Source organism: Zootoca vivipara, chromosome 6 (assembly GCF_963506605.1).
Source record: "Zootoca vivipara chromosome 6, rZooViv1.1, whole genome shotgun sequence".
Lineage (NCBI taxonomy): Eukaryota > Metazoa > Chordata > Lepidosauria > Squamata > Lacertidae > Zootoca > Zootoca vivipara.
The window spans coordinates 58,123,022-58,405,399 of NC_083281.1; the positions used below are offsets into that span (position 1 = coordinate 58,123,022).

At 46.7% G+C, this 282,378-nt stretch overlaps 12 protein-coding genes and 1 non-coding gene across 20 annotated transcripts; 3 read left to right on the forward strand and 10 right to left on the reverse strand.

Annotated features, from left to right (window-relative positions):
* Positions 1-455: 455 nt before the first annotated feature.
* Positions 456-12,633, reverse strand: DEF8 (differentially expressed in FDCP 8 homolog). Its single transcript, XM_035118602.2, has 12 exons — positions 12,484-12,633; positions 8,926-9,060; positions 7,823-7,923; positions 7,342-7,491; positions 6,402-6,543; positions 5,410-5,574; positions 4,115-4,242; positions 3,866-3,979; positions 3,604-3,684; positions 3,023-3,163; positions 1,520-1,629; positions 456-1,389 (listed from the first exon to the last, which is right to left on the reverse strand). The coding sequence occupies exons 2-12, from the start codon at positions 9,047-9,049 to the stop codon at positions 1,287-1,289; spliced, it is 1,359 nt and encodes a 452-aa protein (XP_034974493.1). The 5' UTR covers positions 9,050-9,060; positions 12,484-12,633; the 3' UTR covers positions 456-1,286.
* A 3,020-nt stretch (positions 12,634-15,653) lies between these two features.
* Positions 15,654-34,575, reverse strand: TUBB3 (tubulin beta 3 class III). The gene is made up of 7 exons (XM_035118780.2): positions 32,124-34,575; positions 31,069-32,031; positions 25,856-26,012; positions 25,236-25,420; positions 20,524-20,632; positions 19,550-19,660; positions 15,654-17,084 (listed from the first exon to the last, which is right to left on the reverse strand). Exons 1-7 carry the CDS (start codon positions 32,682-32,684, stop codon positions 16,009-16,011), a joined length of 3,162 nt encoding a protein of 1,053 aa, XP_034974671.1. The 5' UTR covers positions 32,685-34,575; the 3' UTR covers positions 15,654-16,008.
* A 4,824-nt stretch (positions 34,576-39,399) lies between these two features.
* On the reverse strand, positions 39,400-58,258 carry TCF25 (transcription factor 25). Its single transcript, XM_035120144.2, has 18 exons — positions 57,977-58,258; positions 56,552-56,701; positions 56,055-56,129; positions 55,501-55,634; positions 53,281-53,346; positions 51,308-51,390; positions 50,126-50,256; positions 47,532-47,631; positions 45,956-46,049; positions 45,599-45,691; positions 44,856-44,961; positions 44,312-44,471; positions 43,469-43,556; positions 42,646-42,804; positions 42,118-42,208; positions 41,183-41,262; positions 40,122-40,194; positions 39,400-39,640 (listed from the first exon to the last, which is right to left on the reverse strand). The coding sequence occupies exons 1-18, from the start codon at positions 58,187-58,189 to the stop codon at positions 39,476-39,478; spliced, it is 2,061 nt and encodes a 686-aa protein (XP_034976035.1). The 5' UTR covers positions 58,190-58,258; the 3' UTR covers positions 39,400-39,475.
* Positions 58,259-58,668: 410 nt separating this feature from the next.
* Positions 58,669-87,541, reverse strand: SPIRE2 (spire type actin nucleation factor 2). 2 transcript variants are annotated; one of them, XM_035119857.2, is made up of 15 exons: positions 87,051-87,541; positions 77,668-77,705; positions 74,981-75,343; positions 72,322-72,405; positions 71,706-71,870; positions 71,031-71,117; positions 70,135-70,258; positions 68,638-68,810; positions 66,901-67,075; positions 66,446-66,588; positions 65,360-65,497; positions 65,166-65,233; positions 65,029-65,056; positions 64,551-64,666; positions 58,669-63,160 (listed from the first exon to the last, which is right to left on the reverse strand). In XM_035119857.2, exons 1-15 carry the CDS (start codon positions 87,400-87,402, stop codon positions 62,956-62,958), a joined length of 2,259 nt encoding a protein of 752 aa, XP_034975748.2. In that variant the 5' UTR covers positions 87,403-87,541; the 3' UTR covers positions 58,669-62,955. The 2 variants fall into 2 exon arrangements, with proteins under 2 accessions (XP_034975748.2, XP_034975749.2); XM_035119858.2 differs by having other exon boundaries at positions 66,862-67,075.
* Positions 87,542-98,544: 11,003 nt separating this feature from the next.
* LOC132592330 (uncharacterized protein K02A2.6-like) lies at positions 98,545-102,764 on the reverse strand (the record flags this gene model as incomplete). The annotated part of the gene is made up of 1 exon (XM_060276029.1): positions 98,545-102,764. A coding segment is annotated over exon 1 (3,723 nt), but the record flags the coding sequence as incomplete, so codon positions are not given.
* Positions 102,765-108,403: 5,639 nt separating this feature from the next.
* Positions 108,404-148,808, forward strand: FANCA (FA complementation group A). The gene is made up of 43 exons (XM_035119100.2): positions 108,404-108,455; positions 109,636-109,745; positions 110,940-111,018; positions 111,417-111,550; positions 112,332-112,427; positions 113,109-113,182; positions 113,432-113,544; positions 115,120-115,202; positions 115,962-115,995; positions 117,482-117,548; positions 118,732-118,844; positions 120,732-120,808; positions 121,717-121,858; positions 122,722-122,855; positions 123,829-123,939; positions 124,200-124,295; positions 124,568-124,627; positions 128,579-128,667; positions 129,674-129,734; positions 129,959-130,008; positions 130,628-130,704; positions 133,900-134,007; positions 134,788-134,930; positions 135,199-135,269; positions 135,383-135,482; positions 135,841-136,040; positions 136,202-136,298; positions 136,909-137,085; positions 137,560-137,633; positions 138,655-138,783; positions 139,268-139,358; positions 140,419-140,591; positions 141,315-141,420; positions 141,963-142,022; positions 142,482-142,586; positions 143,304-143,416; positions 144,039-144,180; positions 144,325-144,387; positions 144,877-144,982; positions 145,191-145,266; positions 146,486-146,627; positions 147,614-147,706; positions 148,686-148,808. Exons 1-43 carry the CDS (start codon positions 108,419-108,421, stop codon positions 148,785-148,787), a joined length of 4,308 nt encoding a protein of 1,435 aa, XP_034974991.1. The 5' UTR covers positions 108,404-108,418; the 3' UTR covers positions 148,788-148,808.
* ZNF276 (zinc finger protein 276) lies at positions 147,691-163,508 on the reverse strand. 3 transcript variants are annotated; one of them, XM_060276031.1, is made up of 11 exons: positions 163,182-163,508; positions 159,503-159,812; positions 159,085-159,140; positions 157,066-157,581; positions 156,070-156,148; positions 154,882-154,959; positions 154,141-154,254; positions 153,969-154,044; positions 151,816-151,933; positions 150,768-150,867; positions 147,691-149,674 (listed from the first exon to the last, which is right to left on the reverse strand). In XM_060276031.1, the coding sequence occupies exons 1-11, from the start codon at positions 163,396-163,398 to the stop codon at positions 149,389-149,391; spliced, it is 1,950 nt and encodes a 649-aa protein (XP_060132014.1). In that variant the 5' UTR covers positions 163,399-163,508; the 3' UTR covers positions 147,691-149,388. The 3 variants fall into 3 exon arrangements, 2 of the variants coding, with proteins under 2 accessions (XP_060132014.1, XP_060132013.1); XM_060276030.1 differs by having other exon boundaries at positions 157,066-157,578; positions 163,182-163,449; XR_009557787.1 differs by lacking the exon at positions 147,691-149,674 and having other exon boundaries at positions 150,969-151,933; positions 163,182-163,450.
* A 596-nt stretch (positions 163,509-164,104) lies between these two features.
* VPS9D1 (VPS9 domain containing 1) lies at positions 164,105-189,361 on the forward strand. Of its 2 annotated transcripts, none has more exons than XM_035117497.2 (15): positions 164,105-164,245; positions 168,769-168,844; positions 169,545-169,637; positions 169,903-170,065; positions 170,233-170,344; positions 173,892-173,954; positions 176,050-176,102; positions 176,225-176,312; positions 176,975-177,060; positions 179,081-179,589; positions 182,305-182,434; positions 182,879-183,087; positions 183,574-183,658; positions 185,237-185,341; positions 187,693-189,361. In XM_035117497.2, exons 3-15 carry the CDS (start codon positions 169,559-169,561, stop codon positions 187,784-187,786), a joined length of 1,776 nt encoding a protein of 591 aa, XP_034973388.2. In that variant the 5' UTR covers positions 164,105-164,245; positions 168,769-168,844; positions 169,545-169,558; the 3' UTR covers positions 187,787-189,361. The 2 variants fall into 2 exon arrangements, with proteins under 2 accessions (XP_034973388.2, XP_034973387.2); XM_035117496.2 differs by lacking the exon at positions 164,105-164,245 and adding an exon at positions 166,068-166,668.
* A 2,725-nt stretch (positions 189,362-192,086) lies between these two features.
* LOC118086178 (uncharacterized) lies at positions 192,087-198,930 on the reverse strand. Its single transcript, XM_035117505.2, has 6 exons — positions 198,271-198,930; positions 197,665-197,772; positions 196,049-196,188; positions 194,724-194,820; positions 193,821-193,945; positions 192,087-192,654 (listed from the first exon to the last, which is right to left on the reverse strand). Exons 1-6 carry the CDS (start codon positions 198,416-198,418, stop codon positions 192,478-192,480), a joined length of 795 nt encoding a protein of 264 aa, XP_034973396.2. The 5' UTR covers positions 198,419-198,930; the 3' UTR covers positions 192,087-192,477.
* A 1,779-nt stretch (positions 198,931-200,709) lies between these two features.
* On the reverse strand, positions 200,710-228,277 carry FBXO31 (F-box protein 31). 3 transcript variants are annotated; one of them, XM_035117502.2, is made up of 10 exons: positions 227,815-228,276; positions 218,714-218,785; positions 217,515-217,601; positions 212,032-212,108; positions 211,759-211,926; positions 211,567-211,641; positions 209,692-209,801; positions 208,394-208,547; positions 206,311-206,696; positions 200,710-205,509 (listed from the first exon to the last, which is right to left on the reverse strand). In XM_035117502.2, exons 1-10 carry the CDS (start codon positions 228,185-228,187, stop codon positions 205,287-205,289), a joined length of 1,725 nt encoding a protein of 574 aa, XP_034973393.2. In that variant the 5' UTR covers positions 228,188-228,276; the 3' UTR covers positions 200,710-205,286. The 3 variants fall into 3 exon arrangements, with proteins under 3 accessions (XP_034973393.2, XP_034973394.2, XP_060132015.1); XM_035117503.2 differs by lacking the exon at positions 217,515-217,601 and having other exon boundaries at positions 227,815-228,277; XM_060276032.1 differs by lacking the exons at positions 217,515-217,601; positions 227,815-228,276 and adding an exon at positions 222,095-227,797 and having other exon boundaries at positions 201,964-205,509.
* Positions 228,278-229,367: 1,090 nt separating this feature from the next.
* Positions 229,368-229,440, reverse strand: TRNAM-CAU (transfer RNA methionine (anticodon CAU)). The gene has a single exon. It is a non-coding gene; the product is annotated as a tRNA-Met (tRNA).
* Positions 229,441-235,336: 5,896 nt separating this feature from the next.
* On the forward strand, positions 235,337-242,967 carry MAP1LC3B (microtubule associated protein 1 light chain 3 beta). The gene is made up of 4 exons (XM_035117495.2): positions 235,337-235,504; positions 238,953-239,008; positions 239,624-239,730; positions 240,819-242,967. Exons 1-4 carry the CDS (start codon positions 235,465-235,467, stop codon positions 240,988-240,990), a joined length of 375 nt encoding a protein of 124 aa, XP_034973386.1. The 5' UTR covers positions 235,337-235,464; the 3' UTR covers positions 240,991-242,967.
* Positions 242,968-244,212: 1,245 nt separating this feature from the next.
* Positions 244,213-277,690, reverse strand: ZCCHC14 (zinc finger CCHC-type containing 14). Of its 2 annotated transcripts, XM_035117494.2 has the most exons (13): positions 276,781-277,690; positions 271,904-272,027; positions 258,457-258,530; positions 256,287-256,358; positions 255,979-256,088; positions 251,879-251,973; positions 251,728-251,782; positions 250,777-251,050; positions 249,238-249,329; positions 248,726-248,850; positions 248,286-248,426; positions 246,765-248,204; positions 244,213-246,248 (listed from the first exon to the last, which is right to left on the reverse strand). In XM_035117494.2, the coding sequence occupies exons 1-13, from the start codon at positions 277,342-277,344 to the stop codon at positions 246,193-246,195; spliced, it is 3,222 nt and encodes a 1,073-aa protein (XP_034973385.2). In that variant the 5' UTR covers positions 277,345-277,690; the 3' UTR covers positions 244,213-246,192. The 2 variants fall into 2 exon arrangements, with proteins under 2 accessions (XP_034973385.2, XP_034973384.2); XM_035117493.2 differs by having other exon boundaries at positions 246,765-248,426.
* Positions 277,691-282,378: the final 4,688 nt, after the last annotated feature.

Below are 282,378 nucleotides of genomic sequence, written 5' to 3' on the forward strand. Positions count from 1 at the left end.
TATGAAACAGCTACAACAGATCACTTGGAGCTTTCAAACCACTAAATAAAATCATGTTACAGTTAACACAATTTACAGGTTCAGTTGCAAGTTACTGAGCTGTACACATAGCAAAGATGAACCCGTTGTATTTGCAACTTCCTTGCACCTGAAGCTCCTTAGTTCATAGAGACAAAGGGGCTAAGGGCACCCCAAGAAGGAAAAGCAGATAACTACCACATATGCATCACATTTTACAACATGGTCTCCGTTACTTGGACATGTGATCCCAAATTAATTTATCTTAATAAGTAGTGGCACTAGCTATCTACCCTCACGTTATGTTTGGCCACAATCTGTCTTGGATAGCTCCAGAGGATGCAACATTGAAGCCTTCCAGGAGAGGAAAAGGAAGGTAACATATTTGCAGAAGACAAGGTCTGTGCAGGCAGAACTTAAAATCATAGTAACACAGCCAGAGTTTCACACGGCTTTATTTAAAGTGATTTTAGTGCTCGTGATAAATTACTGTGGTTGAAGTGCCCCACTCCAGTCTCTTCTTACTGGCTGTTGGGGTCTGTTCCAAGTTCCAAGTTCATCAACCATCCAGTCCTTGTGTTGCCATCACCAAAAGCCATGGGGATGGTGACGGAGAAAAGGGCATCTTCTCTTCTCTCCCACATACCTGATCTCCAGCACAGATACTTTATGCATCTAAGTTAGAGGGAATGAATTCTAGATATCATATCATCCCTCAGCCCACCTGCCTCAGATCATCTTCCATGCTGATGTATCACTGTCAAAACGGAAGCCACAGGGGCACTCTCAATGTCATGTGCCAGCATAGAGCAGTGGCGTTAATAAGCAACAGCCAAAGAAAACTGCTACCAAATGTTTCACATCACAGTCAGTCAGCCCTTTCTCCAAAGTTTTTCAGTCTAGCAGGATCTGCCATGAATAAACCCTGGCCCAAAAGCTTGTTCTCCTCACATCCAAAAAACTGTGTCCTGTGAGGACAGTGCTTTCTTGAAATCAGTCTCGTGATTCCAGGTAGGGAGAGTCTGCAAAGTCTGGTGTGCTGAGCAGTCTCAAAGGCTCTTATAGTGATAGAGAGAGTCTAGGACACTTGTCCTGCAGCATCATTTCCCGGAACCTTTAGAGAAGCCATTCCCAGCTGCACTCCTGTGAAGGTTCTCCTCCTTGCCAATCTGGGCTGACCTCTTCCTAGGCAAGTACAGGTGAAACCCAGCATCCTGGGCTTGCCATATTCCTTTGTGCCATCTCCCTCCAGCCAAGGAAAGGCACCTCTAAGCCTGCAGCTCCACACTGGGGTCTCTGAGCAGCGACTGCTTTCTCAGATTTAGCCGAGCACACTTGGGACATGTTGTGGAGTTGTCATAATAACAGTCCCTGCAAAAGGAGACACAAAGGCTCATCAGTTTCATTCACCTGGATGAGAGGCAGGAGCTACCTCTCACTGCCTGACTTGAACCCACACATTTAGCACTGGAGCAAGCCAGATCACCGCTCTGGGGCTCACCTGTGGAAGACAGCTGAGCAGTCCATGCACATGGAGGTGTGGCTGTCAAAGGGAAAGAGCACGTCCCCCTCTTTGCAGAGCTCACACACGAAACCCTTTGCTTGGCACCGCTGTAAAAATGAGAAAGGAAGGCCAGTGAGTCAGTGAACAGAGGTTGGGTGGAGTTGCTGGGCTCATAATGACACCATTGAGGTTTCTTGCTTGCTACTGGGTGTCTACAACACTCATACAACCACATGGGTGTGCTAATCTTGCAAAGGAGGAATTGCATTTTCCCAACAGCAAAATATTCTGGGGAAATGCCATGTACTATAAACTGCTGCATTGAATGAGGAAGACATGGTGGAGGTAAAGATTTGTCTTTAAGATTAAGCAAATTATAAATATTCTTAAATAAATAAAATTATAAAATTATGCATGAAAGAAACAAGTTTTTCTTCCTCTTATAGAATACCTGTCAGTAATGTATTTGTGTAATGCCAAAGGTCAGTACAATGTCCCAGAATATTAGAACTTGGGATCATGTGATGAAATTGATTCAGGGCAGACAAAAGATGATCCACCATCATACAACATATGATGTAAGGAACTCCACTACCACAAGATGGGTGATGATGGCTATCAGTTTAGAGCAGGGGTAGGCAAACTCAGGCCCAATCACCTTCTCAATCCAGCCCACGGACGGTCCAGGAATCAGCATGTTTTTACATGAGTAGAATGTGTCCTTTCATTTAAAATGCATCTCTGGGTTATTTGTGGGGCCTGCCTGGTGTTTTAACACAAGTAGAATGTGTGCTTTTATTTAAAATGCATCTCTGGGTTTGTTTGTGGGGCATAGGAATTCGTTCAACCCCCCCCCCCCATAATATAGTCCGGCCCACCACATGGTCTGAGGGACGGTGGACGGCTGAAAAAGGTTGTTGACCCCTTGTTTAGAAGGCTTTAAAGAGGGCTTAGACAAATTCACGGAGGTGGAAAATGGGCCTGTCAATTGCTAAGAATCACAGTAACGTAAGAGCAGCTCTGCTGGATCAGACCAAAAATATAACTAGTCTAGCACCCCTTTTCATAGAAGCCAATCAGATGGCTCAAAGGAGCCCACAGACAGGTCAGGAGCGCAACACAGCACTCTCCAACTCTTGTTCCTCAGCAACATGCCTTCAGAGGCATGGTGCCTCTGATCCTGGAGATTGCATAGAGCCACCCTGACTAGTAGCTAGAGGTGGCTTGAAGTGAAAGAGGACAGGACTCCTTCACTGGGCATTTTAGGAGATGTATGTTGTCCTACATAGTGTTAAATCTGCTGAGGGATGGCCCTTTTTACACCTGACCATCCTGCTACTGGCCACTGATAGCTTTGTCCATGAATTTGCCCAATTCCCTTTTATCACTACTTCAGTTGGTGGCCATTGCCATTATCTTGTGGCAGTAAATTTTACAGTTTAATAATGCGCAGTATGAAGCAATACCAGTACTTCTGAATGCCAATCGTTGAACCCTCACCTCACAATCCAGTTTGATGTGTTTGGCAAAAAGCGTGTGGGTCTCAGTAAGGGAGCAGCTGAGGCGACCAGCATTGATGTCAATCAGGTCTTGCAGCGAGTACATGTCGTCGTTCTCCACAAAGTGTTGCCGATCCTGCAGCTGAAGGGAGAGCACGATTGCTTATTGTCCACCACAAGTGGATGAATTTGGGGCAGAGGGCAAGAAAAAGTGTGGAACTGTGAGTGGGGTATGAGTAAAGAACTCAAAGGCTCCTCTGTTTAATGGTTGTCCCTTGAATGCCTGCTGAAAACATCCCAGCTTCCCGAAGCATTTTTAGAGAGTTAATGTGGTTCAGTTTTGGTCATTTGTTCTGTATTTTAAGGCTTTACCATTTTTTGACATTTATCATATATATGATAGAGCACTCCATTTAGAAATATGCTTATAAACAAATAAATGAAATCCTCAAGCCACCTGGTTTTATCTGTAAGGGAGGCTGAGCACATAAGCGCCCAATGTTTTGTAAGTGCTCCCCTATACAGGGCTTAAAATGGACATAAGAGAAAACTGCTGCTGGCTGCTCCATCTCTCTTCCTGACCTGGAGCAAGAGCCGAGCCTCCATAGCTTCCTTGCAGGTGATGAAATACGGTTTCATAAGGAGAATGTCCTGGCGCAGCTTCTACAGAGGGAGAGAAAGACTCGCTTGAAACACTTGGCCAGGCAGTCTTTCCCCAGTAATGTGAACCTCTCTTTTGGGTGCTACAGGACACATCTCATTCAAACCCCAAATACTTCCCCATGCACACATCAAGAAGAGGTTTCAGGCCAAGTGTACCCTCTTAGACTCTTCGTATGCTCACCCGAATCTCCACCAGCTCCTCAACATAGTTGAACAGAAGAGGGTTAATCTCACGCAGTTTGAGTACCGGCCGTGACACCATCAGGGCAAGGTAGCGCATGCTGCACCGAGATACCTGGAAATCACAGTCACCAATTAAGGATGGACAACAGTGGCAACAGCAATGGGGTTCCCCATCCCTGCTCTGTCCTCTTCTAATGCCACTTGCTACATCTTCTGACAACAGGTATTGGGAAACTTGAGCACAGACCTTGCGGGGTTCAAAGTCCCAGTTGTGGATGACCCTGGCAGGGATGACAGCTTGGTCGTTCCAGTGGCAGTTGCTACAGTAATAGAGGCCAGTGTAGTCACACTGCCGGGCCTCGCTTGGAACTCCCCCTGCAGCAGGACAGAGGGAAAGAGGCAGATCAGTCGAGGTAAGCAGCACTATCTTCAAAACTCCCAAGAGGCTTGGCAGAGCTCTGGCAACAAATGGCCAGTAAGGTTTAGAGCCTGTCTACTCTGACTGGCAGCAAAGCAGCTCACAGCTACAGGGAGGGGGCTTTCCAAGCTTTCTGCTGCTGGGATTCTTTGACTGGAGGTGCCTTGGCTCACAGCTGGGACTCCTGACATGCAAAGTATTCACTCTGCTCCTGAGCTGCACTTCCAGCCCACTACATCCTGCCCCTTCGGAGTCCTTGTCCAAGCCACAGAGTTCTGAGCAAAACAACTAAGCCATGCCTGCATGAACCAACAAAAGGGTAAGACCGCACCATTCATTTAAAAACAAAAACAACCCTGCATGAATGTGCACAGGTAATACCACAGATTTACAGATCACTGTAAAAGATTTCTATGTGAGAAGGGAAGGGAGGGCAGCAAGCAGTTGCCACTAAAATGCATGCCAAATCTCAACTGGAGAATTCACCAACTTACAAAATAATTATGGGAAAACATGGGTCAGATTGGCCTCCATATACTGTTTGACAACAACTACCCTCTGTCCCAGCATCAGACAGCAAAGCTGGCTGAGGCTCATGGGAGTTTTAGTCCAAGGCTGGTTTAAGTCCTCACAGCTAGTGCCTGGAGAGGTTCCAGAAGTGGGGTGGCAGGTATCTAACCATGACTCATGGCACTTTCCCTCGGTCCATGTGGGCATACGGAAAGGGCAGAGAAGGCACCCTACAGGCTCCAGGTTTAGGTCAGAGCTGGGGCACTGGATCTGGCCAGGGCCACTCACCCATCAATCACCCAGCATAACAATGATGTCTGGTGGCCCTTTTTGCCTGCATGGCCAAGCAGCTGATCATTGGAGCTTGCACATAACATGGAGTTATGCAAAGCCCAACAATCAGTTGCTTGTGGGCAGCTGCAAAATGCCATGCAGAGGGCTTTGCAGGTGCTGCTGGCCAGCTGTTTGGATCACAAAACCCCTCTGGCCCAGCCACATCTTTACCTGCCCCACACCTGACATCAAGTGTCCGACAGGTGGGCATCGTTGGGCCAAATTAAGCCTGGCAAGCCCCTGGTCTGGATAGCCCCAGCCAGTCCCACCCCAACACTTACGGAGCGAGATGGGCACCCGGCACTCGGCACAGCGGTAGTCTTGGCTGTCCAACCCTGTCTCTGGGCAGATGCTGAGCTCATACTCAGCCTGGTGGCTGACCTTGGAGCGGACACATGGCTTGGTGATGAGGTTCAGGCACTTGCTATGGCAGCGATAGGAACAACCTGGGGAGGAAAAAGAGGAAAGCATGAGGAAGCCCCAGGGCCCCAACAGCAGCAGCCCTCCCCCCATCTAAAGGTCTCTCCAGGGACACCTCACAGCAGGACCTCAAGCTAATTCACAGAGGGCTTGAAAACTGAAAGTTGTGTGCCAGGGAGTTCCACAGGACATAAAAAGACAGTACTGCATAAAAAGAGACAATACCCATGGCAGGTAGAATAAGATTTAGAACCTACAGGATCTTCCCCACTTAGCCTAGGAAGAACTCACGGTGCCTCTGCTTCCTGATCGGCAGAACAATGAGGAGGCCAACAGGAATGAGAAAGGAGAGTAATATTTGTGCCCTCCTAAAAGGATGAGGCCAGAACACTCGTTGGTAGGTATTTTTTCACTGCACTGCAGAATCCAGGCCATGCTGCATCCAGAATAAGACTTTATTTCAAGCATCTGTCTTTAAATTTCTATCCAGTTCATGCAGACAACTTTCTTCTGGCAAGAGCCTCACAGCAGGTAGCCTTCCAGGTGTTGCTGGACTCCAACTCCTATCAGCCCTGGTCAGCATGGCCAATGATCAGGCATGATGGGAGCTGTAGTCCAGCAATATTTGGGAGGGCCACAGGTTACACACTTGGTCCTTTTCAGCCGTGTCTTCATCCGCCCTATATTTGGGTGTGGCTTGGGGGAAATGGCATCATAGGACCCCTGCCCCCCTGCCACTAGGCCAGAGGTTCCCCACCGCTGCTCTGGAAGGAGGAATAGCAGTTGATCTCCCATTGGAGCTCCTCCTACTCCTGGTCCCCAGGGGAGGGGGTGTGGGTGTGTGGCTTCTCACCTGTGCAGGTATACCAGGTCTGGAGGAGTCCCCAGATGATGGTGCTGCACTTGTCACAGGTCTGCTTCACGCTCTTGCTCTTCTCCTTGTAGAAGCGATGCTCCAGAATCACCCGGATGTTGGGCTCATCCTCACTGGGATCCTGCAGCAGGGAAAGGCAGGCCACGTAGGGATGTTCAATCACGGCCCCCAACAAGGGCCTTGTGATTTTATCCGCCATCTCTCCCACTTCTGGAAGTCCAAGCCATTGCCCTAAAGCTGTGCCCCTCCCCACTGCCCAAAGGGCTGCAAAACAACTGCAAAAAAGTATTATTTAAAGCAATTGGTGGTGGGGAGCCAGTGGCCATCTAAGCATTGCTGAACTCCAGCTCCCACCACCCTTGAGCTTTGGCCATATCAGTTGATGGGGCTGATCAGAGTTGGAGTCCAACAACAACAGTTGGATGACCCCCATAGGTGTTCCACCCCTAGGATCACCCTGTAGATAGCAGTAAAGATATCTTTAAAACAGCTGGATCTTAAACAGAAAGCCAGCATGGTGTAGTGGCTAAATTGAGATGTGCTGCGGCTCAACCTTGCTGGGGGCTAGGCCCTCTGATCTAGAAGCCCAGAGATGCAGGGTGGGGGATTGTCTCATCTCAAACTGAGGTTGAGAAGCAGCATGTTGACTTGAGGCTTTTGAGCAACTCATGGCTGAGCAGAGATTCAGCTGGTGCCTCTGAGGTCCACAGCAATCTTGCATCCAGTCCAGCATGCTGGCTCTCGTGATCATACGGTGCACCTGCAGGTTTGCCACCCACTACAAATTTTGCACCTTGAACTAAAGCAAGAAAGAAGTCTTGGATTTGTCACTCCTCCAGCAGCAAGAAGACGCCAGAGCTCTATCCCTCAAGCCCATTCTATGGCTAGGACATGCCCCTCTACAAGCCTGTCTGTGCACCTTCAGCTCCTGGAGTTTGAGCCGCAGATGGATGAGCCGCACTACGGCATCTTTTTGCTTCTCCGAGTTATCAGGGAGCTCCAAAATCCTCTGCTTGCACTCTTCAATCGCCTGCCGCAGCTGCTCAACATCAGAAGCCAGGAACAAGCCCTGCAAAGGAAGAGCAGATCACCAAGGGACTATCAGCGCAGAGGCAGAGGGACAACCTTGACTGCCCACTCCCATGGCCAAGTGGTCTAGGCAGGCCATATCCTCATAGCCCCAGTGATCTGGTGGAGCCAGAGAGGTGGCCTGCTCTGCTAGGCAAGGAATGGTGGGCTGGCTGTTTAATGTGTGGTGTTAAGTGTGGGGACTTTGGATTGGTGTCAGGGATTTTAAGTGTTGCTTTCCCCCAGATACGTAAAAGTCTTTAGGTACAATTTGGGGAGGGGGGCAGCAAGCCCAAGGCCGGAATGCAGAAGCATCCCTCTTTCCTCCTCACCACTGGGCGCGAGAAGTGATCCTCTGCCAGACCCAAGTCCATGGTGCGCTCCGAGCACAGGAACTCAGCCTCCTCCTCGGGGGACAAGCCCAGCTTCAAGCCTACAAGGAGCAAAGAGAAACAAAAGTGTCAGGAGGGTAGAGAATTGCAACATTCCCTCCCTCCCTCTCACACACAAACACTGGCTTGCCTGGGTCTCAGAGGATGCCTGCCCCACAATAAGAAGCCACCCAAAGCTGTGCAAGGGTGTGTCCAGTTTCTTGAAAGAATGTATGAGGAGCTGCTACGCACAGCCATGTCTCTAGCCATGGTGGCTACGCTCTGCCTCCACAGCCAGAGGCAGCAATGCTTTTGAATACCAGTTGCTGAAAACCACTGTGTGTGTGTGTGTGTGTGTGTGTGTGTGTGTGTGTGTGTGTGTTGCTCTTGTACACAGATCCTGCTGGCAGGTTTCCCACAGGCATCTGGTTGGCCCCATGAGAACAGGATGCTGGACTAGATGAGCCATTGGCCTGACTCAGCAGGTTCTTATGTAGGGATCAGAACCTGCCTGGGTCCAAATCTGTTCTTGCCCCCTGCCATTCCTCTAGCTCCTCTTTTTCTGTGGCTAGGAGGCCCATGTCAGAAAGGGGGTCACCTCATTTCTCCACTAAGGGTAGGAAGTAGCAGGTCATCTTTCATAGAAGTTATCTGGAGGGTGAACCGTGTCCCCTCCTACTCATTGAATTTGAAAAGCCATAGTCTCCTGTCTTCCTCCATGCCCACAAGACCAAAAGGAATCTTTGTGACTGTGGTGTTGATTCTGGGGTTTATACAGGGCATCACTTAAAATATATATATATGAAAAGTACCAAATATTTACATGCCAAAGGGCTTCAGGTACAACTCTCGGTACCTGCATTTCAAAGGATTGTAGGAAGCAGGAGCAGACAAGGCCAGAGACTTTGGACAGCACCTGCGAGCCTGAGCAGATGGCACTGGCCCAAAAGACGCTCTGCACATACACAGATGCCCCCTCTTCTTAAGTGGGTCTAACTTCAAGCTTCAATATTATGCCCTTATGAGCCCTACCCAGGGGGAGAGAACTCAGTTGCCTTACTCACCTTTCTGCTGAAACTCCTCTCCAGTCTCCCCAGTCTTCTGGTCATGCTGGCTTTGCAGCGGGGCCTTGTTGAACGGGTTGAGGTGGCCCTGCCGGAAACGAGCCAGCTTCTCGTCATATTCCATAGCAGTCCGACCTGCCAAAGCCACACACAGAAGCCAAGGTGAGGGGCTAGAGGTGTTACACGTTAGGACTAGGCAGACCCCACTCCTGGTGTAGACAAGTTGGCTTGTCTTCTCCTAATAAGGACCCTGCCCAGCCAGAAGCCACTCAGGATGGTGTCTCTCATATGGCTCCTGCCTTCATAGGCACCTTCTCAGGCTTGTTTGTTTGTCCCCCAGATTGTAGTAAAGCCAGTTCTGCAGCTTTTGATGGCTACACAATAACTGTGCAGAGTCATGCAGGCATCCAGCTGGGCAGCTCCTGTGCATCAGTCAGGTGTCATCCCTTCCTGCACAATGAGGTCACTGCCAGTTCCTTCCTGGAATCCCCAAGAACTCCAGTGGACAGCACAGCTAGGCAAACTTTGTCCACTTTGAGGCTACATCAAACTTCCCCAACTTGGTGCCCTTCAGACATTTGTGGTCATATTTGCTACCACTCCTACTCACAGTAGGCCCCTCAAAGTTAATGGACATGACCACCAATTATAATGGGTGTACTCTGAGTAGGACTTAGTTGAATACAATCCTTTGTGCTATGCTGGCTGGGACTGATGGTAGTTGTAATCCAAAACACCCAGAGGCCACCAGGTTGAAGAATAGGGTTCGAAATTAGCAGGGCACCAGGCACATTTTGCACCTAAAGATTCCCCATTTGCGAGCACCTCAAAAAGTCTGGGTGCCATTTTTTACACCTGGCTGACACTCAAGGATTACTGAAATGTATGTGCTTTGAAGCCTTGAAGAATATGTTAAGGACAGACAATATGTTAAGGAGTTTAACAATAAAGAGTAGAATATTTTGAAAACTGAAGTACGGTACCAATATTTTTTATTGTAAACCCCAAATTAAACATGTATTAACAATTTCTGCTAAAATGTTACGTTAACAATGTGTCACTTATGTGAATTGCATATTAGTTCATGCTTATCAAAATAATAAATTAAAAGTGCCTACAACCCAGAAGTCATTTGGCTCCTAGGTTTTCTATCCCCGTTTCTAACACTGTTGACGAAGAGTGGTTCACATGGCCAAGACCACCCCTGCTGCATACAACCACACTTGCTCGAGAGACTACTTTTTATATGTAACCATGCTTAGCCTTTCTCTTTGGGAATTGGAGCTTCCAACAATGGAGTTGTCCATAACATCACATGACCACTGATGGTTATCTAGGGACCCTCAGAGAAGGGCTAATAAGAAAGCCAGCTAAATGAATTTGAAACCAGCATGACATCAACCATCCCTGTCTCATTGTCCCTTGATGGCAAGGAATCAGTTGGTAGGGTGACAACCACACAAAAATTATTATCCTTATTATGACAACTATTATCAAAGAAATACAGATTTCCAAGCATGTTGTTGTACAAATCTCTTTTTACCATTCTGTTCCAACTTCTCTACTGAGATTTAAGTGCATATGTAAGAACCTTCCATTAGCTGCTCTTCCCTTCTGTCTCGTGCTCTAAGGACCTTTAAAATGACATCATCTCCACTTTGTTGGGCTATTAGCACCTTCCCTTTACTAACCACAGGAAACAACTCAAATAGAATCCAAGAAACCTTTTTTTCACCATGAAATAAAATTTCTTCTTCTTCTTCCAGTAGCACCTTAGAGACCAACTAAGTTTGTCATTGATAATTGTCCACATCACTTTAGAAAGGTGATGTTTGCTAAGGCATTTTTTAAAGAAAAACCTCCTGCTTCCAGCTCAGTTTTATTCTGCTGGTTGTTGTTGTTTAAGGTGCTGCTGTTTTAGTTTTCTACGTGTACAGAATTTTACATTTACAACCTCAGAGTTGTATGATGTGAACAGCCTGAAAGGCAATCTATAAATAGCGAAATAAACAAAATAAAATATAAGCAGCAGGGGGGGGGGGAATCTGGCTGACTTTAAAATCTTTTTCTTTTTGAAAAATGAGTAAACCTGATTAAATACTTCAATTTGTGCTACATATAACATTATACTTTGAATAACACATTAAACCTTCATCAACTTGGTGCCCTCCAAATGCCAGCAACAGCAGTGCTCACTGAGCCTAATGAAAGTTATAGTGCAAAACACCTGGTATGGCACTGTTGCTTGCACACTTTTAGGAATATACGAAGGAGTAAGACCATTGGTACATCTGGCTCAGTACTGTCTACACTGACTAGCAGCTGCTATCCAAGGGCTATCCAAGGGCTCTGACTAAGGAGCTTTTTTGCATCCCTCCCTAGAGATACCATCAGGGATTGGATCTGGGGTCTTCTGCATGCAAAGCAGATGCTCTAACCACTGAGCGATGAACTTTCCTGCCAAAGCAACTGGTGGGCTCTTGTCTTAGCCTACTTTTCTGTAGATAAACAGATGACAATGCCAGTGTACCAGCAAACCCATTACCATAGCTAGAAAGCATCCTTTGTCCCACATTCTGTACCTACCAATCACATGAGGCTGATAGTGTCCAAGGTGCTCACCACATGCACACATGTATGCTTGGTGCAACAGCAAAAGCTGGCACAGAGGGAATTTCCAGGCACCCAAAGCAGCATGAAAGAACAGATGCAGAAGGCAGAAAGGCAACTGAGGAAGTGCCCGGGGACTGAGTGTCTTGGCGTTGCTGGTGGGCTGTGAGAATCAGGGGAGCAGAAATGGGGAACTGCAGAGCCAAAGAGAGGAGCCCCAAAGGCCACCCCCTCCTGTCACCTGGGACCAGAGTCTATCTGGATATTAAACCACACTTTCAAGGCAGGGAGAATGAGGTTTTTCAGCCCTAAATGGCCACGTCCTTTTTCGTGTGGCGTACGTTTTGAAACGGGATTCGTGCTTTTTTGGAAGAGGCTGCGAGAGGCCTCGGGCGGGTGAAAACAACGAAAACAAACGCAGAGATCCCTGGGAGGGGATCCCTAGATCAGAAGGGGCCCACAACTGGATTATTATGGGGGGGGGGAGAGACGCGAAGGGCGGTCCCAGAGGGAGGGCAAGATCAGGAGCGAAGGCAGAGGGCTTTAGCAAGTGAGTCAGGCTGCACGCTCAAGACCTGCTGTGTCCCACCGGGCGGAGTCTCTTGCCGGGGGGTCGAAGGAGGAAAGAGGGTCCTGCGTGGGGAGCAGAAGAGCCACATCTCGAGGCGCGGGAGGGGGAGAGGAAGGAGGTGCAGGGTTTACTTCTCCCACTTTCGAGGGTGGGGAACCGCGTCCTCAAGCAACCCCGAGCCGCTTCCTACCGCGCCTCCATCGACCTGAAAGGTTGGCAGACGGGGAAACCGAGGCTCCCTGGAGATCCGAGGCGACGGCGATGGGCGCAGCAAGAGTGGGGAGCGCCTAACACCCCCCCCCACTCCGCGACCCCAGGGACCCCCTTTCCCGAGGGGCAGAAGCCCGGAAGAGCCCCCTGCGCTCCGCGGCTCTTACCTGCGCGCCCATGGGGGTGGGGGGTTTGCGGCCTGGCTCGGCCCGGCTGCCCGCGCCTCTGCCCGGCTGCCCGCGCCTCTGCCCGGCCCGGACGCGCCGTTCCTTCGGCTAGCTACATGGCAACTCGGCGGGGCTCCCCCAGCCAAGCCTTGGCCAGCGACGAGCGCCGCCCAAACTGGCCCGCGCGGATCGGCCTGCTGCTGCCCCCGCGCGGCCTGGAGGAGCCTCTGCAGAAAGCCGTGCGGGTCCCTTTGCAGGGCCCGAGACAAGCCCTTGCAAATTGAAAAGGAGATACGCTTCGCAGAGGGAAGGGGGCTCGGTATCCTGGCTCCGAGCAGCCCGCTTCCTTGCAGTGCACTGCAGACCGCGCAAGCTCCGTGCAAAGATAGCTGTCAGTCCTCCCTCCAACAAGACCTCGACTAAGGACAGTCTTTGACTAATGTAAACATCAGGGCAGAAGTTCTGGGAGCCCTTTTCCGCGGCCACAGCCCCATTTCACTTAATTGATTTGCACGAAGGGATCCCTTCGGACTTTTCTTGTGAGGGAGTGAATAAAAGTTCTAGATGTGTAGGGAGTCTGTGTCTGTCTCGCAAGAGAGGCCCGAGAAAGCCCTTCCCAAGGATATGCAAGGACAAGGAGGAAAGAGGAGGATGGGATGGTCTTTGTGGCTGGCAAACCCCGAAGGTGGTCCATGCCAGGCAGGGCCCACAAAAGGTGGGGTGCAAATGCCAAGAAACAAGCCGAGGCTCCTGAAAGGTCCTGGTGCTTCTTGTGACCGGTAAAGGGTCAGCCTACCAGGCCGTCGTTACATCGGTGAACAGCTTACATAGATGTGGGGGCACCTGTGGTTACGTCAGATATATTAAGTAGTAAGATTTCACTATATAAGCCCATCCTGTTGTAGTGCATTTATAATACACAAATTATATATGTATAGAAAAATAACCTAAAGTGGTAGGTAGAAACTTCCCCTTTACATTTCGAGTTGGGGCTAAAACCTCCATGGTAGAGCATTTGTTTTCCATGAGGAAGGTAACAGGTTCAATCCCTGGTGTCTCCAGATATGGGAGAGAGACTCCTGCCTGAAATCCCAGAGAGCTGTCAATCAGTGTGAGCAATATTGAGCTAGATGGATCAAAGGCCTGACTTGGTATATGGTGGCTTCTTGTGTTCCCTGGGGAAGTGTCATAAACTTAGTGGTAGAGCATATGTTTTGCAGGCAGACAGCCTGAGGTTCAGTCAGCAGCATCTTTGTGTCTGGCAGGAAATAAGCTCCTTGCGTCTTAAAACCTTGGGAGCTATAGAGTCTACAGTGCTGAGCTTGATGGCAGAATGACTCAGAATAAGGCACCTTCCTGAGAATGCCATTGCGGCAGGTGAAAGAGTGCAGAATACACCATTGGACCTCAACAATGTTGGGTGGGTCCCAGCAGGAGGCATCTTTGATATGGTGCTGCTGAGGGAGGCACTACATAGCTTTGGGCCATCCTGCAGGACACTGCTCAGAAGGAACTTCCAGAAAGACTGCCATAGTCCACAGCAGCAGGACCATAGTAAGGTAGAAAAGATGGATCCTAGAGTCTTCAACCTGGTGGTCTCCAAATGTCATTGGACTAAAGATTCCATCAGCGCTGATGGGAGTTGTAGTCCAACAATGTTTGGAAAGCACCAGGTTGGTGAAGGCTGGTTCAACTGGATTCCAAGAGCCATCATAGCTTCAGGTTATTCTGTGGTAAGTTACAAAGGTGGTCCACTGTTGCAGCAAACATTTGAATCTTAGCAGTTGTCATTAGAGGCAGGTGTGTGTTCTTTCCAGTGCAAAACTCTAATTTACTATTTTCCGGGTAAGGTCTGCATTCTGCCTGGTGTCATTCCCTTCAGCCATGTAGGTGGGGGATTAGAATAGGCTGTACCACCACCCTGAAGACATCGGGTGTGCTGTACACATCACTGAGCCAATCCACACTTTAGGATTCGCCCTGCAGATCACAGCTGCTGCCAAGATGCCTTCTCACTAGGCATTTCTTGAGGCTCAGCTAATTGAGGGGCCCATTGAGAGAACACACACCAGTGTCGCAACACCCACAGGCAAGTGCTCATTCCTAACGAAGCTGCACATTGTCTTTCTCTTGATCTGGTCCCACAAATTCTGTGGCACAACTTATGGCCTATACAAGCACATTCAGGTGGGGGGGGGGCGGTTCTTGGCCAAAGGCTCACCATGTGCTGAAGCCAGTCCTGTGAGTAAATCAGTTCTTAGGCAGAGCCAGATGCGCAGTTGCCTCCTGCAGCAGTGGCCATTTCAAAGCTCCTCCCAGCTTGACCCCAGGATCTAAACATAGCAGTGGCGTTAAATCATTTTAGATGCTGGACTTCACGACCCTCCTGCTCATAGAGGAATGTGTTACTTACTTTCCAATTATGGCAAGGCCATTCTGTTGCATGTAGGGGACCTCCCACTGATAAGAGGGGAGGCCTGGATTTCTATCCCAAAGCTCACCCCTCTTTGAATATGAAGCTGTTTTCATTAGTAACCACTGATTGGCCTGCATGAAATTGTCTAAAGTTGTTGGGGGTTTGTGTGTGTGTGTGTTTAAAGTGACCGCCTTAAGTGCAATTGCTGAATTTCTCTGGTTGGAAACACTGCAAGGTGGATGGGTCAAAAGCCAAGCCTGGACCTTGATACTTGCCCTCAGTTGCCAAGCAACTGTGTGTGATTGACTTCCAGCTGGCATTTGCCTTCTAGTATAGTGTTCTTCAATCTGGTGCCCTCTAGATCAGGCATCCCCAAACTGAGACCCTCCAGATGTTTTGGCCTACAACTCCCATGATCCCTAGCTAACAGGACCAGTGGTTGTGGAAGATGGGAATTGTAGTTCAAAACATCTGGAGGGCCGAAGTTTGGGGATGCCTGCTCTAGATGTTTTGGATTCCAACCCACATCACCCCTGACCTGTGACTGTGCTAGCTGGGGCTGAGGGAAGGTGTAGTCCAAAGCACCATGAAGACACTAGCTTGTGGAAGGCTGTACACACACCAACACTCTCCAAGGGAGTGGTTGTGCCATACCACAAGATTCATTCAATTCCTTTACCCAACACTCCAACCCCTCCCACCACTTCACAAACATGCTCCCCTATCCCAAATGAGAGAAAGGAGACACCTGAGATGCTGGACAGCAATAGATTTATTAAGTATTCCAAAACATAAAAATAGACAGAGACCAGTAAAAAATAAAGACCAGGGCCCTTGAAGTTATCAAAGTTATGGACAGAGAGAGCTGCACTAACTCATAAGACTTGGGGGCAAAGGAGAGGGAAGATAGGGCGGGGGGGAGGAGAAAGAGGAAGGGGATTAAATACTGAACAGCTTTTAAGTTTCGGAACCCTTGAATCATAAGCAACTAGGAGCTGGTTGTCTACAACTCAGCAAATGAGCAGCAAAGATGGCGATGAACGACAGGCCCATGTCACTGCTTGGCCCTCACTGGGAGGAACCCAAGCGCTGCCTGTGGCCCCAGCCCTTCACTTGGCACCCTGGGCTTCCGATTCGTCGTCGTCGTCTTCATACATCTCTCCTTCCTCTTCACATGTCGCGTCCTGGTACTGCTGGTACTCGGAGACGAGGTCGTTCATGTTGCTCTCTGCCTCTGTGAACTCCATCTCATCCATGCCCTCGCCCGTGTACCAGTGGAGGAAGGCCTTGCGCCGGAACATGGCGGTGAACTGCTCCGAGATGCGCTTGAAGAGCTCCTGGATGGCCGTGCTGTTGCCGATGAAGGTGGAGGACATCTTGAGGCCTCTTGGAGGGATGTCGCACACGGCCACCTTGACGTTGTTGGGGATCCACTCCACGAAGTAGGAGGAGTTCTTGCTCTGGATGGCCAGCATCTGCTCATCGACCTCCTTCATGGACATGCGGCCTCGGAAGACAGTGGCCACTGTGAGGTAGCGGCCATGGCGGGGGTCACAGGCCGCCATCATGTTCTTGGCGTCAAACATCTGCTGGGTGAGCTCAGGGACAGTGAGGGCTCGGTACTGCTGGCTCCCGCGGGCCGTCAGCGGAGCGAAGCCGGGCATGAAGAAGTGGAGGCGAGGGAAGGGCACCATGTTGACGGCCAGCTTACGGAGGTCGGCGTTGAGCTGCCCTGGGAACCTCAGAGAGGTGGTGACGCCACTCATGGTGGCCGAGACGAGGTGGTTGAGGTCTCCGTAGGTGGGCGTGGCCAGCTTGAGGGTCCTGAAGCAGATGTCGTAGAGGGCTTCGTTGTCAATGCAGTAGGTCTCGTCTGTGTTTTCCACCAGCTGGTGGATGGACAAAGTAGCGTTGTAGGGTTCCACCACGGTGTCAGACACTTTTGGGGAAGGCACCACACTAAAAGTGTTCATGATCCGGTCTGGGTATTCTTCACGGACTTTGCTAATGAGGAGAGTCCCCATGCCAGACCCCGTACCCCCACCCAGAGAATGAGTGAGCTGGAAGCCCTGTAGACAGTCGCAGTTCTCACACTCTTTTCGCACTACATCCAAGACGGAATCCACCAGCTCAGCACCTTCTGTGTAATGACCCTTTGCCCAGTTGTTCCCAGCACCACTTTGTCCTGCGAAGGAAGAGACACCAACACCATCTTGTGTAGCAACCAACACTGATCTGTGTGCCCTGTCCTGTCAACTGGGAAAGGTACAGATCTACTCATCCCTATGGCATAACATTCAGGGACACCTGTTATCTTTGGTCCAATTAGAGTTTGAAATTTTTGAAAGCCCACTGGACTTAAGTAAAAAAACAACAACAAATTAATCAGAGATTGGCAAAAGATAAACAAAAAGGATTTGAGAAAGAAATTTCAAGACTGGATCAGTACTTAATCCAATATAAATGTAAACTTATTTCCAAATTATATGATTTGCTCCTAGAATGGGAGATAAAGGAGGAGCAAGTGAAGACAGTGATAGTAAAGTGGGCCCAGGATTTAGGGGAAAATATTATGATTAGCCAATGGGAACGGCTGTGGAAAAGAGAGATCAAATTTACGGCATGCTATAATTTAAGAGAGAATGTAATGAAAATGCAATACAGATGGTACCTGACCCCGGTCAGACTGGTAAAGGTAAAGGTACCCCTGACCATTAGGTCCAGTCACGGATGACTCTGGGGTTGCGGCGCTCTTCTCGCTCCATAGGCAGAGGGAGCCAGCGTTTGTCCGCAGACAGCTTCTGGGTCATGTGGTAGGCATGACTAAGTCATTTCTGGCAAACCAGAGCAGCGCACGGAAATGCCATTTACCTTCCAGCCAGAGTGGTACCTATTTATCTACTTGCACTTGACGTGCTTTCAAACTGCTAGGTTGGCAGGAGCTGGGACAGAGCAACGGGAGCTCACCCCTTTGTGGGGATTCGAACCACCAACCTTCTGATCGGCAAGCCCTAGGCTCTGTGGTTTAGTTTAGACCACAGCATCACCCGCCAGACTGGTAAAAATGTATAAATTGTAGTGATGTCTGTTGGAGATGCAACAATGGGGCAGGAACCTTTCTACACATGTAGTGGGAGTGCAAAGAGAAAGTGGAATTCTGGGAAAATATATATAATGAATTGAAAAAGTTGTTTAGATTTTCATTTGGAAAAGAACCAGAATCCTTTCTCCTACGTATCATGTCAGAGGAAATAAAAAGAACGGTCTGACCAATATTTATGTATGCGACTACGGCAGCAAGGTTATTGATTGCCAAAAATTGGAAAAGCAGCAACATCCCAACTAAAACAGATTGGCTATCTAAAATGATGGAATGATTAGAGTGAAAGGAGAGTACAGTAAAGTCAAGATAGAAGAAGAGATTAAAGAAATAATGAAATGCGTTTAAGCTAGTTGGAAAAATAAAGTAGCATAACAAGAACGGCTGGAAGTCAAGTCACTTGGTGGGTGTCTGTGTGGGGTAGGTGTGTAGGTATGTTGATATGTATAATATAGGTAGGTATTACATAGAGAAGGGTCAGCAAACCTTTTCAGCAGGGGGCCGGTCCACTGTCCCTCAGACCTTGTGGGGGGCCGGACTATATTTTGGAAAAAAAACATGAACGAATTCTTATGCCCCACAAATAACCCAGAGATGCATTTTAAATAAAAGCAGGGCTGGCTCTAGGGGTAGGCTGGGTGGCGCCGGGTGCCAGGGTGCCGGCCTGGCAGGGGGGCGCCGCGCTGTACACTGCGCCCGCCCACCAGGGCGGGGGCAGTGGAGCGATCTCCACACCATGGTGCCCAACATGCTTGAGACGGCCCTGAATAAAAGGACACATTCTACTCATGTAAAAATATGCTGATTCCCAGACTGTCCGCGGGCCGGATTTAAGGCGATTGGGCCACATCCGGCCCCCGGGCCTTAGTTTGGGGACCCCTGATATAGAGTAATGTAGGTATGTTTTATGTTACAAAAATAAAGTAGTGTGTTGTGTATGTGTATTGTGTAAATGTATGTGTTTTATATGTTAATTTTAAAAAAGTAAAAAAAAAAGTATGCAACAATAGCTTGCTGTGCCACTTTTAACTTCCTCCATTTGTAGCTCTTGTAAGATTCTCATTAATTGGAGACTTAAAATGCCCAGAGAAATGGGACAGTGACAGGCATGGGAAGGGCCTATAAAGCAGGGGTTGTGTGGGGAGCACAGAGGATAGAGGCCAAGCATACAAATTAGGTGTGCATGGAGTCTGCTGAAGATGTTTGCCTTTTGATTTTAGCTTATGTGTTTGAAACACCTATATAATCCTTTAGAAATAAAGATGTATTAGGCAGCAGCAAGCTGTGATCAAGGAGTGGAGATTCTCTACCCTGGAAAGAATCTGACCTAACCCTTTCCTTAAAAACCAGCTGCCCCGTCCCAAGATTTCCAGTCTTCCTTGCCTGCAGCTCCAAAAACCTCGAAATACTACAACTTAGTATTAGTTATGCAAGTCTGAGGTTGAACTGTGCTATTTCTTTGGCTGAAAACTAGATGACATCTGAGAGAAGCTATGATAGAAAGAAAAGGGAAGAGAGCCAGGCAGCAGAAGAAAGCAGAGAAACAATACCAAAGATGAAGTTGTCTGGTCTGAAGAGGTGCCCAAAAGCACCTGAACGAACACTGTCCATAGTGCCAGGCTCCAGGTCCACCAGGATAGCACGAGGAACATATTTGAGAGCTGGAAAAAAAAACCAAAGGAAGATTTGTCTTCATTGCAATCAGCCAGAGAGACAACCTTGCTGATTTACAACAGGAGTTATTGTGTTGGGGTGGGGATGCTCACCAAAGCCAAAATTGGGCACTGCCCGACATCAGGCTCCCACCTAGCCTTTTTTAGATGTTCTTGCTCAACAATCCGGAGAATCCTTTACCAAGGAGAATACACTGTGGGACTGAGCTTCTTTATCTTTTCCTCTAAACTAGGGATGGGGAGTCTGTATCAGCCCTCCAGAGGTTGTTGGACTCCAACTCCCATCAGCCACAACCAGGGTAGTCAGTTGTCAGAGCTGATGAGCATTGCGGAGTATCTGGAATGTCACAGGCTTCCCCACCATCATTGCTGCCTTAACTCATTCTCCTGTTAGTGTTATGCTTAAAGGATGCATGCTGAAAACAGCCTGCCCATGACTCATGACTAGAGAGACCCATGTCCCCCATGGTAGCACTCAGCACCAGCCATGTCATTTCCAGGACTGCTAATCAGATCTGTAGCGTTCTGCCTCAAAAGAGGACTAGGCTGGTCAATAAAGGCGACAAGGAAGAATACCTTTTGCAATGTTGCTGCAAAACTGGCTGCTATTCCAAGGGGAGAGTGGCAGCCCTGGGATGCTTTCCCCTCACTTGGAAGGAGGTGGCAGGATGCATTGGAATACTCTATGCCACTACAAGTGCTTAGGGGAAGGGTCATGATCATCTGCTTAGAATGGTGAAAACCTTCCAGTGTCCTCTCTGAGAGGAGGCCAGGAGGAAGTTTCTCGGTATACTAGAATATCCCTGCCTATCAGGAAGAGCATCCAGGTCTGGGGTAGGAGCACAACTTACAAGAGGCTTCATTGTAATAAACACTGATTCTTTCCAGCTGCAGCTCAGAGTCGCCGACATAGTTCCCACTGGGGTCTATACCATGCTCATCACTGATCACCTCCCAGAACTGAAAGAAGAGTGGAGAGGGGAAGATAGAAAGAGTTAACATTTCTACATGTTAAGTCAGCTAAAGAATTGGACATTTTTGTTTTATGCCATTAGAAACAAAGGAAATTCCCACCCGCATTGGGCTGTTTAGCTTTTTCATTACACACATTGGGGGGAAAGCATTTTGAGTTGATCTGCTGTTGGAGACACCATGCTGGGCTAAGAGGAGCACTGACCTTATCCTGTAAATCTTATCCAGTGTGCCACTCCTTGTGCGAGTGAAAGTATTTCTTTTGAATGTGGGGGGTGCTTAACTGAGTGACATGTAGAGAGCCAGTGTGGTGTAGCTGTTAAGAGTATTGGACTGGGACTTGGGAGACCAGGGTTCTGCTAAGTCAGGAAGCTCACCGGCTGACCTTGGGCCATCACATCTCAGCCTAACCTACATCACAGGGTTGTTGTGAGGATAAAATGGGGAGGAGGAGAGCCAAGTACATCCCTTTGAACAACACAGAGGAAAGATGGGATATAAATAAATACACAAATAAATTTGATTTGCTACTCCCAACTGCCAAGTAGCACCGCATCAGGAGCTGTAGCTGCATTTGGTAGTTGAAGGTTGCTAAAAGCCCTTTCAGAAAAGCCATCCTTGAAAGGGCTCTCTCACCAGCCTACAGTGAGACCCAGGGCAGAAATGCTTCCTTCTTGCAAGCACTGTGTGCTGTTCTAGGGATCTGGCCATGGTGCTGAAACCATGACCTCTTGCTACCTTAAAGATACTGCTTTCCTAGCTTTGTTTCTTGGAAGCAGAGTCTACACCACAGTAAAGTAGACAGAGAACTAACCATTTGGCTGAGCTTTTAGCATTTTAAGGCTGCTGAAAGTGAGAACATTCAGACAGGGTATTGCCGCATGTTGAAACTCCTGCCGTCATCTGCAGTGTTTAGCCATGAAGAAAAGGGTAGGGGCAAGAGTTGATCAGGCTGTTGTACACATTTTGACAAGCAACACAGCATTTTGCTTTGGGAAAAAGGCCAAAGGAAAAGCAGCTAAATTTGTGCAGAGTCATCTCACCGGCAAATAAGCACATGACTTCACACTGCTGGTTATTGGCGCAAACTTATTACGAGCCACAGAACTACGCAGACTGCAGCAAGAGCACTCTATCTCCCTCAGGAAGGACAGCCGCTAATGGTGCATTTTCCAGAACTTTTTACCTTGGGACTAATTGCTTCTTGCAAGCAAGGGCTAAGCTGCATTTCTAGAGGGCAACAGAGAGGGCTTCTTTTGGTGGAGCATTTCACTAACGGAAGGACTTTTAGCAAGGCAGTGAGGAGGACAGGAGAAAAAGGCTTGTTTACAGCAACCTATAGGAGACTGCTCAGTCCTTGCTAAATTAGTTTGAACTGGGGGGGAGGTAGATGCATGTCATGAATGCTAACCATCTCCAGTGGACAGAGCTTTAATTACTAGGGAGCTCCCACCACTAAAAGGACAAATTGAAATTGACGGCAAGGTCAGGAAGACTGTAAACACAATGGCGTCAGCCACATGCCACAAGGCTGATCCCCCCCCCCGAGCACCCAGTGCAAAAAGATCTGCCTTGAGAAGGTCTCTTCACCAATAAATTGCTTCTAAAAATGAAGCAGATCTGGAAAGTGATATAATCTTATATATGCAGAGGTGGCCCAAGGTTACTCAGTGACGGAAGTGAGACTAAGCCCTAGGACTGCAAACAGATGCAAGGGCCAAGCCCTGTTGTCAATTCATTTGGTGTCATTTGACTTGGAACAGGCTGAGTCAAATTCAAATCCCTGGCTCGGCCATAAAGCTCACTGCATGGGTCTTACAAGGGTCCCCCCCCAGCCTTCCATACAAATTTGCTGAGAGAATGAAATGGATAACAATCTGCCGTACTCTGCCCTTAGCTCCATGAAAGGAAAGACTCAGATGTGAAAAAGTGACTGTAGTCTCTCTTTTTCAAATTAACTCCTGCCCATATTCTGAGAGGTTTCAAAGGAACACCAATGCATAATTAAGTGAACTGTCCATCTTAAGGCATGAATAAAGCATAGTTCTTTGTCGTGGCACAGGCATTGCTTCAGAGAAGGCTTCTGAAATCAACACCCTGGATTTGGCAGCAGAATTATCTGGGGGCACACCGTATCTAGAGTGATGCAGGAATCCAAATAGGTTAAATAAAGTTGTTCTTATTTTAGAAAAAGAGCAAAAGAACAATCCTTAAATATCTCAGGGGCTGCCAAGCCAGGCTTCCATACCAAAGCCAGCTTCTATCCTGTGTTGATCAGATGTGTCAATTACAGAACTTGTGAGTTTACAATGAATTATTCATGCAGATTGGCATATGCATGAGGCTGCTTAGGTAAACAATGCAGAATGTTACGGTAGCCTCCAGCACCACTCCAACTGATGACTGCCTGCCCTCAAATCCCTGACTCAGGAGCAGCAAGACAGTGGAGAACCAGGGAATTTTAGTCGCACCCTAACCCTATTCCCTTGCCTTAGTAACCCAGTTTCAGGGAAGATTGCAACAGAATCCAAGGTTGTCTCAGATCATGTGAAATCCATTCAACTTCCTTTGGTTTTCCACAGGATTCCACGTTCAGCATTTGAGGGTGGAGGGTAGAAAACTCTTTTTTTAAAAAAAAGAAAAAGAAAAAAGAGGAGAATGTTTCTTTCTGAGAATCTCAAGTGCAATCCTGGGCATTTTGACTTCCTTGCTGCAGGTGTGGCAAACCCCACCAGGAGACATGTGATGAAGTTGCCACAGACTTGGAGCTCCGGGTGGTGGTGGGAAGAGACTGGCAGTCTTTCAAGGTTCATTATTCAGCTTCTTAAATAGCTTACTAGCTGTGGGTGAGTAGCAGGTGCTCTTCATACCCCTCGCCCACCTCCCTGCATCCAGCATAATGACCAGACTACCCCTCTCTCCTAAGTGGGACAGGGGAGAGGCAGGGGAGCTCCCAGCCCCAGCTGCAGAAGAGCTCCAGAGGGCTGATTTGATTTCAGCCTGCTGTGCTGCTACCCTGCCCCACGGGGATAGAGCATTAAGTGGTACAATCACACTGCAGCAGGCTGGCCTTCCTTTTTATTCAGAGCAGGCACAGATGTCTGGGTTTGAAGGGTGGAGGAGAGAAGAGCAGGGAGAGAGGGGGTTTGACTTAATGGATTATTAGCTGTCTTTGTGACACTAAGTCATGGCAGCAGGTGTCTCCTGGGAAAACAGAAACTGAAAACCCATTTGAGGAAACCCCCTGTTTTTTTTGCAGGTTTGTTCATTTCCCTTTGGACATTTCCCCTAACAAAAATAAGATCATCCCTTGCTGTCCAGAGAGAGGGTGCTCCCTGCTTCTCTCCCTGGCCCAATTGCACCAGCCAAGAGCTGCCATTTCACTTAACAAATAGCTAGAAAAAAACTGCCCCATCAAGAAACAGGAGAGGATCCTCCCATGACATCAAACATTCTGTTTGCTTCAGATATCAGAAGATGCCACGGGACCCTCAGAATCCCATCTCTTTGTCTCCAATAGTGGGCAACTCTTCACCATTGTGTCCTGCATTACCTGAAGCTGCAAGGGGGAGGGGAGGCAAAGATGCTTTGTCCAGGGGTGGGGGCATCACAGGCTGAAATCTGTTTACCTTCCATCTGTCATCCACAGAACCACTTGGCAAAGGGAGGAAAAGGCTCCTGAAAGTCTTTAGGAATAGCCACTCCCCTGAACCCAATGGGACAAGGAGACAGGGCAAAAAAAGTGGCCCCACCCTTCCCCTGCAGAAGCAGAGCTGAAATATTACCCCATAGCAGGCTGAAGGAGGGAAGAGAGGCATTACTTAGAGAAAAGGTGGGAAAGGAGTGTAAATAAATAGCCAGATCGCCCAAGTTGCCTCCTGACCTAGCCAAGGTTACAGCAGGAACTTGCAAGGTCACAGGCAGAGGGAAGGGTTTCTTTGTTCTAAGAGAATCGGGAGGGCCCCCTGCTTCCTGGGTGTGGCAGCACCCTTGCTTGTTTGGGCGTGGCGGAGGGGGCGGGAGGAAGACCACTCCTTCCTTTTGTCTCCCATCAGAAGCGCCAACAACAAAGGGTGACCACGGGCCTCTGACAGCCGCGTCAGGATGCCCAGCGGGATGCCTGGACTTTTTAGGAGACGCTGGCCTGGGCCACCCATGATTAGCCGGCAAGAAGGCAAAGGAGCACCTTTCCTAGGGAGCCGGAGGGCACGTTCACCTCCTGCAGGAGGCTGTGCCCCGCAGCCCTGGGGTGCCTCCACGCCCACAGCCGGGCTGGGGGAAGACGAGGCCACAACAAAGGGGCCGCCGCCGCCAGCGCAGCGCACGCCCCACCCCGGTGCCAAGGCAGGGAACCGGCCTCACCGCCTTGGCGAGATGACACCTGGCTACCTCGCCCGGAACGAGGGCAAGGGGAGCAGCAGAGCAGCCGGGCGCCTCGTCGTCGCAACGCTTGGCTCTTTTCCAAGGGGCCCGCAACATGCCGGGCAGGGTCAGCCAGGGAGCCCCCAAGTTCCGTTAGAGGAGCCGTCGGGGGGCGGCGGGGAGCTCCGCAGCCCCAGCAGCGCGCGTCTCCGCCTCCCCATGCCTTTACCTTGGCTCCGATCTGGTTGCCGCACTGGCCCGCCTGGATGTGCACGATCTCCCTCATGTTGCTGCGGCTGGTGCTACGGGGGGGCGGCTGCAGGCAGGCAGGCGGGTGGGTGGGCGGCGGCTGCAGCTGGCGGAGCGGCTGGCGGAGGCGTCCAGGCTGCTGCCGGCGGGTTTTATAGGCGCCTCCTGCTGCACCCAGGCCGGGGCGCTGACGTCAGCGTCGACGCCGCGGCCAATCAGGAGGCGTCGCCGCAAAATACTGCAACATCCCTGCAGCATCAGCACCAGCAGCGCATCCCTCGGCGCCGGCCAGAGCCGCGCTGCCTTGCACAAAGCGGGTGGCCAGGCTGGGGCAGGGAAAGGCCTGCGCTTCCTCCGCCCCGCCCCGCCCCGCCCCGCCCGCAACCCGGTATCTAGGAAAAGGCCCTTGCAAAAGAAAAGGCCCAGGGGAGGCGGCTGATGCAGGAGGCATCCCAGGCTGTTGCCTGAAGCGACCTGGAGGTTCACATCCCAGAGTGGGCCGCTGCGGAACCTCGGGGTGCGTGAGGGGGACAGCCACTTTCCTGGGTGTCTCTTGGGTGTGGGGCATCTTTGTTATCAGGTCTCAAGTTTCAGCCTCGCCCCAGTCCTGGATTTGCCTTTGATGGCCTCGGACGGTGTCGCGAAAGCATCCTTCCTTGGCGTGCCTCTTTCCGTACTCCCCAGCAAGCCAGCAGCGCTCTGCTTTGTGATCGGGGGCTTCTCCGCTTGTCTTGATATCACGCCCGCCTACCCGGCCCTTTAAAGGCAGAGGGAGAATTTTTTTTTAGAGGGGCCATCCTGCATTTCAGCTCTGTGTGTTTTGCTGAGGTTTGGGTGCAATCGGTTTTTAACACGCGTGTTTCCTTCCAGTGAGCCGTCTAGAGGCTCTGATGATGGGCGCCTCCTTCGAACCTGTCGCCCCTTGGCCAACTCTTTGCCCGCAGCCTCTGTGCTGACTAAATCACCTGCTGCTGACTAACTGCCAGCTGGCCGAACCCCCTTGACTCAGCAGTGCCTAGCCCGCCCCTGCCCGCCGCCTGCCCGCTGGGTGGGGCCTCGTCGAGGGCCTCTCTTCCTCGGCTGTTTGCAATGTGCAAGGGGCAACTGAAGGCAATCCAATCGGGAACAAGGGCGGAGAGCTATGGGGCTACGGGAGATGGGCCATCGCCTAAGTGGGGGGAGATGGTGCGGATGGTGGTGGGGAAAGCCGGCAAAACAAAAGCCCCTTCGCGGTCCCAGGTGCGCAGGAGCCAGGAGGAGAGAGCGAGGAGGGTTCCCGCACGCCTCCCCTTTGTTCAGCCAGCTCGGGCAGGAAGCTGCCTCTCCCTACTCTCCCCCTTTTCCTGGGTGGGGAGATGGGGAGGGGCCCCACAGATCTGTTTCCTGTCATTTCCCCCCTACGCCCTCCTTTGTGTCTGGGTTGTTGCAATTCCTGGGGGAGAACAAAGACCTGTGGCTGGAGACTCTGCTGACCTCTTCCCTAAGTGTATGTGTGTGTTTGGGGGGGGGAGGAAAGGCTGCCCCCTCTCTGACAGGCGAGAACCGCAGCAGGAAGAACAGCAGGCTGCAACAAGCAGGAGCTCCTTGCCAGGGGAACGGGTGGGTCCCTTCAGAGGCAACGCTCTCCAGGCTCCCCCACCAGTGCTGGATTTAGATATAAGCTAAACAAGCTATAGTTTAGGGCCCCACTGTCTTGGGGGGGCCACAAAAAAATTAAAGGGAAAAAAACTGGATGTACTTTTCCAAAATATAAGATAAAAAAAGAAATAAAATAATATCTACATACAGCAACAGTGTTTGTGCTGTGTAGGCTCCTATGATGTAACTAATGGGCCCTGCATATAGCATATATTCAGCACAAAAAACAGCTACAATTTGTTGTTGACAAAGGACAGCTGGACATATAAAGGGTCCCATTAAATCCAGTAGCATAGGGCCTCATCAAACCTAAATCTGGCCCTGTCCCCCACCAAGGTCCACTTCACCTGTATACAACTGAAGGTGGAAAGGCCCACAGTCACTCACTCATTTCCTATGCCCGAGGAATATGTCAGTGCTGGAAGCTGGGAGGTCGTTCAGTGTCCTCCCCCCCCCCAGCCAGTATACAAGGAGAGGGGGCTACTCGCCAGCAGCAAGCCTAGGCCTGATGATATCTTCCCATCTGCAAGCCCAGCCCTTAAATCACAGAGGGATGCCAGGTGCTTGGCTGAGACCTCTTGGCAGGACTCTGTACGTGCTCAAGGGCACCAACACTTCTTTGAGAGGATTTCACGTGGGCTCTATCACTGGCAACATGTCACAGGCAGGGCTTGGATCCTGGCTGGCTCAGGGTTAAGTCTTGCTGTCCACCAAGGCAAAGCTGCTTCTCTCTTTCCTGTTGCTGGACACCAGCGCCCCCCAGTGTCTGGTCTAGGCTTCACACCCATATTGATGCCCCTCCATCCGCTCCACAAGCATCTCCACCCCAAAATTATTCTTTCAGAAAGCAGGAAGAGGTAGGGTCAGGGAGGAGGGAGAAATCTCATTTATTTCTTTTCCAAAGAACAATCTAGCGCCTTACTGATAATTCCTTATTCTCAAACTGCATGCACACAAATAGTTCCCACGGGACAATTTTTCCACCTAATGCACAAAGGGTCAGGAAACCAAGCCTTATGAAGAACAATTGAGGGAGCTGGGTATGTTTAACCTGCTAAAGAGGAGACTGAGAAGAGATATGTCCCATGGAGGATGGAGCCAGGTTGTTTTCTCCAGCTCCAGAGGGTAGGACCAGAACCAATGGCTTCAAGATACAATAAAGGATATTCCAATTAAACACCAGGAAGAACTTTCTGTTGGTAAGAGAACAGACTCCTTTGGAAGCAGTGCCGGATTAAATCCTGTGGAGGCCCCTAGACTGTCAAAATCTCACCACCACCCCTGCTCTAGTGGGATAGCATTGAACTAAGAAGGCCTGACTGTAATTTTCTTTCAAGATCAAATCAATATTATTTTACCTGTTGTCATTGGGCCCCTAAAAGGCATGGGCCCCCTAGACCGATGCCTCCTCTGTCTATTTGGTAATCCAGCATTGCTTGGTGGACTCTCCTTCCTTGGAGATTTTTAGGCAGAAGTTGGATGGCCATCTGCCATGGGTGCTTTAGTTGAGATCCCTGCCTTGCAGGGGGTTGGAATAGATGACCCCCAGGACCCCTTCTAACTCTACAATTCTATGATTCTATGAAAACATTTCTAGCTGCAGGTTAGGATAAATTCTGCTGGCCTCTAAGCCCTTCTGCACTTCAGGGCCTGTTCATGGTCATCCCATGCCAGCCTCTCTACCAGGCTTCCTGCCTGCACAGTCCCTCCTACATCTGGAGTGGCAGTAAAATGCAGTCAAGTTCCTAGCAAGGAAAAGCACTCGGAGATCATTCCCCACAGCAGCGATCATTCCCCACAGCAGCTGAATTCCCAGAATGGTGAATGTGGCTGCTGCCCTAGGGAGTAGCCTTGCCCAGAAAGAGGTCTCTCTTATTTTGCAGAGTGAGCAGCAGGGAGCAGTATTCAGAGATGACAGAGCTTGGAGAAAGGGCTTGCCTGAAGGAGAATCACATCAGGCCTTGGAGAGAGACACTGGAACTCAAGTGTGAGTGTGACTGTGCAGTGGGCAAACAGCCGGTTTGCCCTCTTTCTCAGGTAAAGCACCTGCCTTGGCAAGGAATGGATGCACTGAAAACCATCTAGCCTTAGCATTGTCTGCACTAACAGGCAGCAGCTGCCCATCAAGGTTTCAGGTAGGAGTCTTTTCTCAGCCATACTTGAACCCAGGCCTTTCTGCATGCAAAGCTGCTGTTATTTTTAGCACTGAACTTAGGTCCTTCCCTAACAAAAAGGTTAGCCACCCTGCCGGAATAATATGAAGCTGCCTTATGCTGTATCAGATGATTTCCAGCTTAGTATTGTCTACACCAGGGGTAGGCAACCTAAGGCCTGGGAGCCGGATGCAGCCCAATCGCCTTCTCAATCTGGCCTGCAGATGGTCCGGGAATCAGCGTGTTTTCACATGAGTAGAATGTGTGCTTTTATTTAAAATGCATCTCTGGGTTATTTGTGGGGTATAGGAATTCATTATTATTTTTCAAAATATAGTCTGGCCCACCACATGGTCTGAGGGACTGTGGACTGGCTCACGGCTGAAAAAGGTTGCTGACCCCTGGTCTACACTGATTGACAGCAGCTTTCCAGGGTTTTAGGCAGGAGACATTCCCAGCCCTACCTGGAGACACCAGAAATTGAACTGAGGAGAAGAGGTTCTCTACTACTGAGCAATGGCCGTTCCCTGGATGGGGACATAGAACCAGCTCAGGATGTTTGCCCAAGAGGACCTGAAAGGCAAGGGTAGCAAACACCAGTGCCATCTCCAGCTAATAGATGGTGCCCACATTCCAGAACAACCAGGCTGCTGCATAACAAGGGATGGGGGGAGGGAATGCCACAGAACATGTATGTGTCTGCTGCTCAGGAGCTTGTGAATGGAGGCAGGGAGCCACTAGCTTGGGGTAGAAGGGATGCTCTGGATTTCCAGCCTGCAACATGAGCAACAGACTTGTGCATGGAACCTCTATGCCATTGCCAAGGGATGCTCCATATGCATGATACATCAGGTGCATGGGCAATGGGTAGGCATGTGAGGCAGAGGTGAGCATGCAAAGGACCTTGTGATTTTGTTCTCGCACCTCAGCTGCAGCCCACTAACAGGAGAGAGGAGAGAGGCGAGGCCCTTTTCCCTCCCAGGGGGAATGGCATGTCAGAGACTAGTCAGACTGCTGAATGGCTGGGAGTAAAACCCAATTTTTTTTCTATAGGCATGACTCATTGTGTCAGAGCTCAAACAAAACAAAAGCCCCTGGTCAGATGGAGCTCTCACTTCTTAGAAATAGTTGCAGCCCCCTCGCAACTTCCTCTCGCACACAGAACCTGCTAGTTGCACATTTATGCCACATACACCACAAAACCCCACAAAATATTGTGTATCAGATAATAAGAAGGTGGAATAAAAGTGCAAGGGGCACACATACTCTGAAACATTCCTCTTTATTACCTTGCAAAGCTCCTTGACATACAAAACACATATTTAGGCTGTGCACACATTACTGGCTTAAAACACAGTGAGGCTGTATCTTTTCACAAGTCAAATTGGAGCTGGTTTGGGGGGCCGGGCGGGGAATGCATCAAAACACAGCATTTCCTCAGAAAGGAGAGGATCAATATTGGTTGTGGTTAACATCACTTGTGTGCCCCTTCCCAAACCAGAGGTTGTTGTGCACTGGGTGCAGCACAATTGGGAGTGTGTACATAGCCACACACACACACACACACACACACACACACACACACACTTCCTTCTTCTGGATTGGGAAAATGTTGCTGCACCTGCCGTTGTCATCCTCACCCTCTGCTCTACACACCTTGATGGGAACAGCATGGAACCCTCACAGAGGAAGAACGAATGGCTTCCCTAGATCACTAGCAAGGAAATAGCAGAGAGTTATACAACATCTCAGCCATGCCTCTAGGCTGAAGGCAGCCAGGAAGCAAAAGAACGTCCCTTCCCACCACACACATGCACAAAATTTTCTCCTTCTGGTCGTGGGATGTGGAGAACGCTGCCTGGCACCTCCTCCCAGAGGCTTCCTCTGCTTGCCCATCCCCAGTGCCACCAGGGGGCGCTGAGCTCCCAGTTGCAAAGTGGCTGCCTCTGCTGCTTCTGGGGAGGGCAGGAGAGCCCCAGTGGCTACTTGCACCGTCAGACCCCCAGTGCCGCCTGCTCCTTACCAAAAGCATAAGACCACCTCTTTCAAAGTCCTCCTGAGCTCCTGGCTCCGGAAGGCGTAAATTATGGGGTCCACCACAGAGTTGCAAATGAGGAGGATGAGATAGAGGTTGAAGTATCTGAAGTAGCAGTTGCAGGCGGGCTTCTCAGGGCAAGTGAGGATGAGGATCAGGTGAAGGAAGAAGGGGCCCCAGCAGATGAAGAAGACGCCCAGCAGGATGGTGAGGGTGATGGCCCCTCTCATGCTAGTGAACTGGGGCGCCGACTGCTTCCTTTGCAGGCTGGAGATCCTGCGGGCGTGTTGGTGAGCCAGGCTGAACATGTGGATGTAAAGGCCCATGATCAGGGTGATCATGGAGAGGAAGAAGATGACCAGGCAGAGGATGACCGCCTTGCCATCGTAGGCAATGAAGATGGTGCTGGAGATGCTGCTGACCACCCAGACGACCACGATGATGGTGACGGCTCGCTGGATGGTCATGATGCTGTGATACCGCAAGGCGTAGAAGATGGTGATGTAGCGGTCGATGGCGATGACCCCGAGGAAGGAGAGCGAGGACATCAGGGAGCTGCAGATCAGCATGTCCATGGCGTTATCCAGGTGCATCACGGTGGTGGGCTGCACAACCATCATCTCATGCTCCAGCAAAAGCATGAAGAGAGTCTCCACTAGGTTGCTGACACTCACTAGCATGTCTGACACAGCCAGGCAGCAGATGAAATAGTACATGGGCGAATGCAGGTTCCGGTTTTTGACAATGGCGGCCACCACTAACAAGTTCTCCACAAAGCTCAGGATCCCCAGGGTCAGGAAGAGTTCGCCAGGGATCACCACCTGCTGGCTGCTTGTGCAGAACGTCTCATTGGTCTTGTTGCTCACAGGAATGACTGCAGTGGCATTCGGGGGGCTGGGCAGCACCCTCAGGGGTGATGGCACAGACATGGTGGCACCTTGGTGGGAATGCTACAGAAAGACAAAGGAGACCCGCAGGATTTTGCAACAGAGTTTTCTCTTGGGGGAGACAAGTATATAGTTAGCATGGTCCAGGAACTCACCTGTAGGCTGTGGAACCTGCAAGAAACCTCTGTGGCCACTCTTCCTCCAAGGGAATAGATGGATAGATGTCTCAGAACAGAGCTGTGAGACCAGATATGCTCCACACAAAGGTTTGGGGTTGCAGAGTCTGCAACACGCTTCCAGTGAACCTTCTTTGGCACAATACGCTGGAGAGCCCAACACCCGTGTCTTCCTGGCTTCTGCTCTCTTGCTCCTGGTTTCTTCCTTTGGTTCTCTGTCCCAGAAAAAGAAAAGGGAAAAGGCAAGCTTCTTTCTTCCTCTCCCGGCTCTGAATTCCCAAGTCCTATTTTCCTTCCAAGGGTACCATTGCTTGATTTGCCTCTGCACCAAAGTAAACTGATTAGCAGGAGTTCACAGCAAAGAAAGAACCCTTTATCTCCCTTACTTTTAAAGGAATACAGTATGCCCAGCTTTCCCATCAGCAGAGGGGCGGAGGGTGATCCACATGATAACAGCCCAGGAGGCAAGGGCGCTGAATGGCAGGGAGAACTTATGAAACTGCCCTTAAAGCCTGGCTGAGTTTTCCTCTTCATTAACATCCTGCCCTTCCCATGCCAAGCAAAAGGGGGTCCAGCAGTGAAGCATTACTCACCATCTCAGTGACGTCTTCAACTTACATTTATGCAAGTACCAAGGAGCAGGGTTGCATATAGGTGGAAGAAGAGTCAAGTGGCTCTTCACCCATGTTTGACACACTCCGGGTTTTTTTCCTGCTGCAGAAGATTCCCCACAACTTCTACTGGAGGAAATTGTCCAGCTTGATTGACAAGACTCAATTATTGCAATGCTCTCTCTGTTGGCCTGGTCTGGAGGCTCCAGCTTATGCAAAATGCTGCAGCTAGACTGTTGATTTGATTGGGATAGACTATTGCTAGCACATAAGTCTAGTGCTGGAAAGCTTGTGCTGGTTGCCCATATGCTACCCAGCCAGGTTCGTTGTTCTTATTTTCAAGGCCCTTTAACAACTTGGGTCCAGGATATCTCAGGGACCACCTGATCTCTCATTTCGCTGCCTGACCTGGCCAAGTAGCATATGGGCAGCCAGTGCAAACTTTACTCTGTGAATATGGTCTGGCAAAAAGGGTCTGCTTTGAAGAATTTAGAGGAATGGCAACTTTCCTGTGCAACCAATACAAACAACAACAGACAGTAGAACACATAGCAGCATTGCATGTGGCCATAAATCAAGAGGACTAAAAATATTCCCCTTTAGGAGAGGGCCAAAGTTCAGTGGTGGAACATTGCTTTGTATGCAGAAGGTCCCAGGTTCAATCCTTGACAGTATCTCCAGGTAACCGAACTGGGAATGTCCTTTGCATGAAACCCTGGAGAGCTGTTGCCAGCCAGAGTGCAGACTATACTAGGCTAGAAGGGCCACTCAATAGAAGGCAACTTCCTATGTTCTTCCTATTTCTTCCTACTGACAGAAGGTAATCAGAGGCTACATGGGCCTCCCTTGCAAGGAACTCTAGAGTTTGGGGGAAGCCACTTGGAAGGCCCTGCCTTAAGTTCTGCCAAACATGCTACAGATATTGGCAGGGCAAAAAGAACGGCCTCTCCTGAAAATCTTAAAATGTAGGGTTGTACAGTTCACTCCAAATCAAAGCTTCAGAGTCCAGTAAGTCCCCTAAAACTGTTAATGCAAGAATGTAAAATGAGTCTGATGGATTAAGCCAATGGCCGATCCAGCCCAGCATCCCATTCTCACAGTGGCCACCCAGAGGCAAATGGGAAACCTGGCTCTGACTCAGCACAAATAAGTTCCATTTCAGAACTTTCCTCATTTCACCAATTAGACGGTGCGCAAGCATCACATTTCCATGACACTTCAACATTCACGCATGCTAATGCTTCCTTGCTTTGTTCCGGTTCCCCCCAGCTCTGGGTTAGCAATTCCTAGTAGGGCAGAGCATGCAAAAGGCAGTCAAGCTTGCCCTGTAAGCAGCACAGTTTGGCATGCAAGTGTGACTTCTTATGCAACTATTTACGTGATATGCCATGCGAGACACAAACAACTCACTCTGTGGAGAGAGCATTGCGTGTTTCGCTGGCTCATTTTACAAGATACAGACTAATTCAAAGCAGCGTGGTATATCATGAAGAGGGGCGTGCTTCTCCTCATTAGGAAAAGATGGGCTCTTTGTTTTGCAAGCACAGAGAATTTATGACCCTAAAGGGGTCATAGTTATTTCATTTGCTCAAAACAAAATCAGTCACTATGTTCAAGATCACTTTTTTCCAGTTACCTTTACAACAGTTGGAGGCTTTTAGTTTAGACGCAAGGCGAGTAAGGGGAGGACAGAAGAGAAGTGTTTAAAATGGTTAGGGGTAGAGAATGTTGATAGAGAGAAGTATTTCTCCTTTTCTTATAACACCAGCCCATTGAACGAAGCTCAGTGTTGGAGGATTCCATGCAGACAAAGAAAATACTTTTCCACCCAGCGCTTAGTTAAAGTCTGGAATTTGCTATATATATATATATATAATATGCATTAAATTTGTATACCACCCTTCACCCGTAGATACAAGGGCTACCACAAGATGTAATGATGGCCACCATCCTGAAGTTAGCAGGGCTGGCCCACCCATGAGGTGAGGCAGTTCCCTCAGGGTGGCAAGTTCCAGAAAGCTGGGAGAGTGGCCAATCCGGCCTCCATGGAGCTTGTCCTGCACTTGTCAGCCTCTTCCTCTGTGCGCCCATGTACTGCCCAGTGGCTGGCAGGTGGCAGACATGTGATGCTATGTGGGTGCATGGCGGTGGGTGGGCTGCAGTGGAAGAGGTGGTGACAGGGCAGCGTTTTTTCTCAGAAGAAGAGTTTGGATTTGATATCTCGCTTTATCACTACCCGAAGGAGTCTCAAAGCGGCTAACATTCTCCTTTCCCCTCCTCCCCCACAACAGACACCCTGTGAGATGAGTGGGGCTGAGAGACTTCAAAGAAGTGTGACTTGCCCAAGGTCACCCAGCAGCTGCATGTGGAGGAGCGGGGACGTGAACCTGGTTCCCCAGATTACGAGTCTACCGCTCTTAACCACTACACCACACTGGCACTACACACCTCAGGGGATGCCCCTGAGAGTTAGACAAATTCATGGAGGATAAGACTATCCATGGCTATCAGCCATGATGGCTGTGTGCTACCTCCCATTGGAGGTGGTAGGCCTCTGAATACCACTCACTGGGAACCACTAGAGACTCAGACACTGAGACTCAGGTCCTGCTTGTGAGTTTCCTTCTGGTAGGGACGTGGGTGGTGCTGTGGTCTAAACCACTGAGCCTCTTGGGCTTGCAGATCAGAAGGTTGGTGAGTCCCCATTGCTCTGTCCCAGCTCCTGGAAAGCAAGATGAGTGCTGTAACCCCATAGTTGTCTTTGACTGGACTTAATCATTCAGGGGCCCTTTACCGTTACTCCCCACCCCCCAACCCGGGATCTGGATAGCCAGGGTGAGAGCAGGATGCTGACAAGATGAGCCATTCCAGTAGACTCCTAAGGTATGGGGCAGGTTTTCCTCTTCAATAAATATGGGTGAACTTTGGGTACAAGAACAGGCAAACCCTTGTGACAGCCCCCGTGATGGGAAAACAGAAACCATGTGGGAACTACTTGGACAGCAAACTCCATTTTTTACCTATTCATGCAAACACACACTTTCGTGTAAAAATGGCTTGAGAATAACTTGAAGTCATTTCATATTTTGTGGACAATTAATAGACAAGCTGATCCTTAAAGTGTATCTGCCATTTTGAAGTGTTTCAACTTGCCCTGGGACTTTAGAGTGAAGGGTGGGGAGGTAAGCAATCATATACTCCTGCTGGCTCAGACCAATGTCCCATCTGCTCTAACATCCCGTTTCCAGACAGATCCCAGCTCATGCTATTCTGCTAACCAGTTTGTACTGGAGATAAGCCACAGCATTCCAGGGTGAGCAGGGTAATTTCCTTTAATGACTCTGGGTTTTGAATTAGGGCAGAAGCATTTTTAGCCTGCCCAAAGTATGTGGTGATGTTATTAAGATGCTAATTCAGAGAGCCAGCTGCAGACATTAAATGCATGGGGAACACTGAATAGGTCTTGCTTTTACTTTTATAATAAGGGTCACCGGGAATGAGGATCAGGATTGCAGCACACAGGGAAGGGGATTTAACACTTTCACCCCTGTATCACAGTCCCAGTCAATATTCTCCCCTGACAAGCTGGCATTCTTCCAGAGAGAGAAGCTGCCCAGCAAACATGAAAATGATCCCAGGTTGAAGCAGAGCTCACCAGGGACAAAGCAGCAACAGCCACTGTCCCTCTGAAAATGTAAGAGCAATCATCTGGATCAAGCTGCAGCACTAACCAAGCTACTCCAGTCCTGTGCAAGGCGGAGGAGTAGAATAAAGACATGGGAGGTTTTATGCTCATTCCACTTCTTGTTTTCAGTCTTTGCAAGGAGAATCCCTCACCAGGCATGTGGTGTGTAAGAAACAGCTGCAATTTAAGCAGGCCCTTGGACTCCCATGGGTTCAGTTGGTTGAGGCACGAGGTTGGCGCCCTGCCCTTTGGAAGCTGTACAGACACTATATCCCCATAAACATGGCATGCTCTGTAACTCACTTCCCCCTACACACACTAGCAGAGCAGTGGCACACTAGACCAGCTCCCAAGTTAATTAAACAGTCCAAGCTAACCTCCTCTATCAGCCCACAAAAGGCCAAGCCAAATGAAAAGTTGATGCAAGAGGATTCTGATCCCAACTCTTCCCCAAACCAAAGAGGCTGCAGCTGCCAGTTAGAGTAATTTCATTGCTCTTGTCCTTCCAGTGTTAGCCCCCCCCCCCAAGTCACTATTCATAGCAGGGGCTTGATGTGCTCTTAGAGAGGGTATCTGCCAGGCACTCCGAAATGAGTCATACTGAAAACCAACCTCTGAATGTCTGCAATAAAAAGAAGTACTGGTATCTTTATCATGGATAATTAACATTAAAAAAAGCTTTGCCTAATTAATCAGGTGCACTGTTTTCAGCCAATCAAAAGGTTTTTAATCAGCTAATCAACCACTTGGTGCAGCCCTAAAACACTGGCATGGGGTTGCCTGGATGGGAGCAGAGCCTGGTGGCTGAGCCAGGAAGTGAAAGAGGCACAGGAGAGAAAATACGTTTTATAACCATCCTCTCTTGGGCGGATGTCTTCATGCCTCTAAGCCAGCAACCGGCCAATAGTTCTATTTACAGCTTTATCAATGAGGCCTTTGAGAGTCAAGCCAGAGGCAGTACTTCAAAGTGTGAAGAGAGTAGCAGATGCACCATGTCTGCTTTGATGCCAAGAGAGGCAGGCAAAACACAGTCCCACCCCCTGCTCAGGAGGCGTCTGGTCCGAGGCTGCAAAGCCAGGGCCAATAGTCAAGCATGCCTGGTGCAGAGGCCAGCCTGATACAGCAGACACTTTTGCTTCTGCTACAACTACGAGGGGAGCAGAAATAATGCAGGGTAGCTCCAGAGTGAGGTTTGGATGGGACTGTGGGTGCTGGTCCCTTAAAGAAAGAAGAGACTTGGGGTTTGCACCCACTAGAGAGGGCTGCCAGTCACCCACTCTGCTGCAGGAAAATATTGAGGGGCTCACACTGTATGGAAGTGAGAGCTGGACCATAAAGAAGGCTGATCGCCGAAGAATTGATGCTTTTGAATTATGGTGCTGGAGGAGACTCTTGAGAGTCCCATGGACTGCAAGAAGATCAAACCTATCCATTCTTAAGGAAATCAGCCCTGAGTGCTCACTGGAAGGACAGATCGTGAAGCTGAGGCTCCAATACTTTGGCCACCTCATGAGAAGAGAAGAATCCTTGGAAAAGACCTTGATGTTGGGAAAGATGGAGGGCACTAGGAGAAGGGGACGACAGAGGACGAGATGGTTGGACAGTGTTCTCGAAGCTACGAACATGAGTTTGACCAAACTGCAGGAGGCAGTGGAAGACAGGAGTGCCTGGCGTGCTCTGGTCCATGGGGTCACGAAGAGTCGGACACGACTAAACAACAACAACACACACTGCTTAAGCTCCAGGATAAGTCTGTGGACATTCTCTAAAGGTGGCAGCAGCAGCAACAACAACTTTATCCTCATTATGTTCAGTAGAATCTTGTATTATTTGGTCAAACTCAGAACATGGCAGCCGCTCCTGCTCGTGTAAATTGCATTATCCAGCTGATTTGCGATGTTCACTTTAAAGGCAGGGACAGAGTAAAAGTGCTAATGTCCCTTATGCCAATCCCACAGGTCACAAGCACAGGTGCCCAAAAAGAGCCAAATGACAAAAGATGTCAGCAGATGTCCCAAAAGCATATTAAGAGCAGGCATGAGGGCACATTGGATCAAGGACACAGTGCTTGAGAAACTCCTAACCCACCCCCATTTTCACAATCCTCTCCTTCCCCCCCGACAAATACACTTAATAAACTTGGGGTGTAATATAGTGGGGAAACAAGACAGCCACAATCTGGGTACCCATCTTTTCCCAAAGGAACTAATAACAGCTCTGGGGTGGGCAATATGTTCATGAAAAAGGTCAGGGAGTGAAAAAGTTTAAACACTTCCTCCCCAAACATCAAGTTTGCTCCAGGCAGCTATTTTTAAACGTTGAATAACAACATGAGGAGAAACAGATCTTCTATATCTTGCTTATTTTGATAGAGCAAGTCACTGACACAGAACTTCTATATCCTCCCTCCCACAAAGCATATCTTAACTGCACTAAAGATCCTTTCTGATTAGCAGAACACCTCCAAGCAACTTTAAAACACATCCACTAGTCCCGTGGCCTTCAACCTTTCCAAATCCAGGACATGCATTTGGTAACACATCCACCCCCCTCACACCATATAGTTATATGGTGGTGGTGCTGCTGCTGTTGCACTATCCCACCTTGGAACAGGCAATGACCTGGTAGTGGGTCTTGATCCAATAGTTGAAGGCTGGTGCTTTAACCTATGTGGTTTCAATGGCAGGAGCCACTGAGAAAAGGAAGGCAATTGAGACAATAAATCTCTCTGTGAAAGGAATTCAGATGGGGGCATGTGTGCCTCCCCAGTCTACTGCTTGCAGCTCCTCTCCTTAGGCAGGACAGTCGCATGTTAGCGAAACCTGGATCTCATGAAAGCAACTGTGTGCAGCTTTCAGAGCAAAGGGCTATTTCTGCCCTATCAGTTGTGCCAAGATGATAACCATGTCCTTTTTTTTCCTGGTGTGTGCGTGTTTAAGGCACAGAGGCACTCTACCCCTCTGGCTTATGATTGTTTATTTTGTGGCAAGGGAAGTTACAGAAGGGGCAAAAAGGCAGTTCTGGGGTGCAAGGGCCTAGTCCCATTCTCCCCCATCCCCCTCGGGGTTGTCGTCCCGTGGTGGCTCCTGGAACTGGATATTTGCCAGCATGTCCCGCATGGCTGCCATCAGTCTGTTCACACCCTGGTTCAGATTCTGTCCTGCGCCCGGCTCTTCCTCTCCACCAGCTCTGACTTCTCCCTGAAACATAGCACAGGGCAAGGAGTTAAACAAGGCAGCTTGACTGGAAGTGGTGCTGGGTATTGAAGGAAAACCAGCCCAGTCTTTGGGGTCCTCAGAAGAAATGCTAGAAAGAAGCTCATCTCAGTCTCTTTGCTGAAAATTCTCCACCTCCCACCTCTTCTGCTCCTTATAAATACTATACACTTGGGGAGGATGGCCTGGACACTCCAGTCTTCTCAGGGGGAGAACCTGGCAGACTGCATTTGTAGAAGCATACTAGATGGGCTGATGTGAGTTGGATCAAGCAAAAGGGGGACCATCTAGTCCAGCCTCCTGTTCTCACAGTTGCCAACTTGGTGCCCATTATGGGAAACCTGCAGGCAGGACCCAAGTGCAAGAGCACTCTCCCTTCCTGCCGTTCCCAGCATCTAGTACTCAGAAGCATGCAGCCACCTGCATGTCTGCCTTACCTAGGCCAGTCATTTCACACTCCACATACCTGCAAGTTGAAGTTTGGCAAGAGTGAGCGAAAGAAGAGAGATAAAGTGCTTTCATTGGCTGGATGGGTTGCCCTGGAAAAAAAGAGAGAAAGTCTGGTCACAAATGGACCTCCTCCTCCTCTTTCCTAGGAGAGGGGTACGTCATGGCACTTCATGAGCCAGGGAGCGTGCAATTTTGGACTACTATCCAGAAAGACAGTCTGGTGTAACGGATCTTAGTGCTGGACTAAGATAAGGAAGACTCTGGTTCCAATCCCCACTCAGCTATGAAACTCACTGGGTAAACTTCGACCAATCGCAGGGGCAAGGGGCAGATTTTATGTCATCTTAACTGCTTGGAGGAACGGTGGGATACAAAAGGCAATGCACAAAGAATAAATATTTGGCCCACTGCGTGGGAAGGACAAAGAAACATGGGGGAGGGAGGGTGGGTCTTTGATGCACTGAGGAGGAGGTTGACCACAGCTTATGAGCAAAGCATGTACTCTGCAGGCAAAAGGTCCCAGTTCCATCCCTGTTATCTCCAATAGGAGGCGATGGGGAAGAACATTCTCTACCTGATTCCCCGGAGCACCTCTGCTACTCAGACAAGACAATAATGAGCGTGATGGGCAGGCAGGCTGGCCTGGTGTCCATTGGGACTAGAAAGCAGGGAGACCAAGAGGAGCCAGAGTTAAGTGAGAGGTGGACCCAACTAATTCTAGCTTTCTAGTTTTGTTCCCATCCTTCTCCTTGCTGAGTTCTACAAGAGCAGCATTGAGGCTGAGGAGGAGGAAGCTGACAGGCAGTGACACTTGCTAGGCTGGTTGTAAGTAAATGGGGGAGTTTACTGAGGGAAGACTGAGAGTGGTGGAGCAGTGCCCTATTTGCCCTAATGGACCAGCTTCCATTGCCTGTATAAAAACTCGTAAACACAATGCATGTTTAAAAGATTCAGAGAACTGGACCACTTCTGGTCCTTACTGGGTTTTTTTGTCTACCCCAGGCTGACACAGACCTAAGTAAATATCCAAACTACTGAAATAGATGGAGGTGTGTGGGAAGCAGCAACAGGCGGTACCTTTCTGGCCTTGTGTACGAAACAATGGAGTCCAGAGGCGGCAGGGGGTCAAACCCCATTATCGGCTGGGAGGTCACTTCCTTGGGAGAGGGAAGGAAATGGAATCCAGGTCAGAAGTCATCACCATCTTTGTATTTAGTTGTAGCAATTTTACCCTGCTTTTCAGCGAATAGGCTCCTAGAACAGCTTACAGAAGAGCAGTAACTAACAAGACAATCGTTGTCAGTAGGCTTCCTGTCTAAAATACATGTCCCCAAAGGGAAAAGAGAAGTAAATTCAGGCACCCCTTCTTAAAATTACAATATTTGTTCCCACAATGGCCAGCTTGAGTGGAAACAGTTCAGGGAGAGGCGCCTGATGTAAGTGATCTCTGGGCAGAGCCGATGGAGTGGCCCTGCTTTGCTTCCCTCCCTTTGCTGCTACCTACTGGATTACTTATAAAGTGCCAAATATGCACTAGGCGCTGTACACAAAAAACGATGATAAAAAACGGGTTCCTGTCTGTAGGCTTACAATCTAGAAATATGAGACAAAAGGAGAAGAGAACTTTGTAAAAGCTGGGAGAACTGTGAAAGAAAAAATGTGGCTGCTCTGAAGGTGGTGACAGATGCAGCCCTGGGATGGCTAGCAAGGCCCCTTGTGGGTGGGAGGGGCCTACCTGGCAGTAGAGCTGTTAAGATCCCAGACATTCCCATTAAATGGTATCAGGCAACAGTGCTGGGGGAACCCTCGGCTCTCCAGCTAACAACACTGTACAGGATGGGCCATTGGCAGCTCAATGCCAGCCAGCTTCTTATGCCGAAAGAAGTGTGATATGGGAACCCAGAAAGGCCATATTGAGCAGAATCAGAAGAAGAGATACCGACAGGATATGCTCCCCATAAAAAATAGGTTTGTGAGGTGCAGCTATGCCCCTGCCCCATCCATTCTCTCACCGGAGGCAATGCTGCTGTGGCTTCCCTTATCTCCGAGAGGATCACATGGCGGTAGACATTCCTGGGAGCGTTCTGGTACCTTGCCTTTCGCCTAAGGGCCAAAAGGATTTCAGAGAAGTGGCTCTAATTTGCTATATGCATCACTCAGAGCTCTTTTCCCCAGCCACATGTCAGCAAAGGCCTCCTCTGCAGAAACACATTGGCACCTAGGGCTGCTCACAGATTGCCAGAATCCCCCAAAAGTAGCTGCATTCGGTCAGTCCAGTTAGCAGTTCTGGATAGCTTCAAAAAGGTTTCTTTCCCGAACACCCTCAAATTAGCTGGGCACATCTAAGCAGGCACCAAGCACAGCCCACTGCCCAGCTACGTCTCTCTCTCCCCCTCCTCCCACCGGCTGTTGAATACTCTCTTCTCTCAACAGGAGGGTAACAGGGTGCAGGAGTCAGCAGAATATGGCAGGGAATGCTTGGAGACAGAGCGGGAATGAATTCTGCCCGCCATCAGCCTGGAGCAGGTGCAGAGACTCACTTCTGCTCAGCCTCCTCCAACATTGGGTCCTTGGCATCCACCATCCGCAACACCTCATGCACGTTTGTTTCGAGCCAGGCCATGACAGCCGGGTCCTTCCAGAGGGAATGGGTTCTCCCAAGATAGAGGGCAACCAGCTGGTTCAGCACAGGGGGCGAACTGCAGAGGGAAAATGAGACACCTTTAAACACGGCAGCTTAAAGCACATTGCTGCCTTAGAGGTAGACTTGCTGAGGGCAACTCCTCACGGGAAGAGAAACAAGAGTAGAAGGCATCAGTTCCAATTCCTAGGCATCAAGGCTGATGAAGACAGTGGAGCTGAGCCACCCAATAAGGCATTTTCACTTTTAGCAGAGCACAACACATTACACTTTTATTCTGCCCTTGTCCTGGGGAAAAGGGTCAGAGGCAGAGTCATCCTTATGCCCATTCCATAGACTGTGACCTGCCCCTCCGACACTGTGGCAACAACAGACCAGACAGTCTTGAAACAGAAACCTTCCCAGCCTCTTTGCTGTAGAGATCCCTTGAAGCTTGCTGAAAGCATTAGAAGAAGCTTCTGCTCTCCTGCTTACTCCAATCAGCCCCAGAAATTGACAACACAAGCACCCAGTTTGACTTCACGTTGCTGACATGCAATCCTCTGATTCTGATGCTTCCCTTGGTATTTTGAAAAACCTCCCTCCAATCTTGCTAGTACTCAATAGGTTGCAAAATCTGAGACCCAGAAGATTCAGCTGCTGACACCATAAAACACCTCACTCCATTCCTGTAAGACTTGCATCTTCTTGGACTGCAAAGGGCATTTTCACACACTCCTTACCTTAACTGGGCATCCAGTCCGAAGAACGCATGGGATGCTACTGTGGAATCTGGCTGCACACTACAGCGATCCAACAAAGGCATAAGAACTGGAAGAGGCATGAAGAGAAAGAAATGAGAGGGAAAGACCTCCAACCCCCACAAATGCTGCTGCAAGGGTGCTCAGAATGGGTCACAATGTTGTTTCTGCAATATGGAACCTGAGCAAAAGACCCTCCACCCTCCTCACTCACCAGCTTTCATTCATAATCACAATCCTACTGCTCTGCCTCTTGTTTTTTTTATTCTTCCCACCACAGAAACAAGTTCTGAATGAAATGGACTTGCAAGGAGTGAGGTGCCATTAAAGCCACACAAGAGACCTTTTTCTGGCCCCTAATTATTATTTTTAAGGGGTTTTGTTTGAAGTCGCTGTGAAGGAGCAGAAAGGGTGTGCCTTGTCATGGGTCAACAGCCCAAACTGGACTCCCTTTGTTTGGAGCAGAAGACATTCACTGCTCAGCCATGCAAGACTGTCTTGGCAGATCTTATATCCCTTCGGAGCCTGGGGCTGGAAGGGGAAACTGGGCAGGCCCCTCCCAGGGATGAGGCAGTCGCAACATGATGAAAGGGAGGACCCATGTGCTGCTCCTGGCTAAAGCGTGACAGTGTCTTGAAGGGAAAGCGTGGGCAAAGAGGAGACAACCAGTCACAAGAAATATTGATTAAAGCAACCAAACCCCCTCTGAGGTTTAGCATTACTGCCCTCCCTGAGCCACCACTGCAGAGGGAATATGAAGGGCTTTATTCACAGCTGCGGCCTTCTGTACACCCATCTTTGAACATTTTACACAGACAGACTCACCGTTCGGGAACATGACCAGTGACTGCCGAATGAGGCTGGCAGCTCTTTCGTGGGCTTGGTTGACCTCCGACTCTGGGAGGTCTTCCTGCTGGCTCAGAAAGAAATATGCCAGAGGGACCGAGAAGGCAAAGTTTGGGAGCTGAGACAGGTTCCGATGACCCTAAAGGTGGGGGAGAGAAGAGGAAGAGAAGCTACGTAAGTATCTGGTTGACAGCTGAGCTGATTTTTAAGAAACTTGTACCCCACTTTTTGACCCTAAATGGGGCCACAAAGAAAATTACCAGTTAAATGCAACCCATTAACAGTCCATAAAACCAAACACGGAAAGCCAACAGTAACTCTAGTGGAAAATTGCATTATAAGAGTTGCTCATGAACAGGCTGCAGTCATGACCAGCTCCAGAGGAATCGGAAGCACCACAGGCTGTGGCCAGAGTGACTCACACCTAATTCTTCCGCAGGTGGTAGGGTAACCTTCTGACAACTCAGCCAGACTCTTCCGTTCTCAGCACACTTCCTGCCAGGGTCACCCACTAGCAACTCACCTCCCACTCCTGAAACATGCGTGTTAGGAAGGCGTACTCTCTTGCTCGTAGCGACAGCAAATCAATTATCAGCAGTATGCACAGCGGGTCATTCTCTGGATCAAGGCTTTGGAGATGGGAGTGGAATGCAAGGGTGGGGAGATTAAAAACCACGTGAGTCTATTGCAAAACCAACCAGCAAGAAAGTCCCTTTACCTTAAGACCAACCAGCAAATTAATCAACCCTTCTCTGTGTCTACATAAGGGAGTTAACTGCCGCCTTAAAAACTTTTAGAGAAATTAAGGGGACGTGGGTGGCGCTGTGGGTTAAACCACAGAGCCTAGGGCTTACTGATCAGAAGGTCGGCAGTTCGAATCCCCGTGACAGGGTGAGCTCCCGTTGCTCGGTCCTAGCTCCTGCCAACCTAGCAGTTTGAAAGCACGTCAAAGTGCAAGTAGATAATTAGGGACCGCTACAGCGGGAAGGTAAACAGCGTTTCTGTGTACTGCTCTGGTTCGCCAGAAGCAGTTTTGTCATACTGGCCACATGACTCAGAAGCTGTATGCCGGCTTCCTCAGCCAATAACACGAGATGAGCGCTGCAACCCCAGAGTCGGTCGCGACTGGACCTAATGGTGTTTACCTTATGTAAACACACTCCTGCTCAGAGTAGAGGTGGGAAACAGGTGTGCTGGTTAGTCCTCCCACCAAGTCTAAAAGACAGACCAGAGTCCTAAAGCTGCCTTATAAGAACCAGTAGTTACCTCAGAATAAGTTTGCAGAACTCCAGGGCGGTGCGAGGACAACCTCTCCTCTCTAGGAAAATCATATGCTTGAACAGAGCCAGGTAGAAGGCTCTGAGAGGCACAGCAAAAAAAGCAAAGATTAATGATTAACAATATAACAACAACAATTCAGTCTGAGCATGGAAAAGGGCATAAACAGAGGCCCAGTAATGCAACTTGAAACAGATTCAACAGGCTTGATCAGCCATGAAGGGCAACACATTCTGGTTCGACTCCTTTCCTGGCTTCTGCAAAATTCATCTACTGTATATTTAGAGTGAGAAGTCCTGACTGAGCAAGCAAATTCTCATTTGGCACTGTCAATGGGACTCTTACCTGTTCTCTGGCCTCCGGTAGTCCAGTCTGCAGGTCCCGCTGGTGAGGCTGAACATTGGGTGAAAGGCGCACTCCAGGGTGTAGAGGGCTCTTTCTGCAAAAGAGGCATCAAGAGTGGGGCATGGCTGAGTCACCTTCTTTCATGTACTGATGATATTCTTCAAAAACAAGGCGAGGTATTAAATTTTAATACTTTAAGCCCATATGGCTTGGGTGCAGGATACCTGAAGGACTACTTCCTCCCTACCAACTTGCATGCTGCCTAAGATCATCATAACTTAAGAAAAGCCTGCTGGATCAGACTGATGGCCCATCTAGTCCAGCATCCTGTTCTCACAGTGGCCAGCCTATGGGAAATCAGCAAACAGGACTCAAGTACAAGAGCAGTCCCCACTTTTGTGGTTTTCTGCAACTGCCATTCAGCTGTGGTAGACAGGCCTTCCTCCATGTCTAGCCCAGACATAACAATATTGTGGATTTTTAATGATACTGTGATTTTAACTGTTGCAAGCTGCCTGAGTGATGCAAATGCATTTGAAGTATTAGAACAGAAATCTAATGTATACACTATGCATTATAAACAAACTATGCAATACAGATTTAATAACACACAGTAAGAAAGCAAGTTATAGTGTAATAATAATAATAATAATAATAATAATAATAATAATAATTTATTCTTTGTACCCCAGCCACTCTGGGCGGCTTTCAACAAAGATTTAAAATACATTAAAATGTCACACATTAAAAACTTCCCTGAACAGAGCTGCCTTCAGATGTCTTCTAAATGTCAGGTAGTTATTTATCTCTTTGACTTCTGATTGGAGGGCGTTCCACAGGGCGGGTGCCACTACCGAGAAGGCCCTCTGCCTGGTTCTGTTGGTTTTTGCTGTTGTGGGTAGCCACAAGAGCAATCCCACTCTGGTCCAAGCTACCTAGGAAATTAGGGGGGGGGTTCCCTCCTGTAGCACTAGAGCAGGGGTAGCTAATATGATGCCACCTGGATGTTGTAGGCTGCAACTCCCATCATCTCTGACCATTTGTGATGCTGGGAGTTGTGAATCAATAACATCTGGAGGATGCTATATTGGTTACCCCTATCCTGGAGTTCCTTTTTTTAAAAATATTGTTATCCCATTTCTCAGTCAAATCAGCATTAAACCCAGCTCCCACTAAATGCTAGAAATACTTAAAAAAAAGTATTCTACTGTTGTCCAAATGGCTAGAGTGGGACAATGATGAACTGAAAGGGGTCTTCATAGATGATGTGCCACAACTGAGAAGGCCCTGTTCCCTTCAAGACTGATTCCAAAGAGGAAGTGGAAGGTGCTTCCTAATCCAGGTGTCCTATGAAACAGTTGCATCCTAGGGGGTGAAGAGCAATGCTCTGGATTACTAGCTGGTGACACATATGTCTCCCACAATCCCCTATTCTGGAAGGCATGGCCCTCTTTAGAACACATGCATCCCTCTAGACTCCCTCCTCTGTTTTGCGGAGAACCATAATTCCAGGAGCAGCTGAAGCAACACAGCACAGCCCTCCCAGCTTCTCCTCTGGCTGCCCTCAGCTTCTTACCAACAAGGTCTCTGGCCATCTCCTGGTCCTCCTGCATCCGACAGACATCACTGAGCTGTAAGAGCGAGTCTACATGCGAAGGGTTCATCTGGAGCAAAAGCTGCAAGCAGACAGATGAAGCAAGCATTTTGAAATTTGCGACATGGCCATTTCCTTCTCTTCATATTTTATTGACCCGGAGGATGACATTTCATGAAAACAGTAGGCTACACAATAACAGGCTAGGGAACAAACAATTACTCTAAGATGTGAAACATTCAGTTCTTTGATTGCTCCGAAGTGATGTATTAAGTGAAACTGTAATGGGCTGCACTTCACCTTGAATGAACTCCCAAATCACAACCTCAACCTGCTCCCATCCCGATCACAATTAGCTGGAAAATAACAGGATCACCTAGCTCTAGTTGTGGGGTATCTGTCTGACCACTTGTAGGCCACAGAATGCTGAACTCAGCAGACATTTGGTCTGACCATGACCCACTGTGCCAAGGCTTGCATTGCGACAACTGAGAGTGTCATCTGAATTTGCAAAGCTGCAGCTTCTAACTGCTGCCTTCTGTTTTGCCCCAAGCCAAAGACGCCCATCAAGCATAGATCCCATGCCCAAGCAATGAGTGGTGAGAGTGCAAAGCGTGAGTCTTCCCCAGACAAAGGGTCTTCTATCTAGAAAACAGAACAGTGAAGTTTCAAAGAGCCGTGTATGCCCTCATTGAGGAAGGGGAAGGGGGGGAGGCTGGGGGCTCTCTAAGCTCAATGTCCTGATTATGCTAATATTAGGCCAAGAATGATTTGCGTGCTTTGTGTGTGCCATCAAAGTTGTTGCCCAACTTAATTCATCAGGATATGGTCGGAAAAGCCTCAAAGCAGAGCCTGTTCTGCTACAGTACCAAGAGAAATTAGGCACTCCTTTCTTCAAAGCTGGAAAACGAAGTTTAAAAATAGTGCATCTGCCTATTCAAATCTTGCTTGTTAGAATCCACTCAGTGCTCTCTTTGCTCACCCCCACCTTCTGTCCCAGGCACGAGGGGCGTCCTCAGCTTGCTTTCTAGATGAGTTAATCCAGGTCAACAACAATGGCTGCAAGCCCAATGTGGAAATCGAAGTTCCTTTATGACAGGCAGGGCAACTTTTGTGCTGCAGGAGAGACTTGTTCCACATCAGAGTTCTGCTCCATAGAGTAACAGAACAGACTGCCTCTTCCCGAACCAATGACTTCAAGTTACAAGAAAGGAGATTGAGACTGAACACCAGCAAGAACTTTCTGACAGTAAGAGCTGTTCGACAGCGCAGCAGACTCCCTTGGGAGGTGTAGACTCTCCTTCATTGGAGGTGTTTAAGCAGAGGTTGGATGACCATCTGTCATGAATGCTTTAGCTGAGATTCCTGCATTGCAGAGGGCTGGACTAGATAACCCTTGGGGGTTCGTTCCAACTCTATGATTCCCCACAGGACCAGGAGTACAGACCAAAGCGTCAACAAACATAATTATATCGCAATATCACAAAAGTGATTTTTGAATTTTCAGAAAGAGAGATACAAAGGAAGAACTTCCAGTTACCCTCCCACAAAATACAGAGTCAGCCTTTGGAATTCACTGCCTCAGGATGTTGTGATGCTACCAATATAGCTTGCTTTTGGAAAAGGCTTGGGTGGAAACATCAGTCACTAGTAGCAAAATCTTCCAAGACACAAAAACATGGCAGCAGATAATGCTTTAGAAACCCACCACCACCAAGGGTCTCTTTAGTCACTGAACCCTTCAGTCCAAATCTTACAAACATTGTGCATAAGATCTGGGCAAAAGGATGCAGGATCTGTGACTATGCTATGTACTGTGAAGGACTAGAGCCCAGAATGCAACAGGGTTTGCTGTCTTTTGTCATAGATCTCCATGTAATAACAAACTCATTGTCCTGTACTCCGAAGGCCAAACTAGACATTTGTCATGCAGTTTGTTTTCTGCTGTGTTTGAGTTTAAAAACAGAAGGGGAAGGAGCCTTCTTAACCATTTCCCCCTGCCACATTCGCAACCAGAATTGCTCACCCACCTATGCCTACGATTCAATTATTCTGTTTGCTGATGGGGAATACCAAAGGAAGCTCCCCTTCAGGTTGTGCAGGGAGAGGAGAAATTCCGATCATGACTGTGGCTATGGGGCAAAGGGATACAATCTGACTTGGCTCCCTGCCCCTGCAAGCCATGGCAAACTACGTGAGCAAAGACACATCTCATTTGGTCCCAAGACATGGCACTTCTTGCCCATGCTGGCTGCAACCACTTTTTCCAGCTGTCCACCTCTGACCACCAGAGTGTAAGGACATCACAGTATACATGCCCTGCTTGTGAACCTCTTACAGTGGCCACTGCCAGTCTTGGATCAGAGCAATTCCACAGATGGAATGCTGAGCTACCTGGACCATTGCTCTGACACAGGAAGGTCCTTCTTGTAAAACATTCAACACGCCTGATACAATACAGGTTAGTAGACTGCTGGATATTCAGAGACCAGGTACTGGCAACAGAAAAAACGGCTGCCATTCTTACAGGTGGGTTCTGATCATCGCAGCAGGGCCTTGTCTGACTGAGAACCTACCACTAGATTGTTTGGATCCATGGACTCCACGGCATCCAAGAACTTGAACTGCACCTGCTGGTATTCTCGATGGTGCTCAAATGCAAAGTGTTGTACCCCTCGCTTTGTTTCTAGCAGCGCCATGGATATGCCTAGGCAGAATTGGGGATGGGAAGGGGAGAGAAAGAGGGCTGTTAATGCACGATGCAATATATTTACAGCACCTAAGGGAGCATGCCCAACCCAAACTTAACTAGTTCTGTTAGTTGACTCCCTAAAGCAGGCATCCCCGAACTTCGGTCCTCCAGATGTTTTGGACTACAATTCCCATCATCCCTGACCACTGGTCCTCTTAGCTAGGGATCATGGGAGTTGTAGGCCAAAACATCTGGAGGGCCGCAGTTTGGGGGTGCCTGCCCTAAAGCAAGTGTGGGAAACCTTTAGATGAGCCTTTCTCAACCTCGGGTCCCCAAATGTTGTTGGACTTCAACTCTCATCATTGCTGACCACTGCTCCCATTAGCTAGGGGGAGTTGGAGTCCAACAACATCTGAGAATCCAAGGTTTAGGAAGGCTGCTCTGGATGTTGCTGAACCACAACTCCCACCATTCCTGGCTACTGGCCATGCTTGCTGGGGCTGATGGGAGTGGTAGTTCAGCAACACCTAGGAGGTCAAAGATTCCCTGCCCTTGTGCCAAAGCAAGGATTCTTGCTTTCTCCAGGCTTAAAAACAAATTGAGGCTCCAAACAAGCACACAGGCAAAGAAGTGTGGGCAGTCAGGGTTATAGATACTTGGGTAAGGAGATAAATTTTCCTTTCCAACATCTTCCAGAAAGCTAGACTGTGCAATGACTCCAGGCACAGAGGAAGAGACCTCCTTTTGGTCACATAAAGAGAAAGGTGGATGGAGTGACATACAAACACACTGCTCCTACATGTCAGCTCAGCACACACAGTCCTACTACTTGACATGTGAAGTTGTACTTCCTCACACACTAAATAAAACAGCCTTTCTCAAATTGGCTGGGACTGATGGGAGTTGTAGTCCAAAACATCTGGAGGAAACTAAGTGGAAGGGGAAGATTGCACTAAAGTAACAGCAATGAAGATGGAATCAGCAACCAGGCATGTGTTTCCAACGCAGGTGTTTAAGCCAGTGGGAGTGCACAGAGCACCTGAGGGAAGCAGGGAAAGCCTCTCACCTGTTTTGCTATGGCGTGGCCAAGTGTTCTTGGGCACTGTCAGCCACGTGCTGCGGACATACTGGCGCTGCCTCTGCCGTGGCCTGCAGAAGAAATAGAACTTGGAGACTGAATGCAAGACCAATGAATACCACAAGGTTTACCACAATGACACAGAGAGAGACACATACACAAACAAACAAACAGAGACACTTAGGCAAAATAAAATAATAATCTGATGAAGTGTGCATGCACACGAAAGCTCATACCAAAATAAAAACTTAGTTGGTCTTTAAGGTGCTACTGAAGGAATTTTTTATTTAAAATAAAATAATAATAATAATAATAGTAATAATAATAATAATTTTTATTATTTATCCCCCGCCCATCTGGCTGGGTTTTCCCAGCCACTTTGGGTGGCTTCCAACAAAATATTAAAATACAATGTTATTTTAGCTGAACAAACTGATGGAAATTACTTTCAATATTTATTTTATTTATAAAATTTATATCCCATTCTTTAATGCAAACAATCTCAGGGTGGCCACATTCCAATAAAACAATAAAAATACACACAGTAATCCCCCACAATAAAACATTAAAAACAAAACAAAAAATACAATTTTCAATCTGCTCCATATGATGGCTCAGCATTTCATCTCCTATCCAGATTTCCAATAAGCCCTGTCTTAAGGGGCATTTATTTACCTGAGCCCTCATCTAATTTCCAGATTGGTCTTCTAGTCCACATGGCTGATGGCTTCATTTGAAGCATTCTTTTACCATGAAAGGGCTCTGTCATGTGACTGACCTGCCCTGGCTTCCTCCTGTGGTTACCTGCTTGTGTATCATAAATATAATCTGGTACCAGCCACTAATAATGAACCATATATTATAGATATTACTGTAAATTTATTATGCTATACAAATAACATAAGGGGAAAAAATGCAATCTGGTGTCTCAGAATTAGGAAGGTCAGATATTGTCTCCTTCCCACCTACCTAACTAGGAAGCCATCTTTTTCATTAGCAGATTTCTCTCTGTTTCAGCCTTTCCCCACCTGTTGCCTCCCACAACCCCCATCAGCCCCAGCCAGTACAAGCTGCTGACTGGGGCTGATGAGAACTGTAAGACAAACCAGGGCACCAGGTTAGTGAAGGTTGCTCTACACTTTCCTGTGCTCTGCCAGTAGTTGCCGCTATCTTGCTGAAGCACCAACTACAAGCACAGCACAAAAAATTATAAAATGCACCAAAAAGAAGCAAACACCCACAAGATCTCCCACGCAGAGAGGAAACATGTTTAAGTTCAACTCTGCAGGCTGCTCACACGCTCTTTGTAAACAAACCAGAGAGTCATATGTAGTGCCTCAGTAAATTCAGCTGATTAATTGATACTTGGGGAATGGCAAGGCGGTGAGGGAAAAGAAGCTCAACAGGACAGGTATTTAAGACAGCAGCACACTGCTGGCTTGTGCCTATCAGAACTGGGACCATGGCTCCTGAACCTTCAGATATCTGTCTTGGCTCCCTGCCCTCCTGAAGAAATTATAAGCTGCTTCCTGCACTTGGAACAGCAGCATAATCATGGATCAAAGTCACCACCATGTCCTCCTTCCTACCACATCAGAATGACCTACAAGTACTGGTCCGCATCCAGGCACCTCACACTTGTAGGCTGGGCTTTAAAGAGATTGCTTAGATTAGCACAAAGGGTTAAAAACTGACACTATCTCTAAGGAAACACTGAAGCTATTGTGCTGAGAAGGTCCCATTTCCCTCATCTTCAGCACTCTGTGATGTCTGAGATCTCCACAATATCCCTTGTCTCTGAGGCAGTCTAAAAGTGGAGTGTTAAGCAAGAGGCATTCAGAGTTCCTCAGCCTAAGAACTTTAAGCAAAAAGCATGTTTTTATAGGCCAACTGGCAGATGCTTTAGTCTCCCACAGGACCTAACTAAGCACATGCTTTACACTTCTAGAGTTTGAACTTACCTCTGATCACCAAGAACTGCTCGGGCCCCAAAATATCTCTTCAGCTCTGTTTCTGGATTCAAGTTCCTGGAGAAAAAATGTAATACAAATCCACCTATTTATTTCTATTAATTATATACAAAGAATAAGAAACAGGTCTGTGCCCTGAGAAGCTTACAATCTAAAATTCAGCAGCAGGTGGGGAGAGCGCTGTTGTACTCAGGTCCTGCTTCTGGGCTTCCCCTGGGCATCTGATTGGCCACTTTGAGAACTAGACAGGCCTTTTGCCTGTTACAAGAGGGCTCTTTTAATGCAACAAGGGAAGGAGCAGAAATGGAGCCAGAGGCAGCCGGGTGACAAACACCAATTTGCTTCAGTTTGCTTAGGCGTAAGTCAGGGACAGGAAACCCATTGCTCTCCAGATTGCTGGCCAATGGTCATGGATGATGGAAGTTGGAGTTCAGCAACATCTGGAGGGCCACAAATTTTCCTGTCCCTGATGAAGATGTTCTGGGAGACAGATTCAAGCTTACAGGTAGTGAGACATGGCAAAGGCCCTCCCCAAAAGATATATTCAGCAACCCCTTTGCTGAAACACCCTACCTAGCCTTACATTTCTTTCCATACCTCTTCTGAGTGTTTCACTTATCTCTACTACTGGAGGAGCAGAGGCTATATTTAAAAGGGCAGAACCAATAAGGACTACAGTAAACAAACACAGCAAGAAGCAGGGCAGCTTAATACTGTATTTTCATCTCACCACTCCTTGCGCTTTCAGTATTGCTACAAAATAGCTTCTAGACAGAAAATGCCAATACTGCCCTCTCTTGATCAAACAGTGCAAGACATCTAACACACCACTAAACTGCCAGCAATCCTACAAGCAACCGTAAACAGGGCTGGAATTCAGTTGCACTCTCTGAAATATGGTGCAGAATTCTGATCTCTTAGAATGCAACCCTCTGTTTTGATTCAAATATATTTCTGACCCCTGTTGTGGAGAAAGGTTTGAAATATGCAGGCAGGTCCACTACCCCCGCCTCCCAAGTGAAAGGAGGACTTAAGGCAGACATTTCAATGGTCAGAGTGAAAATGGTGCATCATTCATGTAATAATAAACTGAGGGAAGCTTGTCATTTGATCTGCCCTTCTACATAACGCATGCTACTTCAAAAGTTCAGCTTTCGAAAATGACAGAGATCAGATTGGAAAAAGGATACAAAAGAAGGCAGATTACCAAAGACCTTCTTTGATTTGGTTCAAATCTTAAATCTGATAGAGATTTGGAGAGTAAAACATTAGTTTGATAAACAGATCACTTTTTATTCCCATGTTCATGACAGCAGTTCAAGGATAGATGCTTTATGGATTTCCAAAGAATTGGAACCCAAAGTAAAAGAAATAGAAAAAAAATAGAAATTAATCCCAGGACATTGTCAGGCCACAATTCCCCGATAAAGAATATGCAACATGGTGCCCTCCAAATGCTGCAGACCACAGCTCCCATCAGCCCCAGATAGTATGGCCAATACTCATCGAGATGCTGGGAGCTGCAGTCCACAACATATGAAGGGTACTACCTTGGCTATAATATGCTGCCTCTTGCACGGACTTCTATTCCCCACAGCAGCAACCAGGTCCTTCTCCAGTCTCTTTAATAGTTCACAAAGCAGCAACTGGGAAAATCTAAGGTAGGTGGCAAAACATGCCTCAACTCCCAGACATGAGTTGCTCACTGACCCTGATTGTTTTCCCCATTCATCTTTGGGGAAGACAAACAGTCTGCATGCTGGAAGGTACTTTGTTGGCAAATAAAGAGCAAGCTCAAGAAACTTGGGCAAGATATCAAAACCTCCACAGCACACAGAATACATGTGGATGTGACAATATAAAACATGGACTTTATTAGGAAGATAAAGGACTTCTGTGAATGGTGTCTAAATGCAAAACAAACAGAAAAAAGAAAGCAACAAAAGCTCTAACAGCACTCTCTAAAGCAGAGGAGGAAACCTGTGACCACTGAGCATGGCCAATGGTCAGGGATGCTGAGAGCAGTAGGCCAGCAACATATGGAAGGTTGCAACTTAGCCACCTCCGTTCTAAAGCAAAAGTATTTTTGTGCAAGAATTTTGGTTTCTCCCACAAACATTCCACAAGCCACAGACTTCATTTGGTCAACTTGCTCCCAGTCCCAAGTGTCCCTAGGTTAGGAAAACGCCTTCTTAAGACTCGACCTCTTACCTGTGCTCTATGTAGAGCAAAGGCCGATGGTCCGTGACAACTGTGCTCTGGCTCTGGCAAGGTGGCCCATTGGAGTTCTCAATACTCACAAGGATGCTTTCGATGTCTTCTGCATCATCCTCATCTCCAGGGCACTGTTAAGAAACATGAAAGTTTACAAAGAAAGTTGCAATCTTCTGAGATTGAGCCCCTGATAAAGGAGCTGTCTGTAATGCCTTCCACATACCCAAACATACTGCTTTAACTTGTTGTAGCACAAGTCTCTTCACCTGCTTCTACCAATATGGTGTGGTTGTGTATCTGTCATGACATCTAGTCTCTGCTCACTACATCTAACTGGTCAGCTTTCACTGGGGCTAGAATTACGTCCCCACCACATTTTAAAGAGTTAATCCTACACAAGGGTATATAAATATTTCAAATCCCAAGGTGGCCAGGAGGGTGGGATTCATCCAGCCCTGTCTTATCCTTCCTTTATGCATTAGCCAGCCTCACTTGGCACCCCCCTCAATCTTAGTTCATATGCTAAACCCACAATCTTAGTTCATATTTACCAGAGACTCGCCAGATGCATTCTTCCTATTCTTTCTTTTCTTCTTTTTCTTTCGTGATTTGTTATTTGAAATAGGCTTTTAAAAATAAAAGTGAATGGTACAATTAAAATATATGCATTGCAGCATCAAATCAGAAGTAGAAACATAACTAAGGGATCTAGTCCTGAGAAAAACTTAAGCATTACTTCAGAATTTCTTTTTAAATAAATCATCTCTTGATTCACACATTCTAACACACAGGACACATTTGCATAGTGGCTATCCTAGGAATTAGATGCAATCATGTAACACATCAGACTCCTGAAAGTCAAGTTTGTCAGTTTATGTCACAGCAGCCTTCCTGTCCAGGAAGCAGAATCTACACAGCCTCACATTATATGCATAAGGGTTTCCCAAGGAAAGAGCACCCTGACTTTTCTAGGGATACATCTGAGGCACTCACTACTCTTTTGCACAGTTATATGTGTTACTGTCCCAGCTGCCTACAGGGTACTTGCCATCTGGTCCGGTTGCTCTGTTTCACCTCCTTCTCTCCGCCTGTCACTCTTGAGACCTTCTTTGTTCCCTGTGTCACCCTCCTCCTGCAGCCTGGAATCATCTTTGTCATCTTTAGATGCTACATCATCCTCTGCTTCTTCATTGGTTATCTGTGCAGGTAAAAATTAGTCCAGTTGAACAAACAGGACATATTCCCTAATCATTCCATGAAATAAAAGTATAGGTTGTGTTTGTTTCATTTTGCGGACTAGCAGAATTATGCAGAGATATGGATTCTTTCATTGGTGATAAAACAGGTCATGCTTTGATGGAGAAAATCACAAGTTCAATTTCTTGTAAAACACACTTTAGAAAGCAGAGCTAGGAAAGCCCTCTGGTTTGATGCTTCAGAGAGCCACTGTCACTCAGAGTCATAGCTGCCAAGTTATCCCTTTTTTAAAGGGATTTTCCCTTATGCTGAATAGGCTTCCTCGTGAGAAAAGGGAAAACTTGGCAGCTATGCTCAGAGCAGACATTACTGGGCTAGACAGACCAATGGCCTGATTCAATATATGATGGATTTCCAAGTTTATAAAACGGGGGGGGGGGGGGGAGAAGAGAAGAGATTAAATGGGCCCATTTCTCTCTCTCTCTCTCCCTCTCTCTTATAATATTAGAATGCAGGGCCAGTAAACAAAGCTGACCAGCAGCAGTCAAAGGAAAGTGCATTTTCATGCAATGGAGAAATTAACTTAATGTCACCACACAATATGTGCCAATAGCTCAGCTTGCTTTAAGAAAGATTAGACAACTTCATGGCACATAGAGCTTCCCAATACAAAGCCAATCCCTATAAGTACCAGATTTTGGGGTGGGGGTGGGGACTGTTGAATTCAGGTCCTACTTCTAAACTTCCCAAAAGCATTTGCTGGATCACTATGGGGAACAGGATGCTGGACTACATGACCTTAGGGCTGATCCAGTTGGGAAATTCTGATTTGCTATGACAGCTAGCAGTGGCACCTCCACATACTGAGAGAGTATTCAACTGAATACCATTTGCTGGGGTAGGGAGAAGTGCCTAACTGCTGGATCAGGCCAAAGGGCCATCTGGTCCAACATTTCTCTTTTCACGATGGCCATCCAGAGGCCTATGGGCAGCAAGCAAGTAGGACCTAAGCTCAACAGCAACTCTCTCAGCTGGCATTCAGGAGCATAAACTGCCTCCAACTGTGTAGGATAAATAAAAAGTCTGCTGCCTGCCATCACGCCCTGCTGCTTCTGAGCTTCTTGGAAACATCTATCAGGCTACTACGGGAAAGCAGCGGAAGCTGAAGCGGGTTGCGGCCCTTTGCCTCTTCTTCTCCTTCTTCCTGAGCCATTATGGCAAGCCTCCTCCCGCTTCAGGGCCACACTGGCGGCAGTTCAGCAGACCCGACCCTCACCAGCTCGAAGAGGTTGGTGACCCGACCCGCCGGCTCTTGCCGGGGCCGCCTCCTGCCGCCTCCAGCCCCCGACAACGACGGCACTTCGCCGCCTCCTCCTCCACCTCCTCCGTCCTCTTCCTCCTCCTCCTCTTCGCCTCCCACATCGAGGCCTCCCAGAGGCGACTGCCCCCGCGACTCCCCCCTCAGTCTCCTTAAGGCCCGTCGCGACATAATAGAACCGTAACACCCCGGGCAAGAGACGCCGACGGACCGGAAGCCGCCTGGAGGACCCGAAAGAGAGCAAAGGCGCTTCTTCGTGACGTGAGCGCGCCGCTGCCCGAGAGGACAACTCCGACGAGCCGGACGGCTCTGCGCATGCCTCGCTTGCCTACGCGGTCGTTATTTGGTGCTACCGGGAGCGTGCGGAATAAGTCGCGGCTGCAGAGCAAAGCCTTCGCCTCGGCCTGCGCGTGCGCAGGTCCTCGATTCCAGCTGGAATTACCGTAAGAGCGAAGGAAGAGCCTCTTGGATCCGGCCATTTGGTCCCGCATACAAGCTTTCGCAGGGCCGACCAGTTGCCTGAAGGAGACCCGCAAGCGGGACCCCAGCACCAGAGCGTTCTCCCCTCCTGTGGTCTCTAGCAACTGAAACATCGCTGGCTCCGACTACGGATAGGGAGCCTAGCCGTCGTGGCTCGTAGCCGTCGATAACCGCGCCCTCCATGAATTTGCCTAATCCTCGTATAAAGCCACCCAAGTTGGGGTGGATATTGAGATTGAGAAGAAGAAAGGAGCATCGTTCTCTTTTATCTGGGCCTTTGACTGCTTGCTTTAATATGGTTAGAACTGCCACTGTGGAAAAGATTACTGTACTCATCAACTGAAACGCAGGCAAAGTCAAACAAAACTAGACTATACACTTTCATTTGGCCTTTTATTTATTTAGTTGGCTTTCCAAAGAAACTGCCCATTAAAGCTTGGGAAATGTAGCAACATGTATAAATACCACAGTGGTCTTGTATATTCAGTTGTTGTTGCTGTTGCTCGTTTTTTTCTGAGCTAGAGAGTGCAGTAAATTCTAAATGAAGTAACAGTGCCTAACAGTGATTTCTATTTTGTCAAAATGCTATTACAGATTTTTGGTATCACACTCCTTGTAATTGGGAGACACTGTAAAAAGGAAAATGGCAATAAAAATATTTAGGACTAAGAGAATAGAAATTATCTGTTTGGATTATTAATCCAGACATTGTGGCATATATATGCACACCTGAAAGCCACTTCTCAGTTTCTAGAGAAAAAGCTGTCACTCAGGTAGGAGATCTCAGCCTCTGACATCATGAAGGTGTGAAAGAGAACAACAAAATCTGGCAGTCTTGGGTCTGGAGCTGGGAAGAGGTGTAGAGGCCTGACTTGCTCACTGAGAATCCAAAGTTATGGTATTGGGGAACAGGATTTCTTGGAGTCTTAATGCTCCCACTCAACCCCTTATATATGTGCAAATATATATATCACGGAAAGCACCATCAGTCACCACTAGGGCTGGATGAATCTGAAACCTCTCACTGCCCAGAGGTGTTTATTAGCAAGGCCACACCACCAGATCAGTTTCACTTTACATTTTATTTACAACTCTTTACAGTACAGGCTTCGTATAAAACATTAGTTGAGGGGGAGAGTAAGTGCAGGCAGGATATACAAGAAAAAGGAGGGAGCACACACACCCCTTTTGACACAGAGTGCAATGAATTATTGCAAAGAAGGTGAGCAGGGTGATAAGGCATGTTGAACTCCAGAGGCAGCAGCCAGCACAATGCAGCCAAGGCAAGACGCCAAGCAAGCAGATTGGCACAAACAGCAATAGAAGTAGCAGTGGCAGTGAAAAGCACTAGTGGTTCCTATAGCTGGATTACCTTCCTTTCTCAGCACCGAGGAAAAACTGGCTTGAGCGCTCACCTGCAAACATCTGGCTGCCTCTTTAACCCTCATAACACCCCACCTGATTTGTTTCTACAACATCCTCTCTCAACCCCCTGTGTAACTCAGTCCTTGCTTTTTCCACTTGCATCATGTGCAAATTGACAAGCACTTAATTCTTACCCCATAACTGACTGGTTGTACAAGTAGGTATTTGCACATCCAGCTGTGCACCTGCAGGTACATGGTCTGTTCCACTATAAAGCACCGACTGCATGAACTGTATATTTGGCGTTTCCAAGTATTGGCAAAATACAAAATGTGGAGCTCTATGGTGCTATACACAAAACTAGGGGCATTTTAGGAAGCCCTGGGGCAGGAAGAGGAAGGAGAGAGAGAGTGTGTGTGTGTATGTGTGTGTAGCTTTTGAGACTGTGTGCAGGCTTGGCAGGAGGTGGTGCTAGTTCTGAGCCACAGAAGTGGTCCAAGGTTGTTTTAAGTGGCCGATTGAGATCCTGTGCAGCAGAGCCACTGTGGGTAGGCAACATGCAGGAATGGAGCCCCAGAGGCTCTTGCCAAACCCAAGTGGCAGTGCTGAAGCCCACTTTCTCAACAGGACAAATGGGCAACACCAGGCTGGCACCTTGCAGCCCATGGCCCATGCCACAGGATAAAGCCCAGAGCTACAAGGCTCTCTATATGTGTCCTGTGGCACTTTAAAGACTTCATTCATTATGGCATCAGCTTTTGGGGACTAGAAATCCACTTTGTCAGATGCAGTGGTCCACTAGTCCATGAAAGCTTAAGTTGGGGTGCCTTTCACAGTTCTCATCATTCCTGTCCATTAGCCATGCTGGATAGGGCTGATGGGAGTTGTGGTCTACCACTCCCAGAGGACACCATGTTGTCTGCCTCTGGCTTATACCATAATAAATTGCATCCTCAGAGAGCCACAGGGTCTTAGATGTCTTTGCTGCATGCACTCGGAAGACCGAATGGTTCACTGGTGGACTGGTGTAGCGGCCATTGCTAGAGAGGAATTTAGCTCATCCCAGCCTGGTCTCACACTGTTGAACATTCAAAGGCAGATCTGTCATCATCCCTGGCAGAAATAAGAGCAGACCAGAGACGGCAGAAGTGCTGCTTTCCAGGTTGAATAAAACCAATCCAGGGAAAAGACAAAAGGGTAGGAGAAGCAAGACCCTTTTCTATCCACCTGTCAAAGATAAATTGATCCACTCCCCATTCCGCTAGCCGCACTCGATAGTCTCAGGCCCCATCTGCACTATACATATGAAACAGCATCATACCGCTTTAAATAATTATGGCTTCTCCTAAAGGACCCTGAGAAGTGTAGCTTGTCAAGGGTGCTGAGAGGTATAAGACGACCTGTATTCCCCCAGCTACAGTTCCCATAATTCCCTGCAAAGGATTGTTAAACAATGCTGGGAATTGTGGCTCTGTGAGGGGAATAGGAGTCTCTTCAGAACTCTAAGTACACTTAACAAACTACATGCTCCAGGATTCCTTGGGGGAAGCCAATACTATTTCAAGTAGTATCATAGTGCTTTAAATGTATAGTGCTGATAAGCTAATTTGGCATATTAGGGATGTGGATTTTGCATCTACAGCCTCTGTTTTTGGGGTGTTTCCAGGGTTTGGAAATTAGCTATCAAGGGAAGATGAGCTCAGGATGCCATGGCCAATTTACATGTGCTGGCCACCACGGCAGCAGGCTTGACAGGGAAGGTGGTTGAAAGACTCGGGGGCAGCCCTGCATATCCCAATCTCCTCTCTCCAAATTCTCTTAAGGGCAGCAGCAAGACTAGCCTAGGCCTGGCATGGGCTTTCATTCTGTCCTCACAGGGAGAGCTCCTTTGTCCACCTCTGTTTTCTATTTTCAAGGCAATCCTGAATGGAGTGGGGGAACGGGACATGTGGAAATAGACTGCTCATCTTATCAGCCTTTGGAGAGCCAGAGTCCTGTTCTGCACGAGGAGACATTGGCAGCAGGATCCTGCCACACACAGCTGATACTATTGTCGGTGCCTGGCTCATCCCTAGCAGCCATGCAACACCACCACCCCCCCAACTGTAGTCCTGGCAGCCACACAAAACCCACTGTGTGGGAAGTGTTCAGCCTTTGTCTAAATGATTACAAAAATTAGGCATTTTATTATTTGCTGTAGAAAACAAAACACATTAATTCATGGAAGGGGGATCGGGGGAGAGACACATTAAGTCATGGGGGACAAAATACCCCCTGCCTCCTAAACCCAAAGAGCCCAAAGAAAACAAGGATTAGAAAACAGACAATGATCGTCTGAACACATTTTTAAAAGCACCTCCTGCTGCTTGGTGCTGGGAGGGAGCAGATAATCAAGACATCACTGAGAAGGGGAGGCGGGGAAAGAAACAGCTTGGAGGAAGATATTGGAAAGCAGCAGACAGGTCATGGCACGATGGGCCTGCTTCCCATAAGACTAGAAGCTGCACAGGTAAGACATCTCAGAGAGAGCTTCTCTTGCTAGTATAACTGAGAGGGCAGAGCCCTCAAGGGAACAAGGTCATCCTCTGGGGTGGCTGCCTCTGGGATTTCTAGGTCGCATTTTCAGCAACGGAGATGGCCAGGCTTCCAAACACTGGAATTATCCTGCCCCAAATCAGTCTTTCTTACAATCCAAAAAAGGTGGGTGGGTGGGTGGGAAGACTTCAGCAAAGTCCTCATTTGCCAAGCAGGGGCCTTCCCAGACCGAACGTAGCCCATGGACCACAGCAGCTGATCGACAGATATAAATATAGTGTCTCTATAAGGTTATGTATATATGTACACACGCACGCAGGCCAGGCAGGGGATGTTCATGGGAGGCTGGGATGGAGGGAAAGGAGGAGATGGGCTGGACAGAGAAGCAAGGAAGCCAGGAGGCAACAAGTCCAGACAAAGCCAGCTGAAGATTCCTTGGCCTGAGAGCACCTGCATCCTCCTTGCTGGGGGCTGGGGAATACAGAGGATCAAAGAATGAAGGTTGGGTGCAGAGGGCAGGGGGGTTGTGGAGGAGACCAGCAGCAGAGGTGGGTCATTTAAATGGAAGGGATGTAAAGGGACTGGGTCTTGCGGCTCCTGCACGGGGTGGTGTTCAGGATGTCCATGCTCTTGCGGCTGGAGCTGACGACATCCGTGACGAACCCGGAACAGTCGCTGCAAACATCCTTGAGCACAGAGCCATGCGCATAGATGTATGGGAATTCCTCCTCCACGCTGCGCCAGCGCGTGCCCTGCAAGGAGCTGGAAAGGCAAGTGGGGAGGGGGCAGAGGGGGATCCGTCACAAACGCTCCAAGAGAGACAACTAAGCCTGGTTACTGACAGCCCCCTGGCTCAGCTGGGATGACGACGACGTAGCGGTTAGAACACTGGGCTGGCAGGCAGGATAAGGGTTCAAATCCCCACTCAGGCATGAAGTGCACTGCCTAGCCTACCTCTCAGCCTAGTCTACCTCACAGGGTTGTTTGTGAGGATAAAATGGGAAGGGGGAGAGCCACATAGTGCCCCAATTTGAGCTCCCTGGAGGAAAGGTGAGTGATGATGATAATATTGATGACAATTATTATTAGGTGAATTTGTGCTAAGGCAATAGTTCCATTGGCATAATCATTTCCAATTTCATGGTGGAATAAACTCTGCTCTCCTCCCATCATGCACTATTCTGGTGGTTCTTTCAACTCCCCATAGCTATTTCTGGAGGAGGAGATTGGAAGGAATGCCCAGTTGCACTAGTGGGACTCTCTGTGCTGGCTCCCACTAGTGCAACTATTTAGTTCAGTCCTTTAATACGGTAGTAGTAGTAGTAGTAACTCATTTCTAAAGCCACCTGAATCCCATCTTGCAAACAACACCAACCTCCTCAGCTTTCAAATGTCTGCATGGTTTCAAGAAGACAGAGTGATGGTACCAGCTCCACTCTACGCAGAGCTTTGCTGCTCAGCTGTATGAACTCTCAGCCCCCTGTAGCTCAAGTAAGACTTCTGCAAACAAGCTTACCCCCACAAAGAGTAGAAGACTTCTTTAAAAGAAAACTAATCCAGTCTTTTGTGGTGTATTTATAGAATTATGAGCACACAAGTGCCCTGGGAGAAACTTTGCCACCTTATATCCTTCTTGGACCTGGCTAAGAACACATAACATTTGCAATGGCAAATTTCTCTCTCAAAGCATTTGCAACAAAGCAAGGCCCAGGGGCGTAGGAAGATAGGGGCGGTGGGGGCGGTGCGCCCTGAGCGACGCGATCCCAGGGGTGCCATCGCCACTGCCCGCCCCGCCCCAAAACGCTCGCCCCGCCCCAGCGCACGCCACGTCACGGTGCACGTCACGGCGCCCCCCCGCCCCAAACGCGTACCATGTCATTGCGCACGGCGCCCCCCGCCCCCAAAACACACGCGTCACTGGGGGCAGCGCGCCTGCTCTCCGCCCCCAGTGGTGGAGCATGAAGCTCCGCCGCTGGCAAGGCGTGTTGTCTCCAATCCTGGATGACAGAGGAATGAGGGTAGTAAAAAAGTTGCACTGTTCTATTTATGGCCCTTACCTCCACCAGGAATCACACAAAGCACAGTGCCTTCATGAACGAACTGGGGGGGGAGAGAGAGAGAGATGCAGAGAGTGTGCGGGGGTCCTACTTACTGGAAAGCCTCCCTCCTCCGGAATGGAGGTGCCTTTGTACCCAATGAGCCTGGCAGGGTCTCAAAGCCCAGGGCATAGACAGGGATATGGGCAAGCTTCTTTGAAGGCATCTTGATCTAGGAGGACATAAGAAAGGTTCTCAGTAAAGGTGAAGAGCAGAAGCACTGGACATCACTGCCATGACAGGGAGTCATCACCACAGCAAGGGCCTGCACTGTATCCCACTGTATTGGGAAGGAGATGTCTATTGTAGGTCAGGGATAGGGGACCTGTTTTCAATCTACAGCTCCCATCATTCTTAGCCATGGATAATACTGGCTGGGGATGAAGGGAGTTCAATGACACCTGGATGGCCCTTATCTGGTGTAGATCTTCAAAAGATGGGAGAAAACCATCTTCTGAGCCACAACTGGGCTCCCCTTTTGCTCTTGCACCAAGGGGCATATTCATGTCATGGGCAGAGCCAAAGGTCTCTTACCTTTAGACTACAGGAGCTGCAGACAGACCTAAAACCAAAAAGGGGAAACCAACATCAGATCAAAGGAAGGAGCCCCTTCAGCAGCCATCAACCAACAACACTCCTGGGCCTTGACCACACAAACAGAGCTTGCTCACCTCTTGCAGAACAGGCAAGTCGGGGGCCAGGAAAACAGAGCAAACTTGGTTTTACAGCAGCAGCAGATCTGAGAGGGGAGAGGGGGGGGGTGGAAAGGAGACACTTGAGCTTCCAAGCTGACTATTGTTCAACACAAGAGGCCCCTGCTCAGCAGCACACACACACACCCCATCCCGATTCCTCCAACTCTCACCTTCCCTTTCTTCAGGCTGCTGTACAGCTCCTTGCTCTGCAAGAACTTCTCCATCTCTGCTTTCACCAACACCCGCCGCACATTGATCATCTCCTCCACAGTGAGTGCCAGGCTCTCCACAGGGTGGCTGAACTCCTGCTGTAGAGAGGAGCGAACAGAAGGACATAGGAGCCACTTTTGACCACCAGGCTGTTGGTCCAACTAGCCCAGCATTGTTCACTCTGACCAGCAGCAATTCTCCCAAGTCTTTCTTCCCCTGCTATCTCCTTTTTAACAGGAGAGCAAAACTTGGATCTGCACCTATTACTTCAGCGGAAGAGCCCTTAAATCGGGGGTGGCTCTAAGTATATTACGCTGTTCTTTAAATTGTTTCCAACAATTTGGAAAAATGGGAACCAGAGAAAACTGAAACAGACAGATCTTTCCATCCCCCATGGAATTCAGACCACCCACTGGGGTGTTGATAAGGCTGTGGAGGAAAGGGGCTCAGGCCCCAAACCCTTTTCCTGGTTGCCACAAGCATTTTGGTGGTGTAATGTTAATTGGAGGAATAAATTATTTTAAGATGACTTTCTCTCTCAATGATTTGGGGCTAACGAATGAACTAAATGAAGGGGACTATCTGGAGCAGTGTCGGTAAGGAAATTAATTAAAGGCAGATGAATTTAAGAGGAACCAATTTGGGACTGTCTGGGGTGGGAGGAAAAGGAAGAACTTATTTTGAGTGATCTGGAGCAGAGATATTGTCTGGTTTGCCTTTTGTGGCATATTTAATTTGTAAATCTGTATCTATACATATAAATTGGCATATTTTTGGCAAATCTGAGTCTCTGAGCCCATGCTCCAAACCTTACAGGTACCTAGCAGTTCTCCCTTCCTTCCACCTAGGCCATTCATTCTATGCAAGTTTTCTTCCAGGTTATGATAACATCTCAACTTACTGCACGTTTAGGGCATGCCAGACTAAGAGCGGGACAGGGAACAGATGCTCCTTCCCTGCCCAGCCTCACATCAAGAGGCTGGGAGTTCACCCAGTGCACAGGAACACCACACTCCATGAGAGTTTGGTTCATGCCGGATACTTACCAGCCACAAATATTTCAAGTTGACATCTGGGGCAGTACTGGAACCAGCCTCCGACTTCTCGTCCACGGAGCTGAGGACGCCATGCTTGGGGGGGAAAGGACTGGCACCACAGGGAGCCTGCTGGTAGCTGGCTGGAACCGAACCTGGAGGAGAACGACAGAATGCCAACAAGACCAGAGTCAGTGCCATCTTGATATATGTGCACGTTGAGAGACAGACAGAGACAGACTTGCCCATTTCCTCCACACTGGTCAGTGTGGGACTCACACTATTTTAGTGCAGAGCTGCTGGGTCTCTTAGGTTGCAAACACCCCATGCATTTAACCAACTTAGAACCAGAGTGTCAGTGTGTGGAGAGTTAGGAAGAAAGGCTTGGGTGGAGTTGGAAAGCAGGGGGGGGAGGGGAGTGCACTTGCCCGTATTTTCCATGCCGGTCCATGCAGGGCTCTCGGTACCTGAGCGGGGTCTCGGTTCAGACCCACTAGGTCCCAAATACTCTGAGTCAGGCTGGCCATCGCAGCTTTCGCTCTGAAACTGGGCCAAGTCTCGCTCTGAGAAGGAGCGGTCACGCTTCAGGGGCATCAGTGGACCTGGTTCCTGTACAGCCTCAGAGCTTGGAGAGTCTTCCTCCTGCAGAGAAATGGGAGCAGGAATAGGTGTATTCATCGATGCAAGAGGTTGCACTTGAGGGAATGGCTTTTGAGCCCAAGAACATCAGAAAATCTCTGCAGCAGCTGGGTCAGGCTGGGCATCTACTCCAGTATCTGCTCTTACAGTACCCAATCAAAGGAGAAGCCCACAAGCAGGACAGGAGAACAACAACACTCTCAAGTTTGTCATCCCAGAGACTGGCAGAGATGGGTGAATCTGCCCATTTCAGTTTTCTAATTTTTCCGCATATATGCAGCAGTTTGTGTTTTTTAAATTATATATTTTTTATCCTCTTGAAAAACCAGCATTTCCGTGTGCCTTTCCTTTTGTATGCCATTTTGACAAATATGTACACTTTTCCAAGCAATTCTCTCTAACACAATGCATTTTTGTATGTTATGTATTGCAATGCTTGCATCCCCTTCATATATGCATGACTGTTTGGCTGGAGAACTGCATTGCAAAATTTGTAGCAGTGCAAATTTAAAAGGGTAATTATTTCGGTTCAGGAAGTGTGCATTAGGTAACTTCTCGTGAAAATGCCAACAAAATCTAATCTATCCTCCATCCCTAGTGCCAACTGGCAACATCAGGCAATGCAGTTGAAGGCTGATTCCACACGCACCACCACAAAGTGCATCCCCACCATTGCCAGGCACCTCCGGGTGCCATGTGCAGTACAAGGCAACATGGTGGCTGGGACCAAGGAGCAATAGGGTGGAAAAATGTCTCCATTGCAGCCCAGCATCAGGCTAAAGCAGCGTTTCTCAACCACTGTTCCGCGGCACACTACTGTGCCGCGAGACGGTGGCTGCTGTGCCGCAACGTGAGGCAACGAGAAGGGCGATTTGCGGCCGCCAATAGGCAGCGCTGACCCGCCGGAAAGGAAGCCGGCTGGGTCAGTCTGGAGGGCACGAGGGCGCGAAGGGTGTTCCTCCGTCATCTCCTCGCGCTCGCTCCCTGAGCGAGGCAGCGCTTCATGGCCGAGGCCGCCTCCTCGCGCTCTCCCCGCGCGCTCAATGGAGAAGGCAGCGGCGCAGGGCGGCGGGGACTCTGGAGCAGCAGCAGCCCCGTCCAGCGGCGGCAGTAACAGCAGCAGCCGCAGCAGCAGCCGCCCCACCTCGGCGGGCTCCTCGCCGTCCTCCTCCGCCAGCCGGGGAGGGCTCTCGGGCTGCCAAGGAGCAGCGGTGGCGGCGGCTACACCAGCGGGGAGGCCGGAGGGAGGCGGCGGTGGCGGCAGCAGCAGCAGCCCCAGCTCAGCCGCGGCCAGCCCAGGAGGGAGCGGGGGGCTGGCGGCAGGCAGGACGACGGAGGCGGTGCTCGAGGGCTCTCTCAGCAAGTACACCAACCTCATCCTCCCTATTCCTCAGTCCCCCACCCATTCCCAACCCCCAGGATTTGCCCCGTCTTTTAATGGTGGTGTGCCGTGTGATTTTTTTGACGGAACAAGTGTGCCGTGGCCCAAAAAAGGTTGAGAAACACTGGGCTAAAGAACTCTTCTTCCTGAAGGTGTCAAGAGAGGCAAAAGGCTTGGTTCTCACCTCCGAGGTCAACATCTCCTCCATCTCTGCCAACGTGGGAGCCTTTAGCAAGACCCTAGGCCTCTGGCGCTGGGGCAGGGCATTGGCGTCAGAGACATCTGAGAGGTTGATGCAGGAAGTTGAGGTCACATTGCTGGAGCAGGCATCCAGGATGCAGGGGAGGGACCCAAACCCTGGAAGAGGAGAAGAACAAGGATGGCAGCACCATGAGGGCCCAGTAGGAGCACAACAACTTCTAGAGTTGTGGCCATCTAAATCAGGGGTCAACAAACTTTTTCAGCAGGGGGCTGGTCCACTCAGGGCCGGCTCTAAGGCAAGGCTGGGTGGCGCAATGCGCCAGGGTGCCGGGCCGCCGGGGGGGCGGGCGGCGGTGCCACGATGCTGTGCCTGCAGCAGACAGCCGCACTGCGAAACGGGGTGGGGTGGGGAGGGATATTCGCACCACGGCGCCAGATACGCTTAAGACGGCCCTGGGTCCACTGTCCCTCAGACCTTGGGGGGGGCTATATTTTGGGGAAAAAATGAACGAATTCCTATGCCCCACAAATAACCCAGAGATGCATTTTAAATAAAAGGACACATTCTACTCATGCAAAAACATGCTGATTCCCCAACCGTCCGCGGGCTGGATTTAGAAGGTGATTGGGCCACATCCAGCCCCCAGGCCTTAGTTTGGGAACCCCTGATCTAAATCCTATTCAGAAAAGACCCAATGAAATTAATGTGCCCAATTTATTTATATCCTACCTCTCCACCCAAAGAAGCCCAGGGAGGAAAGCAGCAAGTGATGAAACATCTTTAAAATGTCCATTACTTTCACTGGATCTACTCTGAGTAGGACGAACATTGGATACAGCCCCTTTCTATCTATAAATTGCTGGACATATTGAATATTTTGATATTGCTTCTTCTTTTTATTAAAAAAATACATTTGGGGTACATTTGGTATTTAACCAAATCCTATTTAGAATACTAGATAACCTATTGAAATTACTTAGTCATGTCCATTACTCTGAGCAGGACTAGCATTGAGTACCACCTTTGGAATACACTGGGAGCATAACTGACATTTCTTCTCTCACTGGAGAGTGTTTTGTGTAACTAACTCTACTTCCTTAACCTCGTGCCCTCCGTATGTTTTGGCTGATCCAAGACATTCAGACAGCTTCAAAGACATCTTCCATCAGTCCCAGTAACCGCTGGTTCCACAAAACGGAATCTCTTCAGTTGTTCCAGGTTCTTGGATCACCTTGACATTTCTGAGATTTGCACTGTGAGTTCGGAGTTTCCCAGTGGACCCAATAACTTAGGTCCCAACTTTTGCCCCTCCCATTTCCCATGTAGTTTCTGGACCCAGCATCAAAATGTGAATGACAGAGCAGAGCGGCATACAAATACCTTATACAAATATGGCCCGAACAGCCCCTTCTACTGATGGACATGTTGCACACTAGCATTAAGGATTCCCCGTAGCCTTTCTCATCATCACAGGCTTACCTTTCTGATTCTGGTGCCGTGATGCCACAGGTCGGAGCTTCCTTTCCTGCTTGATCTCCTCCAGGATTTTCTCATGGAGCGTCCTCTGTTTCTGAGGAATGGGGCGCAGCCTCCGTTCCGAAGCCTGCAGCCAGGTCGGGAGGGCAGTTTTTCACTTTCAGAAGGGCTATATACTGTAGTTAATTGCCACCTTCCTTATTAAGGATCCCTAAGGCACATTGATCCCACAAAACTAAGGTGACAGAGTGACCAAGATACAGCAACTGCACAACAAGTTCCACATGTCCAAATATAACCCCCATTGGTCAAGTTGCAGGGCACATGCTCAGCTTACAGAAGGGGCCCAGGATCAAGCCCTAGCATAGCCAGTTGAGACAGAGGGGGCAAACTGCCCATCCCCATAGGCATTCATTTGCCTGCCCAACCTGAGACACCTTGTGATTTTGCCAGTGGCAGTCACACGGCAGTGGCAAGAAAAAAGTAAATAAAGTTTCACAGGAGGATTCTCTTTTCCTGCACAGCACAGTCCCCCTAAGAAGAAAACACTGGAGGGACCCAGAGTGTGGTTTAAGATGCCCATTCTTCTCTTGCAGACACTGTGTAGATACACCTTAGGTGGGCCATGCCCACCTTGACCACACTCCTTATTGGCATGAGGTTCTCAAAGGGTTTCCCAATACCGTAGTTGAGCCACCCACAAATTAGATGGAGATTGCAAAACAGCGGGTAAATAACCAGGAAATAACCTGCCAATCTGCTAGGCTAGGGAATCAGTAGCCTCTTAAGTTCATAATGTTTGGTTCCCTGGATCCAAAAGCAAACCCCTGTCAGACTACAGGGCCAACCCACAACTAGGGGCAGGGGGCTTCTTCCTAAGAATAACCTTTTCCACCTACCTGTCTCAGGGGTGGCCGAGATCTTATGAAGTCAAGGATAAGCTCATTCGCATCCTTCTTCACCTTGGGAGGAATGTCGCCGTCCACCTGGTAGATGCCCCAAAGAAGAAGAATTAGCAGCTGGATGCTATCCAAGTGTCCCTCTTTCCCAGCACCTGTCCAGTCCCCAGTTTTGCCTTTGGTGAATGCCTTAAGAAGCATTGAAAGTGTGAGCTGCTACATGTGTGATCCTACCAGTTTTAGCTCCCTCCCGAGAGGGTCTCTGGAAATATTTCCAAGCATGATGGATGGACTCGGTCTATGGCCCAGGCATGGGCAGACTTGAGGTTTGTGGGAATTCCCCCTGTTAGTGGGTCCATCAGGGGGAACCAAAACAGGTGGCACAGGGGGCAGAGCCAGTTACCTGCTGAATCCCAGGAGCCACACACTGGGAAGGCGCTTCCGAACAACCTGTTTATTGAGCATTCAACCTGATTTGTTTGAGGGGAGGTTAGATGGCACTGATGTCAAAGCAAGTGTTATCCCACTCTTTCCAGGGCATTCCCCTGTCACTTTACACAGTCCAGCAGGACCAGGCTTTGGGAGGTGCAGGCAGGGGTAGAGACAAAAAGGGCCCCTATTGCTGAAGCTATCAAAATAGCCAGGGACACCCACCCACCCACCCTCCTCACTCACCATGACCTTGCGGAGCTTATAGTTGCGGGCCCGGATGTCCTGCATCAGCATCTCGAAGGGCGTCAGCTGGTACTCAGTGGGCAAGGGGTTGAACTGCTTCTCCTGGACCTTCTTGAGCTTGACTCCATTGCGGAGCTCCCTCATTAGCTGGACCCACAGCCGAGCCTGCAGCAGGCAGAGAAATATCAGTCGCTGACGAGAAATGGCTTGGCATAAACCTCGTGCCCTATCCTACCCCAGAAAGAGCCTCTGCAATCCATCTTTGGGTCCACCTTGGGGAACTCTCTCTAAGGCCGTTGTGCCACATAGCCCTAGCATACACACATACACACACACACACACACACGCCCCATACATTCCCTCCTTGCAATCTTCCCCAATTTGGACCAGGTGAAGCTAGAGTAGCAATCAATGCCACACCTAGCAGGACCAGTATGCAGGGTGCCTCTCCTGACAGCCCCAGGACTATTCCAAGGAAAAGAAACGGAAGTTCATTGGCCAACTTTGAAGCTCTTGCCATGGTTAGCCCACTGGGGCTAGCCTAGAGCCACCAGCCATTTATCCAGGTGACACTCCCCCACCCCACCCCACCCCACCCCACCCCATCACTCTGTACCCAGTCTGTGTTCTTCAGGTTGTCTAGATCTGCAGCTGATCGGTCCTTCAGCTTCTCGTCCTCATCCTTCAGCTTCGTCAGCATCTGCACACCACAAGGCAACAAAAACAGGCTAGCTTTTCCTTCTGCACAGGCCACTCAGCCATCTCCCCAGAGAGTGTCACCAATGAGAGTGGCAGTAGAATACAGGCTCTTTGACCAACAGCCCAGGGGAACTTGTTAGTTTTCCTAGATTCTGTCAGGATGTGAAATCTACTGAGATCCACCACCCAAAAAGACACTAATTGCCCTAGGGCCATATTTTTGGCATTCTATAGCCACCAAGCTGCTTTACTGAGACACGATCGTACAAACAGTTATTTCCACTTAACAAATCTGCAATGTGTTTTTGTCAGCTCCCACTAGAGAAACCCACATCATATTTCTACTGCAGACAGATGGAACAGGCAGAGGGCATGGTTATCAAACGAATAGCTGAACAAGGCATTTATTAACCACAATTCCTCTAACATGTTAATAATAACTCCCACTGGGCTGATGGGAGCTAGGCATCTAACAGCAACTGACAGACACACATCCCTGACTTAAGGACAGTGGCTGTGAAGAGCTGTGTTACATTTCATCCCCAGGAAGGGCAGGCATGGCCAGACTTCACCCCTCCAGAGAAACAAAAATGTGCCAGGAGGAATTCTGGGTTTCCATAAAATCGTTTCCTAGAGTAGCTTCTGAACTGTTTGGCTGGAGAGTTATTAATTAGCAACAAGTTAATTAGCATTAATAGGTTTCCACCCATGAGATAAGCCCAGAAGAATGTCACTTATTATTTTGTGCTGGATGAGCTAGGTGACAGCATTGCCTGCCTGCCCTCCTTTATTCCTCCCAGGAGACAGGTGATGTCTCTTTGCGGGTGTGTCATTTAGAACCTTTGGAATGAGAGGAATGCAAATTGCTGCTCCGCCCATTCCCAGAAGAAAAGCTTCCCTGAGATTCTAGGAGGGCAGCTCAGTAGGCTAGAGGTTGCTGCTGATCAGAGATACTGGCCAGGAGGAGGTGCTGTTGCTGCTGGCTTTTTGCAACAGTCCAGTGAGGCTATACAAGGAAACAGCTGAAGGAAGTAGGGAAGGTGCCTAATTCTCATGGAAGGACCTTTGTTGACACAACTGGGATGGGCTGCATGCGAGAGACCAGGAACTGGGTAGAGAAGGAAGGACAAGTGGTGCATCAGGATGTGGCCCAATGCCTACTCTCTCCATCTCTCCGCCCTCCCCTGGAATTCTTGGAAAGTCTGCACAAGGTGGGAAATGTCACTGTTCATTAATCAGCAAGCTTAGTGACTAAGGCTGTGTACACAACATACTGTACATTTAAAGCACAGTTCCCCTACCCAACCAAAGAATCCTGGGAGCTGTAGTTTGTTAAGGGTGCTGGGAATTATAGTTCTCTGAGGGATAAACTACAGTTTCCAGGATTATTTGGACAGGGGGTCTTCCCCAGCCCAGGTGCCGTTAACTACTCAGCTACCTCTTTGTGCTCCAGCCCAGATCTCAGCTTCCCTTCTCTGATACCACAGGATCACCATCCCTATCTACCCTGTTCTGCAACTGCCACCAGAACATCTCCTCTTCCCAGCTTACCCATCACAACTTAGGCAGCCTGCACACAGACCAAGCTGGGACACACAGGTGCCATCACCAGGCTGACAGGCAGAAGGAGCAGCCTCATAAGCTCAATGAGGCGGAAAACAGCCTCTTTAACAACAGCCGCAGCTCTGCAGACAATTTATGCCTCCCCTTCCCAGAGCAACAAGGTCACGGCTTTGCAGATACAGGTGGGTGCAGGGTTTGGAGCATCCTTATCCTTCCTCTAGCTGCTCTGTAGGAAGCTTATCCATGTTGCAGCTTCAGGCAAAAAGCAGCGACGCTGTCATGCATGACGTGCATCTTCCAACAAAGCTGCAATGCTGTCCTGTATGGAGCATGTCCTTAACTCCAATCAAGCTAAAGGCTTGTAGTTTGCCGTTTGCCACAAATCTTCCTTTCCTCCCTTGACTCTCCCTTTCTCTGTTTTCCCCACTGCATTTTAAAAACTGTTAGTTCCTTGCAGGCAGAGGCATGTCATTGTGTAACTCTCCAAGCTGCCATGTGAATAGTAGGGATGCAAGAGGGCTATGTCCTCACAAGCAGCACTGCTTCCTTTCTGCTGCAGTTTGTTTTCCACCGAAAACGGCATTATGGGTTTCACTGTTGGTGGTAGCGGGTTTGTGTAAATTATGTAATTAATTACATAAAATATATAAGCTCTGTAGTAGTCACATTATTCCAGCCCATTCATCTCAGTGCAAAAGAAATGCAATGTAAATTGGGGTGCGGGAGAGTAATCGACTATGCATCATTTGTGGACTGGAAATGCCGGTAGTGAACATAGACTCTATGCAATAGATTGATTTCCATTCCGGGCATGGGACGAACAAGAGAACACCAGCCATTTCCACTCCTGTTTCTGTTTCCAACAGAAATCTCTGACACCCCTAGCAAGCAGACAATATATCATGAGCATACGCATGCTCCTTCTTGGGGCCAAGCAGCACTGATGCTGCAATGAATGCCCTCCCATCAATGCCCATGTGGCAAGAGTAACACAGCCCACTTGCAATGCTCACCTCCTTGGCATCACGAATCTTGGCCAGAAAAGCCTTCAGTTCAACCGTCTCCAGGAAGAGGGCTCTGCAGACAGCCTGGTAGTGGGCCTCAGCTTCCTGGGGCTGGGTGAGGCGCATAGCACATAGCCGCATGGCTTGGCTGAAGGTGGACACGGCCCTCAGGGTGCCCTCTGCCACGGCCTCCTCTTCCTCCTCCTGCCCGCCATAGCCTTCGTCTGCCGTGGCACAGCCACTGTCCTCTGAATCGCTGTTGGCCATCAAGTCAATAAGTCGCTCCAGTTCAGGGCTGAGCTCTCGTTCCTCATTCTCATCCAGACCCCAGTCCAGCGCTCGGTAGATCGCAAAGCCAAGCGATTGCACCATCTGCAAGCAAATGGACACAGGTGGTTAAGGCAAAGGGGTTGTTTGCGTGAGATTGTGCCATTAGGATACAAGATTAAGTGATGGCCACCAACTTGAATGGCTTTCATAGCGGATTAGACAAATCAATGGAAGATGTGGCTACATGTAGCAATGTCCTTCCTCCATTGTGGGAGTCAGTAAGGCCCTGTGTACCCGTTGCTGGGAATCACTAGTAAGGAAGAGGGCTGCTGCACTCAGGTCCGGGTTGCAGATTTCACACAAGCATCTGGTTGGCCACTGGGAGAACAGGGATGCTGGACCAAATGGGCCATTGGCCTGATCCAGCAGCAGAGCTCTTATTTTGTTCTTATGGGAACCTCACTTTCAAGGCTGAGGAAGAGAGGCAGAGGTTCAAAGCCTCGGCTGGAACAGGCAGGAGGAGAGAGAGAAGAGCTGCTATTATTTAAGACTGTGGATACCTCTTTCTTCTCGTGTCCTGTTCAACACTTTCCCAGGGATAACTCACCAGATTTGTATCATTGGCACTTTTGAGAAATGGAGTTAAAATCTACAGGAAAGAAAGAAAGAAAGAAAGAAAGAAAGAAAGAAAGAAAGAAAGAAAGAAAGAGCCTTCTGGAATGCCCCTTCTAACAGCAAACGTAGGTGCTGTGTCGACAGGACTGTAGGCAAAAGGGAGCCACTGAGCAACAACAGGAAAGTATCTGCATGCTTGCAGGAAGCCCTGAGGTTTGCAAAGATTTGAAAAAGAATATCCTAAGACATAGGAGCCAACTCCTAGGGATCAAGGTCCTTTCATACACACCCCAATAAAAATTTGAGGGCCCTGGGCCCTGTGCAAAGTTGATGGGCATTGCCATTCGAATGGTGAGTGTGTGCCATATCATGTGATCAATTATGCAGGGGGGGGGGGCTTACCTGCCCTCCCCAGCAATTTTTTATTCAAGTTAGCACCTCTGCCCTAAGAAGAGGGAGGAACATCCTCTCCCCCCCCAGCAGCTGCATAAGGGCAGTATGAGTGACAGCCAGAGACTGGAGGGTGGGATGGAGGAGTGGCTGAAACTCTGAACAGGAGCACTCCTTTTGAGAGGGAGGATATACTGCAACACTTAGTTGCAGGTATTGTGTTGTATACTGTTCTTGTTCTTACTGTTGGTATTATTGGGGATATCCTTAAATGATTTTTAAAAACAATTCATTTTATTTCCCAAAGAAAGGTGTGCATTTTGCTCCCCCTCCTGTTTTCCTTGCTCTCTGCACCATGAACACCAGGGCTCCATTATCTAGAAGTCAAGGGGAACATGAGCCCCCCACAGGGAACAGGGTTGATGTGAAAAGCCAAGAGCCTCCGAGCAGAAACAGAAGCTGCACTGTTAGCTGGCTTCCTTCCCCTGTGGGAAAGTTGAGTGGGGGGTGGGGGTGGGCAGGCATAGAGGGAGGAGGTGTACATTGATAGGAGAAAAACAAAGACACTGTCATGTCAAGCTGAGCCATGGAGGCCAAGAGGAGGACTTGGGGAAAGAGGGAGAGGGAGACACACATGTTCAGGGTGTGCAAAGAGATAAAAAGGGCCTAAACTCCACCCTTGTAAGATCTCCAAACCAGATCCAGCAGGTGCATGGCACTTGCCAAAGGATCTCCTTTCCTGGCTGCTTTTGGTTCAAGCCAAACTACCCCTGTCTTCCCAGCTACCATTTTGGCCACTTCTAATGGGATCAAGGAGGGACTTGATTTGGCCTGGGACAGCTCATTAAATATAGTTATGCTTCAGCATTTGTGAATTATTCATTGCTTGAGCACCGGTCCCTGGGCTTAGCTACCAAGGCGACAGGCACCCAGGAGAGATGGGCTGATGGTGGAGCTGCAGCTGCTTTGAGTTTGGGAAGTGGGGGGGAGGAAGAGAGTGGAAAGAGCCTCTCCCAAAGGTCTTCTCAGGAGAAGGACACACAGAAATCACTCAGAATCAGAAGGGTTCTGTTTGCACCACTGCAAAGCGCTTTCATTCACATAAAGTTGGAAAGGCATGATAGGAGCTTTTAAAGAAAATGCATGGCCTGCAGAAGACACATTTCTCCCTCTCTCATAATACCAGAAGGTGGGGTCTTTCGCCTGATCCAGCTCCAAAGCTCTTATATTCTTAGCAGTCTGAGGTTTTCTGCACTGATCACTTAAAATCTATGCGGTCCTCCAACTGGCTGAAGGCAGAATGACTTCACCCACATGCTGAGAAAAAGGCTTTTTAGCAGGTCACCAGAATGATCCAATAATGCTGGCTTTCGGGGGCAAGTTTCAGTGACCCCTCATTTCCTAGGAGAGAATCAACATACCTGTGCTTCAGCAGAGGGCGTCAAGGTCAATGGGAGTTCTGCAAGAGGAAAACGACACCATTAAGATTGCTGCCTTTTGGAACCATATCTCATATTGTCAAGTTGTGGTTGCTATATCACCTTGTTGTACACACGCTCTTCCCAACCACAAGAGCCAGGCCAGACTCAAAGGACCTAGATTCACCTGTGCACCTTTGTTGGATTCCAGCCCAGCCTCCTTCCCTTATCAAAGCAGGAGCCCATATTCCCTGCTACTACAGACAAGACAGAAATTCAAAGGGTGCTGTAGACACTGTCCAATGATGCCTACAGGACAGCTTAAGAACCAAGACCAAGGGTAAGAGGTTAATACTTCAATGCATTAAGGGAGGTGGTGCCAAAGCCACAGTTCTCTCAAATAAAATGAATGGCTGGCTCAGCTACAGCACTGGGGTGCTCACAGAAAGCCCAGTCAGCATAATGCATGCAACACTGTACTTGATGCAGGCCAGACTGAACCACACTGACATAAAAACACTCACATCTCTTATGGTCAGAGGGCTACGAGTAGTATTCGCCTTTCCCCACGGCTGCAGTTTCTCTGTCCCAAGCCAAGCTGATTAAAGACTGGGAAACCCTATCCAAGCCAACTAACTGCCCAGTAATGCTTCTTCCTCTCCCCAATCTCTTTAAAACAAAAACTAACTTCCAGTGGCTATTTTTCTGGGGACTTGAGATCTCATCAGTTTCCTCCCCAAGTCTCTTTTCATTGGTCAGACAGGAGAAAAAACCCTCCCTTTTCCTGTTCCTTTAGATCTTTTATGTTTATATATAGTTTTTATTCTATTGGTGTTCAAATGTTTTTAATGACTCTCTCACCCTGCTATGTTTTTAGCTGTTTCTACCAGTATGTTATTTGTAAGCTGCCCTGAGTCCCTGTCAGGGAAAAAGGTGGGGTATAAATAAAGGTATTATAATAATTGCAAACCCCGTTTATTCTTGCTTTACCATCCATGGTCAGGGATAATTATGGCTTGTCATTGTACCAATGATGATTTTCTGTTTTTTACACAAGCACACACTACTGCTTCTCCAAGCCCAAATGTGCCATTTAAGTATTGCCTTCTTCAATCCTGGCTGGCTGGCAGTGAATCATCATGGAGAGCCACACTGGTAAAGAAGGGGTGGTGGAAGTCTGCATGGCTGAAAGCCTCTGTCTGCTGCACCTGTAGATCAGGCTCAAGTGCATACATGAAACATGAACAATCAGGGTTTGCCTGTGAACATTAAAAGAACAGCAGCAGCAGCCTCCTCCACTTCTGCAAGGGACAGGCTGTGAACTCCAAATATCAAGAGGTGGGAGGGGAAGAAGCAAAAATGCGCAAGTGGTGGGAGTTTGGAAAAGAAACAAAACAGAAAAAAGACACATGGCAGCTGGTGCACCAACAGTCAAAAAGGCAACTAAAAGGCTCTCTGGGGCAGAAAGGGCTTTTCCAAGTGCATCTTTGGCAAGACAGAAATTAGCCCTGAAAAGGCAGGCCATTAAATCCACCCACTTGGGGACCATAGTCCTCAGAGAACCTGCCATTTATGAATGCGCAGCCTTATTTTTTTGGGGGGGGGGAGGAAGAGCACTAAATGGAGCAGGTTTTAATTCCCAGACAGGGATAAAGCAGTTAAGCCAGGCTCCCCCTGCTCCACTTTCTATAATTGTCCGCAGTGCTTGAGCGCCACTTTGCTGACATGCCCCCTGCGACCCGAGGGAGCTCAGACCCCCCATTTCCTGCCATTTCCCCAATCAATGAGCCACTTATAGGCTGCCCTCCAGAGAGGTCAGCCTGGCCCACACAAGTGCCTCTTGTCTCCAGTGACACTGAAGGGATGAAGCTCTCCTTCTCTCTTAGCATGTGCAGCAAGCAGAGGTCGAGGATGCCTTCTGTAGGGCTCCCTAATGCTGTTTAGACTGGTTTGGGGTTTGTTTGGTCGCAGGTGGTGGAGGAAGGGTAGTTCTGGTGGTGGTAGTGGTGGCAGCGCTTCTTACAACAACAAAAAGTTGTTTTTACTGTATACTGAAAATGATTGTGAGCCGCTCTGAGGAATATTATGGGCAAAGGTCCAAGGATATAAATCAGAACAATATAACCTATTGTTATTTCTGTTTAAGTGCCTTCCCATCATTTCTCTGTCCAAGAGGTGCTGGGGGAAAGAAGGCTCAAATAAGCCATCTCTGTTTAGAAGTACTTCCATAGCCAACGATCAATGCACTCAAAATTTTGCAGATACTACAACCTCCCCCAAGCTGGTGCCCTCTAAATATTTTGGACAACTCGCATCATGGCTAAGAGGTATTATAGTAAGAAATGGTTGTTCTGGCTGGGGCAGGTGGGAGCTGTAGCCTGAAATACCTGGAGACTATCAGACTGGGGAAGGTTTTCCTACCTCTAGGATGGGGGGGGGAGGCAACATGGTGCCCTCCAGATATGGACTGCACAGGTCCCATCCTCCTTGGGGCTATGGGAATCGTACTCCAAAATATCTGGAGCTGCACCAGATTGGCTGCCTTGCATTGGAAGAAAGCAGAGCATGGCTTCATACAGCCACATGAATGGAGCAAGAGTCCTGTTTTCCATTTATCAGCATGACAACAAGAGCAAAAGCTGTTAAAGAGGCATAACTTGCTAGGGCAGCCGCATCAGCAAAGCACAGTCTAACAGACTCAGCAGATTCTCAGCAACTCCGAGACATTTCAGAGAAATTAAAGCATCTCCTAAACTTTTCCGTAGGCAGCACCACGCAGCAATTCTGTGGCATAAGAACTAAAAAAAAACCCCAGACACACAAAGGAATAAAGTAGCAGCAGCTCAGATTTGCATCCTTGTAAAAGGGGCACAAAGTCAGCTGGTGAATGGATTTGCCCCTCTCTCAGTTCCTAGTATCTCTCATATATCACAATTCACCATTGACTCCAGTCCTTGAAAGAGGAACTGCAGAGGCTAAGCAGGAAATATTTCTCTTTGCATTTGGCATTAAAATGTCCCCAACATGCAAATTCAGTCACTACAGTTTCTCTGTTCGCAGGAGATAGTATGTAAATAGTATATTTAAATTAGGTTGAAGTAGATATAAGCAAGGTTTAGAGCTTTACAGAAGTCTCTGGTGGACAAAGGGGGAAAAGATAAGGGGTGGGGAACCAACCCAGTCATTTGTAACAGAGTTTAGTCTTGCTTCTCAAACTATCTGATGTGGCAGACCAGCAATTCCTACCCCCCACCACAATGTGTCAGGAACCAACACCATATTGGTCCCAGGGGCATCTCACCCAACTTGAGCTGTGATGAGGTTTTCATAGACTGGCAGCTGATGGCTTATGGACTGGCACTATTCTGTGGACCACCACTTTGAGTAGCCTTTTTCTAATGCCCCTATTTCCATTTGCTCCTTACGTGAGCACAATCTGCAGGCATGCCTACATTAGACAGACTGAAAGCACATCTGGATTTCAACAGGAAATCCTCTGGATTTCAGAGGAACTGCTCTCTCAGTATCTCCACACAGAACATGCTGGGGATTGCAGCAGAAAGTGCCACACATCAAGAACACTTCACAAAATTATGTGCTGGTCTTGCACAAGACTCTTCATTCCAGTATTTAATTGCTGCTCTGTTTTGGGGTCGGCTGAGGAAAGCAGGTGGTTGTGTTGTTAATGGTTACAGAGGCCTATTGGGTATTATTATTATTTTATATTGCTACCCAGCAACCTTCACCAAATCAAACTGCAGATTGATACAGCTAAACATTGTTCTTGTGCAAGGGTTCACCATTAAGATTATTTTTTAAATACAGTAATGGGAAAAGTTGCACCCTCCTCAAAAGCACAAGTCTGCATTTTATCTATTGTTAAGCGTGATAACTAAAGGCTGGTTACATTTGGTCTTGCAGACTTCCAGTGGGTTGTTTTTTTTTAGAAGTGCACACAGATGCAAAAATACCTGCAGGTATGCCCAAAAGAGTCAGGACTTATTCATGCTGTGCATAGTTAAAACTATGGAACTTGCTCCCACAAGAGGCAGTGATGTTGTCCACCAGCTTGAATGGCTCTCAAATAGTATTAGACAAATTCATGGAGGAGAGGGTTATCAGAGGATACTAGCCAGGATGTTTATGCTCTGCCTTTGTTTATGTAACAGTTGCTAAAAACCACAGGAGGGGAAGGTGCTCTTTTGCTCAGATCCTGCTTGCAGGTTTTCTGCAGGCATCAGGTTGGCTACTGTGAGAACAGGATGCTGGACTAGATGGGCCCCTGATCTGATCCAGCAGGCCCTTCTTATGTTCAGAACAGAAAAGGTAGAGGAGGGGAGGGGAGGCATGGCAGAGAGGAGGAGCAAAGCAGCTCAGCACAGATACATCCCATCAAGCTCTAGTGTGGATGGGAAATTGTGGGAAGTAATGTGTGACTCAGAAATCAGATCTGAACTTCCCATATATGATTTTTAAGAAGTGTCCTTCTGGAAGCACCCCTAGCTATATAAAGGAAGGTTTTCAGGATACCATGGATGCTGGAAAGGAACATGATAGGAACTGAGCTTCTCTCTACTGCAGCAAAGACTCCTTGCTATATACTGCTACTGTTCATCACCGTGTTCCTTCAGGGGCCATTAAACTGATGCAATTCTTGGCCTCCTCCCCACTAAAACATCAGTGGTGCCTGGGGGCAGAGAGAGAGAGCTCTTGGGCTGGAATTATTTAAATGCACCAAAAGAGTCACCTTCGCTTTGCATCATTGGTTGAAGGTCAAGAAGTCAGTGGCCCTTTAAGTTGCTGCTAACAATCATAGCCTAGGCTATGTATAGCCCAGAACCGGGCAGACCAGTTTTTAAGGCACTCTGTGCAATGCTTCTAAGTAAATATTATCAGAACAAGCAGATCAGCAATAGCTACTCCTGCAAAGACTCCAACGCAACCGGCTGCAGCCCCCGCAAGGACAAAGGCAAAAGGTTCCATTCTGCTTTGTCCCTCCAGGCATCTCTTATTCTTTAAGAGTTTTCATACATGACAAAGAACATCAAAACAGAAAACAATTACCTTCCCCATGCATTCCTTCCAGTATTTCATTCTCTTGGGATGAGCAGGAAAGAGTTAGAATTTTGAAATAGAATTGCTACCTGCCTTTGCAGACACCAGAGAGATGTCAAAACATGTGGGATTGTGAAGTGCTTTCTGGGGGATGAGCACAATGGAAAGGATTTCAGTGAGGATTGGTAAAGTAAAGGTAAATAATAATAATAATAATAATAATAATAATAATAATAATAATAATAATAATTTATTATTTGTACCCCGCCCATCTGGCTGGGTCTCCCCAGCCACTCTGGGCGGCTTCCAACAAAGATTAAAAACACATTAAAATGTCACACATTAAAAACTTCCCTAAATAGGGCTGCCTTCAGATGTTTTCTAAATGTCAGGTAGTTGTTTATCTCTTTGACATCTGATGGGAGGGCGTTCCACAGGGCGGGCGCCGCTACCGAGAAGGCTCTCTGCCTGGTTCCCTGTAGCTTTGCTTCTCACAGTGAGGGAACCACCAGAAGGCCCTCAGCGCTGGACTTCAGTGTCCGGGCTGAATGATGGGGGTGGAGACGCTCCTTCAGGTATACTGGGCTGTGGCCGTTTAGGGCTTTCAAGGTCTGCAAAAACACTTTGAACTGTGCTTGGAAACGTACTGGGAGCCAATGTAGATCCTTTAAGACCGGTGTTATATGGTCTCGGCTGCTCCCAGTCACCAATTTAGCTGCCCATTCTGGATTAGCTGTAGTTTCCAGGTCACCTTCAAAGGTAGCCCCATGTATAGCGCATTGCAGTAGTCCAAGCTAGAGATAACTAGAGCATGCACCTGATCACAGGTTGAGGGTTAAGGCAACACTTTCCCCCTTTCCTTCCATGCGCTGCATTCCCCTGACCATTAGGTCCAGTCGTGGACGACTCTGGGTTTGCGGTGCTCATCCCGTTTTACTGGCCGAGGGAGCTGGTCTACAGCTTCCTGGTCATGTGGCCAGCATGACTAAGCCGCTTTCTGGAGAACCAGAGCAGCGCATGGAAACACCGTTTACCTTCCCGCCGGAGTGGTACCTATTTATCTACTTGCACTTTGATGTGCTTTTGAACTGCTAGGTGGGCAGAAGCAGGGACCGAGCAACGGGAGCTCACCCTGTCACGGGGATTTGAACCGCCAACCTTCTGATCAGCAAGCCCTAGGCTCTGTGGTTTAACCCACAACGGCACCTGCGTCCCAAACTGATTCAGATATATGAAGATTAGGACAATAAGGCTGTCAAATTTAGACAACAGGACAGTGGCTTTGAAGTTGAGAACATCTCAATCCTTCACATGTAGGCACATCCTCATTGTTATTTCTTCAGCTGCACAACAGGAAAGTCACACACAAAAGGGAGTTGTGATGGGAGTTGTAGTCTAAAACCTCATCTCAACACCAGCCTGCCCATACTCCAAGACAGAAATTGGGAACCTGTGGTCCTCCAGATGTTGGACTACAGCTCCCATCAGCTCTGATCATTGGTCATGCTGGCTGCTTGGAGTTTAAGTCCCATGACATCTGGAGGACACTACACTAGATACCCCACTCTAAGATCTTCAGCAGAGGCTCTGTCCTTTGGCTGCCCCTTCAGGGTGTGTCAACAGGATGCAGGGGAAAGGGCCTTCTTGCTGGTGGCCTCCTGACTGTGCGCAATGCTCTCCACATGCTTCACTGATGTCATTTCAGTGCTGCCAGTCAAAGCCCCCCCCTCTTTCCCCCTGGGGTTTTTAATTTCCTTTCATGCTGCTTTCATGTCACACACATCCTGTCTATTTTAGTTCTGCTAATAGCTTTCATATTGTGCCGTTTTTGATGCTTTATACGTATTGTAGCTTTCGCATTTGATTCCCAAAACCCTTCAGTGGGTTTCCAGGTACAATGTCTTCTGCAGCTCTTCCTGCCTGCCCCAAGCCTTGAGATGCATGCAAGGGCATAAAAAAGAATGTGTGCGTGCATTAGTTATGTGCATCGCTGGTGGGAATGTCTCCTCTGCTACATTTCAGAGAAGACACAAAGGGAGCAGCTTTGCAGTGATTCAATACACAATTCTCTCATCACCTGCCATGTGGCTGGTGACTGTGAGGTGCTAAGCACCCAAACATTGATGTCCCTGAGGCCACACAGGGCCTGGCTCACCCCTTGGGGCCAGAACACTTCCCTACCTTGGAGACAGATAAGAAGGCGGAATCTATAGCTCTTAAACATCTACACCTGCCTTGCATGGATGTACTAAACGATGAAGGCAAGCAGTGTTTCTCAAGCACTGGATGGCTTGTGTTTATGCTAGCACATGAGAGCACTCAGCAAATTGCAGCAGATTTGTGTTGGCCGTTGGTGTAATTACACACATCATAAACATACCAAGGATGTGAAATGTGTCCTTGGGAGATACTTTGATCTCTTTGCTCACACATGAAAGATAATCCAGGACTTACTACAATCCAGGATCCCCACCCAGTTTGCAGGTGCACGGGGAAGCTTAGACTTTGGACTTGCGTGACAGCAGGCAAGTGGGGGAGGGGTGGGGCAGGGAAGAGATTTGCTTTAAAAGAAAAGCATCCAAATAGGTTGGGTAACACATAATAAAATTATATAATTAATTTGGATAAGGATTTGTTAAAAAGCTGCTATATTAAGGCATGTTATCACAATACGTATAGCTTTAATTTCCGAATAAAAGTGTGTTAAAACTTTTAAAAAGAAAAAAAGAAGTTGTTCTTCTACAGCAACGTGTGGGCGGTCCAAGACGTTTTGCTGCCTGAGATGGCCATGACTGCACCTCCTCGCCCCTGCGTACAAAAGTCAACCAGACTGCCAGCTTTCTTAGATTTCCACAATTGCACTCAAAGGCAGCAGGTTAGTTTAAGCAGGCTGTAAGGGCACACACAGTTCTGTCCACTCCCCACCCACTCCATAGCATTTGCCACCTGAGGTAGTTGCTTCATCTTCCCTCATGTTAGCGCTGGCCCTGGGACAGCCTTGCAGTGCTTAAGGCAGTCACGACATACCTGGTGGGTCTTCCATTAAGAGGCTTGTTTGGTTTGGATTTAAAGCATGATGATATTGTATCTACTTTCCTGCAGTTTAAGTGCCTTTCACCTTCAAGTGGAGACCACACACACACACACACACACACAATCATTCGATTCATAGAAGTGAAAGCATGTAGAAAACAGTCCCTTCAGCTTACTTAATCTGAACTACTTCTTCTCTGCTTCTCAATTTCCTTTCCAAAGAATTAAGTTTTGTCTGTTTATATGCAAGGATCAGCAGGAACACAAAGGCCAAAATGCACAGAGACCAACTCCTACAGAACAGGGCGTCCTCAAATGCCATCACATCTGACAGATTGATGCCTTTAGGATTCCCTCTGTCTACTTGGGAACAGGCTGCTTTCAGGCTCCAAGAAAACAGCTTTAAGTTAGCACATGGGGAGAGGCTGGCCCCATCCACAATTCACCTCCAGTTCTTTCCTTGAGATATTCAGAACCAACCCAATTGTTAAAACCTTTTGCCCTTCAGAAACAACAAGTCCAGGTTGTTGTTTATTAAAAAGACAGAGAGTCTTTACATGCCCCTTATCTTGCCGAAGCAAGATTTCACTTCCCACCATAACACCTTTTTGTTTACTTCTGGAACACATATCAGGCTCAGAAAGGAAACAAAACAAAACAAAACACCTTTAAATCTACCTCTGCACACCAAAAGTTATTCCCCCCAATATATTTGTTTCCTGCTTAGATGAACTTGGAGGGCTTCACTAGTATATTAGTAGATTCTAAAACAGGAATCACAAAAGCAAATCACCAATGAATACTTCCAGACTTTTTTTTAAAAAAAAAGGAAAGGAGAGAGGAAGGAAAGGAGGGTATTAGCCCGGCAGTTCAGTTGTTGGCTCTTCCCTTGCCAAGGAATCGTCCTCCCCACCCCCACCCCCTGTTATGTCAAGAGCTCTGGACACACCCGCCCACTAGCCTCTCAGGTAGAGACTAGCAGGTGAAGGGGGGTGGCTACGGGACTGCGGGACACAGAGGCCATCTTTGCTCCCCCCCCCAACCACTTAGCTCTTAGCTAAAAGCTCCCCGCCCTCAAACTTAATTCCTGCGGGCTGAGAAGACGGGGGAGGGGCCGAGCGCTCAGCCGCAGTCCCTGAAGCTTTTTCCCTGGCAGCCCTGCAGAAACCGACGAGAAGGTTGATTTGCCCGAGTCCGGGGGGGGGGGGAGCTCTCCTCGCTCCATCCCCGCCGCCGCCCTTGTGGGTCGTTCGGCCCGGCTCCGTAGTGCTGTGCCGCCCGGCTCACGCCCCACTCACCGCTCACGCCGAACTCGCCGCAGGCGGACACGGCGCCGTCCCGGTGCAGGCGGATGTCGGCGGTGTCGCGGATGCGCCCAGCGGGCCCCCAGCGGCGCGCCTCCTGCTCGGGTGCGCCTTCCTCGACGGGGCCGGGCTGCAGCAGCCCGCGGCAGCACTGGAAGCACACGGCCCAGGCCTGCTCCTCGTTGATGGGCTGCTCGTAAGACTTCAGCACCTCCTCCAGGGACAGCTCCGCCGGCTCCCCCGACGGCCGCTCCTCGGACGCCGCCACCGCGGCCCGAGCGCCGCTCCCGCTGCCGCCCTCGGTTCCCGCCGCCGCCGCTGCTGCTCCTGCCGCCGCTCGGGCCATGGCCGCTGCTCCATCATCGGCTCCTCCGGCGAGGCGGGCTGGTTGCCATAACAGCGGCGCTGCTGGGCAGCCTGAGGAAGAGGAGGAGGACAAGGAAGGGGAGGGCTGAGCTGGGCTGGCCGCCGCCACGGCTGCTTTGTCATCCCTCCAGCCCAGCCCGCCGAGGAGGGAGCCCCGCAGCCGCAGCCTATGGAGAGGCCAGGTGCGCCCAGGAGGTGGGGAGATACGCCCCGCGGGCCCGCGCCCGGCTCCGCCCTGCGGAGGACAAAAAAGCCGAGGGCGCCCTCTCCCAGGTTAGCCTCAGCTCCGGCACAGAGGTTTCTAAGCAGCATGCAGAGAGTGGCTTTTTTAAAAAAGGACCTCTGAGCGCATGCGGCTACTAAAAAGTGCCCCTGAGAGCATGCAGAGTGGCTTTTCAAAAAAGAGTGCCTCTGAGAGTGCATGCAGAAAGTTGCCATGTATTTTAAAAGATGCCTCTGGGTGCATGCAGAGAGTGCCATTTTAAAAAAGTGTGTCTCTAAGCACATGCAGAAAGCAACTTAGAAACCAAAATGCATCCAATTGGTCACTGTGGAATGGAGTGGGTAAGAGAAAAAGGTAATGGACCCCTGGACAGTCAAGTCCAGTTAATGGCGACAATGGGGTGTTGCGCTCATCTCACTTTTCAGGCCAAAGAAGCCTGCATTTGTCCACAGACAGCTTTCCAGGTCATGTGGCCAGCATGACTAACCGCTACTGGAGTACAGAGGACCGTGACGAGTGTCAGAGCACACGGAAATGCCATTTACCTTCCCGCTTCAGTGGTACCTATTTATCTACTTGCACTGGCATGCGTTCAAACTGCTAGGTTGACAGAAGCTGGGACAGAGCAACGGGAGCTCACCCCATTGTGCATATTCGAACTGCTGACCTTCTGATCGCACTGTGGGAGGGACTAGGTGGACCTTTGAAGAGATCTAGCGGGGCTGCTCTTAAATAGCCAGAGCCCCCTTCACAGGAACAAACTGTGATAATTTTGTACATGAGTGGAGCTCTATATTTATATAGAGAGGAACATCAAGAAATCAGTATCTTGAAAAGGGAATACCAAGGCTCAAGGGGGGGGGGGAGAGAGAGAGCACATTTTCAGGTCCCTGGATGCCATATATATGTGGGGCAGCTGACAGCAGCAACTCAGGAGAATCACAGAGCTTGAAGGCACCTCCAGAGGTCATCTACTTCAATCCATTGCCCAGTGGAAGGCCTCCCATAGAGGAGGATGCTGCAGCACCCCTGACAAGTGGCTGTCCAGCCTCTGCTCAAATGCCTCTAGCAAAAGAAGAGCCCAACTCCCCTCCAAAGTATAAAGTGCACACATGAGCCAATAGCCTGTCCTCCTGCCTCAAGAGTAGGGATGGAAAGACACTCTGCTCATGCTCTGAAGTGCTTGTATGTATACCCTTGTTTTAAAGAAGGGGTTTTTAGAGCCTTTACCAAAGACTCCCAGGAAGCCCTTCTGGCCATGTCCTGGCAGGTAAAAGACCCTTCCCTTGCAAATTCCCAGCCACTGGGGGCTGCTGCTTTTTACAATGGGAGGCAAAACAGAGAACCGCCATCAAAGGCAAGCATAGCAATGCAACCCTACAGGATCCTAATGACCAAGTATAGTAATTTAATCCCAACCTACCATAGTTAATCCCTTAAAGGATTCACAGGGAAGGGAGGGCTCTCCCCATATAAATTGCCTTTTTCTCTATCCAGCTCTTGCAGGTGCCCTTGAACAACCCTTCAGGAAATTATTTTATTTTATTCAATGCAAACAAGGGAGGGCGCATCACAACAGCCTTAGCCGATGAGCCCCCCCCCCTAAACAGTAAACACAGCAATTTGTTGTAGGGGGTTCAAGGGTCTTTCCCTTCACAGCATGAATATCCCATTTTTTTGAGCACTCCAAACCGTAATTTTTTGGACCTCAGGGGAAAATACATCTCTTATTCAAGCTGCTAGTATCTTAATTGCATGCTGTGCAAAATGCAGTTGTATGATACCTGAGAGCTGGCAACATCAATAGCAAGCAGTTACTTTAGGATCCTTTTGCTTCCCTTCAACAACTAAGAGTTATCTGAAAGCTGTGCACTTGCCCTTTTGCAGCATGAAACTATAGAAAACTGCACCTGCTTTTTCAGACTTGAGCGCTGAAGCTGGTGGAACCTACACCCAAGAGAAAGAGCTGTCAACTACCACCCCCTTAGGTTAGAGAGGGGCACGCTTCTTCAGCCAGAGGGACCCATTCCCTTGCCAAGCAACCTCCCAAGGGCCAATTATGTTAATAGTTGGCAGGGCCAGGGGCAAAAGAGGGCCAGGAGATGTGTCATCTTCGCACAGTGGGTTACATGCAAGCTATGCAAAAGTCAGATTTCTACGCTCCTCTTATGTGTCTCTCTAGCCACAAATGCAAAAGGCATTCCTGCAGTTCAATGACACATTCTGACTAGGCAAAAGCACATAGTAGGAGGTCACAGAATAGCACTTGGGGGTGCATGGTTTGGGGAGGGTTCAGGACCACACACAGAGAGAGGGGGGGCTGAAGGCCATAGACATTCCTCACTCCAGCCATAGATATTCATATGCAGCCTTAGGAGATCAGGAAGCTGCTTCATACCGAGTCAGACCATTGGGCTCTCTAGCTCAGCATTGTCCACACTGACAGCTCTCCATCATTTCAGACTAGAACAAATTCCCAGACCTGCCTGGAGATGCTGGGGATTGAACTCAGGATCTTCTACATGCAAAACAGATGCTCTGCCACTACACTGAGCTACAGCACTTACTGATTAACGAAAACAAGAACACACCATGGTCTGCAAGATATACACGAGATTTGGATAAATCCCCCCTCTAAGAGCACTTGGAAACCATTTTCAGAATTTTTGTTTTTATTTTTCAAAAACTATACTGTTTTGCCATTTTGTTTGCTGCCCTTGGCTTCTTTGGGAGAAAGTGGGGGATAGAAATTGAAATGATGATAATAATCATAAGTGGTTTACTGATGGGACCAGACTATTAATAGTTGGGAGCACAGGGAAATACAGGCATATGAAAATAAATAATTAGAATAAGCCAACAAAAAGCATAGTTCTTTGTCAGGCAGAATAAGGAAGTAGGCCATTGACTCTCTAGGTAAAGCAAAGGTTGAGGAAAAGAATGATGGCCAAACGTACTATCCAAAGAGCATTTGGCCTAGAACTGCATGATTACAGACTGTTAACAATGCTACATAACTCAAAGGTTTGTCTAGATAAATTGGCCCAGTAAAACATAAAAGTAGGATGAATTTGGAAGCCACCATTGCAACACTTTTCCATACCAGGTGGTTCTCCTGGGCTCAGCTGAAAACACAGTGTATGAATGAATGAATGAATGAATGAATGAATGAATGAATGAAACAGATACTTTGTGGGTAGGAAGGAACACAGCAAAGTAACCACCATAATAGCACACATACCTACAGACTGCTCCATTCAAACTCAGTTTTGCAGATAAGCACCATACCCTACAACATTCCTGGGGGGTTTGGAGCACCACTTCAAGTTGTCTCAGCTAATCCGTCCAATCAAAATGAAGGTAGGACATTAACAAGCAAATGAAGTTCAGCTGGTTAGCAGTAGCCAGGTTGGAATGAGGCCACCATTTTTAAAGAACCAGGCAGCAGATGAAGTATGAAGGTGGGCAAGTTAGAAGGAGCAAGAGTTGCACAGCTCTCCGATTTGAAAGCTCTGGCTGGTGGTCACCACAAAAGGAAGGTAGAAAGAAGGTGCCAAATCCACCCATCTGAGAACTTGGGGTGCTGACAGGGAGGAGATAGGAGGTGGCCACTCCTCTAAGGAAGGCAAATTGCCTTGAAAGACAAGGAACCAGATGGAAGCCTCAGGCATCTGTTCCCAAGTAACCTTTTACTATGGGGCCACTTGGGTGAAGTCTAGCCTCAGAGCTGCTTCACATATTATAAGATGACTAAATGTGAACGTGTTTACCCATGGTGAGCCCCACAATGTATGAAGGGGACACCCACGGGTAGAGCATCAGTTCAGCTTTGCAGGCAGAAGGTCCCAGATTCAACACCTGGTAGCTCCAGAGACCTCTGCCTGAAACCATGACAAGCAGCTGCTTCCAGGTGTAGAGCTAGTGGACCAATGGTCTGGCTTGGCATATAAGGCCAAGGTTCCTATATTCCACCTTGCAGTCAAATGACCACCAGGGCTGTTGACAATATATTGTAATGGTACAAATGCTAGGGCCATGGGCCATGGAGCTGACTGTTGCGGGGTGGGGACAGGGACTCCCTGCAACTGCTCTTTCTCCAGCCTGTGGGTGGGGCTAGGCTGGTAATGTTCTGGGAACTTCATGGTGTACATTCCCAGCAAACCTTGGTCTCCTAGCCAGCAAACATAGAGTTAAAGAATCAGAGTTGGAAGGGACCCTGAGGATCATCTAGTGCAACCCCCTGGAATTCAGAAATATGTATACAGGGATCAAACCTGCAACCCTGGCATCATTGGCACCACCATCTAACCAACTGAACTATCTTGGCACTATGTGCAAATACCAATGCGATTGACCAATAACTAATCTTTTATAGAAGAGTACCTGCATTAGTCTGTTGAAATAAGTATAACAAAGAGCTTTGTGCCACCTTAAAGGCTAGCAGATTTATTGTGGCAAAACAGCCCACAAAGTCTCCCTGTGTGTATTAGATTTACAAAGCAAGAGTACATACTCAGGATCTTTTTAACAGTTAATGCATAACCCACCCATGTTGATTGATTCTGAGTCTGCTGTTGTCTTGCTTAATAAGAACATGAGAAGGTGGTTTGTTGAATATGATAAATAAAGGTTGATAGCCTGGCTGGCTAGCATTCTTTGCAAGAATCCCAACAACCAGCATGCTTCAAATGATCCATTGGCTATTGGTAAATAGTCCACTGGTGGACTGTGGTCTATTTTTTAAACCAATTCCGGCATGACATGCTACACCAAAGGTAAGCATGGTGTGCATATTGGAGCTGAGAGGGGCCTCGTATAGAGTGGCAAATCTTGTCGTGAGCTTTTATCCAAAACTTCTATATGAATGATGGCCAGATAAATCTACGAGCTGGAATTAATACGTGACAGATGGCAGAATGAAATAACATGTTGATAGGACTCACTCAGTGGCCTGCTGGATATTGCGAATGGTGCCAGCCATCAGATTTCTTTTCACAGAGGCCAGGTCTCAAGAAATAACAGGGCACATTCGCCTTTTCCCACAGAATTAACCACAATAAAAACAAAGCTCAAGTGCTGTGCTCAAGGGGGGGGGGGGAGGGCAATGTTAAACACCACCACCTTCATATTGCAATAGAGATGGGTGGATATTTGAATTTTAGTGTCTCTCAATTTCTCATTTTTCCAATCTTAAGTTCACATTTCCACAATTTTTTTAAAATGCTTGTTAAGATTTATAAGAGATTTTTTAGTATGAATGTCTCCTAATGTCATTTTCTTAACATACACATTTTTGCAGGGCTGTTTTCTCTAATATAATGCATTTTTGTATGTCATTTTCACTAATAAATGTATTTATATGCACACTGGTATATGCATTTTTGCACAGATTACTTGGCTGGAGAACTACATTGCAAGACTTAAAATAAAAAAAATTCCTTCAGTAGCACCTTAAAGACCAACTAAGTTTTTATTTTGGTATGAGCTTTCGTGTGCATGCACACTTCTTCAGATACAGTGAAATGGAAGTTTCCAGGCACTTATGTAGAGAAGGGGTGGGGAGGGGTGGGGGTGGGGAGGGGGGATCACTCAGAAGGGTGGTGGAAATGGGTGATTGACTGACTGATAGCTGTTGATGACCGCAAACGACTGCAAATGGTTTTGCATGAAAAAGCAAGGGTTGAGATGGCTGAAGATCGCTTATCATGTATAATGAGATAAGAATCCGATATCTCTGTTCAAACCAGGTCCCTCCATGGTTTTGAGCTTGGTGATAAGTTGCAATTCAGCAACTTCTCTTTCCAGTCTATTTCTGAAATTCTTTTGTAGTAAGACAGCTACTTTGAGATCTTGTATAGAATGTCCTGGGAGATTGAAGTGTTCTCCTACTGGTTTTTCTGTCTTCTGGTTCCTGATGTCAGATTTATGTCCATTTATCCTTTGGCGTAGGGTTTGGCCTATTTGTCCAATATAGAGAGCTGAAGGGCACTGTTGGCATTTGATGGCATACACAATGTTAGAAGATGAGCAATTAAATAGTCCTGAGATGGTATGTTGGATGTTGTTGGGGCCAGTAATGGTGTTGTCTGGGTGTATGTGGCAGCAAAGTTGGCATCTGGGTTTATTGCAGGCTCTGGTACCAGTGTCCATGTTAAGTCTGGTGGTTGTATTATTGTGGGTGAGGAGTTGTTTAAGATTGGGTGGCTGTCTGTAGGCAATGAAAGGTCTTCCTCCCAGAGCTTGAGAAAGGGAGCTGTCATTGTCCAGGAGAGGCTGTAGATCTCTGATGATGCGTTGTACTGTTTTAGCTTGGGAGCTGTATGTGATGACTAGTGGTGTTCTGTTATTTTCTTTTTTGGGTCTGTCTTGCAGCAGGTTCTCTCTAGGTATCTGTCTGGCTCTGTTGATCTGTTGTTTAACTTCATCAGGTGGATATTTTAGTTCTAAAAAGGTTTGCTGTAGATCTCTTAGGTGAGATTCTCTGTCTGTAGAGTTGGAACAGATGCGGTTGTAACGTAAGGCCTGGCTGTATACGATGGATTGTTTGGTATGTTTGGGATGGTAGCTAGAAGCATGTAGATATGTTTGTCGGTCAGTTGGTTTTCTGTATAAGGTGGTGTCTATATGTCCATCCTGTATTTTTATAGTAGTGTCCAAAAAATGTATTTCTTGCATAGATTGGTTCATTGTTAGGTTGATGGTGGGGTGAAAGTCATTGAATGTCTGGTGGAAGGTTTCCAGGGTCTGTTGTCCATGTGTCCAGATAATAAAAATATCGTCAATGTATCGCAGGTACAGGAGAGGTTTGAGTGGGTAGGAGTTAAGGAAACGTTGTTCTAAATCTGCCATGAAGATGTTGGCATACTGTGGGGCCATGCGGGTGCCCATGGCTGTGCCGCTGATCTGGAGGAACAGGTCATCACCAAATTTGAAGTGGTTGTGGGTAAGGACAAAGTGGCAGAGTTTGGTAGCAAAGTCCGCTGTGGTTTTATCTGAAATGGTGTTCCTTATGGCTTGTAAACCATCATTGTGTGGGATGTTGGTATATAGAGATTCCACATCCATAGTGGCTAGTATAGTATTGTTAGGAAGATTGTTCAAATATTGTATTTTCCTCAGAAAATCTGTGGTGTCACGTACGTAGCTGGGAGCACTGATAGCATATGGTTTCAGAACAGAGTCCATATAGCCGGAAACACCCACTGTAATGGTGCCAATACCTGAGATGATGGGGCGTCCTGGGTTTCCTGGTTTGTGTATTTTGGGTAGAAGATAGAAAGTTCCTGGCCGAGGTTCCGCTGGTGTGTTTGTGAGGATCTGTTCTTGGATGTGTAGGGGTAGCTCCTTAATAATCTTGTTCAGTTCTTTTTTGTATGCTTGTGTGGGGTCTGAATCCAATTTCATGTAAAAGGCAGTATTGGAAAGTTGTCTGTGGGCCTCCTGGATGTAATCAGTTTTGTTCATGATGACGACAGCTCCACCCTTGTCTGCCTCTTTAATTATAATGTCTGGGTTGTTCCTGAGATTTTCTATGGCTCTCCTTTCAGCATGGTTTAGATTTTGTAGTAAGCGATGGTGTTTTCTGGTCAAGACTTGTTGTTGTTGTTTAGTCGTTTAGTTGTGTCTGACTCTTCGTGACCCCATGGACCAGAACACACCAGGTACTCCTGTCTTCCACTGCCTCCTGCAGCTTGGTCAAACTCATGTTTGTAGCTTCAAGAACACTGTCCAACCATCTCGTCCTTTGTCGTCCCCTTCTCCTTGTGTTGTTGGAAAAGATTGTTTGTGATGACCAGCTTGTTCTCTTGACAGAACTCTATTAGCCTTTGCCCTGCTTCGTTTTGAACTCCAAGGCCAAACTTGCCAGTTGTTCCTTTTATCTCTTGACTCCCTACTTTAGCATTCCAATCCCCTATAATGAGAAGAACATCCTTCTTTGGTGTCATTTCAGTTTCTTCAGCACCGGTAGTTGGTGCATAAACTTGGATTACTGTGATGTTAAAAGGTCTGCCTTGGATTCGTATAGAAGTATTGCAAGACTTAAAAGGTAAAGGGACCCCTGACCATTATCCAGTCGGAACGACTCTGAGGTTGCAGCGCTCATCTCGCTTTATTGGTACAGCTTCCGGGTCATGTGGCCAGCATGACTCAGCTGCTTCTGGCAAACCAGAGCAGTGCACGAAAACGCCGTTTACCTTCCCGCCGGAGTGGTATCTATTTATCTACTTGCACTTTTGACGTGCTTTCGAACTGCTAGGTTGGCAGGAGCTGGGACCAAACAACAGGAGCTCACTCTGTTGCAGGGATTCGAACCACCGACCTTCTGATTGGCAAGCCCTAGGCTCTGTGGTTTAACCCACAGCGCCACCCGCATCCCTTGCAAGACTTGGAGAAGCATAAATTTCAAAGGATGGCTATGTCCTGTATTCATGTATTGTTTCAGAAAGTGTGAATTTGGTAAGTTTGCCATTAAATGTGAACTTAATAATAATAATAAAAATTCTCATGCCTAACAGTAATAGATGTCTCAGTGCAAGGATAAACACCCAGATACGTGTGTGTTTATCAGAAGGGGGAGACTGGTGCAAAGAACAACAGGGGACAGATGAATCTGCTCCAGAAATGTGGCTTTTAACAAACAGCCCTATGTCAGTTGCTGGCCTCTGCGGGGCTGGGACAAGAATCCTCCAGAAACAAAGACAGAAGCTGCAAGTACGGTAGTAAAAATTCCATCCACATACAGAGTTAGGTACGCCTAAGGTCATTGAAGTCAATGTTTAAGTGCACCTAAAGCTGCAATCTTAATCCCACTTACCTGGATGTAAGCTCCAATGAATTCAACAGGATTTATTTCTGAGTAGATATGAGCTAGGATTGTGGTTGTGCTATTGGTCTGTATAGGCTGTCTAGCTCCAGTCCTAACCACAACCAGTGGGAATTACCGTACTTCCAAGTAAAAAGGCAGGGGATTTTGCTGCATGATAACTGCATACTGAACACAGGGAGCTGCCTTATTCTGACAGTTCTTTGGTCTATCTAGCTCAGCACTCCTACAGTGATTGATTTGCAGCAGCTCTCCAGGGCTTCAGGCAAGAGTCCTTTTCTGCTGCACCTGGAGATGCCAGGGATTGAACTAGTGAGGTGGGGTTTGGGGAACAATGTTTATGCAAATTAGGGACATTTGCATTGGGAAACTTCCAAACATTCAGATGCCCTGCAATGTGATCTAATAAAGCATGTTTATTTGCTTAATTGTATTTGGTAAACAAAGCCAAAAAGCATTAAAACTGTTAAGCTTGCCTAGTTTTTTTTCTTTTCTAAAAAAAATGTTTAGGGATACTCTCATTTTCCTACTCCTACTGAAATAATATCGCCCCTCAATGAGGCCAAACTTAGATTTTAGGGGTATGCATCCCCTTGCATCCCCCCAGAAAAAAGCACTGAGCTTGCCTAATATTGCCACTGATTCATTTTTACTAACTTCCATCCTGCTAGATTGAACCTGGACATTTTGCATGCAAAACAGATGCCTTGTCACTGAGCTACTTTGCCAACTCGTGCTTCTGCTGGCTCTGGGACCTTCCCAGTCCTGATTGCCTTCTTCCCTTTTAGTTGGCTGGGAGCTGCACACAGATGCTTTCAAAACAGGTCAACTTCAGTCCCAGATGTTACGCATGAGGTTTGCCAGGAAGCAGACAGGGCTTATAATCTGCCACCTTTTTGCCTTGCTGATCAATAACTTTCATATTTGGATCCTGGCTTCCATTTACCCAGCAGTGTTTGCAGCTTGGGACAGACCCCATGCAGCTGATTATTCTTGCATTGCATGGGGTTGGACTAGGCTCCCTTCCAATTCTTCTATGAGATACCTGTGATTTCACATCGCAACTGCCAGCCCTCCAGACTTCCACTGGGGGGATTCCTGACCATCAGCCCCTGCCAGTGTTGACCCTAACATCTGACTGGAATCTTCCTGCTCACTCTTCTCCCCACGCCTCCCCATGATGCATCCTGGTCACTGGTGTGCTAAAGGAGAAACCAGAGGTTCATTTTAACCCAGTCTGAAGACTTCTGGGGAAGGAACTGACGCACTAGAACAGGAGGACTACTGACCTGGTTGCAAATTAGAGCAATCAGTGACGTGCCTTTGTGCCTCCAATCTTGAAATATACTCGGAGTCAAGAGTGAATTTCATGCTCTTTATTCAGCTCATAGTCATCAAGGAGGAGAAGAGAAGACGAATGGCTCTTTTCCCAAAACCATCTGCTTATATACATTATTTACACAATGGGCCTTGCGTGATTGGCTACTTCAGGGCTACACCTGTGGGCCAATTATATTGTGGATTGACTTTTGCCTGCAGCCTGATTGGCTGCTCCTACAGGCCAATCAGGTAGCAGATTCACTTCTGCCAGCCGCCTGATTGGCTGCTCCAGCAGGCCAATCAGGTTGCGGATTCACTTCCACCTGGCGTTGGATTGGGTAGCTCCCGCTGATTCTGAATCCTATTGTTCTAGGATTCAGCTCAGTACATAACACCCCTCCCCTCTAAGTTCCAGTCCTGCCCGGGAAGTTGCATTCGTAGTCCCCAAGGTCTGCTGGCCGCCTCCGTGTGCGTTGTGGCCTGGGGTGTTCCTTGGTCAGGGGTTCTGGTTCTGGCTCGTGTTCCGAGGCTGCTGGCTGTGCCGGGGCTGTCTGGTCTGGCGCCACTGAACCACTAGGTTGTAGCTCTGGTTCCGGTGTCCTTCCAGCCTCGGGGCGCCCCTCTGTGCCTACTGCTTCTGCTTCCTCTGCCCACCCCTCTCGCTCTACAGGCCTCACTGCCCTGCTGTCCCCTTGGGACCCCTCTGTCCCGCTCTCCTCCCGGGTTCCTCCTGGGAATCGTCGCCGTATCTGGTCGCAGTGGCGGCGCCAACATTGCCCCCCTTCCGTTAGTACCTCGTACGACACGGGACCGGTCACCTTGGTGACTGTGGCGGGTACCCATGCTGGGCCTGCCCCAAAATTCTTTGCATACACTGGGTCCTGGGCCACAAATGTCCGGGGGTTCCTGCCTTTCCCCACCACTACCTCATCCTGAGCTCTGTCGGGGTGAAGTCGGTCCAGTCTAGTTGCAAGGCGCCGGCCCATTAGTAATTCAGCTGGGCTCCGGCCCGTCGTTGTGCTTGGGGTGCTGTGCTGTGCTAGAAGAAATGCGGCAAGGCGGTATTCCCAGTCCCCTTGTGTCATGCGGCGGAGGCTGTCCTTGGTGGTCCGCACCATGCGCTCCGCTTGGCCATTGGTGGCAGGGTGGAATGGTGCTGAGCGGATGTGGCGGATGGCGTTCTGCGCTGTGAAGGTCTGGAACTCCTCTGACGTGAATGCGGTTCCATTGTCCGAGACGAGGGTGTCAGGGAGCCCGTGGGTCGCAAACAGCTTACGTAGTACCCGGATGGCTGCCGCCGTAGAAGTGGATGGTACCAGTGCGACCTCCAGCCATTTGGTGTAGGAATCCACCACTATGAAGAATGTTTTTCCCTGGAAGGGGCCAGCGAAGTCCACGTGCAAGCGTGACCATGGATGTCGGGCGGACTCCCAGGGCTGGACTGGGGCCCTTGGGGGATCCGGGCGGGATTCTTGGCAGGTCTGGCAGTGTTGGACCCAGGCCTCTATCTCTCTGTCAATCCCCGGCCACCACACATAACTCCTGGCAAGGGCCTTCATCCTCACTACCCCTGGGTGTGTCTCGTGTAGGGCTGTGAGGACCCTTTTGCGGAGGGGCTGGGGAACAACAACCCTGCTTCCCCATAACAGGCACCCCTTGTGGGCCGACAGTTCATGTTTGCGGTTTGTGTAGCCAGCGAATTCTGGCCCGGGGCTGCTGCTGGGCCATCCTCGCCACACCCAGTCCAGGACCCGGGAGATGACCCTATCTTTTGTGGAATGGTGCGCAACTTCTTGTGCCTGAATGGGTCGGTCGGGAAGCAGCTCCAGGGTCATAACCTCTTGCGCAGGCGCTGGGTCGGGGCCTGTTTCTGGTAGTGGTAGCCTGCTGAGGGCGTCTGCGTGGCCCATCGCCTTCCCAGGGCGGTGGATTAGTGCATACTGGTAGCCGGCAAGGAAAATTGACCACCTGAGGACACGTGGAGACAACACTTGGGGGGTCTGCTTCTCAGGGGCAAACAGGCCAAGCAACGGCTTGTGGTCAGTCACTATGGTAAAGGGCCGCCCGTACAAGAAATCATGGAATTTTTTTACGCCCTTCACGATTGCCAGACCCTCCTTGTCAATCTGTGAGTAGTTTCGTTCGGCTGCAGCAAGCGTCTGGGAGAAGTATGCCACCGGCACCTCTCTTCCATCCGGGAGTTGGTGTCCCAGGACAGCGCCGATGCCATAGGGAGAGGCGTCGCATGCCAGCACCACTGGCAGCCTCTCGTCGAAGTGTGCTAAGACCGAGTTCGAGACGAGCAAGTCCTTGACTGCCTGGAATGCGGCCCTTTGTCGCTGGCCCCACACCCAAGGGGCCCTTTTATCTAGGAGTCTGTGTAGGGGCTCCGCTACCGCTGCCTTATGGGGAAGGAAGGCATGGTAAAAGTTCAATAGTCCCAAGAATGACTGAAGTTCGGGCTTGCTCTTGGGCGCTGGGGCCTCACAAATGGCCCGTACCTTGTCACCGGTTGGATGGACCCCTTCTGCGTCCACCTTAAATCCCAGAAAGTCCACCTGCGGCACTCCCAGTAAACACTTTTCCCGCTTCACCTTGAGGCCCGCCGTCTGGAAACGGTGCAGGACGGAGGAGCGGAGGCGGTCCTCAAATTCCTCTGGTGTGGGCCCGGCGATCAGTACATCATCGAAGAAGGGGGTGACACCAGGAATCCCTTTAAGGAGAGAGTCCATTAGATTCTGGAATATGCCTGGTGCCACGCTAACGCCAAATTGCAGCCGCTTTACTCTGAATGCCCCTCTGTGCGTCACAATCGTCTGAGCCTCTGCTGTGGCTTCGTCCACAGGCAACTGTTGATACGCTTGGGCCAAGTCCAGTTTGCCAAAGATTTTTGACCCAGCCAGGGTGGCGAGGACATGGCTGACCACTGGCACTGGGTATGCATGGGCCGTGAGAGCCTTGTTTATGGTGCATTTGTAGTCTGCACAGATGCGGACCGAACCGTTAGGCTTGACGGGTGTGACAATTGGAGTTTCCCAGGGGGCGTTGGGCACCGGCTCCAGCACTCCTTGCTCCACGAGCCGGTCCAATTCCTCGTCTATGCGGGGTTTCAGGGCAAACGGGACCCGGCGGGCCTTGTGCCTGATGGGTCGTACAGCGGGGTCTAGCTGTAGGGCAATGGGGGGTCCAGTATATCGTCCCAATGCCCCATCGAAAACCCCTGGAAACTCTTTGCATATGGCGTCCACGTCCACTTGTAAGCTAGTGCGGTTCACCCCGGTAACGGCTAGCCCCAGAGGTCCAAACCATGCCAGTCCCAGTAAGCTAACGTAGGGGCCCTTAACTACCAGCAAGTCCAATTGTTGCTTTCGCCCTCGATATTGCACCCTGAAGGTCCCCACCCCCATAGTAGGGACCTTACGTTTCTGGAAGTCCCGGAGGGTGAATGGGGCCGGCCTTAGTTTGGGACCCCCATTAGGGCACAGTTCCCTTAATGTTCGGGCCGAGATTATGGATAGAGTTGAACCCGTGTCCAGCTCCATGCGGCATGGGGCTCCCTCTATCTGTACCTCTATATAAATTTTCTCTGTGCTGGGATGGGGCAACTGGAATACCTGGTAGTCCGTGATCTCTGTCGAGTTGCCTTGGTGCATGGTGCCATGTGACCTGGGGCTCCTGGGTCGGTCATCTGATGCTTGTCGACGGGTGAGTCGAGCCCGACACACCCGGGCGATGTGTCCCAATTTTCTGCACTGCCTGCACTCTGCATTGCGGAAACGACAGGTCCTCCTCTCGTGGTTCTCCCCGCAGCTTGCACAGTTCCCTCCTTCTCGTCGAGGCTGCTGTGGTGTGTGTGCTGCTTGAGTGCGCCGCTGTACTCGGTGTACTTCCTCCCTGTCAGATTCGGATTCGTCGGTGAGGTCTTCGTGGTAGACCCTCGGTTGGGATGGCGGGGCCGGTCGTGCCTCTTGCGTTGACCTCTCGGCGGCTTCGGTTGCCAGGGCTTCCTCCAGAGCAATCTGGAACGTGAGGTCTTTTTTGGCGTAGAGGCGTCGTTGCAACATCTCGTCCCTCAGGCCACCGACGAGGCGGTCACGAAGCATGTTCTCCAATTCTGAGAAGTTGCATAACCGGGCGGCTTGGCGGAGGGAGGTCACAAACCCAGTTATGGTTTCCCCCGGGGCTTGCCGTTTTGCGTAGAAGGCATTTCGGCAAGCTACCACCGAGGGCTGTGGTGAGAAGTGCTCCTTCAGCCGTTCCATTATTGTTTTGTAAGAGACGGTAGCGACATCTCTAGGTGCAAGGAGAGCCCGGGCGATTTCAAACGTCTCCTCTCCACAGACGCTGAAGAATGTCGCCCTCTTCATGGCATCGTTGGTGACTTCTTTCGCTTGCAGGAGGAAGTTGAAACGGGCGGCGTACCCTTCCCAGTCTCCTGATGCTGGTTTGAATGGCGAGAAGCTGCTGTCGGTTGCCATTCTGGGTTCCTTGGGTCCTGGAGCTGAAGCCTGGATGCACGGTGCGATGCAGCGGTGCAGCAGGTGGCGGTGCTGCGGTGCAGTGCGTGGTGGCGGTCAGCTCAGCAGGATCCCATCCTCGTCGCCAGTGAAATATACTCGGAGTCAAGAGTGAATTTCATGCTCTTTATTCAGCTCATAGTCATCAAGGAGGAGAAGAGAAGACGAATGGCTCTTTTCCCAAAACCATCTGCTTATATACATTATTTACACAATGGGCCTTGCGTGATTGGCTACTTCAGGGCTACACCTGTGGGCCAATTATATTGTGGATTGACTTTTGCCTGCAGCCTGATTGGCTGCTCCTACAGGCCAATCAGGTAGCAGATTCACTTCTGCCAGCCGCCTGATTGGCTGCTCCAGCAGGCCAATCAGGTTGCGGATTCACTTCCACCTGGCGTTGGATTGGGTAGCTCCCGCTGATTCTGAATCCTATTGTTCTAGGATTCAGCTCAGTACATAACAAATCTCCTACACAGAAAATGGGGAAGCAGCATGCAGTTTCCAGTTAGCGTCTCTAGCTCAAGGCTAAACTGAAAACTCTGCAGAATGGGCCCTCTTCTTCAGTCCCCTGCGCCAGCCTGCAAGGGCAGCCTGAAAGTTATGTTGCAGGCATCTCTGACTGGCTTGTGCTTTATATCCTCCTTGCTCTTGCGTAAAAGCTGTAAAAAGGATGCGGTGCAGATGGGAGAACGGCTCAGCAGATTATTTCTTTTTGAAGCTTAGCTGTGGGGCTGTGTGTATCCACATATGTGTTTTTCTAGCATCCTCAGTTACAGATGGCCAAGATACTTAATTTCTCGAGCCATGGGGAAAACAAAAAGTTCATTTTCCTCTTCATTAATGTTTTAATTAAAATAACCCCCAATCTATGCTATTAATGTCAGCATGCATTAACTCAAGAGTTGCTGGCCTTTCATATGCTTCGTGGCCTAATAACCACGTTGACCAAACAGGCTGAGGAAAATTGAAAGTAAAATTAAAAATAGATGTCCTATTGTTAGTGGCACAGAGAGCAAGAAGAAACAGTTGGTGCTTCAGTGGGGACAGCAGTCTAGGGAGCAGATGCTACACAAGTAAGCAGCAAAAGGTAAGTAAAGGTAAAGGGACCCCTGACCATTAGGTCCAGTCGTGACCGACTCTGGGGTTGCGGCGCTCGTCTCGCGTTATTGGCTGAGGGAGCTTCCAGGTAAAGCTTCCAGGTCATGTGGCCAGCATGACAATGCCACTTCTGGCAAACCAGAGCAGCACACGGAAACGCCATTTACCTTCCTGCTTGGAGCGGTACGTAGCTATTTATCTACTTGCACTTTGACGTGCTTTTGAACTGCTAGGTTGGCAGGAGCTGGAACCGAGGAATGGGAGCTCACCCCGTCGCAGGGATTCGAACCGCCGACCTTCTGATCGGCAAGCCCTAGGCTCTGTGGTTTAACCCACAGCGCCACCTGCGTCCCTAAAAGGTAAGTAGCAAGAGCCAAATACCGGTAATTATCCATCACAGAATTGCACAAAAGAAGTTGCTGCGAAAATCAGAGTGGAGCAACCTACTTCATTCCACTTTTCTGGCCTGGCAGATGATCAGGATCCAGTTTATTCAACACCTTCTCTCCTGAGAGATTTAGCTCCAGAAAAAGAAGAGGAAAGCCCACTCTTCTGCACGTTTCTGCCTTTGCCAGAGAGAACCTATGCCCTGCTTCAGGCAGAAACTATTGTATTCCTAATTGTATCTGCATCCTGTTCTTCCTCCCAGGAGCTCAGGGCAACATGCAAAGGGCTTGTATGAAAGGATGAGAGATGTATAACATTATAAATGGTGTGGAGAAATAAGATAAGTTTTTCACCCCCTTTCATAGAAGAACCTGGGAGCATCCAATGCAACTGAATGTTGGAAGATTAAGAATAGACCAAAAAAAGTACTTTTTCACACACACAGTTAAGACTGTGTGATTCCCTCCCACAAGATGTAGTGATGGCCACCAACTTGGATTGCTTTAAAAGATGGTTAAGACAAATTGTCTACAAATGGGTACCTTGCTAGGAATCTGAGGTGAGATAGTAAGAGCTGCTCACCAGTGGAACAGACTCCCATGAGAGGTGGTGGACCCTTCTTCCATGGAGGTTTTTAAGCAGAGGTTGGATGGCCACCTGTCATGGATGATTTAGTTGAGGTTCCTGCACTGCATGGGGTGAAACTAGATGACCCTCAGGGTCCCTTCCAGCTCCACAGTTCTATGATTCTACCCATGTAGCAGAAGTTGTATCCAGTTCCAGTCACCACACAGAGGCAACTTAAGGTCCAAAATAGTTTAATGCTGCAGAAGATCAGGCTTCAGTAATACGGTTCCAGACATCAGTCTATATACATACAGCTTTTAGGCTTTGCAGATACAGATACAGATATATACAAGGAGGAAGTACATTTCTGTTGCTCCAGCAATTCAAGACTCTTGAGACATAATGGATGTAACAGACAGATTCACTGAATGACTAATAAACTGACATGCCTTACTCGCTTGTATAGAAGGCACTGGGCCATTGCCATAGCAACTGGCTGGTTCAAATCCCGTATTCCATCTCCTACACCACAGTGGCACCTGAAATTGAAGACCCTGTCCATTGTTGGAGCAGTGCAAATCCATGACATGGCAAATATAATCTTAGCCAGTCATCAAACTTGTTAGATAGAACCATTCCCGTCTATCTGGAGTGCCTCTGTGCTGTTTGATGTGGCAAGGGCACGTGGCCCCAATCCCCAAAAGCTTGCTTCGCTTTCCTGCAGCGCCCAACACAGCTTGCCTTCTCCTTGCTGCTTCCACCCATTGGGCCACGTGATGAAATTCCTTTCTTGTTCCATCATTATTTGCGGCTGCTAAATATTTGCCAATACTTATCTATTTGCCAATACTTATCATCTCCTCCCAACCATTGACATAATTGCTTTGCCAACCTACACAAAAGTGGGGCATTTTCTTTTATGAGTCAGGTCCAGGGATTCCAGAACTCTCCCTGGAGCAGGGAGGAGAACTAGGGGTGGCACTCCAGGTGTTGTTGGCCTCCAACCCCCATCAACCCCTGCCTGGTTTGTTTCTTTAGCATCACTATGTTCTCTAGGTATATAAGGAGCTTCAACTTCTTCATCTAGCAGTATTATCTACACTGACTGGCAGTGGCTCTCCAGGGTTTCAGACAAGGAACAGTCCCAGCCTTAGCTGCAGATGCTGGGGATTGAACCTGGGACCTTCTGCCTGCAAGACAGATGTTATACCACTTAGAATCATAGAACAGAATTATAGAGTTGGAAGAGACCACAAGGGCCATCCAGTCCAACCCCCTGCCAAGCAGGAAACACCATCAAAGCATTCCTGGCAGATGGCTGTCAAGCCTCTGCTTAAAGACCTTAGCTATGGACCTTCCCCAAACTGCAATGAAATCTTATTTACCTGCAAATGCAGTTGTGTGCATCATCACTTTTTGCCCTTGTCTCTCCTTCCTCTAGCCCAGCCTTCAACTTTAGGTCTCCAGATGTTGTTGGAGTACAACTCCCATCATCCCTAGCTAGCAGGGCCATTGGTCAGGGATGATAGGAGCTGTAGTCCAACATCTGGAGACCCAAGGTTACCTCCTGTGCCACACTGCGGTTGTAAGTTATTGGGGGCAGAAAACAACCTTTTTTTGCTTATCCTCCAAAGCACCATGTACAGCTATAACACCATATAAACAGCTATAAACCCAAGTGAGACAGATTCTTCCTGCAAGAACAAGAACAATGAAGTAAATGGATACCTTTGATTACTAAGTCAAAGTTTACTGTCAAGTTTGTAGTAATAGCATTTTTATTTCGGGGGGGGGAGCGACCAGGTTCTCACCTGTATGACATGGACATGGGCAGTTTCTGATATGTTAGCAGAAAGCACAACAGGTAAGAGTCTCCAGCTCCAATTCTAACCTCACGCACCTAAGAGTAAGTCCCACTGAATTCAACAGGACTCACTTCTGAGTAGACATGGTTAGGTTTGTGCTGCCAGTTAACTTTGCTTCCAGTTTCAGAAAGGAACCCCCACTTCAATCTCGGATGCTGACAGCAATTATTATTTTTAAATATTTTATTTTCTAAATGCACAGCAACAACAAAATAACTGACAGTAATTCTTCATGCCCCTTTGGTCTAATCCAGCGGGGCTCTTCTCTTGTCCTTGTAGCAGACATGTCCCCAGGCTGAGCGAATGGGGTTCTTGATCTTGCATATTCACCCTCTCAAAGCCTTAACAGCAAGGAGCTATTTGATCCATGCACACTTCACGACTGGCCCAAGCCGTAGCAGAATATGTGCTTCTCCTGTCCTTCCCTTGCCAGCTGCAAGGTCATGTTTTGCTCCCCTGGAGGAATAACACTCAGGGGGCAAAGTTGGCATCCCAAGAAATCAAGTTTCCTCCCAGCGCTCCCCGAGGCATGCTTTGACTGGGCCAGGAGATGGCAAAGGATCAAGGCAAATAGGACAAGGGAAGAGTCAGGGAAAGGCAATAAAAGTGTCTCTTGACAGTTCCAATAGAAGCCAGTTTTCTTAATTGGTCTCTTGGAAAGCGAAACTAAGCCTGTGCTTGCTCCTCAGGACACGGTCGCTGGTTTTTTCACTTGTTTGGCCGGTCACCGGCTCCAAATGAATTACAACCGCTTGCAGGACGCGGCACTTGGAATGAGGAACTGTAGCAGGTAATGGGCACTTAGGCCAACCAGAACACATTGCAGATGGGAACCTGGCCAGTCCTGCTGAGAGAAAAACCACAGAAGTTATTCCTGCTAAAGCAGCACACTATGCAGTTAACTACCTTATGGCCTCTTCGGCAAAGTGCCAGAGGCTTCTGCTTTTTCTTTTTTTGATGTGTTGGGGGGAGGGGGTAAAGAAGAAATCAGCTACTGCAGTTTTTGCCAAGCTGCCCCCCCCCAGATGTTTTGAATTACCACTCCCATCAGCCCCAGCCAGCGATGGGAATGGTGGTCCAAAACATCTGGAAAGGGCCAGTTTAGCAAAGGCTGAGCTACTGTAAAGGGACCCTTCTAGGCCAACCAAACTGCAGCAATTGTGTTCTCTTCTCCTGCCTTTAACACATGCTACACATATTTTCTTTTTTAAAAAAGAAAATATATATGCTGCTTGATTCCTAAAAAACCAAAACCCTCCATCACTCAAAACAGTTTACAAAAAAATAAAACATTGAACTTAAAAAAAGTTTAAAACAACTACAGTATTTAAGATGTTAAAATAATAATTAGATTTAGCAATAAGATAAAAATCAGATTAAAACACATATAAACATTCTGCATATCTTGGATAGGCTTGCCTACACAAAATTGCTTTTAGCAGGCACTGAAAACAGTCATGGAACCTGCCTGCCTGATGTCACTAGGCAGGGAGTTCCGGAGTGTAGGTGGTCAATTTGTTACAAAGGGCGAAAGAGTGGTGCCTGCAACAGTGCCAGTTCCGCATACGCTCAAAGGGCTTTCCTTCCACCCCCGTGCATATTATGTACTTCTGAGTGTCCAAGCCCATAAACATTTATAGGGAGTCACCATTCATTAAACTAACACGCACAAGCTGCAGCCTCTCAGGCGAGGCGTGCAAATATTTGCACACACCCCTAATAACGCAGCGGTGGCCGCCCTTTTGATAAATGCAGCTCCAATTCCCAAAGATGCAACAGATCTTTGCAACAGATTCATAGGCAGAACTCTCAGCTAAACCATAACCGAGGTGGGTGGGAAGGGGTGCAATCTTCCACCCATGCCTTCTGCCATCCCAAGGCGTCTGTCTTCTACCCGCCCCGCCCCGCCCCGCCCCTTCCACGGCTTGCTCGGCAATGACAGCGGGACAGGCGCGGCCTATCTCTTCTGTGCCGCCACCACAAAGATGGCGCCTCCTCATACCCTCCCCGACCTTCCTCACCGCCACTCTCAAAATGGCCGCAGCTCTGTTTTAGGAAACGTCAAAGGGCATGCCTCCAGTTCTTCCTCCTATTGGGCAAAGGCGCCCTGCTGGCGGCCAATAGGGGCATAGGGCGCGCTGATTGGTTGCTGCGCGCGCGCGCGCGTTCGGAATGCCGAAGGGAAGGAAGCGATGTCTGCGGGAGAGAGAGCCCTTTCTGCGCTCCTGGGTAGGTCGTAGTAATTGCACTCTGTTTATGCTCAGAAGCTCTCCTTAGAAGGGGTGCAGCTCTTGCCCAGTGTGTATTTTGTACTTTGTATATGCCCAGAAGCTCTCTTTACTAGGGAGGCAGTGTTGAATGAGCCCTGCTCTGTGTGGGAAGAAGTACTTTGTGCATGTTCAGGGGCTCTGTTGACTATTATAGAAGAGGTCCTGTGTTGAGCCTCTGGCACAGAAAGCTGATGTGGGGCTGAACCTGAGAGCAAACTAAAGTTTAAAGTTTGTTATGCCACCCTTCCAACAGCTCAGAGCCTTCTCACAACCACCCTGAGAGGTGTATTAAACTGTAAGGTGAGCACAGGAAGCTGTATCGTTAAAAAAGGTTTGACGGTTTGTTCATGTAGCCCAGTACTGTCTATTCCAAAAATAGGGAATGTGTGGTTCTCCAGATGTTAGTGGGACTACAGCTCCCATCATCCCTGATCATTACATTGATGCTGCATCCTGAGCTCTTTGTGGACATGCCTCCACAGTGATTGCTACTCACCTATGGAATGCCCTCCCCAGGGTTAGTAAGGCTCTCCCTAATAATGTTGGACTCAGGTAGGTAACTGTGTTGGTGTGAAGCAGTCAAAATAAATAAAATTTAAAAATTGTCCAGTAGTACCTTAGAGACCAACTAAGTTTGTTCTGGGTATAAGCTTTCACACACGAAAGCTTATACCCAGAACAAACTTAGTTGGTCTCTAAGGTCCTAATAATGTTGAATAGAGTGCAGGGGAGTGCTGGGAGAGGGAGGCTTGCCCAAAATGGGACTTGGATCCTCAGAAAAGTTAACTTTAAAAAACTTATAGAAGAAAAGTTAACTGTTTCTTCCTTAATCCAGCAGCTTCTACAACACCCATGTTGTTCAGGAGGGCCCCTGGACCTCTCGAGAGGCTTTTCAGAGGGAAAGAGAGAATGGCAAACTTTCCTTCTATGAACTTCCTTCGGTTATCTTAGGATCCCATCCCTCATATTTAAAAGTGGCTACTGTAAATGGAAATATTTCCCCATTCTCCATCAGGATGCACAGAGTTCAACTCAGCTTGAACCAATTACCATACCATACCACCTTAGCAAAATTTAGTGCCATGCCTTCTTGGGCTAAGATTTCTTTGTTTCTCTCAATCCACCCCACCCCCCAAAAGCTGGAAGATCCAAGAAACAGAAATGTGAACGTAAAAATGAACAGAAGCTGAAGGAGGCAGCTCTTCATATTTTGAGTTGCCATCACAATTTGGGTGACCTGTTGCTTGAGGTAAGAAAGTAGTAGTGTTGACTTCTAACAGCTTCCTGGTGCTTGCTTTGCTCCCACTGAAGTTCAGTGTTGTTTTTATGTTCCTGGTTTAAATTTTCCTTCTGGACATGAGTCATCAGGATGCACTTCGGGGGGGGGGGTAAATACAGATGACTAAAAATAAATATCTGGACTTGATTCTCTTTGGAGAGAGAATAGTAAGTCCATGGGGAGCAAAATTGCCTTACAGTGGCAGGCCTAAGCATGCTTACTCAGAAGTAGGTCCCATTGAGCTGAGTAGAGCTTACTGCCTATTTATTGTTTGTATTTTATGAGATGCCTCAGAAAATAAACTGTTTAGGCATTGTACGAGCAATAAAAACAGCAATGAAACAATACAAATGGTTGCATAAAAGCTAGATACAAAAACAAAAAACAGCTCTATAAGATACCTTCTCTAAACTCCGTAGTACAGTAAAAATATAAATTCCCTAGAGCAGGCATCCCCAAACTTTGGCCCTTCAGATGTTTTGGACTACAATTCCCATCTTCCCCGACCACTGGTCCTGTTAGCTAGGGATCATGGGAGTTGTAGGCCAAAACTTCTGGAGGGCCGCAGTTTGGGGATGCCTGCTCTTTCCTAGAGGAAAGTATGTTTAGGATTGCAGCCTTAATTTCTTATGAACAGTTTCTACACTACTACCTGTTAAGTTTCCTTTAATCATAAAATGATTGTCCTTTAAAAAAGAAAATGTGTGGATAGATATCTGAAACCTGCTGAGGCCACTGGGTGTTGTGCCTGCGTTCTGCTTCCTTTGGACATCATCTTATCCTATGAAACGGGAGAAATTATTTTAATAAAGAAATGTGCAGATTTGTTGACTGAGTAAGTCCCCTATCTATGGAATGTTTTCCCTTTCTCTTCACCAACCTGTTTGCCCTCCTGATGCTTTGGACTACAACTCCCATCAGCCCGGGCCAGCATTGGCTAGAGCTGATGGGAGTTGTAGTCCAAGGCACCTGGAGGGCAACAGGTGAGTAAAGGTTTCCTTCTTCCATTTCAGAGAATTTTGGCATTTCCTTCTGGACTCTAAAATGTTTGCTGTGCAAGTATGCCCAAGCATTTTGAGGTTGCATCTGGAACAGGCTAGGTTATATTTGATAACATAAGTAATAAACAAGATGAACATGTCTCTCTCTCTGTTATTTTTACAGGTGGGAAGTTCAGAGTGGAACAAGCAGCTACTTTCCTTTAGTCCAGCCAATGAAGCTTCCGTTCCAGAACAATTTGTGGGTGGGTGCAAGCGATGATCTGTTTTTGCTAGAGGGAACTGCTGAAAATCAAGTTCATCTATTCAGAAAGATAAAAATATTCAGATCAACATTCTGTCTAGTCTGGTACTATCAACAGCAACTGGGAACAACAACTTGCCAAGTTTTGGGACAATGACCCTTCCTAACCTTGCAGCCTGAGCCTTTTTTTAGCTAGAAATGCTGAAAAATTATCCTGGGCACTTTTTAAGAACAAGTTGTGTTTTCTCCCTTGAAATATATCCCCTCCCACTTTCTGTTTTGGGTGTTATTGTTAAGGTGCAGGTGCAAGAGTGGATAGGGTTATGTTGCACAGTCTGTCCTTGCTAACCCTGTTTCCCCTTCTCTTTTCACACTTCCATCTCCGATATTGCATTCTAGTCTCAGCCTTGCAGGATCAGGCCTTCATGTTGGGTGTGCCAGTGGAAATCCTGTCAGCCAGAATAGCTGCTAGAAACATTGAGAAGATCTCTGCTGAGTCTGGTCAAGCTGTGATGCTGAATGCGGAGCAGAGAGTAAGCAGGAAGGAATTCCATTTCTGGGCATGGCAAGAGTGGGAGAAAAGTGCACACCCCTTCTTGCTGCTGTTGTCTCTAAGTAAACCGTAAATGTTTTTTAGAGGAACTAAAGGCTGAGGCTGGTAACCTATTTCCTCACACAGAATGCCAGCTCAATCTGCCAACAGGAATCCTGTTGGGTCTGCCAACAGGAATTCTGGCATTCATTTGGTTTACCGGCAGTTCCTCTGTGATATGAAAGTGAAATATTTTTCAGCTCATGCTGCATTTGCTGTGGTCCTGTCCAGATGTTTTGAACTACAACTCCCATCAGCCTCAGCATCTTACATCTATGCTGCCTGGGGCTGATGCGAACTGTAGTTTAAAACATCTGGAGGGTATCATGTTGGGGGCAGCTTGGCAACTTCCTTCTGAGGTTTCTGTGACCTACTGATGTCTGATTGGCCTCTGGGAATTACAATAGGTGGGCTCTCCCTGCAGTTCACATGGGATTTCTGACCCCTCCCCAAAATTGAGAAATAGCTCAGCTCATATCTAAGACATTTCAAATTCACTGAAACCCCCATGAGCCCCCCTTCACTGCTTTCCTGGTACGCAGACCTCTTATAGTCCATTTACTTAATCGCCCCCAAATCCCATTCCCCTTCACTTTACCTGTCTGGTACAAGCAGCTGCAAGGAGAGGGGAAGGAGGGAGATAAAGAGTCTGCACCCTTGAAAGCTGCTGGCTACTTATTATCATTTTTTAAGTTTAACAGCACTCTTTTCTTCAATTACAGAAAAAGTTGTCATGCTTGCTTCGGTCTCTGAAGGATTTGTTAATGCACAATGCTTTCTGCCGTTTGCGGTTTGCTCAAGAAACCTGGAAGTTGCAAGTAAGAATGCTTTAGAAATATGGGGCGTTGAGAGAGGAATGCTGCATACCAGGGATGGGGAACCTTCTGGACATTAGTGGGACTCCAACTTCCATCAGCCCCAGCCGGTGGTCAGGAGTGATGGGAGCTGTAGCCCCACCACATCTGGGAGGGCCACAGATCCCCCACTCCATCTATAGACACACGTGCTGGAAACACATTCCCCATATAGCTTCACTCCTCTTTGATGCCTTAATGCTGACAAGCCCCTTTAAATTGTTGGGGAGAAATGCAGGATTCCTCTTCTGATGCCAGCAAACAATTTAAGTAGCAAACCTAAGAGCGCAGGCCTCTTAATAAACTCTTAGCATTCTAGTACTTAAATAACACTTGGCCCTTGCCAGCTATCCTATTGCCTCTGAGGTATGCTCTGGCTTTCTAATATAAAGCTGTATTTATTTTTATTTATTCATGCAAAGTATTTATATACGGCTCTCTCACAAAATGTCAGGGCAATGTCTTCATAGCTTGCCACAGCTGAGGCAGCAAATGGGTTGTGCTTGGATGTGGGCCTCCAGCAACCACGTGGGCCACACTAATCAGCTGTTGAGCCTTAGCCAAGTGGCTGAGTTATTTGGTTGTGGGTGCTTGGCCATACCTCTTTGCAGGTCCTGAACTTCATGGTAGCGTTATTTCCCCCAGAGCCCACTCATTCTGGAAGTTGCATGGCGGTTACACAGAGAGAGCATTGTCAGCCTGGAAGAGCTGCTGGAGAAGTAAGTAGAGGCTGCCAAGACTCGCTAGGATTTCGGGCTTGACATGAAATACGGTCAGCTCTTTGGCCTCCTCATCTGTGGCAGCTTGTATTTTACACTCATAAGATAAAGGCGCATTTGACAAGGCTGCACATAGAGCGCTAAGCAAGATTTGCAGCTTTAGGGGGTGTGTGGGGACTTGTGGGTCATGGAAACAGTCCCTAGAAAAAGAAAATATTGGGAACTGCAGTTGGTGGTGTCTCTTTTCAGTAATCCAGATGCTCTTGCGTTGGAGGAGTGGTTGTGCAATTGTCTCTGTCGTCTTTGCCACCAAACACAAGATCTTTCCTTGGACACAGAGACCCTGGAGTCCATGCTTACAGGCAAGCTCTGACTTTGAACACAGTTGGTATGGGGCAGTCGGTGGGGCGGGGGGTTGTTAGATGTTGGCTCCTGTGGGGACTAGAAGCAGGTTCCTTTGTGTCTGAAGGGAGCGGCCATTGCACATTGGTAAGCCTAGGAATCCTTCTGAGGGCTGGATGATGCCAGTCCATCTCTGCCTTCTGTGGGGTGTTCTAGGCCAGGGTTGGGGTGGCTTGTGGCCCTCGAAATGTTGAATTCCAGCTCTCATCAGCCCCAGGAACATGGCCAGTAGTTGGGAGTTGTACTCCACCAACATCTGGATGGAGAAAAGTTACCCATCTCCATTTTTTATTTTCATTCCTTCCCTGCATAGTCCTTTAATTGCTTGGGAATCAAACAGAACCTTCCCTAGTTCAGCTGGTCTTTGACCCAGAATATCCTGATAGTTTCCAGGTTCTTAGGGAATGTCACTCTTCTTGCCTTAAGACGCCTTTCCCAACTTAATCTCCTTCTAGCGAACACCTATGTAACATACAGCACTTGCTTAATTCCCAGTCAGAATTGGTGATGGGTTCTGCTAATGTCATTGTAAAGCCAGACATCAATCCCTTGCTTGGGAGAAATGTCTGCCCAGCAACCTGGCAGCATACTTGTTGCAATAATGGCAGCAAAGAGCCAGCACACATTTTTAGGGAATGTCAAAGTGAAAATTGCATTTCTAAAAAACAATTTTTTTAGATACTAAGAGATACAGAGTAGCAACACTAAGACAATTCAGGGTCTGATGATTCTCCTCATTAACAATTTAATTTCTTCTTCAGTGATTAAACTAATAAACCAAAGGTAAAGGGACCCCTGACCATTAGGTCCAGTCATGACCGACTCTGGGGTTGCGGCGCTCATTTCGCGTTATTGGCCGAGGGAGCCGGCGTACAGCTTCCAGATCATGTGGCCAGCATGACAAAGCCGCTTCTGGCGAACTAGAGCAGCGCACAGAAGCACCGTTTACCTTCCCGCTTGGAGCGGAACCTATTTATCTACTTGCACTTTGACGTACTTTCGAACTGCTAGGTTGGCAGGAGCAGGGACCGAACGATGGGAGCTCACCCCGTCGCGGGCAGTCGAACCTCCGACCCTCTGATTGGCAAGCCCTAGGCTCTGTGGTTTAACCCACAGCGCCACCCGGGTCCAAAGGTGAACCCTATTCTGTACAGAAGGGATTTCCAGACACCATTTGTTGCCTTCAGCCTTCCTTTGTTCCCTCCTAACTCCCCTTTATTTATTTATTCATTCATTCATTCATTCATTGGATTTATATACCACCTTTCTGCCGAGGCACTTAATGTGGTTTACAATTTAAGCACTAAAACAAATGCATTTTGTGAAATGAAGAGAGAGTCCTCTCATGCCAACTGGGAACTGATGGTATATGTGCTCCCTGGCCTGAGCTCCCTTGCTTTTGCCTTCCTTCAGGGCATGCAGGCCTTCAGCAGCCCTCTGGGAAGATGGGCAAGGAGCTGCCCTTTTAGATTATCTTCCTTTCCTTTTTGGTATGCTGCGAGTATGCTGACAGTGCCTTTGCTCTTAATTTGTAGACTTTGTGACTGTGCTCCTTCATAACGGATTTCAGAAAACGTTTGAGTTGGGAAAGAAGCTGCAGTTGCAGAAAATCTCCAAAGTAAGGACAATGCATAATCACTAAATGTTGTGGTTCTTAATAAAATGTTTTTTGGCGCACCAGTGAGATGAATGAAACTAGAGTCTCTGCAACAAGAGCTTAGTTCTCCCTTCATCTTCAGGTAAGACTGGGACACACCCCTATCTGAATTTCTGGAGATAGGTTGCCAATCAATGTAAACAGTCCTGAGCTGGATGGATCACTGCTCTGATTGGTACATATGAGGCAGCTTCCTGTGTTGCTAGCTTGCAGCCCATAGACAAGGCAAGTCAGCAGTCCTAGCGCTCAACAGTGAATTTGTGGACCTTGGGAGTTTTTCTGAAAGCTCATGCAAGCTTCAGGATGCAAGACGATGCTCTCCCAGAGTCACTGTCTTCTATTCAAAAGCCTGCATTTGCTTCCTCATCCTTGTTTCTTTTCCCCATAGAGGTGGAAAGGAGAGGAAGTCAGTTTTGGCAATTCCTCTGCCTCTGCCCCCATGTCTTCCCAAGGGGGTTCCCCAAACTTCTCAAGTAGTGTTAGGGAAAGGAGGAGGGCCTATGGGGGAAATGACCTCATCCCCTGTTCTACTGACTGATGCCTTCCATCATGGAAGGGGGCAGCACTGCATTGAAGCCTGTGCACTTGATTGATTGACAAATGTATTTCTCTTTATGTTTGAAATAGGCAGAGCATCTTAGAGTCTGTTATGTGAACATACCTGATGAAAAGCTAATAATTATATTATATTTTTGTGTTGTTTTTTAAAATAAAAAACAGGTCTGCTGTGCTGTACTTGAGAGAATGCTGACATGTAAGTGGTGCCCGTGGAAGTAAATTGCATTGGGATCTAAATTATAATTACACCTCAGTAGAGATACTTCTCCCTATTCTGACGGCTGGAGGTGTTGTTGACATGTTGGAAGGTGCTGTGTATGTAATTAGCTTTTCCAGATACCACTGCATTCATAGAGAGCTGGGGATTGCTAATAAAAACGAGCTGTAATGTGAAAGAGGAGTAGCTGGAATGATCTCATGTTTTGACTGATGCCTCATAGTTGGCACTAATTCTTTTCTAAATGAGCATTTATTATCTGCTGGAGTTTGAGAATGAACCGCAAGTCGTCATGTTGCACATCTCTGAATTGTAGTGACACTCCTAGGGGCCGCATCCAGTGTTCTCTGCCCCCTGGGACCAGGGTTTAATGTGCTTGTGGATGGGGGTGAATTCCAATGTCCCGCAACAGGGTAATCCAGTGTAGCATTTGTGCTGGCGGAAACTCGTTGCACAATCTATTGTGCAATGACGTTACCAGCAACCTGCTTACGCATTCTCTTGTGCAACAATGTTCTGCTGGTATGAAACGTTTGGCTACCTGAGCAGGTATACCACTAAGCGAGTTTTAAGTTAGCGACCACACTGCATCTGTTATTTGTTGCCATGTGGTTCAGCTGTTTCTTTGCACGGCAACAGGAAGGTAGGAAAACCTGTAAATCTTTGGGTTCCAAGTCACCTGGTGCTTTTGTTTGTTCTGATTGCCTTTCCCCACCTGCTCATGTGCAGCTCATGTTCATTTTAGAGGTGCTTGGCACAACAAATCTTCCTGCCCTAGTTTCTTCTGGAGTATAAACATTTTTTAAAATTTAAATAATCTTTAAATTCAAACCAAACATACATACAAAACATACAAATAAAACATACAAATAAAAAACTCACACACATACATAAATAAAATCAATTAATACAAAAACCAACAAATGAATATATATATAACCGCTATCTCTTGAAACCTATCAAATCATATCATATACTACCTATTTTTAGCATTTCTTGACATAATTTACACAAATCAAACAAATCAAATAATACACTTTCTTATAACAACATATAACCAACCATCACTCCTCTCCCTTGAATAGACTTCCACTTCTCATCTCAATTAGATTCTCATACATCAATACTGCATCCCATTTTCTCTTCATATTTTACTGTACACTTTATTTCTTCATTAAACTCCTATTCTGGAGTATAAACATTAGAGCAACCTTTCAGAGCTAGATCTGTGCACATCAAACCTCTTAGAGTGGTTCAAGGTCAGGGTTAATTGTTAAGAAGTCTTTGCCTCTTAAGAAATTGTTCATAATAGCTTCAAACGTGAGAAGAATTGTTCCTTTCTACCACTCTCCTAATGAGGTCATGTCCTTAAATGTGTGCATCCCAAACGGCTTCTTCCACATTGTGGGTGGTCCTTTCCAGCTGTGTTTCCCACTGAGGCTACTTTGTTTTTGTTTCTCTTTAGGGGTGCTCGATGCTGCGGCTGAAAAAAAGCAGGAAGAGGCCTCCACACTGAAGGCAGTGAAGCGCTGGTAAGGGGCCATGCCCCACTCTAGAGGTCTTGCAAAGAACAGCGGGTTATGCATGACAATGAGAGTGGTGAAATGTTCAGGGGGAGCACTTCTTTACTATGGTCCAGCAGTCCCAGCCAGCATGGCGAGTGGTCGGGGATGATGGGTTTTGTACTCCAACAATATCTGGAAGGCCAGATGTCCACCACCCCCTAGGTTTCATGGAATGTGGCCTGCATTTTCACTTCCCTTCTCACCCTAAAGATACACGGGTCATTTGTGTTGTGTGATAACTTCCCTAAGAATAGAACCTCAGTGTCCAGCAGCTGTTCTCTGTAGACTCCATAGATGGTCCACTGTTTTGGTGCAGTGTCCCAGTGCTTATGTTCTTTATCTGTCAGTCCTGGCCAATGTGCAACTTGCAAAGGAAATCCTAGGCATTGTTTTTAAAGTCCACAGATCATTGAAGCAGTTGTGACTGGTGACGTTTTAACCTTGAGCTTCCTATGCCAGCATTACTCTCCAGGCTGCAAACTGCAGGTGTCACCTGCTTTCTCTCCTTATCATACACTCCAACTCCCGGATTGAAAAATCCAGGATCAGCGGCGGCGCGGCACCGGAAGTCGCTTCTACGCAGCAGCACGGCGCTGGAAGTTGCTTCTACGCATGTCCAGATATGCATAGAAGTGACTTCCGGTGCCGGGCTGCCTGTGTCTGCATGTCTGGGCACCAGAAATCGCAGACAGTCAGAAGCCGGGACATGGCCACCGGCAGGAGCTTTACGGGATATTTACGGGATATAATCAATTCGGGATAACAGTGGGAAATGGTAACAAAATACGGGGGTTTCCCGCAAAAAACGGAAGACTTGGCAGCTATGCTCCTTATCTGCTTATTTATAGCACCCAATTAGTTCAGTTCCTGGAAGTTGGTATGTTTAAACCTTTTCCTGATCATCTGCATTCCTTCCGAGTTCCTTCCCCAACCCCCATTCTTTGCTTTTGTGCAACAGGGTTTGTGTGTATGTGGTGGGGGAATCTAGTGTATTTTTTCTGCATATGTTAAAATAGATAAATATTTACATTCATTTTGACAGCCCTCCTAGTGAATGTCTTTATACTGAGAAAATTGGAGCCATTATCAGCAATTCACGTCTGATGAATCATTGTTCGTGAGCACTGAGAGGTTCCCTTTCCATTTCCAGGCTCTGCGTATTTGGCATGACGGCATCCCAAGGCACAGTCCCTCTGGAGTCTCTGCATCAGTTCTTTAGTCACACCTTGACCCAGGTTCTTACTTACAACGCTCAGCTAACAGGTGGGGCTTCCTATCAAGGGAACTGGGAAACAGACCTTTAGAGAAGATGGGTTTGGCAGTGTGCCCCAGTTAGCACTGAGTGTGAATTTAAAACAAAGCTTTTATAAATGGATGTTTAGATGCACAGATTATGCCAGATTTCTCCATGAGTTAATGGAAGTTGTGTTGGCATTGTAATTTTGTCTGTGTGGACATAATTCTCATTTGTTACAAATGCCGCAAACTTATGGAATACTGGAAGTTAATGTTGACCAGTGTACAATATATGACTGGTTACATATTATGTATGTTGGGAGTAATTATTAAATGATGTAATGAGAATATGTATTGCTGGTTTTAGAATGATTTTAGTTTAGTTTTAAAAGCTAGGACTCCAGGAATGAATGAGGACTTAATCATACTGGGCATAACTCTTCATATACCTGATGAGGAATCATAGAATAGAATCATAGAGTTGGAAGAGACCACAAGGGCCATCCAGTCCAACCCCCTGCCAAGCAGGAAACCCCATCAAAGCATTCCTGACAGATGGCTGTCAAGCCTCTGCTTAAAGACCTCCAAAGAAGGAGACTCCACCACACTCCTTGGCAGCAAATTCCACTGTCGAACAGCTCTTACTGTCAGGAAGTTCTTCCTAATGTCTAGGTGGAATCTTCTTTCTTGTAGTTTGAATCCATTGCTCCGTGTCCGCTTCTCTGGAGCAGCAGAAAACAACCTTTCTCCCTCCTCTATATGGCATCCTTTAATATATTTGAACATGGCTATCATATCACCCCTTAATCTTCTCTTCTCCAGGCTAAACATGCCCAGCTCCCTAAGCCGTTCCTCATAAGGAGCTGGGTGGTGATTTCAGGAGGGTCTGCTTTTCCTTCCTGCCATGCAACCAGCAACTCCTGAAGAGCCCCCACCCTTTGACCCAGGCCCTGCCACTGTCTCTAAGATGCCTCCCCTGTTTGATGTGGCCTTCAGACACAGGCTTAAGGCAGGGGTGGTCATGCAGCTCCTTGCCTAAGTTCATGTGGCCCTCAGCTTGGTTTCAAAACCCCTCTGCCCAAGCTCATTGAGCAGGGGAAGGAAGAGAGAGTGAAAAGGAAGGCTGGCTCCCTCCACTTTGGGCTCTGACCCCACCCACTGCCAGCTTTCATCCCCTGACAAATTGTCCTGAAGGCAGTGTAGCCCTCAGAGGAGGAGAGGTCCAGGCCAGAAAACATGAATCCAGGGGCACGTGGGAGAAGTCGGGACTCCGGTGGAAGTTGGAAAAAGAACAGCTTAGGCTTAAATGTTCTTACTCCTGCTCCTTAGTCTTTAAAATTTGTATTTCAGACTTCTTCTTTTTAAAAAACCTCTTTCCAGCTAAATAAGCTTACAACCAACTGGCTGACAAAAGCAAAATACCCATTGTTCTCATGCTAACAATTACTTTTCACATACTGTAAATGTTACAGTATGTTACAGCCTCCAGTAGAATCAGCCAGGGAGGTTGTCACCATTTACCTCTTCTGGAAGATGGTAGAATTCCAGGAGTCACCTGCATGCTTACTAAGCCACAAGTCTGCCCTCGGAGCATCATGCGGATAACTTGCTTTTCACTCATCCTATGCCATGTATTTCCTGAAAGGCAACCCTGCATTGCCCCATGGAAATGCAAACACCCCCATCACTGTGGTCTTGCAGCTTCTCACTCAGCAATGCAGTGAGCAGCGTGTGCAAGAGAACAAGTGAAACAGGCCCTGGGCTTAATGGTTTTAGGAGTTGCTAGAAACAATTGACCTATTTTGTGAGACATAAGGAAGGGAAGCCTTTGATATTTTGTTATCCTTCGGCAGAATTCCTCTTACTGGTTTGTAAAGTTAGATTCCCCCCCCCCTTTGTCTTCTCTGAACACAGCTTTCGAAGCCATCCATCTACAGAGAGACTGGACCTTTGCAAGAACCAGCTCAGTGCTCACCATGCTGTACCGCAAAGTATGTCTCTTCCTTGCAGGATCTGACCAGGAACAGCTCACATTAGCACAACCCTTGTTTATTATTATTTCCTTAAGCTCGTGCAGCTTACTGGAATTGTACCTCTTGGTACAGTCCCTGTAACATGATATGTGCTGCGTCTGGGCTTTTCAGAAGTAGCAGGCTTCAATTATAGCAAAATAGGAGCCTGCTCTCTTTCACAGAACAAAAAAAAATAAAGGCCAATAGCTTTGTAAGCTGAGGCCAGGAAACCAAACAATGCATTGGGAAAATGTTGTTTGTGCCATGAGGCTTGCAAAACATAATAGGGATATCAAAAAGGGATGTGCAAGCAAGGAGAAGTATCCAGGGTGTTCGTCTGTGTTTGTTTGCTTGCTTGCTTGCTTGCTTGGAAGGAAGGGAAGCCATTTGGCTTTGCCTTAGAGGATTCATCTCTCCAGGGCAAAAATCTTGGATAAGAGTTCTTTTCTCAGTTCTGCTTATATATAGACACTTCCATGTGTTTTCCTCTCCTGCTGAATAGCATCATGGGCAGCTAGTTTTGAAGGTCCTGCCTGACTCACCATCTCCCCTGTTGAATTCTGGGAGAGGTAGAGTGACAGTCTGAGAACCAGGCGGTTGGTTGGGCAGGGAAGTCTGGATCCAGTGGCTCTTCAGGGGCACTGGTAGTATAGAGATCTATTGGTGGAAGTGGGAGTTCCTGCTTCCCCTGCTCCTCTGGGTTGGGTTTCAGGTCTGGAATATAGGAAGCTGCCTTAGGATGAGCCAGACCATTATTCCACTTCATTTAATACTGTCTAACACTGATCAGCAGTGTGATGGTCAGGAGTGAACTAGGAGTGTGTTCTTGGGTGCTCTGCCCCGGCTTCCTTCGATTCCAAAAGGATTTCCTCTTCCTTCCCTCCTAGCTGTTTGTGGTGTTCAAAGCAGAGGAGCTGACCCAACATTTGCAGCTGGTCTTGGAGACAAGCGAAGTGAATTGGCACCATGTCCTTTCCTGTGTGTCTACATTGTTAGTCTGTCATCCTCAAGCGCAACACTTGATTAAAGGTATGTTTGGAGAAGATGTCTGAGCTGCTGCTGGTATTCCAAGCGCGGAACCAACAGACACGACAGGAAAATGGCTGGTGTGATCCAATGCTCACAACGGCTTGTTCGGTGTTTTACGTTGAGACTGCTTAAACTGCTTTTAATTGCTGCTTAAACTGCTACCTTGGAGGGGGCATATGCTCATATGTTTGCAGTACTGTGCCAGGTCCCATTCTGCAGAGAACGGCTTCTTCCATTACCTTTTGGAAGGCTGGAGTGCATGCTCAGGTATGAGCATTAATATATAGAGATTTAAATGTGGTTGTATAATGTTGGAGCTTTAAAACCCTTTAAGTGGTTATGAGGTCAGTATGTATTAGCTTACTTTTAAAGAAAACATACATATCCGGCTCTTCTTCTGAAAACCGATCCAAAGCTAAAGTTTGTCAGCAGTAAAAAAAATCAAATCAAATCAAATCAAAATGCTCAGTGAAGATTTAAACTAAAAAGCAACAATGCTGTAGCAGTGGTTGCAATAGGAATCTGCAAGAAGAAGAAGAAAAGGGCGTCCCCATATTGTAGTAGCAGTAGCAGAAGGGAGACCTGAAGCTCATTGGGTTGCTTTGGGCCAGTGGGAAAGAGTAGCACATTTGCTACTGTGGCCTGTGAACTGAGACAACAGGGTTGTCTGTTATTGTCTACAGCAATTTCCTTGATATATATATATATATATATATATATATATATATATATATATATATATATAAGAGTATTCAATGTATTGTTTGATCTTTGAACAGAGGGTTGCTTTTTTGTTTTTTATTAGCATCCAGGTTTCCCCATAGGTATGTAATATTTTGGAGAACTTGCTTTGCTTCTTCTAGACCTCCTGGACCGCCTGTTGAGAAAAGCTTTTGAGGACTATGATCTGGAAAACATGATCACCACATTCATAATAGTCCGCCAGGCAGCCCTGGAGGGCCCTGCGTTATTCATGTCTTATGCAGAATGGTTTAAGGTAAGAGCAGATGGAAGACGCTTCCCCAAGAAACTTGTTATGCCAGACGCAAGGACGGTGTGTGTGTGTGTGTGTGTGTGTGTGTGTGTGTGTGTGTGTGTGTGTGTGTCTTGAAGGGTATCTAAGCTTCTACAGGAGTGAGCTACTGTACCAGAAACCAGGATTTGAAGGTGCTTTGCATTTGGCTGGGATGGGTCTGAAATCAAAATGGAGCAAGGCTGCATTAGCACAGCAGGAATTTGGCATTGCTGTTCAACCCACACCTTCATTTATCCAAATGGCAAAGGGAATGTGGAACAGAAAACTCAAAACGTAAAAACATTATAAATTAAACTCGGAGTGAAAAGTGGCTGGACCAGCACTGCATAGAAGAATCCCAAGAGTGCTGGGACGACGACACCCTGTGGCCCTACAGAAGATGTTGGGCTCTAACTCTTCTTGGACCAGCAACATCTGGTGGGCCACAGGTTTGCACCCCCCTGCTATAGCGGATTGCAAGTTTCCTACAATGGCCCTCCAGATTATTTTTAAGCCCACTAACAGGACATAAGAGCATAAGCCCTCTCCTGCTCTCTCCCCATCCAGCTGGAGAAGGGCCATAGCTCAGTGGTAAAGTATCTGCCTTGTAAGCAGAAGGTCCCAGGTTCAATTCCAATTCCCAGCATCTCCAGGTTAGGGCTGGGAGAGACTCCCACCTGAAATCCTGGAGAGCCGCTGCCAGTCAGTGTAGACAATACTGAGCAAGATGGACCAGCAGTATGACTTGGTATAAGGCAGTTTCCTAGGTGGTGTGCAGTAGCTCTAGTCCTGCAGGTAACACAGTCATTGATACCTTTTCCGCCATGCATTTGCCTTTTCTCCTTTTAAAGCTGTCTAAGTTGGTGACCTTCACTACATCTTGCAGAAATGAATTCCCTAGTCTCAGTGATGTGCACAGTTTAATAGTCTTTTGTGTGTTGCTGTCGCTTTCCAGGCTGCCTTTGGGAGCACCAGCGGCTTCCACAGTAGCAGTAAGAAGGCATTAGTCTTCCTCTTCAAGTTCCTGTCAGAGCTGGTGCCCTTAGAAGCCCCTCAATACCTGAAGGTGAGAAATAGACAGGATCTTGCCACCTATTTTTAGATTTTAACTGCTGCTTATACTTCTAGGAAGTGTAAAGGGCTCTATGCTTTTTTGGTTGTGTTCGTTTGCATACAAAAAATGCAGCATGTGGTGTAATTGTGTACAATAAATCTTGCACCTGTTCTCTGTAGCCCATACCTTGGAAGGGAATGTGCAAAACTGCTAGGGGCATCCAATGGGCGTGACGACTGTTAGCCTAACCTTGATTTGAACTGTGTCTCTAGGTCCACATCATGCACCCGCCTTTTGTACCCATCAAATACCGCCCCTTTCTTCTGGAATACATCACTCTAGCCAAAACCCGGTTGGCTGATTTCAAGGTCGGTGAAGGGCTTCTTCCATTTCTGGGGCTCAGCCTCTCAAAGAGGGAGGTGCAGGGGCTCAGTCAGCTACCTGGAATCTTCCTCCTCTCCTGCAGATGTGCAGGGGATGCTGGCAGCATTTGTGCAGGGTAGGAAAGGCAAGACAACCATGGAGCTGTCGGAAACTAGTTCTAGGGATGAGTCTTGTTTTGCACTACCTGTAAGCCCCCCCTGCCCTTTTCCATTACCATGCCTTCAGTTGTGCTCCTTTTTCTTTCAATGCTTTCCAGGTAGCAATAGAAGACATGGGTCTCTATGAGGATTTGTCTTCTGTCAAGGAAGCTGTGCAGGTACACAAGAACCACCTGAACTGACCCCATAAGTATAATTTCTATGGCTTGCTGCTGTGGTAACTTCTCTCAAGTGCAGACCTGCCTTTAATAATTGGCTACATGGGGAGAACAATAACAATATGACTTTACAATGTTTCTTAAGCCTTACAACTGCTACCAGGATCATGGAGAACCAACGTGAGGGCGGGCAGATGTTGCTGGACTACAACTCCCATCATCCTCCCTGGCTATTGGCCATGCTGGCTGGGACTGGTGGTAGTTGGAATTGGGTAGCATATGAAAGGCACCACATTGGTTGCTTCTCTACTGCAACACTAGCACTGCAACCTGCATGCTGGACTTGGGGGTGGAGAGGGGAGTAAAAAGGCTCTGTTGAAGGGTGAAGTGGGCATGTATTGATTTGGAGAATTTCTGTTCCACCCTTCCACTATTTTAAAAGCTGATACTCAGAGTGGCTTACCTCAAGTTCTATTATCATTTCATTTATATTATTGCTTGGTTGCTCTGTAACCCTGCACTTCCGCAGGTTCTCGGGGCAGTTAAAATTGCAATTTAGATAAAAATAAAAGCAAAAACATTAGAGCTCCGTAATATAAAAGGGGCTCATCTTCCAGCGTCATAACTTTTAGGAGTTTTCTTGGCAGGGATACTGGAGTGGCTTGCCAGTTCCTTCTCCAGGTGGATCACGTTTAGTCAAAACTCTCCACTATGACCTGTCCATCTTGGGTGGCCCTGCATGGCATAGCTCATAGCTTCTCTGAGTTATTCAAGCCCCTTCGCCACGACAAGGCATTGATCCATGAAGGGGATCACCCAATATGATGCTACACCCAAGGTGCTACACCCAATATGCCAGCAAGTTTGGAAAACTCAGCAATGGCCAGAGAATTGGAGAAGATCAGTCTACATCCCAATTCCAAAGAAGGGTAGTGCCAAAGAATGCTCCAACTACCGCACAATTGCGCTCATTTCACACGCTAGCAAGGTTATGCTTAAAATTCTACAAGGCAGGCTTAGGCAGTATGTGGACCGAGAACTCCCAGAAGTGCAAGCTGGATTTCGAAAGGGCAGAGGAACCAGAGACCAAATAGCAAACATGCGCTGGATTATGGAGAAAGCTAGAGAGTTCCAGAAAAACGTCTACTTCTGCTTCATTGACTATGCAAAAGCCTTTGACTGTGTCGACCACAGCAAACTATGGCAAGTTCTTAAAGAAATGGGAGTGCCTGATCACCTCATCTGTCTCCTGAGAAATCTCTATGTGGGACAAGAAGCTACAGTTAGAACTGGATATGGAACAACTGATTGGTTCAAAATTGGGAAAGGAGTACGACAAGGTTGTATATTGTCTCCCTGCTTATTTAACTTATATGCAGAATTCATCATGCGAAAGGCTGGACTAGATGAATCCCAAGCCGGAATTAAGATTGCCGGAAGAAATATCAACAACCTCAGATATGCAGATGACACAACCTTGATGGCAGAAAGCGAGGAGGAATTAAAGAACCTTTTAATGAGGGTGAAAGAGGAGAGCGCAAAATATGGTCTGAAGCTCAACATCAAAAAAACCAAGATCATGGCCACTGGTCCCATCACCTCCTGGCAAATAGAAGGGGAAGAAATGGAGGCAGTGAGAGATTTTACTTTCTTGGGCTCCTTGATCACTGCAGATGGTGACAGCAGTCACGAAATTAAAAGACGCCTGCTTCTTGGGAGGTAAGCAATGACAAACCTAGACAGCATCTTAAAAAGCAGAGACATCACCTTGCCGACAAAGGTCCGTATAGTTAAAGCTATGGTTTTCCCAGTAGTGATGTATGGAAGTGAGAGCTGGACCATAAAGAAGGCTGATCGCCGAAGAATTGATGCTTTTGAATTATGGTGCTGGAGGAGACTCTTGAGAGTCCCATGGACTGCAAGAAGATCAAACCTATCCATTCTTAAGGAAATCAGCCCTGAGTGCTCCCTGGAAGGACAGATCGTGAAGCTGAGGCTCCAATACTTTGGCCACCTCATGAGAAGAGAAGAATCCTTGGAAAAGACCCTGATGTTGGGAAAGATTGAGGGCACTAGGAGAAGGGGACGACAGAGGACAAGATGGTTGGACAGTGTTCTCGAAGCTACGAACATGAGTTTGACCAAATTGCGGGAGGCAGTGCAAGACAGGAGTGCCTGGCGTGCTATGGTCCATGGGGTCACGAAGAGTCGGACACGACTAAACGACTAAACAACAACAACAATATAAAAGGAGCCAGCATAATTAAAAACAGACGACACCAAGCAGCACAAAAACGTAAACGAGCCAAGGATTAAAAGGCCTGAGAAAATAAGAAGGACTTTGGCTGGTGTTTAAATGACATCAAACACAAACAAAGTAAGCATTGCTGTAGATAAGACTGGCACAAAGCAACAAGACCAGCTGTTTTGCACTAACCAGGCAAATTAAATGCCTATCTGAAAAAGGAAGGTCTTAACTTGGGAGCAGAAAATTGAGCGAGTGAGGGGGGCCAGCAGTCCTCCTGAAGAGGAAGGGAATTGCACAGTTTAAATGTGGTCAGAAAGAAGTTTGCTCTTGTGAATCCCAGCCAAGCTTGCCTCAGCGATAGAGGTAGCCGGGAGCTAAGCCAAGAATGGGGTCTCTCTGAGCACCATGAAAACTACCTTGCATTATCAATGCCCTTCTTCAGCTTGACATCTGATGAGCAATTACCAAATGCTGAAGCAGGCAAACCCTTTTACTAATCAGAGCTCAGAGTTTTTTTTGTTTTTTTTTATAGTGGGGGCACATTCCTCCAGAGCTTCTGCTTCACTTTCAGAGGCTTCCCTTGGGGTCTTTCAAGGGCCTAACTTGATCTTGCAGTCCCACTCATTCCCACCTCCCTTTTCCCTTGCCCTTTTGATGCTCATTCTCTACTCGGAACCTCACCTCTCCCGACGCCCCCAGGGCTTAGAACTCATGGCCTTACTTTGAAAGGAGGCAAAAGCTTTAATTGCACACGGTCAGGGGGGAAAGGGTGGGTGACAGCAGCCTTGTTGTTGAACATTTGCTTGGTAGCTGTAGGTGGGTAGGCTCTGCATGCAGGTGATCTGCAGTGCTCAGCACTTCCTCAGCACTCAGTATTGAAACAGAGGAAGGAAGCCCAGTATGGAAATACAGCTGGCGGATGAACGAGGCATGTAAAATGTTTGCAGACTGGTAATTTTTGTGCAGTTATGTACAAGGCAGACAGAGAAGTGTAAGTGGGTCCAATTTTAATGTCCATGACAAAAATGAACCATAACATTCTGGTTCGTTTCATCCGGACCAATATTATTCTAGTCATTTATTTCTACAACTCTGTCTGCAGTCTGATCAGAGATGCTGGAACTTACTGGTGGACTGGTGGAAATGCAGCATAACAAATTTGGTCTTTTTAAGTGTGATACATAAAAGCTGTTTGCTATAGCTATGTTTTCAGGGAGTTCTGATTTCAATTTCTCAGTGTATCCTGCAGGAAAGGTTGCTTTTCATTCCTCTTATGTCTCTGTTGGGCCCTGTTGAATGTCACAGAATTGATTTCCTCGGCTCTTGCAGTTTTTATTGTGGCTGCTCATTTGTGACAGACCCAAAACAGCATTATTTCTGCCTGACTTTACCCAGAGCAGCCATTTACACTTAAGAGCAGAATCTTTAAGCCCCAAGGCATAAAATATATGAAATTTGGAAGATACACTTGAGTATCTTTTACCTGATTGTTATCTTATTCTGCTCCTGTTATGCTGTCTTCGTTCCCCACCACCAAGTATTTGTTATGCAACTGAACTGGCCATGTCTCCCATGGGACAGAAAAAGCAGTCACAAAGCACAATGGAGCAGGAAAGAAAGACTTGGATCGGTTTTTTTGAAGCAAAAAGAGATAAAAACATTTCTTCTCTCCTCTGTTGCTTCTCTCTGTGTGTGTATGCCAGCCACACTGCCAGGCAGTTCATGATGTTGAAAAGGCCATTCAGATATTTGAAAACACTGGAAAGATCCCAACTAGTGTGATGGAAGCCAGGTATGATATCTTCATCTCTCAGCTCCCCAAAATATTCTGTTTCAGGGACATATCAAACAATACGATCAGGAAAAAAGGCTTTAAATAAAAGAAGAAGAAGAGCTGGAATTGCTGGCTAAAATAATAATAATAATAATACCTGTTGGTAGCTCTTTGTCTAGTGTTTGCCGCTGCATGTGGAAAGAATGTGGAAGGAGGAAAAGAGCTGAACACCTATGAATGGTAGTTCCCCAACTCTGGTTAAAAAGGCATCCTTTTGAAACATCCCCCCAAGATCATAAGAAGAGCCCTGCAGGATCAGGCCAGTCTAGCATCCTGTTCTCACAGTGGCCAACCAGATGCCTATGGGAAACCAACAAGCAGGATTCTCCTCTCTTGAAGTTTCCAGCAATTGGTCTGGCACAGTCCACCTCTTGTGCATTTCCTCTTTTGTTTCAGTGTAGCTCGATCAGAGCAGGGGGGAAATTGTGGGGCTTGTGGCCCTCAGATTGCAGCCCAGAACTTGCTTGTTCTGTTGCCCTTGAATGGACCCACTTGCTTTGAGGAAGCTGCTGTGGGCTGCAGCTGAGGGTGTGCCTGGCTCCCTGTGAGTGAAAGCCCCAATGAAGTAAAAATGTTGTTGCACTCAGGTTCTGTTTGTAGGCTCCCCTGGGGGCACCTGGCTGCCCAGTGTGAGAACAGGATGCCTGAGTAAGATGGACCCCTTTTAGTTGGATCCAGCTGCTGCCGGGCTCTTCTTAGATTCTCACTCCTTGGGTTCTGCGCAGGCTTCTTTGTGTTGTGTAGTCCTTCCTGTGGTGGAACTGCCCTATAGCTAATCATATCAATGGGTTGTTATCATGAAGATACGCCCACATGCTGTGTTTTTGAAGTACTGTTTTTCTGTGTGATTTTTTTGAAATAAAAACCAGTAGGTTTGTTTTAAAGGCATTCCTAAAAATGTCAAGATGCACTTTGTGTTCCAGATATGATTAATTTCAACCGCCTCTGCCTTCCTGTGTTTCAGCATCTTCAGGCGGTCCTATTACACTTCACGTTTTATTCCTGCTTTACTTGCGCCACGTGTGGTGAGCATCCTTCTTTTCGTTTCCTCCAATTTTGGGTGGCGAATGAATTTTTTTGAAAGTTTTGGTTGCTTTTCTGCTTCATTTATTCCTAAACTTGTAGGTTACTATTCTATTAAGCACATTCACACTCAGAATGAGCTGTAGCATAAAAACATGTGCATCTAAATCAGCAATGTCAAAACGGATATAAAACACTGTTGTTGTTGTTGTTATTTTAATTGCAGCTTCCTGAAACACCCGACTCCCGCATGGCTTTGATAGACTCCCTTAAGAGGTAAGGAAGTGGATTCTGTAAAGCTGCAATTGTTTTTCGGTATTAGAGGCTTCATATTGCAGAAGTTTGACATCACCTGATGTGACTCCCTATGATGCTGAGTTATCTCTGGTGTTATGGCCTTACTGCTCTTCTGAATGCCCCACAGACCTCTCTGCCTCTTGGGTCCACTGTTCTTGGTCTTCAGGTTTCCTTTGATTAACTGCATGTGCAAAAACATATTCCCGTGTTGCACAAAATGGTCTTTATCTCTTTGGTTGCTTCCATACTGGAGCCGTTGTGCACTTCTTCAGCTGTTCTTTTCTGCACTTATTGAGAAGTGGGATGACAGGGGAGGTTCCAGACAATGCTTTATAACCAGCAATGCCTTTTCCTATGGCCAACATCCATCTACATAATTGTGATCAAGTTCTGTTCAACAAAAAGTTAATTGAAAGCTTCCTGTTTGTAGCTCCGGCCCATTCTATTGCTTACTTGGTCAGCCAATAAAAGGGGCAGCCACCTGCATGCCCTGGTTCACTTTAAAACATAGTTTTCATGTGACATGCCAACTGCGTCATGATGGTAACTGGAGGCTGGTTCAGTGGTGGCATAAAAACGTTTCTGTCTCCTAAAACAGGGCCGAGAAAATTCCTGTGAATATGTACGCCACTTATATTGAAGAATGCAAAGCTGTTAAAGAGAAGCTCTTGCAGGGTGAGAAAGATCTATTTGCCTAGTGGTAAGAATGAAGCAAAACAAATGCTGCTTCTTTGGTCACCTCCTCCCAGGTATTAAAACAAATATGAAATGTTGGCATTTTCCCAGGGATAGTGCCTCTTTTGTGGTTGTGTAATGGGGTACTGCATTGTGGAGACGCTGACATTTTCCTTGCTGCAAAGAGAAAGGGCTGCTGCTGAGCCCCAAAAGTGAATCAGTGTGGAGCTTCCATGCCTCTTAATCTGCAATGTGGGCTGTGCAAGAAGCTCCCTGTGTTTTCTGGTACAATTCTGACAAAAGATGAACTGGAGCTGATGTGTCCTGCTGCTGCCTCCAAAGAACTCTGGACCTTTCTACTTAATGTGAAAACTGAGACGCTGTTCTCAGGCTTGGCAGCTTGAGGTCCTGAGTGCCAGAAATCAAGGGTGAAGTGATGCTTTTTAGCAGCTTGCGGCAATCAAAAGGAATGATTTGTGTTCCAGAGAAAGTGGGGACACTGGCCCCTGGTGGCTGTTCCATTAAATTCCTGGTCCTGTAGCAGAAGTGAATAAAACGATTTAGCCTGCTTTTGTCCTTTAATGCAGCTGGCTTGATATTGATGGAATTGCATTGCCTGTTAGCTCTAAAACGATCACTGTCTGTTATATGTAGCCTTAGGGCAGTGCGCCAGTGAAGCAGGATTAACGAACGGTGCTGCTAAATTAGCCTGGAGACTTCGATGTGCTGAGCTGGCTTAATACTGATACGTATGTGGAGATAAATTTGGTCATTTGCACAAATTCCAATCCATTCTTTCGGTTGAGTGCCCTAAACCAGACCTAGAGAGGTGGTGCTGTGAGTCATTGTAGGTCAATAGTCTGCATACTGTCTAAGAACCTCGTTAAAAATGTGGGCTGTTACTCTTGCAAATGCTCTTTTGAGGTTGCTCCATCAAATTAGTGGGGCTTCAAGTTGACAGTGTTTATATTACAGGCTGAACTAAAATGCACTTCCTGTTGGATAGCGAGACTATAACTCATTGGTGGAGAGCACACACTTTGCATACAGAACATCCCAAGTGGCATCTGCAGTTAAAAAGGGATCTGTCTGCAAGTGCTGATAAAAGACCTTTCTCTGCCTGGGACCCTAGGGGTGTGTAAGGTTAAGGACTTTTCTGTTGGCCCAGGCATTTTGGATGGAATTTTAATTGGAGCTGCTGCTTTCCTCTTCTTGTCCTTTAGTTTTTAAGCATGAGTTTTTAATCTGCTTTTTCATTTTGCTGTTGCTTTTATATTGCATTTATATTTATTTAAACATTTTAAAACTCGCATAAAACTACAGCAAAGGCCACCCAAAATTATAGTAAGAATAATAAAAAACATCACTAAAATACTGGTTGCCAAAACAAAATTCACATGGCTTGATGGAATAACACAGTTTTTATGAGATCTCTGTAAGTTGGCAGGAATGATTCCTGCCAAACTTCTAGTGGCAAGGAGTTCCTCAAGGCAGGGCTTGCTGCGCTAAACGCTCGGTCCCTAACAGAGGTTGACCAAACCTCTGGGGTGTGGGGAACCCAAAGAAGCGGCCCATCAGATGATCTCTGTGATTGAGGTGGAGCATAAGGAATCAGATTGTTCTTAAGGTACTTGGGGCCCAAGTTCTTCAGGGCTTTTGTGAATTAGCACAAGAACCATGAACCTGGTCCTGCAGCAAATTGGCAACCAGTGTAGCTGTCTCAGCAGAGTAGTTGCCGTCAGCCTGCTCCTGTAAGCAGTCTTGGCCGTTCATATATACTGGTAGCAGTTTGTGTTGTTGTTGTTGTTTAGTCGTTTAGTCGTGTCCGACTCTTCGTGACCCCATGGACCATAGCACGCCAGGCACTCCTGTCTTGCACTGCCTCCCGCAATTTGGTCAAACTCATGTTCGTAGCTTCGAGAACACTGTCCAACCATCTTGTCCTCTGTCGTCCCCTTCTCCTAGTGCCCTCAATCTTTCCCAACATCAGGGTCTTTTCCAAGGATTCTTCTCTTCTCATGAGGTGGCCAACGTATTGGAGCCTCAGCTTCACGATCTGTCCTTCCAGGGAGCACTCAGGGCTGATTTCCTTAAGAATGGATAGGTTTGATCTTCTTGCAGTCCATGGGACTCTCAAGAGTCTCCTCCAGCACCATAATTCAAAAGCATCAATTCTTCGGCGATCAGCCTTCTTTATGGTCCAGCTCTCACTTCCATACATCACTACTGGGAAAACCATAGCTTTAACTATACGGACCTTTGTCGGCAAGGTGATGTCTCTGCTTTTTAAGATGCTGTCTAGGTTTGTCATTGCTTTTCTCCCAAGAAGCAGGCGTCTTTTAATTTCGTGACTGCTGTCACCATCTGCAGTGATCAAGGAGCCCAAGAAGGTAAAATCTCTCACTGCCTCCATTTCTTCCCCTTCTATTTGCCAGGAGGTGATGGGACCAGTGGCCATGATCTTGGTTTTTTTGATGTTGAGCTTCAGACCATATTTTGCGCTCTCCTCTTTCACCCTCATTAAAAGGTTCTTTAATTCCTCCTCGCTTTCTGCCATCAAGGTTGTGTCATCAGCATATCTGAGGTTGTTGATATTTCTTCCGGCAATCTTAATTCCGGCTTGGGATTCATCTAGTCCAGCCTTTCGCATGATGAATTCTGCATATAAGTTAAATAAGCAGGGAGACAATATACAACCTTGTCGTACTCCTTTCCCAATTTTGAACCACTCAGTTGTTCCATATCCAGTTCTAACTGTAGCTTCTTGTCCCACATAGAGATTTCTCAGGAGACAGATGAGGTGATCAGGCACTCCCATTTCTTTAAGAACTTGCCATAGTTTGCTGTGGTCGACACAGTCAAAGGCTTTTGCATAGTCAATGAAGCAGAAGTAGACGTTTTTCTGGAACTCTCTAGCTTTCTCCATAATCCAGCGCATGTTTGCTATTTGGTCTCTGGTTCCTCTGCCCTTTCAAAATCCAGCTTGCACTTCTGGGAGTTCTCGGTCCACATACTGCCTAAGCCTGCCTTGTAGAATTTTAAGCAGTTTGTATGTTGGGTAAATTGCCTGCACCTGCCCTAGAACCTTCTGAAGGGCAGGTAAGAAGCATTTTAAATGCAATAGAAAATTCTGGGCTAGCTTTACAAATAGCTTGATCCTGGCATAAGACAGCAGCAGCTTCTTGTGTTCAGCAGATGAATCAATGGAAATTGAGGCAAGTGATCTCAGGGAGCCCTTGGAACTTCTAAAAGCTGAACTTGACATGCTGAGGCTGCTGATTACAGACCAGAACAAGCATGATGGTAAGTGAAGGCAAACGGGGAGAAAATGGGGACAAAACAGCATGGGGCGCACCTGCAAAGCTGCTTTGGCAGATGACGTGAGCCTGTGTCGTACGTGTGAGATGTTTGTGGGCCTCACGCATCATCAGCCAACTTCAGGGGTAAAAGACAACCCCGAGGGGGAGACTCTGCAGATCCCTGGGGTAGCTGGTTGGGCAAGGTGAGATGAACCAGGCATGACAGTCTAGAAGGTGCAACCTGGCCTACTCAGGGGGTGGCCAAAGGGCAAATGGAACTGCTGCGGTGGAAACTGTCATGCAACTCCAAGTGGCCACAGCGGAAAGAGGTGTTGTGATGGCTCCAGCAGGGTATTATGTCATTCCCTTTGACTTAACAAAGCCATGTGTGTGTGTGCGCGTGCGTAGTTGTCTGATTCACTTTAATTTTCAGCATCTAGTATTTGGCAAACGCGCTTTTTTTGGCTGAAAAAAACCCTCCCACTTATTTGGCTTGCTAAATGCAGGCCTGGCCTAATCTGCTTTAGATGGCTCGAGGTCTGTTTCTAGTTCTCAAGTGCATCACTTTAAACCTGGTCGCTCCCTTGTTAACGTTATTGCTTGCTAAAACTTCCCTCTTCCTTCAGATGGAATCAAACGCCACACATGCCGGTGGCACTGTGTGTTCGGGCTGGCAGAACAATTTGCGTATGAGGTTTTAAAATAAATTCCGAAGGAACTTCAGCAGCTGGATATACCCTCGCCGCCTTTGTTGGCTGTTCTGACATGTTGTTCTCTGTTGCAGAGGTGCCAGCTCAGATTGCTGTGGTCTCTGATAAACTGGTGGGCGTTCTGGGACGTATGAAAGACGAGGATGAAGCCGCTTCCCTGAGTCTTAGGCTCAAGCTAAACCTTTCCATTCCTGAAGTTGAAGAGCAGGATCAAGGGGTACGTACAGAGGTGCTTTGCTCTAAGTTGCTTCACTGAAACATCCCTGAGACAGAATCATTTTACGGAGATAAAATGTTTGGAACCCATCCAACCAATGAGCCATATTTTCAGTATTTGTTGAGGTCCTGTCAGACAAAATATGGGAATTGCAGTTCTCAGTTCTTCATAATGCGTGGTAGGAGCTTGTATGTCTGCCTGCTAGATACCAACACCAGATACAAAGGCCCCCTGGGGTAGAAATCAACAACCAGCCTCTCTCTTTCAGGCTATCGATCTTCTTCTGACATCGTTCTGCCAGAGTGTAATGGCTGCCTCCTCCTTCCTCCCTCCAGACAGGTAAAAATAACATTTGCAGCTAGGTACTTAAAGTTCCTGGAACGTAGTTAAACAGAGATAAATAATTTTTCATCCTGGCAGCAATATGATGGCATGGCTTGTATTCCTTACAGGCAAGGGGCCTGGCCATCCCTCTTTGTGAAAATGGTTTGTGGGCACCGCCGACTCTTGCCATCCTTGTTGGGCAGGCTCTGCCAGCTTATCTATCATCAGGTGGGTTTCCCAATGCAATGAGCTGATGTCTTAATGCATGCACCCCTCTGAAGAACCGGAATTTAACTGGCTCCTTCTGTTGCCATCACAGAATGTCGGTCTGCTTGAGGTCCTGAGATAGGCCCCCTTTGAGTTCTGGGCTTTATTGCAGAGATAACCTGTGACCTGTCAGATGCTGCTAAATTCCAGCTCCCATCAGCCACAACCAGAATGGCCCAGTGGTCAGGGATTATGGGAACTGTAGTCCAACAACTGATGGCCTGCAAGTTAGCCACTCCTGGTTTACTGAAACTGGTTGCCCTGGATACAAAATGTATTTTTATGTGCTTTGATTGGGGTATGTTTTGTCTGTTTGCAGGGGCCTTCTTTAAGTGATGCTCATGTCATTGGCCTGGCTGTCTTTGTAATCCACTTAAATGAAGCCAAGTCCTTAATTCCTGAGGTGGACATCTGCTCTTGGCTTCCACACTCTGCATCCAAAAGATGTCTTTCAATTACTGAGCTCTGGGATTATTTATTGGTGTGCCGGACAGGAGAGTCCATTGTCTTCTGCATGAGGTGAATTTCTTTCTCCATCAAAGGTTTCATCTGTTGTGAGAGTAAAATAGGTGGTGGGGAAAACCATGTAAATTTCTCTTGGAGGATGGGATAAAAATACAATAGATAGTATTTGAAAGGCCAAACAAAATCATACTTTTCATCTCTCGCTCTTTCTGCAGGTTTTGTACAGCTGCTCTCTCTTACTACTTCTGCAAATTTCCTTCCCTTTCCCATGCTTGTCTGTGCTCCTTCCTTCATCCTGGTTTTGTAAAAAAGGTAACTTTATAAAATATATATTTAAAGCAAACGACAGTTATCCTGCACTCAGAAGTCAAAATCCGAAGACGAATGCATCTTTCCACTGCAGATATTTCTGCTCAGTTACTCTATAGCAGGCATCCCCAGACTTCGGCCCTCCAGATGTTTTGGACTACAATTCCCATCTTCTCCGACCACTGGTCCTGTTAGCTAGGGATCATGGGAGTTGTAGGCCAAAACATCTGGAGGGCCGCAGTTTGGGGATGCCTGCTCTATAGTGTGCTAACCTGCATGTTTGTCCACGATTCTCTCTAGATTGATTGCTCAGCATTCTGTGAGTGCAGCGTTTTCCAGCCAGCTTTTCTCAAAACTTGTGGTTCCAGATTTTATTATTGTTATGCTCCTACATTTTTGGGGGGGAATTACATCAATGCTGTTTAATAATTTGGGGTCATATTTGTCATGAAATCAATAATGTCAGCAAATATAAAAACCCTGTTATTCTATAAAGTCAACTTGTGGATTTGTATATGGAATATAGGAAGCTGCCTTATACAGAGTCAGACCAGTAGTCCATCTAGCTCAGTGCTATTTACATTGACAATTCCCCCCCCCCCCGGTTTTGTAGCTTCAATATGTTGTTCCACGGCTCAGCTTAGAGGCTCGAGGAAGAGGCTATGACGGAGACCCAGCTGAGATTCCTTGGAAAACTTTATCTCACTCCACTATCTGTTACCAGAAAGCTGCCCTCTGCTTGTGGAAGCAAACCCAGTTCAAAGAGCTCTTGCAGGAGAAAGAGTTCCAGGTAAAATCAGTGACTGTGCCAGGTTCTTCCCTTGCCCTCTGGCAACCATGTCTCAACGTTATCTGTAGCAGGTTGAGTCTTCACGGTTGGGGTGTCAGTTAAGCAGGCATAAAAGCTTGGCTCAGTTTAGTCAGAGCTGAGCAGCCCTCTGAAAGTTTGAGTGAAGTGTAGAAGAGCTCTTAATCCATTACACATGAAGGCCTTGTGATAGTGGTAGGATAGGTTATTGTCGCTGCTGTTAAGCAACGGGGAGTCAGAAATCCTTGCCAGTCTACTTTAAATCATTGAGAACTCTGCTAGTAAATCCTGATTTCACCCTGATTTAAGAAATTCAATGCTATTAGCACTTCCAAGTGTATGCCTGAGGGCCAGAGCAAATGACCTAATGCTTAGCACGGAGGAACAGGCTAAGGTGTCTAGGGAGCTCCTGTTGCTGTTTTGTGTTTCCCGTACAAAAATTTATCTTTCTTGTAGCTGACCCTCCAAGAGTGGCTGCTGATGGAGCTAGGGGTCCAGCCTGATGAAGACGTTCTTTCTCCTTGTGAGAGGTGAGTGCTGCAGGCTGGCTTTAACTTTAGTTCAAGGTTCAGCCTTCACCAACCTGATGCTCATCAGATGTTTTGGACTACAACTCCCAGCAGCCTCATATGGGTGTGCTGACGGGAATTGTAGTCCAAAACATCTGGAGGGCACCAGAATATTGGGGAGGGGGGAGGCAGTGGTTTTAGAAGGGTTTTTTTTAAAAAAAAGAATCACAGTGCAGGTGTTTGTGATGTGAGAAACAGTGATTTGTGTGTGAAAAATCACCCTTCCTCAAGCACTTTTTGTTGCTTATTCTTTGTCTGCTGTATGATGTGTGTAGCTCTAATGAAGTTATCTTTTAAATGGTTGTACACTGTTTGGATACATTTTCTGAAAAGCATTATAGATTTTTTTAAATTAATAAATAAAATAGCCCCTTAATCCTTCCAAAGGCAGAGCACAAGATCCTGACACCCTCATTCCTAAAGCTAAAGTCCAGAGAAGGATAATTAACTAAAATAATTCATTGTTTAGTCCAGGGGTTCCCAAACTAAGGCCCGGGGGCCAGATGCGGCCCAATCACCTTCTAAATCCAGCCCGCGGATGGTCCAGGAATCAGCATGTTTTTACATGAGTAGAATGTGTCCTTTTATTTAAAATGCATCTCTAGGTTATTTGTGGGGCCTGCCTGGTGTTTTTACGTGAGTAGAATGTGTCCCTTTATTTAAAATGCATCTCTAGGTTATTTGTGGGGCATAGGAATTCGTTCATTTTTTCCCCAAAATATAGTCCAGCCCCCTACTGAAAAAGTTTGCTGACCCCTGGTTTAGTCTCTGAAATGGTTTGGCAAAACTCTCACCCTCTGTCTGTCCCTTTGAGTCTGAGCGTAAAAGCCTTTACTTCTTTGTCCAGCCTTGCGCACTGATGATAACCCTAAGAAGATTTGGCCCAAGGTCTTTTACCCCCACCCCCACCCCACCTCTCTTTTGCCTTTTGATTTGCTGGCAGAAGTTCTGAGCTTTTTCTCCCTGTCTCTCCTACATGCAGGCAGGAATTCCATTACTGGGCTTTGTATCAGCACTTTCTTCCTGTGCCTGCTGCTGCTGGAGGCTGTGATGGAGACCTGAGAGAGATGTGTTCTGTTCTTATTGGCACCATCCTGGATTTCTGCCAGAGGTAAGAGCGTCAGAGGAGCTCCGTTGGATCAAGCCAAAGGCCAGGTACTCCTTCTGGGAAACCTGCTACCAGAACCTGAGCACAATGGCTGGTTCCCTTTGATTAAAGGTGCTGGTTAAATTGCTTCTACAGATGAACAAAGCACCAATTATCTTTCCCACCCAAATTCTGCCATTTCCCTCTGCCTATGATCAGCTGGGTGAAAGTGTGTGTTGCTCCCCCACCTACGCAATGCTGATAAACATCTGCCTTAATTGAGATTGTTCCTTCCCCCTGCCCAGGAATGCACTCTATTAAAATAGTTCTTGTTTATCGATAGTGTGTTTCCATGGCGTGTTAAAGCAGGTAAAGATGCAAAATTAGCAGCTTCAGAACTTGCATGTGTCCCTCTCCCAGTTTCTCTGGCAAATGCCACTGGCTTCTCTGTGTGTTCCGATATTTCTGGGCCCTGCAGTAGCTGCTCCTCCATTGCTTTTAATTCCAGGTCTGAGCTGGACAAGCCCAACTACCTAAAAGATTCGAAATGCTCCATGTCCCATGGGAGAGGAAGCCCCGATATCTACTGCCGGTTGCAGGTGATGCAAATGTACATGCTATGTGTTTTTTGTTTGAACTTGTCTTCTTTTCTTTAAAGATTTTGCCGCTTGCTGGGGTTGATCTTCTGATGCTAGGAATGAAATGACAAGTACAAAGGTGCTTCCCAACCCATAAAGCAACGTTCAGTTAAATTGCGGGAGAGTCAGCCAGTCTTGTGGCTGGCCGTCTTGTGCACTGGCTGCTAGTGATGGCTAACGATGACCTAGTCTCAGGTACCTTGCAGATAACAGAACATGCACATGCATGTTCTCCTGTGCAGCGTTGTTGCTAAATACTGCAGCTTGGGCTGGAATGCCTGTGGCCACCACAGGCCACTGCATTCTGCACTTAGTATAATGGTCTTCAAGGGCAGATGGGAATTGTAGTCATAAACATATGGAGGGCACTGAGTTGGAGAAGATTGCACTAGAGCTTATGGTAGCTTTATGATAGTGGCCTGCCTAACATTGTCCAACTCTGCAAGGTTGTTTTAAGGATTAGGGACGTATGTGAAATGCTTTGAGGGAAAATAAATATATAATAAGTACTGGGCATTCATTACTATGGAATACCACTATTTTGATCTTTGATCCACTGCTGTGAAGATATTCACATTTTTAGACATTCTTTTTTTTTTTTAATTTTTATTTATGATTTTTAAATTTATACATTTCAGTCATTTTACAATCATTTTAACATTTCAAAACTCTACTTTCTTCCCCCTTTCCTTAAATTTATTTTTATATTTTCTGCATATTCCGAATTAACTTAACGTACTCATTTATTCATCTGCTTTAAATATATACTCTTATAAAACTACAGGTTATTGCAATATGTTTTTAGACATTCTGAACAGTTTGAAATGTTTTTAGGTGGTTTAGAATTTTTTTAAACAAGGTTTTCGTAGTTTTGAATTGAATTGTTTTAAATTTTTGATGTTTGCTGCCCAGGGCTCATTTGGGAAGAAGAGTGGGGTGGGAATTTAATAAAAAAGTAAACAAACAGGAGTTGAAACGCTGTCTCCTGCCCCCTACTAATCGGCTGCTGTTTCAATTTCAGGAGATGCTGCTGGAGCTGGAGCTGGAACGCAAGAAAGCCCTTCCTGACTCCTGCTCCAGAAGGGAGGAGCACTTCCTATTCAGGGTTTTCCAGGAGCGGCAAAAAGCTCTGGGCAATGGGTCATCTCTGGGGGACAGGCTACTTCGGCAGCAGGAGCTGCTGCTTCAAACCAGGTAAATACACTATGGCTGCCAATGAGTCCAAGTGGCTTTGAGGATAATTAAAAACACAGCTGCATAGAGGCCAATGGAAGGCAAGATTTCCCCTTCCTCCTGGGTTATGGGACATAGGAAGCTGTAGATACCCAAGACCGGGCATTCCTAGTGGTGGCACCCCAGCTACGAAAGTCCCTCCGAAGACTTGCATTCAGGAAGCAAGGAAAGACTCTGTTTCCAGGCCTCTGGCTATCAGGTTTTTCACACTGCTGGTTTTAATTGTTGCCTCAGTATGTTACAGTGGTGTTTTTAAATGGGTTTTCATCTAATTTTATTATGTTTTGAGACCCTCTAGGCTCCCTTTGGGAAGGAACATTGGCCAAACATTCAAAATAATAAAGATACGGAGTCAGGCCATTGCTCCATCTATCTCAGCACTGTTGAAACTGACTGGCAGTGGCTTTTCGGGGGGCATCACCTCCCCGGTGATGCCGGCGGGGATTGAACCTCAGGCATTTTGCATGCAGAGCTAGTGCTCTGTCACACAGCTACAGCCTTCTCTGCTCTCGTGAGGGGCAGAGGGATGGCTAGGAATAGCCTGATCTTGGCCCCCGTTTTGCTAACGCTTCCGTTCATTGCTTTCATTGGCAATCTGAAATCCTGTCCGCAGCAAATCAGACACTATTCTTAAAGCCAGAATGAATATGGTTTTTACCATGAAACAAACTGCTTCTTGTTCAGGATTCTCTTAGGTCTCCCTCCATCGGTTCTCATAGCAACACAGAAGAGAGGAAATAAAATTGCTCTGGATTGCGAAGACTTCTTCTGTTTTGCAAACACAGAACTGGTGTGTATCCTGCCCTAAAGAACTGCAGTGCTCTTGATAACTGTTCCTGGCTGTGCGTTTTGCTCTCTGGGTGTGCTGTTGCTGAATCTTCCTTCTGGGGCTTAAAGCAGCCTCAGGGAGAGAGCAGTCTGCTTCAGCCGTCCTCAGACTGCTACTCTCCAGATGTTTCTTGGACTACACAGCAGTTAATGATAGGAGTTGCAGCCCAAAACCTGTGGATGGAACCATATTAGAGATGGCTGGTCTACTGCTTTTTAAAGAATGCGGCCCTTATGCTCGCTTGCTGTTTTGGGGAAGGTCGCTGCCCTTGGAAAGGGACCTGATCCCCTCTCTCTGTGTTATCACTCTGATCTCCTGCCTGCTAACTTGAAAGGAGGAGCAACCCCAAACAAACTGTGCTGTCAGCAGCCAGAATAAAACCATCACAATCTTGGGTGGGGGCACCATTGAGTCAGGGCGCACCTACATTTATTTGCTGATTTTGGAGTTAATTATCCCAATTTCTTGGGAATGCTTTCCTCACCTTATTCACATTTTTACAGAGGAATATCTGCTCCAGAGGCTGTGTGCTCTCCTACGACATCACGTCTCATTTCTTCAGGGTAACTGCTAACTCATCTCTTGTCTTCTGAATTTCCCCACACAATTTGGGGTTGCAGGGAAGGAATTTAGTCCCTTGGCTGTCCTATGTAGTCTCTCTGTGTGTGAGTGCTGCATGAGAGAGAAAGAGAGATAATGCAATCCATTTAGAATGGGTAATGAGATAGTTTCCTAGGAGGGCTGAATGTGGGCTTGGAGTACATTTTTAAAAATCCTCCCAAGTGTTGTTTCTCCACTGCTCCCACTCATGCCAGTGGGACACCTGAGGGACGTGGTATTTGTGCTGCCTTCCACAGCCTGATTCCCCCCCAGTGGTTTTTGACAGCAACCCTCTGCATCAGTCTGATGAGAGCTGTCGTCCAAAGCAGGAGACCCGGTTGGCTAAGGCTGCCTTAGCGAAGCACCTTTGTTACCTTAGTGCACTGAAATCTACTTTAGTGACTGTCCTTGCTGTCCTTCAGGGCTTGCTGAGCGCCAGCTTGGAGTGTCACAAACCTGCGCAGGAGGTGACTGCCATTCTCACCTTGTGTCAAACCAGGTGCCCTATAATCCTGTGTTCTGCAGCGGTAAGAGGCCTGTGCTGTTGATTTAACTTTCTATACATCTCCTTGCAGTTCCAAAAGATCTTGGCTCAGCTGGTAGAGCACAAGACTCTTAATCTCAGGGTCATGTGTTCAAGTCCCACGTTGGGCAAGATTCCTGCATTGCAGGGGGCCAGATGATGCTCGTGGTCTCTTCCAACTCTACATACAATTATATGATTCTATGATAATATGATTCAAGTTCTCTAAAGCAGGAGCTTGATCAGCCAGGGCGGTTTTGGAGAGCATACACTTTTGGGGGGTGGCGTGCGTTTCTAACACCATAATAGCCCAGCCTGAGCAGATACTATGCCAAACTACTCAAAATAAATTCTTGGTTTAAAATAGCAATATTTTAAAACAGGTGTGTTTGGGTTTTTAAAGCATCAGTCCTAATTCTTCCTGCAGATATTTAGGTCACACAAGAGCCTTCTGTATTAATAACAATAAAGTTTTTCTGTTATTCCTCATCATGAATACAGTATTCCTCTTGATGATCCTAATGACTTCAGATGCATCCTTAGAAACGTAGCTACTTGGGGCCCAGAGTATGGGTTGGGGGGGAACGGGACACTTGATTCTGCAACACTGCTCAAATAAAGTGGGTGAGGAAACCCTATGTAAGAGTGGCATGTAAACACATGGCATTGATGCAGTTTTAAGAAGTGGCTGATTCGCGCTCTCTGTCTTGACTCCATGAAGCGCTGGTGGCAGAGGCTGGAGCCCGTGCTTTTCTCGGAGTGGAACAGACTCTTTGGCGCTCCAGTCGCACAGGGATTGCAGAGCCTCAAGGAGTTGCAGTCCTCTGTCAGCAGGTAACTCCAAGGAAGCAGCTCACACCTGAGAAGCTCTTGAGCTTTGTGTTCCCTTCATGTCTCCCACTCCGGCCATGAGAAGAGATGGGGAGGGGTTGCATTCCTATTACCTTTTTAGCTCTCACCTTGAAAAACTTGGTTCTGGACTTCCAGGTGTCTATACATCATTGCTTCTCAGCCACGTCACACACCTGATTACAAGTGAAACTCGGAAAATTAGAATATCGTCGAAAAGTGCATTTATTTCAGTAATGCAACTTATTTTTTCTTTTTCTTTTAATTTTTAAAAATGCTTTCTTTTGGAAATTCCACAGTAATAAAACAAATGGTTACAATAATACAAAAATAAACATCGCTATTACATGTCATTAAATACATTCCATTTATAATTGACCCACCTAATGACAAATAATTACAACAAATAAAGGCTTGACATATCTTGCTTTGCATGTCATGCATCTATCTCATATATTGGTTTCACCTTTTAAGTTGCGTTACTGAAACAAATGCACTTTTCGACGATATTCTAATTTTCCGAGTTTCACCTGTAAGTAGGGCTGTCATCTATGAAAAGGAGCCCGCTGGCCTTTTAACTGACAACTATTTTGTCTTTACCACTTAGGTTCCTCTCACTGGAAGCAGCTTCCCTGGTCTCTGACCTTCCCTGGATCTCTGCTGCCTTTCTACATTTCACTGTGCAACGGCAAATGGTGCATGAAAAGGTGGCTGAAGGGCTGAAAAGGCTGGGGCCTGAAGCAGAGCAAGTAAGAGATTACATTTTGCATTTTGCTTTACCATGATGTGTCCATGATGGTACAGAGGGCAATACTGGCTTCTGCAGGCTAGACCAGTGGGTCGACATCAGGCTTGTGTGATGCGTTTATTTTTTTTTTTCTTTTACCTGACAGCTCTTGGTGAACCTCTTCTTCTTTTCAGTCGTGGATTTAATCTCAGCGAGAGTAACCCCACAGGTAAGTAGATTTCTCAAACTGCCTGGTAGACCCAGTGCCTTCACTTTTCACCGTTCAACTTTCACATAAACTTGCAAAGGTGGAGTGGAGGTGGATAGCTCAGTTGGTTAGAGCATGGTGCTGACAATGCCAATGTTGCAGGTTCGATCCCCGCAAGGGACAGCTGCCTATTCCTGCATTGCAGGGGGTTGGACTAGATGATGCTCAGAGTCCCTTCCAACTCTATGATTCTATGAGATATAAAATTCCCGTACTTTAAAGTATGCAATGATTGTTACAGCCTTTGTCTGTCTGCTGCTTATCCTGAAAGGAAGCCTGAGAAGTAGGAAGCTACTATAAACCTGTTGTTTATAGATGGGTAAACTAATGGAGAAAGGTAGTGGGGTTTGCTCAAAGCAACCCAATAGCTGTTCCCAGTGGCTCTGGTAATGCCTTCAGGGTGTACCAAACAGGGGAGGTACAAGTGTGCTTTTCCCTTGTAACTTGCAGGAGGGTGTGGATGCTCACAAAGCATTGGATTGGAGCTCAAAGCTGCTTCAGGGCTTGAAGGAACGAAGTGCATCCTGGCTAGCCATCTTCAGTTCAGCAGTGAAAGGTACGAATGCTCCTTCATAAGCTACAGCCGTCTGAGGGTTGTAGCCAGCTAAGTACGGCTCAGGCTAGACCATTAATAGACAGAACTTCCGTTACTTTCAATGGATCTCGTGGAAATGAGTTGGATACAACCCCCAAGAAAACAACTGTGAGAAATGTTTGCTTGAAAGCTGGCGCCTAGCTAAAACCTGTCTCTCTTGGCATTGCAGACCACAACCATTACCAAATCCTGCATGGTACTGTATCACATGAACACTTGAGGCTGTTGCCAGTTGCCTTCTATAGGTAAATTTCACAAATGTATTCTGCATATAATATACTTGCTGAGAAAATCAAGGGTACCAGAAACTTGTCAGGGCCACTTTATGCACTTGCTTAACTGATACACCCAACCACTCAGTAATCCCAAGTTAAGAGAGAAGCACCATTAATATATTGTATTTTGTGGGGTTTCCTTCCTCCTGCCTTTATTTCATTTCATTTCTTCATTTTGATGTTTTAGTGGTCTTCACCAACCATGTGCCCCCAAGCTCTTTTGGACTATAGCTCTCATGCCTCCCGGCCAACATGGGCTGTTGGGAGTTGTATACAGTAGTAGCCACTTGGGAGTTTTGTTCTATGAAGATAAAGTGGGATGCAAATACAAGAGGCTTCCCCTGCTGCTTTGTGGCAGGACATCATCACAGCCTTCTTTTTTGCTTTGCTGTCCTGACTCTGGGCAGCGGGCAGTGTCTATTGCCGAATTCAGAAGACAAGAACTGCCATTGTGGGCCTAATGAACAGTCTCCTTTCAACACCCCACTACCTACCGCAAATGGGCAGAAATGCCATGAAAGTTACAAGCAGGTCACAAATGCACACCTCAACCAGTATCTGGAGCAGGCATCCCCAAACTTCGGCCCTCCAGATGTTTTGGACTACAATTCCCATCTTCCCCGACCACCGGTCCTGTTAGCTAGGGATCATGGGAGTTGTAAGTCAAAACATCTGGAGGGCCACAGTTTGGGGATGCCTGATCTGGAGAGTGGCCTTTTGGGCTATCGAGGCCAAAATCCATCAAATTTGCCTTTCAGTTTGGCCTCTAGTCCTTCTTAAAAGGCATTTGTGCTAGTTATACAAAGCAGCCCAGATCCTGTAGCCTTCATCAGAGGCCCTTCTCTGTGTGCCCCACCTGAGAGGGGTGTGGAAGTTGGTCACACAAGTCTGGACCTTTTTCGGTGGTGTCAGTCTTTAGGGGTCAGGCTAAGAGGTTTTAAATTGCTTTTTTGTGGTGCATTTTAACTTGTCAAGTCGCGTAGATACTTTTCATTGTATTGAAGTGACTTGATACATGTAGATAAATCACCATCACCACAAAACCCTTCTAAACTTGTTTAGAAACTTGTTTTGAATTTTCAAGTCAAAAGACATGGCCGAGTGGCTCAGCTGCAAGTCTGCCTGCAGACGTACATCCAAGCAAAGCTTGTTGCCTGCTTGGTTTGATAACTTGTTCTTTCTTCTGTAGCCTCGTCGTCACCTTTGAACCAGGACACCTTATTAAGGAGCAAACATTCCTGCATGTTGCCATTGACATGTACACACAGTTGCTGCAGCTCTTTATAGATGGGACAACAGCAGTGGGACTGAGCCTGCATTCCATTGAGCCTGTGAGCACCTCATCCCTTTCCCTTTGGTTAATCAGCCCCTCCGCTTCCTTCCAAAGTACAGAACCATCCTGTTCCCTTTTTGGCTAGCCACAGGCTTTATTTGCCTATTGTGTTGACTCCATGAGTCATTATTTCGGCAGCACCCACCTTGTACTTGGGAGCACCTGGAACAGATTAGGGCTTAGTGATGAAAGGGGGATGTGTGTGAGAGAGAGACTGCAGCTACTGTTCTGATAAACAGCCATGTCAGTCAACTTTGCATTTTTGTCTTTGCCGGCTTCCGGCAGTGTATACAGTTTTACCTGCAAGCGAAGTCACTCAAGGAAAACCAGTGTGGTGTAGCAGTTAGTGTGTCGGACTGGAACCTGGAAAAACCAGGATTCAAATCCCCAATCAGCCGTGAAGCACACTGGGTGACCTTGGGCCAGTCACTGCCTCTAAGCATAACCTACTTCACAGGGTTATGATGGGGGGGTTAAATGAGTTAGGGAACCACTGATACCACCTTGCACCCCTTGGAGAAAAAAGGTGGGATATAAGTCTTGAGTAAGATCAGTCTACAGAAGTATTATTCACTGTTTCCATTATGAAAATGTGTTCAAAGCAGAAGCAGATTTAGCTTAGATACCAGGAAGATGTTTCTAATGGCTGATGCATTTCAGTACCAGCAAAAACTGCCTATGGGCGAGAATCCATTTGAGAAAAGCTACACCAACCAGGTGTTAGAACAGGGATGGGGAACATCTCTCAGCCGTTTTGAGCTCAACCCTGTTGTTGGGAAAGCGGAATGCAAATATTTAATCTAGATCTGTGGTCCTCAAGATGTGGTTGAATTCCAGCTCCCATCATCCCATGCCATGCTAGCTGGGGCTGACTTCCCTGCCCTTGGATTAGATGAGTCGCCAGCTGCATCCCTTCTGGTTCCTGTAACTCTTAAGCTGTGGCTTAGTTGCAACATTATTTGAACGGTGCCTTGTCTTTCCCAGGAGTCGTCACTGGCGCTGATAAGAACAGCACGGCAGTTCCTGCTATGTGCAGTCCCCCAGTGTCCTCAAGGGAGCTTTTCCAGCCTCCAGCAGGTGGGTGAAAGGTCTTTCTGCTACCTCAAAACTTGGGAAATCCGGGCTGCGGGCAACACTGGATTGTCCTGTTGATCCATCCAGCAAATCAGTTCAACAAAGCCAATAGCGACTGGCTCAGTCTTTCAGCCCTCTACCTCACACTTCCTTTGCAAAGCTCTTCCTATTTTATTTTATTTGGATACAGCTTTGTACAGAGGTCAAATCCAGCATTTATTCTAGGCGAAGGGGACAGAAACTCAACTTTGCCATTTTAGAGGGGGCGAGTACAAATCAATACTAGGACTTTTGAGGAAGAAAAAGCTGAAATGTGCCCAATATTGGTCTGGCTGCACCCTAAGACTGGCCTTGCTCTGTATCACCTAAAGGCCTATTTAAGGTGGAGGTGTTTTCCAGCCTATCCGTCTCTGGGTTCCATTCACTGGAAATGCTGGGATTGAACCCAGGCCTTAATGCTTTGCATGTCTGGCTTTACACCTGAAGCACAAGCCCCTGAGTAGGAGCTTCCGAGGCTCTCGAGCAGTTCTTTCCAATTCTCCAGTTCTGTGGTTGCTACCACCCTCGTGTAACTGGCAAAAGAAGGGCAAGGAAGATTGTGCATTTTAAAACTTAACAGTTATAGTGGGTAGGAACCCTAGCTCAGTAGTATAGCACATGCTTTGCACCCTTGGCAACTCCCAAGAGTAGAGCTCCCTTTTCTGCCCAAGAACTGCCAGCCAGTCTGACCTGGTATCCAGCAGCTTCCTCTGCTCCTAGCCTTGCCACCTGTGCGCTCCAAGCAGCTGTGCCTTGACTCTTTGCACACCTTTGGCTCCTGCTGTCCACAGGTGTGGTGGATTCTAGGACCTGTGCGCTCCTAGAAATGACATGACCAGGCCAGAGATCTGTCTTTTCAGAGTGCTGTCTGCAGACAGTCTGCCCAAGGATTTAGCTTCAGAGAGGTAGCAACTCTTGACACCAGACTCTTTTTCCTTCTTAGTTGATGAGTCTCTGTGAAGACTTGGACCCAGAGATGAAGGCTGCCCTTGTGCACTCCAGTGATGATGGGGATCTGTTTGATGAAGAACTTCTCCTTTTCTGACAGCGGAAGTCCAGGCAGCCGGGCATGGGGGCGATTCCCTGCCCACCTGGACAAAATGCACGGACAGGGAAAAGTGGGCACGCCTGCAAGGGCTTAATCTGTTCAAAGTATGGTGTAAATAATTTATTACAAGCATGACCATGACTTTGTAACAATAAAAACCATGTTACAAATATTCTGGTTTGTCTTTCTTTTTCAGATTGGCTTTGGAATTTAATTTAAAACAAGTTGTCTCGGGCTGAAACTGGGCTTTCCGTCAGCTTGAGAACCCCTAAAAATGAGCCTGTGCCTATGGCCGACACACCTTTACAACAGGTGCGATACCTTTTCTGAGCTCAACCAATCGCCACGTCAGAGGGAAGGCAGAACAGCCTGCTTCCTTTGGCGAGACGGATATGGCTCTGTAAGACACTGCTACGGTCTTGGACACAAACACACACACAATGAATAGTCACAGCAATGGAAAGCTTTTCACCAGCAAGCAAGAGCAAGTCCTCACCGCTTTCTGTTTTTGGGAGGATCCATAAAAAACGCATGTTTAAAACTCCCACTCGGTGTTGCTTTATGCAAAGCTGTATCAGGGCTTCCATCCAGGGGTCTTTCAGGTGGGCTCCTGCTGCACACTCGGTTCCAATTTCACAGGATGGTTCTCTGCAGTCTCTGAAGCCTCCGGCAGAGCCTCTTGCTCCAGCTCAGCAGCCTTGGCTTTGTCCTGAGTCTGGGTGAGGGGATGCACCATGGACATGTGGACGTTGAGGTTGTGGGCCTTTTCAAAGCGCTTCCCACATTGGTCGCAGGCAAACTCCAGCTCAGTCTCTGCTTTGTGCTTGGTCATGTGGTACTTGAGGGATGCTCGCTGCCTGCACTGGAAGCCACAAATTTCACACCTGCAGGGGGGAAGCAGAAAGTGGACCTCAGACCAGCCACATGGTCTCATCCCCATGAAGGAGGGGGAGCAGCAGCACAGCCTCAGCCTTGGAAGAAATATATCAGCTGCTTTCAGACAGGATGCTTCCAATAACCACGTATTTTATCTACTAAGAACCCTGAATACCGAGCTGCACTTGAGACCACTGCTAGGGCGGGAAACATGCTTCCAGATTTTAGTTTGGATGTCCCGATCAAAAATCCAGGACACTGGTGGAGCTGTGTCATCTCTTGTCTGTGGGAACAGAATATCCTATAGGAGAAGTGGCAGCTTAGCTTTTGCTAAGTCAGACACTGCAACCTTGTTCCCCTTATAGTCTGGTGCTTTAACAAGACAGACTTGTATGGCAGTTTTCTCCATCACTCCAGGTCAGCTGCACTAACCTGCATAGGTGTTTTTTAACATCGCAGCAGCAGCAGCAGCAGCACTCCTTCATTCTGAAGTGCAGGAGACGCCACAGTCCACCAACAGAAATCCGAGTGCTGTTTTCCACTATGGCAAAATGATCAGTCACATGTACACTCATACCTTGGTTGACAAACGCCTTAGCAGTCGAACCTTTTGGCTCCCGAACGCCGCGAACCCGGAAGCGAGTGTTCCAGTTTGCGAACGTTCTTTTGGAAGCCGAATGTCCGGCGGGGCTTCCGATTGGCTGCAGGAAGCTCCTGTAGCCAATCGGAAGCTGTGCACTGGAAGTCGAATGCACTTCCGAAACAGATTCCATTTGGCTTCTAAGCTACGACTGTAATTCTGCATTGAGACAGATGGCTTTGCAGGAAATGTTTCCCAAACCAATCCTAGAATCATCATTTCCCACACTACTGGACGTATGAACCAAAAAACCAATCCCAGGACCCAAAATGTGTGTGTGTTTGTGTGCCACATCTTAATTTGGAAGTGTCATTATTGGCACATCTGCAAGGGAGATGACCTTTCTTCATCCTCGTTAGTTAGGGCATACTAGTTTTCAAATTCAGCTTTGAGTAATCTTAAGATGCCCCCTGAAGGCAACACCGCTTATCTCTAAAAGTCCACAGGCAAAGTGTGCTTACTGGAGAGGCTTTGCTCCCGAGTGGCGCATCTGGTGAACGGAGAGGTGTTTGCGTTGCTTGAATGTCTGGCCACATTCATCACAGATATAGTTCCGCACCTCTGCAATGGAAGAAGGGAACAGGGTTTAAAAGTCACAATGACTATCAACAGCAAGTGGAGTACAAACCCCCACCCCCACCCCAGCATCAAAGGCAGTCTACCTCAATACTTGCAGCTGGAGAACATGTGTGAAGAAGTCTGGTGCAGGCTTCCCCTAGGCACCTGGCTGGCCATTGTGGGAGCTGGATGAGATGCCCCTCTGGCCTGACACCAGCAGCCCAACCTCTTCTTATGTTACTGGGACTCACTCCTTCATTGACACTCTTGGAAGACTTTGCTTAGGGGTTTATGATTGCCTTTTGTGTGAACCTCTTAAAGAGACTTCATTACATTAAGCAGTAAATAAGTAATGAAAATGAAATGAATGAAAATAATGGCGGCAGAGGAGGGGAATAAGATGGCAATGTTTTCTGCAGTCCCCCCCACCCCCAAAAGTAACTAGAGCACTTTTCCAATGCTTTCTCTGTGATGATACAGAGGTCTGCCCAGTTTGTGGGCAGGTTAACCACAGATCCATGAATATCATTATTTTTATTTTTTACGTTTCATAGTTGCTTCATACAGAATAGCCTGCAAGCGACCTAACTTAACAAAATAAAAAAAACAGATAAAATTAATTAACAGCCAAATTAAAAACAACAAATATGCAATTCAAAATTCCTTTTAAAAATTATTCCAACAATAGAGGAAGAAGGACATTTTTTGTCCTATCCAACTAAAAGATGAGCACCATAGTAGAGGCTAACTTAACCACCAGAAGCCCTGGGGTAAATAAAAATGTCTTACAATGATGGTGCCAGGTATGTCTCCCTGAGGAGAGCATTCCAGATGGGGGGACACCACTGAAAAAGCCTGTTCTCCTATGCCAGCTGTGATGCCTGATTCTGCCATGGCATTTCCTTCTCTTCCATGCAAATCCTCCATCATTCTCTCATAAGCGCAACGTACCTGTATGAATGAGCTTCACATGGCGCTGAAGGTACCGGTCAATCATGAACACCTTGTTGCAACCTGGATGCGGGCAGGGCCTTTCTCTGACCTCCTCATGATGCTCTTTGATGTGCTTCTAAATCCAAGAAGAGAGATCGAGGTCTTCACAGAGAGCCACCCTTTCACTCCATGCAGGTTTGCGGGCAGTGACAAACTGATCACCTATGGCAGGCTTGGCTAACTGGGGGCCCTCCAGGGATTTTGGACTACAAGTCCATGTGCTGGCTGAGGCTGATGGGGATTGTAGTCCAAAACTTCCTAAGGGCAACTGGTTGGCCAAGGCTACTCCACGGCAGCGATCACGTGAACAGAATCAGAAAGTAGAGAGCGCTGCATCCATTTCCTCAAACTGGCAGCAAAATCTGGATCAAACGCTTTTAAAGTCATAAGCTTTTCTCCTTGTTCTTCTCTTGTAAGCTAGGATTACTCTCTCATTAGGCAGGGCTGTCAATCATTAAAATCTGGTTTTTGACTGGTTAGCTTCCACCCAAAGGAGCCGGGGGGAGGGGGGTGGCGGCAGGGAGAGACACTTGTTCCAGAAAGTAAAGTCCCGCCGAGATACCGTGTTTCCCCTTTTTTAAGACACCGTCTTATAACTTTTTTCCCTCAAAAAAACACACAGTGGCTTATTTTCAGGGGGTGTCTTTTTTTAAAAAAAGTGCTGGTACAACTGGGACCCACTGGCTCAGGACGCTCAGTGCTCTCTTCTGCGCGCTGCTGGGCGCGTTGTTGGCGCTGCCAGTTCCGAGCGGCTGCAGGGTGGGGTGGAGGTGGCAGTGCTTTAAACCCCCAACCCTGTAGAAAGCAATGGAAGTTATGGACCGTAACAATCCTTAAGAGGCGCAGGTCTTAAAAAACCCCTGGTATCACCCTTGAAGCACAGCCTTCCAAAGTCAGGGGGGAAGAGGTCTGTTTAGACAAAGGAAAGGATCGGGGGTGATTCTGCGCCCTGGGACCCACAGAACTACTTTAAAAATCCCAACCTGGGGGGGGGGTCAAATAGTGAAGCCCCATAGCCCTGTAGCAACAGAAGGCACATTCTGAAGCACCCAAGCTGTTCGGTTCCATAAAAAATCCAGGAATTGTAAAATTAACAACAATAATGGGGGGGCACTCTATCCAAAGAGTTAAGAAGGAATGGGAAAGTGTTGAGTTATATATGGAAAAATATGGAAAGGAAAGTTAGTTAAAGATAAAAAATAAATAATTATCGCAAGGGAAAAATAACATCATAAAGGGTAATATTAAATATAAAATAGACAACACAACAGAAAAAGCAAGTATATGACTAAATGAGATCGCACAGGAGTGAGGGAAGTGGGGAGAGAGGGAGGGGGGTAAGGAATGGAAGGAGGCAATGGTTGGAGGAGGGTATAGGGGGATGAATTAAAGGAAAATTAAGACTGAGAAGCGCATGGTTTTTGTTTTTTAAAGATGCAAAGGCTTGCAATCAGCCAAAGTATAGAGCCCAACTTCCAGGAGACTGCGATCTACTTGCGGATTTATAAACTGGAGGTGATCTACCCCCGTTTTATTGGTGTTCAGGTCAGAGTTGTTTTTAGAGAGAGGAAATATCCCATTTTTGAGGTTAAAGTAAAAGTTCCTGACCTTTTTTTTATAATGAGGAAATGCTGCTAAAACTCCGTTCTTCATTCCACGAAGGGGAGAGGGGGCGGGGCCGGGTGCTCAAAGACAAAAGAAATAGAAAAGGAGATAGCGATCAAATGCAGCCTCCTGGGGATTGATGCAGCTGCCGGGAGAGGCAGGGGCTGCAGCCGAGTGCTGCTTCGCAAACAAACGGGGGAAAGTACTTAGAACCCAGAGAATCCAGCTGAAAAACACGAAGCAGCAACAGCAAATGCACACACACCATCCCAAGCCAGCACAGTAACCAAGTCCCAAAAGCAAGAAAGGACTCAGCAAACACTGTTGCGGCCGGCGTTGCTGCTGCTGACTCGGGGAGCTCAGTGCTCTCTTCCGCACAGCGCCTATCACTATGGCTTATTTTCGGGGTACGGTTTATATTTCTCAAATGCTTAGAAATGCTGCTATGGCTTATTTTATGACTACGCCTTAAAAAGAGGGAAACACGGTAGTAGTTATCAACATACCTTCATGCCATCTGCACCTCTGTACACAGCTGTACAGCCCTGATAAGGACACTTGTAAATGGTGGGCAGCTCTTCCCTTTAAAAAAAGCAGAGGAAAGAGTAACTGGTGAGAAGTGTGGACCATTCTCGGGGGTGGGAATCTCACGCCTTGGAAGCTTTGGGTATACAATACCTTTCACATTTGATCTTCTTTTTCCAGCCAGGTTTGGGTCCTGGCTTCTTCCTTATTTTGGGCTCTTCAAGCTTCTTTGCTTCTCTGCTTTCAACTTTCCTGTTGTTGGATACCCTAACAGAGGAGGAACAGGGAACTGTTGCTGCATGTCAACTGAGGTTATAAAGCAGGTGTGAACGACCTCCCTACCCCTGTTGAGGGCTGCATCTCCCTATTTCTGCCCCCCTCCCCAAAGCCTACATGAAATTCGGCCAGTGCAAGGCTCTCAGGTTGGCCACCCATTAATAAACGCAAACATTTGAAAGCTTTACTTGGAGACTAAATTGTTGAAATAAAGGGAAGTATCCACATCACTCGTTTCAACAGCACAAGGATTTGCACAATGGAACATTCCCACCCTCTCCTTCCCCTGCGCTCTCCCCAAATCTGAGGGGCTAAAACAGATTGAAGGCGCTCGTAGGGCTCAGGAGAATATTCCATTGCACAAACCCATGCACAAACCAGAGCGTTTGCATAGCTCTACTTAAAATACAATCCTAAACAAATGGACGCATTTGTGGGGAGGTGAAAAGAAACCGGCTCACTCCTAAGAAAAGAGAGAAGGTGGGAACAGGAGGGGAATGGATGTGGGCCTTTGCCCACTGAGAGTGGAAGACGGTGCAAAAGGTCAAATTCCTTTGAGAGAAAGAAGCTCCCACTCCTGTCTTCTGCCACAGCAAAAGGACAAGAAAAAGCCCTCACCTCTTTTCCGGGTAAGGCTCAAAGTAGTCATCCGAAGACTGCGCTCTCTTGTCGTTCTCGTCGTCACTCAAGGAGTACCTGAGAAAGTAAACAGGCCCTTTCACTAAAGCGGAAGGCAGGCGAAGCCTCATTGGGCCTTTATGTTGACAGTGGGGTGCAGCTCAAGAGAAACTGCTACAAGTGAGCTTTCCTTCTTCAAGAAAACAACACACTCCAGACAGTGGCCCAGAACCACTCAATGTAAAGGCCGCTATGCTACAAAAAGGCGAGCATAGAAACTGCCCTACCATGTGGGTTCCTGGGCATCAAATAATTGGAAGCCTGGCCTTTGGGGTCTTTTAAAAAGCAAGTGTCCAGCTCTAATCAGTTCCATGCTTAAAAGCTGAAGGTGGTGCCTGCAAAAGGTTTCAGACCAAAGTAATGTCGGGAGCTGCCTTACACCAAGTCAGACCAAAGATCCATCCAGCTTGGTATGACTGGCAGCAGCAGCAGCTCTACAGAGTTTTAGGCAGGGGGCATTCCCAGCCCTACCTGGAGGTGCTGAGCATTGAACCTGGGACCTTCTGAATGCGAGGCAGGGGCTCTACCACTGAGCTATAGCCATTCCACATAAGACCACTTGCTAAGACTCCCCCCAGTTCTCTGTCTAGGCCCCTCGCCTGCCCACTGTAAAAAAACAACCCCCAACCATCAAGTGGTATAAACATTCTATTAAATAAGTAAAATAAATACTAGAGAAGATTGCCCCAAGTAACATCCTTTGGAATCACTGCCAAAGGCAGTATGGATCAGTATCTGTCCACATTCTGGCCCATCAGTGAGAATAGTACATCCAGTTTGATTAAAAACAACAACCCAATACTTGGACATTATTTATAACCTTAGTGAAGAACAAAGGTCATAAATAGTGATGGTAACAGCAACAATTAATTTGAACTAAACTTAAGGTAGTATTAAGGAGTTGCTGATAGAGTTAATAATTGTATTTTTTTATTATTGGACTGCATTGCTTCTAATAAAGACCGTGAAAACTGCCCTTTGTGCTGTCCTGACCCCTCCCTCCACCCCCTAAACAAGCCGTCTCCAGTGACTGGACACTCCGGTGAGGAATAAGATCCACTCCCGCCCCACAATCATTGTTCATGCGCTTGCAAAGGTGACATTTGAATCCCGCTCTTCTTCTCTCACCCCTCAAAAAGGTCACTGAACTCGTCTTTTACCCGCTCATCCGAGGCTGCAGAGGGAACCAGCTTCTCACTCAGTGGCCCTAGAAGACGGAGAAGAATGTGTGTTGCAAAGGGCGCAAAGGAAAGCACAACAGTCCTCAAGGCACAACACTCCTGCAACACACCCGACCCAACTGAACATAAAAAGAGCCTGTCTGCTGGGTCAGGCCCACCCAGCCCAGCCTCCTCTTCTCACAGCCAAAGGATGTGGGCCCGAGCTCACCTTGGCAAGAGCCTGCTTCTAATAATAATAATAATAATAAATTATTATTTATACCCTGCCCATCTGGCTGGGTTTCCCCAGCCACTCTGGGCGGCTTCTAACAAAATATTAAAATACAATGGTCTGTTCAACATTAAAAGCTTCCCTAAACAGGGCTGCCTTCAGATGTCTTCTAAAAGTCTGGTAGTTGTTTTTCTCTTTGACATCTGGTGGGAGGGCGTTCCACAGGGCGGGTGCCACTACCGAGAAGGCCATGAGAAGACATGAGTGTCTGGGCACACTGGCTGGAGGGAAATCCAAGTCAACGGGGTGGAAATTAAAAAGCAACAAGAATGCAAAGGGCACCCCCCCGGTCCCAGACAGCTGAGCTATAAATCAGAAATAATAAAATAAGGAACTGCGAGACTCAGATTGAGCTACAAAGCCGAATGACGGGAGGGAGGGAAGTCACAAGCTCGGCAGAGCGAATGGGTTGAATGTACTGTATGAATATATGTTTGAGTGTAGTTTATTTTGTTTATTTGGAAAATTTAATAAAAATCATTATATAAAAAAGAGCTATGAATCAGAAATGCCGGCACTCAGCTCTGTGAACGCACTGCTTCCACACAGGCTTGAACAGCTGAACACTCAGAAATGTGTATATTGTGCAAAGAAATGTGCGACGACCTGCGTGGAGTTGCGACCTGCGATCCCCACAACATCCTGGAGATAAATCCTTGGCATGCCACTTACCTGGACTGCCATTCAGAGGGCAGTCTGGCTGCGGCAGGCTTTCCTCCTGCAAAGGAGCTTCCGAGGCATCTTGGAAGGAAGGCAAATCCTGGCTCTCCGACACCCAGCTTTCTGTGCTAAGCGCAGGCGGAGGAGTCCCGCTTTTTGCAGGTTGCTGGCTGTCTGCCATCCGAGTAGCGCCATGCTGGGGTTCCGACGGTGCTGCCGCAGCCACCGTACAGTCGGCCCCCACCCCGTTGCCCGTCACGTGTGTCTGCGTCTGCTGCGGGGAGGGGCCCTTGTTCAGTTCCCACTTGACGGACAGGGCGTTGTCCACCAACAAGGTGCTGCAGTCCGAATCTGTGCTCATGACATAATCGTGACCCTCTTCGCAGCCCCACACGGCCTGGATGATCCCGCAGTACTCCGAGGACAAGACGCCTTGCAGGCTCGGAGCAATCTGGCAGCTTTCGGCGTGGTTGTGGGTCCACATCACTAAGCTGTGGAGGCACTGGGGACTGGATGTGATCAGGTCTGCTGTTGACAGGGGGAAAAACAGAGGGTAGCAGAGACCAGGCATGCCACTGAAACACCTGCCCCGCACCATAAACCCCAAATAACTGGCTGGCATGGACTATAGCAGGCATGTCAAACCTGCGGCCCTCCAGATGTTTTGGACTACAATTCCCATCTTCCCCAACCACTGGTCCTGCTAGCTAGGGATCATGGGAGTTGTAGGCCAAAACATCTGGAGGGCCGCAGGTTTGACATGCCTGGACTATAGCAACTGTGCTAGGTGGTCACACATACAATCAATCTGGTTGTATTTTATTTATGGAATTCATAGTCCACCCCTCCTCCTGAATGCTGAACACATTGCTTTCGGTTAGGCAGAGTTACCTCTTGAAATTACACCACCTTCAGCTCCTTGGAGGAAACATGGACTAGAAGTGTAATAGATAAACAATAAAGCCATGCTAGATACATGCAGCTTTGCATCTGCTGAAGGCAAGGGATGATGAGCTACTGCTTCTTTATACTGAGCTTGGAAGAAGGAAAAGCCCACTTGAATATCATCCTGCCTAAGACTTGGTTTGCAGAGAGACTGACAGTGGCAAACAGTTGTGCACTGTTCAGGGGTGTGCACTGCAACATTGATCAAAGCCTTTCTTCATATGATGGATCAGAGACCAAGTACAAACTGTCATATTATTATGAAGTATACAGAAAAGATCCATGTTCCCAACAGATCTTAGAAATATGCTTGCCTACACTTAAAAAGGAAAAAAACCACATTATTTACTTTGTTTATTTATATTCAACCCTTCATCCTGAATGTTGCACACATTGTTTTCGGTTAGTAATTGCAAGATGCAACTGTGTCTATTTTATTTTGTTGTTTTTGTCTTTGTATCTTGGAAATAAAATTCAAGAAAGAGAAAAAGAGTTTGCCTGAACCTGTGGTCTGGCAAAAGCAGCCGGGGGGGGGGGGGCTACCTAGAATTGCACACGGCTGGCTCATTGGCACTCAAAAGTTTAGTTTTCCCTTCCTGTAGCTGATGCCGAGTTATTTTATTTTGGATCACTGTTTTACACTGTTTTTATTTTAGATACGGTTACAGGTAGGTAGCCGTGTTGGTCTGGATCGAAGTAAAATAAAAAAATTCCTTTAGTAGCACCTTAAAAACCAACTAAGTTTTTATTTTGGTATGAGCTTTCGTGTGCATGCACACTTCTTCTTTATTTTAGATATCTTTGTGCTTTTATACTGATGGTATCCTGCCTTGGGACTTCTCATGAAGGGCTGCTAACAGATGTTTTAGATAAATAAAAATACTGCCTTCCCAAGGGGACACTGGAGCTGGCCCTAGAGTGCAGAGACCACCCTGGTCCCCACTAGTCATAGGGAAATTGCCAGAGACTGAGCACCACATCAGCTATGAGCGTAGGCAAAGTGGAAACTGCCCTTAATCTGTGGAGGCAACAGCCACAACCGACATCAAAGAGAAAATTCAGAGGAGCCAAAACAATCCTACTTACCTAGAGACGGAGCATCTCCTTTTGCAGCAGGAAAAGGAGGTTGGGCAAGGTTGTCCCTGTACACAAAACAAGACGGCAGAGCAAATCAGACGCCTTCTAGGCAGGACAGGCAGGCAGCATGTGCTCTGGTCTCAAAGTGGCAGTTTCACAAACAAAAAATGTGCACAGGCAATTTCCAGCTGCTGGAAACTGGACATTTGGCCTTGCAAATAAGGCCGCACACATTATGAACCCACAAAGTATTTCCCTAGCCCTCTGTACCAAGTGCAAGTTGTTAGTGGGACATCAGCAGCCTAACAAAGTATTTTGTATACAGCTCACAAAAGTTTGCCTGCTTGGGGGGCCAACTCTTGGTGGCTACCGAGACAAGCCACAAGCAGCCCAGCCTCCCGCGAGTGGAGAAATCCGCTCAACCTACTTTCCGTGTGGCTTGAGGTGGCCAGTGGGAGACAGGTTCACCTTCTGGATGAAGGCCTTGAGGATGCTGCGGCACTTGTAAAACTGGGCGTGGCACTTCTTGCAGACAAACTGGGGGAGGGCCGGGTCTTGCCGGACAGCCACCCCCACCAGCCGCTGGAAGTCCGTGAAGAAGACCTGGTCCATGCGCCGCTGCTTCTCGGAGCTCTCCCCCACCACAGGGACCTTTCCAAAAGCGTTCCGCAGGCTCCGAGAGGAAAACTTCCCGTGGCAAAGCCGGCAGTAAGCGGTGCTCACACCCCGGCCGAATCCTGCAAGGATTTCAGGAAAGAAAAGAGGTCACTTTGAGACTAGCATTGCCTTTAGAAGCATAATGAAGGTACAAGACAGGCAGAGGGCCTTCTCGGTAGCGGCGCCCTTCCTGTGGAATGCCCTCCCTTCAGATGGCAAGGAGATAAAGAATTACACAACTTTTAGAAGAAATCTGAAGGCAGCTCTGTTTGGGGAAGTTTTTAATGTTTGATGCTTTTAGATATGCTGTAAGTCGTCCAGAGTGGCTGAGGAAACCCAGCCAGATGGGCAGGGGCATAAATATTATTATTATTATTATTATTATTATTATTATTATTATTATTATTATTACCATTGGTCTACCTACCTCTGTATCATCTACAGTAACTGGCAGCAGATCTCTGGGGTACCAAGCAGGCAGCTTTCCCAGCCTTGCCTGTAGATGCCATTGGGGATTGAACCAGGTGCCTTCTGCATGCAAAGCAGGTGTCCTGCCACGGAACTACAGCCCTTAAAAGACTCCTAGTCAGAGCAGAATGGCAGGAGGCAGGACAGAGGAGAAACAAGCCCAACCGTTGTGTGAACTAACTCCCAGAGCATGTAAGTGGGTGGCCACCAGAGAAACACTATTAAATGGTCCTTGCCAAACACCCAGGAACATCCTTTTGGGACATGGGGGGTTGAATTTAATGTATTTGCCCTCTGATTCCATCAATCAATTTTTCCATGATCACAACACATAAAAGCATGGCCTTCTGCATCAAATGCATAACTCAGCATCCTAAAAATTAGGAGTTTCTTCAAACATACCCAAGATCCTAGTCCTCATGGATACAAACGTAAACTTGATATCGCTTCAGGGAACTGAGCAGTTAGAGCAGTTCAGTTAGTGAACACAGGAGCAACCTGAGCTGGAGTGAAGCATCAAGCTGAGTGTTGACCCCTGCTGCTGTAACCAAGAAAGGCCATATTGTCACTGCCTCCCCCCACTCCAGCCCTACCTTCTGGCATCCTTTAACCTTTTTTGTCTTCAGCTCAGAGAGCAGTCCTTGCTTTGAACCATCCAGCTCCTGCTTTGCCAAGAACTGTGAGAGTAACAGGAACCAATTCCTTTTGTTTTCCTGTTAGCTTTCAAGCAAGTTCTGCTATCTGTGCAGGGACCTGGTTTGCAAACTGCCCACAGCCCCTCTGCAGCACTTCCTGACTTGGAAGAGTCCAAGAGATGATGTCAGCAGGCTTTACTGTGGCACTGGCCAATCAGGTGACTCGCTGTCTCAGAGGCATAGCAAGTCTCCTCTTGATCATGGGTGGTGGCCCCAGCTCGGCACCCAGGGCCCTTTTTTGTCCAGGACTCCTCCCTCCCCCGCCATCAATTCTATGAGAGAGCAGAGCTGAGTATTTTAAAGTAGAGAAGGCAGACAAATGAAACTAAGGTGCTGCAAATCAGGCCTAGAAAACATAAAGCATCAGCTTTCTGTTTTGGTGCTGGTCTGCACATTTTCCAGGGTACCAAGCTACCTGTGATTTCTTTTCATCCCTGCAAAAAGCCCTCCAAGCAGCACAAAGGTTTTCTCCTCAAACCCTCAGCCTAGACTTCCCCAGAACTGTCTCTGCTAAGCTACACACAAAAAATCAATTCACTAATCAGCTTTCCCACATAATGGTAAACACACTATACTTTCAAAGCACATTCAAAACATCTTTGCAGGCATTGTAGTTTAAGGGTTGCTGGGAACTGTAACTCTGGGAGGGTAGACAACAGTGCCCAGAATTCCTTCCCTCAATAACAATAAGTAGGGGAGCCTGCAGTCCTCCAGATGTTGCTGGACTACAACTCCCATCATCCCTGACTACAGGCCATGCTGGCAGCTTGAGACTGCTGGGAACTGGAGTCAAAAGACAGCTAGACTGTGCCCGGTTAGGGAAGGCAATGGAAATTTTAAACAGGCACATTTACCTAATCTGAGGCCAAGAACAAGGGTTACAGATTAACATGGCACAAAACCATCCAGCATTTCAACAAGTACATGAAGTATAGATGTGTTTCTGCTATGGGTATGGAGGTGCAATTGCAACCCACGACCCACATGTTGGCATATGAACTGGCAGTGAGTCTGGGACTATCTCCATGCCAAATCAGTTCAGCAAATGTGGAACAAGATGGTGCCCAGGTTATTACATCTGTAGAAACCATTATCCCACATCACACCTGGTATAGGGATGTAACAGGACAGATATTGCTAACTCCCCATAAGGCCTCAGGTTGCACACCTCTGCAAGGGGGGAGGGAGACCAGAGCATGTGGCTACTAGGCAGGGGAAAGCTGATTGATTCCCTGGTGTTGGGGAGCAACACCATCTTTGTCTATCTAGCAGCATCAAATATGTATCGTTTTCCACAGAATTATCAGCAAAAGATTTTTTTAAAATGCAAGTTCCTGTTCTAAGACTGCAAATTTGTGAGTGAACCCCATACAACTAAATCATGATACTGGGAGGAACAATACTGTATATGAAAATGGATGAGCAACCATTAGCTGCTAAGGAATCTGGGAGCTGAAGTCCATCAACCTCTGGAGGAAGGTCAGAGGTTGATGTCAAGTCCTCTTCCTGGTTCATCCACCTGGCACCTCTCCATGCCTCTGATGGGCATTGATGGCTTCAAAGTGGGAAGCCAGAGCCTCTGTCACCCCTGCTAGGTACTTGTCAGCTCAATGGTCAGGGCCTGCCCCACTGCACTGACAGCCCTAAACAGTGAGATTTAAGGAGGCCCAGCTCAGCCAGCTGCCCCAGCGCCCTCTACATCCCGGCAGTTGCACGATAGTTGCGACTACAGCTACCCGGGATGGTGAAAAGGTGCGCCTTGGCGGAGCAGTTAGCCTAGGTTGTGCATGGAAGCCCTACAAGAGACCCACGTGACTGGACTCCAAAGCTGCCCACTGGAGAGCTCCGGGTGGCAAAAGGCCCGGACTCCTGCAGTTAGCATTCCAAACGCGACCGATTGGGAGAGGAGAGCGTTGGTTGTTTGCGCGCTCGCGCCTGCCTGCCTGCGTGCTTGGCGCACATCAGCGACGGATGTGCTGACCCAACGATCAGGGAAAGTCATTCTGCACGCGCTCTGTTCACCGCTTTTCACATCTTAAGGCCCAGCCCCGGCACTGGAAGCAGGGCCAGTCTAGCCCAGCCCAGCTCCGCCGCCACCCGATGGCCAGCCCAGCCCTGGTGCTGCCAAGGCGCCTCCCGAGCGCGCGCGCCCCGTCCGATCCCTGCCCTGCGTACTTCCCGCGGGGAAGCGCGGCTTCCTTCCTAGCGCGCACGCGGAGGATCGGGCCTCCCACCGGGTCCCCAGAAGAGCGCGCTGCCGGGGTGCCCCTGTCCGCCTGCGCTCACCCGCTGCCGCCGCCTCCGAGGCTGGCGAGGCCCACTGCTCGGGCTCCGGCTCCGGCTCCGGCTGCTGTTCCTGCTCCCGGGAGGTGGCGGTGGGGCGCCCCCGGCGGGCCCGGACACTCTTGGCCTCGGCTGGTGTTGGCGGCGGCGGCGGCGGTTCTGGAGCTCCCCTGGCCGCCGCGCCCGCGGGTAAGAACCGGCCGCGCCGATCCCGCTTCATGGCCGTGCAGAGCCCGGCCCGGCCCCCGCTTGGCAGACTCTGGCTGCGGCTCCGGCAGCGCCTTGGCTCGGCTCCGGCCCGCAGCGCCCCTGGCGGACGGAGGAGCCTGCCCGGGCAGGAGCTCCGCCCGGCGAGGGGCTCCCGCTCGCCTGCCAGCCGGTGGCGGACCTGCTGCGAGAGCAGCCTCTTCTCGCCCGGAGCGGGTCTGCCGCGGGCCGGCTAGAGACGGGCTGAAAGCTTCGACGGATGCGCCCGCAGGGTAGGGAGGGCGGCGGTGCGCCTGGCAGGGGCGGGCACCGAAAGAGTTTTGCCTTTAAGCCAAAAGGCTGTTTGGCAACAGGGGAAATAACGAGCGCCAACTTGAATAAAATATGAGGGTTGGGGCAGGTAGGTTCCATCCCGCACAATTGATCACAAGACATGGCACGCACACACCATTTGAATAGCAGTGCCCATCAACTTTGGGGGCCCCAGTTGGCTCCTGCGATGGGCGCAAAGTTCTGGTGTTATAAAAGAGGGACAAAAAGTTTTCTCTATCCACTTTCTGAGCTTTCCCGAGAGCATTCCAGAGAGAAATATGGTATTCACCACCCAGTTCACTTCCGACAGTGAGCACATGAGGTGAGGAGGCTCTGAAGACGGGCAGGGTCCTGTAGAGAGTAGATCCTTTACACGACACATGTACACACATTACATACTATAGAGACTTAGGTGGATCTACAGAAAGTAGATGCCTTTGTGGTGCTGGAAAGCAAGCAAGCAGACAGACAGACACTCCCCAAGACAAGCAACCCATCCTTTACCACTAGACTGCCGCTGTTACTTGAAGAAAAGCCTCTTTGCATAGGTAATGTTTATTATCATCACTTTATAACAAATATTTAAATTACTACACAAGTAGTGTACCTTCTAAACTGGACAATTTTGCCCCAAAATCCGGGGGGGGGGGAGGTTAAAGCATTGGTGGCATATAATATAGGTGCCTCTGAGTGTGTTCCGGGTGTTCTATGTATGCTTAGGGTGGAATAAGGAACCTGAGAAGTGCAAAGGATAATTTTCGTACGTATTGCGAAAATTGTGGGTTTTGTAGTTTTAAGGATGCATAAGCTTATTTGCTATGGGCTTGCATATGTGTGTTACTTGTGAGACTAAGGCTTCACACACCAAACATTACTCATGACTTCTCACAAAGAATCCTGGGAAATGTAGTTTACTCCTTTCAAAGCTTCAATTCCCAGCACCCTTAACAAACCAGTTTCCAGGATTCTTTGGGGGAAACTATATTTTTTAAATGTATTGTGTATACAGCCAAAACGTACGCTGTTGTTGTTGTTTAGTCGTTTAGTCGTGTCCGACTCTTCGTGACCCCATGGACCATAGCACGCCAGGCACTCCTGTCTTCCACTGCCTCCCGCAGTTTGGTCAGACTCATGTTCGTAGCTTCGAGAACACTGTCCAACCATCTCGTCCTCTGTCGTCCCCTTCTCCTAGTGCCCTCCATCTTTCCCAACAACAGGGTCTTTTCCAGGGAGTCTTCTCTTCTCATGAGGTGGCCAAAGTATTGGAGCCTCAGCTTCACGATCTGTCCTTCCAGTGAGCACTCAGGGCTGATTTCCTTCAGAATGGATAGGTTTGATCTTCTTGCAGTCCATGGGACTCTCAAGAGTCTCCTCCAGCACCATAATTCAAAAGCATCAATTCTTCGGCGATCAGCCTTCTTTATGGTCCAGCTCTCACTTCCATACATCACTACTGGGAAAACCATAGCTTTATCTATACGGACCTTTGTAGGCAAGGTGATGTCTCTGCTTTTTAAGATGCTGTCTAGGTTTGTCATTGCTTTTCTCCCAAGAAGCAGGCGTCTTTTAATTTCGTGACTGCTGTCACCATCTGCAGTGATCAAGGAGCCCAAGAAAGTAAAATCTCTCACTGCCTCCATTTCTTCCCCTTCTATTTGCCAGGAGTTGATGGGACCAGTGGCCATGATCTTGGTTTTTTTGATGTTGAGCTTCAGACCATATTTTGCGCTCTCCTCTTTCACCCTCATTAAAAGGTTCTTTAATTCCTCCTCACTTTCTGCCATCAAGGTTGTGTCATCTGCATATCTGAGGTTATTGATATTTCTTCCGGCAATCTTAATTCCGGCTTGGGATTCATCTAGTCCAGCCTTTCGCATGATGAATTCTGCATATAAGTTAAATAAGCAGGGAGACAATATACAACCTTGTCGTACTCCTTTCCCAATTTTGAACCAATCAGTTGTTCCATATCCAGTTCTAACTGTAGCTTCTTGTCCCACATAGAGATTTCTCAGGAGACAGATGAGGTGATCAGGCACTCCCATTTCTTTAAGAACTTGCCATAGTTTGCTGTGGTCGACACAGTCAAAGGCTTTTGCATAGTCAATGAAGCAGAAGTAGACGTTTTTCTGGAACTCTCTAGCTTTCTCCATAATCCAGCGCATGTTTGCTATTTGGTCCCTGGTTCCTCTGCCCCTTTCGAAATCCAGCTTGCACTTCTGCGTACGCTACCACCCCCAAAATACCCTTTGCTCCTTTTGTGCTCTCCTCCCAAATATTCTCATGTAGCACCCCCCACTGCAAGGGGACCAGCCTGCGATATTCTTGCTCAAAGGAGCATAACGCTAATGTGGTGAGCCAGTGCAAAATTAGGCTCACCATACGTCAGGAAAATTCCTGACATGTCCTGGTTTGCGGGTGTAAAAATGGTGTCATGGGGGGAAATTAAATGTCAGGCAAAATCTGGATGTGTGGCAACGCGATGGAAAAAGCAGCGGAAACAGGTTCAAAAGCTCAACAATTTTGGGGTCCAACATTGCGGGTGTCAGGAATTTTACTTTTGAAATATGGCAACCCTAGCAAAATCGTTAACTACCAAGGCCCCAAAGGGTCTTTCGGAGCGTCTAGCGAGCCCAAAGGTCGCGCTCGGGAAAAGCCCTCGGAAAAAGCGACGAGCCTCCCTGCGCGCTGCCGCCCAATGGCAAAGCAGATGGAGAGCGCTGCTGGCAACAGCTCCGCCCTCTTCTGACCTCATCTGCCCCGGCTCGGGTGCTCTAATTCATCCGGTCCTGCCGTGCCCGTTCTCTATTCTGCCCGACCGGGCAGTGCTCCCTAGAGGAAAGGTTCCGGCCCAGCCATGGCCGCCTCGGCACCCGCCCCGGCAACCCCGGAGCCAGCGGCGAAGCCGCTACAGGGCGCCATGAAGCTGGCCAGGGGCGCCCTCGAGCTGGACGCCGGAGACCGGCCGCGGGTGAGACGGGATGGGGGAGGGGCGGCGAACAGCTCCCCTCCGGCTTTAAAGGAGAGGGGAGGTTTTGCTCGGGTCGGAGTACGTGTGAATATGCGCATTCCGTGTTAGCCGCTGCCGGGGGTTTGGCATGGCTTTGAAGAGAGGGGAGAGGTTGAGGTGCCTTTGGATTCCCCAACCCCCCCTCTGCCTGACGTCCACGGGGGCGGGGCGGGGTGGGTCTCCTTCCTCTGCGGCGGACAAAGACCCTGCGGGGCATTCCGCTCCTTCTGCGCCAGCGGCCCATCCGGTGCTCAGCGCTGCCCAGCTCCCCACTTTCCTCGGCCTTGGCGGCCGGCTCCCTACCCTTGCTTTGGAAGCGCCCTTGCACACGCCTCGCATCGCTTCAAGCTCCGTATTGCGAATGCCGTCTGCGTCCGTTGCTTTGTTCCACGACTAGATTGCTGTCTTTAAAAAAACAAAACCCAAAAACAACGGTTATTCACGTGGTGCCTTCAGAGGGTTTCCTTTACTGGTTTCCTTAGGATTTAAATGCACCAGGCTGTTGCCCTCCAGATGTTTTGGACTACAACTCCCATCCGCCCTTGTTAGGGGCTGATGGGAGCTGTAGTTCATAAGACGATCCTGCTGGCTCAGACCAATGACCCATCTAGTCCAGCATCCTTTGGCCAACCAGATGTCTGTGGGAAACCCTCAAGCAGGGCCTGAGTGCAAGAACACTCTTAGCACTGTGTTTTCCAGCAATTAGTATTCAAGAGCATAGCTGCCTCCAACCATGGAATTCAAAACATCTGGAGGGTACCATGTTGGATCAAGCTAGGCCTTTCCCTTTCACGAACACTCATTTATTTGGCTTCAAGTTAGGATTAGAGCCTGCCGCACCCTTTTCAGGGCCAAGAGCAACATTTCTTTGTGGCCAACTTTTCAGGGGTTGCATGTTGGGGGGGGGGGCATGGCCAGAGGCAAAACTGAGCAGAGCAACAGATGTGGCATCATTATATTAAATGTTCCTGTAAATGGCCAATTGCCAAGAAAAGCCAACATGGCCACATTTTATCTCAAAAAAGGAAGCTTCCCCCAAAAGGGAATGGTAAAAAGAAATGTGAAAGGCAAAGTCAAGAGATTCAAATCATTCCAAAATGCTTTGGAGATGTTTAAAAACATAATATTAGAAATTCCGCTGGAGTGTATACTGCAGATCAGGAAGGTACCACCATAGCTGCCAAGTTTTCCCTTTTCTCGCGAGGAAGCCTATTCAGCATAAGGGAAAATCCCTTTAAAAAAAGGGATAACTTGGCAGCTATGGGTACCACGAGGTCCAAGAAGACGCCAGTGCTGTTAGAGGCAAGAAGACTTCCTTCTAAAAGTGGAAGTCTTGTCCAAATGAAGGGAACAAAAAAAAGCACAAACCTTTGCACAAAAAGTGCATGCAGACAGCAAGGAATGCTATATATATATATTGAGCACATTGCTACAAACATTAAGACTAACAAGTAATTCTTTAAATGTATTAGTAGCAGGAGACTTTCTTGGCAGGTGGTTGGTCCCTTTGGCACACGAGGGAGTGCTAGGTGTGCTAAAGGAAAATAAGGAAATTGCAGAGAAAGCAAATGAGTTATGTGGGTCTTGTCTTCACTATGGGAGATATAGGGCAGACCCCATGGCCTGAACTAACTTCTGCAAGAGGGGAGTATGAGAAACTGAGGCAGATACCGGTGACAAGAGAGGAACTTCTAGGCCTAAGAGACAAAAGAAAAATTATTGCGCTTGAATCCTACAGATCCCACAGGCATCTGTTTGGCCAATGTGAGAATTGGATGCTAGTCTAGATGGGCCTTTGGCTCTTCTTATATTATTACACCCCCCCCCGTTCTATAGCACCCCAAGTGCCAGTATTTTCAGGGCTGACAGTGCAAATAGCACACTGCCTGAGAGAGCCGGCGCAGCATCCTCTGGGACAGGATTCTGACTCATGCCTCCCAAATTGTTGCAGCCAAGCATCTTGGACTGGTCTTGAGGATGGGAAGAGGAGGAGCTGTGTACCGATAGTGGGGACTTGCCCTGCTGAACTGAATTTCTCCCCTGTCTCCCTCTGATTGGCAGGAAGCCTACGTGGAATACCTGAAGAGCATCAGCTACATTTCCCAGGTCCTGTTGGAAGAGGCGGCAGCAGGCAATGGTGTGTCTAGGGTTTTGCTTTGCCGCTTAAGTGGATGCTCTCCTGGCTGGATTATGTTTCTCGTGGCTGGAAGGTGCCACTTCCCAAGGTGGCGGTGGGCTCCTGTGGATTGCTGAGCCCTTAGGCTGCCTCCGTGGCTCTTAAGAATGTGTTCTACAGGGGACTAGGAGGGCTGTTAGAAATAAGCAAAGACATCTGGATACTCAGGACCATAACAAATATTTGTAGAGCTCAGAGCCATCAACCAGTGTATTTGCTTAGGGAGTTGTGAACTCTGCTGTGCCCCACCCCACCAGGTTTTTCTGCTAGTCAATAACACCCCTCCTTTCCTGGGTAGTGAAGCTGGCTGGACAAAACTGGGCAGATTTTATGGCTCCATCTGGCATGGAGCCAGCCTTCAGAATGTCGAGGTGGAGGGACTCTGAGAAGGCCCTTTGTTAAGCTGCTGTTGGCTGGAGGCCCATTGCCAACTGCTGCAGTTCCTGAGTGTGTTTGTGGAAGGCTTTGGGGCTGCTCTTTCCTGATGCGGTTCCTGCAAGATGGGCCAATTGTTGTGGAGCAAGTATGGAGAGCATAGCCTTCCCGGCAAGATGAGGGCAGGGAAGGTGACCTTGTGGTTGATGATAGCGAGCCTGAGGATGTTTTACTTCCAAATGTGACGGGGCTGAGGCATTGCACTTTTTCTGTCCTTCCCTTACAGCGGATGGAAATGACATGACACCTGACACTCCCAAGATGCTGAAAGTGGCGGAGCAGTGCCTGGAAAGAGCCAAAAGCAGCATTGCCAAAATCGGTGAGAGGTGTCCCTCTCTCTCTCTCTTGCTTCATTTCTGTTATTAATTTTGTTGTTGTTGTTAAACTGTGACTTTAGGCTGAAATTCCAGGATGAAAGCTAAAGAGGGGGCTGCATGTTGAATATTCACATCAGTGAATTGTTCATAAATTGCATAAAAAGTTATAACAGCTCATTGCAAATCTTTCCAGGGATGGACTAGGGAGGCTCTGCGGTTCTTTGCTTCGCCCAACACTGTGCTGTTGTCTTTTCTCCCCGACACCAGGAAAAACTAAGGTGAAGCTGGCAGCAGCGGAGAGGATTTTGGGCCCTGCTCCTGTCTTCCGCCACCGCAGAGTCTTCTCGGATGAAGGCGGGAAGCTGTCACCTTTCCTGCCTCCCGAGATGTTCCAGAAGCTGCAAATTACAGAAGTGCAGTGTGCGAAAAAGTAAGGGGAGCCTTCTTGGTGTGCTGGTGCCTTGACTTGGGGGGTAAGGGAAGGGTGGTGGCTGAAGCTCCCAACCTTGTGCTGGAGATTCCTGGTATAACCAGTTCTGGACTGAGAGTTTCCCCTTTTGCTGCTGACCCTTTGAAGCGTTTCTGCTTCCTATACAGGGAGCTCACCCCTCTGGAGGAGGCATCACTGCAGAACCAGAAGCTGAAGGCCACCTACGAGGCTCGGCTGGCCCGCCTCAACCCCAGTCAAACCATGCAGAAGACATCGCTGGCAAGTGGGGCTTGTGGGTGCAGTGGGTTGCCTGGAGGATGGGTCCCAATAGGGCTTAAACTGAAGAAAGTAGGAAAAACTGTTAGGATTAGTGCTATCCTGTGCTGCTTCAGCAAGGACTGGTGTGATTTGTTTATATCACATGAGTATGAGAGAGTGGGGGGACGGAGGTCTGTCTTATCTGTTTCCTACTGTGAGTGTTATTGGTTTATTCAGTTTCGCTTCTGATGTGTCACAGTTCAGAGTGGTCTGTTCTATGGTAGCAGAGAGAGCAGATGTGATTAGGAAGCCTCTGCATATAGTTTGCTAATAAAGTAGTTTTAGAACTACACATTAATCTTTCTTCTCGCTGAAAGATGCCAGAATACCAGCGTGCTCTTCTCAGGAGAGGAGAGTCGCATATTGCCGACACCCTGGACTGAAGGGGAGATGCCAGCCAGAGGTGTGCCAACCGGGTTACGCTCAGAGGCACTGGGGGTCTGCCGTCTCCCCCAGGGGCGTTTCCCAAGAAAAACCAATGGGCCAGTAAGACACAATCTAAATCAAATCCCTTATGAATACACAGTGGAAGTGAGGGACAGCTTTAATAATTTAGATTTGGTGGACAGAGTGCCTGAAGAACTATGGATGGAGGTTCATAACATTATACAGGAGGCAGCAATGAAAACCATCCCAATGAAAAGGAAATGCAAGAAAGCAAAATGGCTGTCCAATGAGGTCTTACAAATAGTGGGGGAGAGAAGGCAAGCAAAATGCGAGGGAGATAGTGAAAGATACAGGAAACTGAATGCAGATTTCCAAAAAATAGCAAGGAGAGAGAAGAGGGCTTTCTTAAACGAGCAATGCAAAGAAATAGAGGAAAACAACAGAATGGGAAAAACCAGACACCTGTTCTAGAAAATTAGAGATATGAAAGGAACATTTTGTACAAAGATTACCATAATAAAGGACAAAAGTGGTAAGGACCTAACAGAAGCAGAAGACATAAAGAAGAGGTGGCAAGAATCACAGAGGAATTATACCAGAAAGATATGGAGGTCTCGTACACCCCAGGTAGTGTGGTTGCTGACCTTGAGCCAGACATCCTTGAGAGTGAAGTCAAATGGGCCTTAGAAAGCACTGCTAATAACAAGGCCAGTGGAAGTGATGATATTCCAGCTGAACTATTTAAAACCTTAAAAGATGATGCTGTTAAGGTGCTACACCCAATATGCCAGCAAGTTTGGAAAACTCAGCAGTGGCCAGAGGACTGGAGAAGATCAGTCTATATCCCAATCCGAAAGAAGGGCAGTGCCAAAGAATGCTCCAACTACTGCACAATTGCACTCATTTCACACGCTAGCAAGGTTATGCTTAAAATTCTACAAGGCAGGCTTAAGCATTATGTAGACTGAGAACTCCCAGAAGTGCAAGCTGGATTTCGAAGGGGCAGAGGAACCAGAGACCAAATTGCCAACATGGGCTGGATTATGGAGAAAGCTAGAGAGTTCCAGAAAAACATCTACTTCTGCTTCATTGACTACACAAAAACATTTCACTGTGTCGACCACAGCAAACTATGGCAAGTTCTTAAAGAAATGAGAGTGCCTGATCACCTCATCTGTCTCCTGAGAAATCTCTATGTGGCACAAGAAGCTACAGTTAGAACTGGATATGGAATAACTGATTGGTTCAAAATTGGGAAAGGAGTATGACAAGGCTGTATATTGTCTCCCTGCTTATTTAACTTATATGCAGAAATCATCATGCAAAACGCTGGACTGGATTAATCCCAAACCGGAATTAAGATTGCCGGAAGAAATATCAACAACGTCAGATATGCAGAATGCACAACCTTGATGGCAGAAAGTGAGGAGGAATTAAAGAACCTCTTAATGAGGGTGAAAGAGGAGAGTGCAAAATGTGGTCTGAAGCTCAACATCAAATAAACCAAGATCATGGCCACTGATCCCATCACCTCCTGGCAAATAGAAGGGGAAGAAATGGAGGCAGTGGGAGATTTTACTTTCTTGGGCTCCATGATCACTACAGATGGTGGCAGCAGTCACAAAATTAAAAGACGCCTGCTTCTTGGGAGAAAAGCAATGACAAACCTAGAGAGCATCTTAAAAAGCAGAGACATCACCTTGCCTACAAAGGTCCGTATAGTTAAAGCTATGGTTTTCCCAACAGTGATGTATGGAAGTGAGACCTGGACCATAAAGAAGGCTGATCGCCGAAGAATTGATGCTTTTGAATTATGGTGCTGGAGGAGACTCTTGAGAGTCCCATGGACTGCAAGAAGAACAAACCTATCCATTCTTAAGGAATTCAGCCCTGAGTGCTCACTGGAAGGACAGATCCTGAAGCTGAGGCTCCAATACGTTGGCCACCTCATGAGAAGAGAAGACTCCCTGGAAAAGACCCTGATGTTGGGAAAGATTGAGGGCACAAGGAGAAGGGGATGACAGAGGACGAGATGGTTGGGCAGTGTTCTTGAAGCTACGAACATGAGTTTGACCAAACTGCGGGAGGCAGTGGAAGACAGGAGTGCCTGGCGTGCTCTGGTCCATGGGGTCACAAAGAGTTGGACACGACTAAATGACTAAACAACAACAACAACACCCCAACAACAACAACAACAACACCCCATCCCACAATCTTATTTGGGGCCCCTTCTGGCACTTCAAATCCATCCTGATCTTGCCCAGGACAATCTGGGGCCAACCTGACCCACATCTCAGCCCTGAATTGATTTGCGGGTCAGCCCATATGTTTAATTAAACATGTGGTCAGAAGCAGGAAAAAGAAGGCGCTTCCTTCAGTCCTGCTAGGGGCTGCTTCGCCAGAGTGTTCCCTGCAGGGAAGTGCTGGTGAAGCAGACCCCTGCAGAGAGCAGGACTGGACCTTCTGCTCACCAGGATTCCCTGTGGGGAATGCATTGGCAAAGCAAACCTTGAAGGGGCGGCCTGCCTCTCCTCCCTGCTCCCCACTGCCCAACTGCTTGCTTTTCAAGAGCCCTGGGAATGGAGCAGCATAGAGATTTGGGGAGTGGGGACAGCCTTGAAAATGTGGCACTGGGTTGGTGGTGGAAGGGGAAGTTGCAGCTCCTCTTCCTGGCTGATCCCTAAGTGCAGCACAATGCAGAGCAGACCCCTACATTGTCCATCTGGCTCCCCCACTCTGGGCATGGGCTCCTCCCCTGGAGGTGCTTAGTTGCCTTCTGGTACCTAGCAGGCTGTGCCTCTGCCATCTCCTGTTCTTTAAGAAGCTACCGTAATTTCAAAAGAACAACCCACCTGCCACCATAGCAATTTCCTAACAGTAGTGATGGTGGCGCTGTTGTGCATAATGGGTGCACAACACCATCCATTGACAAACTGTACCAGCAATGACAACATTCATGTGAAGCTCCAGGCTACAGAGGTGGGGGGTTTGAGGCCTCCACAGTTTCTGTGGTTGCTTTGTGGAGGAAATGTTTTTGGTGTCCTTGTCCTTCTTCTTTCCCCACTCCTGGTCCAAACAGTTCTGTGAAGTGTAGCCTCAGTGCCATTTCTTTATCCTACAGACTCTTTCCCTTCAGCGCCAGATGATGGAGAACTTGGTGATTGCAAAAGCACGAGAAGAGACAGTATCCTTTTCTGGGGAAGATCCTTGGAGACGGCCAACTCAGTGGGGCAGGGACAGTTCCTTGCAGGTTCTCAGATCTGTGAATGGGATTAAATCATACCTGGGGTAGTCAACCCTGGTTCCCACCAGATGTTGGTAGACTACAACTCTCATAGAAACAGATGACTGACAGCAATGGTTCTCTAGGATTCAGGCAGGAAGACTCCCCCAGCCCTACCTGGAGAAGCCACTGGGAATTAAACCTGGGACACCTTTTGTAGGCAAAGATGCATTGCCTCCCTCATCATTCCTAACTGCTGTCCCTGTTGGCTGGAGCTGAGCCCCACAATACATAGAGGGCACTGTCTAGACTTCCCCTGCCCTTCTACTCTGAGTGAAGGTCTGGGTCTTTGTGCAGGAGATGATGGTTGTTACTGGGAGATCAGCTTTCGTGTCTCTGCTTTACTGAGATTGTCAAGGTGGGAGAAGAATGCTGGCAAACTGGAACGCCTCCAGGAGCGAGCTGCAGGGCAAATTGTAAAATGACAACCAGCTGGAGAAGTCTGGATTGTTCTAGCTGGTGCAGAGAAGGAGGAGGCAGCTGTTACTGGGCCTAAGGGTGCACAGAATAGTCCAGGCCTTGAAAAGGGAAATAGGAAGGCGAGCCACTTCTTGAGCAGAATGGCCAGAGGGTAAGCCAGGAAGCAGGGCTGGCCAGCTCTCGCCAACTTGGTGCCCTCCAGCTGCTTTGGACTACAACTCACATGAAGTCTGAGGTCATAGATGCCACAGCACTGTTGGGATCGGGGAAGGAAGGAAGGGGGGGGAAAGAAAGGGTGGAGAGCTGAATTGTGGGGAACAAGGTTGGAGGAAGCAGGGACCTCCCCTTTCCACCCCGATTTCAGTCACATTGGAAGGAAGAGCAGGGATGCCATCTCTTCCCTCTTGACCTTCCTGCAAAGCAGAGAGCCTCAGTGGAAGCTGGGAAGGGCTTTAATCAGCCAAGGGAGGGGGCAGAATGACTGAACAGGAGTGGGAGACTTAGAACCAGGCGCCTCCTTCGCAGGTGAGAGCAGACCCGGCTGCCCCTCCGAGTGTGCACTTGCAGTCTTGACCTTCCCTTGAGGCAAGAGCATCTCCCGAGTGCACATGCCACAGCTTGGCTTTGAAAGTGTGACAAGAGGGGTGGGCAAACTTGTTGGGACATCTTTGTTGCTTACACTTGCTGCTCTGAACTTCTTGCCTTGCTCCTGAACTCCTGAATCGTGACTTATGAGCCCTCATTCTCCTGCTGAGCCTTTCCTGCCACCTGCCTGAATAAAGCTCTCTTTCTTCCGGGGAAGAACCTCTGCCTGCATATGTTGGGGGGAGCCAGGATGCCCAGCTAGCATGGCCGTACAGTGATGGGCCTGATGGGAGTTGTAGTCCAAACAGTTGGAGGGCACCAAAGGCTGGCCCTAGTCTAGTGTCACATCTCCTGCTGTGAGCCAGGCAGATGCCTCTGGGAAGATCACAGTCGGGACCCAAAGGCAGCAGCCTCGCCTGTTTCTTTGTGTGTCATACCCAGCAACTGAGATTCAGTGGCTCTGACCCTGTAGGTCAAATCCCCCCCCTCCGTTAATAACCAGGGACAGACCATCACATTCTCCTCCATGGATTTGTCTTGCTAGCGGGTTGTAAACCTCTGCCCCTGATCTTCTTTTTTTAAATAGCTGGAAGCAGTTGGACAATCCTGCCATTGTCCCCGTGTCTTTCCCTGCCCCCTGTTCCAGGCTAGGCATGCACACTTCACCCAGACTCCCCTCCTTGGATTTCTCTTGGTAGACTTTGGAATCTCCCTCCCCCCCTCCCGCACCTTGTATGGATGTCTGTAAGGTCAGATGCTGGTGGCTGGGCTCCTCTCTTCCCCTCCAGTGGCCCCCCTTCCCACCCCAACTGACCAGGAGGACTGGAGTTCGTCCCGGATGCCTCCTATGTTTACCTTCCCCTTGAGCATGTGATGCTTGCAAATGGAGGAAGAGGCCCCTTGTTGGCCTCTGGGGTGATTTGGTCACTCTGGCAGAGGCGGAGGAGGAGGGAGTGTTGGATTGTGAAACCTTAACTCTGCTTCCCTCCAGCTCCAGAGGAAGATGGAGGAGCGTCGGCTGAGGCTGCAGGAAGCGGCCAACAGGCGAGTCTGCCTTGTGGGGGCCAAGCAAAGCCTCCTTGTGCCCCCAGATTGTAGCTTGGAAAGGGAGGCCTGGGTGCTCTGCTCCCCCACTGACCCCAAGCCTTGTGCTTGCATCTCCTTAGGAGGTTTTCCAGCAATGCGGTGCTGACCCCAGAAGAGCAGGAGCAGAGGGCCATTTACGCCGCGGTCCTGGAGTACGAGCAAGACCATGTACGTGTGAGGCCAGCAATGGGTGGTGTAGTTGGTTGCGACAGCACAAAACTGAGTGTCCTCTGCCTGGTGCCTCTCAAGGTCCAGCTCTGAAAGGATGTGGTCCTTTACTGGAAAGGGCAGGGGTGACAGAGAGCCATGGGGGGGGGCTGAGTCTGGAAATGGGGCGGAGAGGCTAAATCCACCCAGCATTCTTGGTTGTGCTTGGGGGATTTAAAGGGGAGAGCTGCAGCTTCTCGGGAGAGCATGTGCTTGGCATGCAGAAGGGCCCAGGTTCAGCTGGGGTTGTATTTGGGGTTGGGAAAGGACCCGCTGCCTGGAAAAACCTGGAGAGCTGTTTCCGGTCAGTGTTGGCAATACTGAGCTGGGTTGACTTGGTCAAAGGCACCTTCCTGTGCTAAGCCTTCTCTTTGCAAATCCAGAATCATAACTGGAAGGGAATCTAAGGCCACTTAATGGGAAGTCTCCCGCCTCCCCCTGGCTGAAGGGTAGACTACTTATCCCCTTGCCTAGGCGGGTCAGACCCCTGAGGGACACCCCCCCCCAACACACACACAGCGGGGGGGGGATGGAGGTGTCAACCAGCACCATGTTTGCAACTCAGTATTTGTGAAGTGGAAAGGGTGGCTGACCCAAGGTGATGGTGTTCTCTGCTCCCACAGGAGTGGCCAAGGTTGTGGAAAGCCCAGCTGAGGAAGAGCCCCAATGATCTGTCCCTGGTGCCCAAGCTCATCTCCCACCTCCTCAGGTAAGGAGCAATTGCTGTAACCTGTGTGGGCTTTGCTAGGAGGCCTTGGGCAGGAGGAATTACTGCAGTGTGTAATATGTGAGACTGCCTCTGAAGATGGTACAGAAACTTCAGCTGGTACAAAATTCGGTGACCAGGTTGCTACCGGGGCAAGACAATTTGAGCATATCACACCGATCTTGTCCTGACTGCACTGGCTGCCAATCAGTTTCGAGGCCCAATTCAAAGTTCTGGTTTTGACCTATAAAGCCATAAATGGCTCAGGACCACAATACCTCAAGGACCACCTCTCTCCATATGAACCTACCCTGAGATCATCCTGTGAGGCCCATCTTCATGTGCCTCCTCAGAAGAGGTCTGGAGGGTGGTAACACAAGAATGGGCCTTTTCTGCAGTGGCTTCCCACTTGTGGAATGCTCTCCCCAAGGAGACTCACCTGACGCCTCCGTTATATATCTTTAGGTGTCAGGCAAAAACTTTCCATTTCTCTCAGGTCTTCGGCTAATTAAACAATCTATGGCCTTTTAAACTGTGTTTGGAAGGTGGGGGGTATTGTTTTCGTTTGTTACTATGTCTATATTCTTGTGTTTTTACATTGCATTTTTGGATAATTGTATTATTAGTTTTCAATTACAATCCAATAATAGCCTCATTATAGCAATATCAATTTATAATACAATTACTAATGCCATTTTTTCAAATACTGAATTATATAATTTAGATAAGGTGACCGCCTTCATGCTAGAATTGATGGTTTGATGGTTTTATTTTTTTTCTGCGTTCCAAAATCTTATTACATTCTGGTCATAATAATAATAATAATCCCTTATACAACAACTGCAATATTTACATTGTAATAACTTGCATTGTAAACTGCTCTGTGACCCTCTGACGAAGGGCGGTGTAGAAATTTAATATTTTTTAAATGGTGGTAGATGATTGGGGCCCAAGCGGGGGGGTGGCCTTGAGGTTGCCTGTGAGTGCCTCTCTCAGCATTGCCCAGGCTCCTGCAATAAGAGATGGCAAGGGGAAAGCATTCATCAGCTGCTGGGGAACTGCCTGCCCCGTGACTGTCTTCAGACAAGTCATTGCCTGAGCATCTGTCAGAAGCTTTGGAAGGTCTTTTCAAGAATGGCTTATGAGGTGCATAGCCTGGATTTTCAGCCAGCTAATATTTTGGCTTCTAGCACATAATCAGACATGTGCTCTCCTCCCAATCTGCCTTGCAGAAACGTGAAAATAAACGGGGGGTGGGGGTGGCACCCTGAGCTCCTTGGAGGGAAGCTGGAGAAATAAAAGCAGAGTTGTCACCACCTAACTTCTACTGAGAGTCGACCCACTGAAATTAATAGACCTAACACAGTAATGCCCATTAATTTCAATGGGTCTGCACTGAGCTTCACTAACAGTAGATACAACACAAATTGTTTTGGTTGGCTGTGCATGCTTACTTGCTTCCAAATGAACTTGCCAAGCAGTGGTGGAAGAGTACAGTATCTGTGGGGCCCTCCAGAGGTTGGTGGGCTCCCACTCCCCTCTGCCCCAGCATCTGGCATGGCCAATGGTCAGGACTGATTGGAACTGGAGTCCCGCAACATCTGGAGGCCCCCACAGATCTTCCCTGCCCCTGCTATGTAAAGGGTGCTGCTGCAAATCTCTTAACACCCACAGACCCCAAACCTTTCAGGAGGCAGCTGCTGCAAAGCTTAGATAAATGAAGGTAAGGATGTGACCCTGCACAGACTCCCCTGAGGTCATCCCTCCTTTCACCTGAGGGTGTTGTGTTCATTTTATGCTGTCATGAGTTCTAGGAACCTTGAACCCTTTTCGGTTAAAGTCCATGTCAGCTCTTGGGCAGTTGACTTCTCTGCACCTTTTGGCCAAAGGTGGCCTCCTTGTCTTGTTCTGCCCCAAGAGAGCAAGAGAGAAAGTAGTGCAGCCCCCAAAGGGAATGGGTCCATTGGTGTGGGTCCTTCCTACCATGATTCTCGTAACAAGTCCCTCGTTTCCTTGCCTCCAGCTTTGCGGATCACCCCATCTGCCAGCTGCTGCGGAAGCTGCAGTGCTCGGCCTACAGCCGCGTCTATCCACTCGTGAGCTGGGGCAGAGCAGACGCTCGAGCCGCTGGGAAGGTCTCCCGAGGCCTTTCCCTCTCCTCCTCTCTGGACGCCGAGACCTTCCTCTCGCCAGCCCCCGAGGGCCGGAGGCTGCGGTCCTCCCAAAGCATGCACTCCATGTTCTCCGTCCAGGAAAACAACAAGCTCAACCTGCGGCACAGCGTTTCCAGTAGCCCCCTCATCGAGGACCCCAGCCTGAGCACCCCAGAGCGGAGCCTGCCTCGTGAGGAGCCAGCACCTGCCCTGGCAGAGAAGGAGAGTTCCTTCGAAGATTTGGAGCAGTTCTTGTCTGCCTCCGAAACCTGGCCTTCAGGGCCCCTGAGAGAACCCCAGGGCCCGCCGGCCCGGAGGAAGCTGTCGAGCCAGCAAGAGCAGCTCAAAGCGGTCGTGAAGGACATTCACAACTCCATTGGTGAGAGCAGCTTAATTTGTTTGCAAGAACGAAAGAGCCTTTTGCATTTATTACGGAGTAAGGCTTTTGTGCGTTAGGAGTCCGTTTCATCCAATGCATGCAATTTTGTCTCGTGTTGCAAACACATATTATATTATTAGGGCTGTAAAAAGCAAAGTAAGAGGGAAATGAAACACAGAGCAAATGAGCAGTGCTGGTTCACAAATCTGTTTTGGACAACGCAGACATCCTGGCATCAGTACACCAGTTAACACTCATAACTTTTTTTTAAAAAAAAATCCTTTCTCTTGGTTCTGGTTTTTAAAATGTAGAATACCTTCTATCTATAAGCTCAGAGCAGTTTACAAAAGATTTTCACAATAAAAACCACCACCAAGTCTTTTGCATCAGGCACAGGGCAGCCGGCCATGGGGGGGAGGGGTGGCCACTGACCTGGGGGGGGGAGGGGGTGTTGTGAAAGTGGTAAGGATGTGCCAAATCCTAGAAAGTTGCAATGGATGCAAGGATGTGAGAATTCAAAGTCGAGGATTTGACCTCAGCTTCGCCCACCTGCTTCATCATGCTCTTTTGATTTTTAAAAATCAAAACCAGCAAGCAAACCTTGGGCCGCTATCCCGTCTCTGCCAAGAACATCAGGCAGAGCCCCACAAGTCCTCTTTTGAAACCATCCAGGCAAGCGGGCATCATCCCCACATCCTGTGGTGGCAAATTCCATCCATCAGCCTCCCCGCTCTGCCTAGCGCCCAGCCTATTGCCTTCCAGTTGTTTTGGACTAAAATTTCCATCAGCCCCAGCATCATACTGGCAGGGGCTGATGGGAGTCGTAGTCCAAAACAGATGAAGGGCACCGAGTTGTCGAAGGCTGCTTTGAAAGATTCATCTTCTGTGGCTCCCTAGGGCACCACCAGAGGGCAGCACTGCCTCCTTGGAATCCTTGTCTCCAAAGGCTGTAAGGTTGCTGAATCTGTACCTACAGAGTCTTAGGTGGGAGAATAGAGAAAAATCCACACACATGTGCTGAAAATGTTGGTTCACTAGTGGCTGGTGCCCATTGGGACAGGAGGCAGGGAGACCAATAGAGTTCCAGAGCCAGGAAGCTTCCTCCTTCTACACAGCCAAGACTTGAGATGCAGCAGGAGGAACCTGCCAGCCAGTTCACACAGGCAGGAGCTGGCTGAGGGCAGGCGGTGGTTTGGGGGCAGTGTCCCATATGGTGCCCCCCAAATATATATATATATATATATATATATATATATATATATATATATATATATATATATACACACACACACAGTGGTGCCTCGCTTAACGAATGCCCTGCTTAACGAAATTTCCACTTAACGAAAGGATTTTTCGAACGGAGGTTGCCTCGCTAGACGAATCCGTTTTACAAAAAATTCGTCTAGCGAATCGCAGTTTCCCATAGGAATGCATTGAAATTCAATTAATGCATTCCTATGGGCAAAAAAATTCAATGCATTCCTATGGGATTCGCTAGACGAATTTTTCGTTATAAGAAAAGACCCGTGGAACGAATTAAATTCGTCTAGCGAGGCACCACTGTGTGTGTGTGTGTGTGTGTGTGTGTGTGTGTGTGTATATATTAGAGCTCAGCAATATATATATATTTAAAATAAAATGGATCTGTTGCTACACATAACAGGATCTGATTTCCTAGCATTATTCTGATATTTGATATTTCCCTTGCAAGCAGAAGGTCCCAGGTTCAATCCCCAGTATCATCTCCAGCTAGGGCTGAGAGACATCCCTGCCTGAAATCATGGAGAGCCAATCAGTCTATAGGATACTGAGCTGCATGGACCAATGGTCTGACTTGGTATAAGGCAGCTTCTTGTGTTCCTGTAATCTAAGTTAACAAAAAGAGAATAGCAAAATGGGAGAGTGGTAGAGTGCAGTGTAAGAAAGTTCTGACTTTTCCCATGAATGCTATTATTATTATTATTATTATTATTATTATTATTATTATTATTATTATTACCAAATGTCAATTTTTAAAAGAAAAATAATTCTTTTTAGTGCCCCTGCTTGCTGGTGTCCCAAGGGTGTGCTCAGTCTGCCTTATTGAATCAATTAGTAAGTTGGAGTTCTTGACTGAGAATCACCCAAAAACAATAAGAGGACAAGAACTCAGGCCACTGTAATAATAAGGTCCTTTTTATGAAACAGGTGATGCAATGATTTCAAAATTCTCTTCTATATGTGGATTTATTTATCAGGTGAAGTGTGTATGTCAGGTATGTCTGATATCAGATCAGGACAGGGCCCTGTTTCGAATATTCTTTCTTCATCAGCAACGTCTTGGTGTCAGCGTGTACATCACCAAGACGTTGCTGATGAAGAAAGAATATTCGAAACAGGGCCCTGTCCTGATCTGATATCTGACATACCTGACATACACCACCTGATAAATAAATCCACATATAGAAGAGAATTTTGAAATCATTGCATCATTTGTATCATAAAAAGGACCTTATTATTGCAGTGGCCTGAGTTCTTGTCCTCTTGTCGTTTTTGGGTCAGTCTGCCTTATTGGCTAATCGAGCACTTCCTTAAAGGACCCGCCTTCACTGTGTTGGTTTCATTTGCTCGCCACCCTGTCAGTCCACCTCCTGGGCTGCCTTGTGGAAGTGTCCTGCGCCAGTCACTCCCTGGAGCCTTTCTGGCTTGCTCTGCCTGAATCGTTTCTCTCCCCAGATAGGCTGCTCTCCCTGACTTTGCTGGCCTTTGAGGGCCTGAACACAGCGGCCTCCAAGGACCAGTGTGTGGCACGTTTGGAGGAGGCTTTTTTTGCCCCACTCTGGGGGCCTCTCCTGGCTGTGTACAGGTAAGGGGGCCATGCCTTTTCTGGCGGGACTTTTCGCAGCACAGCAGGCGGGGCGAGAGCCACCGGTTGAAAAGCCCTGTCTTGTGGACAGTTGCTTCCACTTGGGAGGGAGGATATTGGGCCATCTACCTGGTGGAGGGGCGGTTTTGCCTTGTATTGATGACTTGTATTGATATATTGTTTATTTCATAACATTTATATGGCGCTTGATTGTAACCCTCAAAGCGGTTTACCAAAAAAAGCAATTAAAACCGTAAGTGAAAAACAGTTGCTGAAAACATTCAGATGGCGATTAAAATCAGTGCTATGCTACAGCTGTTTGCTGTTGAATTAAGAGTAAAATGCATTTTCTATGGATCTGGGTTGGGGCCTGTGAGTTTGGGAAACCCCACAACGTCCATTCAGGCTGTTCCTTTCTCTCCCCCTTTGCCCCCTCCCCCACAGGAATGTCTACAAAGCCCGGGAATCAGCCCTTTCCAAGATCATGGAGCTGCAGAGAAATACACCCCCCTCTGAAATGGGGATCTCTTCCAAGCTGCTCCCCCAGGGGAACGCCACCTGGGGAATTGGATCCTACCCGTACTGCGCCGCTGTGCAGGAGCTGATGCTGATTCCTCTGGGCAGCTGCCCTCAGAAGAAGCTGGAATGCATAGGTGAGGCTACCTGATGCAAGTGAGGTGCTGAGCACCCAAGCGCTGGAGACCTGTGCAGAATCCAGAACAATCGGTGCATTAAATACTTGGCAGACTGCATGTCCGTCTATCTAGAGTGTTGGTGGGGAAGAAACCTAGGAACAGAGCCAGGCCTTTGGCCCATCCAGCTTCATGCTGTATTACACTGACTGGCAACAGTTCTCCAAGGTTTCAGGAAGGGGATACTCCCCTATTGGGGGCTGAATCCAAGCATCACACCGCTCTCCCCTCCTGTGGTTTCCAGCGACTGGCATGCGGAAGCATCGCTGCCTCCAGCCATGGAGACAGTAGCCACTGAGAGCCCTCTCCTCTACGAATTGCTCCATTCCTCTTTTTAACGCCATCTAGGTTGGTGAGCTGCATGGGCCTGATAACTGACTTTGTATTGTGTTCCTATGGCACCTCTTTTTAACATGCACACTGTCTTTTGGCTGCCGTTCCCTGCAGTGCGGACATTGCGTGTCATCTGCGAATGTGCTGAGGAGTACTGTGGGGGCCAGGAGGGCAGGCCCCAGCCGGCATCGTCTGCCATGTGAGTACTGCAGCCCAAGGCCTTCCTGTGTGGAGAAGCAGGCAGAAACTGAGCCCTGGGTTGGCCCTGGGTGGCAAGAGGTTTCCTCTACCTTGGAGCCTGCCCCTTCCTCGAGGCGTGGGCTGCTTCTCCTTCCTTCCTTCCTTCCTTCCTTCCTTCCTTCCTTCCTTCCTTCCTTCCTTCCTTCCTTCCTTCCTTCCTTCCTTTGCACAGGCCCTCCCCTCCCCTCCTCTGCTGTCTGGAGCTCCCGGCGCTGCCATTGACTCACTCTCACTGGCTCCAGGCGCTCCGCTGCCCAGACATGCACCCAGCAAGGGGGCTCGGCCTTGATGGATCCCTTGCGACAGCGGGGCTCCCTGCTGTGTCCAGCCAGAGTGCCGGTCCCCGCGCCTGTGGACCGAGCCCGAGTCTGCCAATTAAGGAGCTTGGATCTGTCAGAGGGACTTAGCCCACAAGCTGCAGAAGGGCAGCGGGGAGGGAGGGAGGGGGGAGCGGCTTCCCAGCCAAGCAGCGCCTAGCCAAGCAAAGGGGGAGGGAGGACTGTCAAAAGAATTAAAGTAGGCGAGGGCAAGACAGCCCAAGGGCTTCTGGGGCAGAGCTCCAGGCCAGGCAGGAGGGGCCCTGAGTCTTGGGACAAATCTGCCAGGCTCCCCACTGAGCAAGGAGAAGGAATGCAAGGGTGGTGGGGCCTGACTCCAGGGGTGCTTTGTCTCTCCTGTTCCCCACATTCCATGGCTATGCAAGGGGGGAGCTGCTTCCTCTCCCCTGGCCGCCTTGCGTCAGAGCGCCTTCCGACCACTGGCTGCTGGGAAAAGGCCCTGGCATCTGAGCAACAGCTGACAAACTGACCAGCCTCCCTCCCTCCCTCCCCTCCCCTCCCCCCTCTCTCTCCCTCCCTCCCTCCCCCCCCTCTCGTTACAACTGTGGTGCAAAAAAAAGTCTCCTTAGGTTGTATGAGTAGCTTGTTTTGCCTTTCTTGGGCTGGCTTGCTGGCTTACTTGCCCTCCTGGTCACACCCCTCCTCATTTCCACCCTACAGTGTTGTTTGCTAAAATGCATTCTAGTTTTTTAAAGTTTGCTTTATTGTTTTCTTATAGAATTGTAGAGTTGGAATGGACCCTAGTCCAGCTGCCTGCCATGCAGGAATCCCAGCTAAAATGGCAAAGCAAGAAGCAGTGTTAGAACAAAAGCTTTCCAAAGATGTGAGGTCAGATTGCATCCCTTAAGTTGTGCCAACATGCATTCCGTCCACCTTTAGCAAGGAGAAGCTGTGCCCATGAGCAGAGCCTTCTCTGCAGAGGCCCCCAGCAATAAGGGCTGCCTTATCCATTCCCTGACAGGTGTTTTTCGGCACAACCAGACAACTATGAGCTTGCAATGCATTTTGGGGGACTCTCATGCATTTTGGAAATGCACCTCCTCTTGCAATGCTTTGGCCATCACAGTGTGCTGGGTACTCCCTAGCTGCCACTTGCTGAGCCAGATCAAGCAGCACCTCTGGGCACTTCTTGTGGGACCCCTGAGCCAGCCCTCCCTGCAGTGTGGGCCACAAAGCTGATGTGGAATTTTGTCTTGCAGTGGTGCTGATGATCTCCTTCCCATCCTTTCCTACGTGGTCCTCAAGAGCAACCTACCCCAGCTGGTCTCGGAGTGTGCTGCGCTGGAGGAGTTCATCCACGAAGGGTAGGCAGCAGGGAAGAAGCGCCTCTGTCGGCCGCTGCGACAAGCAGGGGCCAACCTCTCTCTTGAAGAGGAGGCAGGCAGGCAGGCGAGCATATCAAAAACATATCCCAGTTGAAACCTGCACTTAAATCTTAAGAACCAGAGGCCAAGTTTGGAGCTCTCCTGGACAAAATCCCTGTTGGAAGTTTCTGCATCAGGCTTTGTAACCAGAAAAGATGTGGTTTGGGGTGTAATTTAATGGCTGGCTGATTCAGACGTCATGCTTGTCTGTTCCTGTATGTTTTTTAGGTGCTAAATGCATACTCTCCAAGCCTTATAGCAAGTCAGACCACTGGTCCAGCTAGCTCAGTGTTGTCTGCACAGACTGGCAGGGCAGTTCCCTACAGGTTTTAGATCATGCGTGTGTGTATAAATATTTTCTCAGCCCATCCTGCAGATGTTGAGGACTAAAGCTGCATGCAGAGCGAGTGCTCAGCCACTGAGAATAGTTGAGGGCATTTCCTGCTACAGCAGCTCCTCGTCACCGGGCATAGTTCTGTCCCCCATTCCTTGGGTGGTTTGGGATGGATTCCTTTGCTCCAGAGGGGATCTAGTGCCTCACTCCATCCCCTTCTCCAAATTTCTGGGGCCATGAGCCTTCACCCACAGGCCCACCCAAGGCAATACAATCTGGCTGGCGACAGACACAGACACCATTGCCTAAATCTGGCCGAGTCTAGCCCTGCCCACCCACGATTTCCGTGCCGCCCGCCTCCGCATGGGGAAGGAGTCCCTCCACCACCACCTCAGGCTGTCGGCTCTGCTTACACGGCCTGCCAGCTTTGGAGTCTTGAGCAAGATGCAGCCAGCATGTGGGTGAAGCAGCCAAGGCATAATCAGACTGGACAGGCGCATGGGGATCGCGGCTCGGCTCTGGAGCCTCTCCTCTCCAACCTTGCTCTGTTTTGACTGGGAAATGTCCCCATTTCGAGCCCAGAGGCCTCCGCAGATAACCCAGAAGCTGTCTAGTGGCCCGGTCACAGCCAGGCAAGCAGCCAATTGCAAACTCCAAAAAGCTGTCTTTGTTTTTCTAACTTTTCTGTTTTCAGTAGATACTTCTGTGATTTGTTTTTTGTCCCTGGAGGGGCTCAAAGCCTTCCTAGCTGAGCTTGTTCATTATCTGATTGACTGTCTTTTTGGTTTATGCTGCTTTGTCTCAAAAGACTGCAGGGATGAGCACTGAGAACAGCACCCAGCCAGCATAACTTCTCCTTTCTGCTCTGTTTAGGCTTTGAACATTTGCCCTGAGTGCAGAAGAGATCTGGTTAACTCCAAAGCTTGCTCCAAGCATCTTAATTACGAATCCCATCTTTTTTTCTCTCCTTAAAAAAAGCTTTGCTCTTTCCTTCTGCCTTCAGTAGACAAGTCCTGCAGGTGGCTGAGACCAAGGTCGCCATCTAGTTCATTGTACCTTGTCCTGCAGTGGCCAGCCAGACGTCCCCATGGGAAGCCCACACAGAGGAGAGAGAGGAGGACAATTGGACTTCTTCCCTGAACATTCCCAGCATCCCAACATTGAGAGCCAGGCTGCCTCTGAACCTGGAGGCTCCACCTGGCCACCATGATTGACACAGCATCCTCCATGAAATTGGGCAGTGCATTCAGGACAGACAAAAGAAAGTACCTCTCCATGCAGTGCATGGTTATATTTGCTCCCACATGAGGAAGTGATGGCCACCAAGTTGTGTGGCTCCAAAAGAGGATTAGACCAATTCATAGAGGATGCGGCTACTCACCACGATGGCTATGCTCCCTCCACCGTCGGAGGCCATCTGCCTCTGAATGCCAGTTGCCAAAACCTCAGGCGAGGAGAGGGCTGTTGTGCTCAGGTTCAGGTTGCAGGCTTCTCATTGAGGTGCCTGGGGGTCACTGTGAGAACAGGATGCTGAACCCGATGGGCCATTGGCCTGATCCAGCAACAAGGCTCTTTGTTGTCGACGTCGACACTTTCATTGTCTTTTCTCAGATTACCTTATTTTGGCAAGAAACGCAACAGACTGCAACAAGAATATAAAAACAAAACATGCATAGTTTGGTTCTCTTCATATGTTCATTCAAAGTTGCCCAATTCCACAAATTAATGCAGAGTTCTTGCCCGTCCTGAGTTCTAATATGATGGGAGAGGGAGAGAGAAAAATTACATCTCATTTTCTTGCTTGCATACCCTCTACTACAGGTGTTGCCTGTTGGCTTTAAGGCCCTGAGAGTTTCAGCTTCTCCAGCCAGCCACTTGGACATTGCTATCTGCCTGATATCTCTCCCTGCAGATGCTGAGCTGATCTTTCACTGACACTCTCTCGTTTCCTTGCCAGGTATCTGATTGGCGAGGAGGGGTACTGCCTGACCTCCCTGCAGAGTGCCCTCTCCTACGTGGAATCCCTTCGCCGTCCCATCCTGCAGAAGTAGCTGAGCTCTGCCCCGGGGTGCCAAGGCGACGGCCTCCCCCTCTCTCCTTCTCCCTCGGGTGGGGACACTCCTGCCCCCTTCCTCCAGTCTGCGAGAAGACAGCTTGCGGTGTTCTCCAGAGGGGCCCACCTTTCCCCCCCTGCCTGCAGAAAACAAACCTGCTGAGGAGGAGGAGGCCTCCTGCCCCTCCCTGGTCTCTATGCAATATTGGCCAGGGACGTCTTCATAGCCTGAAATGTTGGAAGGGGGTCCCTGCCTTGCAGCGTGGACTGGATGTGGGAAGGGGGTGGTATCTGACGCTACCCTGGCTTGGGGGGGGTGCTTCTCCTGAGCCTCGATTTGCTGCTGACTCTCTGCCTGGAGGCACTTGGGGCGGGGGCAACGAGGATCAGGCTGTTTCCCTTGGCTAAGGAGAATCCTCTGTCCCTGTCCCTCCCCAGATCCATTGTATTTGCTGCTGGGTCCAAGGAGCCAAACCCCTCTGCCCATCATAATGTGGGAACTCCTTTTAGTATCTGCAAGAGCAGTGATGGGCACCTGCCTAGGCCAGCATCTCCTGCCACCACTACCACCACCACGCGGCCTGCATGCTCCCTCTTGCGTCCTTGCTTTTGCTACATGGGTGGTCTGCGGTGGGGAATCAGGAAAAAGGGGGCAAGGAGCAGAGATCCTGCTGGGATTCATACTGTGAGGTAAGAGAGGGGAGTCTGATGTTGTGTGTGTGTGTGAGAGAGAGAGAGACGTATGGATGTTAAATGCATGTAGGCTTGTGAAACAGGGTAAGACTGGCTCTTATCCACTCCCACTCACTGAAATCATGGGATCGGTGCAGTTTTTAGAGGCTGTTTGCACTGCCTCCCAAATGAATGGATTTCAGAAAGGTGTGTGTGTGCGTGTGCGTCTCAGAATTTGCACGATCTACTGAAGATAAGCTTTGGGCCAGAGTGGAAGCAAAGCCCTGGACCATGAGCATTTTGAGGCCTCTGGATGAATTTGCACAAAGCCCCTGCAGGTATGTTGCCTGAGTTGCAGTTGAGCCATGCACTGGCAGGACTTCTCTCTGCTGCTACGTTTTCCGGAGGGGTCAAACGGGACTTTGGGAAGGGAGGCCCTGTGATACCTGCCTGAGCCACACCTGCGCTGTAAGCCCCTCCAAGCTGGGGGCAGGTTTCGGCGAGCAGAATGGGGAGCAGCAGGTCTGATGGGGGTGATCGTCCTCTTTACTCCTACTGTTATTATTATTGTGAATATTTATTTATGATCACACTCCTCACGCTTTCCTCCAAGGAGCTCAAGCTGGCTTACATGCTTCTTCCACGTGAGCCTCACAACAGCCCTGTGAGTTTGGCTAGCCCCTCTGCTGCAAAGACACATGGGCTGCTGTTAAAGGCAAGGAGCAGTGAACATTGTAAAGTAACAGGGGTCCAGCTGCTGCTGTTCATGCTCAGCGCTGCCGCCTCCTGCAGTGCCTCTGCCTGGCCAGCCATGACTCCTCAAGCCTAAATTGCTGGTTCCTTCCCTTTCCAGTTGTCCAGCTTTGCTCTCAATGGGCTGTAATAAACACACTGTCTTCTGGCTGCTCAGCAAGTCGTGTTTTTGTTTTAAGTGGGGAGGGAGCATTGGTGGTTGGGTGGAGACATGCTTTTATGAGCTCTTCCCCTCCACTCAACATGGCATCAGTTTGGGGGATCATAAAGCCAGCTTGCCTGATCATCGGATGAATTTAGTTGGCCACACACTTCAAGGAGATAGCAATAGACCAGACCTGCACAGGAGCGGAGGGGTGATGGGCTGTTTGTAGCTCACTGGAGGTATTCTAAGCAGGGCCTATTTTCACCCCCTCCCACCTTTTTGCAGGAAGATGTGAAGACCAATCATAGACTCGTCAACAGTGTGCAAAGCGCCACACTGCTTTTATCTTCTGTTACTGCTCTTCCTCTCCCTGGATTCAACAGCACTGGGTTGGTGCAGGGGGTTAGTGTCAGTCTCCCAAGCCCGTTGCAGCTGCCCATGCAACCATGCTGTGCCAACCACTTCCTCTTCCATGTGAGAGTTGTCGTGAGGATATGCCATTTCTGTGGAACCCAGCAAAGAGTGGGCAGAAAACTGAATTGGGGCAAGTGGAGAGATCAGGGAGGGATAGAAAGGATGGTCCTGGCTTCAGCCCTGAGATGTTGGGGAAGAGAGCCCAGCAGAGAGAGAATGTGCAAGGAGAAAGGGCAGTGTTCATCAACCTTGGGTCCTCAGGTGTTGGACTACAACTCCCATCATCCCTGACTAAGCCGGCAGGGGATGATGGGTGTTGTAGTGCAACAAAAGCTGGGGACTCAAGTTTGAAGAGCACTGGTCTAGAGGAAGAGGAGGTGTAGGCGACATATGTTTGGGAGTTCAGAGATGAAAAGTGGGCCAAAAGAGACTTAAAGCCCACTGAGTTAAAATGGTAACAAAAGTTCTGTTGCATGATGCACCCAAATCTCCAAGCGGCAAAAGACTCCAGGGGGTTCCTGTGCTTACCCAGGGTTCAGTTTCCTTTGAATGAAGGTCATGGGAGTCCGCAGTGTCTTTAAGAAATATAGTTTTATTTAACACTCCAGCAGGTCTTGCTTCCTCATTTGGTTTCCAGGGAAGCCCCAAACCACAGCTTTGGGTCCAACACAGAGCAAGACAAGCCTCTGTGTCTCCAGCTTCCAATATCAGCCCAAACACACAGCCAGCCCCACCCCTTTCTCCCTCCTAGGATGACTTGGGCATCCAGCCAGGTGAGGTGAGAAAAAGCCCACCCATTTGTCTCTATGGTACCAGGTCAACCTCTTTGGGCATGTAAATGGCAGTACTGTACTTAACTAGCCAGTTAAGGCCATTGCCTTAATGAAGGGGCTGTTGCCTTTCTCTTTCCCCACAGAGAGAGGATCACAGGTTTGGAAGGGACCCAAGGGTGTCATTGAGACTGCCCCCCCCCCAAAATAAACCCATGTAAAAGTTCTTTTCTGCTGCAACTGAAACAAAGCCACATGGCCCTCTTGAATGTAAATGTGTTTTGATTAGTTCTGCCGCCATTGAGCTGGACCAGGGCAGGGGAAAGAGGCAATTTACAGTAAATCTCAAAGAGAAGTTTATATTCATTTAAAACCTCTCTCTTCACAGGCCTGTAAGAAGGACCTTACCAAACATCTTGTGGCATCTTAACAAGAGGGATGTGTTTTCAAAGACAACAATCTGCCCTCTGGGTGGGGTTTTCCCGTCTCCCCTCCAACTTCTGCATGTATGGCCTCTTTGTTCTTCGATAGACACAAAAACTCCTGCCCACCAGAAAGGGACATGAGATGCTTCTCATTCTTTTTTCTTTCCTTGCAGAAAGGCACGTACTTTCTCTGGAAAGGAGGGGGCCTTGGAAATCAGCTAGTGGGAGCCAGGCAGGGAGCTTCGGTGCTGAGCTCTCCCAAATATGATTGCATTGCTGCAAAATCCTTGCTTTGGAATGGGTTGGTTCATGTTGATTTAAAACGTGCTTTGCTTCATCTAGGAGAGGGGTCTGAAATGGTGCCTGATTTCTGCCGGGATTCAAAAGGGTCCTTGCAACACCCCCTTCTCCCCAGTGTTAACCCTTGCAAATATCAACTGGCGCTGCTATTCATTGCTACCTTGTAGTCACCCACCCCAGAAGGCAGATTCCCAACCAGCAGCCCCTCCCAAAAAAGACCTCCAAAAGGCACTTAAAATGAAAGAGGGAGAGCAAGAGAAAGGAAAGCACAATAGACAGTATTATGGGTTTATTTAATATAGTAAAATGTTTAGTAAAAGGTGCAAATGAACATGGCAAGACGGGGACAATGTGCAGTCAGTGCTTGGCTGTTGGCATCTCTATCTCTCTCCTGCACCCTCCTCTCCAGGCTAGGTGGGCCACAGGCCATTTCCAACTGTTGGGCTGCACTTAGGATGGGGTGGCGAGGGAGATAGAGAGGCTCAAGGGCAGGGTGACTTTAGCTCTTTAGAGCAAGGAAACTGGTGCCTTGGAGGTTGGAACCATCTGCCTGGAAGACAGAGGGTGCATCGTCAAGGTAGTCCAAAAGGCTTGGGTGGGCTTGTAGGACACACAGTGAGTCCCCAAAGCAGGGGCTGCTTGGTAGGCAACTCCCAAAGCTGCTCATAATTTTGCAATGGTGGTTTCATTTAAAGGCAATCTAACATAACCCATCTTGTTTCTGGGATGAGAGGGGCCCCTCTGAACCAAGCCACAAATGCCCAGCATCCCCCCCTGGCCTCCTTGAACCCTCTTTTGCGACCACTGGTACTTGATATTTTTCTCCTTATCCCTACCCAGTCTTGCAAGCCCACCCACCACAATACTCTCTGTGCAGACTGTTGATGTGCAACCAGCTAGAGGACCAAAGCTTCCCTGGGGAGGGTCAGGTTTGGTTGGTCAGAGGAGCTTCTCCCTCTCTCAACCAGATCCACCACCAGATGATCCATTACCTCCCTGAAGTGGCTCATGCCGGTTTCTATGTGTGATGTTGAAGCTCCCTTTCTGGTGGTCATTGGGCTCCGAAGGAGGGCCCGAGCAGGGGAGAAGGAGCCTCAGGGCAGAAAAGCACCCTTTCCCTACCAGTCATGCACCAAGGAGAGACACAGGGGGGTGGCATAATTGGAGGGTCTATGGGTGGGTATGGCTGGCAAGTCTCCTAACTGGCGCCTCAAAGCTTCCCTTCCAGCGCCAGGGTCTTGAGGTCAGCAGGTGAGCTGGCGCTCAGCACCGTATGTGAGACGATCCTCTTGTCCACCAGGGAAGCCACGGCCTCTCCCACCTCCAGGTGGCTCACATACCCGGGGCCCAAGCGCTCTGGCGTCGTCACACCCATGTTGATTTTCACCTGCCGGGGAAAGCCAAAACAGTGCCAGAAGAGACATTTGGGGGGGGGGTCTGTGCCAGCTACCCACTGATCCACACACAATTGGGAAGCCCCCCAGCCATGGTTGGATTCAAACTCCCAGCACCCAACACAGCCAGTGGTCAGGGATGATGGGAGTTGTAGCGCAGCCACATTTGGAGGGCGACTGATTTCGCCATCCCTGCTGGATGGACCCTGCCAGTCAGAGACCTGCAACTCACTGGGATCAATTCAAGTCAACGCAGTGGCCATTTCATTTATCCCAGACCCATGGTGAACCTCTAGCAGCACAACTGGGTGCCTTCATCTGCTCCACCTGCAGTCCTCCATTGGCTACTGAGGCAGGTGGATGCCAGCAACACCCTGCCTAACAGGTTGCTTTGATCTCAGTCATTCAGAAGGTTTTCCCCAAAGTTCCGAGTGAGTTAAAGGTTCCGCAGAAGATCTGCTGGGTTTGGTGCTAGAAAGAGGTTTGGAAATTGCTGTAGGAGGAGCGCTGAGCATCAGGGTTGAGTGTGCCTAGAGCAGGCTTCCTCAAACTCGGCCCTCCAGGTGTCTTGAGACTACAATTCCCATCATCCCTGCCCACAGCTAGGGATCATGGGAGTTGTAGGCCAAAAACATCTGGAGGGCCAAGGTTGAGGAAGCCTGGCCTAGGGACTATTCCCCTCACACCCACATTTCACAGAGAAACCTCAAAGTCTCCAGCTCTCTCTTTCCTGCAAGGGAAACCAACCCCACAGATCAGTAGCCAACATGGACTACGACCCCATCTTCCCTTTATATTGATCCATGTTGGGACTGATGGGAGTCAGGACCCAGCAGCATCTCCTGGGTGCCCCATTGGCTACTCCTGCAGTTGATCTGGCTACTAGCCATGCTGGCTAATGCTCTGCCTCTATGGCTGGAGGCAGTATCCTGAATTCCAGTTGCTGGCAACTGCAGGACCGGAGTGTGCTCTTGTGCTCAGCTGCTGCTTGCAGGTTTCCAATTGGGGCAGCTGTGAGAACAGGATGCTGGACTAGGTGGGCCTGTGGCCTGATCCAGCAGGCTCTTCTTATGTTCTTAGATTGCAGCCCTGGGAGGGCAAAATTACTCCCCACAGTGGGTAGGGAGCTGGCTGACCTACCAACAAACCCAGCACTGACCTCATTCAGCTTGCAGGGAATGTCTGGGTACTCCTCACGGACCATGAGGGAAAAGGCCAAGGCCCCTGCAGCCCCCAGTGTCAGGAAGCCTGTGCCTGGCATGAGTAGACGCTCCCCAGCCCCTCCTGAAACAGAGAAGGTGATTTAGCTGGGAAGGAAGGAAGGAAGGAAGGAAGGAAGGAAGGAAGGAAGGAAGGAAGGAAGGAAGGAAGGAAGGAAGGAAGGAAGGAAGGAAGGAAGCTGCCATCGCCACCAGTGGCTGAGTCAGAATGTCCAGGGTTCAGTCCTTGCTCTTTCCATCTAAAAGGATATGTTTGCAGGCAGTGGGAGGCCTCCCAGACAACCTGTTTATTGAATATTCATCCCAATTTGTTTGTAGGGAACTTTGATGATGTAGAATACCTGCTTTGATGAGACATTTTCCAGTGCATTTCCCCATCAATTCCCTTATTGCAAAAAGTCCAGTCTTTGCGGGGGGAGCAGGTTTGTTGTGCAAGACTTCCTGGCCAACTATAATTGCGCAACCTGAATTTCTTGGTATGTGATTGAACCCCACCTGGAAACAGTCTGGAAGCACCTTGAGACTCCAGCCACTGCTAGTCTGAGAAGGAAGGCAACACTGGGCTAACAAGTCTGATCTGGTCAAAGGCAGCTCCTTCCCATGTGCCTGGGTAGCTCTCAACAGGGCAGCCTTTCTGCCAGTGATGGCTCAGTCCCTGCCAACCTAGCCCCACAAGGCACAAGCTGCTTCCCCACGAATGCCGGCCGTCTGTCCACATGCTCAGGCATGCAGGCCTGTGAACTGAAATGAAAAGTGCATTTCTATTGCTACTGGGCAAGAGAGGCTGGCCAAAGCCCCGGCAAAAGTTCTCTCCCCAAAGTTACCAACCCAGCTCATCTCACCCGTGATGAAAGTGTAGGTTCCATCTGCGTTGTCCTTCACAAGAGGGAAGAAGGCCTTCCAGGCAGTGAAGGTGCTGAGAAGGAGGGTGTCCAGGACCTGTGGGAGAAGAAACAGAGGGACACCTGCGTTCATTGTCCCAGCTGAATCATCCCAAGAGTCTCCAAAGGAGGAGAGCCACACAATCACACCTCTTCTGCAAATGTGATCAAGTTATTCTTAAACTAGGGATCTGCCTCCCTGCCACTACAAACCACGATCTGTGGCCAGTTATTCATGCCCCAGCTTTTTGCATTGCTTAAAAGCACCGCTGCGGCCACTTCTGGTGATTCTATCAACATTCTACCTGGTGGCTGGCCTTACCCCAGAGCCCTCAAGCCTGGCTTGGCCAGCATCAAGGAGAAAGTGCTGCTCCAATGGGCAGAGATGTGTTGTTATTAAAAATGCTATAGCACTTCCCAGTATATAACTGCAGAGTGCCAACAAGACCAACTCAGGGGAAGAGTACCATTATCATAGAAATGGTCCCAAAAGCCAGCAAACAAAATCTATCCATCAGAGAGAGGGAGAAGGAAAGAGAAGGGGAGAGCGGAGAGGGGTGAGTACACACACACACACACACACACACACACACACACACACACAAATTGATCTCATAACTTTAGGTTCCTCCAGACCAGGCACCCCCAAACTTGGCCCTACAGATGTTTTGGAACTACAATTCCCATCATCCCTGACCACTGGTCCTGTTAGCTAGGGATGATGGGAGTTGTAGTCCCAAAACATCTGGAGGGCCGAGTTTGGGGATGCCGGCTCCAGACAATCTGTTTTGCTTGCACAAAGCTTACACAGAATTTATACAGTGTCCTATCTGATTTTCTTGCAGGGAGGTCATATATGAACATTGAACCTGATGTCCTTGTGGGGTCTTTATGCATCTTCCCATTCATAGGAGCCAACTCCTAGGGGCCATGGGGGCTTTGGCCCCCACAATAAAATATATTCCCATCCAAATGGTGTGTGCACTGCATCGTGTGATTAATTATGCAGGGCAGGGGCTTACTTGGGCCCGCACAATATTTTATTCAAGTTGACATTAATGTTCCCATTAATGATTTGTTCATCCCACACTTTTCAATGCATTTCCCCATCACTTAATTTAATGCAAAAAAGCCAGTTTTCTAAATTAAAAAAAAAAGTGGATTTGTTGTCTTAGAGTGGCAGAGCCAGTTGCACAAACCTACATTCCTGGTATGCACTAGAAACCTTCCTGCAAAACAGGGACAATCTAGGGGCACCCCTGTTTCTGATCTATTTCCCTGCTTACCCGATGCAGCTCCTTCAGGGTCTGAGTGAGAGGGGGACCCCCTTGCCACCAGCTGAACCCCAAGGAGGACACCACGTCCGTCACCTTCCCAGTGCTCTTCAGCAGAGCCTCCTTGGCTGCCTCTGCACCTTCCTCAGAACCTGGGTGGACGGGATAAATTTAGGAGCAGAGATAGTGAGGCCGCATCCCCCGGTATTATCCATCTGTACTCCCAAGCAGCCCAAGCCTTTCCCCTTCTGCCAAACTCATGGAGGAAGGATTTAAGGAAAAAAGCAAGGCCACCCAAGGGTCTTCACCTACAGGCCAATGACAGCATGATGCCTGTATCCTGCAGATAATATGCTATGGCTGCCTTGCAGGTGTAAATGGTCCATAAGAATTGCAGCATCAGTGACCCAGATTACAGGCTGGTACATCCCACGACCACTGTGACATCCTGTGCAGGTGCAGTTGGCCAAGGGACCCCAGTTATTTGGTGAAGAGATGAGAGCATACTTGGCTCAACTAAAGCTCCACTGAGCATGCTAGGGATTCATCATCAAACCTCAAAAAAAAAGAAGAGAAAATTGCCCTCAACTGACAGGGCTTCCTTAAAAAGAAAAGAAAAAGCAGGCTTGAGTTTCTTTGCAACAATTCGAATTTGCATTTTCCCAAGAGAATTCAGATACTTTATCCTATTTCTTTTCTTCTTCAGTGTTCCTGATTATGGACCATCGCCATCCTCACTTTTTATTTATAAAGTACCTTGAATTCTAAAGGCTATAGGATTGTATGTGGGTGTTTACTGCAGTGGTGCACATTGCTACCTTAATTTTATCACAATATCTTTCAGTGCTGGCCGTCAAAATCCAAATCCTGAAATGCTTTCCCAGTTCATGCAAAGGCTGCCTTTGGCTCTGCTTTTCTGAAGGCAGCCTTGATCAGCTCTTTGCTGGAGGGGGCCGTACAACCGTCTGCAGCTTGAAGGCTGCCCATCTGCTGGGCGCCTTCTGCCTTCCCTTTTCCTAGCTCTGGACACCTCAATAAATTAGTGCCCCCTCCACCATCCAGCCCAGCCACCTCCCTGGACATGATGGAGATACCATTCCAGCAGGGATGGAAGGACCTGTCTGTTTCCCTCTTCTCTTGGTTTCTTATTTTTCTAAACTTAAATTCAGTTCTCCACATTTTTTGCAGAAATTTGAGGGGTTTTTAAAAAATCCTTATAAAAATTCACCAGCATTTTAGTGTTAAGTTCTCCTAATAAACAAATTTTTATATGCAGTTTTGAATAACGTACACTTTTTTGCAAGCAATTTCCCTCAAAACAATTTATTTTTTGCATCTTGTTTTCTGCACACTTTCCCTTCATATATGCATTCTTGTAAAAACGGGTGGTTGGAGAACTGCATTTGGATAAATATCAGCTTCGAAGAACAGTTGTGTTTTGGTTCACATATTAGTTCGGAAAGTGCAGATTTGACAGAATCACCTTTAGATACAAACTAAAACGAATTTCTTCACCATCCATACATTTCAGCCCCCACTCCCTCTGCCCAGTATTTCCTCACAGCAGCCCCACACTATCCTCAATGGCCCTCAGAAGCACCACAGCCGAGTCTCACACAAAGTCTTACCTACGTCCCCAACCAGGGTGTGCAGGCGCTGGCAGGCTGATGGAGGCAGAAACTGTTTCAGCTTCTCCAATCTGCTTCTGTCTCGAGAAATGACAGCAACCTGGAAGCCTGCACAGATGACAAAGGATCAGAGGAGGCAACGCCCTGGGCACAAGGAGGGGGCATGGATGCCATTGAATCAGTTCCTATGTCTGATTGATGGCGGAACAGCTGGTGAAACGAAGCTCAGCCTGGACTTAGCAACTGTTTTTAATGCTAGGGCTCAGGCCTCGGGCACATGAGTTAAGGAGAGAGAGACACAAGTGGCTTCTGGGTATGTGCAAAGTGCTTCCAAAAAGCACAGTAGTCACAGATACTGTCCCCCTCAACACACACACATGCCTGATGTTGGAATATTAGAACTTCCATGGTATATTTGGGGCTCATCACCGCTTGGTAGAAATAAACAATTGGTAGCAGGAGTCAAACAGATCAGAACACTATGGAAAGATAGTTGAATGTGCAGCTGCTGGCCTCGGACAACTCCAAGCATATGCATTCAGGCAGATACACACAGAACAGTCAATGAATCTTGCAAGATGGAAGGCACATCAGCGTAAGCCTTACCTTTCTCCAGCAGCACCTTGACAATGCCAGAGCCCACTGTGCCAGCTCCGCCAAGCACCAGCACTACCCGGTCCGATGCAGACATCCTGGTAACGAGAGGCTGTTCAGAGGAGAGCCGCCAAACGACAAGTGAGGCTGCGGTTTCCATGCAGGAGAATAAGTAGGGAAAGCAGCACCTAAGAGTCCCACCTCCAAGGAAGCACAGCCCAACCCACCATCCTGTATCTCCACCTCCTGGTCCTGTTCATGCTGCACATCTTGAGCCTCGGGTCCCACAACCTGGCAGGCAATAGATCCTTCCCTGAGATGGTCTTGATGAAAGAGATTGCCGGCCTCCCAGTGTCCCACGTAAAGTGAAGTCGCTTCGGCTGCAGTCTTGGCTGGTTTCATAGGTGATGGGCTCAGCACATGGCTTGTGGGGTGCCGTGTGCCATCGTCTCCATCCTCAAGATCATGGCAAGCTAAGGTGCAACAAACTTTCCTGAGCCTCTTGGCTGGCTACATATGTCGTCCTTGACTCGAGTTCAAAGAATGGAGGAGAATGAGGACCATGTGGGCAGGCAAATGTTGATATCAGTGGGGGAGGGACATGCTACAAAACAGACAAGCACATCACAGCCCTCTTGTACAGTCCATCTATGCAGTGAAGAGAGCCACAGATTGTGTTCAATAACCATCCTGATATTTATTGCGGGGAGGAGGGAGTTTTGATCACTCCCTCTAACTAACTCCAGCTTGCTTATGATTTGGGAAACTCCATGGTTCTGCAGTGCATGCAGAGGCTATTCATTGCACTAAACACCCCTCATTCCTGCTGACCCTCTAGCAGAGTGGAACCAAGCTAAGCATTGCAGGCGCTGAATTATTGGCCCAAAGCGAAGCACCAGGCCACATGTATTGCAACAAATGAAGATACTGTAAGCTTATAAGGGAATGCACAGAACAGCCTCTGTCTGAGGGGCTGACCAGGAGAGGTATGGGGTAAGGTTGGGGTACATTGGAAGAAAGCATTTTGCTCATGAAGATTCGCAAAATGAATGCAAAATGAAGAGCACCTGTCCTGTCCCGGCCAGATGTTTTTGTGGTTTGAGTTGAACTGCAGTAGAGTGACAGGAAATGTGAGTTGGGAAAGGCATCCGTGGCAGAGCACCCGCTTTGCATGCAGAAGGTCTCAGGTTCAATCCTCTTCAGGTAGACCTGGGAGAGACCCACGGCTGAAACCCTGGAGAGGTGCTGCCAATCACTTTTGACAATACTGTACTGAGCTAGATTGACCAGCGGCCTGACTCAGAGTAAAGCAATTTCCTGTGTTCCCGTTTCCTGGGATGGGAAGTTCCTGATTGGGCAACATCATAATCTGGTGGCAGTATCCCTGCTTCCCTCCCTGGGCCTGTGGCTCAAGAGTGCCACCTTGTGTTCTAACTTTGAAGCAACACCACTGCAGGGGCCAGAACTGCAGGACAAGACGGTAGGCAAGGCGAGGAGTCATTGTGGGGGGAAGAGGCAGGCAGAGGCAACTTCAGTGCAATCTGGCTGTCAGCTGGAGGTGCCAGGAAGATGGTAAAAGTTGGATCCAGGAAATTAAAACCAAATCTCCAAAACCATCAAATCACTTGCCACACCCACCTCTCTACAATCCGAATTGTAAAAAATAAATAAATAAAAGTTCCTTTGTTACTATAGCTTGGAGTTTGAATAAGCAGGGGGGGGCACATTTCTTAATGTCACAGGGTGGGGCGAGGCTCTTGCTGTAGGTTGCTTAAGTTAGACAGAAGCCAGTGGGAAACAAGTGTGGAGGTTTTGCTCTTATTAAGAGGTGACCTGGACAGTGGGTTTCCATATAGTCATGCTTTGCAGGCAGAAGATCACAGCTAAAATCCTGGCAGGCCCTGCTGGCTTCAGGGAGGGAGTGATGGGATAAGTCTCAGCTAAAGCCCTGGCAGAGCTGGTGGTGCCTGTCAAAAGTACACAATATTGGTCTGAATGGAGAAATTGTATGACCTGGCCTGAGGTTCTGAATTCGCAGTATCAGAGAACACGAGTCTCAAATTCACAAAATCTCTTTTTATTGTCACCTGAAATTGGAAAAGGCTCATTGGGAAAACAATAAGCAGGTTGAAAAGGAATATGTAGACATGGAGCTTGCATATCTGCCACCCAGAAAGCAGTGCAGGCTGGCCACTGAAGCTTCATCCCCACACCATGGAAGGGATGGGAAATAAAAGTGGGATGCCACCCCTAGAGGATAAGGTGCCAGGCCCAACTTTTTGTACATGGCTGGAAGGGATGAGAAAGAAGTTTTCAATATTCTTCCATTCGCCCGCCCAGAGTAGGGAGGCTCCTTGGCACATCAACCTCTGCACAGAGAGCTGCAGAATCCTCCAGGCTGACCAATAAGTACCAAGGGCATGGGTCACACACACACACACACACACACACACACACACACACACACACACACAAGGCCCCGCTAACTCCAGCAGGCACACTACACCATGCCACAGCCTATGGCAAAATGAACCCCCTTGCACACATTCAGCACAGAAACAGCTGTGGCCTCAGGAGGTTGAAGCGCCAGCTGCTTTAGAGCAATGGCCATTTTCAAAGGGGATAAAACAACAGCATCTATTAGTATAGGCAGCTGAAGGACTACCTACAGAAAAGTGCCTGAAACAAGATCTAGGACTAATTAGTAACTGAAACAAAGCCTGAACATCTATGACTGTAATCTGCATGTGTTCAGTAACGAGCAGGGTTCTGGGGCAGGAGGGCCCCCAAATGCAGCAGGGCTGAGCAGAACAATATACCCTGCTATCTAAAGTGCCCCCACGAAGTCCAGAGCCTGAAGTTACTTAACTGCATCATGGCATCTACTGTATTCCTCTCCTGCTGCGCTTGTACCTCATTTGTGTGTCACTTCCCTTGCCTACTCAAGCATAACTGTGAGGTCCTCGGGGCAGGGACCTGTGTCTTGCCTCTTCTATTACGGTACTCTGCAATGTGTCAAGGACACAGGTGGGCATTGTGCAGAAGAGGCAGCTGCCAACATTCTGTTGTGACTAGGAAACAACACAGGCCAGACCTGGGCAAGGCAGGGAGAAGCAGGCAAAATTCTGCATGGCTGGGATCAGCTGGGGGCAGGGAGCAGATTCAGTCTTCAGCCCATGTCAGTGCAAAAGAGTGTTGTACCTGGAGGACAATGTGATAGTGTGGGGAAAGCCAAACCTGCCTCCTGTTGATGCTGCACCACAGAGAGTTGCAAGCATGCACACACGTCTCCACACACAGCTGTAAACAAACACTGAGCCCTCTCATAAACTGCCCCTACCATACTAATCTGATAAGTGAATAAAAATAGTAATTAATAGGGAAACTGGCCATGATTCAGGGGGAAGGTGCCTGCTCTGCATACAGAAGATGCCGTGACTACACTCTCAGGCAACCTCCAGTAAAATGACTTCAGGTAGGAGGGCTGGGAAACGGCCTTCCCTTCTGCCCAAATGCTTGAATAAAATTCTCTTTCACATTACTAGGCTCAGTAGATCAATGGTCAGATTCCGCTTAAGGCAGATTCCCATGGCCAAGGCCAGTTTGAGGAATATTTTCCTATTTTGACAGCAGTCACAGCCAGCTGAGCACTCTGGGCCCAAAAACCTATATGAGAGTGTGGCTGGCCATGGCCCTGCTAGAACAAATGAGTCCAATGGGAGCAGGAGTAGCAGGAGTGGCAGTCCAAAATGGAACAAAGTTACCCCTTTCCTCCACCAACTTACCTACTCCCACCCGTGGCCAAATCCAGAGGTGATAGTCAGGGGTGGGCTACAGAAGTGAGTTACTTTCCAAAAAATCAATGAAGAGAAAGGATTTAGCACCCCCTGCTCTCATTGTACCCTTTTGACAAAGATAAACATTACATCTGATTTTCACTTTTTTTATTGTTGCTAGCTCATGGTCCCAACTGACCCACCTGTGGGCCTAGCTATATGGGGCTGTATGCTCCCTCTCACTTCCTGGCATGTGAAACTGCAGAATCAGCCTCCTTTATCCACTCATCAGCTCTCACAGAAAGACCAAGCTACGTAAATTGCTCCATTTGCAAAAGGTTCAGGCAAGGACTGAGGAGTCAAGACGCCAACTGCCACACATACTGTAAGAGCAGCTTAGTAGTCACGCCTGGGTTGATCAATAACAGCACAACTGCAACACATCATTAACAATCCTTAATCAAGACTGGAGCTCATTTATAATGTGAATTAACAGGGCAGCTGCGGGAGGCAAGTAAGCAAGCAAAAAACACACACACACAGACCTTCCTCACCACTTGTACAACTTGCTGAAATGCAACCAATTATTGTATTTCTGCTACAAAGTTTGGAAGACACTTTCTGGTTTCAAGCAAATCATTTCCACACCTCCTGGTAATCTGGTCTTGTGCTTCACATTACCCAGTCCTGTTCCTTTTGTACAAGCAAACCTCTAAACAAGTGTGGAGAACAGAATGTTGAAAAAGCGTGAAGAAAGTTTACAAGAAACGACGGCCCCGTGGGCAATTCAGCCTATGGCAGAAGACAGAGGTTTCTTTCCTACGCCCTCCCAGAGCACCTGTTTCTGGCTCTACAGCCAATGCCTGCTTCCTACCGAGCCTGCACAGAGTATATAAAAACTTCTTGCAGCCAACCTGCATGTTCAGCAGTCTCTAATCTGCATGCAGATTCCCTTCTGCACTGATATGAAGATCTCAAGAATTCTAGCCTTGTCCCTTGAGGCTCTCCTTCCATGCATTTTCACTTTCCTCTTGTGTTTCCCCAGACGTGGCTACCTGCTTCATGCATGGTCGATGAAGGCTTTTACCTGTTTCCAGCAAGATCTGGCTTTGTCTTCTCTCCTTACAACTTGCGACAACCCCACCCACCCCCCACAGTCCAGACCTCAACCTCCCTTTCATCCTCTTCTCATCAATGGATTGAATTCATGGGTTTAAATCTGGCTGCAGTGTAGCTTTGAGACCCTGATACTACAAATAATGGATTTATTGCTGTTGGTGCTGTAGAAAATGAAGAAGCATCTCCCCCAAGAAAGGGCTATGTCAGACCTGCCCAACCACACTCCTTGCTCATACAGAAAGATGACAATTCTCCCTTTGTAATGCTACAGTAACTAGAGACATGCATTATATACAGTGATTACAATGCTGCAAAAAAGCAAAGAGCAGATTCTTCGCTCCCAGTGGATAAACATCAACAATGGGCACGGAAAGATAATTTTTGTTGTTCATGTTATAGTTTCTGCAATGCTATGATTGGGGGTACCAAAGGGATTTCTGCTGGAGCATCTTCCAAAGATACCCAAGAGGACTCCAGAAGAAGTTGCATGAAATGTGGTGTGGTAAGCGAGTGCAATGGTTGATGTATTGCTCCTTCAAGGTCTGAGCTGTCCGTTTTGGACACTCTCCATGGCGATTTCATGGGAATATGGTGGTCGGTCATTCTTCTTTCCCAGCTTCCCTTCCAGGTGGCTGAAGGACTTGAGTATTTTGCAGAGGATGGGTGTGAAGAAGAGCTGGAAAGCTTTCCAAAACTGTAACGGTGGGCCAGAGGGCAAAGGAGAAAGAAAGCGAGAAATACAAAGATTCTGCAAATTAGACATATATTTGCAAGCTCCAGCTGCTTAAAAGGAGGTTGTTCCCATGAAGGATCCCTAGGTAGAGTAAAGGGAAATTACAGAACAAATCCTAGAATTGCACGAGAATCACACAGCTTCTCATAAGGCTTGTAAAGGGTGCAAACCGGAATGAGGGCACCGGGTATTGGTTGCATTTTGTAGTGCATACATGGCATGAAGGGAGAAACGTTACATCTCCCAAGAATAGGTGGCTTGGGCCCAAGTAAGGCCAGAACTTGGCAGGACCCACTTACAAGTGCCCAAAGGCGGCAGCCATCTTGATTCCTGTCAACAAAACCCCAGCAGCTTTTCTGAGGATCTACTCCTTCAGCAAATGCTGAGCAGCGGGAAAAGGAGGCCTGGGCACCAGTGTCAAACCCCCACACAAGAGGCACAGTGGCTGAACAGCATGGGAAGGGAGAAAACAGGAGAGAGCATCTAGTGTGTTGTGGAACTTAATTTTTCAAGAAATAAAATAAATAATAATCATCATCATATCAACAGGGCTGAATCTGCAGCCACATAATGCTGTAAAGTTCTTATCCAAGTCAAATGATGGGCTCAGAGACATGGGGGGAAATAAGAGAATATACAGCAAGGGTACCTCCTACTCAACTGCTCCAGAGGTCTCTTTGCCGACTCTAATTTCCTGCTACAGCAGGTGGAAAAGAAAGGAATGCAAAGGAGCCTGCGAAAAGGTTAGGAAAGAGGCAACCAGGCTGTGTTTGTTGCATGGTCTCTCTCCCTTTCCCCGCATACCCCACTCACACAGACAGAGTTGCCCAGTCAGAACTCTCACATTTAAAGGAAAGCTTCCTGGAGAGAAGCAAAGGGGCATATTAACATCTGGGTCTCGTGGCAGTTACCCACAGATCACAATTTTTAACATGATTCTTAAGTGAGAGAGGCATGTTCAGAAAATAAGCCCTGGGCTGCAGAGCCATGTTGGAGAACAGCTTCCTGGCTCAGGGAGGATACCGAGCAGCAGCGGCTCATGTAAAACACACACACACACAAAATTATTTACACTGCCTGCAAAGTGCTGGCTTTGGTTTGTCCCCATTCAAGCACTAAACTTCAGGGGGGCAGGAAAGGAAAAGCAAGCATGCTAAGCTGCTACTGCCTTGGCCAGCTGTCCTCCAAATACACAGACCTATGTTGCAAACTATGCATAATATACTGTGGAAGTTTCATTTGTGTGTTAAGCTGCGTGTGTGTGTGTTTTCATTTTGGTAAAAAGGCCTCCTTGAGAAGTGCTGGCTGTCTCAAGTTCTCGTGGCTCCAAGGATGAGTGCTTTGCCCCTCAAGATGGAAAACGTGATCCCCCCCCTTCCAGCTGCCAGAAGAAGCCGCCATCATGATGTAAGTAACTGGATGTTCTTCAACATTTCGTCGAAAGCCTCCTGCGAGGGAGCACCTGCGTTCTGGAAGGAGTCCTTGATGCGGCTGTAGAGACTAAACGACTGCAGCTCCAGCCAGATGAAGCCAAAACGGTCGTCATCAAACAAGACAAAGACGCCGGGGGTTCGCTCAGGGCTGGTGAAGCCATGCCCAGCTATGAGCCCTGTGCCGTAGAAACTAAGAACAAAAGAAAATAAAGGATGCTGTGATATACCTTCCACAGGGAAATCCAGGCACACACCTTGCCCCATCAAACAGAACTGCGAGGTTACCTGGCCTCCATGTTGACACAGACATTTCCAAGAATTAACATGCCCTTGCGAAGCCTATGACATGTGACTTCCAGAGTTTCAAGTTCCCTGTCTCCTCTAAAAAGCATTAATCCAATATATGCTAATAGCTCCAACCAGAAGCTCCTCCCTACTTCACACCCTGATAGAGCAGCAGTTCTTTTCTTGGAAGGATTGAATCTCCTGGAAAGGGCTGGAGGTGGGGTTATTTTGTGTTTCTTTCTCTATTTTCAATAATATTGTATTTGCTGCATTAAACAGTTTTCATTTCCACCTGATTTTTTAAAAAATATATTTTTTAAATTGTGCTTTATTATTGCTTTGTTATTTTCTGGTGTTATAATGTTATGATCTGGTAATGCTTTTATCGTATTTTATGAACTGGCAGAGCTTAGGAATTCTCTATGAAGGCATTATTAAGTCACTTTGGGTAAAATTTCTTTTTAAAGGGAAGGACAGAAATCTTAATAATAAAAAGAAAATGCTTACGCCCTGGAGTTTCTGTCATACATTGAATTAAATAAATGGGGAGGGGGGGAGAGAATATTTTATTTTCTGGGAGCAAATACTTCATAAAATATTGGGTCTGGTTGAACTGAACAGAATCCCAAAGGATATTCATGGGCAATTTGCTCCACATCCTCCAGGGATGCCCCTTGAAACACAACTCTTGGCTTTTCATATTTACCATGCTCTGCAGGTCCGGGGGTAATCCTCATTCCTGGATGCAATGCCACCAGGCAGCACAAAAGGGCATGAGGCTGGGGGAGAGTCCTGGGCCATGGCTCCCTCTTCAGTTGCAGGGCCTTCGGCTCCTCTGCCTGCTTCCTGCCGAGAGGGGCCTGGCTGTGGCTCCTCCTCCTCCTCCTCTTCCTGGGCCTGCGGCTGGTGCTCCTTTTGGAGGCCACCCTCCTCCTCCTGCTGCTGCTGCTCTCGCCGCACCTGCTCCTGCACTTCCAGGACAATGCGGGAGAGTTCACTGAAATTGCTCAGGTTTTCAATATCAGGCAGCTGGATGGGATGCGCCAGGTCAATCTCCACTGTCTGCTGGCCAGCTGGGATGTTAGGGTCACCCTGGAGGATAGGCAGGAAGGAAAGAGAGCGGAATGACTTTGCTATGAATGCTAATGACCACTGACTCCATCCCATTCCCTTCCCCAGGCCCTTATTTGAAACAGAACACCTCCTGAACCACTGTGCCTTGCCTTGCCTTGCCTTGCCTGTATATTGTGGTACTAGCAAATCTCTCTTCTCCACTATGTTCATCACTTTCAGTAGGTCTTGCCCACTTCCTTTGCTCTGCTAGTCTAAGAAGCTGTACTATTTGTTTACTCTTTGATAGCTGGTGTGACGTAGTGTTTAGTTGTGATCTAGGACTTCGGAAGCCAGCATAAAAATCTCCACTCCGCCCTGAAGCACACTGTATAACCTTGGGGCAGTCATAGATTCAGTTTCTTGGTCTATGCTACCTCACACGATTGTTGCAAGGTTAAAATGGAGAGGGAGGGAAGAGAGCCATGTACTGTAAGCCACCTTGAGGTGCGATATAAAAGTAAATAAATAAAACTCTTCGAACTCTGTTCTCTTGCCCTTATGATGGGTATGGGTATGCATTCGTCCCAAACCCCAAATTGGAAACAGATTAACAGACCCAGGGATGAGTGTTTTATTGAGGAGTGGGTGGGGCTTATACACGAACAGCCAGATGCTATTGGCTGCTCCTCTCTTGCACGCTTACTGGACGAAAGCTCATACCAATGTCAAACTTAGTTGGTCTCTAAGGTGCTACTGGAAGGAATTTTTTTATTTTGTTTGGACTTCCTTCAGTTCTTCTTTCCAAGCCCCTAACCAATAAAAAGTTGAACACAATCCCAAATTCTGCAAGTGACTCTAAGCAAGACACACAAGCACACTGTCTATATGCATATAAGCTGGTCATGTTTATTGCCAGCTCAGAAGCAAGGATTCCTGGTTGAAATGTTTTGTGTTTCTTCGCATGGAGGGATCCACACCATAAGAATAACCATATATTTGTTCTGCTCTATACAACCTTCTTGATCACAGGCAGAATAGGAATGGGTAAGTGGAACAGGCAGTGATCTATCTATTCCCTCAACACCATATTATTTCAGTTCATTTACAAATCACTTTCTATGAGGCTACACCATAGGAACATAAGAAGTTCCTGCTGGAACAGGACAATGGCCCATCTAATCCTGTTCTCATAGTGATCAACCTGATGCCTGTGAGAAACTTTTAAACAGGACCCAAGCACAAGAGTACTCTCCCTTCCTGCGGTTTCCAGCAATTAGCATTCTGAAGCTTTATTGCCTTTGACTATAGAGGCAGAACATAGTCGTGGCTTGAAGCCACTGACAGCCTTATCCTTCATGATTTTGTCTAATTCTCTTTTAAAGACATCCAAGTTGGTAGCCATCACTGCCTCCAGTGGGAGCAAGTTCCATAGTTCAATTATGCGCTGTGTGAAGAAAATACTTCTGTTATTTGTCCTGAATCTTCAAACATCCAGCTTCATTGAATGTCTACAAGCTCTAGTGTTATGAGAGGGAGAAAGGCTCCACTTTTCCCATGCTGTACATAATTTTATAAACTTCTATCTTGCCACCTCTTACTCACTTTTTCCTCAACTAAAAACTCCCAAACGATGCAACCCTTTTCCTCAAATGGGAGTTGCTCCATTCCCTTGATCATTTTGATTGGCATGGCAACAATGACAATACATACTTGAACAGAGAAAGCCAGATGCTCACTGTGATTTTAGTTCCTTTGGCCTTTTTTCCATGGAAGCTGAGCATGACTATTTCAAGACCATGGCTCCCATATGTCCCCTTGAAAAGGCCTGGCTTGATGAGATCAATGGCACTCCGTGGAGGGAGGTAGATGCGTCTGTATGTCAAGCAGTTGCTGGAATATTAAAAAGAAACAAAAAACCCACAGCTTGATATAATGCAGGAAGGCCACAACCTGTTTGGTGAAATCTCTGAATCACTGATAAGGCATACAGTTTGGCATCTGACTAGATCACCTTCCCTGTTTTAAAAGCAATGATGCCTTCAAAAATAAAAACTCTAGCTCTCTTGCATGTTGAATGCAACTGTGCCATGCGTGAGCAGGATCTGAAAGGGACTCAAATTAGCAGATGAGCTTCTGGTAGGGAGATGATTGAAAACCATGTTGCTGCACACCTTTGGCCTTCCCTCTGTACCCACCATAGCTACTATTTCTTAGACTCAAGACCCATCAGCTCCCTCCATTCCTCACTGTTATGGTCTCCATTCCCTTGCACCATTCCAGTTCTTGCCAAAGGCATCTACAGCTTTTGAAAATAGACTTTGGGGAACAGAATTTGCCAAAACAACCCCAATCATGGTTCTAGCATTTATTTTTATCTGTAAAATAAATCTGCCTTGAGTCCCACTAGGTAAAAAGGTGAGGTAATAATAATGATAATAATACTTCTGCAAACCTTTGGGCTCGCCCAAGTCTGCTGATACCTCCTGATCTTGTGAATGGATGGTGCTGTTTAGGGTACATAAACAATGGCATGTAAACCAGAACATTGGGACTAGAAGGAATTAGAAGGAATTACAGTGGTACCTCGACTTCCGAAGGTGATCCGTTCCGCGGCGCTCTTTGGAAGTCGAAACCTTTGGAAGTCGAAGCATCCATTTTGCGCATGTGCAAAGCGCAATTTTGCACTTTGCACAGACCGCGCGCCCCGCTTCTGTGCATGCGCAGAACACGCGTGCGACGAAAATACTTCCAGGTTAGCGGACTTCGGAAGTCGAAACCTTTGGAAGGCACTCGTAAGTCGAGGTACCACTGTACGATGATTACAAAGGCATCGTAAGTCTCCACTGTTCTCTAAAGCAAAAAGCAACCACACCTAGATAGTGCACCCCTTCCCTTTCAAATGTTATCACTGTTTGGGGAATTTTCAACTGTACTGCTTTACTTGAACAATTTATTCTAAAAATACAGATTTTCCCTCTCTCTTTTTGACTGCAGAAGCAGGAGGAGGAAAGAAGGGTCCTTCCCTGCCCCTTACTCATATTGACTGGTATAGATGAACTTCATCAAGATGAGCTCTTGCATGTGCTCATGGAAGATGTCTTCCAGAGTCCGCCCCCACTCCTCTCGCAGCCATGTCCGGAACTCCTACAACAGCACCCCAAAGAGAGAAGCAAAGTCAATGAGTTGTAATTGCCTGGGACCCCTTCCTCCAATAAGAAAGCACAGGTAGATATGGACAAGAGACAATTGTTTTCCTCTGATTTCATCAAGCTGCTCACCCATTAAATGCCCCTTCCTGTTACTGGACTACAAATTCTATAATTCCAAACAAATGATCCATAAACTGATCTGTTTGCAGAGCCAAAGGCAGAATGATTTCACTCATTTAAACACAATAACTGGGTGCTTCCAGACACAAGCCCTCTTAAGGTCATTGTTTGTTGACTGTGAAACCACAGAAGATCTTCCAGACTATTGTAAATGAATCCCTTGCCCCAACAGTTTTGTTTGTTTGTTCGATTTTCTATGTTTCAGGTGGTGGAACAGACAGGTGGAGGAAAAGGCACACAGTGCTTTCAAAAGAATGACAACATCATGTGGAGTCACAGTAGAAAACACTGGACTGTGGAGGACCCATCTCTTACACACATTTCCAAAGCTTTGTTTCAAGCATTTGCTTTAAGATGGAAGAATAAAAAAGAATCTGCTTCTGCAAGCATGGTGTCATTTTAGTGTTACAATTCATCCTAATGATCTTGTTGCAGACAGCATTACTTGTCAGCCGTGGAAGAGGATTTCTCACCCCACCCCCACAAATTCCCAGCCCTGCTTGCTTGACAATGAGCTGCTCAATCATAAGGCATATTCATGCCAGAGCACAGCAGCAACATTTCAGCATTAACTCTGCATTGCCAATCGTGACTTTAATCCCCAACCCCAGATAACTGTCTCTTCCTCCCTAATCGATACAGGGCAACAGAGCCTAATTCATCAAGCCTCTCTGTGTGCCTGTGCACATGCCTAGGCCTGCACATGTGCAATAAAGACTGAAATAAAACATTCTGTGAGCTAACTTCCTTCCCAGTGGCACTAGATTACCACATATGCTGAAAAAGCCCTATCTCAGATTAACAGTTGCTGGTGGTAACCTTTGCTAATGGCCAGGTTTTCAGTGATTACATCAACAATGTTTATACAAAGAAGACATCGGAAGCTCGTCTTCTAGCAGGTCTCCCTCCTCTTGTAACCTTCATCTCAAGGTTTTCTTGGGAAAGGTGGAACAGCATTTTCCTCCCTTCTCTATTTTAAACAGGAGTGCCCAAAGGTCACACCAGAGGTTGTGTGCAATCTCTCCCTCATTCCTCTGCTCCATTTTCAGAAGCAGCCTTATAATATTAAATGAGGTGGGGACAAGGGATACCACCACCACTCCTTGCAAACAGAGAGTTATGTTCCATGTGCATTTCTCCCATAAGCTTTGAAAGTTGTTTGCCAGGCAGTATGGGGAGAAATGCACATGGAACATAGCTTTCTGTTAGCTGCACAATCCTGTGGATCCTGGCCAGAGCAATAAAAGTTTCAGTTCTTTAAGAACCCAACTCAAGGGAGCTATAAGTCACTCCCTGGCTAGCAATGCAAAGCACAGACCACACTGAATGGCGTTAAAGCACCTGGACAGCAGCTGACGGTTGAATCAACAAGTGACCTTTGGCTTCCAGGTGCTGGGGGAAGAAATCTAAGCCATGGGAAGTTTGCACAAGAAACCCTGAATCCTACCCCTGCTGGGGTTAATGGGCGTTAGAGTACACTATATGGAGGGCCACAACAAGTTGACAACCCCTGCTTTAAAGTAGCAATCATCCAACAGGCTGACAAGCAGCTCAGGATATCTTCATTACACAGGGCCTACCTCTTGCCTTCCTCCTGACATTCGGTGGTGATCCGTCTGGTTGCACTTTGTTGAAAACTCATCCTTTTTCACAATCTGTACATATTAAACAGCAGTATTAAGCATTACAGGGCATAAATCCTCAATGAAAACAGACCTACAAATAGGCTAAAAATTACCCTTGCATAGAAGACCTTAATTTTTTTTGCTCACCTGAATATGCCCACTGTGGGGTCCCTTGTGGCCATACATGCACTCCACTGTGGCACTCTTTCTTTCCATTAAGTGGATCCTGAAGAGCGGCTTGACTCTCATTGGATCATCCACATGAGGGTCATGTGGGGGCAAGTACATCCAGCCAATAATGAACAAGCCATCTACCTGTCACAGACAAAGTAAAGAGAGTCAAAACCTGCTTTCTTTTCAGTCACTGTAGCACCTTGAACAAACCCCTGCTCTATGCAACATGGCAGAGCCTCTACTCACCACTACGTTCAACAGCCCCCCATACGGTCCGATGTCTGGCTGCCAGAGTCCCAAGATGTGCCGGTATCTGTGGAGCACTGGAGAATTGAAGAAAAAGCAAGAGATAATCAAATGGCACACAGAAAGCTAAAGGGAGGGGAAATACTGAAGCAAAGGGAGAGTTTCATTGGTGTCAAAGAGCTCCCTGTACAGGAGGGCTGTGTGTACTTGGCAATAAATCCAGACACCAAGATTCTATGCCCTGTGTGTATCATGCAAATTAAAGAACCCCTTGCACCTATTCTACTCATTTCGTACAATTTATTCTACTTCTGCAAATCACAGGGAAGAGGAAGGACTGCAGGACAGTCAAGACCTCCCTTCAACTGTAATGGGAATCTCAGAGATAACAAAGGTGTATCTCTCAATTTAAAATCAAAACTGAGAAGCAGCTTAGGGAACAAACTGGATCAGAGCAGCGGAGTGTAGCGGTAGGGAAGAGCCTATCTTAAAGCCCATCCCCCTGGTTAACCCTTCCCTCTGCTAATAATTTTGCTGGGTGTGTAAGAGACAAATACACAATTTTCTCTTCAGTATGGCAAATATCAGTTGGGGGGGAGGGGTGTTTGATCAGGGAACAGCCCCTCCCACTGTGCTCCTGCCTTTACCTATCTGAGCCCCTTCCCCTACCACTACTTTTAAGTCATCCAAAGATATGATCCTGGATTTCCCAACTTCACACTTTTCTTTTTTAGCCCCTCCTTTGGCTTCTTCAGCTCTGGCAATGGGAGAGAGAACCTGGGGGTGCCCTTCCTGCTTTTCCCTCTCTTTGCCTCAGATTCACAGCTTGTAGCACTGCCCTCTTCAGTGGTGCCGACTGCTGCTCTTCCGCTCTCAGCCATGTCTCAGAGGGCAAGGAGAAGGGTGTTGGGCACTTGATCCTTGCCCAAATCATCTCTCACCTCCCTGTCCTGCAAGCTGGGGGAGGCTCCACACAGAGCCAACATTGAGAAGAGGAAATGGGCTCCCTCCCTTAGGGTTCAAAAGGGCCTTCAAACTATGCTTTCACCAAGGGAGAAATCTCACTAAAGTAAAAGTAAAAAAGGTAGAGAAGGCTCTTTCACCACCACTGCAGTCATCAGAAACATATTCTGCATTAAAGAGGCCAGGGTGTTAACAAGCAGTGCCTTGGTCAAAAAAAGGGGACATTTAATGCCATCATGCTCTTTGCAAAGGAGGCCTCTACGAAGGAAAAGGCTTTCACCAAAGGGATGTTTATGAGCTGCTTTCTAAGAAAACTGACAATCCTCACAGAGAGGGTTTGCTCAAGACAATATGTTAAGTCACGCAAACATACCACTTTTGAGACATTTCACTGAAACTCTCCCACTCACAGCAGAATGGAGTTAAAAAGGAAGGGGTTATCTGGGGCTATTATGCAGCTGAACACAGGACAGAACACAGTTGTAGCTGTGGAAATCAGAAGCATAATTTCAAAATAAAAATATTAAAGTGAATGAGACAATGCATTATTTTGATGAGCACTGTTTCAATAGGTCAGCAATCATCTGGGCAAGGCACTTCTTTCTGTTTTTATTTGGGATTCCCAAGCTGGAAGAAGCCGCTGTCAAATACTAAAAGCTTTACTTCTAGCATCTGGAATGCTCATTAGTCAAACAGAGGCAGGCCCCAACTGCTGTAAAGCATCCACTTTGCATGCAAAAGATACTAGGTTCATCTCCAGGTAGAGCGGGGAAACCCTGAAGAACCACTGCCAATTGGTGTAGACTGTAATAGGTGAGACTAATGATCTGATTTGGTATAAGGCAACTTCCTATATTTCTGAATGGTGACTAGCCTCACTTTCTAATTCCTTGCAGGAAGTGCAACTGAAGAGTCACTGGACTGTAAGTCTACTCAGAGAAGACCCACTGAAACTAATGAACCTAAGTTAGTCATGTCTATTAACTTCAACTGGTCTATTCTCGGCAGAGTTACTACTGGATGCCACCCACTGAGTCAGCATAGTTCATATCCCCATACGGCTGGGATTAGGGGGAACTAAGCAAGACTGAGCCTTAGCATTTTTAAAGAAATCAAAAACTACCCATGTAAGTCAGCCACTAAGCCAGAGGAACACCAAAAAGAGTCTCCTGTAGCACACCCAAGCTCATCCGTCCCATTGCTTCTCAAGGCCCTCACAGGACAAGGTTGCCACAGGTTCCCAGTAAAGCCTACCTGCTTTATATCCCAGTTCAGAGGCTATCCTCAAGCCAAAAGCAGGCTCACCTCAGAAAACAGCATTCCAAATACAGTGGTACCTCTACTTACAAATAACTCTACTTACGAATTTTTCTACTTACAAATGGAGCTCCGTCCGCCATCTTGGATGCGGTTTAGATAGGATTTTTTCTACTTACGAATTTTTAGATAGGGTTGCTTCGACTTACGAATTTTTTCTCCCAATGCATTCCTATGGGATTCGACTTGCAATTTTTTTCGACTTACAAATGTGTGTTCGGAACGCATTAAATTCATAAGTAGAGGTACCACTGTATGTTCCTGTCATGCACACAGCAGTTTAGCTTATGTCATAATGTAAAAAGCCCACTGTGCCATTGGAATAGCTCCCATTCATAGAAACATAGGAAGTTGCCTTATACCAGGTCAAACTGTTTTCCCATCTAGTTCATTGTTGTCCACTCTGACTGGCAGCTGCGTCTGGCAGAGGTCTTGCCCTCATATGCTTTCCTAATCTTTTTTTTTTTACTGATATGGCAGGATTTGAACCTGGTCCCTTTGGCATGCAAAGGTGGTACCTTGACACAAAACTTTAGCTCAGCCAATGTCAGGAATCTGCTTCACACAGACCTAACAACCCAAGTTTCAGATATACTTTTGCAATTATACCTATAGAGCCTTAAACAGCTCAGGACCGCAGTACCTCAAGGACCACCTATATCCATAAGAACCTACCTGGACTCTGAAATCATCTTCTGAGGCCCTCATTTGGGTGCCTCCTCCACGAGAGGTCCAGAAGGTGGCACCACGAGAATGGGCCTTTTCTGCAGTTGCTTCTCATTTATGGAATGCTCTCCCCAGAAAGGTTTGTCTGGTGTCTTCATTATACACCTTTAGGCACCAGCCAAAAACATTCCTCTTTAACCAGGCTTTTAGCTAACATACAATGCCCTTTTAAAATGTGTTGCGGAGTGGGGGTGTTATTGGGCTGTTTTTGTTCTTATTATATATTTTGTGTTTGTAAATTGTGATTTTAAGTTGTAACTGCCCTGAGACCTACGAGTATAGGGCGGCATACAAATTTAATAAATAAGGCAAGGTAAGGGATGCAGGTGGTGGTGTGGTCTAAACCACAGAACCTAGCGCTAGCCAATCAGATGGTCGGCGGTTCGAATCCCCATGATGGGCTGAGCTCCCGTTGCTCGGCCCCTGCTCCTGCCAACGTAGCAGTTCGAAAGCACATCAAAGTGCAAGTAGATGAATAGGTACCGCTCCGGTGGGAAGGTAAACAGCATTTCCGTGTGCTGCTCTGGTTCGCCAGAAGCGGCTTAGTCATGCTGGCCACATGATCCGGAAGCTGTACACCGGCTCCCTCAGCCAGTAAAGCAAGATGAGTGCCGCAACCCCAGAGTCGACCGCGACTGGACCTAATGGTCAGGGGTCCCTTTACCTTTACCTTTAAGGCAAGGCAAGGCAAAATAAAAATAAAATAAATGTGGTCAGGGGGATAAATGGCAGAATAAAGGGTTAGGACCTTGTGTACTTCTAAATGGGACCTTGTACAAGAGCACATCTGTCCCTCTGCATTTCAATCTTATTGGCAGTGTTTATTTCTTTAAGAGGCAACAATTCCAGAGACGCAGCCTTTTCCAACATTGCATTTCTACTCTGGGGGCAGCTGTGTATGTTAAATAGTTGTCCAGCTTGCAACTCTTCGTTACCCAAAGCAAAACCACAGACAATTCTTCCTGGGGGTTAATTGGCATTTTGAGGCAACCCATGACCTAGAAGCATGTGAGCATCATATGGATGGAGCAGTGTGAAGCATCTGAATAGAATGTGGATTTCTGAGCAGCTACCCAACACGGAAGGAGCTGTTTTCATAAAATAAAGTTTCTATTTCAGTGTCTAAAATCTCCAGACTGTTTAGACTGTGCTTCTTTCCTTTCACTATTATTTTACAGAGCTGAATATGTAATAAGCAGCCTCAAGATCCATTTTGGACCAAAATGAATGCATCAGCAGCGACTCTCAAAAACCCACTGATTTATTTTCCAATCAGACTCACACAAGAACCAGATTACTCAATGAAGAACTCACTGAATGAAAGCAGCTTACCAAGAGTTGCTGCTACATAATTTTTCTTCTTCTGTTCTTTGGCAAAAAAAAAGCTACCGTACACTGTTTCCACTAGAACAGGGGAGGCAAATTAACAGGTTGGGATTCAATTTCGGAATTCCAGTTTATGTTTTAGGGACTGCCACCCTTGCTGAAATGGAAGGGTGGGACTTACATGGGAAGACCATAAGTTTCTGACTTCCCAGCATGGGTGTCACAATTTCCCAGAGCTTTCTCTGCTGCTCTAGAGAACCCTGAGTTCTACATCCCCTTGAATCTCTTTTTAGGATGGCAGCTTTGTCAGGAAGGAACTGCTTTGGGATCCAATTCAAAAGGGTATCACACCAGAGGTAATGGCTCTTTCCTCTGAACTATTGGAGACCTGATCAGAAGCAAGAAGTTTTCTCACTTGGCTTAAAGACAGCAGTACCCAGAATCTCTTGCTACAGCCAGGAAGCAACTGGGAGGGACTTCCCCGTCAGGGGTCCTCAGATAGTGGCTTAGTTACTTAGGTAGGCTCTTACTTCTGGTCCCATCCCCTGGCAAGGAAAGGGGGTTTGGGAGACAGGCCAGGTCTTCTCTCAATTGTGCAAGGTAGGGAGAAGGTCAAAATCAGCAGCAAGACTCCTTTTTCACTGCTCAGAAAAGGCTCCTACTATATCTTACCTGCTCATGCAATAACCTGGCATGTAATTCTATCAAACAGCTCCTAACTTGATGCTTCCTGAAAACCTCAACTTTCCAGCTGTTTCTTTTGAGATGCCAACATTTCATCTTCCTGGGTGTCATCCCCTTCCCCTAGTGTTGATACAAAACTCTGCCTTGGGACTACAAGGCTCTACCCAAATTCTATCCACCCTCAAGACAGTGCCATCTGCTCCTCAATGCACTTATATAGCTCCAGAGACCCGCAGCTACTGCTACCCGGCACCTTATTTGTTTCTAGAACTCGTTACTCTTATACCTTGACATAGCAGTGGTGGTTAGCATTGTTTCTTAGTCTGCTGGATTTGGCACCCGCTGCTCTCAAAACATATCCGTCCCCCAAATGGCTCTGGGAAGCTTAGATTGTCGATTAAGTGGTGAAGCAGGCACACTCCATGCTAACACAGCGCAAAAAACATTTGCCAACAGAAGGTACATACGGCAGGTGTAAACATCTCTGTATTCCATGTGCTCGTAGTCGGGAAGGATTTTCATAAAACGCCCTGATTTCACTCGTGGGTTTATACCTGAGCAGACACAGCAGGGTGAGTATGAGAACACTGGTCCTCTTTTTACCACCTCTTCTTACCACCACACCACCAGATGTTTTCAAACTTGGGATACTATTGTAGAAATGGAGGGTTGGAGAGGCTGGTCTGAAATAAGGGGCATCGGGGATAATCTCTTGCAGGGTTTGTTTGTTTTTTTAAAAAAATATCTGAAATAACAGGAAATTCTTTTAAGGAATTCTCTTTAAATCAGCAAAATATGGCTCATGGGATTGACTCCTTCAGCTCATGTTACCAGTTGCAGGGGTGGGGGTGGGGATATTCAAGGATTTATCCTCCAGACAGTAAATACAATAGAAGCACCAGACTTACACATCACTGGGGAATGGGGAGCTGCTAAGCCTGCTAATCATAAACACTCATGTATAAAAGAGTCACACAGAGTGCTGATGCCTTTAAAAAATGTATTTACCCTATATATTCGAGTATAAGCCTACTTTTTCAGCACCAAAAATGTGCTGAAAAAGTCATCCTCGGGTTATACTCATGTGAGGCGGGCGGCGGCAGAGAAAGGCATAGGACCGGGGGTTTGGAGAAGCGCTGCACTGTGACTCTCTGAACCCCTGTCCTATGCCTGCTCTGTGTGAGGCGGCGGGGAGGGAGAAGCAGCGAGGAAGGGATCCTTCCTCGCTGCTTCTCCTCCCACCCTGCCGCCGACAGCTGGGAAAGGCATAGGACGGTATTTATTTTTATTTTTGAAATTTACCAGTAGCTGCTGCATTTCCCACCCTTGGCTTATACTCGAGTCAATAAGTTTTCCCAGGTTTTTTTTAGGTAAAATTAGGTGCTTTGGCTTATATTCGGGTCGGCTTATACTCGAGTATATACAGTAAGTTTAGAGAGATGGGAAACAGAGGTAATGCTGTTCTAAATCTTGAAATTTCTGGAGTGCATGTAAGTGCTAAATGAACTAAGCTCAATATGGATTTACAGATAAGAGAAACACTGAGGTTGACACACAGCTCTGCTATTGTATTGCTAGACCATTGAGTTGCTCAAGTTAAAAATTCACTTACAAATTCACTTTCAACAATGAAACTCAGAAAGGATCCCAAGTGCTTGACACTTACGTTTGGCATATACATCTCGACAGGACACTCCTGTGATCTCCAGCTTTCGCAGGTTCTCGCAGACACCGTATTCTGCAATTAAATAGGTCAGGTCATACTATCTGCTGTCCAGAGGTAAGAATGTCCAGCAGCCTTTTCCATTAGAATCCTTGGAGCTTCCACTTAAGAAAGCCCTTGCAAGCTTCCACCTTGATTTTTAATTACACTGGCACTATCAGCTCTAGAATACAGTCAAAAAGTAACAAAAAGCCCATCATCTCCATGTGTTTTTCAATCTCTGCCCAAGCAGCCATATTTGTTGTTTTAAATCCAGAATATAAATTCACTTTAAAAAATGTTTCCTAATAATTGCTGAAAGTGTAAACAGGTAGATGGATTTTTTCCCTATCTGGTGCACTTGCAAGAAAGCGAAGGTATTTTGGGAAGTGATACATGTTAAAATAAAAAAGATGTTTAAAATGAGTATATAAAAAAAGCCCGAAACATTTCTGTTAGGAACCATAGGGGCAGAAATCCCAAAAAATGTTAAAGTTGTTTATCAGCAGCTAGGATTCTATATGCACAGAAACAGAAGACGTTCCAACCAAAGAAGAATGGATAAGTAAGATAATGGACTATGCAGAACCGGCAAAATTAACAGCAAAATTAAGAGAATCTAATGATGAGTGTTCAATGGAAGAATGGATGGAGGAACATTTTATCATATGTGGTGGGAATGCAAATGCATTAAAAAATATTGGGAAATGATATACAATGAATTGAAAAAAATGTTTAAAATGAATTTTGTTAAACACCCTGAAGCCTTTTTGATAGGTATCTCAAATCAAGAGGTACCAAAAGAAAAATTGGGGAAACTAATAAGATAAGGAAATGCAAAAGAACAGGAAAACAGGGTGGGAAGTTGATAAAAAGAAAGAGAAAAGATGAAATTGCATTTTGATTGTATATATTAAAAATATTGAAACTTAATAAAACTCATTGGGGGAAAAAGGCTTTTAAAGCTGTTTGGGTTATTCAGCTTCCATTTACACTTCTATAAAATGACATTAATGGCATACCAGTGCATTTGGAACAGACTCTGCCCTCCCCGCCGTGCTACTGACCAGGCCTCCATGTGTATATGACTTATGTCTTGTTTTACTATGGCTGCCAAGATTTGCAAAAAACAAAACAAAATCATGGCGTGGCAAGGGATGAGAATGTTAGGCCACAACATGTGGCTAGTGAGGTGCACTTGACTTCTAAGGGAACAAATTGTGGCAGCTGCTCTTTACAGTAAATTTAAACAGGACTTGTTGGGTGTGTGTGCGTGATCACATTTCTAACCCCCAGCATCAAAATTCTAAGCATTCAGCAGGATTGGTCCCCACCAATCCCATGTAATGAAGGATCCCTGAGTGTTTTGGAACATGGACACAGTGCAGCCTGCTCCCTTGCCAAGCAATGCCACGGCAATGGCACTCTCTCAGTTCATTGCACTGCGTATTGCTGGATGTTTCTAACTATAAACACACACAAATGGCCTTTGCTGTCATTTTGAAAAAGAAAAACAATTCACAGGAGTTAGGTCAATTTACAAAACTGCTACAACCACCATGGGGGAGGAAATAAATTACAAAACGGAAGGCACCCACAGCCACTACAGGCCACATGCCCGTCTACCAGTACCAAGAGTCTATTTGTTCCAGGCCTTAGATGTACTAGTTAAAACCAGACCAGCCTTCTAAAGTAGAAGATTTAAACTGCAGCTTTACACTTCTAGCACTTGCTAGACATAAGACACCGAAGATCTGACACAAAGCTCATCCATAAGTACAGCGGCTGAGGGTTTACCCATTTCTAAATTAGTCATCACAGCCTCTGACTTGCAGAAGCCATTTCAAAGCACACCATATGATGTGTTTACTTGCACATGCCTAAGAGACACTGTCACACACTATTTTAAAGAGAACCTGGATCAGAAACGGAGATATGAAAGCTAAGAGCTAAATGGCACCTTAAATCTAGGTTATGGGAGCAACAACGGAATGTCTAGGTACACTTTTTAAAATAACAATAATACAAAGCTGAAAATGAATGAATTGCAGCTAAAATATTGTGTTCATTTTTCACATGGTAGTCCTTCCCCTGCTCACCCCTCTAATATTCTTAAGGGGCAGGTCTCTTCTTCAGTCTTCAAAGAGAAGATGGAAGTGGGGAGGCAGAAAAAGGTCCTCCTTTCCTTCTACTGTACTCTCCAGTTTTAATCTAAAATCTTAAGTGCAGTACTGTGCCCAGAGCTCAGAAACTGCTTGCACTAATGAAATTCCCTGTTGCAAAATGTACCTAGAACAATAGGAGTTTCAAACACTGAACAGAACTATAACACAACAAATAGGTTTCCAGTATAAGGGGCAAAAGACTTTTAGATCTGGGCGCAGGTTAAGGCAAACACTCTGGGCATTAGTGAATAGTTCCCTTAGCAATGGCTGGCGAGAGGAACAATATTAAGTGGAAAAGGTCAATTTTTTAAAAAATTGTACCAAGAAGCTGATCCAATCAAAGATCTCTCAATAGGCTCAAATGCACACAGATCACCTTTATATCTGAAAAGTTACTCGTTTAACTCACACCAAATTTTAAAAAACAAAAAACAAAGCCTGTATTTACACAAGAGTGAGCTATCCAGTGCCAAGACAACAGTCCTCAGGCTTGGCCAGTCTTGCTTTCTCATGATTCAGATTTGCTCTGATAATTCAATAGCTACAAGGGCCACCAGCATTGTTAACCCAGCCCCATTTTATTTTTAGAGTAGTCAAAAGTTTAACTGAGAAATGTGACTTCCAGCTGTGTGTACAGGATTCCAGCCTTAATCAATGTGCGGCACATAGCAGTTTTAAACATGTTAAAGCAGCCTTTTCCAATCTGGTGACCATTACTTTTTTTTTTACTATCGTATGCAGGATTGTTGTAAGGTTTTAGTGAGATAATGTATGTTAAGTGCTCTGAATACTGTAAAGCCAAATATAATAGTCATTTATTCTGGATACTGGGGTAAAAAACTGGATACTGGGGTAAAAAAAACTCAGAGTATTTGATATAGCTACAGACCTCTAGAAAAATCAATATCCTTTTTGCTTCTTACAATAGGCTGTTGTTTTTCTGTGAGAAATACTGCACTGTTATCCTTAAGGCTATTAAAACACACAAACAACCACTCTCGCTGCTGCAAATCACCAGAGAAAATTAAATATTAAAGCTGTTCTATGCAGCTAGAAATGTACACTCCTAACAACAAACAGAAACCACTACTATAATCTGGACATCTTCCGGGGAGATTAGGGTTCAAATCCCCATTTTGCAATGAAGCTCACTGGGTGACCTGGGAGAGGAAACACCTACCCTCTTCCTGAGCTCCCTGAATGACAAAAACCTGATTAACAAAATAGGAGAAAATAGCCATGCTTTAAGTCTGTACTAGCAGGAAAGGCTGAAAACACCATTTAGTCTAACTCCCTGTTAAAAGACAAGGTTACCCACTACTCGTGCCATAGTCCAGACCCTCCTCTGCCACAAGCAGGTGCCCCACAGAGATACCGGTACTTGCTCAACAAGTAGCTCCAGATAAGTCAAAGTGAGCACTGCATACTTGGATGGGATGGGCAGAACACATCCAAAGTCACTGCTAGTCTGACCTGGGGTAAATTCCTTGCTTGGTGTGAGCAAACACCTTTGCTTAGCTACTCTACATGTGCCAAGGTCTAACTCACTAGGGCTTCCCTATTAGCTATCAGGTGTGGGCCAGGCTTCCTCCCTCCATTTCAATGAACAGCAAAGCGCTTGCGGTCAGGGTGGAACAGCTGGCTCAACTGCAGTCTAATACTAATACCTTCAGTCACCCTGTCTTGAATTCCATAGCTACAGGAATCTGCAAAGCAAGTTGTTAGCCATTAGTGCCCTCTGTTGAACTCGAGCCACTATTCACTTTGCCAAGAGGGCTCACTGCCACACCCTGGACACTTTCTTTAAAGACAAAGGTCAAATCACTTAGCATTTAAAAACAAATAAACAAATGGAGCTTGGAAACTGTTGATTAATCAAGGTAAGCTGAACTACAGGCAGGAGAGAGAGGCGCCAATTCGCTTCCAGGCCCGGGGGAACAGTCAGTACCACCTATTTATAGCTTTGCCCGAAAAGTGAATTGAAATCCACAGCTCCACAAAAATCATGGAATCTACTTACTCCCAAACTCCAAAAAAGTAAAAGGGAACAAACACACAGACAACACAAAGTAGGCAGTTACCAGCATGACCCACAAGTGTACTCCAAGCAGCTCTGGAATTGCTGTGTTGAGTGCCAACTGTCATGGTCTAGTTGCCCACATGTGTTATGAATCATCTAGTCCAGGGGTGGCCAACTCCCAAGAGGCTGCGATCTACTCACAAACGGGCTGTGATCTACCCCTTTTTGGGGGGTTCAGGTATAAGTTGTTGAGGGTTTTTTTTAAAGGAAAGCCCTGTTTCTTGGGGTTCAGGTCCTTTTTTAGGGGAGCAAAACTTGCTGAGCTTCTTTGGGGGGGAGCCAGTGATCTACCACAGACGTCCAGTGATCTATCGGTAGATCACGATCTAGCTGTTGGACATGCCTGATCTAGTCCAATGCCCTGCAATGCAGGAATAGGTGGCTGTTCCATATGGGAATCAAACCTGCAACTTTAGTGTTATCAGCACCAAACTCTAACCAACTGAGCTATTCAGGATAAGTTGGACATGCTTGGGAAATCTCTCTCTTCTTGATGAATTAAAAGAGAGAAGCAAAATTTAAAAATTCTTTCCACTAGCACCTTAGAGACCAACGGAGTTTGTCATTGGTATGAGCTTTCGTGTGCATGCACACGTCTTCAGATACTGTAACCAAAAGAGAGAAAGGCCATTAAAAAAACTTGTAATTTCTGACACACGGCAGAGCTTGCGTTTTAAAGGAGGGAAACCTTCTGAGGACAAAATAAGGCCATAATAAGATGCTGGCACATTTAATAGTGGGCGGTGGTGAAAAAGGAATAAACATTTCTGTCTTGGTGACGATTGTAAACCTGACACTAAGCCCACCGTCTTGCATAATCATCCACATCAATCACCTGCAAGGCAATTAGGGGGCTTCAGAGACAATGTTACCTGCATGAATGGGATTCTGTCATAAGAAGCAGAATTAGACAGCATCTGCAACATGTTGCTTCTTTATAAGCACTTAAATTAGTGCCATAATACAGCAATACAAAATGCTGTATTGAATGGCTGTGAAGATGGTAAAATCACATTCTTTGTGGCTAAAATATTGAGTTTGATCATCTCACACTCAAATACTTTATGTGTTTCTAAATGGAAAATAAACAAATAAATAAACATGCACCACACTGGATGGCAACCATGTCTTATCTGACCCCAGCAGCTTGTATGCCAGTAACCCAAAACCTATTATCCCACTGTCTGGCATCTTAGCTCCGACATCAACCCAAACCAGAAGTTAAAAACACCACCTCCACCACTACAAACAACTGTGTAATATCAAAACACTCTAGCTGTACCTGTGGTTTGGGTCTACCAAGCATGGTCTGTTTATGTTCATTTGCTGCTTTCTTCATTATTTTATATATTGGGGAAAACATACAATAATCCAAACCCAAGCCTTTCTCATAAAAGAAAATGGCTGATCAGTTCCAAAAAAAAGGGTATAAAATTATATCCAAGAACAGACAATCCATATTTAACCATAAATTAGAATATTTTCTCCTAGCTCCATACAAGCAGGTTATTAGATAATAATCTGTCTTGGTAGGGCAGATATTGAGATCCTTGAAGATTTAGATATTCTGTTTTATGGATGGGGGCTGTATTAGATTTTGACAACCAGGAATATCCCTTCCAGCTATAGAAAAGGCTTAAGGAAAACAGAGCTTTGTACCCAATTTAGAAAACTGATGAGGCCTCTGTGTACAACTGCCATGACATTCAGTGGCACAAAGAAAGATACCACCCCCCTATTGTCCCCAATAACTGTGATGGAACTAAGATGGCACTTGCCCAAAATCATGCCAGACAAGAAAGAATGCAGCAAGCTGAGGCAACATGATGCAAAATCCATTTAAAGTGTGTTCCAAGCCTATCCACAAGGATGAGTCAATGTTGGCAAATATCCTCAAATGAGGCTATCAAACAAATTAGAAATAAGTTCTTGCAGCTGCAGACAGCATTCTTAATGTACCCAAAATCTCCAGCTCACCCAAATGCAGTTGCTGGCTGCACTCAGATGTCCAACCCCAAAGTTCTTCTTGGCAAGGCCAAAAAGCATGACTTCATAGCTGGCAATAGATACAGCTGGTGTGGGTACTCACTAATGGGCCAGAGGGCATGAATCCGTTTGCAATATGAAGATGAGGAACGAAAAGTGCACGGCAGGATGTGATCTTGCTGGGAAATGTTCACTAGAGCACCAATTGCAGCAGGCAAGCACTCCCCTTAAATGTATTGTGGCTGGGGTTCCCAAATTTAGCAGTGTGGGTACAAGATGCATGAATGACACGCCATCAATGTATCCTTCATACCACAAACTTCACCCTATTCCTTGAACTCTCAATATCATCTTGGCCCTCGTATTTCCCAGGTGAGCACAGCAGCACTCTTCATCCCAAGTGCTGATTTGAGAAAACTGAGGAACAGGAGCTACTAAGGGATACCTCCATGCCTGGGTTCATCCCTCTCAGTCCAATAGCAAGCTAAGATTGCTGGCTAATCATCGTATAAATAAAAGCTGATGGGATGGACCCTTTAACATGTATATAACATGTATAGTTGCCTCATGTTTTGCCAACTTACAACTCACCAAGCCAAATGACTCCCATCCAGGGACAGCCCAGGACATTTTGCCACTAGAGGCAAAACAGAAAATGCTGCCACCTTCACCTTCTCCACTGCATGCCTGTTGTAACCCACCTGAGTACCCACTGTCACCCTGTGCCACTGGGTGGGTGTGCAGCAGCAGGCACAAAGGGAAGGAGGCAGCAACTGGAGTTTGCCACCCTGAGAAAACTGCCTCATGGGCAGATTGGCCCTGAAGCTACTGGAGGGTAGCTTCCTTTGTGTTGTTTGCCACCTATAATAAAAAAATATATAATTGGGGGGATGGCCAAGTACCCAGCAGTTCACAGTACAGTACATAGTTGCTGGCCTGTTCTTAGCTTGCTGGGACACAGTTGTACAGACCTACTTTATGTCATTGGTTTGTGATTTACATGTATTTGTACCTCATAAGACTGAAGTGGAGTTCTATAAATGGCAGCATTTTACATTACTAGAGCAGTCTATAAAAGAGTTGATGTCAAAACTAGTCTCTCCCCATTTTCTGGATGACTCAGTATTCTCAGTATTTTGTTATCAGCAATTTTTCTTGTACCTCAGTTTACAAGCTAGATACAGCAGAGCCTTCCTCTGGTCTACTTCACTTTGTACTGAAGCCTAAGTTTCCAGACTACTTTCTTTCCCAGTGGCTCATAGGATTTGAGATCCGTGTTTTTGAGAAGAGCTTCTCCTGAACTTCCTGAATTCTGTCTTAACTGTACTTCCACTAAATCTTCCCAAATCCACCTATGTTTCCATTCCTGCTCTCTTCGCTCTAGTCTATTTTAGGCTGCCCATTTTTAGGTATGAACCATGCTGCTGACATGCTCAATCTCAAAACATAGATGTGAATGGCATTACTGTGCAAGAATTAAAGAATCACAGGATAGGGAAAGACCAGGAGGTCATAAATCAATCAACTGTGTCAAGGCAGAATCCTCCATGCCTCAGCTCCATTATCCTTTTAAGTTTGTGTGTTGCATAGTTGTTATGCTGTAAACTGTCTTGCAACCTTCTGGTGAAGGGGTAGAGTAAATAATTTCTAAATATCCCTTCACAAGTTTCAAGTTAGGCTATAAACAAACAAACAAAGCTCTAGTACTGAAAGGTCACAGTGCAAGGCACTCCTATGCCTCAAGTCTTTTAAGCAAATTTCAGCTGCCCTGCTTCTACTTTAATTACCCTGATGTTTTTAAAGCCTTGGTTTTATAGGTTTCCCAAGATACAGATAGTCCCTTTCTTTTAGAATGCCTTTTTGTCTGGATAGTAAGAACTTCCAGAAAAAATAGCTCTGCCTGTTGTTTGCACTGCAAGAGGCAAAGGCTCCTGCAGTACTTTAAAAACTAACAGCTTTACCGTTGCAGAAGCATTTATCAGCTTTTGATCTGATGAATTCACCTGTAGCCCATGAAAGTTGTTTGTCTTTAAGGTGCCACCAGCCAACCTTTGCTGTTTTTTCCATCTGAACTACCAGCATTCATTTCCCAAGCAAAAACACCAGTGCCACATGGTATCCTCTTCTGCCGTCATCATCTGATCTACCCAGGTTGTGAACATATCATATATTTATGGTAAATCACATTCAAAGTTCCTCCCTATAAGAATCCTGGGGACTGTTAAGGGTATTGATAATTGAATATCTCTGAGGGGTTAACTACACTTCTCAGGATTCTCTGGAGTGGTGGAATTTGCTTTAAAGGCGTAGTGCAGGCATAGGTAACCTCGGCCCCACAGATGTTTTGGGACTACAATTCCCATCATCCCTGATCACTGGTCCTATTAGATAGGGATCATGGGAGTTGTAGTCCCAAAACATCTGGAGGGCCGAGGTTGCCTATGCCTGGCGTAGTGTGTATGCAGCCCATGCCGCCGCAGCCCCCATGGTTTGGTGAGAGATAAATGAACTTACCAGATTTAAGGCTTCCAACTCTCTGCAACTTAAGCCTTATTTTCCTATATTTTGAGGCTTTGCCTCCTTCCATGAACCTGCACCCCTTCTGCAGCTCCTCCACCCAAATCACCTCTCTTCATTCCTGATTCCTCCTCCCACGTTAAACTTCTTCATACCAAGCCTTGCAGAGATCCAGGTCTGCCCATCTGTCTGTGGGCATGAATAACCCCCCCTTCTACTCCTATGCTATATAGGGGATGGGGAGAGATGGGGAGCGAGGATTCGGGTCGCCTCAGAAATGGGAGCGCGTTGTTACCTACACATGGAGGGAAGCTCACCTTCCTTGCATCTCCGGCGCCAGATGGTGTCGGTGCGGAGGATGCGCCTGAAGGCGCTGCAGACGAGGGCCAGGTTGGGCAGGTCGGTGCCGGGCAACGAGCCGAATATCTGCACCAGCAGCTCCGGTGGGAGATCGAGGAGCGAGAGCGGAGCCCGGCCGCGAGGGCTGCTCTCGGCCAAGGCCGCCCCCTCGATGCGCTCCTCGGCAGCGTCGTCGTCCTCCTCCGCCGCCTGCCCGCAGCCGCCGCCGCCTCCCTCCTCAGGGTCCGTGTCTGGCTCGCTGCTGTCGCCCGCCGTCCCCTTCCGCTGAGCCCCCCGCCGCCGGCAGCCCCGCGCCGGGCCCACGCCGCAGAGCCGAGCGCAGACCGCCATGACGGACCAACCGGGCGAGCGCCTCAGCTGCGCTTTCTCCTCGCTCGCACTGACAGAGTCGGGGGTCGCCGGTACGCGCCGGGCCCCGCCTCCTGGCCAATCGCAGGCGGGATCCGCCCCGTGGCCTGCAGTCCACCGCCAATCCAGCGCGCCCTTCCCGCGCCCTCATTGGCTGGGGCCTTTCGCCAATCAGGGCCACGTTCTTCCCTATCCTTCAGGCTCGAGCCCGGTCAAGGCCGTCCCAGCCCTTTTCCCTTTCCCTCAGCCTCCCTACTCGGTTGTTGGCTGTCAAGGTAGCCACGCCCTCCCGAGCTGCTATTGGATGGAACGCAGGCCTGCCTGGCTACGCCCACCCGGCCATGATGGATGCACTGCAGAATACGCCCGCAAGAAGGGAATCGAAAAGCCCCGCCTCTTTGGCCTTGTAGCTCCGCCTTCTTTGTTTATTCATACGGCTAGTCCTGTTCTTATTATCGTTGGAGTTTCTTTGTTTTTTGCCCGAGAGGCAAAAAGTGAAAAAGCCGAGAGGGAGAGAAGGCCCTGTAAATAATCTACTTTGGATCATTAAAACCTTAGTGATCCAGTGCTAGCCTGTCTTTGAAGCGAAAAGATGGCCAAATGGTTGAAGGGCGGGGGGAGGCGGAATTAAAAATAAACTCGGAGTTAATATTTCTACTATTACCTAAATCCATAGCATGGCTAAGTAAGTTGATGTCCGAGTAGCATCGCCGTCTGAACTCTTTCTACGCAAAATGGCACAGCCCCAGTGCAGCCTATTCTGCACACCCTTTGCGCAACATCGTATACATAGAATCATAGGCGCATTGAATTGTCGAGTTGGAAGCATGGGCGTAGCGCGCGCGGGGGGGGGGGACCTCTGTTACTTAAGGTTTTTTTTTTTTTACTTGATCGGGAGGAGCAGGAATCACAGTTAAGCATCCGTGAAAAGGATATGTATGCTTGTTGTCTTCGTGGAACAGTAAATTCTCCTTTGCAGTTGCACGCTACAAGGGGTGGGGCAATATAGAGACAAAAGTTAAAATGTCGCATTCTTCTCCTTTTTACGACTCTCCTCCATAGTTACTTAGCATGTATGTACGGCAACATTTGCCACCCCCATCAGCATTGGTGGCTAACGGTAAACTGGACTAGTAATAAAGGGAGAATAAAAAATTAGGCTTGCCCCGTGTGAGGCTCGAACTCACGACCTTCAGATTATGAGACTGACGCGCTGCCTACTGCGCCAACGAGGCTCCTGCGAAAAGTGGCTCGGCAGATTCTTCTTGATAGCCACCAGCAAAAAAAATGGGAGAGTTTTAATCCTTGTTTTTTGTAGCTCGTATGGATTTCGTCAAACCTCTCCCCCGAAACTCCAAGGCATGTAAAAGCGGCATCCGGATTCACAGCTCTACACTACAAAACAGTTATCATTACAAATAACTTTGTATTTTGAAAACTGTTACGAAATCCCTGACCGACCAAGCAAATAATCACCACCACTTTCTTCTTACATGGCGACATGGCTCAATGTTAAATGATAAAAGCTTATATTTTTATACATATCTGCATATAAATAATATATTTTTTCTTTTAAATAAACCCTCCACTTCAGAAAGATTAGTTATAAGACTTTTCAAAAAATAACTAGCTTGGTGTGGTAGGATTCTAACAGGTTTCCTCGGGGTAGAACCAGCACACGATAAATAATGCAAGATGTGTGTGTGTGTGTGTGTGTGTGTGTGTGTGTGTGTGTGTGTGTGTATCTGTATGTAAACACACACATACAAATTAAAACATATATATATATATCTGATATATATCTGTATCTCTATCATCTGTCTGTCTATATCTGATATGAAATTAAACAAGTATCAGTAATTTATTAAGGTTCAAGGCGCAGGTGTTTGTGGGTGCTAGACCATTATAATCTCTTGAATAAACTAGTGTTAGAAATTAATCAATGCTTGAAGTGTTAAAACCAGGACTCATGCGTTTTAAGCCAGATCCATGTGTATTAAGCTGTGTGCTAGACAATACTTGAACCAGCAAGTGTTAAAAGCTAATTAAGCAAGGCTAACTTCCTCATTGGGATGCGGGTGGCGCTGTGGTCTAAACCACAGAGCCTAGGGGTTGACGATCAGAAGGTGGGTGGTTTGAATCCCCGCAATGTGGTGAGCTCACGTTGCTCGGTCTCTGCTCCTGCCAACCTAGCAGTCTGAAAGCATGTCAAAGTGCAAGTAGATAAATAGGTACCACTCCAGTGGGAAGGTAAACGGCGTTTCCATGTGCTTCTCTGGTTCGCCAGAAGCAGCTTAGTCATGCTGGCCACATGACTGGGAAGCTGGACGCCAGCTCCCTCGGCCAGTAAAGTGAGATGAGCGACCTAATGGTCAGGGGTCCCTTTACCTAACTTCCTCATGAGGTGATAGCCTGGGGATGTGCCATTAAGAACAATAAAGGACCACAGAATCCTGTCTAAGAAGGCAAATGAATGAGGCCTCTCCCTCCCTCTACAGATAAAGCCACACAGCTTAGAGAGAGTTAGCAGTTATGTGAGCAAGATGCTAAGCAACAGGCAGAGCCATGGCTATCGTCTGTTTGAATCCAGGGCTGCACATATGGGAAAAGCAAGACCCTCTGGAATGTTAATGTTATGAAACACTCCATTGTAGGCTCAGGTTATATGTGTAAACTAGTGGAATTCAGCCCGTTTAAAAACGGGCGCTAGAACGCTGCTGTCCTGCAGCGCCGGCATGGGACGGAGCTTCGGAGGTCTCCGAAGCCCCGTCTCATGCGGGAGGTGCGTGGCGAGGCGGCGGGGGGGGGAGAGAAGCACTTCTCCCGCCCCCCCCCGCTGCGCACCTCCCGCATGAGACGGGGCTTCGGAGACCTTCTCCAAAACTCCGTCCCATGCCAGCGCTGCGTGGTGAGGCGGCGGGGGGGGGGGAGGAGCGCTTCTCTCCCCCCCCCGCCTCGCCGCGCACCTCCCGCATGAGACGGGGCTTCGGAGAAGGTCTCCGAAGCCCCGTCCCATGTCGGCGCTGCCTGGTGAGGCGCAGGGGGGGAGGAGCGCTTCTCCCCCCCGCCGCCTCACCGCGCACCTCCCGCATGAGACGGGGCTTCGGAGACCTTCTCCGAAACTCCGTCCCATGCCGGCGCTGCGTGCCGAGGCAGCGGGGGGGGGGAGGAGCGCTTCTCCCCCCCACCGCCTCGCCGCGCACGCCAAGCCAGTCCCCGAGCCGAAGTGCGGCGCGACGGGTGCTTTTCGCCGTTTGCCTCCCCCTTCGCTCCGGGAAGGCAAAGGGCGAAAAGCCCCCGCCGCGCCGCACTTCAGTTTGGGGACTGGCTTGGCGGCGGCGGGAAAAAGAGGAGGAATTCCTCCTCTTCTTCCCGCCGCCGCCAAGCCAAAGCCGGCTTCCCTCGCCGAGGAAGCGCCGTCCCATGCCGGAGGTGCGCGGCAAGGCTGCCGGGGGGAGCGCTTCTTTCCCCCGCCGCCTCGCCGTGCACCTCCAGCATGAGACTGGGCTTCGGAGCGGCGGTTGGCCGTTGTCCCTCCGTCCAATCCCTGTGTCTCTGGGGTACATGCGCAGTACCCCAGGGACACACGGGACAACTGGACGCAGGGACAACTTGGACATTATTATATAGGATAAGCCATATATCATAAAAACACCACAGTCTCCACTGTGTTGCCTTTCCAAAAGGAAACACAGACCCTGGGTAAGTGTGCCTGGAAACCCTGGAACATCGCACCATTTGGAGATTCAGTGGCAGGCAACAATATTGTACAGTGTGATTCTATGACAGTTTACTCAGAAGTAGGTCCTACTGTGATCCAGGGTGCTTGTTCCTACGGTAGGTATCAGTGCAAAGGAGTACAACATTGGAAATATCTAACACTGCAATCCTATACACATTTACCTAAAAGTATGTTCCACAGGGACCCAGGTGGCGCTGTGGTTAAACCACTGAGCCTAGGGCTTGCTGATCAGAAGGTCGGCGGTTCGAATCCCTGCGACGGGGTGAGATCCTGTTGCTTGGTCCCAGCTCCTGCCAACCTAGCAGTTCAAAAGCACATCAAAGTGCAAGTAGACAAATAGGAACCGCTACAGCGGGAAGGTAAACGACGTTTCCATGTGCTGCTCTGGTTTGCCTGAAGCGGCTTTGTCATGCTGGCCACATGACCTGGAAGCTGTACGCCGGCTCCCTCGGCCAATAATGCGAGATAAGCGCGCAACCCCCGAGTTGGTCACGACTGGACCTAATGGTCAGGGGTCCCTTTACCTTTACCTTTATGTTCCACTGAATTCAGTAGGACTTCTGAGTAAAATTGCACTGCAAGGTTTTTGATATTATCTAGTTGTACAAGCAGCCAGCAATCCACAAGCCAATGGCTCTGAGTCAAAGCATTTAAAAAATCAATATCCATTAAAAATTTACCACATGGGAGACAGTCATAATCACATTCATTCTCTTGGATGGTAGCTTTACTCATCATTACTTGCTTACCAATCTGTAATAATGGAACTTCATTCTGAGACAAAACTAAGCTCAGTACAAACTAGAGAGGTTTGTATAAACTCACAGCCTCCTGGTTCTCAGGCCAGTCTGAAATGGGTGCTCAGTTTCTCAAATCATACAAAGGAGTACATTTCACCAAGAGAGATTCAACACTGTACAGTAGTTTGCCTCAATGTATTACTGTCCATATTCTGGAAGTTTTTCTGTTATTTTTATTTATTAAAAGGTTTATAAAGAGCCAACTAATTTTAAAAAAATCATAGTGGGAGCTTGGTGATAACCATGGAGGGACCTGGTTTGAACAGAGACACTGGATTCTTATCTCATTATACATGATAAAGCGATCTTCAGCCATCTCATTGTCTCAACCCTTGCTTTTTCATGCAAAACCATTTGCAGTTGTTTTCGGTCATCAACAGCTATCAGTCAGTCAATCACCCACTTCCACCACCCTTCTGAGTGATACCCCCTCCCCTCCCCACCCCTTCTCTACATAAGTGCCTGGGGACTCCTATTTCAGCGTATCTGAAGAAGTGTGCATGCACACGAAAGCTTATACCAAAATAAAAACTTAGTTGGTCTTTAAGGTGCTACTGAAGGAATTTTTTTATTTTACTTCGACCCAGACCAACACGGCTACCTACCTGTAAATAGATTGGGTGTTCAGTTCCTTGCCTGCAAAGCCCCATACAGTACTACCGGTAGTTTAGCGACTCCTTTTACCGTATATGTAAACCGAACAAACTTAGGCATGGGGAGGACAGGATGGTTCTGACTCCAAGGAAGCCTCACTGGGAGTGGAGTTATGTAGCACTGGCAACCTGCATTCCCGGGTCAGTCACCTGCTATGTGCCCCTTCACCTCTTCTTTCATACCACCTAACAGATGACTGATGTGGTGAGAGTGAAACTTCAAACATTAATAGAGCCAGCTGGCATCTGGGGACTGTGGGGAGCGATTGGTGGTGGTGGGAGGCTCAGTGGCACTCACTGCAGCAGGGAAGGCAGGGCAGGCCCCAGTGAACCCTGCCAGGTGTATGGGCCCAACAGTTACCCAAACATACCAGGTGCTGACACTAGACCTACTGAATCAGACCAAAGCCCAGCATTTCGTTTTCCAGTGGCCAACCAAATGGCTCTGGAATTCAGTAAAGCTTTATGTCACTTATCTGTTGTTGGAGATATATTGCTAATTTGTTTTGTCTCTGGGAACAGAGTTTGGCAGGGAGAAGTCCCACAGCTGTCTCTCAAACTGCCTCTTTGTTCTGTTTCAGCTGCATGCTGGAAGTTCCTCTGAAACTGACACCCGACTTCAGAGTATAAAGACTCTGTCAAACAACTATGCCAGTTCCTTTTCCAGTGTTGTTTTAAGCAGACCAGTCCTTCAAACGAGTCGTAGCCAATGAGATCCACGTGGCTGGGAAAGGGGAAAAAATAACAAGAAGTTATTATTCTGATAAAATGTATGACAGGTCTTATTAGAATTCAAGGACATCACATTTGTAAGTGTCCTTATAATGTTAGGCTTATGCAGTTACAGGAAATACTTGGCTTTGAGTAATCAGTAATTAAATGTCTGCTGATCTGCTATTGTAGAACAGTCAGAGCATCTTGCAATGGACTTGGCATTCCTTTCTTGGCCACAAATGCAATAACAGAGACAAGTTACAGAGAGAAACAAAGTGTTTTTTTTTTCTGGTGGTACTCAGAGGGTACACAGTATCTGCACTTTTTCTAGAAGCAAAGCACTGGAAACACACGTTGTGTCATCGTGTCACCTTAAATATGAAAAGAATTGTTATGGAAGGTCTGTTTTCCCCGCCTCCTATAATACTATAACCTGGAATACCCAATAAAGCTGAATGGTGGGAGATTTAGAGCAAACAAAAGGAACTACTTATTCACACAACACAACACATAAACAATGGCATTTGTGCCCATAAAATGTAATGGCCTCAGATAGATGCTATGAAAAGAGATTAGGCAAATTAAGGATATCCATGATACCCCCAGGATTAGAGGTGGCATGCATCTGAATACCAGTTACAGAGAAACAACGTAGGAGAGGGCAATGCTATCAAGTCTTGTATGTGGGCTTTCAATTGCACAAAGGAGACGGGGAGGAAAGTGTTTTGCATATGTTCAGAATATCCCCCCCGCCGCTCTCTCTCTAGTATTACTTGATGCGCTCCAGATCTTTAGCTCTGATATAAGATCCCGCCCCAGGTGCTTGATCGTGAGATGAGGGGAACTTCTTTCTTTAATATGGAAATTGCGGCAAAACCAAATCAGAGGCCTTCTCTTCCTCCGGGGAGGGTGACATGGTAACCATGGCGATGGGCGGGGCTGCGTTTGTGCGCGATGAAGTCACTGTTTTGGCGCCGCCCTGCGGCAGGCTCAGCTTCTGACTCCCCCGCCCGCGCCTCGTTTCGCCTGCGCAGGCGCGCTCGCGTCGCCAACGTCGACTCCCCTCCTCCTCCTCTCCTCTTCCTTGCCTGAGGCGTCGGGCTTCCGTCGCTACGCACGCGCACTACCGTGCGGTGAAGCCATTGAAGCCTACGAATGCCCGGCCTCTCGCTTTTCCTTCCTTCCTTCCTTCGTCCGTCCGCCCCTCCCTCCCTCCCTGTGACGCAATCAGCTCGGGAGAGGCGGGGCTACGTTTGTCAGCTGATCGCGGGCGAGGGTTTTGGTGTGGATGGTCCGCGCCGCTGAGAGGGGAGAGAGTCGAAGGAGGTGGAGGAGGAGCCAGTCGCCGCGATGCCCTCGGAAAAGAGCTTCAAGCAGCGACGCACTTTCGGTGGGGGAAGGGCCTGTGCGTTAGCCAACCGGGGGGAGAGGGGGCTGTTACAGAGTCGGGGGGGCCTTGGGGAGAGACGCACCACATGAAGTGGGGTGGCCAAGGGAACACCTGCGAGGTGGTTTTGAGTGGGGGGGGGAGCTTGGTGACTAAAGGGGGATACTCGGAAGTAGGGAACAGTGAAGAGCTGGGGAGATGGTCCATGAACGTGGCGGCGGGCGCTGTGTGTGCTATATGTGTGGCGGTGGGGAGAAGGTAAGCGGGTCACGCTGGGGCAAGGGAAGAAGAGTTGAGGAAAAGGCAAAACACCCCCATTGTTGGGGGTGGGATGAGGCTTACTCCTTTCTTCCCTCGCGGAGTCGAGGGAAGAAGGTGCTTGAAGAAGGTGCTTGGCCTGTTATCGCACTCCCCATCGGCCATGGGGGCGGGTTTATGGGTTGGTGGTACAGTCATACCCCCCCCCCCTTTAATACAGTAAACCCCTTTCTCCCCATCTCCTAGTTCTGGATCTTGGGCAGAGTGATTCACCACCCACCATGACTGTTACCCCCCCCCCATTGGGAGTATAAGTAGGACCCTCTTCCATTACTTTGCGGGGGGGGCTGAGGTGTTGTGTTTGAGGCGAATGCAGGGCCTGTTGATGGCTCTGCCGGCTTCCGTTGAGCTCAAGAGCCAGAGGAGGAGTAAACAGCCCCCCTCCCCGTGCCAGCCTCTTTCCCTACCTGGCACCATGCCTGCTCTGCACTCTGCTGTGGCACCCCTTCCCCCCTCACCCCAGCACTTAGAGGGTGGTGGGGCCTACCCTTTGTTGATCAGTTGTCGAAACAATGGAGATGGTGCTCTTTATCTTAAGTATACTGTATGTTGAATGTGAGAAGGCCAGATTATATGCTGGATGCTGTAGTGTAGAACTTCTTGTCTGGATGTTGCATGTGTTTGCAGTTTCATTCCCAAGCTTTATCTGGGGTGTCTTCCCTTAGTGATGTGGAAGTATTCAGTACTTATGACAGATCCCCTTCCCTATTCTTTCCTGGGTATTGCCTGCACAACTTTAAGCAGCTCAACTGTTCGGAATCCATGGATTTGTTTGTCTCCGATCTGCTGTGTCAGTTTGTTATGTGAGGAAGCAGAGGGTAATGTTGAATCATTGGGCTGCAATTTTCCTAATACTGTTGATGACCAAAACAGAGGGTGACCTCCAGCCCGAAGCAGGAAGTTTTGGGGACAACGTTGGGCAATTACCTCCACCTCTCAGGAGTTAGTGACAGGCAGATTAAACAACAAATATTGTCTGTGGCAAAGGCCTGTGAATTAGTTAGCCTTCCAGCCGAGTCCACCAAGTTTCAGCTTTGTAATATGATCCAAGAATCCTGCTGTAACAAGCTCTAGTTAGGTTCAACTGTAAACGTCCCTTAATTGTTACTATCATTTAAAAAAGAAATACAGGAAGACTCCGGCTGTTGCTTTTGTTGTTGTTACTGTCTTTGTTCTGCTTAAACTGGTTTTCCTGCTTGCATGTTGGAGTGGAAAAAGAATTGAGGCTTTGTTTTGCTGCTGTGCCGCTGAAAACGAAAGTAGAGGTCGTGCTGTTTGTTTTCCTTTGCAAAGGAGTTTGGGGCACCAACAGTCCTCTAGGCTGGGGGTGGGGGAACCTAGTGGAAGCTCTCTAGCTTTAAAAATGCAATATGTAACTATTTAAAATACTTAGATGAATTTTTTAATACTTTTTATTTACATGGAGCTATTTTCTTCGAGGGGATAGCCATGTTTTCTCACTAATGTTGTAAAATTTAAGCTGGTTCCTATGAACCCAGAGAAATGGATCTTGACCCAGGGAGAGCTCAAGGATCCAGGCAAGCAGACGAATTTAAGCGTCTCCTGCCCACCAAATAACAGAGACCAAACCAGGACGTACGAAGCAAGGCACTTTTATTTTTGCTGTTGCAACAGGGTCCTTCCTCTCACACAGGAGAACAAGGAAGGAACCCCAAACAAAGATGTCTTGTCCTTAAAAAGAGATTTGAAATTGGTTTCAGCCCACCCCCCAGAAGCATCATCCATATGTCACAGAAGGGGTGTAGCCCAAGACCCCCCCTCCCTAGATTCATCATAGGCACATCATGAACGGGGAGGTCTGGTGGCAGTAATCTGAGCAGTCTGGACCCTGCCCCCTGCCCCCAAAACCTAATCAACAAAATTGAGAGATATTTACATTTCCCTGTTTCCCAGCCAAGTTAATCACACCCTTTTGTCTGGCAGTCAGGTATCAGGATGCCAGGGATTATCACTTTAATTCCTGAGACAATGAGAAGGTTCCCCCCACCCCACTTCTTCCTTGCAGAGGAACACCTGGTCAGAGAGAGTCAAAATGGTGTCAGTCAGGCCTGTTTTCCTGTGCTGCTTCAGACATGTTTCTGTACATTCATGTACATGTTTTATGAACAATTATTATATATATATATATATGACCTCAAAATTCTTATAACACTAACTTCGTCTTTTTAGCAGTAAAAACAGTCTTGTAGCACCTTAAAACTAACATTTCATTATGACATAAGCTGTGAAGTGTGCTCTTCTAGTCTACAAAAGCTTATGCTGTAAGACTCTTTGTTGTGTTTGCTCCTTCCCCATGGCCCTCAGACTGGGTTCTTGGGCTTCCCAGGTGGTCTCAGATTTAGAACTACTTCAGCAGATTTGTTGTACTACTGTGTGCCTAGTGAACCAAGCTCAACTTGTTTACCCTTCAACTTAACTTGCCTGCTTTAACTTTTCACTATGAAGGGATATGCTTCTCTATTTTTAGGATGGCATTTTCTCCCCCCCCCCCCCCGTTTGTCTTAAGTTGTCCTTAAGGAATTTCTACTAGTGCACATGCCGCCGGGGGGGGGGGGATCAGTTAGCAGCTTCATGGGTGGGGCTACAGTTAAAAGTGGGCAAGTACCCCTTTTTCTCTTGTGCCTTCCCCTTTCCACTGTAGCTTCCTCATTACCAGCATGAATTTTCAGCAGCACTTGAGTTACATTCCCACCCTGATCTAGAAAGACTGCCAGTTAACCTTGCTTCTAATGCTATCAGCTTGGGTATACTAATGTGGGTGTGGTTTATGCTCCTCTCATTCTGCTTATGATTTATTTTTTTGATTTATATCCTGCCCTTCCTACAAATGGCTGCCTCTGTGTGTGCTTCTGTTCCAGGGCAATGAAACCCCTAGATAACAAGTTGTTCTGTGTAGATGTTATATATCCAGGCATCCCCAAACTGCGGTCCTCCAGATGTTTTGGCCTACAACTCCCATGATCCCTAGCTAACAGGACCAGTGGTCAGGGATGGTGCGAATTGTAGTCCAAAACATCTGGGGAGGCAAAGTTTGGGGTGCCTGTTATATATCTGATAACACTGCTTCTTCAAGCATTTACGGTAGGTACAACTTTCTTTTTCTCCCCTGTAGAACAAAGAATAGAAGATGTCAGACTTATTCGAGAGCAGCATCCAACAAAGATACCAGTGAGTAGACTTTCAGCTCTATTGTCTGTTATTTGTTGAGAATTAAATCAGGAAAATAACCTGGTAGGTAGTGGCAACACATGCACTTTGGGGACTAGCAGTGAAATCATCCACACTAGAGGCTGCAAATATATTTGGCCTAGGAAGATTTTTATTTTCTCCCTCCATTTCATTCTGCATAATGGAAGTCAAATGTTTGCTGTTCCCAGGTTTTCCTGATTGTAGTCCTCTTGCCCTGTTTATGCATAACTGAATGGAGAAGGGGCTGAAATTGGGGTGACAGGTGGGGAGGAGGGCACGCTAGCCTTTCACTGCAAACCTGTGCCAGGGATGGATTAGTTCTCCCCACAAGGCTGGGGTCTTCTCTATTGCAGCTCCTTTTCGCAGCTCAATTCAGGTGACTGGGTTTGTTTTAAGAATTTCATGCTGAGCCTCATTAAAAATGCAAGGTGGCATACAGTAAAACAATAGAAATAATAAAAATATAAACCACTGTAGTACAAAGTAGCAGAATTGCATTAAGCAAACCTATAGGTATCTAGCAAGAATATGCCTGTGGCTCACCATACTGAAAAGTCCTAAATTATAAGTCCTAACTTTACCATTTTCCTCCAGGTAATCATTGAAAGGTACAAAGGAGAAAAGCAACTTCCCATTCTGGATAAAACAAAGTTTCTGGTCCCAGATCATGTCAACATGAGTGAGCTGATCAAGATTATCAGGTATCTAACCTACCTGTGGTACTGAAAGGTCTCTCATTCAGGACAGTAGCTTGTGCTATACATTAAGGGTTTCCCAAGTGAGCTTTAAAAAATGTCAAGTAACAATCATAACAAAGGTCCACAGTGTTTGACCTACTTGTTGGCAAAACTAAAAAAACAACTGGTCTTGCTAAGCTTCCCTCCTTCCTACAGAAAAGCCTGGCTAGAGTGTGTGCATGGTTGCGCTACATTGCCTGAAGGTGCCACAACTTCTCAGAGGTTGAGTGGGGAATGTTTTGTTCAGTGCCACTGCCTGTAGTTGTTCTGTATGCCTCTAGGAAGTGGTAGGAGCAGGAAAGAGGCTAGGTGTTTTTTTGGGGGGTGGGGAGGGGAGGGATGCTGCACTGGTTCTGTTAGAGCCAAGGCTCTTCAGGTCTGCCTTTGCCATGCAGCTGCCAGTTTTCCACCCAACTTGGAAGGTGGCAGAGATCTTCAGCAGACAATCCCTGCCCACCTCTGCAGCTTCCAAGTTAGGATGGTTGCTTGATATGGAGCGGTGCCACACACTGCATGGCAAGCATATTTGCCGATGCTTGATCGTAACAGGAATTAGGCTGACACAGTTTTCCGTCTCTGTTGACAACTCTTCACAGAAAGGGAACTTGATTATATGGGCTCTATATAATTCTGGAGTGTGATGCCTGTTACTGAGTAAACTTGCTGTAGCTGGCACTGATGTGCTCTGTAGTCCATTGAAATGGTTAAAATGGGTGGTTAGCATCTAAAAGCAACATGCAGTCTCTAGCAGTGTTGTCCTTCCTCTTAGGCAACACAGCAGGCTTTAGTGTCACTTGAGGCTTTATAAGATCAGTGTAGCTGCAAGTCCCTCCCCTCTGATGTTGCTTAGGTGAGGAGTCTGCCTTCAGAAGTGCCCTAATCACACATGCTTTCTGGTATTCATGTGATTCTTGGATGTGGCAAAGCAGGAGACTGTTGCTAAACCAGGAATTTCCAAAGGCAGTGGTTTTTTTTTTTTGTATTTTGCTTCTGCATTTGAATTTGTTAGCCATGTTCCAAGGGAAGTGTCCATTCAGTTTCCTGTCTTCTAGGCGTCGGCTGCAGCTGAATTCCAATCAAGCTTTCTTCTTACTGGTGAATGGACACAGCATGGTGAGCGTTTCAACACCAATTTCGGAGGTGTATGAAAGCGAAAAGGACGAGGACGGATTCCTGTACATGGTGTATGCCTCTCAGGAAACATTTGGAATGAAATCTCTGTAAACCATCCCCAGTGGCTTGTAGCCTAGGATAGTTTTTACCCCTCCCTCCCACAGGAAAAAACAAAGGGATGTCACCAACCTGCTCACAGTAGTTGTGCTTAGCGGGTGTTCTCACCGTACTGTTTTATTTGTGAATATTGAACAGATAAGTGCCAGTATAGACAAGCAGCGCAGCTTTGTAGACCTGCTATAAAATTTGCACAGGCACATTTGCTTTAAGCCTCTGGAATTTTAAACTATACTGTACATGTGTGTGTGTGTGTTAAGTTGTCAATAAAAGGGATGTTTGCATTAATCATAGAAAATGGGCTAGCATTTAGCAGCAAACTGAAATACTTACGTGTGACATCTCATAATGTTAAGTACTCTTTCAGCTCCTGAAAACTGCTTTTTAAGAAAGGGAACAAATAGGAGTAATGGTCTGCTTCTTTTAACTCTTTTTTTGATAGATCAGTGCATGTGATGAAAGGGGTGGCTACTGTTACTTAGAAGGCGAAACATCAGATTGCTAATTATTATATACCAAACATCACAGCTTTATGCTAGTTTTAGGAAATATATACGTAACTGTTGTCGAAGAAAAGCTTCAGTCTATCCAGAGTTTGGTGTTCTGTTCTACACCTTGTTAAATTTATTCTAATTAAATCAACCCAAACCCTCATCAAGGAGGACTTCATTTTGTCAGTCAGAAAGCATTGGGAGGTAGTAGGGCTTTGAGGTTAGCCAATTGCCAAAGTAATACAGTAAACATTGGCAAGCCTGACAGCTGTTGATGTTTCTTTATATTTAGCATATTAATCTCGCTACCTATATTTTATTTTCATTAGAATACATGAAGAACATTTTTGTATTTTCTCGTTGGCAGAAAGCCCGTTTCCTTTAGCTGCATTTCAAACTATCAAAACTCAAAAAGAATTTCCCTTTGTTTTAGACTGGGCAATATCTAAAGTTGCAAAGAAGTTTGATCACTGCTTCCAGTCAGTTGCATAGATAGGGACTTAAATTTTGCTGTAAACAGGGTATGTCCTGTGCAAAAGGAAAGTAATTCAGATGGTGTCCTGCTTCCCCATTTGTTATACAGTGAAATGTAGTAAGCTAAGACTTATCCTTGTATATTAATGCATGTGAATTTAATTATATGTTATAGCAAACAAATTTTTATTATGTGGAGAGGCTAAATCTTGACATGCTGTAAAATATCACAATGACATGCAGTTTCTACCTTTGCATGCATCTGTTCAATGCTTGCTTCTAACAAGTTCACTGTGAGCTTTTACTTCACTGTAAAATTTTAAAGTCTTTTGTTCAGTTACTATTTCTTCATAAGACAGCCATCCTTACAATGGGCTACTGGCTGCTCTTGTATAAATGTTGATTTTTCTTTTGTTTTTAAAGTGCTCAAATGGATGATTCCATCTCAACTTGATTAGAAGTTAAGCTTATATACAAGTCCATTTTAAAACTATCTTAATGCTGTATATGAAGAGCAGTAGACAGAATTGAACAAAAGTCTTCAGCCTCCCACTACCTTGGCTCAGATTCCTTTACTGTTGCAGAATAGAACATTGTCACAAAAGTAGGAGATTCTGTGGCCATACTAATGACACTTGTGAAGATGCTTGAGCTATGAAAAACAACATTGCCTGCTTCCTGAATGTGGGCAAGATACTGGATTCCAAATGAGACTGAGAATTAAGTACCTGTATGAGAACATGGAAAAGCTCCTGACAGAAGAAGCTGATATCCCAGGCTGCAGTGTGGCTTTTCTGTACCCTTCAGAGCACCTACCTAAAATGGACAACTTGCAGATAAAGCTGTTGGATAGCTCTGCAGTACCTGTCTACAGCTGCCACCTTTGAGACAATGCATGTTTATGTTAACCTTTGGTTGAACCTGCTGCACTTGCAGTACGTTTTCTTTAGTCTCCCACTGAAAATGGAAAAAATATATATTAAAAGTGAGGATGTCTGAAAAGACACTACTATAGTCTTTAATTTTTGTTCAGTACATTAAATTTACTCAGATAAAAACATTCTAAAAATGTACAATTTTACCTTTAACAAAGTATAATAAAACATAAAAATTCAAATACCAGAATACTTGACATTTACAATTCAAAATCAAATTAGGTGGATATTAAATATTTACAAAACTTTTAATATTTATATAAAGTTACATGCACATTTGTAATATAATGTAAAAGAAATGGCTCGAAATGGGTAGAGGTGTTTTCTTCATTCCTAATGGAAAGTTATTTTCTGTGCTGCAAGACATAGGCTCTTCCTATGTTTATAAGAAGTTAGTATGCAGAAATAGTTCCAAAGGTAGTTGGAAGAGTAAAAATTGTTTGAATATTTGTTGCTTTCTGAATTACTACTCTCTTAATTCTGCCTTTGGCCATATCTAAGTAAAGCAGCTTAAGAGGCTTACAAGTGTCTATTCAGAAGCAAAACAAAATACCCACCCTTCCCTCCCACCTTAAAATAATTAAGTTGGCCTCAGTTTAGGGCTTTCCCCATAAAATGGTATTGTACCCATTGAATAACTTGCCTTTTACTTGGGGTGGCTTAAATTTGGGTGTCTCTTTCGTATCCTAGGCTTGCATGAAATACAGGGTTTGACATAATTCAGAAAGACCCTTCTTTGTTCAGGCATAGACCCGCATACTGCTTGAGAAATTTCCCATTAACTAAGCCGTGCCTAGTTGAAACCTTAGTTATATGCAAATAGCATTTCTCCAGCAGTTTGCCATGCCAGTTTTTAGTACATAGTTTGTTTCATACAGACCAGGGCTTTTGATGGTTCTGTTTTATGCTATTTTCATGGCACAAATTACATTCTCTAGTGTAAAGTTTCAGCCAAACTATGATCTAGGCAGCTAGTGTCCATTTCCTCTTGCACTTGTCTTGCTTCAAAGTCCTCTGCCTGACAGCCACTTTGTAGATGAAACAGTAGAGAACAGTTTTAATAAAATTAAGTCACTATGCAGGCTTGCCTTATATGCCTCAGTTTACCTTTAGAAACTTAACAAGGCAATTGGCTCTCCACTTGTCCACTAGTTAAGTTAAACATAATTTTGTTTGACAGCCCAACAGCTAGCTGAGACAGCTTTCTTTTTGTATGAATGGAAACTTTATTTCTGAACATCATACTGCTCATGGGGCCATGTTTCCAGAGACTCCAATTTAAATGCCTGATAAAGGCTTTCTGTTGATCCTGGAAAGTTTGTATGGTGTTGGGTTATTTCTGTTTAAGAACCGATACATTTTGCTTTTAGCACATTTTGGGCCAATGGAAAGGCTCCCAACTTTTAAGAGTAAACAATAACTGACAGATTTAGTACAGAGTGGCATGTTTCTGCTGATGTCAATCAGGGTCATTAAGGCAAAGTAAATTGCTCTGTCAGTTCTCATTACCTCTTGTAGTTCTACAAGTTTCCTAATAGTATCCACTTCTATTAGCCGTCTTAGAGGTTCAGTCATTACAAGCATAATTAAAAATCATGGGCTGGATCTAACCCTATATGTAATACTGTTTTGGTAAAGCCAAACAGGATATGAAAGTCTAGCACTTCATTGCATAGAAATAACTGAAGTTGGATGTAGGGCTGCTACAAACCATGTGTTTTTACAACTTTGGACTTGGGTCTCTATGAAGCTGAGAAATGGCAGGAAGCTCATGCTAAGCTTCTCCCAGAGTTGAATATGCAAAACCCGTTGAATGCCTACACCCAAGAGAATAAACCAGTTTGTTTTTTAAAGGCAACAGGTAAGGATAATAGAGCTTATCTCTGATGATATAGAAAACAATAGTGGAGTACCTGGTTTTCTGCCAATACTACCATTATTTCCACAAGATCCACTGTTTTACTACCTCATGGATATGCAGCCAACCCCACCTCCCTGCACCTTCAACCATACAATACCTTGAAGCAGAAATACTCATTTGCCACTTCCATAGTAACATTGTGCACAGCCACTAAAATGTCCCATGTGAGGCAGTTTAAACTTCAGCCCTATCAATGAAAGAAGATAGCTACAACCAATTCAGCATGAATACAAAAAGGTATGCCTCCTTTTGACCAGGTAGGTCTACAATGTTTCAGTTCTGAGCTTTGCTGGCTTTAGTCAGTGGAAAAGAATTCTAACTAGTTAACATCGAAGCCAATACTCTACGTATTTCAAATGAAGGAGGCAGACTACAAACCCGAGTTGTGGTTAAGATGTACAGCTGTTTCTTACTTTGTGACTTCTATATCCTGTAAGCAAGAGCCCTTGTAGAAAGACTTTTGCTATGCAAAGTAAAGCAACAACTTGCAAACTCTGCTGCAGGAGTCTGTGTTTTAAAACTGGCTTTCAAAGGTAGAGTACTGTTTCCTGTGGCAGAAACTAAATATATGGTAAGATTTGAAAGTTGTAGAGGAAAAGTATTTTTTAAAAGACCTGTTTGAGCTCAGTCTCTGGCACTAGACCCTTAGAAACGTAAGTTTAATCCATGACTGACAAATAAATGCCGACAAGCATTGCATAACCATTTCTAGAATGAATTGAAACTTCTACCTTTTTTTCTTTTGGAAGAGAGGGAGGGTTAAGATTTCTTTATTAGAAGTTCACATAGCCTGCTGGTGCCTATTTCCAACCATTGGAACGTCTCTCGCACTGATCTCAGTCTGCTAAAAGTGCAGATAGAATTATACATTCTTCTGTAGTGCAATCCTTTAAAATCCCAGAGTGTAGTGCCTGATTTGTTTTTGAGAAAAAGTAGACATGTTTACCTAGCCTCAAATGTCAGAGTCCAGCAGGCAAATGGCTACTGTACCGTCAACCTCTAGCTCTCACTCCAGATTACAACATAGCTGCCCGGGAGTTCGAGTTTCCAGCACAGAAGATCGAAGTATGGCAACATTCTTCAGCAAAAGTGCAGGAGTTTGTTTACAACAAAAAGGGTAGTTGGCCAGTTTCACCTCCCATCTGGAAGGTCCAACATTTAAGATCCATGTTATAATTTTGGCAAATCAGTAAAAATGGGTTTGATAAACCCCTAAGCTTCAGTTTCTTCCTAGTGTAGTGAAGTAGAGCACCTTTGGATTAAAAAAATAATGTTAATAAGCTCAACAAGTGGACTTCTCAGATTCCAATTTGAAATTCCGTAATTACTCCATGGGCTTTTGCCATCACAAAAAATGAAGTCCATGGAGTTACTGTCAATCTGTGGAATCTAAACTTTCAGCTGGTGGAGCATATTTTAACCGAAATGTACCTGCATGGAGAAGAGAAATACAAGTCAGCAAGTGTAAGACACTTGTGAAGTCTACATTTCACAAGCAATGACACATCACACAGTTGAGCACTATGCTGTTCATAGATAAGGAATGAACATATTAGCAGTAGATGTGAAATAAGGCAGGAGCACCAGGGATACCAGTTTTGAGTGCGAGCAATCTCAAAGCTTACTGCCACAAGAAACCAAGCCCTTATTACCCCACAAAACTCTGCTCTGCATGCTCACGCCAGAGCAACATTTTCCCACTCCTGTACTTTGGTTCTCTCAGGTTTGCTTCAGAGGGCTACTGCTCATCCACAAGAGTACAAACTATTGGCAAAATGTGAGACCTACAGTGGATTCAACCTGTACATGCTCAGACGTTCAATCACTTTAAATTACTGACCATTTTCAGATTTTCCTTTATCTACCACCCCCTTTCCCCAAGCAGCCAAACCTGTATTCTGAGCAATCTACCAACGCCACTTCCGGCAAACCAATTCTGTTCCTAACCTTGTCGATTGAAATCCATTGGTGGCTGCTTGCAGTCTTGAGCTCGGTGACCACTGGCTCCACAATTGTAACAGGACAGATTCCCATTCTTTTTATGGCCTGTACCACTGTTGTTGCTCATCATCCCCTGTGCTTGATACACCCCTGCTGTACTTGCCATAAAGCTTTGCATTGGTGGCACTGCAAACGTAGACTGCCCACTCATGACAGAGTCTGGTGTTATGCCACTGTTGTAAGGAGAGTGAACCATAGGGAAAGCTGAGCTGCTGTTGTACTGCTGTGTGTTGATGTAGCCACTGCTGCACAGTGGATTGAAGGGCAGAAATGGGAAAGTAAACATTGACGGTCCGGAAAAGGGGTGCTGGAAGTAATTAGCATAACTGACAGTCATGCCGCTTGAACCACAGTTCCCGCTACAGCCACAGGAACTGCACACCATGCATCCAGGAGGCTGCTGCTGATGGTGGTGGTGATGGTGGTGATTCTGATTTGGTACTGGGATACTTCCTCCTGAGCCACTACTACTGCTGTTGTAGAAATTGTTCTCGGCAGCTGATGAAAGCGTGGGGCTGGAGCTGGGAGCAGGACAACTGGGTAGGTTTGCCATATTTGCAAAGGATGTGGAGGGGTGACTGCTAGAAGAGGCAGTGTTGCTATTTGCACAGAAGCTGCTGCTGGGCATTGGGGCTACTGGCATACTGCTCAGGGCAGAAAAGGCCACTTTGGTATTGGCTGTATAGAGAGCAGTCCGGGGGTTTATTATTGCTGGGGACACACTGAATTGCATATTACTAGAGCAGGAAGACTGCCCCACAATGGTTGAATCAGTAGGAACTGAAGAGGATACCAGGAGTTTTATGGGGGGTCGTGCCACATGGAAGATGGAGCTGGAAGTTACAGTGGCTGTGGTGCTTGTTTCCACTATTATTCCCGGCTGCTGGGTTGTTTTCACCACTCTGTCTAGAGTGGAAGCATGTACCATTTTGGTCCTTGGACCAAAGTTAATTGAAGGTGTAGAGGAGCCATTTTCAGAAACTCCAGAGAGCACTTGCATGGGCTGATGGGGAGAGGCTGGCATCCCATCTACAACAGTACTTCCAAAGCTCTTCTCCATTTTGATGCCACTTCGAGGTGTGCCAGGTGAGAATTTTGTCCTGTCTTCTAAAGACAAAAGTGAGTGCATAGATGACGAAAGGAGCTTCATGTCTGTATTCCCTCGCTCTGATTTGTGCATAGAGTTCAGTATTCTAATTGGAGTGATGTGAGGGGAGCCCGCAGCCATCATCTGTACCGGCAAGGTGTGGTGACCGGATGGACTGGAACCGGCATCATTCTGCACTGGTAAAACCTGAGCAGTGGGCCTGGCTGAGCTGGAGTTGAAGTGATTCAGTAACATTACTGGCTTCTCCTTTTCTGAGGCTTCCAAGTGGACCTCTAAACCTACAAGATAGACAGATGTCAGGTACGACCAGTCACTTAAATGCGTTAGATGCCGCAACACAACGAGACAGCTTTTCTTACGTCTCTCATTCTCCTCAGCACTGTCTGAGCTCTCCTCCCGGGTATGGATTCCCATGGGGCTAGAAGAGGAGCTGGAGTATTCTGAAGAGCTTCCTTCGCGGGGGGTTGAGAGGGTTGGCTGATCAACATCAACACGTAACTCTTGGGGTGGGGAAGAGAAGAAGAAAAATCAAGTAATGTGAATGGTACTGTTAAGTCATCTTTAGACAGACAAAATCTGTTGTGACTCCCAAGTATATTTGGCTGATAGCCATTGTTAGCCGGGCTCAAAAATAGATCCATGGAAAGTAATTAACCTGAGTCTATTAATTCAATGGGTCTACTCTTCTAAGTATGACTATCCTGAACTACATTGCTATACAATATGTTACAAGAATTAGACATGCGCCAATCTTTCCTGAGTAGGAAATATACATATTCAAACATCATAGTCTTTTTACCTGCTGTATGGTTACCACGAATGCTTTGGATAGGACCAATATGAGTGGTAGGAGGAACTCTGGCCACCCCAGTGCTCAAGGAAGGGGATGTAGCTGGATTGAGGGTCCGTTTCTCAGACTTTTCCCTGGAATGAAAAGGGAAGTGTGGGAAGCAATTTATTAAAATAAACTTGGATTTAAATCTGAATTGGTTCTCTAATTTAAAGAATGTGTGGTATTCAACTAACTTAGAGTAAAGCCCACTAAAGAGATTCTATTCTATAATTTCAAGGGGTCTCACTTGTGTAAAAATTCGCTGCATATAACCTACTGGTATTTTTAGATTTATCATTCTAGACACATGCATGGGGTATAAATGCAACAAAATTTTAATTCAACTAGTGTTGAATTAAGCCAGTCCTGCTTCTGGGTTTTCCTTAGGCAAAGTCCACACAGCAAGCATTTTTACTGGAAAAATTAGGAGGAAAAGATCCTGAAATAACATGGAAAAGCCAGTTTTCTTTAATACCTACTTTTCCAACTCCAGCTGGGTCTTGAGCTTCTTCTTTGCACCCATTGTAAGGGATTCAAATTTATTCAGATCTTCTTCAGTAAGGCTCAGGAACTTAAGATAGGAAAAAAGGGAAAGTCAATTTTATAGTATGCATTTAAAAATGCTGTCTAATATGGCATACTTGACAAAAGTTTCTTTATGAAACCAATGAATATACAGTGGTACCTCGACTTACAAACGACTCGACAACCGAATTTTTCGACTTACGAGTGGTGCAAATGGCCGCACGCTTATGAATTTCTTGACATCTGAACGGAAACCGCGGCGGTTTTAGATAGGGTTTTTTCAACTTACGAATTTTTCTGTTTCCAATGCATTTCTATGGGAAATCACGTTTCCAATGGCGCTTTTTGACTTACGAATTTTTCGACCTACGAAGGTGCCTTCGGAACTGATTGAATTCGTAAGTCGAGGCACCATTGTAGTTAATTACATATTTTGCTTAGTTTTAAAGCAAAATATGTAGATTAGCTATATTCATTAGTTTCATGTGTTGTTATTACAGCAGCTAAGGATCTAGGGACAAACAAGTGTTTAACAGCATCCTAGTATAAAGATGAGCAACAGATTTAGGGACACTATGACTTCCATGCAAAATCAGCTTTTAAATTTGTTTTGTTGAACTATTGCTACTGATGCATGCCCTTGATCATTTCTATGTTATTTTGTCAAGCTACTCAACAACTAAGGTTGTCTCAGCATCCAATTTTATGTAAAATTATTCAGTAGTTATTTGTCAACTTGCAGACTAAAGGTACTTGTCAGATTCAGAACATCCAACCCAGACTTTATTTTCAGGCTTATTAATATTGATAATTATTCTAATAAAGCAGAGAGAAATACCACAACAATACCCCATTCTGTTATTAAATTCAATTTATATTTCATTATGTATCTTTTATGAAGGGTCTAAGATGTGCTAAGCACTGTACACAGGTTAAAGATATGTACTGTATTGGAAAACAATTTACTGCAGTGTAGAGCTTTAAATTTGAGAGCAAAAAATAGAGCAAGGAATCCACTAGAGGGCACTCTGATATTTTTTATATATAAAAAACAAACCAAGAGTAATGTTATTAGCTTACAACAGTAGCTTACAACATATCTGAACAGAGTTGTGAATAAAACTGTTAAAAAGAGTGACATTCATTTGAGCAAGGCACAGCATCTCTGCTCTTTCTCAGATCACATGAGGAATTTTGCTTTCTAGGAACTCATGCATCCAGGAAAAAAAGTCATCATAGAGGGGTGATTTATGTGCAACAGCTTTTATTAGAGGGTAAATACTTGTAGTGTGTCAACATTTCACAAAGAAACTTCTAAATAAGCCACTAGATGAAGACTTCTGCCAGAAAGCCAAATCGCTGAAGAAGCCATATCAGCATTTCTAATCAGTCTTAAGCCTTTCCCAAAATTTGCATTCTCTCTCTATACCACAGATTAATACAGCAAAACAAACACAGCAAACTGTTTTCCCCTAGCCAAGCCAGGACTCTACCTTCTCCATTGAGAGCTGTTTGAAAACAGGATAGTACTTGTGCAAGCGTAGTTTCCGCAGCCAGTCTAAAATCCCATTTTGTTCCTGGGGGGTTTGAGGACTGGGAGTCAATACCGATGAAGAGTTCTCCAACTGGGAGCGGCAAGTGAGTGAGGATGCAGCCCCACCTGTATGAGTGCAGTGGGGGAGTGCAACAGGTGTAGCGGCCGGATGCTGCACATGATGCTGGAGACTGTTCTGTGAAGACTGGATACCAGCTACGCCACATATAGGTCTGCAAACATAGAAGGAGAAACTATTCTATACATCAAATCAAGAACAGGAATGCTGTACATTCTCGTTTCATCCTAGAGCATGTCCCTTGACCCATGATGCAGTTTGCCATCTTTCTGAAGAGCCAGCATAACACTGAAAAGTCAGAGGGCTGGCGAATGTAAGGCAACAGTTACTCCAGCTGCTTAGGTTAAGGAATTACTTGTCTGACAGTGCCAACAGGCATAACCAAGAAAAGGGAGCAGAAGTAAGGATTATGTAGATGCAGTAAGTCACTAACCATCCTGCATACTTACTTCAACATGAGCCTCTTGTATAGAAATGTAGGGATGAGTTTTAGCTGCTTTTCATAGGACAGTTCTAAGTTAGCATTTATATCCTCATAAGTGTTTTGAGGAATTTGTTTCCATGGAAGAATATACATGGGAAATCTTACATCAGAACTGTAAATGATGTGTTGATTTTCAAATGCAACTAAACATTTTCTATGTTAATTCCCTCCACTGAAATAAAGCACCTGTACAAAGTAAAATGCCACCTTTGAATGTCTTTTGAGAATGAAGGGGCAATCTGTGAAGTCACTTTCAAAGTGATAGTGAAAAATGTTCCACATTATACAGAAATCTGAACAGCATGCCATAGCTTCCCTACATCACACATACACTAAATTCATCTCACCTTCCGGAAGCACCCAGCGTCGTACCTACTTTATAAAGGGAAGTGTTGCCTGGACCTAAAAACAAGGAGATCAGGTGTTTGGACAAGGCCTGAGTGGTAAAATGTCTATTCACATGTTTGTTAATAGGGAGAAATGAATCTTAAAACTCACTTGAACTTTGAAATTGCTGGGAGTGAGATGAAGTGCTGAAAAATTTCTTGACGTGGTCATTTTTCCAGATGTGGGAAGGTAATGATGCCAAATACCTGAAAAATGATTTCAACTGAGTAATGGTCTCTCTGCATTTGCACCACAAAGATCAAAACTGCAGCTTTTAACAGAAGAGTGCCAAAATGAACATTTTAGCACACAAGACACAAACAGCTACATGACACACTATGGAAATACCAGGCACACATACTGAGGAGGTCCCTACAGACAAATGCTGTTTGTTACAATGTGTAAATTGTCACAAGGAGCCCTGAACCTCACAAGTAGTCAATGAGAAGAATATGGTTCTCTCTTGATATGGAGTATACACAACAAAGGCAAACACCTACTAATTTCTGAAATGTGAAGTGGGTCATATTAACAGTGCAATGTGCCAAAAAAACCCAACATGAATCTAATCTGAATTTGTACGGATTGCTGCTAACCGAGCGCTATAAATCACAATTTATATATATGTGTAGGTGTGTACAAATGCATGCCACTTCTTTCAGAAGTTGTTTACAATATACAGAAGAACCATAAAACTAGTAACAGTTAAAAGCCAACTAATAAAATAAAATAATTTCAGCTACAAAGAACAATTCAGTATCAGCAAGTCAGGGAATGTCTGGGTAAACAAAAAGGTAGATTAGGGAGCTCATTTCACAAGGTGGGCATCATAACATAAAAAAGACCCTTCTCTGAACCCCAGGTAACCAAACTTCAGCAGGACATGGTATCGTCATAAGAACCCCATCCAAAGACTACAATGACCTGGGCAGCTATATGGATTTCCCCAGCCACTCTGGGCGGCTTCCAACAGAAGTATTAAAATACAATAATCTATTAAACATTAAAAGCTTCCCTAAACAGGGCTGCCTTCAGATGTCCTCTAAAAGTCTGGTAGTTGTTTTTCTCTTTGACATCTGGTGAGAGGGTGTTCACAGGGTGGGTGCAACTACCGAGAAGGCCTTCTGCTTGGTTCCCTGTAACTTGGCTTCTCGCAGTGAGGGAACTGTCAGAAGGCCCTCAGCATTGGACCTCAGTGTCAGGGCAGAACGATGGGGGTGGAGATGCTCCTTCAGGTATACTGGACCGAGGCCGTTTAGGGCTTTAAAGGTCAGCATCAGCACTTTGAATTGTGCTCGGAAACGTACTGGGAGCCAATGTAGATCTTTCAAGACCACTGTTATGTGGTCTCGGCGGCCACTCCCAGTCACCAGTCTAGCTGCTGCATTCTGGATTAGTTGTAGATTCTGGGTCACCTTCAAAGGTAGCCCCACCACTTAAAACTTCCCAAGGTAAATATTTAAAATGGAGGACAAATTTTGAAGTGTACATGTAGACCAGGATGGAATTGTGAACAATTAAAATTTCGGCAGAGGAAATATTTTATAGTATTATATTGCTCTTACATAATAAATTTTCAAGAGATCAACATTAGTGAAAGATAGCAGACAGGCTTTTAAATGCTCTCCTCTGCCAGTGCTTTACTTTCTCTTGAAATTAAAAAAGATTGAGCTCCCTAGAAACATATGCTACCAACTACATGCTATATATAAACATATTGTCGTAATTTATCCACAGGCTTGTTTGAAAGCAACTAAGTATCTGAAGGTCTCACGAGCTGCTTAGAAGCAGGAATGGAGAAGAGATCAAATTGGGGATATGTTTCTCTTGCATTTACATTTTTAATCACAGTTCTGATCATTTACTAGGGATCACAAGACCCAAACTGTGAAGGCAGTATCTGATTTGCAGACGAGTGGGGAGAAAAAATAAGCAAACCTCAACAATCCAGACCAAATCATGACATCTGGCAAGTCAACTGGTACTGGTATGTGCTCTTCTGGAACCTTTGGCCCAATTACAATCTCTATGGTCCCGTGACTGTGGCTTTATTTTACAGTGATCAGGGACATGTGAAAATCATTAATATGAAAAATGCAGGCACTACAGTTTTGGAGCCTCAAACTTGTAATAAATCCAGTTTTTTAAAAAGAAAGAAAGAATCTGGACTCCAACTCTTCTATGAAGCAGCAATCACTGTATGGATATGCCAGTTAGTACAGCAAAGGTGGACTAATTAAAACTGATCCCAAAAGCCCAGAAACCTCATGTCCTTCACAACTTGCAAAGCCATTAGCTGCAGTGATCCAAGTGATTTCTACTCATATTGCTCATGTCAGCGAAACATGAATTTCAATGCTGAGAAGAAACTAACTAAATGTTGATGGATTATTTGGTTTGTTACCAGAGGCACATACTTCCTGTCTCAGCCTGGGAAATTACTTGTGCTGTTCTGTCAATCCTAGCAAAAGTGAAGAAAGACATTCCTTGAGCCTAAATGATACACAGAAATTTTGTTTCCAACACACCACTGAGTACTATAAATTATGATTTTCTAAACTTGACTGGAGCCCTCAGAATACAGCCTATTTCCTGCTAGAGTAACTATTTTTATCTACTGAGCCTGGCTTATCATTTCAGGGGCCAAATAATGTTCTGGCCTAGTTAGGATCTAAAAAGCTGCAGTGGAGTCCTTAAGACTCATTTGAGCTGCATTACCACAAGCTATAACTTGGGCTTCTGCTACTAGTATGATTCCTTCTACTAGTATGATTCCTTCTTTTTACTTTAAAACTTGCTTGTTAGGGAACTTGGCACCATTATTTTCTGCCAAAATGATTCACCTCTCTTGTCACGAAGTGGAATCTCTCCATACACAGGCTTCCTGTTCTCTAAAAGATCCATCACAAACTACTTTTGCCGCTCAATGGCATTGTCCCATCATCTTTCTGCTCTTCCATCCCAACTTACTGTTTCCTGTGACCTTCATTTGTCCAATTCCACTACAGCCACCCAAAGGTCCCTGGTCCCTGAAACAATTCTACCTCTCTCCTTATGCCTTCAACTACCACCCAAAATGCCTCCTCAAACCACACCTTTCCTGGGAGCCCCTAGAACAACTCCCTAGTCCCAATACCCTGCTGTAATTTAGTCAGAGTGGGTAAATGAAATAATGGAATAATTTTATTGCTACCACCGTTGTTTCACTGTGTCTGTTTTTATATTTGTAAGCCCACTGGGAGTAAAGACCAGTCAAACCTGTTCTTTGTAAAGTGCTGTGTAAATAGATGGTGCTATCAAAATAAACTTTCACAAATGGCTGATACTTTGGTATCTGGTGGGCCCTTTTGGCTCCTAAAACTGCAAACAAGGGACCAATAAAAACCCCTACCAAGGAGAACTGCCTGAAAGTCTTAAACATGTGTAAAAATAATAGCAATTCAGGTACAGACACTGTCAGTGCTGGTACTGGGTCCAGAAGGTACAGTCATACCTCAGTACGCCTCGGTTTGAGTATTTTCAGTTTAAGTACTCCACGGACCTGTCTGGAACGGATTAATCCACTTTCCATTACTTTCAATGGGAAAGTTACAGGTAGGTAGCCGTGGATTCTTATCTCATTATGCATGATCAAGCTTTCTTTAGCACCTCAGCCCTTGCTTTTTCCCCGCAGGACCAATTGCAGTAATCAGCAGTCATTAACAGCCATCTACAGGTTTACCACTCCCATCAGCCCATCACCCATTCCCACCCACCCCCACCACCTTCTGAGTCTTCTGTTTCAAGTGTATCTGAAGAAGTGTGTATGCACACGAAAGCTCATACCAAAATAAAAACTTAGTTGGTCTTTAAGGTGCTACTGAAGGAATTTTTTTATTTCAATGGGAAAGTTCGCTTCAGGTTAAGAAAGCTTCAGGTTAAGTACGGACTTCCGGAACCAATTGTGTTTGTAAACCGAGGTACCACTGTACTAGATATGCCACCCCACATTTGGAGCATAATTACTCAACACTAAGGAAATGCTGTCAAGATAAATGTGCATAAAACTAACAGTAAACTTAAATCCCAGTAAATCTGACAAAACATTCAAAAACCAATATGCAGACAATCAAAGAGCAAGGGAATTATTAACAGCAAGTATTTGACCCAAACAGGTTTCCATTTGGTGTAGTTTCCTTTTTGCACTGACATAAAATACTTGCAAAGCATACCTAAGGTCCGATTCCAGGTCCATGTGGTTTCTTTCTAAGTAAAATGAATCTGGACCAGCTAGGCATGGAATGAATTTCTCCAATTTTTCTTCTGGGTACATTTGACCTAACTAAGAGAGAAGACAATATGTTTGAATGCAACAATTGAAAATGGAAAAAACAAACCAACCCAAGCTTATTTACACAATTTATTTAAAAACAGCACCTTGCAGATAGCCACTGTTTCAATTGTACTGATACTAAAACATACCTCAGGATGCTTCTGAAACATTTTTTTTATACAACCCAAGACATCTTATTCTTTTTACCTTTGAAATGAATTCAGCCACTTCAGCAGAAGACTTTGTTACCAATGTCACTGAAGAATCAGACCATAAGACCTTTGGGAAGAAAGAATAATTTGCGTTACCTGCATCAAACACATCTGGAATTGGCCTTGCTTGGATGCATGACTAGTGCCCTCAGATTGGTGACTGAAAAGCGGATTCTGGGATGTATCCCTGCCTACTTTTACATTCCAAAGATGACTATCTTCCTCCCATCTTCCTGGGGCCTCTGAAGTAATCAGCTACGCCACTGTCACTAATCTGTACTGGCACAGATTGCAACATTTTTTCTCCCATTGTTACACAAAATCCTTTGTTGATTATAGTGTATTACTTTGTATCTGAATTTCTGTACCAAATATATTTCAAGTTAATACTGTACTACAAATCCGAGCGCATTTCACATGCCATCCTTCGGACAGGTAGCATTACTCTATGTGGGAGGAACTGTTCCATATTAAAAAAGGACACGGAAACCATATACGTCACATGAACAAATTCTACAGTCAACACCTACTGTAACTTGTACAAAAGCTGTGGTTATACTCTGCTTCCTTAGGTCTGAAGCAAAAAAGCAGCACAAAATGTGCCTCTTTACATTAGCAAAATATTACTAAGGGAGAACTCCATATTGATGGAACAGTCAACATATTGCAATAATCACACCCACTTGCAGTGCAGGTTGTTAATGATAGGGGCTAATGCGTGCGAGAATATGACACATTGTAGAATCTGCAAATCTATTGCCTATCAGGACACAAGATGGGCTTCTGACCTATGCCTATGGATGTGCACCTGAAGATTTACCAAGCCAACATGGTAAGCATTCCCTTTCATGTATTTTCAATAAATTTATTGAAAATTTATTAACACTAGCCAGAGGATCATTAGGCTGTTGGCTGACTGATTTAATTCTGCTATATGTACATTTGAACACAATGCCCAAGAATTTATCCAGCACTTAAAATTTTGTACTTTTTCAGTCTGAGATAGAAGCATTTGTAAATTATGGGGAAATAATGCCTTATGCTTAAAAAAGAGGGGAGGGGGAGAAAATTAGAGTGATATTTCTACATGACTCTAGTATCGATGACAACCAAACACACACAATTTTCTAGAACTGATGCTGCTGCCAGAAGTACTGGTGAGAGGAGAGAGTTTCAAAATACATTACGTAATTGAGGAATTTCCTCTTCCCAGCACTTCTTCCACCAAAACCAAGAAACGAAAAGCAGGGTTTCTAGCACCACCACAGTCTTTTAAAAAATCTCTTTTACACACAGATAAATGATACAACGTGAGGAACTAACTAAGCTCTTCAGGTTATACAGCCTTCAGAACTATGGCAGGATGGTTCTATTAGATTACATCTCACTTGCCTTTCCAGACACTTGAATGTGAGAGAGTACCAATGAGATCTGCCCAGAGAGGATGGGATACAAATCTAAATTAAAGAAATATATTTGAATTCTCAGTACTATTTTTTACAAGTTGGCCCCAGAACAATTTTGCTGACAGCTACCTGTAATTTCCACTGAAATTCTAGCACAACACCCCTGTGTTATGCATGTGATATTCTGGGTAGAGCAGTTTATATATGCAACTCTCTCTCCTTTTGCAAATCACCAATAATAAAACAGCAGCCAAGTATAAGTAGAAAGCTGGGGAAAGAAGTTGTGAAAAACGGCAGAAGCATTTGGGCAGAAGAGGCAAAGAGGCTGCTTCTGCAATAGATTATCTACAACCAGGGAATCAGAGTGCAGCTAAAAGGCACAGGGATGTTTTGCTGTTGTGGCTTATACTGAGAGTAAAATATATTCAGTGCATTTTTTTAAAATGCTGAAATTAAATTTTAGCTATTCAACATCTTTACACCCATGTCCAATTTTCCCTATCACTGTATGGCTCACCTCCAGTTAGAACATGGTTTCAATATACTGTTTGGTTTAGCATATTGGGATGTAATATGAGAAGAATTTTATCAAATGTTTCAGATATAGTTTTGGTGTCAAAGCTAATAGCGGTTGAACACATAGTTTCAGTGAAAAGACATCTGCTAAAGCAACAGTATCCTCATGGCTTTGAGTGCCCCAAAGGCTGGTCCCTTTCATACCTCTTTTAAATTTAAAAGATCTCATTCCTTGGAACTTACCTCAAAGGAATATTCAAAGTTCCTATCATTCTTCCTGTGCGATAATCCCTTTAGTTCCACTTTTTCAACACTCACTGTTAGAAAACAAAATGAACAAGATCTGTTAGGAACATAGAAAACTGGCTTATACTGTCAGAACATTGGTCCATCCAGTTCACTACTGTCTACATGGATGGGCAGCAGTTCTCAAGGTTTCAGCTGCGGGTCTCTCCCAGCCTACCTGAAGATGCCAGGGATTGAACCTGGGACCTTCTGCATGCAAAGCAGATGCTCTGCCACTGTGCTATGGCCCTTCCCCTCAAAGGAATATTGTTGTGTCCCAAACAGGCAAAAGATGAATGCACAACATTATTTCCTTTCTCTCAGTTTCAGAGGTGCAGGTTCACAGATGTTCCTGGCAGTAGAAAACAGCAAAAACCCTGCACATCTATAGTGTACGCTGGTGTTCTTGGCTGGCATCAAACCAAACATGACAAAAAGACTTGGCAAATTGGTAGATAAGTTTCAGAATAATAATGACCCCTAACTCTCACACCTCCAAATAGGCTAGGCTAAGCATGGTGACTAGCTCAAAAATCATCCAGTAATAATCATGGGTAAATGGCAATTTCCAACTTCCAATCGTGTTTTCCCAAGGCAACCATCCAGCATTTGTTTCACTGTTGCTTTCAACTTTTACCTTTCCTAATGCACCCAAATTCTAGATCCTTGATTCCTTCTAGCAGCTCATTTCTACCTAAAACTTGTAGAATAAAGGCCTCTCTTATGAACTTCAGACAACTTCCCCATCTCTAGCAGCCTAGATTTGTAGTAAGCTATACTTCTGGTGAATACAGGAGCAATTGTGGTAACTATAATTGTGATTCTATGTGGAAGACGTTTACAGGACACAGTACTGTTTCTATTATGGTTGTGAAGGGGAAAGGTTTTGCTAATGAAGCGGGGAAGAACAAGAGAACCCTCCCCAATCATTGATACTTTGTCACCCAACTAAACTTTTCACTGGCTCCAGGAGACTAGGCTCTGCATACATTTGAACCTTGAATATTCAAACTCCAAGTTGTTATGTTGTGAACCGCCCTGTGATCTACAAAATGTAATAAATAAAATAAAATAAAAATAACAGTGAGGTGTAGCCATACTTTTCTATTGAAGGAAAAATACCCCGTGACACCTTAAAGCAGGCACCCCCAAACTTCGGCCCTCCAGATGTTTTGGACTACAATTCTCATCATCCCTGAGCACTGGTCCTCTTAGCTAGGGATCATGGGAGTTGTAGGCCAAAACATCTGGAGTGCTGCAGTTTATGGATGCCTGCCTTAAAGACTAACAAATTTATTATGGCATAAGCTTTTGAAGATTAATCTTCCACTTCATCAAATGAAGTTGTCTTGAGTCACTGAAAGATGCTGCTGTAATAAATGTGTTAGTCTTTAAGGTGCAACAAAACACTTCATTAATTTTACCAGAGGAAAGTTAGCATCAAAGTCCCTTTGCCACTGGGATTCTTTGCCCTTTCCTCTAGGAAATTTGGTTCTTGTTGTCACCAAGTAGAGATGTACTGATCAGTTGAGGAGCTATGCATATGCAGAATGGTTGCTCACAACAGTCTTGAGGATTTTCAAAAGCCAAGACTGCAGACCACCTCAGACAGAGCTTTAAATGGAGCATTTCTGTGTTATTCTAAGCACTGGCACCCTCTTCCATTGCTGCTGTGCATGAGAAAACACATACATTTGCTCCTATTGTCAACTCAAAAGGTGCTCATCAATCAAGCTCAAGATGGACCGGATTTTCTTTTTGAACTTCATAAATGACTTAAAACAGGCCAAGGCCATTTTCAGAAGTCATATGCTGTTATTTCTGAAATTAAAAGAGACTTTATATTAAGACATGGTTAATGAAAGCATGACTAGGCAGCAAGAAACGACATAGGCACTTAACTTGCTCTATCTGCCAAACACTTATGGAATAAAGCCACAAATGGGAGCTACTAAAACTCACATTTTAATTGTCCTGAACTCAACTTCAAAAGATATCAGAAATGTCTTTGAGGAAATCTTCAGAAGTTGACATCAGTAAGGCCTCTCTTAATAAAGTTACTAAAGGACAAAGTCATGCTGAAATACTGTTTGCCAGTTTATGCAGAGCTGAAGTTGTGAGCATTTTGAAGAACAACTGACAATTTTAAATTTGCTTTGCAAATCACCCAATACAGTACTGTACTGGCACTGAAAACAGAATGAATAAGAGTTCCAAACAGCCTTTCCAAAAAGGAAACATCACTCTTAATGAATTGTTTCTTTTTTACATTGCAAGATTCAAAGAACTATACCGTACAACCACTTCAAGCCTTAAGGTAAACAGCTTTTATTCAAGACTAAGGCTTTACAACTGAGGCACATTTGGACCATCGTTGTTTTAAAATGTGAGCTAGATGATAGGCTGTCAGAACCCAAAATTAGTGCTTACTCAGAATGTTTTTAACATATGCAAAATACTCAATTTTGAAACAAAAGGAAGAGTTGGTTGATTGTACCTTTCTAAAAACACAACTGTTCTTAGCTTGCTGGTGAATATGCCAGCAGGCAAAGTCAACAAGAACATGTTTAAAAATAGCAATGTCTGTATAATAGCAGCATTCATATGTAACACTAAACCATAACATTTCGTTTAGCAAACCCTACTCTGCAGGTGTACATGCAGCCAGAGCCCCTCCCACTTGCACAAAGGGAGGAGCAAACAAACCACAATGGGAAAAGTTTAGCATGTTGTCCAAACCTAAGATCATGATTTGTTTCATCCAAACAAACCACAATCCCAGATTCAGATATACTAAACTTTCCCTGTCATGGTTTGCTCACCCACTTACACAAAGGGGCATGATTTAATAAGCCAAACTTTATGGCTTACCATGACCGGCAAATGCAGCCAGTGAATAAAGGTAATTTGGAAAAAGTCAACACAAATATTTAAGCATTTTTCCAAACCTCACTTAGCTCCCTTCTCCTCTTGCCCACCTCTTGAATAACATCATTTCTCTCTACATAGTGAATTCCAGTTTTAAATGAAAAAGTTCATGTTTCACTTTTGCTCAGTCTGGTCCATATTCAGAGAGTACCAACATATAGGAACCACTGAAAGAAACTTAAATAAAATAAAAACTCAACTAAGCTTCTAGAACTATTTAATACTTGTAGTATTACTTTTCAGTACTTTGTACCCAAACCACATGTTCATCTTCCTCTAAAACCTAATCAGACTTAACTAATAGGGATTCATAAGTGCAGCCGGTCATTTATTTACAGAGTACTCATTCCACTGAGTAGGTATCTGAACACTTTGCCATGGATGGAAAGAGGGACATAGCATGCTATCACCATCAGCCCTACAGGGAGCAAGTGCATTGTTTTGATCGCATCTGCTATGTTGCTTAGGCAACTGCTTCATCATAGGTGAACTAGTCAGGCCTGAGGGCAAAAACTAAAGCTGCCATCCTTATGTCCAAGGGTCATAAGACTTGGCCTCAAAATAAAGTAATAGAAGATGGATTCAGCAACTCATAAGCTGGTGTCTGGTGCCTTTCAGTACAAATGATCCCTGAATTCATTCTGTTTATTAACTAAATCTGAAACACAGGCTATAAGATGTTTAAAATGTGTGTAAACTGCATTCAGACAGAAATCACAGCAATGCTGAATAGTATGTGCCATTGCAAACTCAGGAATATAGCTGATACTATATTATTGGGGCTTCAACAAAGGCCCAATAGAACACTCCACTTGAACTCCTTTTTTCACCCCCACCCCACCCCATTTATAACAGCTCAGCTGAGCTTCCTATCTCATGACCTACTCTGTTCTAAATCATTAAATATTAAGATGACACAGAAACCTTTAGACTTAAACTTTACTCTATTTAAGGCTCAGCACACGAGACACAGGATTCTCCTGATACACATTAACTTGTTCCAGAGACAGCATGAGCACAGTACTTTCCTCAGGGAGCTCAACTGGTGCCTTCATTATACACATTTAGGTGGCCTTCGGCTGAGTGACATCTGATACCCTTTAAAAATGTGATGTGGAAGGGGTATTATTGGGTGGTCTTTGGTTTTGTTTTAATTATGTATTTTCTGTTTTTTGTATTGTGATTTTGTGTTGTGAACCACCCTGAGGTCTACAGGTATAAGGCATTATACAAATTTAATAAATAAATTGTGGGATGTAATCCACTGGGAGCAGTCAAATACAACATTCCTTGTTTTGCTAGAGTGGACATGCAAGGGAATGTGTGGTCCAGCCAATCGAAACTTCCTGTTCCTCCTGGGCTGGAGCATCCTTGCATGTGACTGGTAGGTGGGCGTGACCTTTCCAGACCTGGTAAAAGGCCAAGTCACGCAGCCACCTCCCTCTCTTTGATCTTTTTTCGTCCTGCGAACTTCCTGATTCACCTGGACTGTACTGCTGGCTGCCAGCCAAGCAATCCCCCAGGTTATCTCCCATATGGGGTAAACCTGTTTGTACATGTTTGTAACTTTAAGTCTAAAGCCTGCCTTCAGGGATCACACTGTGCTCTATCTGATCATGAGTAAAACTACTTTTTGTTACTTATAAATAAGACTGTTGTGTCTTTATTCTTTTAGGAGGGATCAAAGGGGGTCTTACCAGGAATAATAAAACATGTCTCAATCTGGGCAAGCCAGACTGAATTGTATATTGTCTTAAGAGAACCACACAAGTTCGCAACCAGCTTTCTGCTGCGTAAGAAGGGGAATGTAACTCTGCTATAAAAAGAAATTTGCCAGTGTGAGTTAGGAAGGATAATAATCAATATGTCCTCTCCTGCCACCCTCAACATTCCCACATAAATAAATTCCAGCCAGGCAAAAGCACTTGAGAAGAGCACTGAAAAGGGCAGCGAAGCCTCCTATTTGGGGAAGTGTCTTGAAGGTTGGAAAGACCTGGAGGGCCATATTTTACCTCTAGACCTGAGATTCCCTGCTCCTGTTTTATGGAATAGCAGTATTCATAGGGATAAACACATGGAATGCTTATTTATTGGTTGAGTCCCTTACTTTTAAATTGCTGTGCTAATCTTTTTTATGTTCCTGGCTGGTTCTGCAAATGGGTTTCTTTCAATTTCAGACGGTGAATAACTCTCATGTGTCTCCAAAAACAGGATCTAAATTAAAAGAAAAACTTGTGCTCATATCCTTTCATTCTTAAAAAAAATAAATCAAAACAAAGTATGAATTCAATGGCCAGAGGAGTAGTGAAGTCAGCATTTTAGTTAACCACAAAGTCCATCTTAATAAGTATTCCAGAAGTTTATTAGTATATTAAGGGTTATGAGAAAAAAATAACTGCTATTTAAAAGGGGAATGACTCATCTCAGGAACAGGAAACAAAAAACCAGATGAATATTATTTCTGCACAAAACAGCTGAATACAACACAGTATGGTCTGCTGCTAGAAGCAAAAAAATATTACTGTATTTTCCTGCATATAAGACTACTTTTTAACCCAGGAAAATCTTCTCAAAAGTCAGGGGTCATCTTATACGCCAGGTTGTATTTCTTATATGGCGAGTATATTCCAAACTCTATATTTTAACTGGAAACATTGGGGGTCGTCTTATACACCCAGTCGTCTTATACACCGGAAAATATGGTTTCTTAAAGGTCCCTGGATAACAGTGCTATATCTTTATTGTTAATACAACTGAGTCTGCCCACTCTCTAGGAGGCTTTAAAAAAAGAAAATGAACAAACTTGTGAAAAACAAAGTGTTGTATGTCTGTTCCTGGAGCTGAGAATATATTGTTGATCATCACACTACTCTTTCAAATTCTTACCTCCTATTCACTGCATACCTAATCTATGAAATGTGTGCAGAAAGACAAAGGTGGAATTAAAAAATGTCAAAGTATCTCCAGTGCCACACTTCGTATCAGTCTAAGCAAATGTCCTGATTTTTTTTGGCAATCTCAGTTCTAGGTAAAAAACGGATTCCAGACTTCAAGGTAATACAGTAAGTACATGCATCCCTTCTGAAAAATGTGATCATCCAAAGTTCAGAGGTCAGTTCACGACCTGCAGCTTAAATATAAACTTTTCAAATATATAAAATCTATACTTGGTTGAATGTAGCTTCATTTCAGGGAAAAAAGGGTGTGAATCAATATCTAGAACAATTGAGGTTGGCAATGCCAAAATGAACACCCACATTTTAACCATTTTGAATCTTGGGAACCTATCCTTGGAGCCAGCAAGCTGTAGACAGAAAAGACTTAAGCTAACTTTCATAGCTGCCAAGTTCTCCCCTTTTTTAAGGGAAATTCCTTTATGCTGAATAGGCTTCCTCGCGAGAAAAGGGAAAACTTGGCAGCTATGCTAACTTTGCAAATGATTTTTTTTTGGGGGGGGGGTTGCCACAAAAACAACATTTGGCTTTGAATAAAGCCTTTGAAGTACAACATGCAAGGCTCACTTTCCAACTGTAATAGAAGGAAACTCCCTGTATGGGAAACCCGGATTGCTCCAAACACAGGATCTCTAGAGCAGGCATCCGCAAACTGCGGCCCTCCAGATGGTTTGGGCTACAACTCCCATGATCCCTAGCTAACAGGAACAGTGGTCAGGGATGGGAATTGTAGTCCAAAACATATGGAGGGCCGAAGTTTGGGGATGCCTGCTCCAGAGGCATAGCCCAGTGGAACGTTCAGTACACAAAATTAAAACAAGCTATTAAACAGGCTGGATGCATGTCACAGTAGATGAATATAAACCTATGTTGCAGCTACATGCACAGTTGGTTGCCCAGTCTCAGAATGATTTCTTAAGAGCTAGAAAAGGGCAACTAAAAATTACCAATTGGTAGGAGCAGTGTGAGCCTTTTTATTTTTTAAAGAGATAGGGAATGCTGGGGTGGAGGATATGACAGAGGGTTTATACAATGACAAATCGGGTGGATCAAATCGGGTAAATGAATCCAGCATTCATTTTGATACACTATTTTTCTATGTACAGGGTCTACCTACTCTATGAACAGGGAATCATTCTGGTATGCAGTCTCTCTACAGGTAATTTTGTGATACAGCCCAACAACAATTTTACCATTTGATCTACTGCTTGAATGGGCAAGGCCTGATTTGTAGTTTTCATGGCTAAACAATGCAGCCATAAGCTTTTAAAAAAGGATCGAACAAATTCAGTGTAATAAGTCTATTAATGTTAAAATTGAATTTCTGCAGTATCCTGTGAAATAAACAGCAACTTCACATAATTAATCAAATCAGGATCTGAAGCAGCTGCAGAACGTTCAAGTTTTCGGGCATTAATTAATCCATGTAGGATTATACCTGGAACCTGTCAGTGGGACTACAATATAGTATCAGCAGCTGCTCTGACAGCATGCGCCTGAGAACTGTCTTGTGATAAGACACCCCAGCCAGATCAGATGGCAGTAACATTTGTGACTAAAAAAAAAAGACTATGAAATTAGATTGTGAAGAAGTGATTTTCTACATTTTGATGATCGTGTCTATTGATTTACATGGGGATTTCAGTGGACAAAATGGAATTCGTAAACAGAATATACATGTATACATACAATATAAAAATAGCATAGCTGCCAAGTTCTCCCTTTTTTTAAAGGGAAATTCCCTTATGCTGAATAGGATTCCTCGTGAGAAAAGGGAAAACTTGGCAGCTATGAAATAGTGAATATTATTTTAAGATGTAAAATATTATAATACTGCATCATAATACTGTATGCCAGGGTGGGGAAACATCAGCTTGCAGGCTAATCTTGGCTTGCCACATTACCCTATGAGACTATTTTCCCCATAACACGCCTACCTGCTGACGTCAATAGTTACATCAGCTGATATGGGGGAGGATATGATTTAATCCTGCCTTGGCTGTCTTATCCTGTTCTCAGCAGAGCCCTCACACCTCCTTCCCAAGGCCCAGCTCCTTGCTCACCCAGCTTTGGGAAGGCAGTGAGAGGGCTAAGGGCAGGCGTCAAATGTTGCTGAGGGCCACCAAAAAAGGTATTGAGGGCCGTATGTGGCCCTCGGGATGAGCATTGGACCACCCTGTCTTAGAAGCTTATAGATACTGGTGTCGCATACAATTGCAACAGAGCCCACACGTTACTGGCCAGCGTGCCCACACATGCCCACTTGTTGACAATCTACACTACAGCATGAAAGAATCAATTGCCTCGTTCATTTTTAAAAGTAGCCTCAAACTAACTCTTTCCCCCTACTACTAAGTAGCTATATACAAGCCTGAACTATCAGAGGACTGTTGCCTTCCAGAAATCTAACAAATGCCAACCCAGTCCAGACACCTGCCTATTTTTCCTTCCCTCTTCACCAAGTCCTTCCAAAGTACAATACTTTAAATGGGAATCTATGACATGCTGTATTTCGGATGAAAGTAGAAAAAAACAAACAACTGTAATTCATCTTCAAACTCTTACAAATTTCACAAAACACCTGCCCCAATTCAAAATACAGAGAATGCAACTATTATCAATGCATGGCTTCTTGCTATCCAAGGAATAACAGCCCCATCCAATCACTCTTTGAAGTCATATATACACCCAACCTGTTCACATGAGTCACACAGGGATACTCTCTTAAATGATCTTGGTGATTTATACCACTTTCTCTCAGCCGTGTATGTAAATGATGTAATTTCATCACTGCTGCCCCTTCAAGTTATTGTTAAAAATAGCACAGGCATGATGCACTGATGAAATGGATACACTCAATGCAGTGAGGTAATGCAATAAATCAATGGTCCTTCCTAAGAAGCACAACACAAGACGTTGGAGAGGATAGCAGCTCTGCATTTTCTACTTGGTCTTTTCCTCCTTCTTCTGCTTTCATTTTTCCTTGATCAGAGAAAACAAAATGATGGCTATTCAAACTATAAAATCAATTTAAAAATCAATTTGGTGGGGATAGTCATTCCCATTACTTCTAAAGTTGATCAAAAGGCTGCATCATTTACCCCTTTTAAGACTTAAAATTGCCTAGACCACATAGACTCAATGTAGATTAACAACATTAGAAACAGAAGAACTTAAATATGCCATAAACAATTTCCATGCTTTAAAAGTATACTACTGAAGTATCCCATGAAAATTACAGTACTGTACTTAAATGTGGCCATGACTTTAAACGAGTTCAGCTTCAACATTCACTTTCATCTTAAGTTTAGAATACTGCTACATGGTAGAGCTGCATAACGGACAGAAAATCCACGTTTTACTAATTCTGCATCATTTGAAATCTTAAATGGTGAAGTATTTGGAGTTTCATCTGGTTTTCATTCTCCTTGGCTAGGGCCGGACATACTTCTTCACATCACTTTCCAAAGTTTTCCATTCATAGTAGGCCCTCACAATCAAATGGCACTGGTCCTGACCCAGCCACATGTTATGATCTTCTGTTCTATGGAGCTTTCTATTTTATCAGGTTATATTCCTCTCAGACCAAGGCCTGTATACTGCAGGTGCTGTTTGATAGAAGTTTTCTCAGCAGTGTTAGCCCTGATATTTTTTCATATTTGGACCCTATACAAAAACTACTACAGTGACTATGAATTCCAAGCAGGCTGCAGGAAAATGTATACGTACTTTCTCAATTCTTGCATGAATATTATTCTCACTTGACTTCAGTTAGATCTAAGTCCACATATTTGCACTCAGTTGAGAGCCATCATCTCCAAATCAATTCAATACTGGCATTATAAAGATCAAGCTTTTCCCTTCCCTCCACATGCAAGTGGATACATTCTGGGTAACCTCTTATATTACTGCTGACATTTTAACCTCACCACCTTTAAACCATTGGATGTTCAACTTCAAATGTTTTTTAAACAAGTCTTCCAGAGAAACATGTGTGTATACAAGCAACATATATTAGAAAATATGTGAGCAAGAGACTGAGTAATGAGTGAATAGCAATAGCAAAAAATAATGAAACTAGCGATCAACAGTACAGTATTCTTTCATCTCTTTAAAATTTAACCACTCTGTGCAGGAAAATAACCTGGGGGAGAAAAAACTTTAAGATGTAGATCGATTCTATGCTGAGGTACAACATCTATAACAGGGTCAGAAATCTTCAGCCTGACAGCTATATTCCCTTGTTGGAAATCTTCAGGGGCCACATGCAAGTGGTGGGTGGAGTCAGAGGCAATAGGAGGAGGAGGAGCTAATTTTAAATTTACCTTTGTAGAGAAAGACTAGTTTCATACACTCACACCTCTCCTCCATCCAGGCAAAGAAGAAGCATTATCAGAGTTCACAGACACATTCCACTCAGGCAAAAACACTCACGGAGGGCAAGAAGGTGGGCCAAATGTCAGACCAATTAGGGTGTGGCCTGGGGAAAAGGGGTGTGGCCTGTGGATCCAACTCAAGGATCAGATATAAAAGCCCAAGGGTATCATTTGGACCCTGGTCTGAGGTTCTCTACCCCTTAATTATAAATGCAGAACTGTCTCACAATATTTGTTTTACACCCTACTAAATATGTTAAAAGAAAGAGAGCCCTACACACCACATCACATAAAAATCACATGTTTCTATATTGCAATGATTGCTTGAGCTTGGAAGTTGCTACATTCTTGACATGACTGCATACCTGTTATATATGTTCCTATGTAAGTGCTCCAAAGAAGTCATATGAGAAGCCCTAAGCAGTAAGGTTTTTAATGTTTTCTCCATTATAAAATACTACTGTAAAAGCTTATTGAATGTAGAATTCTCTTCGACATCTGGTTTAATGTACTCTATCCCACACTATGCTTTTGGAAAATATGCTGTGGTCAGGACAACATCTGTTACAGTTCTAAACAGACATGCAGCATACATAAATACTACTTGTTGCTCTTATCATCTGCCCCAAAAGTAGAGAGAATAATCTTGTTTTGTTTTATGTTTATATTCAGGGACCTTAATTGCAGGTTCTCTAGCAACAATATAAAAGAAATGTCCAATGTTTAGCAGGTACTGGTCAACTGAATGCCTGTATTCATTTTTAAAAAATATTGGACTAGAGCAATGTTCTCACAAACCAGTACCCTCCAGGTGTTCCATCAACCCAGGCCAGCATGACTAATGGTAGAAGATGATGGGAGCTGTAGTCCCACACATCTGGGAGGCACCAGGTTGGGAAACTCTGGACTAGACTGATTATACACAGATCATTCACTGGATTATTGTCAGGGAGGCTCTAGTTTTGTCTGTGCATGTAATCTCACAGAATGGAAAGACTGTTTTTAATTCTTTTGGAAATTAGCTCAATTTAACATGTAGACAAAAAGACAGAAGCTGAACTTCATAATGAATTAAACTTCTTGGACTTGCTTAGTCAAGTTTAACTCTTTTTGCTTCAATGCATACTTTAGGAGTGTCTATGTAGAATACTTTGGCACAAGAGAAGTTGTGCCTATATTAATGATAGTACATGATTTTCCATCATAACAAATCATATGGTGAAGAGGGTAGTATCACAAATATCCCTAGATGATATTTGCAGATTGCCAATTGAAACAGAACACTGGGAGCATTGATACCTTTCCTAGCACCACAGTGAGTTAAAGTTTGTTTAATTAAATCTCACATTCTAAAATCCCAATGGAAGTCTGGAAAACTCACTCTGACTCTAGGAAAGATATCAAGACTTCCACTGAGATTTTAGAATGTGAGATTTTAATAAGCAACCTGTAACTCATTCTGGTGCTATGAAAGGTACGTTTTGCTCATTAAGATCTCACATGCTAAAATCCCAGTGCAAACAGAGAGGGCCAGACCTATATAGATCCACCGATATTGGAAATGTATGCCCTTGAGGTATGAAACATACAAACTATGAAAACCCACAGAACAACAATAACTGGACTTGAGGTAACAATGGAAAGCAGCTTACAATTGTTTATAAAGTGGAACTTAATTGAAACATTGGACATTCAGTACAACAGTGCTTTGCCCTACATGCTCAAGATAGGCTGTCAATTCAGAATCTGCCATGTAGGTCTCTACCGAAGTGGGCAAATACAACCTGGCTATTAATTCCACTTGCATGAACTAGAAAAACTGAAAGCAGATTTGTACTTGTTTGAGACATAAAGCAGCATAAATAATAGCATACTTCCTTGTTTTGATTCTCTAAATCATTTAATACTATTATAATCTTTTAAAGACACAAGGAGGAATGCAAGACAGAGCCATGGAAAACACACCTGCACATCAATACAATAAAAAATAGCAACTCCTGTAGCTAACCAGAAGCTCTGGGGGCAAGCACTACTATAATTGTTGCTGTTACAGAACTGCCACAGAGAGGTGAGAGATTGTTGCACTGGAAAATAAATAGGGAATGAACAATGCACTTTCCTTTCCTTCTGGATTACCGCTGGATTGTTCACAAATATAAAGCCAAACCAGGAACAGCACGCTTAGAAAATTAAGCATTTCCTGTTTTCATTAAAACTGAACTAAACAAAGAATTTGGATTCACTAAACATTTTACTTTCAAGTAAGTATTAATAGAAATGTTTTGTCTGCTTATAACTAAGGTCAGTTCATTGGCCAGGTTCCAAAACACAGAGTCAAGGGACAAAGGACAAATAACTTGGCTTCTGCTTTCCAAGTCTTTGCTGTAGAATCATCATTCTCTCTAACCCTGGCACAAGAGGGAAGTTTCAGCACACTTGGAGAAAGCCAGAAGTTTGCAGAAGTACAAATCCCATTTTAAGAAAAATCCTAAATGAGGTTTGAGCATGCTCAGTCACCATGGAATGCTGGTGAACTACTGGGGTGGGAAGGGGGAAGAGGAAAGGAAGAACAGAAAACCAAGTGGGAGGGGAATTGGAGTATATTGGAGGGGAGATTACTAACTGGAACTCCACACTGCAACATTTTGTTGCAAATCCAACTTTTCAACACCTGTGCATTTTCTGAAATTGCCAGTGGTTTCAAAAGAATTGTTTTAATCATTATACAGGAGATACGGAACACAAGAGGCTTATTCAATACATAAAAAGCATTACTGGTTATACTACACAAAATATAGATCAGAATTCCTTCCAAAGGACAACCTGCTAATGTCTAGTTGCTATTGGAGACCAAGTCCAGAAATGCAAAGAATGGAAATAATAGAAATAGTAGAATTGGAGAGTTGCAAGAGACCATAATAGTCATCTAGTCCAACGCCCTACAATGCACATGAGCATTAAATACTAATTTATTGTCAGGCATAATTTATGTGCATCAGTTTATCTATAAACTGATATTAATTCAGCACTGAACGAGAAACACCAAACACACTTTATCATCTAGAGTCAATATTTTAAAGCAGAAATATATCTTTTTCTTCAAAAATAGTACTATACAGAAATATCATGCAAAACCCGTAGATGCACCTTTGGAGTGTTTCCCTGAAGGCCTCTTGGGTAATGACTCCTCAATGGAATGTGCTGATGTATGTAGTGCATTTTCTAAACTGTTACCGATGTTGTTTATGGGGGTCTCAGATCTTGGAGTGACCTGGGAAGGAAGAAAACCACAAGAAACAAACTAGTCAGTTTTATTTCTCCAAGTCAGAATCTTCTAATAGCCCCATGGTTATTTATTTGAAAGCAACTTTCCTATTTATAAGTTCCTTTGCATTTATGGTATGTTATCATACCCATGATGAGGATCCAAAGGATATTACACTATGAGGTTTCCAAATTAGGATTCAGTTCAAGATTTGGCATTGCATATGAACCAAAACAATGTGAACAACCTGAAGACTCTTGTTTGTTGGAGCCTAGCTTGCATCAGTTTACTACTGTTTATCCTAGTTGCAAAAGGGTACCTAAATTCCCCAAGATTTCATTTTTTGGATGTAAGCCTGACTCTCATTTCACAACCAACACAAGTTCATCTAATACAATGACTCACTTTCATAAAATACACATGAACAAAAGCCCCCAATAATTTCCAAATGCAGCACTTAAGGCTACAAATGTTATTGTAGCTGGGGCTTAATACAACTGTAACTTTTTCCTCAAATCAATATATGGTTGATATTCCTCAGAAGGAAGAAATGTAGTAGAACAATTGTTTACAAAATCGGCTGTGTTTTCTGAGGCCCTTCCCTTTCTTAAAGTTACAGAATGCAACTGTTGGAACATAAACCATTATATACACTGCCTTACTATTCATTGTCCTCCCAACTTCTAGACACAACAGGACATTTGCACACAACTCACATTGGAGCCAGCTAGTCTATGCTAGGACCCGCTAGCTTGCCTACTCGCCTATTTCTGAAATGTGGCCCCAGCAGGATCCCAGCAAGTTATTGCTCCTCATCCAGTTACACTTGCTTCCAGTGTTATTGGTCTCCTAATATTCTCCACCTGCTTTCTTAACAGCATCATACTCTGTCTTTCTCTATGTCTTTCATCATCCCTGAGACACAGAAACATGTGCACCAAAGCAGCCCTTGCCCACCCAGCATTACTGTCATAAAAAGGTGTTGAAGACCAGTATTGGTTATTTCTAAAGTACACCCCACCCACTGTAGTAGTGTTAGCCTAAATGTAATTGTTTTAAGTAATCCAGGCATCAACTCTGTATAAAAACTGTTATCCACTACAACTGTAAACTGAAGGCAAGAAATAGCATTCATCGCAGAACTGGCTATCCATTAAAGGTAAAGGTACCCCTAAACATTAGGTCCAGTCGCGGACGACTCTGGGGTTGCACACTCATCTTGCTCTATAGGTCGAGGTAGCCGGCATTTGTCCGCAGATAGCTTCCGGGCCATGTGGCCAGCACGACTAAGCCGCTTCTGGCAAACCAGAACAGCGCACGGAAACGCCATTTACCTTCATTTATCTACTTGCACTTTGATGTGCTTTCAAACTGCTAGGTGGGCAGGAGCTGGGACTGAACAACGGGAGCTAGGCTCTGTGGCTTAGACCACAGCGCCACCCACGTCCCTGGCTATCCATTAGCATCCTGATAAACAACAGGAACTTTAGTTGTTGTTTACAAGAAAAGTGGGTAAAGATAAACTTTGCTCTCAAGGAAGCAAACAACTGGATGAATGCAGGCAACAAATAAAGTCAAGACTAATAGCACAATCCTAACTTTGTTTACTAAGAAATAAGCACTACTGAATTCAATGGGGCTTACTACCAGGTAGGTGGGGTTACAATTGCAGCCTAACTTATTCTTGTGTTGGGTTTCAAGGAGAACGTACAACAAAGTATCATCAAGTAAAAGAAGCTAACAAGCAAAGAGAATAGTACCACAAATATCTCTTTAACAGATGTCGCTTCTGTTAAACCTCCACTTGCTGGAGAGAAGGTACACACGAGGGTATATTTTCTATAGCAGCAGCCTGCCTGTAGAACATTCTTCCCCAGAAGACCTTTCTAGCTCCTCTTGTGTTAAGTTTTTGTCACCTTTTTTCTTGCTATATTTTCTTTTTAAAATGGATCAGTCCCAAACTCTTACCTATGATTAGGAGATCAGCATCATGCTCCTTCCTTCCCTCCTTCTCCTGTGCAAATCCCACCTTTCATTGTGTTTTAAACATGATGTAGCATTATGCCAGCCTAAATATTAACTAAGATTAATACTAACCATGATTTAGAAATGGTCTGCAAATCCTGGTTAAAGGGTGTCAGGGATGACATTTAAAGGAAGCCATGGAAGGGGAAGTAAGTATGTGCAAGAGAAGGAGGGAACATGTCTATCCTTAGCATGCAGCATGCTCCTGACACCAGGAATGTTTAGGTGGCTCCAAGGCAACATTCTAGAAAGAACTGTTGAGATGGTTCTCTTTTCCCCTTTTGACATTCTCAGGATTATTGATCGCTGTAGGGTTAAGTATTGCTGTTGATATATTTTAATAAGTAAATTATTTGTAGAATCAAAGCATCTGAAAAAGCATTGAAGATATGACATTCATACAAGCCTATTTTAGAGTAGCTTACATTTTTCACCATTAGTTTTCCTGTTAGTGGTAACTGTCAAAGTTCACAGAAAGTATGAAGAAAAAGCACTCTTTACTTCAGTAGGTAATAGGGAAATATTTTGCACAACATACCGTAATGCCTTTAAAAAAGTTGGTCAGACTAAGGCTTGGATGGGAAATCTATGACCATAGATATGTTGTTGGACTAAAGCACAATTATATGGATATTTAATGACGAACTGTATTCAGAATAGGACAAACATTCCTTTTTAATACCTTATTGTAATTTTAAGATCTGTCTGAGAAGGCATTCATTGAGCCAGAAATGAGTACAGTACCAGGAATCTAAGGCACTATACTTGTTTAACATTAATTAATTTTTATTGTCCTGTTGCATTTGTTACTATAGTATGCTATCATGTTTTTGATACAGTCATGAGTTAAATAAACACTGAGCAAAGATGCTTTATTTTCTGATTTATACCACAAAGCCCACAGGATGCCAAAAGGAAGCTCTTTTTTGGATTCTCCTCCGAAGGGATTCAAGTTCAGGGATTCCCCTTTCAAAGCCCACAGCACACCTTCTGGCTACTTCCATGAGTCCCAACTATGACAGAACATACATCTTACAATCTACCGTGTTGTGTTTCAAGCTAGGCCTGCACTTTTTCTTCTCTGTGGTAAAGATTTTCATACAAATGTATTATGGTGGTTTTCTGACACTTGAGAGTATTGGACTTTACAAGCGCATAAAGAAGCCTCACATCTAATAGTATTTGGGATTTGTATGGGCCATTTAACAGGGACTGCCAGAGAATGTTGCCTGTTGCTCATCTAGCTACAGATTGAATCCAATAGCGCTCTCTCTCTCTCTCTCTCTCTCTCTCTCTCTCTCTCTCTCTCTCTGTGTGTGTGTGTGTGTGTGTGTGGAGAGAGCGAGAGAGCGAGTGAGAGAGAGCACTACCTGTAGCTGGTCTAAAAATGTCAGTTTATTCCAATAAATGAAGTTTTATTCTTTGAAACAAAGAATACAAAAAATAAGAAGTTTACAGGAAGGATAGATTGGAGTTTATGTTTCTTAAATATACAGAGACTTGGAGCTATCAAAATTCACAAAACAACACATTTCACTGTTTTATATACCAACCAACAAGCAGGTCTCTCTCTCTTAAACACACACAGAAAGCATTGTTCTAGCAAAGTAAATATTAGCTATCAGATAGAATAGATGCTTCCATTCACAGACCTATCAGTCTCAGAATGGACCAGTTTGTGTCAGAGCCCATGAACCAGACCAGTGAAAGCTCTAAAGGATAGATCCTTAAAAAAGCTTCACTTTTAACATATACAGTTTATTGACCTGTCAAGTTTACATTACAAAGCCACAGTAACAAAAGCAAAGCTTGCCTTTGGCCACTTCTGATAAGTCTCAAAACTCCTTTATATTATACCACTCTATCAGCACCTTACCTGGAATGTAAAATCATTCATGCCTCATCTCTCCTTACTGATGCTACATATTTTGACACATGCGAAAGTGTCAAAATAGCAGAGTGACAAAACCAGCACACTAATAAAGGATGCCTGCAGGAAGTAACTTTAACCTGTGGCTCCAAATCACATAGAATTCATTCAGCTATCTTAAATCATTAAATGAACAATTTCAAGCACAATTATCATTCAGTTTTGCTAAGGGCTTTAATCGCTTTTACAGCTAAATGGAGACAATATGAAATGTTGAGTATCACTGGACAGACACTTGCAATTAAAACAAATTCCAGTCCCCATTTGCTCCTCAAATGCCTTTTGCTCTCAAGTCCCTTTAGCAGGACCATTTAATAACTCCATCTGAAAAAGCAAATACTGTACTTAGGTCTCTACCTCTCCAGAGTAAAACAGCAGGAAACTCTTCTCTTGGTCTATCTAAAGATTGGCTAGTGCAAATCAGCTATACACTTCACAGAATGACCATTGTTTTACTTAGGACCCACATCTGAGCAGCTTCTGACCATTAGGCATGGGACTATCTTACTAGAGTTTTAAAAAGAACACCAACTATTGATCTATAGAAAGAGCATCCTAGAAGAAGAGTGTGTGGATGCACATAAGAGAATGGAGTTTGACTACTGGTGAGAAGAAGGGAAGTGGGATAGGGAGAAAAGTGACCTTTCTGGCCCATTGGTAAAACTAGCCAACAGCCACCGTAAACTATAGCTGCAAGACACTCTTTCTCAGCTATATCCTAATAGGCAGATACCCTCCTCCCTGAGTATCATCCCTGCCATCTCTACAGTCCCTGGAAGAGAAGTCCCTGGATGTAATACACACCTTGTGGCAACCAGGACAAGTTCCCATGTTGCTAGCTGTGGGAGTGCTGGGACTCTTGCTAGTACTGGCAATGATGTTTTGGATCTTGGTGAGCTCTTGCCTCAGCACCTGCTTTTGGTGGAAACTGAAGGCAGGATGGTTGGAGGCCATGGTGAAGAGCAGCAAAAACTCATCCCCAGTCCGGCCCTCATTGAGCTGCAGTCCATAGTTGTTGATGACAGAGTCAATATGGGTGAGTGTGCGGAAGAGGACGCCAGCTGCTTCCCGGTGGGATGAGCCCAGGAGTGCAAGTGAGACCAAGAGCTTGCTGCGCACCACCTCATCTGTCAGGTTGGTGAGGCTGCCCAGATCAGCTGGGTTATTGGCCTTGATTTCGGAATCCCGCAGCGAGTGATAGTCTTTGCGGGCCAGGTCCTCTAGGCAGGCTCCCAGGAAACGTAACTCAAGTGGGATGCACAAGTCCAGCAGGCCACAAAGGAACTCCACTCGTTGAGGAGAAGGCAGCTCAGAAAACCAGCGGTACACACTCTCTCTCTGCAGTCGTGGACACCGCTTCTCTACCATGCTGCTAGCTACTGCCACCAGAGGCAGCAGAACCCCCCAGGGCAGAGGGTGACCAGAGACGTGTTGCACAGGAGGGGAGATTGACAGAGACTTGGCTAATAGGGCCTAGCCTGAAAGAGGGGTTGTTTGTTGGTTTGTAAAAGGAGGCAGCACAGATAGCAATACTGAAGGGAAAGGTAGACAGAGCGCCCCCACCCACCACCCCAAAAAAGAAAAAGAAACTAGGACTGAGGATCTGGCTGCTAGTAAAGGTGCAGAGACCAAATTAATGAAGGGTGCAGGACCTGAAAAGGAAGGGAGAGAGGGAGGCAGAGCAGCTTCTGCAAGGCTGCAAAAGCGGATAAAAGTAGAGATGGGGCCAAGCACGAAATCAGAGCACCCCAATGGGGGAGAGGGAGAGGAGATAATAGTGAGGACCCCAGCAGAAGGCCTCGATCGGAGGGCCAAAGGGGGCCCTAATCAGGTGGGGGAGGGGCGAGGGTCTTCCTCAACGGGCTGATGATGGTCGAGGCTGGAGGAAGGGCGGAAGAGGAGGGCGGCGGGCGAGGGGCTGAGGTACCCCCCCGGCATGAAAAGAAGGAGTAGGGAACCGGGTGGCCTTCACGTGTTAATCTCCCCCCTCCTCAGAAACAGAGGCTCAAGGGGGGGGGAGGGGGAGGGAGGGAGCTGAGGGAGGGCCTAGGCCCGTTATTTGGCGGATGAGGAGTGGAGGCCTCCTCTTGATTTCCCACCCTCCTCCTTTCCCCCTCACGGGGCGGCTCCCTCCCTCCGCCTCAGCCCGGCGCTCTCCATCCCCCTCTCCGGCTGGGCGGAGGAGAAAAGCCCGCCGCCGTCGCTGCTCACCCGCCCCCCTCCTTTCTTCCCTTGTTTTCCCGTCAGCCGCCGCCTCCTCCTCCCCCCGGCGGCCAATCCACCCGCTTCGCCCGGCCGCCGTGCCGTTTCCTTCCCCGCCTCTCCGGTTCCAACGGCCACTTAGCACGACAAAAGAAACCTCCGCGGTAGGCAATAGGCGGAGGTACACACGGTGCTGCTGCCGCCGCCGCTAGTGGTAGTGCTGCCGCCGCCGCCTCCTTCGCCGCCGTTATGTGTGGTGAGTGTGTGTGATTCCAAAGGCGGAAGGATCCTGCTTCGGCTGGAAGTGAATAGACCAGGCCGGCTGGGAAAGGAGGAGGAGGCCGGGACTCATTCGCGCTCGCTGCCCCGCCCACTTCTCCCACTGACGCGTCGCGATTGGTCTGAGCTCCTGCACCTTTCCCTTCATCCCCCACCTCAGCTCCGCTGCCCTCCGCCGCTTTCTCTCAGCTCTCTTCACCGCCCACCTAACGGGAACCACTCGCCGCTGAACATCAGCGGATGTCAATCACATCCCCAAAAGCCCCGCCCTTCAGCGTGTGGCGATTGGGCCAGGCTCTGATGGATGGGCGTGGCCGCAGAGGGTCTGTTCCTGCGCGTGTTTGGGGCACGTGCTTGCCTTTGCCTTGGTATGGCGGGGAAGAAAGAAGCGCCTCGGCCAATAGGGGGCTGGGGCCGTGGTTGCTTAGCAACAGGGAGATGGGGCTAGGGAAAGCCTGAATCGATAGGGCAGAGGAGGGGGAAGTTGCTCGTTGATGGGACTAAAGATGCTCTGGTTGCCTAGCAACTAAGGCAGCCGCGGTGACTGGGTCAGTTGGGAAGGGGTCTTGAGGCTGTCTCGAGGAAGTGAGGACAAGAGGGAACAAATGAAGAAGTTGGGGTCCACATTGGACCACCCTACACCTTAACATGGTGGAAAGAAAGGCCTATGTAAGTCTTCCACAACCTAGTCTACAAAAACTTTGCTTGTGCCAAAAGAGATGCTTGATTAACAACAGGCTGTTGTTGTTTAGTCGTGTCCGACTCTTTGTGACCCCATGGACCATAGCACGCCAGGCACTCCTGTCTTGCAACAGGCTAAGATGTCATAATTCTTATACTGTATGTCAGGCATAGACAAACTCGGCCCTCCAGATGTTTTTGGGACTACAACTCCCACCATCCCTAGCTAACAGGACCAGTGGTCAGGGATGATGGGAACTGTAGTCTCAAAATATCTGGAGGGCTGAGTTTGCCTATGCCTGCTGTATGTGGTATACCACCTATGTGGTGGAATGGAACCAGTGAGGCATAGTTATTTCAGGATATAAATTCTGGAGGAGGGGCACCAGCAACAAAACTCCTTAAATGCATTGGTAGCAGGTAACCAGCTGGGGAGGTGGTTCAACCTTGAATGATAAAAGAGTCAAAGGTATCCTAAAGGAGTTTGCAGAGAAGTTGAATGTTGTTTTTGCATTTCTCTTCACAGTAGATTATTGTAATTATTATTATTATCCATTAAATTTGTATACCACCCCTCATCTGAAGATCACAAGGCAGTTTACAAAGAGAGAGAACACAAAAATAATAATAAGATATAGGGGAGATCCCTGTGCCTACTTTTGCAGGAATGGAATATGAGGAACTGAGTGGTGACAAGATGTTCCAGGCTAGGGCGATTCATTGTTTCATACCAAGTGGGCCACAAGAGTACAGTACTTTGACATGGAACCCATGGGCCACACACTGCCTTCTTGTGAGGGGGGAGTGAGGCCAAAATCTTACAACCCCCTGCCCTCAGCCCTCCTCCTGTCTTCCCAAAGGTGCCAGGCTTTGGGAAGGAAATGCAAGGCTCTGGCATGGTCCTAGAGCCCTCCCATCTCCTTCCCAAAGCTGGAAAGCACCAACTAGGCTTTGTGAAGAGGCAGGAGGACTCTAGGACACTGTTAGAGCCCTCACACCTTTCCAAAGTACAGTGCCTCACTTACCACTTTGGGAAGGCAGGCAAGGGCTGGTGTGTGTGTGTGTGTGTGTGTCTAATTTTGCTTAGGACCACTAAAAAGGCATTGGGCTACCCTGTTCTAGGCCTTGTTGACAAATTAAAAACTGACAAATCACTGGGTTTGGGTGGCATCCACCCAAAAGTTCTGAAGAAACACAAGTGTGAAATTACTGCTCTCCTAACAAAAATATGTAACTTGTTTTTTAGATCAGCCTTCATACCTGAGGCCTGGAAAGTGGCCAGTGTATTACCATCATAGCTGCCAAGTTTTCCCTTTTCTCGCGAGGAAGCCTATTCAGCATAAGGGAAAATCCCTTTTAAAAAGGGATAACTTGGCAGCTATGATTACCATCTTTTTTAAAGGAATCCAGAGGAAGTCTGGAAAATTATAGGTTGGTTAGCGTATCTCTATTCTGGAAAAACTACCGGTAGTGGAAATCATTAGTAAATATACAATTGCCAAGCATATATAAGAATAAGTTTTGCACTTTAGTGATCATTCAGACAGTGACTGAAAATAAAACCACTAATATTACACAGTACCATTATACTAATTTAAGGTGCAATCACAAAGAGATGTATAAAATTATGCATTGTGTAAGAAAGTGGATAGAGATTCACTGATAAAACTCAGTGGGGCCATCTAATGAAGCTGAATTTTGGAAGATTCTGTACATATGGGCAAGATTCTTTTTCCCACATATGTTCTCCAGACTGATCTCACATGACTGAAAGAGGCCAGCTGAGAAGACTAACCCTTGTAGGAAACAGAAACACAGGGAAGCACCAAAGTATGACAGATGTGTGTTAGAAATTTTAAAAGGGGGAAAAGTAACATGGTTTTAAATATTTATATTAAAAAAGGGAGACTACTAACAATGACTAAAATCATGCAAAGCTACTTCTTTGGCACATTCTTTATTCTCTGGTACATCCTGATCAGTACCCCTCATTTGTGTTTCCTCTCAAAACAAACTGCTCCCACCGCCCAGTAGTGTATTAAAGGGTCAATAAGCAGTGGCGTCCTGCAGGAATCAGTATCAGATATGTGATATTTCAGTTGTTGACATGCACAATGATGGCCACCGGCTTTCATTTCTTGAACAGGGAACTGGACAAATTAATGGAGCAGGCAAATTAGCTGTGAGCCTCTAAGTTAAGCAGGCCTGGCTAAGTGGAGGCAGTGTGCTGTGGAATAGCAGCCGCTAGGCTCATACCTTAGAGTTTGGGTCCATCTAAGCCTTCAACTGCAGCCATATCCAATGTTAGTTAGGGCTGCCATATTTCAAACAGTGAAAATCTGGACAGAAAAGTTATTGAGCTTTTTTGGGTTTTTTTGCAAAAATAAATTAATTTTGAGCTATTTTTATTGGAAACTGGCAAAACCAGCTTCCATATCTCCGGATTTTCCCGGACATTTGCCTGATTTCCACCCAGACACTGCTGCCGATTGCAGTATTCTGGATATGTCTGGGAAAATCTGGACTTATGCCAACCCTAATTAGTATAAATGTTTTGGTTAATAGCTGACAGTGAAATCAAACACAGAAAACTTGATTTAAGATGGGGCCTTTAGTGCTAATGTCCTATTTCCTATTTTGTCTGTTAGGATTCAGCTTCATGCTGTGCATTCTCTCAGGTTAGAGCAGGGACAGCAGCAGCAGAAGAAGCAGAAGCAGCTGCAGGTGAAGGTTCTTTCCTTCATGCCCTGCTTGTGGGCTTCCTGGAGGTACTGGTAGAAACAGGATCCTGGGCTAAAAGTGCCCAATTTGGTTTTATCCAGCAGGGCTCTGCTTATGTCCATATGTGCCATTAATGTATAATCATCACCAACAACAACAATTAGAGGTTAAGGCTAAAGAGCTCAGGAGGAATGCAAGTCTATGTGTACATGATAGTGCCATCTAGTGGAAGTTTTATAGTAGCGCTCCACAATCCCCCACTTTGGTGCTTTCCATCCATACTGGCAGTGCTTTTTTCGCCCTGGGGGACGTAGGGGTACGCTGACCACTAAGCATTTTGTGAATCTAAGTTTGGCCTCATTGAGAGGCAGTATTTCAATATGAGTAGGAAAATGAGAGTACCTCTAAACTTTTTTTTAGAAGAAAGCACTGCATACTGGGATAGCAGGAAACTAAACTGGGAAGAAAATGCTATATATTTAATCAAGTACTTAAATAAAAGGTGAAGATGCATATACT

Bases quoted from the DNA above. Each gene is read 5' to 3' on its own strand.
- FANCA (XM_035119100.2), top strand. From the start codon at position 108,419: ATGTCTGCGGGAGAGAGAGCCCTTTCTGCGCTCCTGG. The intron at 137,086-137,559 runs GTAAAATCAGTG...TCTTTCTTGTAG, and splicing joins TGCAGGAGAAAGAGTTCCAG to CTGACCCTCCAAGAGTGGCT. The intron at 145,267-146,485 runs GTAAATTTCACA...TTTCTTCTGTAG, and splicing joins TTGCCAGTTGCCTTCTATAG to CCTCGTCGTCACCTTTGAAC.
- TCF25 (XM_035120144.2), bottom strand. From the start codon at position 58,189: ATGTCGCGACGGGCCTTAAGGAGACTGAGGGGGGAGTCGCGGGGGCAG. The intron at 55,635-56,054 runs GTAAATATGAAC...GTTTCTTAACAG, and splicing joins ATGCATCTGGCGAGTCTCTG to TGCCCTGGAGATGAGGATGA. The intron at 44,962-45,598 runs GTAACTACTGGT...CCATCTCCAAAG, and splicing joins TTCTGCAAACTTATTCTGAG to CCTTGATCCAGAGAATGACC.
- LOC118086178 (XM_035117505.2), bottom strand. From the start codon at position 198,418: ATGGAAACCGCAGCCTCACTTGTCGTTTGGCGGCTCTCCTCTGAACAG. The intron at 197,773-198,270 runs GTAAGGCTTACG...TCATCTGTGCAG, and splicing joins CAAGGTGCTGCTGGAGAAAG to GCTTCCAGGTTGCTGTCATT. The intron at 196,189-197,664 runs GTAAGACTTTGT...CCGTCCACCCAG, and splicing joins CACCCTGGTTGGGGACGTAG to GTTCTGAGGAAGGTGCAGAG.
- ZCCHC14 (XM_035117493.2), bottom strand. From the start codon at position 277,344: ATGGTAGAGAAGCGGTGTCCACGACTGCAGAGAGAGAGTGTGTACCGC. The intron at 258,531-271,903 runs GTGCATCTACGG...GTTTTCTAACAG, and splicing joins TTCAGGGAAACACTCCAAAG to TGAGTGTTGAAAAAGTGGAA. The intron at 251,051-251,727 runs GTGAGATGAATT...CTATGTTTGCAG, and splicing joins ACGCTGGGTGCTTCCGGAAG to ACCTATATGTGGCGTAGCTG.
- ZNF276 (XM_060276031.1), bottom strand. From the start codon at position 163,398: ATGAAGCGGGATCGGCGCGGCCGGTTCTTACCCGCGGGCGCGGCGGCC. The intron at 159,813-163,181 runs GTGAGCGCAGGC...AAATCCTTGCAG, and splicing joins CTCGGAGGCGGCGGCAGCGG to GATTCGGCCGGGGTGTGAGC. The intron at 154,045-154,140 runs GTATTGTATACC...CTTTTTTTAAAG, and splicing joins AAGAAGATCAAATGTGAAAG to GGAAGAGCTGCCCACCATTT.
- FBXO31 (XM_035117502.2), bottom strand. From the start codon at position 228,187: ATGGCGGTCTGCGCTCGGCTCTGCGGCGTGGGCCCGGCGCGGGGCTGC. The intron at 217,602-218,713 runs GTAAGTGTCAAG...GTGTCTGCTCAG, and splicing joins TCGAGATGTATATGCCAAAC to GTATAAACCCACGAGTGAAA. The intron at 208,548-209,691 runs GTAAGGGGCAGG...TTAATATTCCAG, and splicing joins ATCTATACCAGTCAATATGA to CAACTGCTTGACATACAGAC.
- TUBB3 (XM_035118780.2), bottom strand. From the start codon at position 32,684: ATGTTAATGAAGAGGAAAACTCAGCCAGGCTTTAAGGGCAGTTTCATA. The intron at 32,032-32,123 runs GTGAGTTCCTGG...GTCTTTCTGTAG, and splicing joins GCAGGTTCCACAGCCTACAG to CATTCCCACCAAGGTGCCAC. The intron at 25,421-25,855 runs GCGAGGCTGAAA...TGGGTGCAGCAG, and splicing joins AAGGCAAATCCAGGACTGGG to GAGGCGCCTATAAAACCCGC.
- MAP1LC3B (XM_035117495.2), top strand. From the start codon at position 235,465: ATGCCCTCGGAAAAGAGCTTCAAGCAGCGACGCACTTTCG. The intron at 239,009-239,623 runs GTGAGTAGACTT...ATTTTCCTCCAG, and splicing joins AGCATCCAACAAAGATACCA to GTAATCATTGAAAGGTACAA. The intron at 239,731-240,818 runs GTATCTAACCTA...CCTGTCTTCTAG, and splicing joins GAGCTGATCAAGATTATCAG to GCGTCGGCTGCAGCTGAATT.
- VPS9D1 (XM_035117496.2), top strand. From the start codon at position 166,555: ATGGCCGCCTCGGCACCCGCCCCGGCAACCCCGGAGCCAGCGGCGAAG. The intron at 170,345-173,891 runs GCAAGTGGGGCT...TTTATCCTACAG, and splicing joins CCATGCAGAAGACATCGCTG to ACTCTTTCCCTTCAGCGCCA. The intron at 185,342-187,692 runs GTAGGCAGCAGG...TTTCCTTGCCAG, and splicing joins GAGGAGTTCATCCACGAAGG to GTATCTGATTGGCGAGGAGG.
- DEF8 (XM_035118602.2), bottom strand. From the start codon at position 9,049: ATGGAATATGACGAGAAGCTGGCTCGTTTCCGGCAGGGCCACCTCAAC. The intron at 7,492-7,822 runs GTGAGGAGGAAA...CTTCCTTTGCAG, and splicing joins ATCACTTCTCGCGCCCAGTG to GGCTTGTTCCTGGCTTCTGA. The intron at 4,243-5,409 runs GTAAGTGTTGGG...GTCCTGCTGCAG, and splicing joins CCGGGTGCCCATCTCGCTCC to GGGGAGTTCCAAGCGAGGCC.
- SPIRE2 (XM_035119858.2), bottom strand. From the start codon at position 87,402: ATGGCCCGAGCGGCGGCAGGAGCAGCAGCGGCGGCGGCGGGAACCGAG. The intron at 68,811-70,134 runs GTAAGCCTGTGA...CTCCTCTTCCAG, and splicing joins ACGGCACCAGAATCAGAAAG to GGTTTGGGTCCCTCCCCTGC. The intron at 67,076-68,637 runs GTGAGAACCAAG...ATTTCTCTGCAG, and splicing joins AGGAGATGTTGACCTCGGAG to GAGGAAGACTCTCCAAGCTC.